Source organism: Oncorhynchus mykiss, chromosome 22 (assembly GCF_057628025.1).
Source record: "Oncorhynchus mykiss isolate SJ-2025 chromosome 22, ASM5762802v1, whole genome shotgun sequence".
In the NCBI taxonomy this organism is placed as follows: Eukaryota; Metazoa; Chordata; class Actinopteri; order Salmoniformes; family Salmonidae; genus Oncorhynchus; species Oncorhynchus mykiss.
In genome coordinates, this window is record NC_143043.1 from 57,511,948 (window position 1) to 57,757,446 (window position 245,499).

General features: G+C 42.8%; 6 protein-coding genes across 8 annotated transcripts in view; 2 read left to right on the forward strand and 4 right to left on the reverse strand.

The window, feature by feature from the left end:
• Positions 1 to 3,890: 3,890 nt before the first annotated feature.
• Positions 3,891 to 29,607, reverse strand: smarcal1 (SWI/SNF related, matrix associated, actin dependent regulator of chromatin, subfamily a-like 1). 2 transcript variants are annotated; one of them, XM_036959527.2, is made up of 16 exons: positions 28,977 to 29,607; positions 28,281 to 28,854; positions 28,059 to 28,109; positions 27,623 to 27,877; positions 25,870 to 25,920; positions 24,620 to 24,803; positions 22,579 to 22,729; positions 21,221 to 21,448; positions 20,854 to 20,994; positions 15,532 to 15,756; positions 15,299 to 15,363; positions 15,108 to 15,210; positions 13,790 to 13,972; positions 6,383 to 6,483; positions 6,152 to 6,248; positions 3,891 to 4,262 (listed from the first exon to the last, which is right to left on the reverse strand). In XM_036959527.2, exons 1-16 carry the CDS (start codon positions 29,313 to 29,315, stop codon positions 4,077 to 4,079), a joined length of 2,934 nt encoding a protein of 977 aa, XP_036815422.2. In that variant the 5' UTR covers positions 29,316 to 29,607; the 3' UTR covers positions 3,891 to 4,076. The 2 variants fall into 2 exon arrangements, with proteins under 2 accessions (XP_036815422.2, XP_036815423.2); XM_036959528.2 differs by having other exon boundaries at positions 15,299 to 15,360; positions 28,977 to 29,600.
• A 3,990-nt stretch (positions 29,608 to 33,597) lies between these two features.
• marchf4b (membrane associated ring-CH-type finger 4b) lies at positions 33,598 to 54,214 on the forward strand. The gene is made up of 4 exons (XM_021579864.3): positions 33,598 to 34,127; positions 43,449 to 43,604; positions 44,739 to 44,931; positions 50,138 to 54,214. The coding sequence occupies exons 1-4, from the start codon at positions 33,699 to 33,701 to the stop codon at positions 50,572 to 50,574; spliced, it is 1,215 nt and encodes a 404-aa protein (XP_021435539.1). The 5' UTR covers positions 33,598 to 33,698; the 3' UTR covers positions 50,575 to 54,214.
• Positions 54,215 to 88,786: 34,572 nt separating this feature from the next.
• On the forward strand, positions 88,787 to 124,796 carry LOC110501989 (collagen alpha-2(VI) chain). 2 transcript variants are annotated; one of them, XR_016490713.1, is made up of 33 exons: positions 88,787 to 88,900; positions 96,609 to 96,828; positions 97,977 to 98,264; positions 98,464 to 98,627; positions 98,727 to 98,844; positions 99,220 to 99,305; positions 99,758 to 99,778; positions 99,917 to 99,982; positions 100,110 to 100,163; positions 100,314 to 100,358; positions 100,448 to 100,474; positions 100,598 to 100,624; positions 100,757 to 100,801; positions 101,513 to 101,566; positions 101,774 to 101,836; positions 102,361 to 102,423; positions 102,606 to 102,659; positions 105,076 to 105,111; positions 105,220 to 105,282; positions 105,671 to 105,733; positions 106,041 to 106,103; positions 111,250 to 111,312; positions 113,069 to 113,119; positions 113,206 to 113,304; positions 116,538 to 116,600; positions 116,927 to 116,962; positions 117,787 to 117,897; positions 119,723 to 119,875; positions 120,074 to 120,168; positions 120,263 to 120,370; positions 120,538 to 120,790; positions 123,613 to 123,651; positions 123,828 to 124,796. XR_016490713.1 is itself a non-coding variant. In XM_036959529.2 (33 exons), the coding sequence occupies exons 2-33, from the start codon at positions 96,627 to 96,629 to the stop codon at positions 124,430 to 124,432; spliced, it is 3,213 nt and encodes a 1,070-aa protein (XP_036815424.2). In that variant the 5' UTR covers positions 88,787 to 88,900; positions 96,609 to 96,626; the 3' UTR covers positions 124,433 to 124,796. The 2 variants fall into 2 exon arrangements, 1 of the variants encoding a protein (XP_036815424.2); XM_036959529.2 differs by having other exon boundaries at positions 117,787 to 117,832.
• A 15,437-nt stretch (positions 124,797 to 140,233) lies between these two features.
• tmem169b (transmembrane protein 169b) lies at positions 140,234 to 144,562 on the reverse strand. Its single transcript, XM_090216368.1, has 4 exons — positions 144,324 to 144,562; positions 143,549 to 143,751; positions 143,062 to 143,518; positions 140,234 to 141,730 (listed from the first exon to the last, which is right to left on the reverse strand). Exons 3-4 carry the CDS (start codon positions 143,330 to 143,332, stop codon positions 141,084 to 141,086), a joined length of 918 nt encoding a protein of 305 aa, XP_090072494.1. The 5' UTR covers positions 143,333 to 143,518; positions 143,549 to 143,751; positions 144,324 to 144,562; the 3' UTR covers positions 140,234 to 141,083.
• A 12,923-nt stretch (positions 144,563 to 157,485) lies between these two features.
• On the reverse strand, positions 157,486 to 223,866 carry pfkla (phosphofructokinase, liver a). Its single transcript, XM_036959534.2, has 22 exons — positions 223,557 to 223,866; positions 216,640 to 216,713; positions 215,610 to 215,687; positions 199,198 to 199,387; positions 198,851 to 199,016; positions 195,326 to 195,370; positions 195,099 to 195,207; positions 184,349 to 184,444; positions 182,680 to 182,772; positions 174,495 to 174,620; positions 174,203 to 174,267; positions 169,889 to 169,952; positions 169,474 to 169,620; positions 167,907 to 167,977; positions 167,680 to 167,767; positions 167,225 to 167,377; positions 163,057 to 163,221; positions 162,106 to 162,167; positions 161,739 to 161,850; positions 161,426 to 161,525; positions 159,469 to 159,574; positions 157,486 to 159,329 (listed from the first exon to the last, which is right to left on the reverse strand). Exons 1-22 carry the CDS (start codon positions 223,633 to 223,635, stop codon positions 159,182 to 159,184), a joined length of 2,337 nt encoding a protein of 778 aa, XP_036815429.2. The 5' UTR covers positions 223,636 to 223,866; the 3' UTR covers positions 157,486 to 159,181.
• Positions 223,867 to 244,927: 21,061 nt separating this feature from the next.
• Positions 244,928 to 245,499, reverse strand: part of map3k13 (mitogen-activated protein kinase kinase kinase 13) — a 138,609-nt gene continuing 138,037 nt past the window's right edge. Inside the window, exon 14 of the mRNA XM_036959538.2 lies at positions 244,928 to 245,499. This exon is cut by the window's right edge and continues 754 nt beyond it. The gene's annotated coding sequence lies outside the window, so the exon portion shown is untranslated.

The window sequence follows — 245,499 nt, forward strand, 5'->3', positions numbered from 1 at the left end:
TTAGATGTTCAGTAGTCTTATGGCTTGGGGGTAGAATCTGTTTAGAAGCCTCTTGGACCTAGACTTTTGAACATACTGGGCTGTTCGCACTACCCTCTGTAGTGCCTGGCGGTCAGAGGCCGAGCAGTTGCCATACCAGGCAGTGATGCAACCAGTCAGGATGCTCTCGATGGTGCAGGGCCCCTAATGCATTTTTCAGAAAATGGCGGAAAATATGCAGCCAAAGTCCGAGGAGAGCGGATACAAATGTACAAACTAATTATGACAAATGTTAAGAAAATGTTGAGCAATGTAATAAAGTAATGACTTTTTAAATAAAAGTTACACGTTATGTTGGCTGACAATTTGATAGCTATGCTGTCCTTACGAACCGCATAGCATATCATTACAGCAGTATGTATGTTAGCTAGCTACATAATGTTAGTTGACTACTAAATACATAGAACTTGCCAGTATATTAACTATATGCTATCTCACTAAACTACCCAATGTTCATTGACCTGATTTTTTTATTGCAACAATGATACCAATATTTATTTATGATTTTTTTTTCTCCCCAATTTCGTGCTTTTCAATTGATAATTACAATCTTTTCCCATCGCTACAACTCCCGTATGGACTCGGGAGAGGCAAAGGTCGAGAGCCGTGCACCCTCCGAAACACGACCCAACCAGGCCGCACTGCATCTTGACACAATGCCCACTTAACCCAGAAGCCAGCCTCACTAATGTGTCGGAGTGCACTGCGCCCAGCCCGCCACAGCATTTGCTAGTGCGCGTTGGGACTAGAACACCTCTGCTGGCCAAACCCTCCCCTAACCCGGATGACGCTGGGCCAACTGTGTGCAGCCCCAATGGGTCTCCCGGTCGTGGTCGGCTGCGATAGAGCCTGGACTCAAACCCAGGATCTCCAGTGGCACAACGAACACTGCGCCACTCAGGAGGCAACATTACACAGTCCCCAAGTCCAGAACAGACCATGGGAGGCACACAGTACTACATAGAGCCATGACTACATGGAACTCTATTCCACAGTACTACATAGAGACATGACTACATGGAACTCTATTCCACAGTACTACATAGAGCCATGACTACATGGAACTCTATTCCACAGTACTACATAGAGACATGACTACATGGAACTCTATTCCACAGTACTACATAGAGCCATGACTACATGGAACTCTATTCCACAGTACTACATAGAGCCATGACTACATGGAACTCTATTCCACAGTACTACATAGAGCCATGACTACATGGAACTCTATTCCACAGTACTACATAGAGACATGACTACATGGAACTCTATTCCACAGTACTACATAGAGCCATGACTACATGGAACTCTATTCCACAGTACTACATAGAGCCATGACTACATGGAACTCTATTCCACAGTACTACATAGAGCCATGACTACATGGAACTCTATTCCACAGTACTACATAGAGCCATGACTACATGGAACTCTATTCCACAGTACTACATAGAGCCATGACTACATGGAACTCTATTCCACAGTACCACATAGAGCCATGACTACATGGAACTCTATTCCACAGTGCTACATAGAGACATGACTACATGGAACTCTATTCCACAGTACTACATAGAGCCATGACTACATGGAACTCTATTCCACAGTATTACATAGAGCCATGACTACATGGAACTCTATTCCACAGTACTACATAGAGCCATGACTACATGGAACTCTATTCCACAGTACTACATAGAGCCATGACTACATGGAACTCTATTCCACAGTACTACATAGAGCCATGACTACATGGAACTCTATTCCACAGTACTACATAGAGCCATGACTACATGGAACTCTATTCCACAGTACTACATAGAGACATGACTACATGGAACTCTATTCCACAGTACTACATGGAACTCTATTCCACATCAGGTAACTGAAGCAGCAGTAGAATCAGATTTAAAAAACAGGTAAAAATACACCTGATGGAACAACGGGGACTGTGAAGAGACACACAGACGCTAACACACACACATGGATTTAGTACTGTAAATATGTGGTAGTAGTGGCCTTAGGGCACACAATTAGTGTGTTGTGAAGTCTGTAAAGAATGTATTGTAAATGTTTTTAAAATTGTACAAATTACATTTATTTATAAAGTCCTTCTTAGATCAGCTGATATCTCAAAGTGCTGTACAGAAACCCAGCCTAAAACCCCAAACAGCAAGCAATGCAGGTGTAGAAGCACGGTGGCTAGGAAAAACTCCCTAGAAAGGCCAAAACCTAGGAAGAAACCTAGAGAGGAACCAGGCTATGTGGGGTGGCCCGTCCTCTTCTGGCTGTGCCGGGTGGAGATTATAACATGTTCATAAATGACCAGCAGGGTCAAATAATAACTGCCTTAATTTTGCCGGACCCCAGGAAGTGTAGCTGCTGCCTATAATAAATACAAATACAGAAATACAGGGACATTCCTGGGAATAATAAAACAGCAGCGAACCCATCATTTAGATGTAACAAGGCAATGAAACATCGATGTTCAGAGACATGACTTCTAATCATTTTTACAACTTTTTACATTTCACAAGTTTGAGAGATTTATTAAAATTGAAAGAAGTTTAATGGAAAAAACCTACAAAACAAGGAAGTTCCCCACCCCATTTACATTTGTGAATATAATATTTGGCCAAGAGAATAATAATGTTAATAAAATAGTTATGATCGGAATAACAAGGATAAACATTATAAGGTCATTTTGAATATTTTACACACAACCATTCATGAATTTCAATCCATAGTTGACTAGAATGGCAGCATAAAAAAAGCCTCTATAGATTCTGAAATCAGAGGAACAAAAAACAGAAGGCATTTTGTCATGTGTCTTTTTGTGCATGAAATCATTAACAGGGTAAAATATAATTTGTTTCTTTAACTTTTGGGATAACTGGACAATTAAGGTAAAAGGTATTCGCTTCTGACCATATCATGGGTTGGTCACTTCCAATATATTGAATTATAAATCACCCAAAAAATGACTTCATTAACAGCCAATCGTATCCACTTATTGTCCAAAAGGTTCAAGCCATTAATTTGTCAACTTGGAAAAGAGAGAACAACCTCATAATATAAAGTGTTCTTAATAAGTCCAAGTAAAAGGAAGTGGAAGAACCGAGGAGAACTCCAAGGTGAAGGTACGTCAGTTTCTGATCGCACCATCCGTCGCTTTTGAGCGGCTCCACGGAAGAAGACCAAGGAGGTCTCCACTTTTGAAATAAAAAATAAATATAAAAGCCAGACTGGAATTTGATAAAATGCATATTGACACAATCCTTCTGGGAGACTAACCCTAACCCTTAGGACAGATGAGTCAAAACTGGAGCAGTTTAACAAGTCACATCAGCTCTACGTTCACAGATGAAGAAATTAAGTTTTCAAAGGAAAGACCACCACTCCTACAGTGAAATATGGAGGGGGCTGGGTTGTGTTTAGGGGCTGCTGTGCTGCACCTGGCACAGGGTGCCTTGAATCCTTGCAAGGAAGAATGAAATGACAAGACTATCAAGGCATTCTGGAGCGAAACGTACTGCCCAGTGTCAGAAAGCTCTGTCTCAGGTCATGGGTCCTCCTACAGGATAATGACCCAAAACACACAGATAAAAGCACCCACAGTTAAGAAAACATTGGACTATTCATTCTAAGAGTCCAGATCTGAATCCTACCGAACATCTATGGAAAGAGCATCTATACTTCAGGAAAATATATCTATATTCTACAGCGCCATTTACTTTGTATGTATTCTTATCTTTGAATATTTCTTATCGTTGTTGCCTTGTCGAGAAGGAGCCTGCAAGCATTTCGTTAGACGCTGTACATACTACTAATAAAACTTGAAACAGTAATTTCCAAAAATTCCATTTATTTTCTTTGGTTGCAAAGAAAAAGTTTGTTGAGAGCAATATTTACAAAGATGAAAAATAATACCCAGAAACAGCTGATCCAACAAAGTACACTACTCATGATAATTTGTTTCATTATGATAGTAGACCATAGGTATATATGGGACGTCACTTGATTTCCTCCAGGAATTATCTGCCAAAGTAGTCCTCTATGCGTCTCTTTTTGCTGGGGCTCTCTTCTACACCACTTCCTGGTTGGTTGCTAGGGTCATCCCAGGCCCCCACAGCCTCCAATAGGAGGGCTTCATCCATATCATCCTCCCCCTCAGTGAACGACTTCTGGAACATCTCTGTGATCCTCCTCTGCTGGGAGTCCTGAAATACATAACACATTCACACACTTCATAACACATACACACACACACTTCATAACACACACACACACACACACTTCATAACACACAGAAACACTTCATAACACACACACACACACACTTCATAACACACACACTTCATAACACACACACTTCATAACACACACTCACACACACACACACACACACACTTCATAACACACACACACACTTCATAACACACACACTTCATAACACACACACACACACACACACACTTCATAACACACACACACACTTCATAACACACACACACACACACTTCATAACACACACACACTTCATATCACGCACACACTTCATAACACACACCCACACACACACACACTTCATAACACACACACACACACACACACACTTCATAACACACACACACACACACTTCATAACACACACACACACTTCATAACACACACACACACTTCATAACACACACACACTTCATAACACACACACACACACACTTCATAACACACACACACACTTCATAACACACGCACACTTCATAACACACAGACTTCATAACACACACACACACACACACACACACACACACACACTTCATAACACACACACACACTTCATAACACACACACACACTTCATAACACACACACTTCATAACACACACACACACACACACACACTTCATAACACACACACTTCATAACACACACACACACACACACTCCATAACACACACACACACACTTCATAACACACACACACACTTCATAACACACACACACACACTTCATAACACACACACACACACTTCATAACACACACACACTTCATAACACACACACACACTTCATAACACACACACACACACTTCATAACACACACACACACACACACTTCATAACACACACACTTCATAACACACACACACACACACACAAACACTTTGTATGCCTCTCAAATGGCACCCTATTCTCTATATAAGTGGTTCTCAACCAGGGCACCAGTACGTCTGGGGGTTCTCAACCAGGGCACCAGTACGTCTAATAATAGAATGCAAACACTTCCTGTAGTTGTTGACCGTCTCTCACATCACTGTGGTTTGGCTCTTCCATGCAGAACTACTTCAGCAACATGTGTGGGTTTTCCAGCATGAACTGGTCATTTCAAGTCCTGCCACAACATCTCTATTGGGATTAGATCTGAACTTTGACAAGGCCATTCCAAAACTTCAAATGTGTTGCTTTTTAACCATTTTCATGTAGACTTGATTGTGTGTTTTGGATCATTGTCTTGCTGAATGACCCAGCTGTGCTTCAGCAAATAAACAGATGGCCTGACATTCTCCTGTAGAATTCTCTGATACAGAGCAGAATTCCATGGTTCCTTCTATTAAGGCAAGTCGTCCAGGTCCTGAGGCAGCAAAGCCTCCCCAAACCATCACACTACCACTACCGTGCTGGACCGTTGGTTTGAGGTTCATAATGCAGTGCTTGGTTTTCCTCAGACATAAATGGGACCCATCTCAACCAAAATAATTGACTCAAATGTGCCAAAAAGCACCTTGTCCCCTGTTGATGGGGGGCATTGTCATCTTGGAAGAGACCAATAGAAATTATTCACCATTGGTTGAAGGTTTATTGGTGTTTACTTTGTCCTCTGAGGGGTTGAGAGGTCCTAAACCATGCCAGTGATGTAGTGTAGGAGCCTGATAGGTCAGCAGCCAACCTGACTATTCCATGACTAGAGTAGCCCATCTGTGGACTGACGTGTGTAGCCCATCTGTGGACTGACGTGTGTAGCCCATCTGTGGACTGACGTGTGTAGCCCATCTGTGGACTGACGTGTGTAGCCCATCTGTGTACCAAACACCAACAGTGCCCCTCACCTTGGAGTGGAAGCTGGCAGACTCTGCCTTCTCTGACAGGTTGGATTCTGATAGCCCCACCTTCTCCAGAACATGCATCTTCTCCTGGATCATGGGCCTACAGAGATACAAAAATCAATCAATATCTTTATTGTCCCATTTGGTCAAATGGTTCCTTCAGAACTATCAACCGAATAGATAGTAGAGTATAGAGGTTAGTTCAGACTGATTAAAGAGGAGGAGCCGGCGTACCACAGGTAGTCATCTGCGGTTCCCTTGGCGACCAGGTAGTGAATGTCCACGTTGCTGGTCTGACCGATACGATGCACTCTGTCCTCAGCCTGGATCAATATCTGATAGATTCCAGAGGGCATCATTAGAAGGATGGTAGACAGTACAGGAGGATATATGAACACAGAGCAGCTGTAGCATGCTGTAGATTTCACTAGTATTCACAACTTTTCTGTCAACCAAGACCCTGACACTCTGTTTGGTGAAACCACTGGGTAAGGAGTTAGAGGTCAGGAACCTTCCCCCAGAGCCGGGGTTAGACAGGTCATTACCCTAAGACTACTAAGAACAGCCGATCTGCCAACTTCTGTCTGTAGGGTCCCAACAGTTTGGGCTACACACTAATATGACCCCTCTGTGGAAAGGTGAGACTCTCACTAACACGTTGGTTGTTTCACCACAGGAAGTGTTACATAGCGGATGCAGTCTGTTGTTTCACCACAGGAAGTGTTACATAGCGGATGCAGTTGATTGAGACGCAGACAACCATCGTAAACTGACCGATTTTGAAGGGGAATTTCATATTATGCTAATTAGATTTCCGCAAAGGCCGACTCTAGGGGGTTAAACGGTTGGTCAAGACCTTACCCCAGGGTTAGAGGTTAGACAGGCCATTACCCCGGGGTTAGAGGTTAGACAGGTCCTTACCCCGGGGTTAGAGGTTAGACAGGTCCTTACCCCAGGGTTAGAGGTTAGACAGGCCATTACCCCGGGGTTAGAGGTTAGACAGGTCCTTACCCCAGGGTTAGAGGTTAGACAGGCCATTACCCCGGGGTTAGAGGTTAGACAGGTCATTACCCCAGGGTTAGAGGTTAGACAGGCCATTACCCCGGGGTTAGAGGTTAGACAGGTCCTTACCCCAGGGTTAGAGGTTAGACAGGCCATTACCCCGGGGTTAGAGGTTAGACAGGTCCTTACCCCAGGGTTAGAGGTTAGACAGGCCATTACCCCGGGGTTAGAGGTTAGACAGGTCCTTACCCCGGGGTTAGAGGTTAGACAGGTCCTTACCCCGGGGTTAGAGGTTAGACAGGTCCTTACCCCAGGGTTAGAGGTTAGACAGGCCATTACCCCGGGGTTAGAGGTTAGACAGGCCATTACCCCGGGGTTAGAGGTTAGACAGGCCCTTACCCCAGGGTTAGAGGTTAGACAGGCCATTACCCCGGGGTTAGAGGTTAGACAGGTCATTACCCCGGGGTTAGAGGTTAGACAGGTCCTTACCCCAGGGTTAGAGGTTAGACAGGTCCTTACCCCAGGGTTAGAGGTTAGACAGGCCATTACCCCGGGGTTAGAGGTTAGACAGGTCCTTACCCCAGGGTTAGAGGTTAGACAGGCCATTACCCCGGGGTTAGAGGTTAGACAGGTCATTACCCCAGGGTTAGAGGTTAGACAGGCCATTACCCCGGGGTTAGAGGTTAGACAGGTCATTACCCCGGGGTTAGAGGTTAGACAGGTCCTTACCCCAGGGTTAGAGGTTAGACAGGCCATTACCCCGGGGTTAGAGGTTAGACAGGCCATTACCCCGGGGTTAGAGGTTAGACAGGCCATTACCCCGGGGTTAGAGGTTAGACAGGTCATTACCCCGGGGTTAGAGGTTAGACAGGTCCTTACCCCAGGGTTAGAGGTTAGACAGGCCATTACCCCGGGGTTAGAGGTTAGACAGGCCATTAACCCGGGGTTAGAGGTTAGACAGGTCCTTACCCCGGGGTTAGAGGTTAGACAGGTCCTTACCCCGGGGTTAGAGGTTAGACAGGTCCTTACCCCGGGGTTAGAGGTTAGACAGGTCCTTACCCCAGGGTTAGAGGTTAGACAGGTCCTTACCCCGGGGTTAGAGGTTAGACAGGCCATTACCCCGGGGTTAGAGGTTAGACAGGTCATTACCCCGGGGTTAGAGGTTAGACAGGTCCTTACCCCGGGGTTAGAGGTTAGACAGGTCCTTACCCCGGGGTTAGAGGTTAGACAGGTCCTTACCCCGGGGTTAGAGGTTAGACAGGTCCTTACCCCAGGGTTAGAGGTTAGACAGGCCATTACCCCGGGGTTAGAGGTTAGACAGGTCCTTACCCCAGGGTTAGAGGTTAGACAGGTCCTTACCCCGGGGTTAGAGGTTAGACAGGTCCTTACCCCAGGGTTAGAGGTTAGACAGGCCATTACCCCGGGGTTAGAGGTTAGACAGGCCATAACCCCGGGGTTAGAGGTTAGACAGGTCCTTACCCCAGGGTTAGAGGTTAGACAGGCCATTACCCCGGGGTTAGAGGTTAGACAGGTCATTACCCCGGGGTTAGAGGTTAGACAGGTCCTTACCTCAGGGTTAGAGGTTAGACAGGTCCTTACCCCAGGGTTAGAGGTTAGACAGGCCATTACCCCGGGGTTAGAGGTTAGACAGGCCATTACCCCGGGGTTAGAGGTTAGACAGGCCATTACCCCGGGGTTAGAGGTTAGACAGGTCATTACCCCGGGGTTAGAGGTTAGACAGGTCCTTACCCCGGGGTTAGAGGTTAGACAGGTCCTTACCCCAGGGTTAGAGGTTAGACAGGCCATTACCCCGGGGTTAGAGGTTAGACAGGTCCTTACCCCAGGGTTAGAGGTTAGACAGGTCCTTACCCCGGGGTTAGAGGTTAGACAGGTCCTTACCCCAGGGTTAGAGGTTAGACAGGCCATTACCCCGGGGTTAGAGGTTAGACAGGCCATTACCCCGGGGTTAGAGGTTAGACAGGTCCTTACCCCAGGGTTAGAGGTTAGACAGGCCATTACCCCGGGGTTAGAGGTTAGACAGGTCATTACCCCGGGGTTAGAGGTTAGACAGGTCCTTACCCCAGGGTTAGAGGTTAGACAGGTCCTTACCCCAGGGTTAGAGGTTAGACAGGCCATTACCCCAGGGTTAGAGGTTAGACAGGCCATTACCCCGGGGTTAGAGGTTAGACAGGTCCTTACCCCAGGGTTAGAGGTTAGACAGGTCCTTACCCCAGGGTTAGAGGTTAGACAGGCCATTACCCCGGGGTTAGAGGTTAGACAGGTCCTTACCCCAGGGTTAGAGGTTAGACAGGTCCTTACCCCAGGGTTAGAGGTTAGACAGGCCATTACCCCGGGGTTAGAGGTTAGACAGGCCATTACCCCGGGGTTAGAGGTTAGACAGGTCCTTACCCCAGGGTTAGAGGTTAGACAGGTCCTTACCCCGGGGTTAGAGGTTAGACAGGTCCTTACCCCAGGGTTAGAGGTTAGACAGGCCATTACCCCGGGGTTAGAGGTTAGACAGGCCATTACCCCGGGGTTAGAGGTTAGACAGGTCCTTACCCCAGGGTTAGAGGTTAGACAGGCCATTACCCCGGGGTTAGAGGTTAGACAGGTCATTACCCCGGGGTTAGAGGTTAGACAGGTCCTTACCCCAGGGTTAGAGGTTAGACAGGTCCTTACCCCAGGGTTAGAGGTTAGACAGGCCATTACCCCGGGGTTAGAGGTTAGACAGGTCCTTACCCCAGGGTTAGAGGTTAGACAGGCCATTACCCCGGGGTTAGAGGTTAGACAGGTCCTTACCCCAGGGTTAGAGGTTAGACAGGTCCTTACCCCAGGGTTAGAGGTTAGACAGGCCATTACCCCGGGGTTAGAGGTTAGACAGGTCCTTACCCCAGGGTTAGAGGTTAGACAGGTCCTTACCCCGGGGTTAGAGGTTAGACAGGCCATTACCCCGGGGTTAGAGGTTAGACAGGTCATTACCCCGGGGTTAGAGGTTAGACAGGTCCTTACCCCGGGGTTAGAGGTTAGACAGGTCCTTACCCCGGGGTTAGAGGTTAGACAGGTCCTTACCCCAGGGTTAGAGGTTAGACAGGCCATTACCCCGGGGTTAGAGGTTAGACAGGTCCTTACCCCAGGGTTAGAGGTTAGACAGGCCATTACCCCGGGGTTAGAGGTTAGACAGGTCATTACCCCAGGGTTAGAGGTTAGACAGGCCATTACCCCGGGGTTAGAGGTTAGACAGGTCCTTACCCCAGGGTTAGAGGTTAGACAGGCCATTACCCCGGGGTTAGAGGTTAGACAGGTCCTTACCCCAGGGTTAGAGGTTAGACAGGCCATTACCCCGGGGTTAGAGGTTAGACAGGTCCTTACCCCGGGGTTAGAGGTTAGACAGGTCCTTACCCCGGGGTTAGAGGTTAGACAGGTCCTTACCCCAGGGTTAGAGGTTAGACAGGCCATTACCCCGGGGTTAGAGGTTAGACAGGCCATTACCCCGGGGTTAGAGGTTAGACAGGCCCTTACCCCAGGGTTAGAGGTTAGACAGGCCATTACCCCGGGGTTAGAGGTTAGACAGGTCATTACCCCGGGGTTAGAGGTTAGACAGGTCCTTACCCCAGGGTTAGAGGTTAGACAGGTCCTTACCCCAGGGTTAGAGGTTAGACAGGCCATTACCCCGGGGTTAGAGGTTAGACAGGTCCTTACCCCAGGGTTAGAGGTTAGACAGGCCATTACCCCGGGGTTAGAGGTTAGACAGGTCATTACCCCAGGGTTAGAGGTTAGACAGGCCATTACCCCGGGGTTAGAGGTTAAACAGGTCATTACCCCGGGGTTAGAGGTTAGACAGGTCCTTACCCCAGGGTTAGAGGTTAGACAGGCCATTACCCCGGGGTTAGAGGTTAGACAGGCCATTACCCCGGGGTTAGAGGTTAGACAGGCCATTACCCCGGGGTTAGAGGTTAGACAGGTCATTACCCCGGGGTTAGAGGTTAGACAGGTCCTTACCCCAGGGTTAGAGGTTAGACAGGCCATTACCCCGGGGTTAGAGGTTAGACAGGCCATTAACCCGGGGTTAGAGGTTAGACAGGTCCTTACCCCGGGGTTAGAGGTTAGACAGGTCCTTACCCCGGGGTTAGAGGTTAGACAGGTCCTTACCCCGGGGTTAGAGGTTAGACAGGTCCTTACCCCAGGGTTAGAGGTTAGACAGGTCCTTACCCCGGGGTTAGAGGTTAGACAGGCCATTACCCCGGGGTTAGAGGTTAGACAGGTCATTACCCCGGGGTTAGAGGTTAGACAGGTCCTTACCCCGGGGTTAGAGGTTAGACAGGTCCTTACCCCGGGGTTAGAGGTTAGACAGGTCCTTACCCCGGGGTTAGAGGTTAGACAGGTCCTTACCCCAGGGTTAGAGGTTAGACAGGCCATTACCCCGGGGTTAGAGGTTAGACAGGTCCTTACCCCAGGGTTAGAGGTTAGACAGGTCCTTACCCCGGGGTTAGAGGTTAGACAGGTCCTTACCCCAGGGTTAGAGGTTAGACAGGCCATTACCCCGGGGTTAGAGGTTAGACAGGCCATAACCCCGGGGTTAGAGGTTAGACAGGTCCTTACCCCAGGGTTAGAGGTTAGACAGGCCATTACCCCGGGGTTAGAGGTTAGACAGGTCATTACCCCGGGGTTAGAGGTTAGACAGGTCCTTACCTCAGGGTTAGAGGTTAGACAGGTCCTTACCCCAGGGTTAGAGGTTAGACAGGCCATTACCCCGGGGTTAGAGGTTAGACAGGCCATTACCCCGGGGTTAGAGGTTAGACAGGCCATTACCCCGGGGTTAGAGGTTAGACAGGTCATTACCCCGGGGTTAGAGGTTAGACAGGTCCTTACCCCGGGGTTAGAGGTTAGACAGGTCCTTACCCCAGGGTTAGAGGTTAGACAGGCCATTACCCCGGGGTTAGAGGTTAGACAGGTCCTTACCCCGGGGTTAGAGGTTAGACAGGTCCTTACCCCGGGGTTAGAGGTTAGACAGGTCCTTACCCCAGGGTTAGAGGTTAGACAGGCCATTACCCCGGGGTTAGAGGTTAGACAGGCCATTACCCCGGGGTTAGAGGTTAGACAGGTCCTTACCCCGGGGTTAGAGGTTAGACAGGCCATTACCCCGGGGTTAGAGGTTAGACAGGTCATTACCCCGGGGTTAGAGGTTAGACAGGTCCTTACCCCAGGGTTAGAGGTTAGACAGGTCCTTACCCCAGGGTTAGAGGTTAGACAGGCCATTACCCCAGGGTTAGAGGTTAGACAGGCCATTACCCCGGGGTTAGAGGTTAGACAGGTCCTTACCCCAGGGTTAGAGGTTAGACAGGTCCTTACCCCAGGGTTAGAGGTTAGACAGGCCATTACCCCGGGGTTAGAGGTTAGACAGGTCCTTACCCCAGGGTTAGAGGTTAGACAGGTCCTTACCCCAGGGTTAGAGGTTAGACAGGCCATTACCCCGGGGTTAGAGGTTAGACAGGCCATTACCCCGGGGTTAGAGGTTAGACAGGTCCTTACCCCAGGGTTAGAGGTTAGACAGGTCCTTACCCCGGGGTTAGAGGTTAGACAGGTCCTTACCCCAGGGTTAGAGGTTAGACAGGCCATTACCCCGGGGTTAGAGGTTAGACAGGCCATTACCCCGGGGTTAGAGGTTAGACAGGTCCTTACCCCAGGGTTAGAGGTTAGACAGGCCATTACCCCGGGGTTAGAGGTTAGACAGGTCATTACCCCGGGGTTAGAGGTTAGACAGGTCCTTACCCCAGGGTTAGAGGTTAGACAGGTCCTTACCCCAGGGTTAGAGGTTAGACAGGCCATTACCCCGGGGTTAGAGGTTAGACAGGTCCTTACCCCAGGGTTAGAGGTTAGACAGGCCATTACCCCGGGGTTAGAGGTTAGACAGGTCCTTACCCCAGGGTTAGAGGTTAGACAGGTCCTTACCCCAGGGTTAGAGGTTAGACAGGCCATTACCCCGGGGTTAGAGGTTAGACAGGTCATTACCCCGGGGTTAGAGGTTAGACAGGTCCTTACCCCAGGGTTAGAGGTTAGACAGGTCCTTACCCCAGGGTTAGAGGTTAGACAGGTCCTTACCCCGGGGTTAGAGGTTAGACAGGTCATTACCCCGGGGTTAGAGGTTAGACAGGTCCTTACCCCGGGGTTAGAGGTTAGACAGGTCCTTACCCCGGGGTTAGAGGTTAGACAGGTCCTTACCCCGGGGTTAGAGGTTAGACAGGTCCTTACCCCGGGGTTAGAGGTTAGACAGGTCCTTACCCCGGGGTTAGAGGTTAGACAGGTCCTTACCCCGGGGTTAGAGGTTAGACAGGTCCTTACCCCGGGGTTAGAGGTTAGACAGGTCCTTACCCCAGGGTTAGAGGTTAGACAGGTCCTTACCCCGGGGTTAGAGGTTAGACAGGCCATTACCCCGGGGTTAGAGGTTAGACAGGTCATTACCCCGGGGTTAGAGGTTAGACAGGTCCTTACCCCGGGGTTAGAGGTTAGACAGGTCCTTACCCCGGGGTTAGAGGTTAGACAGGTCCTTACCCCGGGGTTAGAGGTTAGACAGGTCCTTACCCCGGGGTTAGAGGTTAGACAGGTCCTTACCCCGGGGTTAGAGGTTAGACAGGTCCTTACCCCAGGGTTCCAGAATAGCTCAGCAAACACCACCAAAGCAGCAGAGTGCAGGGTGATGCCCATGTTCGCTGCAGTGATAGAGAGCACCGCTACACAGCTCTTGTCAGTGAACTGGAACCGGTCACACAGTTGCTGCCGCTCTGACGACGGGGTGGAGCCGTCTATACGGATGTAGTCGATACCCTGAAATAACATGAACAACAGAAACACACAAGACAGTCATGTTTCATCTTTATTGAATAATAAAATATACAGTCTACCAGCAGTGAAGCCGCTCAACATTTACATTCAGTCATCTAACAGACTTCCATCCAGAGCGACCCACAGGACAGGCCAGGGTCAAGCTCCCTGCTCAAGGGCACTTCGACAGATCTCCCACAAGGTCAAAAACGGGGGGCTGAATCAGCCACCGGCCCTCCAAGACCCCCCCCCCCCCATCACAGTTCTCCAAGAGCTACCTCTCAACCATCCTTGAACCCCCCCCCCTCCCCAAAAAATAACCTCTCCCTCCATTCCCCACACCCAATTCCACATCCCACAATGCACCAACAACCAACAAAAGAGAAAAAAAAGAAAGACAAAAGAAAACAATGTAAATAACTTTCAATGGTTTGTTTTCTTTTAACTTTGCTGTGATGTTTAACATACAATTTCAATCTACAGATTCTACAGAATCTACAGAATCTACAGAGTTACTAAAGAGTATTAGTATATTAGTAATTGACTGACCCGGTCTCTCCAGATGTCCTAACAGTACTATTTCTAGGGTCAATTTTAGATCAATGCTGTGCATTTTCAGCCATTCCTGAACCTGAGACCAGAAACAGGCTACCTGAGGGCAATACCAAAATAAATGGTCTTGATTCTGTATCCTCACAACAAAATCTGCAGAGCTGCGATGACCGTATGCCCCAAATATTCAACATTTTGTTGGTGGCAAGAATTCTGTACAATAATTTTAGCTGAAAATCTTGAAGTCTTGAATCTCACGTTGTTTCAAAAATCTCTTTCCAGCTATTTTTCAATGTGTATGGCACAGCTGTAAACATCCTAGTCCTCAACTGAAACGGGTATACTTTCCTATTTATGCTATTTTTGTTCATGTTTTAAACATTTAGAAGAAAAGCCAGTAATCCACCTAAAGATAAATTAAAACCCCTCGTGCCATTAGGCACCCAGTTTCCAGGAGATTCATGGCATAAGGCATAAATATGTACGGATGTCAATATGCACTAGAAAAGTGAGTCATCTAAACCAAAGTCTTTATCTTGTGTGGATAAACTTTAAGTCTGTTTAGCAGACATCCTGTTCTCCTCACCTTCTCTCCCAACTCCTTGGTGATAAAGTCCAGGACCAGCTTGTGATGAGCAAACACCAGGAACTTCTCTCTTCCGCACTCTAGCATGTCCATGATGTACTCCCTGAGCAACAAAAACAAAACAGAACTGGTTTAAAACAGCATGCTCTCAGCAGTGTACTCTCAATGTGGGGTAAACACTTTCAACTCACATGATGGCTTTAATCTTGGCCTCAGCAGTGTGGTTAAAGAACACCAGAAGAGCCTCCTTCATCTTCTGGAACAGAACAAAAAACCCAACAGGAGACGAATGTGTTTAACAAGACAAGGTGAAACTAGATGAACGTTAACAATGGAATGCTCTCTAGAAACACGCCTCATCTAGCGTCAAAATTAGCTGTAAGAGTATCGTTTTTATTAATAATCTCTCTTCCCCTGAACTCACGTTGTTGTTGTGTTGTCCCTTGGCCAGATCCTTGGCTGCGGCAGACAGAGCTGCCTTGGTGCGGGTGTTGATACCGTCTGTGGTCACCGTGACAACCTTGCGTTGCTTGGCAGGAAGCTGAGAGAGAACCTCTGACTTGAGACGGCGTAGCATTAGACTCTCCTCTAACATCAGCTTCAGTTCTCCTAGGTTACTGGAGCCAGAGTAGTCCCAACCCCACGGCAGCTAGCAGGAGAACAACAAGTCCTAGGTTACTGGAGCCAGAGTAGTCCCAACCCCACGCCAGCTAGCAGGAGAACAAAAAGTCCTATGGTTTCCAATGAATTTAGGGATTTACCCAACTAAAATAAATCTTGGTCGACCAAGAGTCGTCGGTTCTTTCGACCAATCGATTGGTAGGTATTTTTCCATATATTGACACATCCTGTGTGGTTTAATCAACTATATGCACTGAGCTTGTCTGATGCACAGAAGCAAACTGACAAAATAATGAAGACACACAAATGACTAGAGGGAGTCCGACTGCAATTGACTGTATTTATTATGGATGCCCACTCTACTCTTCCTGGGGCCAGCCAAATTAAGGCAGTTTCTACAATTTTAAAAACATTACAATACATTCAGTGTGTCCTCAGGCCCCTACTCCCCCACTACCACATATATACAGTACTAAATCCATGTGTACATGTGTGTATAGTGCGTATGTTACGGAGTACGTGTCTATGTTTGTGTTGCTTCACAGTCCCCACTGTTCCATAAGGTGCATTTGTATGTTTTTTTAAATCTGATTCTACTGCTGCATCAGTTACCTGATGTGGAATAGAGTTCCATGTAGTCATGGCTCTATGTAGTACTGTGTTCCTCCCAGAGTCTGTTCTGGACTTGGGGACTGTGAAGAGACCTCTTGAGGCATGTCTTGTGGGGTATGTATGGGGTTCTGAGCTGTGTGCTAGTAGTTTAGACAGACAGCTCGGTGCATTCAACATTCAACATTCAATACCTCTCATAAATACAAGTAGTGATGAAGTCAATCTCTCCTCCACTTTGAGCCAAGAGAGATTGACATGCATATTATTAATATTAGCTCTCTGTGTACATCTAAGGGCCAGCCGTGCTGCCCTGTTCTGAGCCAATTGCAAATTTCCTGAGTCCCTTTTTGTGGCACCTGACCAGACGACTGAATAGTAGTCCAGGTGTGACAAAACTAGGGCCTGTAGGACCGGCCTTGTTTACAGTGCAGAGCAGGGCTTTATTGTGGACAGACTTTTCCCCCATCCTAGCTACTGCTGTTTCAATATTTTTTGACAGTTTACAATCTAGTGTTACTCTAAGCAGTTTAGTCACCTCAACTTGTTCAATTTCCACATTATTATTTATTACAATATTTAGTTGAGGTTTAGTGAATGTTTTGTCCCAAATACAATGCTTTTAGTTTTAGAAATATTTAGGGCTAACTTATTCCTTGCCACCCATTCTGAAACTAACTGCAGTTTTTTGTTAACTTCTCTAGGATAGGGGGCAGCATTTGGAATTTTGGATGAAAAGCATGCCCAATTTCAACTGCCTGCTACTCATCCCCAGAAGATATGCATATTATTAGTAGCTTAGTAGCTAGAAACACTCTGAAGTTTCTAAAACTGTTTGAATCATGTCTGTGACTATAACAGAACTTATGTAGCAGGCGAAACCCAGAGGACAAACCATTCAGATTTTTCTTTTTTTTTTTGAGATCACCCTCTTTTCAATGAGGTTTCATTGGGATTCCAGATTTCTAAGGGACTTGCTTGCAGTTCCTACCGCTGGATGTCACCAGTCTTTAGAAATTGGTTGAGGTTATTCCTTTGTGTAATGAAGAAGTACGGCCATCTTGAAAAAGTGTCACTTCATGTGTACTGTTTGATAGAGACGCAAGACCAGAAAGCATGTTTGAGTTTGTTGTCTTCCTGTAATGAACACAGATCATCCCGTCTTCAATTTTATCGATAATTTACTTTAAAAAATACCTAAAGTTGTATTACAAAAGTAGTTTGAAATGTTTTGGCAAAGTTTACAGGTAACTTGAGAGATATTTTGTCGTCACGTTGCGCAAGTTGGAACCGGTGTTTTTCTGGATCAAACGCGCCAAATAATGGGCATTTTGGAGATATAACGACGGAATTAATCGAACAAAAGGACCATTTGTGATGTTTATGGGACAAATTGGAGTGCCAACAGAAGAAGTTTTGTCAAAGGTAAGGGATGAGTTATATTTTTATTTCTGTGTTTTGTGTCGCGCCTGCAGGGTTGAAATGTTCTCTCTTGTTTAATTTGGTGCTATCCTCAGATAATAGCATTGTTTGCTTTCGCCGATTTCCTTTTTGAAATCTGACATGTTGACTGGATTCACAACACGTGTAGCTTTAATTTGGTATCTTACATGTGTGATTTCACGAAAGTTAGATTTTTATAGGAATTTATTTGAATTAGGCGCTCTGCATTTTCTCTGGCTTTTGGCCAGAGAGGTTGTGTTGCAGTCATTTCAGTCGCTGCAGTAGCTGACGTGTATAGTGTTGAGTCATCCGCATACATAGACACAATTTACTCAAAGCCAGTGGCATGTCGTTAGTATAGATTGAAAAAAGTAAGGGGCCTAGACAGCTGCCCTGGGGAATTCCTGATTCTACCTGGATTATGTTGGAGAGGCTTCCATTAAAGAACACCCTCTGTGTTCTGTTAGACAGTTAACTCTTTATCCACCATGTAGCTGGGGGTGTAAAGCCATGACACACATGTTGTTCCAGCAGCAGACTATGATTGATAATGTCAAAAGCCGCATTTAACAAAATAGCCCCCCCAATCTTTTTATCATCAATTTCTCTCAGCCAATCATAAGTTATTTGTGTAAGTGCTGTGCTTGTTGAATGTCCTTCTCTATAAGCATGCTGAAAGTCTGTCAATTTCTTCATTGTGAAATTGAGCCAGTGAAGGGGGCTTTGCTATTCTTAGGCAGCGGAATGACTTTAGCTTCCCTCCAGTTCTGAGGGCCACACACTCTCTAGTAGGCTTAAATTGAAGATATGGCAAATAGGAGTGGCAATATAGTCTGCTATTATTCTCAGTAATTTTCCATCCAAGTTGTCAGATAACTTTACGGAATTTAAAATTACAATGCTTGCCTTTCATAATTTGATGAGATATACTTGATGTGTAGTGTCAGCATTTGTTGCTGGCATGTTATGCCTAAATTTGCTAATCTTGCCAATGAAAATAAATCATTAAAGTATTTGGCAATATCAGTGTGTTTTGTGATGAATGAGCCATCTGATTCAATGAATGATGGAGCTGAGTTTGCCTTTTTTCCCAGAATTTTATTTAAGATGCTCCAGAGTTTTTAACTATCATTCTTTGTCATTTATCTTTGTTTCACATGATTTCTCAGTTTGCAATACGTTTGCCAATTGGTTGTGCCGCCAGACTTATTTGCCATTCCTTTTGCCTCATCCCTCTCAACCATCAACATTTTCAATTTTCATCAATCCATGGGGATTTAACAGTTTTTACAGTCATTTTCTTAATGGGTGCATGTTTATTAGTAACAGGAATAAGCAATTTCATAAATGTGTCAAGTGCAGCGTCTGGTTGCTCCTCATTACCCACCTCGGACCATAAATATTCTTTACATCAATAACATAGGAATCACTATGTGCAGACGCCGTGATCTGAGCTATCCGATTGGCCAAAATTTGAAAACTTTGCCTTCCCGGCGCTAGGGCTGCTGAATCAAGCGCACCTACCGCCAACGGCACTAGGGCTGCTGAATCAAGCGCACCTACCGCCAACGACACTAGGGCTGCTGAATCAAGCGCACCTACCGCCAACGACACTAGGGCTGCTGAATCAAGCGCACCTGCCGCCAACGACACTAGGGCTGCTGAATCAAGTTGAATCAAGATTGACCAGGTATGCCTTGGAGATCGCCCACGAATGCCTTGGAGATCGCCCACGAATGCCTTGGAGATCGCCCACGAATGCCTTGGAGATCGCCCACGAATGCCTTGGAGATCGCCCACGAATGCCTTGGAGATCGCCCACGAATGCCTTGGAGATCGCCCACGAATGCCTTGGAGATCGCCCACGAATGCCTTGGAGATCGCCCACGAATGCCTTGGAGATCGCCCACGAATGCCTTGGAGATCGCCCACGAATGCCTTGGAGATCGCCCACGAATGCCTTGGAGATCGCCCACGAATGCCTTGGAGATCGCCCACGAATGCCTTGGAGATCGCCCACGAATGCCTTGGAGATCGACCACGAATGCCTTGGAGATCGACCACAAATGCCTTGGAGATCGCCCACGAATGCCTTGGAGATCGGCTGGTTGGTGACCACTGCTGTAGATACTGTATGTATTGATTATAGACCTCATTAAGGGCTGTTTTCTCTTCTCCTCACTCTGCTGCTGCCTCCGCCACATTGTTCTCAACACCAATATGCTGGTTAGCTTTGCTATTGTGCACATAGCAACAGGGTCTAGGAAAAGGCACCAATTCAACAGCGCACTGATGTTTCAGAACCACGGACAGCGACCTCAGCGCCGGTGAAAGCGTATTTGTTATAAATTTATATTATTTGTATTAGTGTTGCAGCGTTGTTCTTATGAAATACAACCATATATAACTTCAGTAGCACACGTCTTAGTGATGGAATGTTCCATCCCCACGGCCTCCACAATGGATCAGTCCACTCAGACAGGAGCCAATCAGACAGGTGTCTTGTACACCATGAAATTATTATTTTTTGCTACTGCTCGACTAAAATAAATCTAGGTTGACCAATGGCCTATCGACTAAACAGCCCTGGTTGAATTCATCGTGAACTGGATCTATTCTAATCCCACAAATATCTGCACATATAAACCCCTGGGGACCTGAGGGGAGTCAAGTGTAGGCTGAACTTATAGTAGAGCAACAGGCGGGTCTAGGATACTGTAGAGCAACAGGCGGGTCTAGGATACTGTAGAGCAGCAGGCGGGTCTAGGATACTGTAGAGCAACAGGCGGGTCTAGGATACTGTAGAGCAGCAGGCGGGTCTAGGATACTGTAGAGCAACAGGCGGGTCTAGGATACTGTAGAGCAACAGGCGGGTCTAGGATACTGTAGAGCAACAGGCGGGTCTAGGATACTGTAGAGCAACAGGCGGGTCTAAGATACTGTAGAGCAACAGGCGGGTCTAGGATACTGTAGAGCAACAGGCGGGTCTAGGATACTGTAGAGCAACAGGCGGGTCTAGGATACTGTAGAGCAACAGGCGGGTCTAGGATACTGTACTGTAGGCTAAACTTACCTGTCGGGCATTGCAATACCTGGTCCCAAAGTCACGGAAGTGGGGGAACAGGGAGGGCTTGACAGCCAGGATCTGACTGTAGAGCTCTGAGGGTCTGGACATGGCAGGAGTCCCCGACAGCAGGATCACACGCTTAGCTTCCTGAGATTGAGAACATAGTAGAAACTGAAGACAACACTATCTAACTAATCACAGTCTTAGCTACCTGAAAACAGTGACAACACACTAATAAGAACACAGTCCAACCCAACAGTCTTAAGAGATCAAATGAAAACTTCACTATTACCTTTGTTAAATTGTTACATAGAATATATAAATTGTAGCCTAAATACCAAGGATCCTGAGAGTAAAAGAGAATCATCCACACCTTGAGCAGTGGCAAGGCAGCCTTAAAGCGGGCAGTCTTCATGTTCTTCAGAAAGTGGGACTCATCCATTATGAGGACATTGAAGGGGTTAGCAGCCTGCTGCTTGTCCATCCTGCTCAGTAGATCATAGCTGATGATGTTGACCAGACCACCCCTCAGGTTGTCTTTCCCCTTGACAATCACATTGATACTGTCAGGCTGCACGGAGGGCAGCCACTGCCTGAAGGCCTAGAGAGGAGGGGAGATGTGAACAATGGCATACTGTAGAGTTGACAACTGTGGTCACTGGATGCTGAGCAAACTGTCACTGACTACAGTTACTGCTCCAGTCCTACACATTCTAGAGCACGTCTGGGAGGAACAGTCGAGTTAACAAGAGTCCTACACATTCTAGAGCACGTCTGAGAGGAACAGTCGAGTTAACAAGAGTCCTACACATTCTAGAGCACGTCTGAGAGGAACAGTCGAGTTAACAAGAGTCCTACACATTCTAGAGCACATCTGAGAGGAACAGTCGAGTTAACAAGAGCAAAATCTGGACATTTCTGGCATGCCCAAGACTAGACCTTCCTCTTTGACTGCAAACCTGATGGGCCAATTAAAATGAGAACTAGAGCCCCCTGCTCCAGTTTGACAACATCCTCTACACTTCAAGGATATATTTTAAAACCACTAACAGACACCCTGACGGAACAGAACACACCAGAACCACGAGGAATAACAAGAAACCAGAGAGACCCATAGGACACGGTGACACATAGGACATGCAGTCAGAGTGGATGAATAGGACAAAGGACTGATGGAGACCAACTTTCCTTGCATTGCAAACAAATAATTCACAAGACAAAACTCTAATCAATACAGTAATAAACAGAACACAATCATTTACAGCCTCTGGGTGTTCCATGTCCACATAATGTACTGTTTCATTTACTGGGTGCTCGCCAGACAAAGAAAATGGTTCTTGGTTTCTTCTTTAAAAGAAATGACCTAATGGAGCTACAGGACTAGTAGGGATTACAGTGCTTAGAAACAAAACACTTTGCCAATACCAATCCACTTAGTCCTCTTTACTCGAATCACCTCCAGATTCCACTAACACTAATGTGTAAAGAACAGCATACCCCTGGACATGACTGACACGGTGTCTATCTAAACAGAAAGAACAGAACCGATTAATGAAGAACCATCAGGGGAAAAACAACACTAACTTTGTATTCCTCGATAACGTACCACTCCATGACTATTATTGAACACTGAGAAAAAACGCAATTTATAATTTTAATAAATGTCATAGTCTAGGCCTATAGCTAATAAGAAATGCCAAGGTCTATAGATAATAATAGATGTGATTGTACCTCAGCCCAGGTGAATTTGACAGAAGAAGGGGCCACCACTAATAAAGGCCACTCTTTCCTGTAGTAGGCAGCTATGCAAATGGCCTGAACTGTCTTCCCCAGTCCCATGTCATCAGCCAGGAGGAGGCGGCCATCTTTGGACACCGCAAAGCTGGAGGAGACAACCAGGGTTTAATACAACTACAGTCAAAGTCGGGAAGTTTACATACACCTTAGCCTAATACATTTAAACTCAGTTTTTCACAATTCCTCACATTTAATCTTAGTTAAAATTCCCTGTTTTAGGTCAGTTAGGATCACCACTTTATTTTAAGAATGTGAAATGTCAGAATAATAGTAGAGAGAATGATTTATTTCAGCTTTAATTTCTTTCATCACATTCCCAATGTATTTGGTAACATTGCCTTTAAATTGTTTGACTTGAGATGTTGCTTCAATATATCCTCATAAATGTTCCTCCCTCATGATGCCATTTACTTTGTCAAGTGCACCAGTCCCTCCTGCAGCAAAGCACCCCCCACAACATGATGCTGCCACCCCCACAACATGATGCTGCCACCCCCACAACATGATGCTGCCACCCCCACAACATGATGCTGCCACCCCCACAACATGATGCTGCCACCCCCACAACATGATGCTGCCACCCCCACAACATGATGCTGCCACCCCCACAACATAATGCTGCCATCCCCGTGCTTCACGGTTGGGATGGTGTTCTTCGGCTTGCAATCCTCAACCATTTTCCTCCAAACTTAACAATGGTCATTATGGCCAAACTGTTCTATTTTTGTTTCATCAGATCAGAGGACATTTCTCCAAAAAGTACGGTCTGGCTTTTATATGTCGGTTTTGGAGCAGTGATTTCTTCCTTGCTGAGCGGCCTTTCAGGTTATGTCGATATAGGACTCATTTTACTGTGGATATAGACTTTTGTACCCGTTTCCTCCAGAATCTTCACAAAGTCCTTTGCTGTTGTTCTGGGATTGATTTGCACTTTTCACACCAAAGTACGTTCATGTCTAGAAGGCAGAACGCATCTCCTTCCTGAGCGGTATGACGGCTGCGTGGTCCCATGGTGTTTATACTTAAGTTCTATTGTTTGTACAGTTGACCGTGGTACCTTCAGGTGTTTGGAAATTGCAACAAAGGATGAACCAGACTTGTGAGGGTCTTCATCTGTTTTTATGAGGTCTAGTTTGATTTATTTTGATTTTCCCATGATGTCAAGCAAATAGGCACTGAGTTTGAAGGTAGAAATACATCCACAGGTACACCTCCAATTGACTCAGATGATGTCAATTAGCCAATCAGAAGCTCCTAAAACCATGACATCCTTTTCTGGAATTTTCCAAGCTGTTTAAAGGCACAGTCAACCCACTGGAATTGTGATTTAGTGAATTATAAGTGAAATAATTTGTCTGTAAACAATTGTTGGAAAAATTACTTGTGTCATGCACAAAGTAGATGTCCTAACCGACTTGCCAAAACTATAGTTTGTTAACAAGATATTTGTGGAGTGGTTGAAAAACGAGTTTTAATGACTCCAACCTAAGTGTACGTACTTCAACTGTACATACAAACAGACCATTAATCAAGAACCATCTTGGGAACAAAACAAACGTTGTCTGGAGAAGAAGACAATCAAGGTGTCATACAAACAAACAGACTGATTATCACAATATGAAACTATATAAGAACCAGATACATAAGATTTGTATACATTAGGCACAAAACGAAGGGGGAAATATTGGAAATGTCCCATATGAAACACTGATTTCCCCTTTCCGTTGCTAAACATTTTTGCTATGGTGTGCCCTAATGAATACAACCCAGTACGCTGCTGCTACTGTTATTATCTATGCATTTTAATAACTCTACCTACATGTACATATTACCTCAATTACCTCGACACCGGTGCCCCCGCACATCGACTCTACACCGGTACCCCCTATATATAGCCCCACTATTGTTATTTACTGTTGCTCTCTATTTCTGATTTGAGTTGTATGGTCATGATAACAGTGAGACTAACACCTACTTGACACCGTCTCTCTGGAAGGGCATGAGACGACGTGTCAATGAGGGGTCAATGGAAGACAGGTCAGCTTCAGGAACCTCTGATGGCCATGTCTGGCTGCCTTCAAACAGGGCAGAGAACACCTGGATCACACCCCTAGGGAGAGGCTCAATCTCTACTGATGGAATGGCACTGAGAGCATCCACTGGGAAGTAGGACAGGGAACAGAGTCACACTGAATACAGAACACACAGAACATTCACTGAATACAGAACACACCCCATTCGCTGAATTCAAAACACACCCCATTCACTGAATACAAAACACACACCATTCACTGAATATACAGGGCCTTTGGAAAGTACTCAGCCTCCTTGACTTCTTCCACATTTTGTTACGTCACAGCCTTATTCTAAAATGGATTAAATAAATAATATCCCTCAATCTACACACAACACCCCATAATGACAACGCAAAACAGATGTTGAAATTTGCAAATGTATTAATACTAAAAAACAGAAAAACCTAAATCATATCCAATCAATTGAATTTACCACAGGTGGACACCAATCAAGTTGTAGAAACATTCAGGATGATCAATGGAAACAGAATGCACCTGAGCTCAATTTCAAGTCTCATAGCAAAGGATCTGGTGACTTATGTAAATAAGGTATCTGTTTTTTTATACATTTGCAAACATTTAAAAAAAAAAAAGTTTTTCTCGTCGTCATTATGGGGTAGTGGGTGGAGATTGATGAGGAAAACATGTATTTAATGAATTTTAGAACAAGACATTTTCGGAAAAAGTCAAGGGGTCTGAATACTTTACGAATGTATTTACCGAATGTAGAACACAGAATGTAGAACACAGAACACTCATGAATATAGAACACAGAATGTAGAACACAGAATGTAGAACACAGAACACTCATGAATATAGAACACAGAATGTAGAACACAGAATATAGAACACAGAATGTAGAACACAGAACATTCATGAATATAGAACACAGAATGTAGAACACAGAACATTCATGAATATAGAACACATAATGTAGAACACAGAACATTCATGAATATAGAACACAGAACACTCACTGACTATAGAACACAGAACATTCATGAATATAGAACACAGAACATTCATGAATATAGAACACAGAACACTCACTGACTATAGAATGCAGAGTCGCAGACAATTCAGCAGAGAAGGCTAGCGGATACATGACCATGAAGTGTCAAAGCAATGACCACAACAGGATAATACTTACTAAGTCTTTTATAATCCTCAAGCAAGAAATTCCACTTTCTTGTCTTCATATCTTAACAAAAGAGAGAATATATAATATCACACAGCACTATCTAAAACATGATACTGATGAATATATGAAAATTAAATAAAACGCTTGAAAATAGGAAAATTAACGAACTGTTGCTGTCATGAAATTGTCAGCCGGTTATTGTCATGCAAATTCCAGTCTCACGGTCATTGATCGTTAATAACATAAATATGTTTAACAGCTCTTATGCGCCATGGGCTAGTTCATTTAGCAGACCAGATATGCTTATAAGTCTCGTACCATTATTTTATATTATTGTAAGAATAATATAATTGAACTTAGCTGAATGAAATAAATGATATTTTTCCCATTCCAGAGCGAGTGTACATATTGAGCGTAAAAGTAGGTAGATTTAGATGTGAATGATACAAACCTTAGAAATCAAAACATACAGGCTGCATGATGCGACTACAGGCTGTTGACCATTTGAAAACCTCAGTTCGTTAAATAAATTCTATGTATTATAATAAGTTAAAATAAAAAAAGTGCTCATACAGTATTGTTGTAATTCATTATTACATATACACATACACAAATAAAAACTGGCCGATAAATCGGTATCGGCTTTTTTTGGGTTCTCCGATAAATCGTATCAGCATTGAAAAATTATAATCGGTTGACCTCTAGCTGTAACCCAACAAAATGTGGAAAAAGTCAAGGGGTCTGAATACTTTCTGAAGGCCCTGTAGGTACCCCAAAAAATATAAAAAATTCTGCCGTGCAAAATATGTGGTAGACAATAGAGCCCTGAGTACCAGGCCATTAGGACCTGATGGAGGAACAATAGAACCCTGAGTACCAGGCCATTAGGACCTGATGGAGGGACAATAGAACCCTGAGTACCAGGCCATTAGGACCTGATGGAGGGACAATAGAGCCCGGAGTACCAGGCCATTAGGACCTGATGGAGGGACAATAGAACCCTGAGTACCAGGCCATTAGGACCTGATGGAGGGACAATAGAGCCCGGAGTACCAGGCCATTAGGACCTGATGGAGGGACAATAGAGCCCGGAGTACCAGGCCATTAGGACCTGATGGAGGGACAATAGAACCCTGAGTACCAGGCCATTAGGACCTGATGGAGGGACAATAGAGCCTGGAGTACCAGGCCATTAGGACCTGATGGAGGGACAATAGAACCCTGAGTACCAGGCCATTAGGACCTGATGGAGGGACAATAGAGCCCGGAGTACCAGGCCATTAGGACCTGATGGAGGGACAATAGAACCCTGAGTACCAGGCCATTAGGACCTGATGGAGGGACAATAGAGCCCGGAGTACCAGGCCATTAGGACCTGATGGAGGGACAATAGAGCCCGGAGTACCAGGCCATTAGGACCTGATGGGGGGACAACAGACCCCTGAGTACCAGACCATTAGGACCTGATGGAGGGACAAGAGACCCCTGAGTACCAGGCCGTTGGTGACCTGATGGAGGGACAACAGAGCCCTGAGTACCAGGCCATTAGGACCCGATGGAGGGACAATAGAGCCCTGAATACCAGGCCATTAGTGACCTCATGGTCATTAGCGACTTGGGTAAGTCTACTACCAACACATGTCCAGAGTGCATAAGAGAATATTACCATGTCTGAATGGTCACGTGGAATTTGACTGCGGCCATGACTGCCGGTGTGGTGGTAATACTGTCACCGCAACAGCCCTAAACAGGTTTCACTTACCATAGTTCTTGGAAGGCATCTGTTTGAAAGCAGCGATGACGTCAACATGGTACCCAACGTCGACCTCGAAGCGTGATCGTGACACCAGGGTGGCGTGGCCCTGTACGGTGGCCCCTGGTCTCTGCCAGCCACTACACAGCTTCAGCAGGGCCCCAAGCGCAGCAGTGTCACGGGACCGGCTAGACGCCGGCGCCACGTCAATACCCCCCACCAGAGGTTTCAGACATATACAGGAGATGGAGCCGGACTCCTCCACTACAACAGGAAATACATGGGCCTTCTTAGAAGGTCCCAAATGGCACTCTATTCCGTATACAGTGCACTACTTTGGAGCCCTATAGGGAAGAGAGTGTCTATTTGGACAATACATCTTCACTTGACCAATACATGTGATTATCTTCTTAAAGTATATGATGTGTGTAGGCCTATCTCATACTCAGCTGACGATAGTCCTCAAGGCTGAAGTTCCACATCTTGGTAGCAGGGTCTGTTGGGAGATACAAGATAAACAACAACAGCACATAGATTACGTACACTTGTTTACTAAGGGTATAGAATAGAAAATAAATATTAGTTATTGCTCTATATAGGGCTGTAATTCAACCTTTCAACCGGACAAATCACCAGGATGAATTTAAATACATCCATTAAAACTCACCATAGTTCCGAGAAGGGATGTTTTTGAACACAGCAATCAGCTCAGCATGGTAACCGACTTCCACTCTGAACCGCTCCTCTGAGTGAGAGACACATTTCCCTCTGACTGTGACGGCAGGGCTCTTCCCAGGTAGAGAGTTACTAACATCAGTACCGCTGGAGGGAGCAGCACTCTGGACAGATGGTGATGTGGCTCCATGTTTGCTTCCTTGCTTATAGAAACTACCAATGGCACATCCAGAATGGGAAGACAGCCCAGAAGAAGAGGTCTTTGGATGAGGTTTAGAAACAGAGAAACTGCCAGTTGCACTTGTAGAAGTAGGATACGGACCAGGTAACACTGCTTTATTCGGCTGTGGAGGTTTGAACACAGAGGAGACGTTCTGGCCTGATGATGATGACTTGGCTCCATATGAACTACCAGTACCAGTGGAACTTCCAGAAAAGGAAGATGGGCCACCTGTTGTCTTTGGCTGAAGTGCTTTGAACACTGAGGGGCTTCCTCCTGTAGACACATCTAACCCTTTCAATGAATGTTGTCCCTTTGGGAGAGGTAGTGGGTCTATTACTTTAATCTGAGGAGACAAGGACAAAAACAACAGTACATTATAACAGTACATTAGAAACTAAAATCATTGCCAACAGACAAACCAAACACAAATATAACTGTACAAAACGTCAAGGTATCACTCCTCACCTGTTTAGTGGCAGTATTGGTGAATAGTGAATTCTGTCCAGACTTGTCCCTTGGGCTAGAAAACAACTGGTCAGGTCTCCTGTCTTGACCCCGTGGAACATAATTCTGAAGCACAGTATTAGGTGGATGATGAGTTAGTCCTGGTCGGGGAGTTGAGTTAGAAGGTGGACCAGAGTGAGTGTTAATGCATTGCTGAGGAGCACTGGCAGGGTTGTTGAGCCCTGATATGGGCGTCTGGTTGTTAGACTGAGCAGCCTGTTTCTGTGCTCTAATCGCTAAAGCTCTCCGTCTGTTCTCCTCTATCTTCTGCTGCTGCTCTGCCGTTAAAGAGCTAGACATGGTTAATTATTAGCTCGCTATATTGCCTGCTTATTTGTTGGCAAGATAGGTTGTAGCTAGCGAGCTATCGTTAGCTTGCTAACAAGTCGGAAAAGATCACAGCCCATATCCGTAAGCGAAATATGAATAAACAAGTAGCAGAGTTATCTAGCTAGATCTAAATACGACATATTTTCGCTAACGACCTACGCTAAAACAACAAAAGCAGAAGTTCTTCGTAAGTATATTGAGCAGTTTCTTGTTTGGAACTCCTGCGGAGGAAGTGACGTAGGGCAAATGTTCGGCGCTTTTCTTTTAAGTTCAAAGTTTTTTAATTCTTTCAATACTTAAAAAAAAAATGTTATTTTATTGTTTCAATACTTTTTTTAAATGTTTTTTTTATTCTTTAAATACCATTAGTTTTACAATAAGAAACAGGAATATGTGCAGTGATACTATATATAAATATAGTGACTGGTATAGTAGTGGTTGTGTCTACAGTAGTAATGGTTATAGTAATGGTAGTGACTGGTTATAGTTCTAGTAGTGGTAGTGACTGGTTATAGTAGTGGTAGTGACTGGTTATAATTATAGAAGTGGTAGTGAATGGTTATAGTTATAGTAATGGTAGTGACTGGTTATAGTAGTGACTGGTTATAATAATGGTAGTGACTGGTTATAGTAGTGGTAGTGACTGGTTATAGTAGTGGTAGTGACTGGTTATAGTGGTGGTAGTGACTGGTTATAGTTATAGTAGTGACTGGTTATAGTTATAGTAGTGGTAGTGACTGGTTATAGTTATAGTAGTGGTGGTAGTGACTGGTTATAGTAGTGGTAGTGACTGGTTATAGCAGTGGTAGTGACTGGTTATAGTAGTGGTAGTGACTGGTTATAGTAGTGGTAGTGACTGGTTATAGTTATAGTAGTGGTAGTGACTGGTTATAGTAGTGGCAGTGACTGGTTATAGTAGTGGTAGTGACTGGTTATAATAATGGTAGTGACTGGTTATAGTAGTGGTAGTGACTGGTTATAGTTATAGTAGTGACTGGTTATAGTTATAGTAGTGGTAGTGACTGGTTATAGTTATAGTAGTGGTGGTAGTGACTGGTTATAGTAGTGGTAGTGACTGGTTATAGTTATAGTAGTGGTGGTAGTGACTGGTTATAGTAGTGGCAGTGACTGGTTATAGTAGTGGTAGTGACTGGTTATAATAATGGTAGTGACTGGTTATAGTAGTGGTAGTGACTGGTTATAGTAGTGGTAGTGACTGGTTATAGTTATAGTAGTGGTAGTGACTGGTTATAGTTACAGTAGTGGTAGTGACTGGTTATAGTTCTAGTAGTGGTAGTGACTGGTTATAGTAGTGGTAGTGACTGGTTATAATTATAGAAGTGGTAGTGAATGGTTATAGTTATAGTAATGGTAGTGACTGGTTATAGTAGTGACTGGTTATAATAATGGTAGTGACTGGTTATAGTAGTGGTAGTGACTGGTTATAGTAGTGGTAGTGACTGGTTATAATTATAGAAGTGGTAGTGAATGGTTATAGTTATAGTAATGGTAGTGACTGGTTATAGTAGTGACTGGTTATAATAATGGTAGTGACTGGTTATAGTAGTGGTAGTGACTGGTTATAGTAGTGGTAGTGACTGGTTATAGTGGTGGTAGTGACTGGTTATAGTTATAGTAGTGACTGGTTATAGTTATAGTAGTGGTGGTAGTGACTGGTTATAGTAGTGGTAGTGACTGGTTATAGTTATAGTAGTGGTGGTAGTGACTGGTTATAGTAGTGGTAGTGACTGGTTATAGTAGTGGTAGTGACTGGTTATAGTAGTGGTAGTGACTGGTTATAGTAGTGGTAGTGACTGGTTATAGTTATAGTAGTGGTAGTGACTGGTTATAGTAGTGGCAGTGACTGGTTATAGTAGTGGTAGTGACTGGTTATAATAATGGTAGTGACTGGTTATAGTAGTGGTAGTGACAGGTTATAGTAGTGGTAGTGACTGGTTATAGTTATAGTAGTGGTAGTGACTGGTTATAGTTATAGTAGTGACTGGTTATAATTATAGTAGTGGTAGTGACTGGTTATAGTTATAGTAGTGGTGGTAGTGACTGGTTATAGTAGTGGTAGTGACTGGTTATAGTTATAGTAGTGGTGGTAGTGACTGGTTATAGTAGTGGTAGTGACTGGTTATAGTTATAGTAATGGTAGTGACTGGTTATAGTTATAGTAGTGGTAGTGACTGGTTATAGTAGTGGTAGTGACTGGTTATAGTAGTGGTAGTGGTAGTGTCTACAGTAGTAATGGTAGTGACTGGTTATAGTAGTGGTAGTGACTGGTTATAGTAGTGGTAGTGACTGGTTATAGTAATGGTAGTGACTGGTTATAGTAATAGTAGTGGTAGTGACTGGTTATAGTTATAGTAGTGGTAGTGTCTGGTTATAGTTATAGTAGTGGTAGTGACTGGTTATAGTTATAGTAGTGGTAGTGACTGGTTATAGTTATAGTAGTGGTAGTGACTGGTTATAGTAGTGGTAGTGACTGGTTATAGTTATAGTAGTGGTAGTGACTGGTTATAGTAGTGGTAGTGACTGGTTATAGTTATAGTAGTGGTAGTGACTGGTTATAGTAGTGGTAGTGACTGGTTATAATTATATAAGTGGTAGTGAATGGTTATAGTTATAGTAATGGTAGTGACTGGTTATAGTAGTGGTAGTGACTGGTTATAATTATAGAAGTGGTAGTGAATGGTTATAGTTATAGTAATGGTAGTGACTGGTTATAGTAGTGACTGGTTATAGTAATGGTAGTGACTGGTTATAGTAATAGTAATGGTAGTGACTGGTTATAGTTATAGTAGTGGTGGTAGTGACTGGTTATAGTAGTGACTGGTTATAGTAATAGTAATAGTAGTGACTGGTTATAGTTATAGTAGTGGTGGTAGTGACTGGTTATAGTAGTGACTGGTTATAGTAATGGTAGTGACTGGTTATAGTAATGGTAGTGACTGGTTATAGTTATAGTAGTGGTAGTGACTGGTTATAGTAATGGTAGTGACTGGTTATAGTAATAGTAATGGTAGTGACTGGTTATAGTAATAGTAGTGGCAGTGACTGGTTATAGTAGTGGTAGTGACTGGTTATAGTAATGGCAGTGACTGGTTATAGTAATAGTAGTGGTAGTGACTGGTTATAGTTATAGTAGTGGTAGTGTCTACAGTAGTAATGGTAGTGACTGGTTATAGTAGTGGTAGTGACTGGTTATAGTAATGGTAGTGACTGGTTATAGTAGTGGTAGTGACTGGTTATACTTCAAATAGTGGTAGATAGATGGGACAATTGATTGATTGATTGATTGATTGATTGATTGATTGGTTGGTTGGTTGAATTAGATATCCTGAACATGTGAAAGTTGGTTTTATACCTAACTTGAATGGTTGAAGAGTTACTGTTGGTGTGTTATTTTATGCTAATAATGCAATGTTATATTTTTATAGTTGATTAAAGAAATCTTGTTGTGCTTTGCCTTCAGCACGTTTAATTTGAAAATTGTGGCGTCTGTTGTGTTATTTGTGGGCTATGCTGGACATACGGACCCTACATTGACAGGCATGCCGATGTCTAGCTTCCTCCTTTTGTTATTCTGAGCAGATTGTTCTCCGGCTCTGCATCACTCCTTGCTGTGGTGACGTGCTGTGCTTGGGAGCTGTCCCAGGAATCATGGCACTGAAACTGCAGCGTGAGCACAAAATCAACAGCCAATGATCACACAGACAGACACCTAGAAGGAATGCGTGCGCCTAACATTAGGACAGTCCGAAAGCTGGGATGAAATATAGTTAATGGATACACACGCACCATTGTGTTCTTTGAGCACGGGAATTCGGTGGTTACGAAAACGACGGTGATGTATTGAAAACTAACGACAGCTATGCTCCCTGGAAGCTTTGAACAGCACGCCAACGACAGACAGAGTTTCGCTTTGGATAGTTCTCTATGAACAGATTCTTTGATTCACCATTTGTGATGAATGGCACATCTATGAGAAACCCATACAGATATTCTCAACCAGACATCAACAATGAACCAATGGGATGATGCTTCTGATGTTTCTTGGACCACTCTGGAAGATACTGTGGGAGTAGATTCATCTTTGGGGATGAAATTATGAAAGCCTGTTTTAACTATTTATTGATGTTCTAGCCGAAACAACCCGAATATCCAATGTGTTCTGATACTTGTTTGCGCCAATGGAATATGTTATTAATGGGAAAGGTGCCAAGGCAGTTTGGACTTTTTTAGGGGGTAACACTTCCTGTAAGTAGACATCACATTTTATTCAATGATTTGTAGAGGAGCTTTTTAGCCTTAGTGTCACCGCATGGTGCTGCTAATTCCTCAGTGATGCTGCGTGGTCCAGACATGCTGAAGAGCCGCTGCTGCGTCCTATTTGGTGACCTGAAGGTGCTGTTACTCCGGCCCCCGTCTCCGGTAACGGTATTGATCCCCATGACCGGACACGTACCGGACAGCCATGGGGTCCCTTCAGACGTCAGTGGACCGGACGACAACACGTTAACGGCCCATCAGGGTCCGGGGGACATACGGACTGCCCCGCCACCGGGGGGTGCCAGCGGGCCGGAGAGAGACAGGCTGGCGGGGGGCTCAGGCTGGGTTGATGCGGCAGAGCCACCGGGGGTATTACACTGCAGCAGCTCCTCTGATAGCTGGGCTAAGGACAAGCTGGAACAGAGGTTCTCCTTGTGCAGTTATAGTGAGAGTGGCAGCCTCAGGACACCTGTCTGCAGGATCTGCTTCCAGGGACCTGAAACGGTGATATTGGATAGACCCTTAACACAACACTGGCTTTGTTTTGCTGTTATGATCTGAGTCCTCAGGTGGCATCTCCCAAGAGCCACGGTAGGGTTGGTGTCAGAATCATCAGCTGTCATGTGGCTGAGGAGCTTTTCATCTCAGTAAAGGCTACTTATTCTAGAAGGTGTGACATTTTGTCTGAATTAATGGCCCTTAGACGTTCCTTTGAGTAATAATCCTACACCGCTCCAGTAGCCTCAGAATGGCTCCCCTGCAACCCGCCTCCATCTGTAAGGCATGCCTGGAGAGAGCCCAAATAAGTGGGTGGTCTGTGGTCTCTGGGTAAACAGGGGTCACCATATCAGTGATCGCTGGGCAGAAAAAACCCTCTGTCCCCCTGGTTGATTAATTAGAGACAAACAGAACTACCAAAACAGATTATAGACTGACATTGAGTGTGAACATAAAACAGAGAAACAATTACATGCAGGAGAAATCCAATAATGTTTCCCACTCATTCACACACTGCCTGAAACAGTACAGGACACTGGGAAGTCAGGAACTGTACCTAGGACTATATTCTCCCATCTTTAGTCATGCTATTGTTTGTCTTGGAGACGATATTGATTAATATGTCTCACTACACTATTCAGGAGGAACATGAGAGACTAATTTAAGGTTGAGAGAAATCATGAAACTCATCATGTAATGCAAACTGGAACCCTTTGTTTTTCACATCTTCCAACAAGTTCCAACTTCCATTCTTCACTTTAGTTATCAGGTTGTCCTCTCAACCAGTTGTTCTGTTCTTAGCTGGAGTGCTGACTAGTTATCAGGTTGTCCTCTTAACCAGTTGTTCTGTTCTTAGCTGGAGTGCTGACTAGTTATCAGGTTGTCCTCTTAACCAGTTGTTCTGTTCTTAGCTGGAGTGCTGACTAGTTATCAGGTTGTCCTCTCACCCAGTTGTTCTGTTCTTAGCTGGAGTGCTGACTAGTTATCAGGTTGTCCTCTCACCCAGTTGTTCTGTTCTTAGCTGGAGTGCTGACTAGTTATCAGGTTGTCCTCTTAACTCACCCAGTTGTTCTGTTCTTAGCTGGAGTGCTGACTAGTTATCAGGTTGTCCTCTTAACCAGTTGTTCTGTTCTTAGCTGGAGTGCTGACTAGTTATCAGGTTGTCCTCTTAACCAGTTGTTCTGTTCTTAGCTGGAGTGCTGACTAGTTATCAGGTTGTCCTCTCACCCAGTTGTTCTGTTCTTAGCTGGAGTGCTGACTAGTTATCAGGTTGTCCTCTCACCCAGTTGTTCTGTTCTTAGCTGGAGTGCTGACTAGTTATCAGGTTGTCCTCTTAACCAGTTGTTCTGTTCTTAGCTGGAGTGCTGACTAGTTATCAGGTTGTCCTCTTAACTCACCCAGTTGTTCTGTTCTTAGCTGGAGTGCTGCTCATTATTGGCATTTTTCTCCTGCAGTCAAGTTACAGCACTTGACACAGCTGGGTTTGCATCCCAATGGCACCCTAATACCTTTATAGTGGACTACTTTTGACCAGGGCCGATAGGGAATAGTGTGCCGTTTGGGACCCTTAGTGTAAAGAATGAGAGTACCCAGTAGTTGAGAGGCGATGTGACATGAAGTGACCCTCTGAAATCCCTGGAGTTTAATAATAAATCATATGTTAAATTCACCCCCGACACTAGAAACCTTTTTCACTGTTAAAGCTTTGAAGTTTTTTTTCTCAGACAGGAAATTGATATTCAACACAAGCCAGAGAGGAAGCACGCATAGAGAGGAGGGATTCTTCAAGGCCACACTTCACTTAGAGTGATTCACACGGTGCTTGTTTTATTCAGTAGTGTTCTCTCACTGTGTGTCCTAAATGGCAGCCTATTCCCTGTATAGTGCACTACTTTTGTCCAGTGTCAAAAGTACAGTGTCTCTGTATTTCCTCTCTACTCTGTATTTCCTCTCTACTCTGTATTTCCTCTGTATTTCCTCTGTATTTCCTGTCTACTCTGTATTTCCTCTGTATTTCCTCTCCACTCTGTATTTCCTCTCTACTCTGTATTTCCTCTGTATTTCCTGTCTACTCTGTATTTCCTCTCTACTCTGTATTTCCTCTGTATTTCCTCTCTACTCTGTATTTCCTCTCTACTCTGTATTTCCTCTGTATTTCCTCTCTACTCTGTATTTCCTCTCTACTCTGTATTTCCTCTCTGTGTCACGCCCTGACCATAGTTTACTTTGTATTTTCTATGTTTTGATTGGTCAGGGTGTGATCTGAGTGGGCATTCTATGTTTCATGTCTTGTTTGTCTATTTCTATGTTCAGCCTGATATGGTTCTCAGTCAGAGGCAGGTGTTCGTCATTGTCTCTGATTGGGAACCATATTTAGGTAGCCTGGGGTTCACTGTGTGTTTGTGGGTGATTGTTCCTGTCTATGTGTTTTCACCAGATAGGCTGTTTAGGTTTTCGTTACGTTCATCACGTTCTTTATTTTGTAGTGTTTGTATTGATTCGTGTTTTACGTTTTGTTCATTAAAACATGGATCGCAATCTACACGCTGCATTTTGGTCCGATCCTTGTTCTACCTCTTCATCAGAGGAGGAGATAGAAGAAAACCGTTACAGAATCACCCACCACAAAAGGACCAAGCAGCGTGTCAACAGGCAGGAGCAGCGCGAGGAGAAGCGCAATAAGGATTTCTGGACATGGGAGGAAATCCTCGACGGGAGAGGACCCTGGGCTAAACCAGGGGAGTGTAGCCGCACTAAGGTGCAGCGGGAGAAGAAACAACAGGAACAGCCCAAGGAGGAGTACAGTATGGAGTATACGACTTGGGAGGAGATCGACAGGTGGGCGGCCGACCCAGGGAGAGTGCCGGAGCCCGCCTGGGATTCGCTGGAGCAGTGCGAGGAAGGTTACCGTAGAATGGAGGCGGTGAAAGCAGAGAGGCGCTGGTATGAGAAGGCAGCACGGCGACGCGGAAGGAAGCCCGAGAGGCAGCCCCAAAAATTTCTTGGGGGGGGGCTAACAGGGAGTATGGCTATGCCAGGTAGGAGACCTGGGCAGACTCCCTGTGCTTACCGGGGGGCTAGAGAGACCGGACAGGCACCGTGTTATGCAGTGGTGCGCACGGTGTCTCCAGTGCGGGTGCATAGCCCGGTGCGGTATATTCCAGCTCCGCGTGTCTGCCGGGCTAGATTGAGCGTCGAGCCTAATGCCATGAAGCCGGCTCTACGCAGCTGGTCCCCAGTGCGTCTCCTTGGGCCGGCTTACATGGCACCAGCCTTGCGCTCGGTGTCTCCGGTTCGCCTGCATAGCCCAGTGCGGGCTATTCCACCTCGCCGCACTGGCAGGGCGACCGTGAGCATTCAACCAGGTAAGGTTGGGCAGGCTCGGTGCTCAAGAGCTCCAGTGCGCCTGCACGGTCCGGTTTTTCCAGTACCACCTCCACACCCCAGCCCTCCGGTAGCAGCTCCCCGCACCAGGCTTCCTGTGCGTGTCCTCGGCCCAGTACCACCAGTGCCAGCACCACGCATCAGGCCTACAGTGCGCCTCGCCTGTCCAGCGCTGTCGGAGCCCTCCTCCTCTCCAGCGTTGTCGGAGTCTCCCGCCTGTTTAGCGCTGTTAGAGCCTTCCTTCTCTACAGCGCTGCCGGAGTCTCCCGCCTGTTCAGAACTGCCAGTTAGCAAAGAGCTGCCAGTTAGCATAGAGCTGCCAGTTAGCATAGAGCTGCCAGTTAGCATAGAGCTGCCAGTTAGCATAGAGCTGCCAGTTAGCACGGAGCTGCCAGTCTGCAAGGAGCTGCCAGTCTGCAAGGAGCTGCCAGTCTGCAAGGAGCTGCCAGTCTGCAAGGAGCCGCCAGAGCTGCCTGTCTGCAGGATGCCGCCAAAGCTGCCAGTCTGCAAGGAGCCGCCAGAGCTGCCAGTCTGCAAGGAGCCGCCAGAGCTGCCAGTTAGCATGGAGCAGCCAGGGCCGCCAGTCAGTATGGAGCAGCCAGGGCCGCCAGTCAGCATGGAGCAGCCAGGGCCGCCAGTCAGCATGGAGCAGCCAGGGCCGCCAGTCAGCATGGAGCAGCCAGTCAGCATGGAGCAGCCAGAGCTGCCAGTCAGCATGGAGCAGCCAGTCAGCATGGAGCAGCCAGGGCCGCCAGTCAGCATGGAGCAGCCAGGGCCGCCAGTCAGCATGGAGCAGCCAGGGCCGCCAGTCAGCATGGAGCAGCCAGGGCCGCCAGTCAGCATGGAGCAGCCAGGGCCGCCAGTCAGCATGGAGCAGCCAGGGCCGCCAGTCAGCATGGAGCAGCCAGTCAGCATGAAGCAGCCAGTCAGCATGGAGCAGCCAGAGCAGCCAGTCAGCATGGAGCAGCCAGAGCTGCCAGTCAGCATGGAGCAGCCAGTCAGCATGGAGCAGCCAGAGCTGCCAGTCAGCATGGAGCAGCCAGTCAGCATGGAGCAGCCAGAGCTGCCAGTCATCATGGAGCAGCCAGTCAGCATGGAGCAGCCAGAGCTGCCAGTCGACCAGACTCTCCCAGATCTGCCAGTCGACCAGACTCTCCCAGATCTGCCAGTCGACCAGACTCTTCCAGATCTGCCAGTTGTCCAGACTCTTCCAGATCTGCCAGTCGTCCAGACTCTTCCAGATCTGCCAGTCGACCAGACTCTTCCAGATCTGCCAGTCGACCAGACTCTTCCAGATCTGCCAGTCGACCAGACTCTTCCAGATCTGCCAGTCGACCAGACTCTTCCAGATCTGCCAGTCGTCCAGATTCTCCCAGATCCGCCAGTCGACCAGATTCTCCCAGATCCGCCAGTCGACCAGATTCTCCCAGATCCGCCAGTCGACCAGATTCTCCCAGATCCGCCAGTCGACCAGATTCTCCCAGATCCGCCAGTCGACCAGATTCTCCCAGATCCGCCAGTCGACCAGATTCTTCCAGATCTGCTAGTCGACCAGGATCTGCTGAAACCGCCAGCCAGCCAGGTTCTGGTAGTTTCTACTACCTGCCTGGGCTTCTTCTCAGTGCTGAGCTTCTTCTCAGTGCTGAGCTTCTTCTCAGTGCTGAGCTTCCTCTCAGTGCTGAGCTACCCATCTGTCCCGAGTTACCTCTGTCCCGAGCTGTCCCTCTGTCCCATGTTATCATTGTGGTGGGTAACCTATTTAGGGACGTTTAGGAGGGGGATTAAAACTGTCATGGAGTGGGGTCCACGTCCAGCGCCAGAGCCGCCACCGCGGACAGATGCCCACCCAGACCCTCCCCTATAGGTTCAGGTTTTGCGGCCGGAGTCCGCACCTTGGGGGGGGGGTACTGTCACGCCCTGACCATAGTTTACTTTGTATTTTCTATGTTTTGATTGGTCAGGGTGTGATCTGAGTGGGCATTCTATGTTTCATGTCTTGTTTGTCTATTTCTATGTTCAGCCTGATATGGTTCTCAGTCAGAGGCAGGTGTTCGTCATTGTCTCTGATTGGGAACCATATTTAGGTAGCCTGGGGTTCACTGTGTGTTTGTGGGTGATTGTTCCTGTCTATGTGTTTTCACCAGATAGGCTGTTTAGGTTTTCGTTACGTTCATCACGTTCTTTATTTTGTAGTGTTTGTATTGATTCGTGTTTTACGTTTTGTTCATTAAAACATGGATCGCAATCTACACGCTGCATTTTGGTCCGATCCTTGTTCTACCTCTTCATCAGAGGAGGAGATAGAAGAAAACCGTTACACTCTGCTCTGTATTTCCTCTGTATTTCCTCTCTACTCTGTATTCCCTCTGTATTTCCTCTCTACTCTGTATTTCCTCTCTACTCTGTATTTCCTCTCTACTCTGTATTTCCTCTGTATTTCCTCTCTACTCTGTATTTCCTCTCTACTCTGTATTGCCTCTACTCTGTATTTCCTCTGTATTTCCTCTCTACTCTGTATTTCCTCTCTACTCTCTATTTCTTCTCTACTCTTTATTTCCTCTGTATTTCCTCTCTGCTCTGTATTTCCTCTGTATTTCCTCTCTACTCTGTATTTCCTCTCTACTCTGTATTTCCTCTGTATTTCCTCTCTACTCTGTATTTCCTCTCTACTCTGTATTTCCTCTCTACTCTGTATTTCCTCTGTATTTCCTCTCTACTCTGTATTGCCTCTACTCTGTATTTCCTCTGTATTTCCTCTCTACTCTGTATTTCCTCTCTACTCTCTATTTCTTCTCTACTCTTTATTTCCTCTGTATTTCCTCTCTGCTCTGTATTTCCTCTGTATTTCCTCTCTACTCTGTATTTCCTCTCTACTCTGTATTTCCTCTGTATTTCCTCTCTACTCTGTATTTCCTCTCTACCCTGTATTTCCTCTGTATTTCCTCTGTATTTCCTCTGTATTTCCTCTCTACTCTGTATTTCCTCTCTACTCTGTATTTCCTCTGTATTTCCTCTCTACTCTGTATTTCCTCTCTACTCTGTATTTCCTCTCTACTCTGTATTTCCTCTGTATTTCCTGTCTTCTCTGTATTTCCTCTCTACTCTTTATTTCCTCTGTATTTCCTGTCTTCTCTGTATTTCCTCTCTACTCTGTATTTCCTCTATATTTCCTCTCTACTCTGTATTTCCTCTCTACTCTGTTTCCTCTGTATTTCCTGTCTTCTCTGTATTTCCTGTCTACTCTGTATTTCCTCTCTACTCTGTATTTCCTCTGTATTTCCTCTCTACTCTGTATTTCCTCTCTACTCTGTATTTCCTCTCTACTCTGTATTTCCTCTGTATTTCCTCTCTACTCTGTATTTCCTCTCTACTCTGTATTTCCTCTCTACTCTGTATTTCCTCTCTACTCTGTATTTCCTCTCTGCTCTGTATTTCCTCTGTATTTCCTCTCTACTCTGTATTTCCTCTCTACTCTGTATTTCCTCTGTATTTCCTGTCTTCTCTGTATTTCCTCTCTACTCTGTATTTCCTCTGTATTTCCTCTGTATTTCCTGTCTACTCTGTATTTCCTCTCTACTCTGTATTTCCTCTCTACTCTTTATTTCCTCTGTTTTTCCTGTCTTCTCTGTATTTCCTCTCTACTCTGTATTTCCTCTCTACTCTGTATTTCCTCTCTGCTCTGTATTTCCTCTCTGCTCTGTATTTCCTCTCTACTCTGTATTTCCTCTCTGCTCTGTATTTCCTCTCTACTCTGTATTTCCTCTCTGCTCTGTATTTCCTCTCTGCTCTGTATTTCCTCTCTGCTCTGTATTTCCTCTCTACTCTGTATTTCCTCCCTGCTCTGTATTTCCTCTCTGCTCTGTATTTCCTCTCTGCTCTGTATTTCCTCTCTACTCTGTATTTCCTCTCTGCTCTGTATTTCCTCTCTACTCTGTATTTCCTCTGTATTTCCTCTCTACTCTTTATTTCCTCTCTGCTCTGTATTTCCTCTGTATTTCCTCTCTACTCTGTATTTCCTCTCTACTCTGTATTTCCTTTCTGCTCTGTATTTCCTCTCTGCTCTGTGACTGAGATGCTGCTCCTGTTGTCATAGACACCAGCATCCTGTTTCTATTGATCCAGTCCCTCTAAACAAAAAGGCTATGTAATCCTGTTCAACATACAACAACAGTCAAAAGTTTGGGCACACCTACTCATTCAAGTTTTTTTTTCTTTTTTTCCCTACATTGTAGAATAATAGTGAACACATCAAACATATGCAATAACACATATGGAATCATGTAGTAACCAAAAAGTGTTAAACAAATCAAAATATATTTTATATTTAGCTAACCTTTGCCACCCTTTGCCTTGATGGCAGCTTTGCACACGCTTGGCATTCTCTCAACCAGCTTCATGAAGTAGTCACCTGGAATGCATTTCAATTAACAGGTGTGCCTTGTTAATTTGTGGAATTTCTTTCCTTATTTTCCTTTCCTTGAGTGAATCAGTTGTATTGTGACAAGGTAGGGGTGGTATACAGGAGACAGACCTATTTGGTTAAAGACAAAGTCCATATTGTGGCAAGAACAGCTCAAATAGGCAAAGAGAAATTACAGTTACTTTAAGACATGAAGGTAGTCAATCCGGAAAAATTCAAGAACTTTGAAAGTTTCTTCAAGTGCAGTCACAAAAACTATCAAGCACAATGATGAAACTGGTTTTCACGAGGACTGCCACAGGAATGGAAGACCCAGAGTTTCCTCTGCTGCAGAGGATAATTTCATTAGAGTTATCAGTCTCAGAAATTGCAGCCCAAATCAATCAAATGTATTTATTAAGCCCTTTTTATATCAGCCGATGTCACAAAGTGTTGTACAGAAACCCAGCCTAAGACTCCAAATAGCAAGCAATGCAGGTGTAGAAGCACGGTGGCTAGGAAAAACTCCCTAGAAAGGCCAGCACCTAGGAAGAATCTTGATGTAAGAAGGGCTTTATAAATAAATGTGATTGAGAGAGAGAAAGAGAGAGAATCAGAGGGAGCATACATAAATTCACACAGGACACTGGATAAGACAGGAGAAATACTCCAGATATAACAGACTGACCCTAGCCACCTGACACATAAACTACTGCAGCATAAATACTGGAGACTGAGAGAGGAGGGGTCAGGAGACAAAGATTTCCCCCATGGCACGAACCTGAAGGGGGCACCAACCCAGACAGGAAGATCACGTCAGAGACTCAACCCACTCAAGTGACGCACCCATCTCCACATGTATGGTTCCCACCGTGAAGCATGTAGAAGGAACTGTGATGGTGTGGGGGTGCTTTGCTGGTGACACTGTCTGTGATTTATTTAGAACTCAAGGCCCATTTAACCAGCATGACTACCACAGCATTTTGCAGCGATACACCATCCCATCTGGTTAGCGCTTAGTGGGACTATCATTTGTTTTTCAACAGGACAATGACCCAACACACCTCCAGGCTGTGTAAGGGCTATTTGACCAATAAGGAGAGTGATGGAGTGCTGCATCAGATGACCTGGCCTCCACAATCACCCGACCTCAACCCAATTGAGATGGTTTGGGATGAGTCGGACCGTAGAGTGATAGAAAAGCATCTAAGTGCTCAGCATATGTGGGAACTCCTTCCAGACTGTTGCAAATGCAGGTGAAATTGGTTAAGAGAATGCCAAGAGTGTACAAAGCTGTCATCAAGGCAAAGGGTGGTAACTTTGAAGAATCTGAAATATAAAATATATTTTGATTTGTTTAACAGTGTTTTTGGTAACTACATGATTCCATGTGTTATTTCATAGTTGTGATGTCTTCACTATTATTCTACAATGTAGAAAATAGTAAAAAAATAATGTTTTACTTTTGACTGGTACTGTATTATGCCAGTGAGGAATTATGGGCCTTTGGTTTCAACTGCTGTGTAATGTAATGTGTCCCACAGGGGGAGCTGCTGAGCCCATGTCGCTGCAGTGGGTCGGTTCGCTGTATCCACCAGCCCTGCCTCATCAAGTGGATCAGTCAGAGAGGATCCTGGGCCTGTGAGCTCTGCTACTACAAGTACCAGGTCATCAGCATCAGCACCAGGAACCCGCTACAGGTGAGCTACCACGCCAGCAATGAAATCTCTTTTAAAAACAAAATACACCCTATTGAACAGCGGGAATGTGACGAGACAGACACACAGGCACAGACACGCGCATACACACACAGGTACAGTACAGACACACGCATATATACACACACACACAGGTACAGACACACGCATACACACACACATTGATCCTGTAGATAAGGGGTAGTAGAGTGGTGGCCTGAAGGCACACACTGAATCAAATCAAATCAAATGTATTTATATAGCCCTTCTTACATCAGCTGATGTCACAAAGTGCTGTACAGAAACCCAGCCTAAAACCCCAAACAGCAAGCAATGCAGATGTAGAAGCACGGTGGCTTGGAAAAACTCCCTAGATGTGTTGTGAAATCTGTTGTGAATGTATTGTAATGTTTTTATAATTATATAAACTGCCTTGGCAGGAACTAATGGGATCCATAATAAACCCCAGGAAGAGTAGCTGCTACCTTGGCAGGAACTAATGGGATCCATAATAAACCCCAGGAAGAGTAGCTGCTACCTTGGCAGGAACTAATGGGGATCCATAATAAACCCCAGGAAGAGTAGCTGATGCCTTGATGGGAACTAATGGGGATCCATAATAAACCCCAGGAAGAGTAGCTGCTGCCTTGGCAGGAACTAATGGGGATCCATAATAAACCCCAGGAAGAGTAGCTGCTGCCTTGGCAGGAACTAATGGGGATCCATAATAAACCCCAGGAAGTGTAGCTGCTGCTTTGGCAGGAACTAATGGGGATCCATAATCAACCCCAGGAAGAGTAGCTGCTGCCTCGGCAGGAACTAATGGGGATCCATAATAAACCCCAGGAAGAGTAGCTGATGCCTTGGCAGGAACTAATGGGGATCCATAATAAACCCCAGGAAGAGTAGCTGCTGCCTTGGCAGGAACTAATGGGGATCCATAATAAACCCCAGGAAGAGTAGCTGCTGCCTTGGCAGGAACTAATGGGGATCCATAATAAACCCCAGGAAGAGTAGCTGCTGCCTTGGCAGGAACTAATGGGGATCCATAATAAACCCATTACAGCAGTAGATCTAATTTTCAAACAGACAATGGTGCATTTGTGTTTACAGTATCTCCGTCCCTCCCTCCCTCAGTGGCAGTCCATCTCCCTGGCGGTGATAGAGAAGGTTCAGATAGCTGCAGCGATTCTGGGGTCTATGTTCCTGGTGGCCAGTCTGTCCTGGCTGGTCTGGTCCTCCTTCAGCCCCTCGGCACGCTGGCAGAGACATGACCTGCTTTTCCAGATCTGCTACGGCATGTACGGATTCATGGACATCGTCTGCTTCGGTGAGGCTGAGCCCTATTCTAGTTTACAACCGTGGCTCACTGACAGTCAATGTAATGGATGGCAGTTGCTTGTTCTTCAGATTATCTCACTCTGAAATCCCCTTACTGTATGTGAGTGGAATGCTATAGACACTGAGAGAATGAATGGCAGAAATTATGAATTATCAATTTGATAGATCTGTATAGTTTTGCCTACAGGTCTAACGTGAGAATACTTTGTCATTATATATTGATTTAGCTCATCTGGGCTTCAATCCTTTACTCCAGAGGTAGGCAACTCAGTTCCTGGAAGTGCTTCAGGAACTATAGGATTTTGTCCCCACTAGGCATCACACCAGAACAGATAATTGATCAGATCAGTGAATGACTAAATTCAACACACCTGGTCTTCCAGGTCAGTTCAATCAAAAACATGAAGTGGCTCCAGTGCCTGTGATCCTCCAGGACCAGGGTTGTCTACGCCTGATGTAGGACCAAGGTTGTCTACCCCTGATGAAGATAGTGACTGTGGCCCTCCATGACCAGGGTTGTCTACGCCTGATGTAGGACCAAGGTTGTCTACCCCTGATGAAGATAGTGACTGTGGCCCTCCAGGACCAGGGTTGTCTAATCCCGATGTAGGACCAGGGTTGTCTAACCCTGATGTAGGACCAGGGTTGTCTAACCCTGATGTAGGACCAGGGTTGTCTAACCCTGATGTAGGACCAGGGTTGTCTAACCCTGATGTAGGACCAGGGTTGTCTAACCCTGATGTAGGACCAGGGTTGTCTACCCCTGATGTACTCTGTTGAGTCTTTAGTTTTAAACATACTGTAACATTCCTTTCTGCAGATAAACTCATCCTCTGCAGTGTTTTATATACACTGACTAGAGTCCTTGTTAGGGCTGGAGAGTGAGAGTCTGTCTGATAGATGACTGACCAGAGTCCTTGTTAGGGCTGGAGAGTGAGTCTGTCTGATAGATGACTGACGAGAGTCCTTGTTAGGGCTGGAGAGTGAGACTCTGTCTGATAGATGACTGACGAGAGTCCTTGTTAGGGCTGGAGAGTGAGAGTCTGTCTGATAGATGACTGGAACGTAAAACCCCAAACAGCAAACAATGCAGATGTAGAAGCACCTCTGCTGTTTCTACAGTAGATGGAAGCATAGTCTCCAACTCAGCACGTCTTTCAATCCTCAATTCCTCCTTTTTGATATGTAACTCTAGCAAGAAAACCACATCTTCTGACAATCTCTTTAAATGTTGACGAATCTTCTGCTTTTTTTGAGCCATCATGGAGTTGGTGTACATTCCATGTGATAAGTAGTATTTTGTTGGTCTTTACTTAGAATCAAAGTTAGCCTAGTTCGTTCCATCTATCATTGAATAACCCGATAAAACATTTTAGCAGACATACCATATGAAGGCGGTGGACGTGCCGTGGATATGGGAGAACCATAGTGTGAATACATAGTTATTGTATACATTACATAAATAAAACGTGTGAACGTGTAGGCTGAGCAGACATTTAACAGAGATCACACAAAAAAAACATTACGTTTCTCTCCTAATGTACCAAAAGCCTGTGGATTATGTCATTGTAAATACATTGGAGAAGTACTGCCACTTAAGTACTGTGGTCAGTCTGTAAAACCTTGTGAATTAAATTGAAGTATAGTGGCTGGTGGGCTCTACTTGGGAGAGTGGATCCACCGAAAGACCGAAGTGAGATGAGTGGAAACACCACACATACTTCAGAGAAGTGTCTGATCCCCTCCCAGCCACCCCTTCCGTCCCCCCCTCCCAGCCCCCTCACCCAGCTAGCCTGCCCTCCCAGCCCCCCCTCCCAGCCCGCCCTCCCAGCCCCCCCTCCCAGCCCCCTCACCCAGCCATCCCTCCCAGCCCCCTCACCCAGCCATCCCTCCTAGCCCCCTACCCAGCCACCCCTCCCAGCCACCCCTCCCAGCCACCCCTCCCAGCCACCCCTGCCAGCCACCCCTCCCAGCCACCCCTGCCAGCCACCCCTCCCAGCCACCCCTCCCAGCCACCCCTCCTAGCCACCCCTCCCAGCTACCCTCCCAGCCACCCCTCCCAGCCACCCCTCCCAGCCACCCCGTCCTCATCCCTCGGAGAGAGCCCATCTCCATTCTCACCAATAAACACAATTGGATCTTAGGTATAATGGCAAACAAGGAATACTAATTACTCAACATTCTCTACTAATCTGTCCAGAACTCTTATTCATTTTACAGCAGATTTACAAGCCAAGCCTGTCCCTACCTCCCATCCTTGCCCACCTTTGCACATCCAAGCCAAGACAAGCCTGTCCCTACCTCCCATACTCGCCCACCCTTGCCCACCCATGCCAAGACAAGCCTGTCCCTACCTCCCATCCTCATCACCCAAGCCAAGACAAGCCTGTCCCTACCTCCCATCCTTGCCCACCTTTGCCCACCCAAGCCAAGACAAGCCTGTCCCTACCTCCCATCCTCACCCACCCAAGCCAAGACAAGCCTGTCCCTACCTCCCATCCTTGCCCACCTTTGCCCACCCAAGCCAAGACAAGCCTGTCCTTAACTCCCATCCTCGCCCAACCAAGCCAAGACAAGCCTGTCCCTACCTCCCATACTTGCCAACCCTTGCACACCCAAGCCAATCCAATCTTGGCCTATCAGCTAAGCCGAGAGCCCATGTGCTATTTAAGAGTGTCTGGCCCACTGCTCCAGTTGTCTTGATAGATGTGGAGGGTTAACTCCTTTAGTTGTATTGAGAAATGTGGAGGGTCAACTCCTCTAGTTGTCTGGATAGATGTGGAGGGTCAACATCTTTAGTTGTCTTGATAGATGTGGAGGGTTAAACTCCTCTAGTTGTCTTGATAGATGTCGAGGGCCAACTCCTTTAGTTGTCTTGATAGATGTGGAGGGTCAACTCCTTTAGTTGTATTGAGAAATGTGGAGGGTCAACTCCTCTAGTTGTCTTGATAGATGTCGAGGGCCAACTCCTTTAGTTGTCTTGATTGATCTGGAGGGTCAACTCCTTTAGTTGTCTTGATAGATGTGGAGGGTCAACTCCTTTAATTGTCTTGATAGATGTGGAGGGTCAACATCTTTAGTTGTCTTGATAGATGTGGAGGGTCAACTCCTTTGTCTTGATAGATGTGGAGGGTCAACATCTTTAGTTGTCTTGATAGATGTGGAGGGTCAACTCCTTTAGTTGTCTTGATAGATGTGGAGGGTCTACACCTTTAGTTGTCTTGATTGATGTGAAGGGTCAACACCTTTAGTTGATTTCTAGACAAACAATCCTTTATCTGATTTCCCTGGTTTCGTTTTGCTCCACCTTTTATGTTTGCTTCCTGTCTAAGTTTGGTGTGGTTTTTCTTTTGTTTGCCTCTTCTTGAGCAAATGTTATGGGTGCTCATGTTGGGTGTCTTTCAGTTCCTGTTGTTGTTGCTAGTCAACTTTCAGGGGACACCCCCATGAGTATCTTTCAGAAACCCTCCTAAAACCCCACCTGTTTTGTTTTGGTTGTTGTCAGTGACTCTTTGTTAGTTGTAATTAGTAACATCCACTAATTAATACATACCATACGAAATGTAACATGTCATACTAAATTAACTGTCTGCAATTTATATACAGAATAATACAAAATGCTCTGAGACCACGTTGCGTCAATATTCTCAAGGACAATGTTCTCATGTTTCGTCTTATTCTGTTTTCTTGTTGGTCCCATTCATCTTCTAAAGTTTGCAAATTTGTTTCCTAAATGCTATTTTTTTTGTCTTGTTCATTCATGTGCACACCTTGTTTTGTGCATTTATGATACGATAGCCTCTACTGTCTTTTAGAGCTAATCAATTTCTTACAAACAGATTGTAGCAAGTTGTTGTGAGCGTTGAACGTATTAGCTGTGTTTTACCGGATAGGATTTAGTTGTTCATTACTCTCGTCTCCAAGTGGCTCTTTGTCTTTTCCTGTTAGGGAAGCCATGACTTGTTGGATTATTGCTCTGTTTTAGAAACTGATTGGGTCGCTGTTGGACAAAACAAATCACTCACACTCTCCCAGTTATGTGAGGATGTGTTGATTTATCAAGTTGAGTCTTGATTTCAACTCTGTCTGGTTTCTTCATACAACCACAGTTGTGTTGGTACACACAGAGCTACTCCCTCCCCATGCATCAACAACCAATCAGACAGAGGTACTCACTCCCCATACATCAACAACCAATCAGACAGAGCTACTCATTCCCCATGCATCAACAACCAATCAGACAGAGCTACTCACTCCCCATGCATCAACAACCAATCAGACAGAGCTACTCCCTCCCCATGCATCAACAACCAATCAGACATAGCTACTCACTCCCCACGCATCAACAACCAATCAGGCAGAGCTACTCACTCCCCATGCATCAACAACCAATCAGACAGAGCTACTCACTCCCCAATGCGCCAAAAACCAATCAGACAGAGCTACTCCCTCCCCATGCATCAACAACCAATCAGACATAGCTACTCACTCCCCACGCATCAACAACCAATCAGGCAGAGCTACTCACTCCCCATGCGTCAACAACCAATCAGACAGAGCTACTCACTCCCCACGCATCAACAACCAATCAGACAGAGCTACTCCCTCCCCAATGCGCCAACATTCTGAGGACGCACCAATAATCACTTCTAACACCTGAGATGAGATATTATCGGGAACCCCTCTGTACGAATGTTTCACCTGTGGAAATCCCAGAACACAGATGTTGGCATGTCTCACTCACTGTCACAAACAGTGTATAGTATCATATTTATAATGTCTTATGGGAAGGTTTATGGATCATATCAGAGCCATTTACTTCAAATGTGTCTAGATGTATCTATGCAGTAGGACTCTATGCAGTAAGACTCTATGCAGTAAGACTCTATGCAGTAAGACTCTATGCAGTAGGACTCTATGCAGTAGGACTCTATGCAGTAAGACTCTATGCAGTAAGACTCTATGCAGTAAGACTCTATGCAATAGGACTCTATGCAGTAAGACTCTATGCAGTAAGACTCTATGCAGTAAGACTCTATGCAGTAGGACTCTATGCAGTAGGACTCTATGCAGTAAGACTCTATGCAGTAAGACTATGCAGTAAGACTCTATGCAGTAAGATCCTGACTGTGCTTCTGATTGTTTAATGCAAGATCATCTGACTAATATTCATATCTCTTATCTTCCCGCTGCAGCTCTAATCATCCATGAAGGACCTTCAGTGTTCCGTATCTTTAACCGGTGGCAGGCTGTCAACCAGCAGTGGAAGGTTCTCAACTATGACAAGACCACTGACAGTGAGAGCCTGAAGACAGCAGCCACAGTGCGGACTCTCTCTCAGCCTCAGTCTAGCCAGAGAAACCAGGCTGGGACAGGATTAGGACCCTCCTCTGCCACCTCCCCTCTGGCTGCTGCCACCACAGCACCGGACTTAGCTACAGCATCACCAGCTACAGCGATTGGGCAGGTCACACAGGGTTCCACTGAGCAGGCCAGGGGGACAGCTGGACCAGACCAACACTGTGCTGCCTACAATATCCTCCACCTTCTCAGCCACCTGAGGCAGCCAGAGGCCCACGGCTACCCCAGCCACAGCACCCGGGAGCTGGTCATGAGAGTCACTACAGTCTGAGGCTCTGACTGAGGCCTTGTCAAGGAGAGATTTGACATTGAAATGGAAGGCCTTGGTCTAAAAGGACCAACAATGTTTAAAATGCACCGTTGATGACCTTAAAAACATGATCCCCCCTGTGGAAACATCAGTGGGGGGGTGTTTTCTGTCTATAGTAAAGCCCTTTTGTGTGGAAAAACTCATTCTGATTGGCTGAGCTCCCCGGTGGGTGGGCCTATGCCCTCCCTAACCCACCCATTGCTGAGCCCCTGCCCAGTCATGTGAAATCCATAGATTAGGGACTAAAACATTTATTTCAATTGACTGATTTCCTGATATGAAGTGTAACTCAGTAAACTCTTTGAAATTGTTGCATGTTAGCTTTCCTATTTTTGTTCAGTTTATTAGACTGGAGTGGATGAACACGTGTAGGTAGTCTACAAGACACTACAGGAGACTCTACAAGAGACTACAGGAGACTCTACAAGAGACTACAGGAGACTCTACAGGAGACTACAGGAGACTCTACAGGAGACTCTACAGGAGACTCAAGGAGACTCTACAGGAGACTACAGAAGACTCTACAGGAGACTCTACAGGAGACTCTACAGGAGACTACAGGAGACTCTACAGGAGACTACAGGAGACTCTACAGGATACTCTACAGGAGACTACAGGAGACTCTACAGGAGACTCTACAGGAGACTACAGGAGACTACAGGAGACTCTACAGGAGACTCTACAGGAGACTACAGGAGACTCTACAGGAGACTACAGGAGACTCTACAGGAGACTCTACAGGAGACTACAGGAGACTCCACAGGAGACTCCACATGAGACTCTACAGGAGACTACAGGAGACTCTACAGGAGACTCTACAGGAGACTACATGAGACTACAGGAGACTCCACAGGAGACTCCACATGAGACTCTACAGGATACTACAGGAGACTCTACAGGATACTCTACAGAAGACTCCACATGAGACTCTACAGGATACTACAGGAGACTCTACATGAGTCTCTACAGGAGACTTTTGAAGTATCTCCATCATATTAAAACGTTGTGACAGGTTGTGTTTATCACATAAATGCTAATACGTTTCATTTAAAAAGTTAAATGACACATATTTAGGCTATATTGAAGCGTTATTCAAATGATATTTTCACTGCAGTTTACAGTCTAGAGTATAATTGTACTCACTAGAAAACAATAATGCAATATGTATTGTATTGTGGTGCTGTAGGTGTTCGAATCGATGCGACCTGCACATTCATTCATTCAAAACCTATTTTTTAAGAGGCTAAAATCATGATTTGGTCAAACAGTAAAGTACATTATCCTCATATAGTGAAAGTGTCTGCCCGCCTGCCCCTGTACCTGTTTTGCTTCTGTGTCAAGTGAGTCACTCTCTTTCTCTCCTTTCCTGGGGGAGAAAAATGCTGGAGATAGTGATCTGAGTTTAAACTCAGTTGGTGAATCAGCCTATGACATTTAGAGCACATAAAGATGAAGCCAAATTCATCTCTGTTGAACAAAAAAAACATCTGAACATTCGGGAGCCCAAATGCAACAGTAAAATATAAAAATAACATAACAACCATCATGACAATCACTGGATTAGAATGCACATTTTCTACATTCAAATATTTTTCATCACAACATGAAAAGATGAAGCAACTTATTTCTCCAGTAACATCTCTGTAGTCGATTACACATGTTAATAAAGCACTTAATGACTTCATGAAATGAGTTATATTGCGTGATACCTCAAAAACAAATAACTTGGACAAAATAATAGGCTGGTGCCCCTAACAAAAACTTAATGGGGCAAATGTTAGTCTAGAGTTACAAGGTGAATGTCCTCCTTGTTAGTCTGGAGTTAGAAGGTGAATGTCCTCAATGTTAGTCTAGAGTTACAAGGTGAATGTCCTCCTTGTTAGTCTGGAGTTACAAGGTGAATGTCCTCCTTGTTAGTCTGGAGTTACAAGGTGAATGTCCTCTTAGTCTGGAGTTACAAGGTGAATGTCCTTCATGTTAGTCTGGAATTACAAGGTGAATGTCCTCCATGTTAGTCTGAAACTACAAGGGGAATGTCCTCCATGTTAGTCTGGAGCTACAAGGGGAATGTCCTCCATGTTAGTCTGAAACTACAAGGGGAATGTCCTCCATGTTAGTCTGGAGCTACAAGGGGAATGTCCTCCATGTTAGTCTGGAGTTACAAGGGGAATGTCCTCCATGTTAGTCTGGAGCTACAAGGTGAATGTCCTCCATGTTAGTCTGGAGTTACAAGGGGAATGTCCTCCATGTTAGTCTGGAGTTACAAGGTGAATGTCCTCCATGTTAGTCTGGAGTTACAAGGTGAATGTCCTCCATGTTAGTCTGGAGTTACAAGGGGAATGTCCTTTTAGTCTCGAGCTACAAGGGGAATGTCCTCCATGTTAGTCTGGAGTTACAAGGTGAATGTCCTCCATGTTAGTCTGGAGTTACAAGGTGAATGTCCTTCATCTTAGTCTGGAGTTACAAGGGGAATGTCCTCTTAGTCTGGAGTTACAAGGTGAATGTCCTCCATGTTAGTCTGGAGTTACAAGGGGAATGTCCTCCATGTTAGTCTGGAGTTACAAGGGGAATGTCCTCCATGTTAGTCTATAGCTACAAGGTGAATGTCCTCCATGTTAGTCTGGAGTTACAAGGTGAATGTCCTTCATGTTAGTCTGGAGTTACAAGGTGAATGTCCTCTTAGTCTGTAGTTACAAGGTGAATGTCCTCCATGTTAGTCTGGAGCTACAAGGTGAATGTCCTCTTAGTCTGGAGTTACAAGGTGAATGTCCTCCATGTTAGTCTGGAGTTACAAGGTGAATGTCCTTCATGTTAGTCTGGAGTTACAAGGTGAATGTCCTTCATGTTAGTCTGGAGTTACAAGGTGAATGTCCTTCATGTTAGTCTGGAGTTACAAGGGGAATGTCCTCCATGTTAGTCTATAGCTACAAGGGGAATGTCCTCCATGTTAGTCTGGAGTTACAAGGGGAATGTCCTCCATGTTAGTCTGGAGTTACAAGGGGAATGTCCTCTTAGTCTGGAGCTACAAGGTGAATGTCCTCTTAGTCTGGAGCTACAAGGTGAATGTCCTCCGTGTTAGTCTGGAGTTACAAGGGGAATGTCCTCCATGTTAGTCTGGAGCTACAAGGTGAATGTCCTCCATGTTAGTCTGGAGCTACAAGGGGAATGTCCTCCATGTTAGTCTGGAGTTACAAGGTGAATGTCCTCCATGTTAGTCTGGAGCTACAAGGTGAATGTCCTCCATGTTAGTCTGGAGTTACAAGGTGAATGTCCTCCATGTTAGTCTGGAGTTACAAGGTGAATGTCCTCTTAGTCTGGAGTTACAAGGTGAATGTCCTCCATGTTAGTCTGGAGTTACAAGGGGAATGTCCTCCATGTTAGTCTGGAGTTACAAGGGGAATGTCCTCCATGTTAGTCTGGAGTTACAAGGGGAATGTCCTCCGTGTTAGTCTGGAGTTACAAGGGGAATGACCCTAATAAAGTTTATAAATGTTTGTGAAGGTTTGGTGTGGTCTGGCTATCAGCCGACTAAACTATGGTGTGAAGGCAGTATCTAAAAATATCATGTATATCTTTATAAAAAATATATTATTGTAGAAAATGAACAAATTTGCCTCCTTCTGTAATTCATGTTGGTGTCGTAGCCACAGGCATATCTCTCTCTCTCTGGGGCCAGACCTTAGCTCCTCATCCTATAGATCTCTCTCTCTCTCTCTCTCTCTCTCTCTCTCTTTCTCTCTCTCTCTCTCTCTCTCTCTCTCTCACCTCTCTCTCTCTCTCTCTCTCTCTCTCTCTCTCTCTCTGTCTCTGTCTCTCTTCTCACTCCTCTCTCTCTCTCTCTCTCTCTCCCCCCCCTCTCTCTCTCTCTCTCTGTCTCTGTCTCTCTTCTCACTCCTCTCTCTCTCTCTCTGGGTCTAAGCTTCTCTTCCTTTCTATTTATTTTTTAAATATGAATATCACACAGTGGACATCTAAGTCTACAGGCCTATACATACAATGCCCTTATGCCCTCTGACAGCTGAACCGTGAGCTGGACAATTATTGTTTAATGGAAGTAGAAACCAATAAAACAATAGGCTATAAAGTTTTGAATATGTTCTGATGGCCTAATGGGTTATGCACCCAATGCATATAGATGACCGGTAAATTCATCAAAAGTCCAATGAATTAAAATCTTCCCGGGGCACTTGTCCGGCGCCACATTTTTTAAACGGAAACCCTGCTATTTAGGATAATTGTATTGTCATAAAATAAAAGTCATACTTTTATATAACAATATTAAACAACTCACCTAGAAGTGTTTCCTTCAGTCTGATTACTATAATCTAATGAGTTGCAATGTCCCAGAAATGGGGCGGCAGATAGCCTAGTGGTTAGAGCGTTGGACTAGCAACCAAAGGGTTTTAAGATCGAATCCATGAGCTGACAAGGTAAAAATCTGTTGCTCTGCTCCTGAACAAGGCTGTTAACCCACTGATCCTAGGCCGTCATTGTAAATGTTCTTGTTCCTAGTTAAATAAAGGTCAAATAAAAAAATGGTTCACCTGTCTTGGAGTACCTGATGGTCAAGTGCCAACCTGTCTACCTCCTGAGGGAATTTCAGCTGTTATTGTGACTGTTGTATACATTCCACAAGAAAAATAACAAGATGGCACTTATCAAACTGTATGAGGTTTGAAGAAGCTGGAAAACGTGTTGTTGGTATTCCTCGTCATTAAGACACGTGATGCCAATCTTCCATCAACACTTGTCCTTCGCGGCTAGAGGTGATAAACTCATAGACCACTATTACTAGGGGTGATAAACTCATAGACCACTATTACTAGGGGTGATAAACTCATAGACCACTGTTACTCTACCCACAACCACTATGGGGCGATAAACTCATAGACCACTGTTACTAAGGGTGATAAACTCATAGACCACTGTTACTAGGGGTGATAAACTCATAGACCACTGTTACTATGGGGCGATAAACTCATAGACCACAGTTACTAGGGGTGATAAACTCATAGACCACTGTTACTAGGGGTGATAAACTCATAGACCACTGTTACTAGGAGTGATAAACTCATAGACAACTGTTACTAGGGGTGATAAACTCATAGACCACTGTTACTAGGGGGTGATAAACTCATAGACCACTGTTACTAGGGGTGATAAACTCATAGACCACTGTTACTATGGGGCGATAAACTCATAGATCACTGTTACTAGGGGTGATAAACTCATAGACCACTGTTACTATGGGGCGATAAACTCATAGATCACTGTTACTAGGAGGTGATAAACTCATAGACCACTGTTACTAGGGGTGATAAACTCATAGACCACTGTTACTAGGGGTGATAAACTCATAGACCACTGTTACTATGGGGCGATAAACTCATAGACCACTGTTACTAGGGGGCGATAAACTCATAGACCACTGTTACTCTACCCACAACCACTAGGGGCGATAAACTCATAGACCACTGTTACTCTACCCACAACCACTAGGGTGCGATAAACTCATTTGGCAAATCAGATCATGACTCCGTACTCCTGCATAACCTCAAACAGGAATTACCCTTGACTCGCTCTGTTGAGGAATGGTAATCAGAATGATAGATTATGCTACAGCACTGCTTTGCTAGCGCTGATTGGAATATAATCCGAGACTCCCCCAACAACATCGACGTGCTAACCACTTCCATCACAAGCTTCATTAGGAAATACAACAGCGATGTTTTCCCCACAGTAATAGTTTGCTGCTTCCCCAATCAAAAGCCCTGGATTAACACAGAGGTTGGAGTTTACCTAAAGGAGGACAGGACTACTGCAACAAAGGTATATTGCAGACAACCCTGAGGCTACGGCTAAGGACAGGAACAAGTGCAACAAGTCCTGCCATGACCTCCGCAGAGTCTTTAAACAGGCAAAAGGACAATATAGGAATAAGGTGGACTCATATTACATAGGCCCTCTGCATGTGTCAGGGGCTACAGTCCATTACGGATTACAAAGGAAGACCCAGGTGTGATCCGCCCAATGATGCCTATCTACCAGATTAACTCAATGCATTTTATGCACGCTTCGACAATAACTAAACTGTACTGTGGGTGAGGGCCCCCAGCGACCCAGAGGACTGGGTGATCTCGCTCTCCGAGGTCGAAGTAAGTAAGGTCTTCATCCACATGAACACTTGCAAGGCTGAGGGGCCAGACAGTGTTCCAGGGCGCGTCCTCAGGGCATATGCAAAACAGCTGGCAGGCACATTCAATCCCCACATGTCTTAAACTGACCACCATCATTCCTGTTCCTAAGAACTCTAAGGTGTCATTTCACAATGACCACCAACCACCCTGTCGCATTCACATCTGTAATCAGCCGAAGACAATGGCCTCCCGCAAAGCAGTCTACACTCCCAACAAGAGGCCCGGAGCGGATACAAACAACTAATAGTTTTGCTGTCCTGGAGCCTGATCTTCCTGCACCTTCGTCACTGGGGGTGCTTGTGTCTGGAGCCTGATCTTCCTGCACTTTCATCACTGGGGGTGCTTGTGTCTGGAGCATGATCTTCCTGCACCTTCGTCACTGGGGGTGCTTGTGTCTGGAGCCTGATCTTCCTGCACCTTCATCACTGGGGGTGCCTGTGTCTGGAGCCTGATCTTCCTGCACCTTCGTCACTGGGGGTGCTTGTGTCTGGAGCCTGATCTTCCTGCACTTTCATCACTGGGGGTGCTTGTGTCTGGAGCATGATCTTCCTGCACCTTCGTCACTGGGGGTGCTTGTGTCTGGAGCCTGATCTTCCTGCACCTTCGTCACTGGGGGTGCCTGTGTCTGGAGCCTGATCTTCCTGCACCTTCGTCACTGGGGGTGCCTGTGTCTGGAGCCTGATCTTCCTGCACCTTCGTCACTGGGGGTGCCTGTGTCTGGAGCCTGATCTTCCTGCACCTTCATCACTGGGGGTGCCTGTGTCTGGAGCCTGATCTTCCTGCACCTTCGTCGTCTGTGGCCGTAGTGACTATTACTACGAATTCAAAGTCGACGTCTCCAACCTTCCGTCCCTGCTCTGGATCCTGCAACTCCTGTGGGTGGAATACGCCCGCAACACCCTCCCCTGCTCAGCCACTGGTCTCTCGCCTTTCCAGTGTTCGATGGTTTATCAGCCCCCGTTCTTCACTGACGAAGAGGTCAGCATAACCTTGGCCCAGATGTTTGTCCGCCGCTGTCGCCGTACCTGGTCTGCTCTTCTCAACACCACCTCCAGGTATCAATGACAGGTGGACTACCACCGGACCCCGGCTCCCCGTTATCGTCTTGGGCAGAGGGTATGGCTGTCCACTCGGGATCTGCCCCTCCTGGTGGAGTCTTGCAAACTTTCCCCCCGTTTTATCGGCGCTTTCCCCATCTCTGAGGTCCTCAGCCCTTCTGCTGTGTGTCTTCTGCTGCGCACCCTCCGTATACATCCCGCTATTCATGTAGTATCAAGGATTAAACCTCTGTCTACTCTTTCCAACGCCGTTACCCCAGTCAACCAGGTATGTGCCCAGGTAGGGGGGGTACTGTCACACTCTGATCTCTTTCACCTGTCTTGTGCTTGTCTTCACCTCCTCCAGGTGTCACCCATTTTCCCCCATTATATCCTGTGTATTTATACCTGTGTTTTCTGTCTGTCTGTTGCCAGTTCGACTTGTCTCGTCAAACCTACCAGTGTGTTTTTCCGAACTCCTGTTATCTTTAGTCCCTTTTTTTTAGTTCTTTCGGTTTTGACCATTCTGCCTGCCCTGACCCGGAGGCTGCCTACCGTTCTGTACTTTATGGACTCTGCCTGCCCTGACCCGGAGGCTGCCTGCCATTCTGTACTTTATGGACTCTGCCCTGGATTACCGACCGCTGCCTGCCCTGACCCTGAGGCTGCCTGCCGTTCTGTACCTTATGGACTCTGCCTGCCCTGACCCGGAGGCTGCCTGCCGTTCTGTACCTTATGGACTCTGCCTGCCCTGACCGGGAGGCAGCCTGCCGTTCTGTACCCTACGAACTCTGCCCTAGATTACCGACCTCTGCCTGCCCTGACCCTGAGCCTGCCTGCCATTCTGTACCCTACGAACTCTGCCCAAGATTACCGACCTCTGCCTGCCCTGACCCTGAGCCTGCCTGCCGTTCTGTACCTTACGAACTCTGCCCTAGATTACCGACCTCTGCCTGCCCTGACCCTGAGCCTGCCTGCCGTTCTGTACTTTATGAACTCTGCCCTAGATTACCGACCTCTGCCTGCCCTGACCCTGAGCCTGCCTGCCATTCTGTACCCTACGAACTCTGCCCAAGATTACCGACCTCTGCCTGCCCTGACCCTGACTGCCGTTCTGTACCTTACGAACTCTGCCCTAGATTACCGACCTCTGCCTGCCCTGACCCGGAGGCTGCCTGCCGTTCTGTGCCTTACGAACTCTGCCCTAGATTACCGACCTTTGCCTGCCCTGACCCTGAGCCTGCCTGCCGTTCTGTACTTTACGGACTCTGCCCTGGATTTCCGACCTCTGCCTTGACCTGTCGTTTGCCTGCCCCCTGTTTTGTAAATACACTTCTGTGATTCGAACTGTGTGCATCTGGGTCTTATCCTGAGTTCTGATAGATTTAGACCTGGGACACCAGGTGAGTGATATTAATGATCAGGTAGAACAGAAAACCAGCAGACCTCGTAGGGTCAGATTTGAATACTCCTGATGTAGAGGATAGGTGTTGACTATACAGTACAATCTACAGAGCCAACATTGACACAATCAATTTACTAAACAGTCTCCATATATATTATTAGTATTTTTGAGGTCATCTGAGGTCATCTGATGCCGCACTACATCGCTCTCCTTCTTTGTCAAATAGCCCTTTCACAGCCTGGAGGTGGGTTTTGGGTCATTGTCCTGTTGAAAAAACAAATGATAGTCCCACTAAGTGCAAACCAGATAGGATGGCGTATCGCTGCAGAACACTGAGGTAGCCATGCTGGTTAAGTGCGCCTTGAATTCTAAATAAATCACTGACAGTGTCACCATGCTTCATGGTGGGAACCACACATTCGGAGATCATCGGCTCACCTGCTCTGTGTCTCACGAAGACACGGCGGCTGGAACCAAAAATCTCACATTTGGACTCATCAGACCAAAGGGCAGATTTCCACCTGTCTAACGTCCATTGCTCAGGTTTCTTGGCCCAAGCAAGACTCTTCTTCTTATTGGTGTCCTTTAGTAGTGGTTTCTTTGCAGCAATTCGACCATGAAGGCCTGATTCACGCAGTCTCCTCAACAGTTGATGTTGACATGTCTGTTACTTTAACTCTATAAAGCAATTTATTTGAGCTGTAATCTTATTCTCTGCAGCAGAGGTCACTCTGGGTCTTCCTTTCCTGTGGCGGTCCTCATGAGAGACAGGTAACTCTAATGATCTTATCCTCTGCAGAGGTAACTCTGGGTCTTCCTTTCCTGTGGCGGTCCTCATGAGAGACAGGTAACTCTAATGATCTTATCCTCTGCAGCAGAGGTAACTCTGGGTCTTCCTTTCCTGTGGCGGTCCTCATGAGAGACAGGTAACTCTAATGAACTTATTCTCTGCAGCAGAGGTAACTCTGGGTCTTCCTTTCCTGTGGCGGTCCTCATGAGAGCCAGTTAACTCTAATGAACTTATTCTCTGCAGCAGAGGTAACTCTGGGTCTTCCTTTCCTGTGGCGGACCTCATGAGAGACAGTTTCATCATAGCGCTTGAGGGTTTTTTCACTGGTCACCATAACATAGCACACGCTCCAGCGGGTATATTTCACTGGTCATCCCCAAAGCCAACACCTCCTGGGAATCATACTTAGGTAGCCCTTTCCCTGTTGTGATTGTGGGTAGTTGTCTTTGTTAGGGTGCACTTCAAGAACCTTCAAAGTTCTTGAAATTTTCCAGATTGACTGACCTTCATGTCTTAAAGTAATGATGGACTGTCGTTTCTCTTTGCTTATTTGAGCTGTTTGTGCCATAATATGGACTTGGTCTTTTACCAAATAGAGCTATATTTTGTATACCACCTTGTCACAACACAACTGATTGGTTCAAATGTATTAAGAAGGAAAAAAATTCCACAAATTAACTTTTAACAAGGCACACCTGTAAATTTAAATACATTCCAGGTGATTACCTCATCTAGCTGGTTGAGAGAATGCCAAGAGTGAGCAAAGATGTCATCAAGGCAAAGGGTGGCTACTTTGAAGAATCTCAAGCGTAAAATATATTTAGATTTGTTTTCCATTTTTCGGTTACAACATGATTCCATGTGTGTTATTTCATAGTTTTGACGTCTTCACTATTATTCTACCACATAAAAAATGTAGAAATAAAGAAAAACCCTTGAATGAGTAGGTGTGTCTAAACTTTGGACTGGTACTGTACATCAAAAAAAATAATTCTAAAAGTAGTTCACTGGGCCTTTACTAGTCCTGTATTAACAGAACTTTACTAGTCCTGTATTAGTGGACTGATATAGGCGTCTATAGCAGTCCGTTTTTAAGCACCTACCCCAGATTACTTCATGCGGCTATGGTAGTAGGAACAGTAAGGACAGATACCACACTCTTCAAGACACTCTGACCTCCTAAACGGCACCCTATGGGCCCTGGTCAAAAGTAATGCACTACAAAGGGGTGCCATTTGGGACAGGAGTGGAGTCTCTCTCACTGCTACCATGTAAGGTTAAAACCAGACATTTGGGACAGGAGTGGAGTCTCTCCCATTGCCTCCACCTAAGGGTAAAACCAGACATTTGGGACAGGAGTGGAGTCTCTCTCACTGCCTCCCCCTAAGGGTAAAACCAGAGAGCTGTGAGGCTGAACTTCCACAGAATCCTGCTAAGTTTATACCAACCAACCAACCCGGTTCACCAACTACTTCTCAGACAGAGTTCAGTGTGTCAAATCGGAGAGCCTGTTGTCCGGACCTCTGTCAGTCTCTATGGGTGCCACAGGGTTAAATTCTCAGGCCGACTCTTTTCTCTGTATATGTCAATGATGTGGCTCTTGCTGCTGGTGAGTCTCTGATCCACCTCTACGCAGACGACACCATTCTGTATACTTCTGGCCATTCTTTGGACACTGTGCTAACAAACCTCCAAACAAGTTTAAATGCCATACAACACTCCTTCCGGGGCCTCCAACTGCTCTTAAATGCTAGTAAAACTAAGGGCATGCTCTTCAACCGATTGCTGCCCGCACCCTCCCGCCCGACTAGCAACACTACTCTGGACGGTTCTGACTTAGAATATGTGGACAACTGCTAGGTGTCTGGTTAGACCTATTTCGCAACAAAGCCTTCTTCACTCATGCTGCCAAACATACCCTCGTCAAACTGACTATCCTACCGATCCTTGATTCTGCGATGTCATTTACAAAATAGCCTCCAACCCTCTACTCAGCAAACTGGATGCAGTCTATCACAGTGCCATCCGTTTTTGTCACCAAAGCCCCATATTCTACCCACCATTGCGACCTGTATGCTCTCGTCAGCTGGCCCTCGCTACAGATTCGTTGCCAAACCCACTGGCTCCAGGTCATCTATAAGTCTTTGCTAGGTAAAGCTCCACCTTATCTCAGCTCACTAGTCACCATAACACCCACCCATAGCACACGCTCCAGCGGGTATATTTCACTGGTCATCCCCAAAGCCAACAACTCCTGGGAATCATACTTAGGTAGCCCTTTCCCTGTTGTGATTGTGGGTAGTTGTCTTTGTTAGGGGCACTATAGCCCTTTCCCTGTTGTGATTGTGGGTAGTTGTCTTTGTTAGGGGCACTATAGCCCTTTCCCTGTTGTGATTGTGGGTAGTTGTCTTTGTTAGGGTGCACTTCAAGAACCTTCAAAGTTCTTGAAATTTTCCAGATTGACTGACCTTCATGTCTTAAAGTAATGATGGACTGTCGTTTCTCTTTGCTTATTTGAGCTGTTTGTGCCATAATATGGACTTGGTCTTTTACCAAATAGAGCTATATTTTGTATACCACCTTGTCACAACACAACTGATTGGTTCAAATGTATTAAGAAGGAAAGAAATTCCACAAATTAACTTTTAACAAGGCACACCTGTAAATTTAAATACATTCCAGGTGATTACCTCATCTAGCTGGTTGAGAGAATGCCAAGAGTGAGCAAAGATGTCATCAAGGCAAAGGGTGGCTACTTTGAAGAATCTCAAGCGTAAAATATATTTAGATTTGTTTTCCATTTTTCGGTTACAACATGATTCCATGTGTGTTATTTCATAGTTTTGACGTCTTCACTATTATTCTACCACATAAAAAATGTAGAAATAAAGAAAAACCCTTGAATGAGTAGGTGTGTCTAAACTTTGGACTGGTACTGTACATCAAAACATTTTTTTCTAAAAGTAGTTCACTGGGCCTTTACTAGTCCTGTATTAACAGAACTTTACTAGTCCTGTATTAGTGGACTGATATAGGCGTCTATAGCAGTCCGTTTTTAAGCACCTACCCCAGATTACTTCATGCGGCTATGGTAGTAGGAACAGTAAGGACAGATACCACACTCTTCAAGACACTCTGACCTCCTAAACGGCACCCTATGGGCCCTGGTCAAAAGTAATGCACTACAAAGGGGTGCCATTTGGGACAGGAGTGGAGTCTCTCTCACTGCTACCATGTAAGGTTAAAACCAGACATTTGGGACAGGAGTGGAGTCTCTCTCATTGCCTCCACCTAAGGGTAAAACCAGACATTTGGGACAGGAGTGGAGTCTCTCTCACTGCCTCCCCCTAAGGGTAAAACCAGAGAGCTGTGAGGCTGAACTTCCACAGAATCCTGCTAAGTTTATACCAACCAACCAACCCGGTTCACCAACTACTTCTCAGACAGAGTTCAGTGTGTCAAATCGGAGAGCCTGTTGTCCGGACCTCTGTCAGTCTCTATGGGTGCCACAGGGTTAAATTCTCAGGCCGACTCTTTTCTCTGTATATGTCAATGATGTGGCTCTTGCTGCTGGTGAGTCTCTGATCCACCTCTACGCAGACGACACCATTCTGTATACTTCTGGCCATTCTTTGGACACTGTGCTAACAAACCTCCAAACAAGTTTAAATGCCATACAACACTCCTTCCGGGGCCTCCAACTGCTCTTAAATGCTAGTAAAACTAAGGGCATGCTCTTCAACCGATTGCTGCCCGCACCCTCCCGCCCGACTAGCAACACTACTCTGGACGGTTCTGACTTAGAATATGTGGACAACTGCTAGGTGTCTGGTTAGACCTATTTCGCAACAAAGCCTTCTTCACTCATGCTGCCAAACATACCCTCGTCAAACTGACTATCCTACCGATCCTTGATTCTGCGATGTCATTTACAAAATAGCCTCCAACCCTCTACTCAGCAAACTGGATGCAGTCTATCACAGTGCCATCCGTTTTTGTCACCAAAGCCCCATATTCTACCCACCATTGCGACCTGTATGCTCTCGTCAGCTGGCCCTCGCTACAGATTCGTTGCCAAACCCACTGGCTCCAGGTCATCTATAAGTCTTTGCTAGGTAAAGCTCCACCTTATCTCAGCTCACTAGTCACCATAACACCCACCCATAGCACACGCTCCAGCGGGTATATTTCACTGGTCATCCCCAAAGCCAACAACTCCTGGGAATCATACTTAGGTAGCCCTTTCCCTGTTGTGATTGTGGGTAGTTGTCTTTGTTAGGGGCACTATAGCCCTTTCCCTGTTGTGATTGTGGGTAGTTGTCTTTGTTAGGGGCACTATAGCCCTTTCCCTGTTGTGATTGTGGGTAGTTGTCTTTGTTAGGGTGCACTTCAAGAACCTTCAAAGTTCTTGAAATTTTCCAGATTGACTGACCTTCATGTCTTAAAGTAATGATGGACTGTCGTTTCTCTTTGCTTATTTGAGCTGTTTGTGCCATAATATGGACTTGGTCTTTTACCAAATAGAGCTATATTTTGTATACCACCTTGTCACAACACAACTGATTGGTTCAAATGTATTAAGAAGGAAAGAAATTCCACAAATTAACTTTTAACAAGGCACACCTGTAAATTTAAATACATTCCAGGTGATTACCTCATCTAGCTGGTTGAGAGAATGCCAAGAGTGAGCAAAGATGTCATCAAGGCAAAGGGTGGCTACTTTGAAGAATCTCAAGCGTAAAATATATTTAGATTTGTTTTCCATTTTTCGGTTACAACATGATTCCATGTGTGTTATTTCATAGTTTTGACGTCTTCACTATTATTCTACCACATAAAAAATGTAGAAATAAAGAAAAACCCTTGAATGAGTAGGTGTGTCTAAACTTTGGACTGGTACTGTACATCAAAACATTTTTTTCTAAAAGTAGTTCACTGGGCCTTTACTAGTCCTGTATTAACAGAACTTTACTAGTCCTGTATTAGTGGACTGATATAGGCGTCTATAGCAGTCCGTTTTTAAGCACCTACCCCAGATTACTTCATGCGGCTATGGTAGTAGGAACAGTAAGGACAGATACCACACTCTTCAAGACACTCTGACCTCCTAAACGGCACCCTATGGGCCCTGGTCAAAAGTAATGCACTACAAAGGGGTGCCATTTAGGACAGGAGTGGAGTCTCTCTCACTGCTACCATGTAAGGTTAAAACCAGACATTTGGGACAGGAGTGGAGTCTCTCTCATTGCCTCCACCTAAGGGTAAAACCAGACATTTGGGACAGGAGTGGAGTCTCTCTCACTGCCTCCCCCTAAGGGTAAAACCAGAGAGCTGTGAGGCTGAACTTCCACAGAATCCTGCTAAGTTTATACCAACCAACCAACCCGGTTCACCAACTACTTCTCAGACAGAGTTCAGTGTGTCAAATCGGAGAGCCTGTTGTCCGGACCTCTGTCAGTCTCTATGGGTGCCACAGGGTTAAATTCTCAGGCCGACTCTTTTCTCTGTATATGTCAATGATGTGGCTCTTGCTGCTGGTGAGTCTCTGATCCACCTCTACGCAGACGACACCATTCTGTATACTTCTGGCCATTCTTTGGACACTGTGCTAACAAACCTCCAAACAAGTTTAAATGCCATACAACACTCCTTCCGGGGCCTCCAACTGCTCTTAAATGCTAGTAAAACTAAGGGCATGCTCTTCAACCGATTGCTGCCCGCACCCTCCCGCCCGACTAGCAACACTACTCTGGACGGTTCTGACTTAGAATATGTGGACAACTGCTAGGTGTCTGGTTAGACCTATTTCGCAACAAAGCCTTCTTCACTCATGCTGCCAAACATACCCTCGTCAAACTGACTATCCTACCGATCCTTGATTCTGCGATGTCATTTACAAAATAGCCTCCAACCCTCTACTCAGCAAACTGGATGCAGTCTATCACAGTGCCATCCGTTTTTGTCACCAAAGCCCCATATTCTACCCACCATTGCGACCTGTATGCTCTCGTCAGCTGGCCCTCGCTACAGATTCGTTGCCAAACCCACTGGCTCCAGGTCATCTATAAGTCTTTGCTAGGTAAAGCTCCACCTTATCTCAGCTCACTAGTCACCATAACACCCACCCATAGCACACGCTCCAGCGGGTATATTTCACTGGTCATCCCCAAAGCCAACAACTCCTGGGAATCATACTTAGGTAGCCCTTTCCCTGTTGTGATTGTGGGTAGTTGTCTTTGTTAGGGGCACTATAGCCCTTTCCCTGTTGTGATTGTGGGTAGTTGTCTTTGTTAGGGGCACTATAGCCCTTTCCCTGTTGTGATTGTGGGTAGTTGTCTTTGTTAGGGTGCACTTCAAGAACCTTCAAAGTTCTTGAAATTTTCCAGATTGACTGACCTTCATGTCTTAAAGTAATGATGGACTGTCGTTTCTCTTTGCTTATTTGAGCTGTTTGTGCCATAATATGGACTTGGTCTTTTACCAAATAGAGCTATATTTTGTATACCACCTTGTCACAACACAACTGATTGGTTCAAATGTATTAAGAAGGAAAAAAATTCCACAAATTAACTTTTAACAAGGCACACCTGTAAATTTAAATACATTCCAGGTGATTACCTCATCTAGCTGGTTGAGAGAATGCCAAGAGTGAGCAAAGATGTCATCAAGGCAAAGGGTGGCTACTTTGAAGAATCTCAAGCGTAAAATATATTTAGATTTGTTTTCCATTTTTCGGTTACAACATGATTCCATGTGTGTTATTTCATAGTTTTGACGTCTTCACTATTATTCTACCACATAAAAAATGTAGAAATAAAGAAAAACCCTTGAATGAGTAGGTGTGTCTAAACTTTGGACTGGTACTGTACATCAAAACATTTTTTTCTAAAAGTAGTTCACTGGGCCTTTACTAGTCCTGTATTAACAGAACTTTACTAGTCCTGTATTAGTGGACTGATATAGGCGTCTATAGCAGTCCGTTTTTAAGCACCTACCCCAGATTACTTCATGCGGCTATGGTAGTAGGAACAGTAAGGACAGATACCACACTCTTCAAGACACTGACCTCCTAAACGGCACCCTATGGGCCCTGGTCAAAAGTAATGCACTACAAAGGGGTGCCATTTGGGACAGGAGTGGAGTCTCTCTCACTGCTACCATGTAAGGTTAAAACCAGACATTTGGGACAGGAGTGGAGTGTCTCTCATTGCCTCCACCTAAGGGTAAAACCAGACATTTGGGACAGGAGTGGAGTCTCTCTCACTGCCTCCCCCTAAGGGTAAAACCAGAGAGCTGTGAGGCTGAACTTCCACAGAATCCTGCTAAGTTTATACCAACCAACCAACCCGGTTCACCAACTACTTCTCAGACAGAGTTCAGTGTGTCAAATCGGAGAGCCTGTTGTCCGGACCTCTGTCAGTCTCTATGGGTGCCACAGGGTTAAATTCTCAGGCCGACTCTTTTCTCTGTATATGTCAATGATGTGGCTCTTGCTGCTGGTGAGTCTCTGATCCACCTCTACGCAGACGACACCATTCTGTATACTTCTGGCCATTCTTTGGACACTGTGCTAACAAACCTCCAAACAAGTTTAAATGCCATACAACACTCCTTCCGGGGCCTCCAACTGCTCTTAAATGCTAGTAAAACTAAGGGCATGCTCTTCAACCGATTGCTGCCCGCACCCTCCCGCCCGACTAGCAACACTACTCTGGACGGTTCTGACTTAGAATATGTGGACAACTGCTAGGTGTCTGGTTAGACCTATTTCGCAACAAAGCCTTCTTCACTCATGCTGCCAAACATACCCTCGTCAAACTGACTATCCTACCGATCCTTGATTCTGCGATGTCATTTACAAAATAGCCTCCAACCCTCTACTCAGCAAACTGGATGCAGTCTATCACAGTGCCATCCGTTTTTGTCACCAAAGCCCCATATTCTACCCACCATTGCGACCTGTATGCTCTCGTCAGCTGGCCCTCGCTACAGATTCGTTGCCAAACCCACTGGCTCCAGGTCATCTATAAGTCTTTGCTAGGTAAAGCTCCACCTTATCTCAGCTCACTAGTCACCATAACACCCACCCATAGCACACGCTCCAGCGGGTATATTTCACTGGTCATCCCCAAAGCCAACACCTCCTGGGAATCATACTTAGGTAGCCCTTTCCCTGTTGTGATTGTGGGTAGTTGTCTTTGTTAGGGGCACTATAGCCCTTTCCCTGTTGTGATTGTGGGTAGTTGTCTTTGTTAGGGGCACTATAGCCCTTTCCCTGTTGTGATTGTGGGTAGTTGTCTTTGTTAGGGGCACTATAGCCCTTTCCCTGTTGTGATTGTGGGTAGACGTCTTTGTTAGGGGCCCTTGTAAGCTTCACGGTCGTTTTCTTTATTTCTTGTTTTGTTGGTGACACAATAAAAAGGAAAAATGTACGCTCACCACGCTGCACCTTGGTCTCATTCCGAAGACGGCTGTGACAGCTACCTACCTCATCCCCATATTGTTTTTATTTACTTTGTTGCTCTTTTCCCAGTATCTCTACTTACACATCATCTTCTGCACATCTATCACTCCAGTGTTAATGCAATATTGTAATTATTTTGCCTCTATTGCCTATTTATTGCCTTACCTCCCTACTCTTCTACATTTGCACACACTGGGCATAGATCTTTCTATTTTTCTAATCTATTGTATTACTGATTGTATGTTTGTTTATTCCAAGTGTAACTCTGTTTTGTTGTTTATGTTGCACTGCTTTGCTTTATCTTGGCCAGGTCACAGTTGTAAATGAGAACTTGTTCTCAACTGGCCTACCTGGTTAAATAAAGGGTTAGGGTTATATATATAAATACCTGGTTAAATAAAGGGTTAGGGTTATATATATTAATACCTGGTTAAATAAAGGGTTGGGGTTATATATATAATATATAAATACCTGGTTAAATAAAGGGTTAGGGTTATATATATAATATATAAATACCTGGTTAAATAAAGGGTTAGGGTTATATATATAAATACCTGGTTAAATAAAGGGTTAGGGTTATATATATAAATACCTGGTTAAATAAAGGGTAAGGGTTATATATATAATATATAAATACCTGGTTAAATAAAGGGTTAGGGTTATATATATAATATATAAATACCTGGTTAAATAAAGGGTTAGGGTTATATATATAATATATACATACCTGGTTAAATAAAGGGTTATTGTTATATATATAAATACCTGGTTAAATAAAGGGTTAGGGTTATATATATAATATATAAATACCTGGTTAAATAAAGGGTTAGGGTTATATATATAACATATAAATACCTGGTTAAATAAAGGGTTAGGGTTATATATATAATATATAAATACCTGGTTAAATAAAGGGTTAGGGTTATATATATAATATATAAATACCTGGTTAAATAAAGGGTTAGGGTTATATATATAATATATAAATACCTGGTTAAATAAAGGGTTAGGGTTATATATATAATATATAAATACCTGGTTAAATAAAGGGTTAGGGTTATATATATAATATATAAATACCTGGTTAAATAAAGGGTTAGGGTTATATATACAATATATAAATACCTGGTTAAATAAAGGGTTATATATATAATATATAAATACCTGGTTAAATAAAGGGTTAGGGTTATATATACAATATATAAATACCTGGTTAAATAAAGGGTTAGGGTTATATATATAATATATAAATACCTGGTTAAATAAAGGGTTAGGGTTATATATATAATATATAAATACCTGGTTAAATAAAGGGTTAGGGTTATATATATAATATATAAATACCTGGTTAAATAAAGGGTTATATATATAATATATAAATAGCTGGTTAAATAAAGGGTTATGGTTATATATATAATATATAAATACCTGGTTAAATAAAGGGTTAGGGTTATATATATAATATATAAATACCTGGTTAAATAAAGGGTTATATATATAATATATAAATACCTGGTTAAATAAAGGGTTAGGGTTATATATATAATATATAAATACCTGGTTAAATAAAGGGTTAGGGTTATATATATAATATATAAATACCTGGTTAAATAAAGGGTTAGGGTTATATATATAATATATAAATACCTGGTTAAATAAAGGGTTAGGGTTATATATATAATATATAAATACCTGGTTAAATAAAGGGTTATATATATAATATATAAATACCTGGTTAAATAAAGGGTTAGGGTTATATATATAATATATAAATACCTGGTTAAATAAAGGGTTAGGGTTATATATATAAATACCTGGTTAAATAAAGGGTTAGGGTTATATATATAATATATAAATACCTGGTTAAATAAAGGGTTAGGGTTATATATATAATATATAAATACCTGGTTAAATAAAGGGTTAGGGTTATATATATAATATATAAATACCTGGTTAAATAAAGGGTTATGGTTATATATATAATATATAAATACCTGGTTAAATAAAGGGTTAGGGTTATATATATAATATATAAATACCTGGTTAAATAAAGGGTTAGGGTTATATATATAATATATAAATACCTGGTTAAATAAAGGGTTAGGGTTAAATATATAAATACCTGGTTAAATAAAGGGTTATGGTTATATATATAATATATAAATACCTAGTTAAATAAAGGGTTAGGGTTATATATATAATATATAAATACCTGGTTAAATAAAGGGTTAGGGTTATATATATAATATATAAATACCTGGTTAAATAAAGGGTTATGGTTATATATATAATATATAAATACCTGGTTAAATAAAGGGTTATGGTTATATATATAATTACCTGGTTAAATAAAGGGTTATGGTTATATATATAATATATAAATACCTGGTGAAATAAAGGGTTAGGGTTATATATATAAATACCTGGTTAAATAAAGGGTTAGGGTTATATATATAATATATAAATACCTGGTTAAATAAAGGGTTAGGGTTATATATATAATATATAAATACCTGGTTAAATAAAGGGTTATTGTTATATATATAATATATACATACCTGGTTATATAAAGGGTTAGGGTTATATATATAAATACCTTGGTTAAATAAAGGGTTATGGTTATATATATATAATATATAAATACCTGGTTAAATAAAGGGTTAGGGTTATATATATAATATATAAATACCTGGTTAAATAAAGGGTTATGGTTATATATATATAATATATAAATACCTGGTTAAATAAAGGGTTAGGGTTATATATATAATATATAAATACCTGGTTAAATAAAGGGTTATGGTTATATATATATAATATATACATACCTGGTTAAATAAAGGGTTAGGGTTATATATATAAATACCTGGTTAAATAAAGGGTTAGGGTTATATATATAATATATAAATACCTGGTTTAATAAAGGGTTATATATATAATATATAAATACCTGGTTAAATAAAGGGTTATGGTTATATATATAATATATAAATACCTGGTTAAATAAAGGGTCATGGTTATATATATAATATATAAATACCTGGTTAAATAAAGGGTTAGGGTTATATATATAAATACCTGGTTAAATAAAGGGTTAGGGTTATATATATAATATATAAATACCTGGTTAAATAAAGGGTTAGGGTTATATATATAATATATAAATACCTGGTTAAATAAAGGGTTATGGTTATATATATATATAATATATACATACCTGGTTAAATAAAGGGTTAGGGTTATATATATAAATACCTGGTTAAATAAAGGGTTAGGGTTATATATATAATATATAAATACCTGGTTAAATAAAGGGTTAGGGTTATATATATAAATACCTGGTTAAATAAAGGGTTAGGGTTATATATATAATATATTAATACCTGGTTAAATAAAGGGTTAGGGTTATATATATATAAATACCTGGTTAAATAAAGGGTTATGGTTATATATATAATATATAAATACCTGGTTAAATAAAGGGTTAGGGTTATATATATAATATATAAATACCTGGTTAAATAAAGGGTTAGGGTTATATATATAATATATAAATACCTGGTTAAATAAAGGGTTATGGTTATATATATAATATATAAATACCTGGTTAAATAAAGGGTTAGGGTTATATATATAATATATAAATACCTGGTTAAATAAAGGGTTAGGGTTATATATATAATATATAAATACCTGGTTAAATAAAGGGTTAGGGTTATATATATAATATATAAATACCTGGTTAAATAAAGGGTTATGGTTATATATATAATATATAAATACCTGGTTAAATAAAGGGTTAGGGTTATATATATAATATATAAATACCTGGTTAAATAAAGGGTTAGGATTATATATATATAATATATAAATACCTGGTTAAATAAAGGGTTAGGGTTATATATATAATATATAAATACCTGGTTAAATAAAGGGTTAGGGTTATATATATAATATATAAATACCTGGTTAAATAAAGGGTTAGGGTTATATATATAATATATAAATACCTGGTTAAATAAAGGGTTAGGGTTATATATATAATATATAAATACCTGGTTAAATAAAGGGTTAGGGTTATATATATAATATATAAATACCTGGTTAAATAAAGGGTTAGGGTTATATATATATAATATATAAATACCTGGTTAAATAAAGGGTTAGGGTTATATATATAATATATAAATACCTGGTTAAATAAAGGGTTAGGGTTATATAAATAATATATAAATACCTGGTTAAATAAAGGGTTAGGGTTATATATATAATATATAAATACCTGATTAAATAAAGGGTTAGGGTTATATATATAATATATAAATACCTGGTTAAATAAAGGGTTAGGGTTATATATATAATATATAAATACCTGATTAAATAAAGGGTTATATATATAATATATAAATACCTGGTTAAATAAAGGGTTATATATATAATATATAAATACCTGGTTATATAAAGGGTTAGGGTTATATATATAAATACCTGGTTAAATAAAGGGTTAGGGTTATATATATAATATATAAATACCTGGTTAAATAAAGGGTTAGGGTTATATATATAAATACCTGGTTAAATAAAGGGTTAGGGTTATATATATAATATATAAATACCTGGTTAAATAAAGGGTTATGGTTATATATATAATATATAAATACCTGGTTAAATAAAGGGTTAGGGTTATATATATAATATATAAATACCTGGTTAAATAAAGGGTTAGGGTTATATATATATAATATATAAATACCTGGTTAAATAAAGGGTTAGGGTTATATATATAATATATAAATACCTGGTTAAATAAAGGGTTAGGGTTATATATATAATATATAAATACCTGGTTAAATAAAGGGTTAGGGTTATATATATAATATATAAATACCTGATTAAATAAAGGGTTAGGGTTATATATATAATATATAAATACCTGGTTAAATAAAGGGTTAGGGTTATATATATAATATATAAATACCTGATTAAATAAAGGGTTAGGGTTATATATATAATATATGAATACCTGGTTAAATAAAGGGTTAGGGTTATATATATAATATATAAATACCTGGTTAAATAAAGGGTTAGGGTTATATATATAATATATAAATACCTGGTTAAATAAAGGGTTAGGGTTATATATATAATATATAAATACCTGGTTAAATAAAGGGTTAGGGTTATATATATAAATACCTGGTTAAATAAAGGGTTAGGGTTATATATATAAATACCTGGTTAAATAAAGGGTTAGGGTTATATATATAATATATAAATACCTGGTTAAATAAAGGGTTAGGGTTATATATATAATATATAAATACCTGGTTAAATAAAGGGTTAGGGTTAAATATATAAATACCTGGTTAAATAAAGGGTTAGGGTTATTTATATAATATATAAATACCTGGTTAAATAAAGGGTTAGGGTTATATATATAATATATAAATACCTGGTTAAATAAAGGGTTAGGGTTATATATATATAATATATTAATACCTGGTTAAATAAAGGGTTAGGGTTATATATATAATATATAAATACCTGGTTAAATAAAGGGTTAGGGTTATATATATAATATATAAATACCTGGTTAAATAAAGGGTTATGGTTATATATATAATATATAAATACCTGGTTAAATAAAGGGTTAGGGTTATATATATAAATACCTGGTTAAATAAAGGGTTAGGGTTATATATATAAATACCTGGTTAAATAAAGGGTTAGGGTTATATATATAAATACCTGGTTAAATAAAGGGTTATGGTTATATATATAATATATAAATACCTAGTTAAATAAAGGGTTAGGGTTATATATATAATATATAAATACCTGGTTAAATAAAGGGTTAGGGTTATATATATAATATATAAATACCTGGTTAAATAAAGGGTTATGGTTATATATATAATATATAAATACCTGGTTAAATAAAGGGTTAGGGTTATATATATAAATACCTGGTTAAATAAAGGGTTAGGGTTATATATATAAATACCTGGTTAAATAAAGGGTTAGGGTTATATATATAAATACCTGGTTAAATAAAGGGTTATGGTTATATATATAATATATAAATACCTAGTTAAATAAAGGGTTAGGGTTATATATATAATATATAAATACCTGGTTAAATAAAGGGTTAGGGTTATATATATAATATATAAATACCTGGTTAAATAAAGGGTTATGGTTATATATATAATATATAAATACCTGGTTAAATAAAGGGTTATGGTTATATATATAATTACCTGGTTAAATAAAGGGTTATGGTTATATATATAATATATAAATACCTGGTGAAATAAAGGGTTATTGTTATATATATAATATATACATACCTGGTTATATAAAGGGTTAGGGTTATATATATAAATACCTTGGTTAAATAAAGGGTTAGGGTTATATATATAATATATTAATACCTGGTTAAATAAAGGGTTATGGTTATATATATATAATATATACATACCTGGTTAAATAAAGGGTTAGGGTTATATATATAATATATAAATACCTGGTTAAATAAAGGGTTATGGTTATATATATATAATATATAAATACCTGGTTAAATAAAGGGTTAGGGTTATATATATAATATATAAATACCTGGTTTGATAAAGGGTTATATATATAATATATAAATACCTGGTTAAATAAAGGGTTATGGTTATATATATAATATATAAATACCTGGTTAAATAAAGGGTTAGGGTTATATATATAAATACCTGGTTAAATAAAGGGTAAGGGTTATATATATAATATATAAATACCTGGTTAAATAAAGGGTTAGGGTTATATATATAATATATAAATACCTGGTTAAATAAAGGGTTAGGGTTATATATATAATATATAAATACCTGGTTAAATAAAGGGTTATATATATAATATATAAATAGCTGGTTAAATAAAGGGTTAGGGTTATATATATAATATATAAATACCTGGTTAAATAAAGGGTTATATGTAAATACCTGGTTAAATAAAGGGTTATATATATAATATATAAATAGCTGGTTAAATAAAGGGTTAGGGTTATATATATAATATATAAATACCTGGTTAAATAAAGGGTTAGGGTTATATATATAATATATAAATACCTGGTTAAATAAAGGGTTAGGGTTATATATATAATATATAAATACCTGGTTAAATAAAGGGTTATGGTTATATATATAATATATAAATACCTGGTTAAATAAAGGGTTATGGTTATATATATAATTACCTGGTTAAATAAAGGGTTATGGTTATATATATAATATATAAATACCTGGTGAAATAAAGGGTTAGGGTTATATATATGAATACCTGGTTAAATAAAGGGTTAGGGTTATATATATAATATATAAATACCTGGTTAAATAAAGGGTTAGGGTTATATATATAATATATAAATACCTGGTTAAATAAAGGGTTATTGTTATATATATAATATATACATACCTGGCTGTATAAAGGGTTAGGGTTATATATATAAATACCTTGGTTAAATAAAGGGTTAGGGTTATATATATAATATATTAATACCTGGTTAAATAAAGGGTTATGGTTATATATATATAATATATACATACCTGGTTAAATAAAGGGTTAGGGTTATATATATAATATATAAATACCTGGTTAAATAAAGGGTTATGGTTATATATATATAATATATACATACCTGGTTAAATAAAGGGTTAGGGTTATATATATAAATACCTGGTTAAATAAAGGGTTAGGGTTATATATATAATATATAAATACCTGGTTTAATAAAGGGTTATATATATAATATATAAATACCTGGTTAAATAAAGGGTTATGGTTATATATATAATATATAAATACCTGGTTAAATAAAGGGTCATGGTTATATATATAATATATAAATACCTGGTTAAATAAAGGGTTAGGGTTATATATATAAATACCTGGTTAAATAAAGGGTTAGGGTTATATATATAATATATAAATACCTGGTTAAATAAAGGGTTAGGGTTATATATATAATATATAAATACCTGGTTAAATAAAGGGTTATGGTTATATATATATAATATATACATACCTGGTTAAATAAAGGGTTAGGGTTATATATATAATATATAAATACCTGGTTAAATAAAGGGTTAGGGTTATATATATAATATATAAATACCTGGTTAAATAAAGGGTTAGGGTTATATATATAAATACCTGGTTAAATAAAGGGTTAGGGTTATATATATAATATATTAATACCTGGTTAAATAAAGGGTTAGGGTTATATATATAATATATAAATACCTGGTTAAATAAAGGGTTAGGGTTATATATATAATATATAAATACCTGGTTAAATAAAGGGTTATGGTTATATATATAATATATAAATACCTGGTTAAATAAAGGGTTAGGGTTATATATATAATATATAAATACCTGGTTAAATAAAGGGTTAGGGTTATATATATAATATATAAATACCTGGTTAAATAAAGGGTTATGGTTATATATATAATATATAAATACCTGGTTAAATAAAGGGTTATGGTTATATATATAATATATAAATACCTGGTTAAATAAAGGGTTAGGGTTATATATATAATATATAAATACCTGGTTAAATAAAGGGTTATGGTTATATATATATAATATATACATACCTGGTTAAATAAAGGGTTAGGGTTATATATATAATATATAAATACCTGGTTAAATAAAGGGTTAGGGTTATATATATAATATATAAATACCTGGTTAAATAAAGGGTTAGGGTTATATATATAATATATAAATACCTGGTTAAATAAAGGGTTAGGGTTATATATATAATATATAAATACCTGGTTAAATAAAGGGTTATGGTTATATATATAATATATAAATACCTGGTTAAATAAAGGGTTATGGTTATATATATAATATATAAATACCTGGTTAAATAAAGGGTTAGGGTTATATATATAATATATAAATACCTGGTTAAATAAAGGGTTATGGTTATATATATATAATATATACATACCTGGTTAAATAAAGGGTTAGGGTTATATATATAATATATAAATACCTGGTTAAATAAAGGGTTATGGTTATATATATAATATATAAATACCTGGTTAAATAAAGGGTTAGGGTTATATATATAAATACCTGGTTAAATAAAGGGTTAGGGTTATATATATAAATACCTGGTTAAATAAAGGGTTAGGGTTATATATATAAATACCTGGTTAAATAAAGGGTAAGGGTTATATATATAATATATAAATACCTGGTTAAATAAAGGGTTAGGGTTATATATATAATATATAAATACCTGGTTAAATAAAGGGTTAGGGTTATATATATAATATATAAATACCTGGTTAAATAAAGGGTTAGGGTTATATATATAATATATAAATACCTGGTTAAATAAAGGGTTAGGGTTATATATATAATATATAAATACCTGGTTAAATAAAGGGTTAGGGTTATATATATAATATATAAATACCTGGTTAAATAAAGGGTTAGGGTTATATATATAAATACCTGGTTAAATAAAGGGTTAGGGTTATATATATAAATACCTGGTTAAATAAAGGGTTAGGGTTATATATATAATATATAAATACCTGGTTAAATAAAGGGTTAGGGTTATATATATAATATATAAATACCTGGTTAAATAAAGGGTTAGGGTTATATATATAAATACCTGGTTAAATAAAGGGTTAGGGTTATATATATAAATACCTGGTTAAATAAAGGGTTAGGGTTATATATATAATATATAAATACCTGGTTAAATAAAGGGTTAGGGTTATATATATAAATACCTGGTTAAATAAAGGGTTAGGGTTATATATATAAATACCTGGTTAAATAAAGGGTTAGGGTTATATATATAAATACCTGGTTAAATAAAGGGTAAGGGTTATATATATAATATATAAATACCTGGTTAAATAAAGGGTTAGGGTTATATATATAATATATAAATACCTGGTTAAATAAAGGGTTAGGGTTATATATATAATATATACATACCTGGTTAAATAAAGGGTTATTGTTATATATATAAATACCTGGTTAAATAAAGGGTTAGGGTTATATATATAATATATAAATACCTGGTTAAATAAAGGGTTAGGGTTATATATATAATATATAAATACCTGGTTAAATAAAGGGTTAGGGTTAAATATATAAATACCTGGTTAAATAAAGGGTTAGGGTTATATATATAATATATAAATACCTGGTTAAATAAAGGGTTAGGGTTATATATATAATATATAAATACCTGGTTAAATAAAGGGTTAGGGTTATATATATAAATACCTGGTTAAATAAAGGGTTAGGGTTATATATATAATATATAAATACCTGGTTAAATAAAGGGTTAGGGTTAAATATATAATATATAAATACCTGGTTAAATAAAGGGTTAGGGTTATATATATAATATATAAATACCTGGTTAAATAAAGGGTTAGGGTTATATATATAATATATAAATACCTGGTTAAATAAAGGGTTAGGGTTATATATATAATATATAAATACCTGGTTAAATAAAGGGTTAGGGTTATATATATAATATATAAATACCTGGTTAAATAAAGGGTTAGGGTTATATATATAATATATAAATACCTGGTTAAATAAAGGGTTATATATATAATATATAAATACCTGGTGAAATAAAGGGTTATATATATAATATATAAATACCTGGTTAAATAAAGGGTTAGGGTTATATATATAATATATAAATACCTGGTTAAATAAAGGGTTATGGTTATATATATAATATATAAATACCTGGTTAAATAAAGGGTTAGGGTAATATATATAATATATAAATACCTGGTTAAATAAAGGGTTATGGTTATATATATAAATACCTGGTTAAATAAAGGGTTGGGGTTATATATATAATATATAAATACCTGGTTAAATAAAGGGTTATATATATAATATATAAATACCTGGTTAAATAAAGGGTTAGGGTTATATATATAATATATAAATACCTGGTTAAATAAAGGGTTAGGGTAATATATATAATATATAAATACCTGGTTAAATAAAGGGTTAGGGTTATATATATAATATATAAATACCTGGTTAAATAAAGGGTTAGGGTTATATATATAATATATAAATACCTGGTTAAATAAAGGGTTAGGGTTATATATATAATATATAAATACCTGGTTAAATAAAGGGTTAGGGTTATATATATAATATATAAATACCTGGTTAAATAAAGGGTTATATATATAATATATAAATAAAGTTGAAATAAATAAAACATGTAAAAAGTATTCTAATACGTAATGTAATTGTGTTATACCCAAGTGGTACCTTATTCCCTAGGTAGTGCACTACTTTTGACCAGGGCCCTGGGAATAGGGTGCCATTTGGAAAACATACTAGGTGTTTACTCCCACCAGCTGCTCCTCTTGATATGAGAGAGAGAGAGAGAGAGAGAGAGAGAGAGAGAGAGAGAGAGAGAGAGAAGAGAGAGAGAGAGAGAGAGAGAGAGAGAGAGAGAGAGAGAGAGAGAGAGAGAGAGAGAGAGAGAGAGAGAGAGAGAGAGAGAGAGAGAGAGAGAGAGAGAGAGTAATGATGATGTAATAATGTATAAACCCTGCTGCATTCCCCACCACAATCTTCTCTTATACCTTCCTTTCTACTTTCTTTTATGTTCAAACTAATTATACTGTAAGAGATAACAGCAGGACTTACAGGGAAACCTCTGGCTGTCTTACAGGGTTAAATAATTTACCTTCCAGAAGGCAGAGACATATAAACTAAATAAATGTCCTCTCACTGTCAACTGTGTTTATTTTCAGCAGACTGAACATGTGTAAATATTTGTATGAACATAACAAGATTCAACAACTGAGACATAAACTGAACAAGTTCCACAGACATGTGACTAACAGAAATTGAATAATGTGTCCCTGAACAAAGGGGGGTCAAAATCAAAAGTAACAGTCAGTCTGCATTAAGTACTGCAGTGCATCTCCTCCTCATGGACCGCACCAGATTTGCCAGGTCTTGCTGTGAGATGTTACTCCACTCTTCCACCAAGGCACCTGCAAGTTCCTAGACATTTCTGGGGGGAATGGCACTAGGACCAACAGGTCCCAGACGTGCTCAATGGGATTGAGATCCGGGCTCGTCACTGGCCATGGCAGAACACTGACATTCCTGTCTTGAAGGAAATCCCGCACAGAATGAGCAGTATGGCTGGTGGCATTGTCATGCTGGAGGGTCATGTCAGGATGAGCCTGCAGGAAGGGTACCACATGAGGGAGGAGGATGTCTTCCCTGTAACGCACAGCGTTGAGATTGCCTGCAATGACAACAAGCTCAGTCCGATGATGCTGTGACACACCGCCCCAGACCTTGACGGACCCTCCACCTCCAAATCGATCCCACTCCAGAGTACAGGCCTCGGTGTAATGCTCATTCCTTCAACAATAAATGCGAATCCTATCATCACCCCTGGTGAGACAAAACCGCGACTCGTCAGTGAAGAGCACTTTTTGCCAGTCCTGTCTGGTCCAGCGACAGTGGGTTTGTGCCCATAGGCGACGTTGTTGCCGGTGATGTCTGGTGAGGACCTGCGTTACAACAGGCCTACAAGCCCTGAGTCCAGCCTCTCTCAGTCTATACAGTCTGAGCACTGATTGAGGGATTGTTCGTTCCTGGTGTAACTCGGGCAGTTGAGTTGTTGTTGCCATCCTGTACCTGTCCCGCAGGTGTGATGTTCGGATGTGCCAATATTGTGCAGGTGTTATTACACGTGGTCTGCCACTGCGCGGACGATCAGCTGTCCGTCCTGTCTCCTTGTAGCGCAGTCTTAGGCGTATCACAGTACAGACATTGCAAATTATTGCCCTGGTCATCTTCTGTCCTCATGCCTCCTTGCAGCATGCCTACACAAATGAGCATCTTAATTTTGGTGTTTTTCAGAGTCAGTAGAAAGGCCTCTTTAGTGTCCTACATTTTCATAACTGTGACCTTAATTGCCTTCCGCCTGTTAGCTGTTAGTTTCTTAGCGATCGTTCCACAGGTGCATGTTCATGAATTGTTTATGGGTCATTGAACGAGCATGGGAAACAGTGTTTAAACCCTTTTACAATAAAGATCTGTGAAGTTATTTGGATTTTTATGATCTTTGAAAGACAGGGTCCTGAAAATGGGACCATTTTTTTAATGTTTATAAAGGCCAGTCTGAAGCATACTCTGTGACAGGATGTTGATATGAAGCTGTGTCTGTATACCTCTGTGACTGACAGGATGTCGATATGAAGCTGTGTCTGTAGCAAACCTCTGTGACTGACAGGATGTTGATATGAAGCTGTGTCTGTAGCAAACCTCTGTGACTGACAGGATGTTGATATGAAGCTGTGTCTGTAGCAAACCTCTGTGACTGACAGGATGTTGATATGAAGCTGTGTCTGTAGCATACCTCTGTGACAGGATGTTGATATGAAGCTGTGTCTGTAGCAAACCTCTGTGACTGACAGGATGTTGATATGAAGCTGTGTCTGTAGCATACCTCCGTGACAGGATGTTGATATGAAGCTGTGTCTGTAGCAAACCTCTGTGACTGACAGGATGTTGATATGAAGCTGTGTCTGTAGCAAACCTCTGTGACAGGATGTTGATATGAAGCTGTGTCTGTAGCAAACCTCTGTGACTGACAGGATGTTGATATGAAGCTGTGTCTGTAGCATACCTCCGTGACAGGATGTTGATATGAAGCTGTGTCTGTAGCAAACCTCTGTGACTGACAGGATGTTGATATGAAGCTGTGTCTGTAGCAAACCTCTGTGACAGGATGTTGATATGAAGCTGTGTCTGTAGCAAACCTCTGTGACTGACAGAATGTTGATATGAAGCTGTGTCTGTAGCATACCTCCGTGACAGGATGTTGATATGAAGCTGTGTCTGTAGCAAACCTCTGTGACTGACAGGATGTTGATATGAAGCTGTGTCTGTAGCAAACCTCTGTGACAGGATGTTGATATGAAGCTGTGTCTGTAGCGTACCTCTGTGACAGGATACTGCAGTGTTGTTGACATCAGGGAAAAGCAAAGGGAGAAATAGCAGAGTGGCTGTTGACGTTGAGAATAAGCCAAAGACAACAAACACTCAGTTAGCTTCTCTTCAAAGCAGAGCAAGACAGCAATTCCAAAGTGCATTGTGTTTGGGTGAAGTTTACACAAATCAGACACTTATTTTACATCAATATCCACAAACTATCTCTTCTCTGTAACCCTGATATATATCTCTCTGTCCATCTCACTTCTCACGCTGGATATTACATAGGGGATATTACATAGGGGATATTACATAGGGATTATTACATAGGGGATATTACATAGGAGATATAACATAGGGATTATTACATAGAGATTATTACATAGGATATATTACATAGGGATTATTACATAGGGGATATTACATAGGGGATTATTACATAGGGGATATTAGATAGGGGATATTACATAGGGGATATTACATAGGGATTATTACATAGGGATTATTACATAGGGGATATTACATAGGAGATATTACATAGGGATTATTACATAGGGATTATTACATAGGAGATATTACATAGGGATTATTAAATAGGGGATATTACATAGGGATTATTACATAGGGATTATTACATAGGGGATATTACATAGGGGATATTACATAGGGATTATTACATAGGTGATATTAAATAGGGGATGGATATTAAATAGGGGATATTACATAGGGGATATTACATAGGGGATATTACATAGGGATTATTACATAGGGATTATTACATAGGGGATATTAGATAGGAGATATAACATAGAGGATATTACATAGCGATTATTACATAGGAGATATTACATAGGGATAATTACATAGGGATTATTACAAGAGGATTATTACATAGGGGATATTACATAGGGGATATTACATAGGGGATTATTACATAGGGATTATTACATAGGGATTATTACATAGGGGATATTAGATAGGAGATATTACATAGAGGATATTACATAGGGATTATTACATAGGAGATATTACATAGGGATTATTACATAGGGATTATTACACACGGGATGTTACATAGGGGATAATACATAGGGGATATTACATAGGGGATATTACATAGGGGATATTAGATAGGGGATATTACATAGGGGATATTACATAGGGTATTATTACATAGGGGATATTACATAGGGGATATTACATAGGGGATATTACATAGGGATTATTACATAGGGATTATTACATAGGGGATATTACATAGGAGATATTACATAGGGATTATTACATAGGGGATATTACATAGGAGATATTACATAGGGATTATTACATAGGAGATATTACATAGGGATTATTACACAGGGGATATTACATAGGGATTATTACATAGGGGATATTACATAAGGATTATTACATAGGGGATATTACACAGGGATTATTACATAGGGATTATTACATAGGAGATATTAAATAGGGGATGGATATTAAATAGGGGATATTACATAGGGATTATTACATAGGGGATATTACATAGGGGATATTACATAGGGGATATTACATAGGGATTATTACATAGGTGATATTAAATAGGGGATGGATATTAAATAGGGGATATTACATAGGGTATATTACATAGGGGATATTACATAGGGATTATTACATAGGGATTATTACATAGGGGATATTAGATAGGAGATATAACATAGAGGATATTACATAGGGATTATTACATAGGAGATATTACATAGGGATTATTACATAGGGATTATTACAAGAGGATTATTACATAGGGGATATTACATAGGGGATATTACATAGGGGATTATTACGTAGGGATTATTACATAGGGATTATTACATAGGGGATATTACATAGGAGATATTACATAGAGGATATTACATAGGGATTATTACATAGGAGATATTACATAGGGATTATTACATAGGGATTATTACACACGGGATATTACATAGGGGATAATACATAGGGGATATTACATAGGCCACATATGTCAGAGTCAAGGCCCGCGGGCCACATCCGGCCCGCAAGAAGGTTTTTTACGGCCCCTGGGATGATCTTGATTTATTATTAGAACCGGCCCGCAGCAAGCCGGCAGCCCGCAGATCTTTTACACGCACCAATACTACATTTCCCACAATGCAAAGGTGACGCACCGAGCAGTAGGCTGCTTCATTTCAATATTTATTGGCACAGCAGTCGTCAGCATCACAGTAAAATTAACTTTCAGATACCCATCAAAAATGGCAAAACGGAAGGTGGATACTGAGAACCGGGGGTTTCAAACAAGGTGGGAGTCGGAGTATATGTTCACGAAGGTAGCTGGAAAACCTGTGTGTCTTCTGTGTGGAGAAAGTGTGGCGGTACTGAAAGAGTATAATCTGAGACGACATTATGAAACGAAACACGCGGACAAAAACAAGAATATGGACATGGAACAAAGGCTACAAAAGGCCAGTTTTATTTTGGCAGAAGAGATCGCTAAATCAGCCCGGCCATTTACGGAGGGGGATTTCATCAAAAACTGCATGATTAAAGTTTGTGACGAAGTTTGCCCAGAAAAAAGGCAACTCTTTTTAAATGTGAGTCTGAGCAGAAACACCATTGCCGAGAGAGTAGACCAGTTGTCCATCAATCTAAAAGAGCAGCTTGTGAAAAAGGGAAAAGATTTTATTGCATATTCCTTGGCTGTGGATGAGAGCACCGACATTTCTGACATTGCCCAGTTGTCAATTTTCATCCGCGGAGTGGACTCCAACCTAAGCGTGACAGAGGAGTTTTTGGCTTTACGTCCTATGCATGGCACAACTACGGGGCATGATTTGTATGAAGAGGTGTCAAGATGTGTAAATGAGATGGAGCTGCCTTGGGAAAAACTCGTGGGTTTGAGCACCTGCGATGTGTGGACACAGGAGCGGACTGGTGGCGAAGATAGGGAAAAGATGCAAGAGGAAAACGCGACAGGTGAGCTGACAGCTTATCATTGTATCATACACCAGGAAGCGTTGTGCGGTAAAGCCTTGAAAATGGAGCATGTAATGAGCATCATCACGCGCACAGTTAACTTTATCAGAGCCAAAGGTTTGAATCACCGCCAGTTCAAGGCATTTCTGACGGAGTTAGAAACAGATCATGGTGCTTTGCCTCATCACAAAGAGGTGAGATGACTAAGCCAGGGAAAGGTGCTTCAAAGATGTTTCGAGCTTCGTGAGGAGATTTGTCTGTTCTTGGACAGCAAAGGGAAAGACACAACACAACTCCGAGACGAAATGTTTCTGTGTGAAATGGCTTTTCTGTGTGACATTACGAGTCATCTGAATGCAATAAACTTGCAGCTGCAGGGTCGGGATCGTGTCATCTCTGATATGTACAGTACAGTGAAGGCATTTAAAACCAAACTGACTCTGTGGGAGACGCAGATGCGGAAAGAAAATTTGAGCCACTTTCCCAGCTGCCAGACCATGAAAGAGAAGCTCTCTACCAGTGCGTTCCCGAGCACACAGTTGGCTGATAAAATAGGTATGCTTGCCGCTGACTTTCGACGCCGATTTGCTGACTTTGAAGCACAAAAAAGCAGGTTGGAACTGCTCGGTAACCCATTTGCTGTTGACGTGGAAAGCTCACCACCAAACCTCCAAATGGAGTTGATTGACCTCCAATGCAATGATGCACTGAGGGCAAAATATGCGCCCGGCACAATGCCCCAGCTGCGCATCCAGGCTGCTCAAACGTTGTCTATGTTTGGCAGCACATACCTGTGTGAACAACTGTTTTCTTTGATGAACCTGAACAAAACATCACACAGAAGTCGACTTACTGCTGAACACCTCCACTCAATTCTGAGGATTTCTTCAGCTCAGAGCCTTACCCCGAACATTGATGAACTTGTGGAAAAGATGGGACACCACCAAGTATCACCCTCAACCTCAAACAAGTGAACATTACTGTGCAATCACATATTTAGAGTTTTTACTCAGTTCAAGTTTAAAAGTTAAAATTTAATATTTGTTTTCACTGCATGTTACTTCTCCTTAAACAAAGTGTTGTTTTTGATTAATAGATTTTTGCATTTCAATCCAATTATATTTTAAAAATATTTCAGTTGAGTGGATGATAGAAAATTGCTATTATTGTTTTTTCTTTGAAGTAAATTTAGCCCACTTTTGCTAAAATAGAAAATATAGTCTACTGATGGTGCCTTGAATACCGGTTTCTTTCATTTAATGTTCATGTTATGGGGATATTTATATAAAGGAAATTTGTCTTTTGTGTCTGTTGAAAATTAAAGATTACTGACAGAGCCATAAGAAAATATTGCTTTATTTATCTGATCATATTGTAATATATTTGTTAGGTTTTCAGTAGGTTCAATTAGGTTCACTAGACTATATGCGTCATTTAAAAATTTTTCAATGAACATTCGAACAGTCCGGCCCTCGTCTTGTAGCTGATTTTTTTATTTGGCCCTCCGTCCATTTGACTTTGACACCCCTGACATAGGCGATTATTACATAGGGGATATTACATAGGAATTATTACATAGGGGATATTACATAGGGGATATTACATAGGGGATATTACATAGGAGATATTACATAGGGGATATTACATAGGGGATATTAAATAGGGGATATTAGATAGGAGATGGATATTAAATATAGGATATTAGATAGGAGATGGATATCAAATAGGGGATATTACATAGGAGATATTAGATAGGGGATATTACATAGGGGATATTACATAGGGGATATTAGATAGGGGATATTACATAGGGGATATTACATAGGGGATATTAGATAGGGGATATTACATAGGGGATATTACATAGGGGATATTAGATAGGGGATATTACATAGGGGATATTACATATCCTGCCTGTGCCTCCTAACTCCGTACCACAGAATTGAATAAACCACTGTGACTTCCCAGCAAACCAATAACTGATTCTGTAGAATTTCACAAAAGATTTGTTACATTACAGCAATGCTCTCGGTCAGATCCTACTGAGGATTATTAGAGACATGAGTTACAGGGAGTTGTCTGGTATTCACATGTTGTTCTTTAAGAAGTTACGCAGAACTTTCCCACAGTGTTCCACATTTTCCAAACAAGCCTGTTTTTATGACGTTCATAGCAGGGTTAACATAATGTACCATTTGTATGTTAACCCTTTATTTGACACCTAGCGGCATAACCATGTCATGACACGGTCATAACCATGTCATAATATTGTAATGACACATATATTTAGACCTGTTGTGACCAATGATGTATATGTAACAGTTAAGCTTCCGTCCCTCTCCTCGCCTCGACCCGGGCTCGAACCAGGGACCCTCTGCACACATCAAACACTGCCTCCCCACAAAGTATCATTACCCATCGCTCCACAAAAGCCGCGGCCCTTGCAGAGCAAGGGGAACCACTACTTCAAGGTCTCAAGGCGAGTGACGTCACCGATTGAAACGCTATTAGCGCGCACCAACGCTAACTAGCTAGCCATTTCACTTCGGTTACACATATTAACCCTAGATTGCTGTTGCTAAGTGTTGGCCAGTGAGAGGCTTTAAGCCACTCCACAGTAGGAATGAATGGAATTCTACAGTCACGTCCTGACCTTAGTTCCTTTTTTATGTCTCTATTTTAGTTTGGTCAGGGCGTGAGTTGGGGTGGGCATTCTATATTTTGTGTTCTATGTTTTCTATTTCTATGTGTATGGCCTGGTATGGTTCCCAATCAGAGGCAGCTGGCAATCGTTGTCTCTGATTGAGAACCATACTTAGGCAGCCTGTTTTCCCACTATGGGTTGTGGGTAGTTATTTTCTGTTTAGTGTTTTTGTTGCACCTTACAGGACTGTTTCATTTGTCGGTTTGTTGTTTTTGTTCCAGTATTCATCTTTATTAAAATTATTATGAATACGTACCACGCTGCTCTTTGGTCCTCTTCTCCTTCTCCCGACGACAGCCGGTACAGCGTTAAAGCATCTCTATGCTCCTAGCCCTGCCCATGAGTACAGCACAGACTTCAGCACAGCCCAGTTCATGATCTCATCTCAGCTATTTTAATCTCATCCTCTGCCTCCTAGACTGTTGACCACAGCCCAGACCCGTCAGAATACCCAGATGGAAGATATCTGACCCCAGATTGACCCCCATATAAACTGTGTGTGTTTGCAGATACAGTAGGATTCTTTGGTGCTAGGTTGTCCTCGGGTTCGTCTTAGGTGGAATTCGATGTAAATCCACTTGTGTGCTTTTGGGTCTGTGCTTTTGGGTCTTTACTTTTGGGTCTTTACTTTTGGGTCTTTGCTTTTGGGTCTTTGACGATTATTTGGGGTGAGTATATTTGAACGTTTTTATGGATTTTCATGATCAAATTTTGTGAATTGTGTCGAAGGCTCTTAATGTTTGTTACCGTTGCTGCCGTCACATTCGGAAAGTCTTTTCCAACGTGACTTATCAGTAGTAGTGCTGTGTTTACGGAAAGTACTGTATGTTGATTTAAACTTAACATTGAGGCATGTGTGCACGCATGGCTATTAGTCACGTAGGATAAAAGCATCTAGCATAAATAACACGTTGTGGACGATCACTTTGATGTAGAGCACATTCAATTAATTGAGTAACTACAGCCATACATTGGCATGCACTTAGAAGAAGTAGGCTCACTTATTGGTCATACAACTTAAAGTTGATTTCCCAGGCATACGGAATTAATTGATCAATCAACAAAAAATGTGATACTAGAGTAACTAACCTACTTCTCAAGGTAATGTACATCTCAGTTAGGGTTCTGTCTTTAAAACAGATGCTACTGCAGATTCTACAGTATTGAATGTTTGTTGTTAGGCTACACAACAAGTCTCTAACTATGTCATGACAATTGTACAGTTGTAAAGATGTCATGTTTAATGTACAGAATAGTTAGCTTTGACAGTGGTTATCTGTTTGGAGAAATGTCCTTTCCTCATAGCTGTGTCCCAAATGACACCCTACTTCCTATATAATGCACTACTTCTGACGAGATACTATACTACTGGTGTACAGTGTACTTTTGATGAGATAGTGTACACTGTACACTAGTAGTATACTGAGTCTAAAACATGTACAGTATACAAATGCATCATTGGTCTAAACTGGAGGGATCTATTTATACATCCCAAATGGCACCCTGTTCCATAGAGCCCTATGGGCCCTGGTCTAAAGTAGTGCACTGTATAGGGAATAGGGTTTGGGACAAAGCCAAAGTGCTCTCCTGTTTAGACTCCGGGTGTCAGTTCTCTGGAGAGAACAGAGGGCTGACGCAAATAACATCCCGTCATCTCGGTAACACTTTATTTGGATAGTCCCAAATAGATGGTTTTTTAGATGTTTTAATATATATATATATATATATATATATATATATATATATATATATATATATATATATATATATATAAATATACTGTATATACACTGTATATATATTACCTTTACTTAACTAGGAAAGTTAGTTAAGAACAAATTTGTATTTACAATAACGGCCTACCCCAGCCAAACCCGGATGATACTGGGCCAATTGTGTGCCGCCCTATGGGACTCCCAATCCCGGCCGGTTGTGATACAGCCTGGATTCGAACCAGGGTGTCTATAGGGGAGTCCATAGATTCCAACATTTCAACTAATTATCCACTAACCCCAATCTTAACCTGTATCGTAACCTTACCCTACCCTTAACCTTAATCCTAATCTTAACCCTTATCTAAACCCTACCCTATCCCTAGCCCTAATCTTAATCCTAATCTTAACCCTTATCTAAACCCTACCCTAGCCCTAATCTTAATCCTAATCTTAACCCTTATCTAAACCCTACCCTAGCCCTAATCTTAATCCTAATCTTAACCCTTATCTAAACCCTACCCTAGCCCTAATCTTAATCCTAATCTTAACCCTTATCTAAACCCTACCCTAGCTCTAATCTTAACCCTTATTTTAGCTTCTTCCCCAACCCTAACTTTAATCCTTATTTTAACCCTACCCTACCCTAACCTTGATCCTTAACCCTACCCTAACCTTAATCCTTATCTTAACCATAATCCTAACCCTAATCTTAACCTATATCTTAACTCTGCCCTAACCCAAACCTTAAACCCGACCCGGGCTACAAGTAGAACACAAAATAATTGGACATAAACAGTTGCGTTAACCCTAAACTCATTCATGAGTTTTATTGACAAATATCAATAATAAAAACATGGGCCTTCAAGCAAAAACCTGATCATGAATTTATAAGAATGTTGTAAGTACAGAAATTGTTTTCTGAGTGGGAAACTAATATCTAACTAGTCAGTGATAACTGTGTGGAGTTTGGAGTTTGTGACAGCAACTATGTGATCTTATTACAGTATTATAGACACTATGTCCTGGGATTTACTATGGTCTACTATGTAGAAGATCCTCTTACAGTATTATAGACACTATGTCCTAGGATTTACTATGGTCTACTATGTAGAAGAACCCCTTACAATATTATAGACACTATGTCCTGGGATTTACTATGGTCTACTATGTAGAAGATCCCCTTACAGTATTATAGACACTATGTCCTAGGATTTACTATGGTCTACTATGTAGAATAACCCCTTACAGTATTATAGATGCTATGTCCTGGGATTTACTATGATCTATGCAGAAGAACCCCTTACCTTCTAACAACTATACGGTTGCTTGTGAGGGTCAAAGAGCAAAAATGACATGTACTGTACGTGTTTGTGAGAGCTTTTCATAGATGGGTCATAATAGTTTGTATCCAAAACAATTCTGTCTCTACATAGACTTGGGAAAGTTTTCAGACCCCTTGACTATTTCCACATTTTGTTATGTTACAGCCTTATTTAAAAATGTATTTTTTTAATCCCTCATCAATCTACACATAGTATCCCATAATGACAAAGCAAAAACATTTTTTTTTTTTTTTTTTTTTTTTTGTTGTTTTTTTTGTGCAAATTTACACAAGTATTCAGTGGGTTAACTGCCTGGTTCAGGGGAACAGTGGGTTAACTGCCTGGTTTAGGGGAACAGTGGGTTAACTGCCTGGTTTAGGGGAACAGTGGGTTAACTGCCTTGTTCAGGGGAACAGTGGGTTAACTGCCTTGTTCAGGGGAACAGTGGGTTAACTGCCTGGTTTAGGGGAACAGTGGGTTAACTGTTTGGTTTAGGGGAACAGTGGGTTAACTGCCTTGTTCAGGGGAACAGTGGGTTAACTGCCTTGTTCAGGGGAACAGTGGGTTAACTGCCTGGTTTAGGGGAACAGTGGGTTAACTGCCTGGTTTAGGGGAACAGTGGGTTAACTGCCTTGTTCAGGGGAACAGTGGGTTAACTGCCTTGTTCAGGGGAACAGTGGGTTAACTGCCTGGTTTAGGGGAACAGTGGGTTAACTGCCTGGTTTAGGGGAACAGTGGGTTAACTGCCTTGTTCAGGGGAACAGTGGGTTAACTGCCTGGTTTAGGGGAACAGTGGGTTAACTGCCTTGTTCAGGGGAACAGTGGGTTAACTGCCTGGTTCAGGGGAACAGTGGGTTAACTGCCTTGTTCAGGGGAACAGTGGGTTAACTGCCTGGTTTAGGGGAACAGTGGGTTAACTGCCTTGTTCAGGGGAACAGTGGGTTAACTGCCTGGTTTAGGGGAACAGTGGGTTAACTGCCTTGTTCAGGGGAACAGTGGGTTAACTGCCTTGTTCAGGGGAACAGTGGGTTAACTGCCTGGTTTAGGGGAACAGTGGGTTAACTGCCTTGTTCAGGGGAACAGTGGGTTAACTGCCTGGTTTAGGGGAACAGTGGGTTAACTGCCTGGTTTCGGGGAACAGTGGGTTAACTGCCTTGTTCAGGGGAACAGTGGGTTAACTGCCTTGTTCAGGGGAACAGTGGGTTAACTGCCTGGTTTAGGGGAACAGTGGGTTAACTGCCTGGTTTAGGGGAACAGTGGGTTAACTGCCTTGTTCAGGGGAACAGTGGGTTAACTGCCTTGTTCAGGGGAACAGTGGGTTAACTGCCTGGTTTAGGGGAACAGTGGGTTAACTGCCTGGTTTAGGGGAACAGTGGGTTAACTGCCTTGTTCAGGGGAACAGTGGGTTAACTGCCTGGTTTAGGGGAACAGTGGGTTAACTGCCTTGTTCAGGGGAACAGTGGGTTAACTGCCTGGTTCAGGGGAACAGTGGGTTAACTGCCTTGTTCAGGGGAACAGTGGGTTAACTGCCTGGTTTAGGGGAACAGTGGGTTAACTGCCTGGTTTAGGGGAACAGTGGGTTAACTGCCTGGTTTAGGGGAACAGTGGGTTAACTGCCTGGTTTAGGGGAACAGTGGGTTAACTGCCTTGTTCAGGGGAACAGTGGGTTAACTGCCTTGTTCAGGGGAACAGTGGGTTAACTGCCTGGTTTAGGGGAACAGTGGGTTAACTGCCTGGTTTAGGGGAACAGTGGGTTAACTGCCTGGTTCAGGGGAACAGTGGGTTAACTGCCTTGTTCAGGGGAACAGTGGGTTAACTGCCTGGTTTAGGGGAACAGTGGGTTAACTGCCTTGTTCAGGGGAACAGTGGGTTAACTGCCTGGTTCAGGGGAACAGTGGGTTAACTGCCTGGTTCAGGGGAACAGTGGGTTAACTGCCTGGTTTAGGGGAACAGTGGGTTAACTGCCTTGTTCAGGGGAACAGTGGGTTAACTGCCTTGTTCAGGGGAACAGTGGGTTAACTGCCTTGTTCAGGGGAACAGTGGGTTAACTGCCTGGTTTAGGGGAACAGTGGGTTAACTGCCTGGTTTAGGGGAACAGTGGGTTAACTGCCTTGTTCAGGGGAACAGTGGGTTAACTGCCTTGTTCAGGGGAACAGTGGGTTAACTGCCTTGTTCAGGGGAACAGTGGGTTAACTGCCTGGTTTAGGGGAACAGTGGGTTAACTGCCTGGTTTAGGGGAACAGTGGGTTAACTGCCTGGTTCAGGGGAACAGTGGGTTAACTGCCTTGTTCAGGGGAACAGTGGGTTAACTGCCTGGTTTAGGGGAACAGTGGGTTAACTGCCTTGTTCAGGGGAACAGTGGGTTAACTGCCTGGTTCAGGGGAACAGTGGGTTAACTGCCTGGTTCAGGGGAACAGTGGGTTAACTGCCTGGTTTAGGGGAACAGTGGGTTAACTGCCTGGTTTAGGGGAACAGTGGGTTAACTGCCTGGTTCAGGGGAACAGTGGGTTAACTGCCTGGTTCAGGGGAACAGTGGGTTAACTGCCTGGTTCAGGGGAACAGTGGGTTAACTGCCTTGTTCAGGGGAACAGTGGGTTAACTGCCTGGTTTAGGGGAACAGTGGGTTAACTGCCTGGTTCAGGGGAACAGTGGGTTAACTGCCTGGTTTAGGGGAACAGTGGGTTAACTGCTTTGTTCAGGGGAACAGTGGGTTAACTGCCTTGTTCAGGGGAACAGTGGGTTAACTGCCTGGTTTAGGGGAACAGTGGGTTAACTGCCTGGTTTTGGCGGAACAGTCGGTTAACTGCCTTGTTCATGGGAACAGTGGGTTAACTGCCTTGTTCAGGGGAACAGTGGGTTAACTGCCTGGTTTAGGGGAACAGTGGGTTAACTGCCTGGTTTAGGGGAACAGTGGGTTAACTGCCTGGTTCAGGGGAACAGTGGGTTAACTGCCTGGTTTAGGGGAACAGTGGGTTAACTGCTTTGTTCAGGGGAACAGTGGGTTAACTGCCTTGTTCAGGGGAACAGTGGGTTAACTGCCTGGTTTAGGGGAACAGTGGGTTAACTGCCTGGTTTTGGCGGAACAGTCGGTTAACTGCCTTGTTCATGGGAACAGTGGGTTAACTGCCTTGTTCAGGGGAACAGTGGGTTAACTGCCTGGTTCAGGAGAACAGTGGATTAACTGCCTTGTTCAGGGGAACAGTGGGTTAACAGCCTTGTTCAGGGGAACAGTGGGTTAACTGCCTGGTTCAGGGGCAGAACGACATATTTTTCGGGGATTCGATCTTGCAACCTTTCCCTTACTAGTCCAAATCTCTAACTACTAGGCTACGCTGCCGCTGTAAGGCAGGTCCCAGGTCATAGTGTCTATAATACTGTAAGGGGTTCTTCTACACAGCCTTCAGTTTTTCTTGGCTATGACGATACAAGCTTGGCACACCTGTATTTGGGGAGTTTCTCCCATTCTTCTCTGCAGATCCTCTCAAGCTCTGTCAGGTTGGATGGGGAGTGTCTCTGCACAGCTATTTTCAGGGCTCTCCAAAGACGTTTGATCGGGTTCAAGTCCGGGCTCTTACTGGGCCACTCAAAGACATTCAGAGACTAGTCCCGAAGCCACTCCGGAGTTGTCTTGGCTCTGTGCTTAGGGTCGTTGTCCTGTTGAAAGGTGAACCTTTGCCCCAGTCTGAGGTCCTGAGTGCTCTGGAGAAGGTTTTCATCAAGGACCTCTCTGTACTTTGCTCAATTCATCTTTCCCTCAATCCTGACTAGTCTCCCAGTCCCTGCCGCTGAAAAACATCCCCACAGTATGATGCTTCCACCACCATGCTTCACCGTAGGGATGGTGCCAGCAGGTCTACTCCAGATGTGGCGTTTGGCATTAGGCCAAAGAGTCCAGTGTGGTTTCATCAGACCAGATAATCTTGTTTCTCATGGTCTGAGAGTCCTTTAGGTGCCTTCTGGCAAACTCCAAGCGGGCTGTCATGGCTTTTACTGAGGAGTGGCTTCCGTCTGGCCACTCTACCATAAAGGCCTGATTAGTGGAGTGCTGCAGAGATGATTGTACTTCTGGAAGGTTCTCCCATCTCCACAGAGGACCTCTGGACCCTTCCTTCCACCTCATGGCTTGGTTTTTGGTCTGACATGCACTGTCAACTGTGGGACCTTATATAGACAGGTGTGTGCCTTTCCAAATCATGTCCAACCAATTGAATTTACTACAGGTGGACTCCAATCAAGTTGTAGAAACATCTCAAATATGATCAGACTGCACCTGAGCTCAATTTCAAATCTCATAGCAAAGGGTCTGAATACTTACAGTACCAGTCAAAATTTTGGACACACATACTCATTCAAGGGTTTTTCTTTATTTTTACTATTTTCTACATTGTAGAGTAATAGTGAAGACATCACAACAGACACTATGACCTTGGATTTCCTAGTATCTTCTATGTAGAAGAACCCCTTACAGTATTATAGACACTATGACCTGGGATTTACTAAGAGCTTCTATGTAGAAGAACCCCTAACAGTATTATAGACACTATGTCCTATGTTATACACTATGTTATATGCACTGTGAAATAACACATATGGAATCATGTAGTAACCACAAAAGTGTTAACAGCTTCGCACACTCTTGGAAACATCTGTGTCTTAACATTACTCTCAGATGAGAAACATCTGTGTCTTAACATTACTGTCAGATGAGAAACATATGTGTCTTAACATTACTCTCAGATGAGAAACATCTGTGTCTTAACATTACTCTCAGATGAGAAACATCTGTGTTTTAACAAAAACATCTGTGTCTTAACATTACTCTCAGATGAGAAACATCTGTGTCTTAACAGAAACATCTGTGTCTTAACATTACTGTCAGATGAAAAACATGTGTCTTAACATTACTGTCAGATGAGAAACATCTGTGTCTTAACATTACTGTCAGATGAAAAACATCTGTGTCTTAACATTACTGTCAGATGAGAAACATCTGTGTCTTAACATTACAGTCAGATGAAAAACATCTGTGTCTTAACATTACTGTCAGATTAAAAACATCTGTGTCTTAACATTACTGTCAGATGAAAAACATCTGTGTCTTACCATTACAGTCAGATGAAAAACATCTGTGTCTTAACATTACTGTCAGATTAAAAACATCTGTGTCTTGACATTACAGTCAGATGAAAAACATCTGTGTCTTAACATTACTGTCAGATTAAAAACATCTGTGTCTTGACATTCCAGTCAGATGAAAAACATCTGTGTCTTAACATTACAGTCAGATGAAAAACATCTGTGTCTTAACTAACTTCCCTCTCTATTATCTCCTTCTCCAGGCCTGGAGGAACACGGCTATGAAATCAGTGGCTGTGTTAATGTGCTGCCTTGCAGTGACCCTTTCACAACAGCCTGGAAGACTAGACCCACATAATGATCCAAAAATTCACGAAGGACCAGGACCCCACACTCACACTCACACAGAAATCATCACCATCATACGCAATTGGACCCACGAAGATGTCCATCCTCCACCCCCTCCTCCATCCCCCTGTGAAGGTAAGTCTTTTAGAGCCCTGTCTGTGACCATCCCCCTGTGATGGTAAGTCTTTTAGAGCCCTGTCTGTGACCATCCCCCTGTGATGGTAAGTCTTTTAGAGCCCTGTCTGTGACCATCCCCCTGTGATGGTAAGTATTTTAGAGCCCTGTCTGTGACCATCCCCCTGTGATGGTAAGTATTTTAGAGCCCTGTCTGTGACCATCCCCCTGTGATTGGTAAGTCTTTTAGAACCCTGTCTGTGACCATCCCCCTATGATGGTAAGTCTTTTAAAGCCCTGTCTGTGACCATCCCCCTGTGATAGTAAGTCTTTTAGAACCCTGTCTGTGACCATCCACCTGTGATGGTAAGTCTTTTAAAGCCCTGTCTGTGACCATCCCCCTGTGATAGTAAGTCTTTTAGAACCCTGTCTGTGACCATCCCCCTATGATGGTAAGTCTTTTAAAGCCTTGTCTACGACCTATCCTATCTTAAATTTATAACATGGCTACATTGACACAAATAATAAATACAAATTGAATTTTAAAAAAATATTAAAGAGTAAAAATTACAACATGGCTATGTACAGGAAGAACCAGGTAATAGCATGGTTATATAGAGGAAGTACCAGGTAATAGCATGGCTATATACAGGAAGTACCTGGTAATAACATGGCTATATACAGGAAGTACCTGGTAACAGCATGGCTATGTACAGGAAGTACCAGGTAATAACATGGCTATATACAGGAAGTACCTGGTAATAGCATGGCTATGGACAGGAAGAACCAGGTAATAACATGGCTATATACAGGAAGTACTAGGTAATAACATGGCTATATACAGGAAGTACCAGGTAATAACATGGCTATATACAGGAAGTACCAGGTAATAACATGGCTATATACAGGAAGTACCAGGTAATAACATGGCTATATACAGGAAGTACCTGGTAATAGCATGGCTATGGACAGGAAGAACCAGGTAATAACATGGCTATATACAGGAAGTACCAGGTAATAACATGGCTATATACAGGAAGTAGATGTCCTGTCTTCCTGTAGAAGTGACTGAGTGTCCCATTGACCTGTACTTCAAAAGCAGTGCACTATGTATTGAATAGGGTGCCATTTGGGAAACAGATAATATGATGTCCTCTGTCTTCCTGCAGAAGTGACTGAGTGTCCCATTGACTTGTACTTCGTGATGGACTCCTCTGAGAGCATCGCCCTGCAGCAGCCCCCTCCAGGAAGCCTGGTGAAGAAGGTGGCAGATTGGACGAGGGAGTTTGCCCTGAGGCTCCGGGAGGAGGTGTACAACAGACAGGTGAAAATCAGCTGGTTGCTGGGGGGACTCCACTTCTCCCAGACACAGGAGCTCATCAGTGAGATCACCAGCAGAGAAAACTTTGTCAGGAAAATGGATGGTATTGACTGGTTAAAGTCTTACCTGGGTAAAGGTAAGATCGCCAAGACTCATTTGCATGCTTCTTCTTCATGGATCTAGCCTTCCATTGTTTTCTTCCATTGAATATGTGACTCCGGGATGTCATTGATCTGTACTCTAATGTGTTGAGAGCCTGTTAGTCAGCATGTCATTGATCTGTATAGTACTGTGTATCCTGGGCATATGACAGATAAACGTTGATTTGATTTGAGGTACCTACACTGACTGTGCCCTGGACAAGATGACCGAGGAGATGCAGCGCCACGACCTCCGGGGACACAACTCTGTCCGCTTCGCTGTGGTGGTCACTGACGGCCATGTGACTGGCGCCCCCTGTGGGGGGATCAAGGTGTCTGCAGAACGGGCTAGAGACCAGGTAAGAGGGACAGACACAGTAGAGGGTTTTGTTTTTAGCCTTTTAATCAGTGATGTTACTGTCATTCATCTCCTGAGATTGTTTATTTGATTTGACCAGCGCATCAGCCTGTTCTCAGTAGCTGCCTCCAAGGTGGTGGAGGAAGCAGGGATGAATCTGATCGCTAGCTCGCCTGCGGGGGTCTACCGTTCCAACTACATGGCTGTCAATGTCACAGGTGTTTAACCTAACAAGTCATTTCATTGGTTACTTGACAGTACATGTGATTCTAACTCTGTGTATTTATAGTCCAGAGGCATGGTGGAGCCCAGGGTTTTTAGCATGTGACTGCTTTGTGGATAATGGAATTGTTTGAGCTATGGAGAAGTTGAGAAAATGGACGTCTACCTCTTGGGCTGCATCACTTCCTGTACCCCTTTACATTTTCTTGGATTGTTTTGTTTGTTGGTCTGATTTAAACTAGCATATTATATTTATAGAAACAAAAACATTGAACAAAAAAATGGGAACTGGAATGTGTTTGAAACTAAATAAATGTTGAAAAATGTCCTTTTGTTTTCTGCCTCTACTTCACTGTGCCTGCTCAACCCAGACCTTAACACCTGTCACAGTCCACCATGTGACGCCCCCACTGGGAAAATAGTCACATCATCCATCAACCAAATTATCAACGCTATGGTGATTATATGTAGTGTTTTATCCAGCTTTGAATATTCATGTCTGAAGCATTTTCTATTACCATTTATCTAGGGCTGTCAAACGATTTGCAATTAAATCGCAAATTCAGAATTTGCTCAAAATGAGTTATAATTGTACGATTTTTCATTTAAAAAAAACATAAAAAATATTGACATCTTGATTTTTGTCTATAAGTAGGAAAATTGGGTTATCCCACTTTATTTAACCTAAGTCAACTTGTTAGGTAGCATTGTAGATTTGAGTTGTATAGATGTATTTTCAACGCTTTCAGACAGTGTGATTAATCTGTGCTGAAATGACAAAGTTAACGAGTTAACTGAATAACCCTGACAGCCCTAGATATTCCATTTAATATTCTATTTTTGGTACCATTGTCCCCCCCCCCCAAATAATTTTTTTATTGAGGTCTTTTTGTTGGTTCTTCTCTACAGAAATATCAAGCCTATTTGCAGGTAACTAAGAGTTATTCTCAGGGAGGGAGTCAGAATCTGTAACGTGACGCTTCTAAGCCTCTCTATCAAAATGATCTTCATTTTCCTGGTGTGAAATGTTGTTTCGTTCACAAAGTTTTTAATCCATCATTACTCCAGTGCTCCAAACTCCAGTGTCTGGAGCTTCCAGGCCCCCCTGGTCTGAAGGGAAACCGAGGACTAAAAGTGAGCTCCTTTGTTAATAATAAGTAAAACATCTGAGATATTTGCAAGAATGAAATGTTGTTTATTCATGTTTGTTTTATGAACAGTTTGTTGTTTATGTTTATTTTAAAGTATCTGTTTATTTTAGGGAACGAAAGGAGGAGTTGGACTTGCTGGCGCTAAAGGGACCAAGGGCAAACAGGTGGACTGGGCGTTCTGACCACGGAAACACTGACAAGAGAACCTAGACATTTATATATATACATATATTTCCATTTTGTTGTTGTTGTTGAAATAACATATTTTCTTCCACAGAATGTAGATGATAATGTTGTTATTATTTGTGCCACAGGGGGACTCTGGTATTGAAGGCGCAATCGGTCCCGCAGGTCACAAGGTTGGTGTCCTCTCTAACCAATACTGATATTCACCTCACAGTGTATCCTGACTATTTTAACAACCCGTCTTCTATTTGCTTCTGTTTAGGGTGCGATTGGTCTGAAAGGTGAAAAGGTAAGAAGAACTAAACATTATTCTAGTAAATATCATGTGTAAATCTTACATGAGACATGTTTTTTTTTAATCAATGTTTTTAAACGAGACATTATTTGATGAATGGATTTCATCTTTCCCCAGGGTGAATTTGGATCAGATGGAGCCAAGGTAAACTACATGATTGACTCTGACAGTATACAGTACGTTCTGTGTGTGTACAGCTACACCATTTAGTTATGTCTCGCTGGATATGCTTACTTTCATCTTTAACACAACTCTGAATGACCTCTCAATCACCAGGGAGCGTCGGGAGGACACGGCAGGAATGGAACGGATGGGCAGAAGGTAAGAGACCAAAACTAGGTGCTGCAACGCTTTCCCTTGAACTGTAACAGGAGCCAAGGGGAGCCCTGAGACTGTAACAGGAGCCAAGGGGAGCCCTGAGACTGTAACAGGAGCCAAGGGGAGCCCTGAGACTGTAACAGGAGCCAAGGGGAGCCCTGAGACTGTAACAGGAGCCAAGGGGAGCCCTGAGACTGTAACAGGAGCCAATGGGAGCCCTGAGACTGTAACAGGAGCCAAGGGGAGCCCTGAGACTGTAACAGGAGCCAAGGGGAGCCCTGAGACTGTAACAGGAGCCAAGGGGAGCCCTGAGACTGTAACAGGAGCCAAGGGGAGCCCTGAGACTGTAACAGGAGCCAAGGGGAGCCCTGAGACTGTAACAGGAGCCAATGGGAGCCCTGAGACTGTAACAGGAGCCAAGGGGAGCCCTGAGACTGAAACAGGAGCCAAGGGGAGCCCTGAGACTGTAACAGGAGCCAAGGGGAGCCCTGAGACTGAAACACGAGCCAAGGGGAGCCCTGAGACTGAAACAGGAGCCAAGGGGAGCCCTGAGACTGAAACACAAGCCAAGGGGAGCCCTGAGACTGAAACACGAGCTTTCAACTCAATGAAGATGACCACTGACCTGGCACACTGGTACAGGCCCATTGGGTCTATACAGGAGTGTTGAATCATGTTGAACCTAATAGGAATCTTTTCTGTGTTAATTCTCAGGGTAAAATTGGTCGAATCGGAACTTATGGTTGTAAAGGAGATCCAGGAGAAAGGGTCAGTAAAACGTTGTCCTACACACACACACACACACACACACACACACACACACACACACACACACACACACACACACACACACACACACACACACACACACACACACACACACACACACACACACACACACACACACACAAACACAATAATGAATGCAGTAAAATTTTGTGCTAAAAAGTAATTGTCTCTGATGTTTTTTGAAAGGGCCCAGATGGTTATCCAGGAAGTGCTGGTGATATGGGACTGGCCGGTGACAATGGAGAGAAGGTACCTGAGAGAACCTTCAGTCTGTCAAGGCTACTACAATACCTTCTGTACTACAGAAACTCCAGACTCAGTTTATGTACAGTGTTTTATAGACTAGTGGGTTTACTAAACCTAGTTTATGTACAGTGTTTTATAGACTAGTGGGTTTACTAAACCTAGTTTATGTACAGTGTTTTATAGACTAGTGGGTTTACTAAACCTAGTTTATGTACAGTGTTTTATAGACTAGTGGGTTTACTAAACCTAGTTTATGTACAGTGTTTTATAGACTAGTGGGTTTACTAAACCTAGTTTATGTACAGTGTTTTATAGACCAGTGTGTTTACTAAACCTAGTTTATGTACAGTGTTTTATAGACTAGTGGGTTTACTAAACCTAGTTTATGTACAGTGTTTTATAGACTAGTGGGTTTACTAAACCTAGTTTATGTACAGTGTTTTATAGACTAGTGGGTTTACTAAACCTAGTTTATGTACAGTGTTTTATAGACTAGTGTGTTTAATGTGTGATGCTGATATTCCTAGGGAGACCCTGGTCATAACGGAAAGCCAGGTCCCACTGGCCCTCTTGGAGAAGCTGGACCACCGGTACAGTAACGACATCATAACACACTCTTACCTGGACCTAACAGAAACAAGACAATCATGCAGATTTAATGTGCACTAGCTAACGACATCACAGCTCAAGAAGGATTCTCTCTCGGAAGACAGCGTGAAGAGCCACTTGTTATCACATTGATAAATCATCTAATCTTTCCTCTTCCTTTCAGAGTTATCCAGGAAGTCCTGGGATTCCAGGCTCACCAGGAAGGAAGGGAATACCAGTGAGTGACTTACATAGACCTGGCTATCCTTGTCATTAACCGTTCAGTAGTTGAGTAGTTCAGTAGTTGAGTAGTTCAGTAGTTCATTAGTTCAGTAGTACTGTAGTTCAGTAGTTCAGTAGTGCTATAGTTCAGTAGTGCTGTAGTTCAGTAGTGCTATAGTTCAGTAGAGCTGTAGTTCAGTAATGCTGTAGTGCTGTAGTTCAGTAGTGCTGTAGTTCAGTAGTGCTGTAGTTCAGTAGAGCTGTAGTTCAGTAGTGCTGTAGTGCTGTAGTTCAGTAGTGCTGTAGTGCAGTAGTTCAGTAGAGCTGTAGTTCAGTAGTGTTGTAGTGCTGTAGTTCAGTAGTGCTGTAGTTCAGTAGTGCTGTAGTTCAGTAGTGCTGTAGTGCTGTAGTGCTGCAGTACTGTAGTTCAGTAGTGTTGTAGTGCTGTAGTTCAGTAGTGCTGTAGTTCAGTAGTTCAGTAGTGCTGTAGTGTTGTAGTTCAGTAGTGCTGTAGTTCAGTAGTTCAGTAGTGCTGTAGTTCAGTAGTACTGTAGTTCAGTAGTTCAGTAGTGCAGTAGAGCTGTAGTTCAGTAGTTCAGTAGTTCAGTAGTTCAGTAGTGCTGTAGTACTGTAGTTCAGTAGTGCTGTAGTTCAGTAGAGCTGTAGTTCAGTAGTGCTGTAGTTCAGTAGTTCAGTAGTTCAGTAGTTCAGTAGTGCTGTAGTACTGTAGTTCAGTAGTGTTGTAGTGCTGTAGTTCAGTAGTGCTGTAGTACTGTAGTTCAGTAGTGTTGTAGTGCTGTAGTTCAGTAGTGCTGTAGTACTGTAGTTCAGTAGTGCTGTAGTTCAGTAGAGCTGTAGTTCAGTAGTGCTGTAGTTCAGTAGTTCAGTAGTTCAGTAGTTCAGTAGTGTTGTAGTTCAGTAGTTCAGTAGTGTTGTAGTTCAGTAGTGCTATAGTTCAGTAGTTCAGTTGTTCAGTAGTGCTGTAGTTCAGTAGTTCAGTAGTTCAGTAGTGCTGTAGTTCAGTAGTGTTGTAGTTCAGTAGTGCTGTAGTTCAGTAGTGTTGTAGTTCAGTAGTGCTATAGTTCAGTAGTGCTGTAGTTCAGTAGTTCAGTAGTGTTGTAGTTCAGTAGTGCTGTAGTTCAGTAGTGCTGTAGTTCAGTAGTGTTGTAGTTCAGTAGTGCAGTAGTTCAGTAGTGTTGTAGTGCTGTAGTTCACTAGTTCAGTAGTTCAGTAGTGCTGTAGTTCACTAGTTCAGTAGTTCAGTAGTGCTGTAGTTCAGTAATGCTGTAGTTCAGTAGTGCCGTAGTTCAGTAGTTCAGTAGTGCTGTAGTTCAGTAGTGCTTTAGTTCAGTAGTGCTGTAGTTCAGTAGTGCTGTAGTTCAGTAGTTCAGTAGTGCTTTAGTTCAGTAGTTCAGTAGTGCTGTAGTGCTGTAGTGCTGTAGTTCAGTAGTGCTTTAGTTCAGTAGTGCTGTAGTTCAGTAGTGCTGTAGTTCAGTAGTGCTGTAGTTAGGTAGTTCAGTAGTGCTGTAGTTCAGTAGTGCTTTAGTTCAGTAGTGCTGTAGTTCAGTAGTGCTGTAGTTCAGTAGTTCAGTAGTGCTGTAGTGCTGTAGTGCTTTAGTTCAGTAGTGCTGTAGTTCAGTAATTCAGTAGTGCTGTAGTGCTGTAGTGCTTTAGTTCAGTAGTGCTGTAGTTCAGTAGTGCTTTAGTTCAGTAGTGCTGTAGTTCAGTAGTTCAGTAGTGCTGTAGTGCTGTAGTTCAGTAGTGCTTTAGTTCAGTAGTGCTGTAGTTCAGTAGTGCTGTTGTTCAGTAGTGCTTTAGTTCAGTAGTGCTTTAGTTCAGTAGTGCTGTAGTTCAGTAGTGCTGTAGTTAGGTAGTTCAGTAGTGCTGTTGTTCAGTAGTGCTGTAGTTCAGTAATTCAGTAGTGCTGTAGTGCTGTAGTGCTGTAGTTCAGTAGTGCTGTAGTTCAGTAGTGCTGTAGTTCAGTAGTGCTGTAGTTAGGTAGTTCAGTAGTGCTGTTGTTCAGTAGTGCTGTAGTTCAGTAGTGCTGTAGTTCAGTAGTGCTGTAGTGCTGTAGTGCTGTAGTGCTGTAGTTCAGTAGTGCTGTAGTTCAGTAGTGCTGTAGTTCAGTAGTGCTGTAGTTAGGTAGTTCAGTAGTGCTGTTGTTCAGTAGTGCTGTAGTTCAGTAATTCAGTAGTGCTGTAGTGCTGTAGTGCTGTAGTTCAGTAGTGCTGTAGTTCAGTAGTGCTGTAGTTAGGTAGTTCAGTAGTGCTGTTGTTCAGTAGTGCTGTAGTTCAGTAGTGCTGTAGTTCAGTAGTGCTGTAGTGCTGTAGTGCTGTAGTGCAGTAGTGCTGTAGTTCATTAGTTCAGTAGTGCTGTAGTTCAGTAGTGCTGTATTTCTTCATTCTAAACTAACTGATTCCTAATTCTTTCAGGGACTCAACGGTGAACCGGGACCAAAAAGCCAACCTGTACGCAAACTTGGCTAAGTGATCCATTCTGAAATGATAAGTTAAATATTAAATGCAAAGGGATGACCTTTGTCAAACAATAAATATTGTTTATATGTCTGTCGTTAGGGGCGTCCAGGAGACCCTGGAATTAAGGGACTTAACGGACCAGGCGGACCTAAAGGAGGCAAGGTCCGTCACCGTTCACACCTCTAAGCTTCTGCTATGCCTACAGAGTTGTGTGATACAGTAGATATTACATAGGAATGTTATGCTACAGTCTTAGAAATGTTTCTTCCACCTACATCCTAATAGCTTCTAGATATCCTACATGGAACCCAAAAGGGTTCTTAAAAAGGCTTCTCCCATGGGAACCTTCATTTCCAAGAGTGTCCATGCTGTAATACCAATAGATGAAATACCGTCTGTTTCAGTTCCTGCGGCATTCAGACACATTCCAGGCAAACTGCCCATAAGAAGAACAATGGCTGACTGAAAATATGATGTCTGTTTGTGTAAATATTTGACCATGAATATTGTGAGGTCAAACAAAGGCTAACATGTATTCTGCCATTCCCAGGGTGAACCTGGTCTACAGGGGAAGCCAGGTCTTCATGGGGATCTCGGCCCCAAAGGATCTAAGGTCAGAGAAGCTTAACCTCTAATGGTGGGGGAGCAGAGGATAATTTTGCATTGCATTCTGGGGACATGATTCAGCAGTAACTCTCAGGGAAACAGACAACATGGGGAGTTTCTCCACTAAAATACAGTACACTCCTTCTTTCATAGAACATTGCGTGTGTGTGTGTGTGTGTGTGTGTGTGTGTGTGTGTGTGTGTGTGTGTGTGTGTGTGTGTGTGTGTGTGTGTGTGTGTGTGTGTGTGTGTGTGTGTGTGTGTGTGTGTGTGTGTGTGTGTGTGTGTGTGTGTGTCCTCCCTCTGTTTGTTTAGGGAGGTCCAGGGCTGCCCGGTCCAAGAGGACATCAAGGAGATAATGGGCCAGATGGACAGATCGTATGTTGCTACTATTACTAATGCTTCTACTAGAAATACTACTCTACGACTCCTACTCTACTATTGTTAATATATTGTCACTGCTAATCTACTAATCTAATAATCTATTTATCTGCTAATCTAATAAACTACTAATCTGCTAATCTAATAAACTACTAATCTACTAATCTGCTAATCTAATAAACTACTAATCTACTAATCTGCTAATCTAATAAACTACTAATCGACTAATCTGCTAATCTAATAAACTACTGATCTACTAATCTGCGAATCTACTAATCTGCTAATCTACTAATCTGCTAATCTAATAAACTACTAATCTGCTAATCTAATAAACTACCAATCTACTAATCTGCTAATCTACTAATCTGCTAATCTAATAAACTACTAATCTGCTAATCTAATAAACTACCAATCTACTAATCTGCTAATCTACTAATCTACTAATCTGCTAATCTAATAATCTACTAATCTACTAATCTGCTAATCTAATAAACTACTAATCTGCTAATCTAATAAACTACTAATCTGCTAATCTACTAATCTGCTAATCTTTTTATCTGCTAATCTGCTAATTTGCTAATCTGCTAATCTAATAAACTACTAATCTACTAATTTGCTAATCTAATAAACTACTAATCTCCTAATCTGCTAATCTAATAAACTGCTAATCTGCTAATCTAATAAACTACTAATCTACTAATCTGCTACTGCTACTGCTTATACTACTCTACTGCTACTACAATTGTTATTGTATTGTCACTACTAATCTACTAATCTGCTAATGCTTATACTATACTGCTACTACTAATGTTGTTGTATTGTCCATACTAAACTACTAATCTGCTACTGCTACTACTATTGCTACTCTACTATTGTATTGTATTGTCACTACTAAACTACTAATCTGCTACTGCTACTTCTATTGCCACTGCTACGAAACTACTACTACTACTACTACTACTCTACTACTACTACTGTAGCTACTGCTACAATACTACTTCTATGACGACTACTACAACTACTGTTACTACTACTACTCCACTACTACTACTACTACTACTACTACCACTAATACAACTGCTACTACGCTGCTACTACTACTGCTACTCTACTACTGTTACTACTAATACTGATACTGCTCTACCACAACTCCACTGCTACAACTACTTTACTAATACTCTACAACTACCACTACTATGATGCCTACTGAAATACTACTAATAACTACTACTACTATTCCTACTACTACAACCTACTAATGTACTCTAGTATTACACTACTAATACAACTCTACTACTACTACTGCTGTTACTAATCTACTGGTGACTAATGCTACTCCTACCACTTTACTACTACTACTACTAATAATAATATACTACTAAATCTACTCGACAACAACTACTATTACTTCTGAGACTACAACTCTACTACTGTTACTACCACTACCACTACAACTACTACTACTTCTCCACTAGTACTACTGCTATTTCTACTAATAATAATACTAATACTCTACTACTGCACACTACTCTACCGCTACTGCTACTACTACTATACTACTATTACAACTACTACTACGACTACTACAATACTACTAGTATACTACCACTACTACTACTACTACTATGATACTACTACACTACTTATGTACTACTACTACTCTAGTACTACACTACTAATATTGGTACTATTGCTACTACTCTACTGCTCCCACGACTAATAATACTACTAGTCTACTGCTAATACTGCTGCTACTGCTCTTCTACAACTACAACTCTACAGCTGCTATTACTAACACTAGCCAACTACTGTTACTACTGCTACTACTACACTAATACTACTGTTACTACTACTACAACTACAACGCTACAGTTGCTATTACTACCACTACCCAACTACTATTACTAGTGCTACTACTCTACTAGTACCACTACTAAAGTTACTAATGTTACTACTATACCAATATTACTGTTACTACTGATACTACTACTACTAGTAGTACTACTACTAATGTTGCTACTACTACTGTTACTACTACTAATGTTACTACTCCTACTACTAGTCAACTACTAGTTTACTACTACTACTATACTACCAATGTACTCTAAGATGTCCTCCTGTTCTGATCGTATTGTTTACTACAACTTTATTTATACTACTTCTACTACTATTACTAGTCTACTTCTACTACTACCATTCTTCTACTACTACTAGTCTACTACTACTACTACTACTACTACTACTACTGGTCTACTTCTACTACTACTAGTCTACTACTACTACTACTACTACTACTACTACTACTACTACTGGTCTACTACTAATACTACTACTGCTACTACTCGTCTCCTTTTACTACTACTACTACTACTACAACTATTACTGGTCTACTTCTACTTCTACTACTACTGGTCTACTTCTACTACTACTACAACAACTACTACTACTGGTCTACTTCTCCTACTACTACTACTACTACTGGTCTACTCCTACTTCTACTACTACTACTACTACTTCTACTGGTCTACTTCTACTTCTACTACTACGACTACTGGTCTACTTCTACAAGTCTACTACTACTACTACTACTGATCTACTACTACTACTACTTCTACTACTACTAGTAGTCTACTTCTACTACAACTACTACTACTGGTCTACTTCTACTAGTCTACTGCTACTACTATTACTATTGATCTACTACTACTACTTCTACAACTACTACTACTAGTCTACTTCTACTACTACTACTACTACTACTACTAGTACTACTACTATTACTAGTACTACACCTACTGATCTACTACTACTACTACTACTAGTCTACTTCTACTACTTCTACTACTACTACTACTACTACTACTACTACTACTACTAATACCTCTAATACTACTACTTCTTCGACTACTACTGCTACTACTACTAGTCTACTACTTCTACTACTACTACTTCTACTACTACTACTACTAGTCTACTTCTACTACAACTACTACTACTATTACTACTACTATTACCACCACTTCTACTACTACTGCTACTACTTCTAGTACTAGTATTACTACTACTGGTCTACTACTACTACTAGTCTACTTCTACCTCTATTTCTACTACTACTACTTCTACTTCTACTACTACTACTAGTACTACTATCCTACTTCTGCTACTACTGGTCTACTTCTATCACTCTACTCTATGCTACTACTACTACTACTATTAGTAGTACTACTACTACTACTACTAGTACTACTACTACTGGTCTAGTTCTCCTACTTCTACTACTACTAGTCTACTTCTACTACTACTACTACTACTACTAGTAGTACTACTACTACTTCTACTGCTACTAGTCTACTACTACTACTACTAGTCTATGTCTACTCTTACTCCTACCACTTCTACTACTACTACTAGTCTACTTCTATTACTACTACTACTAGTCTACTTCTACTACTAGAACTACTACTACTTCTACTACTGCTACTACTACTAGTCTACTACTACTTCTACTACTACTACTACTACTACTACTGGTCTACTACTACTACTACTACTACTACTACTAGTCTACTTCTACCACTACTTCTACTTCTAATACTCCTACTACTACTACTACTTCTACTACTACTACTACTACTATTACTGGCCTACTTCTACTACTACTAGTGCTACTACTACTAGTCTACTTCTAATACTACTACTTGTTTACTTCTACTACTACTAGTACTACTACTACTGCTAGTCTACTACTACTAGTCTACTAGTCTACTTATACTACTACTACTACTACTAGTAGACTAGTCTACTACTACTAGTCTACTACTACTACTACCACTACTACTACTACTACTACTATCCTACTTCTACTACTACTACTGCTACTACTCGTCTACTTTTACTACTTCTACTACTACTACTACAACTATTACTGGTCTACTTCTACTTCTACTACTACTGGTCTACTTCTACTACTACTACTACTACTGGTCTACTACTGATCTACTACTACTACTACTACTACCACTAGTCTACTTCTACTTCTACTACTACTACTTCTACTTCTACTACTACTACTAGTACTACTATCCTACTTCTACTACTACTATCCTACTTCTACTACTTCTACTATCTTACTTCTACTACTAGTACTACTATCCTACTACTGCTACTACTGGTCTACTTCTACCACTCTACTCTATTCTATGATATCCTCCTGTTTTGTACCTTTTGTTTAGTCAGAATACATGTTGCCATGTCTACATTTTGAGCATACTGCGACAGTCTTCTACTAGTAGTAGTAGTAGTAGTACTACTAGTACTACTAGTACTACTACTACTGGTCTAGTTCTCCTACTTCTACTACTACTAGTCTACTTCTACTACTACTACTACTAGTCAACTTCTACTACTACAACTACTACTAGTCTACTTCTACTACTAGTACTACTACTACTTCTACTACTACTAGTCTACTACTACTACTACTACTACTAGTCTACTTCTACCACTACTTCTAATACTACTACTACTACTACTACTACTTCTACTACTACTACTACTACTGGCCTACTTATACTACTACTAGTAGTAGAAGTACTTCTACTACTAGTACTACTATCCTACTACTGCTACTACTGGTCTACTTCTACCACTCTACTCTATTCTATGATATCCTCCTGTTTTGTACCTTTTGTTTAGTCAGAATACATGTTGCCATGTCTACATTTTGAGCATACTGCGACAGTCTTCTACTAGTAGTAGTAGTAGTAGTACTACTGGTCTAGTTCTCCTACTTCTACTACTACTAGTCAGAATACATGTTGCCATGTCTACATTTTGAGCATACTGCGACAGTCTTCTACTACTAGTAGTAGTAGTAGTAGTACTACTGGTCTAGTTCTCCTACTTCTACTACTACTAGTCAGAATACATGTTGCCATGTCTACATTTTGAGCATACTGCGACAGTCTTCTCGTCTAAGTAAAGGTTAAATAAATACATCTACATTTCTGGAATTGTTTATTTACTGACGGTAGTCTATACCTATGTATTTCAGTGACTATGACTGCCATGTGGGTATATCATATTTTTCTTTATTTGAATTCTTTATGCATATAGTATTCCGTATGGCATCTCTGTGTTACAGGGAACTGCTGGAGAGCCTGGTGATCCTGGACAGACTGGACCCCATGGAGATCGTGGACCAAAGGTGGGGTTGAGTTATATAGATCCTGGACCAAAGGTGGGGTTAGGTTATAATATAGATCCTGGAAAAAAGGTGGGGTTGAGTTATATAGATCATGGACCAAAGGTAGGGTTGGGTTATATTATAGATCCTGGACCAAAGTTAGGGTTGAGTTATATAGATCATGGACCAAAGGTAGGGTTGGGTTATATTATAGATCCTGGACCAAAGTTAGGGTTGAGTTATATAGATCATGGACCAAAGGTGGGGTTGAGTTATATAGATCATGGACCAAAGGTGGGGTTGAGTTATATAGATCATGGACCAACGGTGGGGTTGAGTTATATAGATCATGGACCAACGGTGGGGTTGAGTTATATAGATCATGGACCAACGGTGGGGTTGAGTTATATAGATCATGGACCAAAGTTAGGGTTGAGTTATATAGATCATGGACCAAAGGTGGGGTTGAGTTATATAGATCATGGACCAAAGGTGGGGTTGAGTTATATAGATCATGGACCAAAGTTAGGGTTGAGTTATATAGATCATGGACCAAAGTTAGGGTTGAGTTATATAGATCATGGACCAACGGTGGGGTTGAGTTATATAGATCATGGACCAAAGGTGGGGTTGAGTTATATAGATCATGGACCAACGGTAGGGTTGGGTTATAAAATAGGTTTGGACCAAAGGTGGGGTTGAGTTATATAGATCATGGACCAATGGTAGGGTTGGGTTATAAAATAGGTTTGGACCAAAGGTGGGGTTGAGTTATATAGATCATGGACCAACGGTGGGGTTGAGTTATATAGATCATGGACCAAAGTTAGGGTTGAGTTATATAGATCATGGACCAAAGGTGGGGTTGAGTTATATAGATCATGGACCAAAGGTGGGGTTGAGTTATATAGATCATGGACCAAAGGTGGGGTTGAGTTATATAGATCATGGACCAAAGATGGGGTTGAGTTATATAGATCATGGACCAAAGATGGGGTTGAGTTATATAGATCATGGACCAAAGGTGGGGTTGAGTTATATAGATCATGGACCAAAGATGGGGTTGAGTTATATAGATCATGGACCAAAGATGGGGTTGAGTTATATAGATCATGGACCAAAGGTGGGGTTGAGTTATATAGATCATGGACCAAAGTTGGGGTTGAGTTATATAGATCATGGACCAACGGTGGGGTTGAGTTATATAGATCATGGACCAAAGTTAGGGTTGAGTTATATAGATCATGGACCAAAGGTGGGGTTGAGTTATATAGATCATGGACCAAAGTTAGGGTTGAGTTATATAGATCATGGACCAAAGGTGGGGTTGAGTTATATAGATCATGGACCAAAGGTGGGGTTGAGTTATATAGATCGTGGACCAAAGGTGGGGTTGAGTTATATAGATCATGGACCAAAGGTGGGGTTGAGTTATGTAGATCATGGACCAAAGGTGGGGTTGAGTTATATAGATCATGGACCAAAGGTAGGGTTGGGTTATATAGATCATGGACCAAAGGTAGGGTTGGGTTATATAGATCATGGACCAAAGGTGGGGTTGGGTTATATTATAGATCCTGGGTTGAGTTATTTCTTATATAAATTTTGAAAGAGTGAAAGACTATTGGTCAGTAAAGTGGACACACTTCCCACAGTGTAATGTAGTTTGTGGACACTTCCCACAGTGTACTGTAGTTAGTGGACACTTCCCACAGTGTAATGTAGTTAGTGGACACTTCCCACAGTGTAATGTAGTTAATCTTCTTCTGTGTTTTAGGGTGACAAAGGAAGAGATGGGTTCAACTATCCGGGACTAAGAGGAGAAACGGTACCGTTTGACAAGATGAATGTCGTCAGCTCAAGAGTTCACAATACTGTTGTACTGTGATGCTGTTCTGTCTGTTTGTCTGTCAGGGAGCTAGAGGGAACAATGGACGTCCAGGCCCTTGGGGAAGCAGAGGGAATTGTGGTAACAAAGGAGAAGCTGGGATGAAAGGTCCAAACGGTGAACCGGTAAGCTCCAGCTGCTGTCATGAACAGCTGAATATACACTTGGATTAGTTTATATCCATTAATGTGGATGGTTAGCCTAGGATTTGCTTTGATAGTTGCCAAGCCTAAGATAAATATTCTTGAGAACTGAGTCAGTGTTCTGAAGATTCAGTTGTCAAGAATATGTATGCTGTGGACTCAACACTACACGTCAGCTACCACAGCAAGTGAAATGACTGCAACACTTAACAAAGATCTGCAGTCAGTTTCAGAATGGGTGCCAAGAAATAAGTTAGTCCTAATTTTGTGAAATCATTCACTAAACACCAAACCTCAACTAAATCTTGTAATAAATAATTTAGAAATTGAGCAAGTTGAGGAGACTAAACTGCTTGGAGTAACCCTGGAGTGTAAACTGTCATGGTCAAAACATGTTGATACAACAGTAGCTAAGATGGGGAGAAGTCTGTCCATAATAAAGTGCTGCTCTGCCTTCTTAACAACACTATCAACAAGGCAGGTCCTACAGGCCCTAGTTTATACCTTCTTAACAACATTATCAACAAGGCAGGTCCTACAGGCCCTAGTTTATACCTTCTTAACAGCACTATCAACAAGGCAGGTCCTACAGGCCCTAGTTTATACCTTCTTAACAGCACTATCAACAAGGCAGGTCCTACAGGCCCTAGTTTATACCTTCTTAACAACACTATCAACAAGGCAGGTCCTACAGGCCCTAGTTTCTACCTTCTTAACAACACTATCAACAAGGCAGGTCCTACAGGCCCTAGTTTCTACCTTCTTAACAGCACTATCAACAAGGCAGGTCCTACAGGCCCTAGTTTCTACCTTCTTAACAACATTATCAACAAGGCAGGTCCTACAGGCCCTAGTTTATACCTTCTTAACAGCACTATCAACAAGGCAGGTCCTACAGGCCCTAGTTTATACCTTCTTAACAGCACTATCAACAAGGCAGGTCCTACAGGCTCTAGTTTCAACCTTCTTAACAACATTATCAACAAGGCAGGTCCTATAGGCCCTAGTTTCTACCTTCTTAACAACATTATCAACAAGGCAGGTCCTACAGGCCCTAGTTTCAACCTTCTTAACAACATTATCAACAAGGCAGGTCCTACAGGCCTTAGTTTCTACCTTAATAGCACTATCAACAAGGCAGGTCCTACAGGCCCTAGTTTCTACCTTCTTAACAACACTATCAACAAGGCAGGTCCTACAGGCCCTAGTTTCTACCTTCTTAACAACACTATCAACAAGGCAGGTCCTACAGGCCCTAGTTTCTACCTTCTGAACAACACTATCAACAAGGCAGGTCCTACAGGCCCTAGTTTCTACCTTCTTAACAACACTATCAACAAGGCAGGTCCTACAGGCCCTAGTTTCTACCTTCTTAACAACACTATCAACAAGGCAGGTCCTACAGGCCCTAGTTTTTACCTTCTTAACAACACTGTCAACAAGGCAGGTCCTAGTTTCTACCTTCTTAACAACACTGTCAACAAGGCAGGTCCTAGTTTCTACCTTCTTAACAACACTATCAACAAGGCAGTTCCTACAGGCCCTAGTTTCTACCTTCTTAACAACACTATCAACAAGGCAAGTCCTACAGGCCCTAGTTTCTACCTTCTTAACAACATTATCAACAAGGCAGGTCCTACAGGCCCTAGTTTCAACCTTCTTAACAACATTATCAACAAGGCAGGTCCTACAGGCCTTAGTTTCTACCTTAATAGCACTATCAACAAGGCAGGTCCTACAGGCCCTAGTTTCTACCTTCTTAACAACACTATCAACAAGGCAGGTCCTACAGGCCCTAGTTTCTACCTTCTTAACAACACTATCAACAAGGCAGGTCCAACAGGCCCTAGTTTCTACCTTCTTAACAACACTATCAACAAGGCAGGTCCAACAGGCCCTAGTTTCTACCTTCTTAACAGCACTATCAACAAGGCAGGTCCTACAGGCCCTAGTTTCTACCTTCTTAACAACACTATCAACAAGGCAGGTCCTACAGGCCCTAGTTTCTACCTTCTTAACATCACTATCAACAAGGCAGGTCCTAGTTTCTACCTTCTTAACAGCACTATCAACAAGGCAGGTCCTACAGGCCCTAGTTTCTACCTTCTTAACAGCACTATCAACAAGGCAGGTCCTACAGGCCCTAATTTCTACCTTCTTAACAACATTATCAACAAGGCAGGTCCTACAGGTCCTAGTTTTGTGGCACCTGGACTACTGTTCAGTCGTGTGGTCAGGTAAGACAAAAAGGGACTTAGGAAAATTCCAGTTGGTTCAGAACAGGGCAGCACAGCTGGCCTTCTAACGTACACAGAGAGCTAATATTAATACTATGCATGTCAATCTCTCCTCGCTCAAAGTGGAGGAGAGATGGACTTCATCACTACTTGTATTTATGAGAGGTATTGGCATGTTGAATACACAGAGCTGTCTGTCTAAATTACTAGCACACAGTTCAGACACCCATACATACCCCACAAGACATGCCACCAGAGGTCTCTTCACAGTCCCCAAGTCCAGAATAGACTCTGGGAGGCACACAGTACTACATAGAACCATGACTACATGGAACTCTATTCCACAGTACTACATAGAACCATGACTACATGCAACTCTATTCCACAGTACTACATAGAGCCATGACTACATGGAACTCTATTCCACAGTACTACATAGAGCCATGACTACATGGAACTCTATTCCACATCAGGTAACTGATGCAGCAGTAGAATCAGATTTAAAAAACAGGTAAAAATACACCTGATGGAACCTGATGGAACAGCGGGGACTGTGAAGAGACACAAACAGGCACAGGCACACACGCTAGCACACACACTCTACACATACAGAATGGTGGTATTATAAACGTTGTATTTAAAGATATGTACTAATGTAATAATGTTACATGTACTGTTTGACTTGATTCAATTCATTTGTTTGGAGGAAGAGCTAATGAGGATCCTTAATAAATACTACGTCATCCAATTTGTGCAATATGTTAGGAATGTTGTGCTTAAGATCCCAGAGTGCGTCTTTAAGAGGTGAAGTCCAGGGTTACCTTGGCAGCTGCTAACCTTAGAGCATTCTGGAAGGAAGGAATCAGTGCTCTAAAGAACATGTTTGTGTTCTATTCTTGAGAAGTGGTGAGCTAACCCAGCTGAGTAACATGTGTTTGGGCTCACTGAAGAACCTGTCTTTGTGTTATTGTTGTCCAGGGACATCCAGGTCAACAGGGAGTGAATGGGAGGAGAGGATCCAGAGGAGGCCCTGGAGCTCCTGTAAGTATACTACCACAGGACACATCACCTGCTGCCTGCGTTACTCTGACTCTGATCAGACAGCAGAAGACCATTTTACTTACTGTTCAAGCTCCACTTCATTTTCATTTATCCTTTATTTAACCAGGCAAGTCAGTTAAGAACTAATTCTTATTTACGATGACGGCCTAGGAACAGTGGGTTAACTGCCTTGTTCAGGGGCAGAATGACAGATTTTTACCTTGTCAGTTCAGGGATTCGATCGAGCAACCTTTCGGTTACTGGCCCAACACTAAGCTACCTGCCGCCCCAATGTCTGTTTACCGATCGGTACATTTTTCTTACAGGGTAATCCTGGACCAGAGGGAGACCCTGGCCTTTCTGTAAGTCAACTGTATAAACTTTATATTAAAAACATCATGATATGAAGAGATTCAATCTGTTCCTATGGTGTCATATCCGATGAATAATACTACTGATCAATAATACTACTGATCTGATCATATAGTGGAATATCTGATCAATAATACCACAGATCAATAATACTACTGATCTGATCCTATAGTGTCATACCTGTTTAACACTACTGATCAATAATACTACTGATCAATAATACTACTGATCTGATCCTATGGTGTCATATCTGATGAATAACACTACTGATCAATAATACTACTGATCAATAATACTACTGATCTGATCCTATAGTGGCATATCTGATCAATAATACTACTGATCAATAATACTACTGATCAGTAATACTACTGATCTGATCCTATAGTGTCATATCTGATTAATCAAATCAAAGTTTATTTGTCACATGCGCCGATTACAACAGGTGTAGGTAGACCTTACAGTGAAATGCTTATTTACAAGCCCTCACCAACAATGCAGTTTTAAGAACCCCCAACCCCAAAAAGTAAGAGATAAGAATAACAAATCATTAAAGAGCAGCAGTAAATAACATATCAGTGAAGACACTTGCCAGTTGGTCAGTGAATGCTCGGAGTACACATCCTGGCAATCCGTCTGGCCCTGCGGCCTTGTGAATGTTGACCTGTTTAAGGGTCTTACTCACATCGGCTGCGGAGAGCGTGATCACACAGTCGTCCGGAACAGCTGGTGCTCTCATGGATAATAATACTACTGACCTGTTCCTGTTGTGTCTGTTTGTGTTTGTTTATAATACTGATCTGCTTTGATTTAGGACTGTGATGTTATGAGCTACATCAGAGAGACATGTGGTTGTTGTGGTAAGTGATGATGATTTAGGACTGTGATGTTATGAGCTACATCAGAGAGACATGTGGTTGTTGTGGTAAGTGATGATGATTTAGGACTGTGATGTCATGTGGTTGTTGTGGTAAGTGATGATGACTTAGGACTGTGATGTCATGTGGTTGTTGTGGTAAGTGATGATGATTTAGGACTGTGATGTCATGTGGTAAGTGATGATGACTTAGGACTGTGATGTCATGTGGTAGGTGATGATGACTTTGGACTGTGATGTCATGTGGTAAGTGATGACGATTTAGGACTGTGATGTCATGTGGTAAGTGATGATGATTTAGGACTGTGATGTCATGTGGTTGTTGTGGTAAGTGATGATGATTTAGGACTGTGATGTCATGTGGTAAGTGATGATGACTTAGGACTGTGATGTCATGTGGTAGGTGATGATGACTTTGGACTGTGATGTCATGTGGTAAGTGATGACGATTTAGGACTGTGATGTCATGTGGTAAGTGATGATGATTTAGGACTGTGATGTCATGTGGTTGTTGTGGTAAGTGATGATGATTTAGGACTGTGATGTCATGTGGTAAGTGATGATGACTTAGGACTGTGATGTCATGTGGTAGGTGATGATGACTTTGGACTGTGATGTCATGTGGTAAGTGATGACGATTTAGGACTGTGATGTCATGTGGTAAGTGATGATGATTTAGGACTGTGATGTCATGTGGTAAGTGATGATGACTTAGGACTGTGATGTCAGGTGGTAAGTGGTGATGATTTAGGACTGTGATGTCATATGGTAAGTGATGATGACTTAGGACTGTGATGTCATGTGGTAAGTGATGATAATTTAGGACTGTGATGTCATGTGGTTGTTGTGGTAAGTGATGATGACTTAGGACTGTTATGTCATGTGGTTGTTGTGGTAAGTGATGACGATTTAGGACTGTGATGTCATGTGGTAAGTGATGATGACTTAGGACTGTGATGTCATGTGGTAAGTGATGATGATTTAGGACTGTGATGTCGTGTGGTAGTGATGATGACTTAGGACTGTGATGTCATGTGGTAAGTTATGATGATTAAGGACTGTGATGTCATGTGGTAAGTTATGATGACTTAGGACTGTGATGTCAGGTGGTAAGTTATGATGATTAAGGACTGTGATGTCGTGTGGTAGTGATGATGACTTAGGACTGTGATGTCAGGTGGTTGTTGTGGTAAGTGATGACGATTTAGGACTGTGATGTCATGTGGTAAGTGATGATGACTTAGGACTGTGATGTCATGTGGTAAGTGATGATGACTTAGGACTGTGATGTCATGTGGTAAGTTATGATGATTAAGGACTGTGATGTCGTGTGGTAGTGATGATGACTTAGGACTGTGATGTCATGTGGTAAGTTATGATGATTAAGGACTGTGATGTCGTGTGGTAGTGATGATGACTTAGGACTGTGATGTCAGGTGGTAAGTTATGATGATTAAGGACTGTGATGTCGTGTGGTAGTGATGATGACTTAGGACTGTGATGTCATGTGGTAAGTTATGATGACTTAGGATTGTGATGTCATGTGGTAAGTGATGATGACTTAGGACTGTGATGTCATGTGGTTGTTGTGGTAAGTGATGACGATTTAGGACTGTGATGTCAGGTGGTTGTTGTGGTAAGTGATGATGACTTAGGACTGTGATGTCAGGTGGTTGTTGTGGTAAGTGATGATGATATCCAGGTATGTAGTCTTCTATGTGTAGATACGCCAAATGAAATTTCCCCTCGAGGGACAATGACGTTGTATTGAATTGACAGACATTTTGGTGGATATGATATGTATGAAGATTTAAAACCGTGCAAGTTTCCAATGCTGCTCCTAATCCATCCTGTTTCTGTGTTGCCCCTGCAGACTGTGAGAAGAGATGCGGGGCGCTGGACATTGTGTTTGTGATTGACAGCTCAGAGTCAGTGGGTCTGACCAACTTCACCCTGGAGAAGAACTTTGTCATCAACACCATCAACAGGCTGGGATCCATGGCAACACACCCACATTCAGAGACAGGTAAAAGATGGCCTCTTTAGGTACAGCCCTTTCTAACTACCTGTGTGACAGACTGGTTTAAAACTTGCATGGGTCTGCTGAGCTAAAGCCTGAGCAATAAAGTCTCATGGATGATGACTCATCACATCAGCATGGTTCACCAAACCACTTCTGGTTCCCATGTACAGACATTCTCATAGATGCCTCTACTCTCCTCAGGAACCAGGGTTGGTGTTGTGCAGTACAGTCACAACGGGACATTCGAGGCCATCCGACTTAATGACTCCAACATAGACTCCATCTCTGCCTTCAAGGTCCGTGTAGCTGGTTCAGTGACTGGCATTACTCCGCAAGCTATGCAATGCCTTTAGCTCAGCAGGCTTAACAGTCTCCATCTCTGACTTGCAGGTGGCTGTGAAGAACCTCCAGTGGATAGCCGGGGGCACCTGGACTCCCTCCGCTCTGAAGTTTGCCTATGACCACCTGATCAGGGACAGCCGGCGGACCAGAGCCAAGGTGTGCTGTGAACCACTTAGCCAGCCTATGATTATTTCTGTTCTTGCTATATAGTATCTATGGGTCTGAGGCCTGGCTAAATAATCTGTAACATGGTCGCTGCTGCCCCCATGTGGATGGGAAAGTGAACTCTGTCTTGCTGTGGCCTAACACTCCATTCTTAACAGGTGTCGGTCGTGGTCATCACGGACGGACGCTTCGACCCGCGGGATGATGACTCTCTGCTGACCTACCTCTGCGACGACCCCAGCGTGGACGTGAACGCCATCGGGGTCGGGGATATGTTCGGCCGGGAGGGACAGCACGAGAGCCTCGAGTCCATCGCATGCCAGAGGCATGATCGCGTGACGGGGATGACACGTTTTGCTGACCTGGTGGCGGATAACTTTATAGACAGGATGGAGTCGGTGCTCTGCCCCGGTGAGACTATTATTAATATAAATGTATCTCCTAAAGCAAGAGATGGTGTCTTAATTAAGACATGTCAATATTGGCCTCCCGAGTGGCGCAGCGGTCTAAGACACTGCGTCGCAATGCTTGAGGCGTCACTACAGACCCAGGTTCGATCGCGGGCTGTGTCGCAGCCGGCCGCAACCGGGAGACCCATAAAGCAGTGCACAATTGGCCCAGCGTCGTCCAGGTTGGGGTAGGGTTTGGCCGTATGTTCTTGTCCCATCGCGCTCTAGTAACTCATGTGGCGGTCCGGGCGCATGCACGAAACGGTCGCCAGTTCTACGGTTAGACTGGCTTCTGGACTAAGTGAGCAATGTGTCAAGAAGCAGTGTGACTTGGCAGGGTCGTGTTTCGGAGGATGCATGGCTCTCGACCTTCGCCTCTCCCGATTCCATACCGGAGTAGCAGCGATTTGACAGACTAACTACATGTTGGATATCATGAAATTGGGGAAAAAAAGGAGTAAAACTATAATAACACACGTCAACATCCTCGTGTTGTACTGACCTCAGACTGGTGTTGTACTGACCTCAGACTGGTGTTGTACTGACCTCAGACTGGTGTTGTACTGACCTCAGACTGGTGTTGTACTGACCTCAGACTGGTGTTGTACTGACCTCAGACTGGTGTTGTACTGACCTCAGACTGGTGTTGTACTGATCTCAGACTGGTGTTGTACTGACCTCAGACTGGTGTTGTACTGACCTCAGACTGGTGTTGTACTGACCTCAGACTGGTGTTGTACTGACCTCAGACTGGTGTTGTACTGACCTCAGACTGGTGTTGTACTGACCTCAGACTGGTGTTGTACTGACCTCAGACTGGTGTTGTACTGACCTCAGACTGGTGTTGTACTGATCTCAGACTGGCGTTGTACTGACCTCAGACTGGTGTTGTACTGACCTCAGACTGGTGTTGTACTGACCTCATCCTCGTGTTGTACTGACCTCATCCTCGTGTTGTACTGACCTCATCCTCGTGTTGTACTGACCTCAGACTGGTGTTGTACTGACCTCAGACTGGTGTTGTACTGATCTCAGACTGGTGTTGTACTGACCTCAGACTGGTGTTGTACTGACCTCAGACTGGTGTTGTACTGACCTCATCCTCGTGTTGTACTGACCTCAGACTGGTGTTGTACTGACCTCAGACTGGTGTTGTACTGACCTCAGACTGGTGTTGTACTGACCTCAGACTGGTGTTGTACTGACCTCATCCTCGTGTTGTACTGACCTCATCCTCGTGTTGTACTGACCTCATCCTCGTGTTGTACTGACCTCATCCTCGTGTTGTACTGACCTCAGACTGGTGTTGTACTGACCTCAGACTGGTGTTGTACTGACCTCAGACTGGTGTTGTACTGACCTCAGACTGGTGTTGTACTGACCTCAGACTGGTGTTGTACTGACCTCAGACTGGTGTTGTACTGATCTCAGACTGGTGTTGTACTGACCTCATCCTCGTGTTGTACTGACCTCATCCTCGTGTTGTACTGACCTTATCCTCGTGTTGTACTGACCTCATCCTCGTGTTGTACTGACCTCATCCTCGTGTTGTACTGACCGCATCCTCGTGTTGTACTGACCTCAGACTGGTGTTGTACTGACCATTGGTGGTAAGCCTCAGACTGGTGTTGTACTGACCTCAGACTGGTGTTGTACTGACCATTGGTGGTGAGCCTCAGACTGGTGTTGTACTGACCATTGGTGGTGAGCCTCAGACTGGTGTTGTACTGACCATTGGTGGTGAGCCTCAGACTGGTGTTGTACTGACCATTGGTGGTGAGCCTCAGACTCGTGTTGTACTGACCATTGGTGGTGAGCCTCAGACTGGTGCTACTAGACTAGAGCAGGACATGATGGGTGTCTCAGACAGGTCATGATGGGTGTCTCAGACAGGACATGATGGGTGTCTGACTGGTGCTACTAGACTAGAGCAGGACATGATGGGTGTCTCTGACAGGGCATGTTGGATGTCTCAGACAGGACATGATGGGTGTCTCAGACAGGACATGTTGGGTGTCTCAGACAGGACATGTTGGGTGTCTCAGACAGGACATGTTGGGTGTCTCAGACAGGACATGATGGGTGTCTCAGACAGGACATGATGGGTGTCTCAGACAGGACATGATGGGTGTCTCAGACAGGACATGATGGGTGTCTCAGACAGGACATGATGGGTGTCTCAGACAGGACAAGATGGGTGTCTGACTGGTGCTACTAGACTAGAGCAGGACATGATGGATGACTCAGACAGGACACGATGGTTGTCTCAGACAGGACACGATGGGTGTCTCAGACAGGACATGATGGGTGTCTCAGACAGGACATGATGGGTGTCTGACTGGTGCTACTAGACTAGAGCAGGACATGATGAGTGTCTCTGACAGGGCATGTTGGATGTCTCAGACAGGACATGATGGGTGTCTCAGACAGGACATGTTGGGTGTCTCAGACAGGACATGTTGGGTGTCTCAGACAGGACATGTTGGGTGTCTCAGACAGGACATGATGGGTGTCTCAGACAGGACATGATGGGTGTCTCAGACAGGACATGATGGGTGTCTCAGACAGGACATGATGGGTGTCTCAGACAGGACATGATGGGTGTCTCAGACAGGACAAGATGGGTGTCTCTGACTGGTGTTACTAGACTAGAGCAGGACATGATGGGTGTCTCAGACAGGACATGATGGGTGTCTCTGACAGGATGTCTCAGACTCAGTCAAAAGCTTGTAATGCCTTCACCAATTGTAGGTGGAACCTAACCTTTTTCCATTTCTCTTCTAGAGCCCGTTATTGTTTGCCCTGACTTGCCCTGCGTAACAGGTAAGTTTTTACTTGCTACTGTATACTCTATTGTCATTGTACAAGATTAGTCTTTCATCCGAGTTATACTGTCTGGCAAAATACAAAATTGGTCAATTTGTACTACATTATACAGTAATGATAAGGTTTCAAACTAAAATCTATGACTGAGCGTTCACTGACTTTGCCTTCATCAGAACCAGAGGTGGCACAGTGTATTGACAGACCTGTTGATCTGGTGTTTCTTCTGGACGGTTCTGAGCGTCTCGGTCATGAGAACTTCAACCAAGTCCGTGACTTTGTCCAGCACTTGGCGAACCACTTGACGCTGGCGCAGGACAAGAACGACCGCCAGGGAGCCCGCATGGCGCTGCTACAGTACGGAGGAGAAGCTGAGCATCACCTGGCCTTTCACATGACCCACGACCTTCCGTCCATCCTAGAGGGTCTGGCCAGCATGGACTATCATGACATGTCTTCTTCTATGGTGGGGGCGGCCATCTCACACACCGTAGACCACGTTCTGACGCGACTCAACGTCCGCCAGACCAGACACCACGCCGAGCTCAACTTCGTCTTCATCACTGACGGCGTCACCGGGAGGAAGGGGCTGGAGGAGGGGGTCGACGCCATGCGAAACAACCAGGCAGTCTCCACGGTGATCGCCATGGGGACCGACGTGGAACAGGAAGTGTTGGAGAAGCTGGCCTTAAAGGACCAGTATGCCATCTTTAAAGGAACAGACTTCTATGAGCTCAACAAGCACAGCTTCCTAGATCGGTTCCATCAGTGGGTCTGTTAAAGGGGACATTTTGATTTGGACTGTCACGTTTATGGATTTCACGTTATTAAAATGATTGAGGCCAAATTGATGTTGATAATTAATGGATTAGGATTAGTTTGAGGGTTAGGGTGTAAAGGTCAGGGTGTAAAGGTTGTTTAAGGGTTAGTGTAAGGGTGTACATTTCCCTCATTGAGATCATACATGTCTGCATTGATTTACCATCAAGTGAAACCTCAAGCATAAGCAATAGTCAATACAAGATCAGTCACAGGGCTGTTTGTTTGTGTTTCAATGGATTTTGCAGAATATTGTATTAATTACGTACAAACTGGGTATGTTTTATAAGATTTCATGAAATAAATGATGGACGGCTGAATCTGTACTGTTTGGGCACGTTCACATTCTTCTCCTTCCTCCTCCTCCTCCCCCTCCTTGTCTTCTACCTCACATCCAAGAAGAACCATGTTTGAACTCCAACATCGCACCACACACAAGTCAGGTAGAGCGCCCATACAATACTGCAGCAAAGATAACACTTACCAAATCGTCCACATCTCCAGTATCATACAACACAGGAGCTGCTGCTACTTCTCTTTTCCTCAGCAGTCAGGAACTGAGGACATAATCAAGCTCCAGCCAGGGTTGATCAGTCACATGAGGACATAATCAAGCTCCAGCCAGGGTTGATCAGTCACATGAGGACATAATCAAGCTCCAGCCAGGGTTGATCAGTCAAATGAGGACAGAATCAAACTTCAGTCTGAATGATCAGTCAAATGAGACTAACTGCTAGGATGAAGTTAGGGAACAGCCAGGCTGAAGATAAAGGAACAACTAGGGTGAAGATAAAGGAACAACTAGGGTGAAGATAAAGGAACAGCCAGGCTGAAAATAAAGGAACAACTAGGGTGAAGATAAAGGAACAACTAGGGTGAAGATAAAAGAACAGCCAGGCTGAAGATAAAGGAACAACTAGGGTGAAGATAAAGGAACAACTAGGGTGAAGATAAAGGAACAGCCAGGCTGAAAATAAAGGAACAGCCAGGCTGAAGATAAAGGAACAACTAGGGTGAAGATAAAGGAACAGCCAGGCTGAAAATAAAGGAACAGCCAGGCTGAAGATAAAGGAACAACTAGGGTGAAGATAAAGGAACAACTAGGGTGAAGATAAAGGAACAGCCAGGCTGAAGATAAAGGAACAACTAGGGTGAAGATAAAGATACAGATAAAGGAACAGCTAGACGGAACAGTCTCTGGTACTGGGGATGTGGTAACTACCTGGAACAGTCTCTGGTACTGGGGATGTAGTAACTACCTGGAACAGTCTCTGGTACTGAGGATGTGGTAACTACCTGGAACAGTCTCTGGTACTGGGGATGTAGTAACTACCTGGAACAGTCTTTGATACTGAGGATGTGGTAACTACCTGGAACAGTCTCTGGTTCTGGGGGTCGGGGATGTGGTTGACCTTGAAGAGATCATTATTCTCTCCATCCTCATCTACCAACATCATGGAGTCACAGAGTTCACCGCTACCCTTCTTTAACCAGGAAATACAACCATCAAAAACAACTTCTGTAGGCCTTTGCAGGGTGATAACAGTCAGACAGAATACCCGGGATTGTCAACACAAGTTGAGCCTCTAATGCAGGGTTCCCCTACTGGCGGGCATGATTTACTTTACCACCCCCCCCCCCCCCAGTTGTTGGACAATGTTTAAAAAAAAATGGGAAATCTATTCCAAAGTATTCCCACACATAATAGAAATATGTGCACTGAGTATACAAAACATTAGGAACACCTTCCTAATATTGAGTTGTTCCCCCTTTTTCACACAAAACAGCCTCAATTCAGTCGGGGCATGGACTCTACAACGTGTCGAAAGTGTTCCACACAGATGCTAGCCCGTGAGAAACCCAGTAACGTTGCAGTTCTTGACACAAACTGATGCGCCTGGCACCTATTACCATACCTTGTTCAAAGGCACTTAAATCTCATCTTGCCCATTCAGCCTTTGAGTGGCACACATACACAATCCATGTCTCATTTTTCTCAAGGCTTAACAATGCTTATGTAATCTGTCTCCTCCCCTTCATCTACACTGATTGAAGTGAACTTCTTAGAGATCCCTTCCCGCTCCAATCCCGTTAACCAGATTGATTTGACAACATCCAGTGAAATTTCAAGGCGCCAAATTCAAAACCAGAAATACTCATAATAAAAATTCATAAAACATACAATACATCACAATAAACTTAACGTCTTGTTAATCCAGCCGCCGTGTCACATTTCAAAAAGGCTTTACGGCGAAAGCAAACCATGCGATTATCTGAGGACAGCGCCCCATATACAAATGCATGACAAACATATTTCAACCAGGGAGGTTTGACACAAACGTCAGAAATAGGGATTTTAAAAATGCCTTACCTTTGATGATCTTCTTCTGTTGGCACTCCAAAAGGTCCCAGTTACATCACAAATGGTCCTTTTGTTCGATAATGTCCTTCTTTATATCCATAAAAACTCAGTTTAGCTGGCGCGCTTCAGTCAATAATCCATCCAGTTTCCCTCCATCACAATGCATACAAAATGAATCTCAAACGTTACTAATAAACTTTTCCAAACAAGTCAAACAACGTTTATAATCAAACCTTAGGTATCGTAATACGCAAATAAACAATCAAATTTAAGACAGAGAATAGTATGTTCATTACTGGAAATAAATAAGAAAGAATGAGCTTTCCTCCACACGCTTGGAAACACCACAGCCAAAATGGGAGCCACCCAGAAAAACTAAAATTTCTGGGTCATTAAAAAAATAAAAACAGCCTTAAATTCATTCTAAAAACTGTTGGCATCTAGTGGAAGCCCTAGGAACTGCAATCTGAGAGGACTTGGCCTTATGATTAAAGTTCTAGCCATTGAACATAGTAGTAAGCTGAATTCTTTGGGGGGGGGATGATGTGTCCACGGGGTTTCGCCTGCCATTTCAGTTCTGTTATACTCACATACATAATGTTAACAGTTTTAGAAACTTTCGAGTGTTTTCTATCTAAATCTACCAATTATTTGCATATCCTAGCTTCTGGGCCTGAGTAGTAGGCAGTTTACTTTGGGCACGCTTTTCATCCGGACGTGAAAATACTGCCCCCTTTCTCTAAGAAGTTTTAACAATTGACATCAATACTGGATCCTAGCTTTCACCTGGATTCACCTGGTCAGTGTGTCATGGAAAGAGCAGGTGTTCTTAATGTTTTGTACACTCAGTGTATGTCAGACCCTCATAAATCTAGAATGTTTAGATAATGGCAGCCATCTTGGACAGGGATATACTTTATTTCACTGTATGGACAGATCCCTCTCCCCTTCTATAGTGTCATCCTTCTGTCCATCCTTCTGTCCCTCTCACCTTGTGTCATCGTTGAGACATCACACAACATCTCTCTCCACGTCATCTTTCTGGCGTGTCTGTACCACAACTTCCTGGGCCTCTCCTCACATACCTGCAGGGTGCAGGGGTCAGACACAGTCAGTAGGTTCCCAACCAGAGAGTCAGCACCACATTACTGGCTAAATACTCATTCACACTCTCAGTCTTCTGTGGCCTCTTCGGCCAATCACATGGTTCAGTAGCCTGGATCAAATCATCAAATCAAATGTTATTTGTCACCGGCTTCGTGTAGACTAACAGTGAAGGTGTAGACTAACAGTGAAATGCTTACTCATGGGCCCTTCCCAACAATGCAGAGAGAAAAATAATAACAAGGGGAATAAATCCATAATGAGTAACGATATCTTGGCTATATGCACAGGGTACCAGTACTGAGTCAATGTGCATGGGTTTGAGGTAATAACTTGGCTATATACACAGGGTACCAGTACTGAGTCGATGTGCAGGGGTACGAGGTAATAACTTGGCTATATACACAGGGTACCAGTACTGAGTAGACATGCAGGGGTACGAGGTAATAACTTGGTTATATACACAGGGTACCAGTACTGAGTAGACGTGCAGGGGTACGAGGTCATAACTTGGCTATATACACAGGGTACCAGTACTGAGTAGACGTGCAGGGGTACGAGGTCATAACTTGGTTATATACACAGGGTACCAGTACTGAGTAGACGTGCAGGGGTACGAGGTAATAACTTGGTTATATACACAGGGTACCAGTACTGAGTAGACGTGCAGGGGTACGAGGTAATAACTTGGTTATATACACAGGGTACCAGTACTGAGTAGACGTGCAGGGGTACGAGGTAATAACTTGGTTATATACACAGGGTACCAGTACTGAGTAGACGTGCAGGGGTACGAGGTAATAACTTGGCTATATACACAGGGTACCAGTACTGAGTAGACGTGCAGGGGTACGAGGTCATAACTTGGTTATATACACAGGGTACCAGTACTGAGTAGACGTGCAGGGGTACGAGGTAATAACTTGGTTATATACACAGGGTACCAGTACTGAGTAGACGTGCAGGGGTACGAGGTAATAACTTGGTTATATACACAGGGTACCAGTACTGAGTAGACGTGCAGGGGTACGAGGTCATTAGCCCCCTAGAGTCAATGTCCGCCGCCCCAGAGGAAATCACATTTGCATAATAACAAAAATCCCCATAAAAATCCATCAGTTGAAGAGATATATTTTTTTCTGCATTGGATGAGTCTCGAAGCACCTCATCCGCCAATGTCGCACTGAGGCATCTGCGGTGACACTCACGTACATGTCGGTTGTTTTGCTCTAGGACGACCTCCTCACTCGTCTGAAGGTCTCCCGGTACCAATTGAAAGAATTGATGGAAGAATACAGTATATCAAATTGAATTTTGTTTGTCACATGAGCCAAATACAACAGTGAAATGCTTACAAGCCGTTAACCAACAATGGAGTTTAATTTTTTTTTAAATAAAATACAGATAAGAATAAGACATAAAAGTAACAAGTAAGTAAAGAGCAGCAGTAAAATAACAATAGTGAGACTATATACAGGGAGGTACCGGTACAGAGTAAATGTTTTATTTATATATTAAAAAAATCACCTTTATTTAACCAGGTATTTAAATATATAACCCTTTATTTAACCAGGTATTTATATATATAACCCTTTATTTAACCAGGTATTTATATATATAAAGCTGTATTTAACCAGGTATTTATATATGTAACCCTAACCCTTTATTTAACCAGTTATTTATATATATAACCCTTTATTTAACCAGGTATTTATATATGTAACCCTAACCCTTTATCCTAACCCTTTACTTTGCCACCATGAGCTATATATTGCTTTTACCTCTCTTATCCTACCTCATTTGCACATGCTGTATTTAGATTTTTACACTGTATTATTGATTGTATGTTTGTTTTATTCCATGTGTAACTCTGTGTTGTATGTGTTGAACTGCTTTGCTTTATCTTGGCCAGGTCGCAGTTGCAAATGAGAACTACCTGGTTAAATAAAGGGTTAGGGTTATATATATAAATACCTGGTTAAATAAAGGGTTATATATATAAATACCTGGTTAAATAAAGGGTTATATATATATAAATACCTGGTTAAATAAAGGGTTATATATATAAATACCTGGTTAAATAAAGGGTTAGGGTTATATATATAAATACCTGGTTAAATAAAGGGTTAGGGTTATATATATAAATGCCTGGTTAAATAAAGGGTTATATATATATATAAATACCTGGTTAAATAAAGGGTTATATATATATATATATAAATACCTGGTTAAATAAAGGGGAGATAAATAATAAGGGACCAGGATGCCAGGTAGGACGTGACCCCCCAGTGTAGATAAATCAAATCAAATGTATTTATATAGCCCTTCGTACATCAGCTGATATCTGAAAGTGCTGTACAGAAACCCAGCCTAAAACCCCAAACAGCAAGCAATGCAGGTATAGAAGCACGGTGGCTAGGAAAAACTCCCTAGAAAGGCCAAAACCTAGGAAGAAACCTAGAGAGGAACCAGGCTATGTGGGGTGGCCAGTCCTCTTCTGGCTGTGCCGGGTGGAGATTATAACAGAACATGGCCAAGATGTTCAAATGTTCATAAATGACCAGCATGGTCCAATAATAATAATCACAGGCAGAACAGTTGAAACTGGAGCAGCAGCACGGCCAGGTGTACTGGGGACAGCAAGGAGTCATCATGTCAGGTAGTCCTGAGGCATGATCCGAGGGCTCAGGTCCTCCGAGAGAGAGAAAGAAAGAGAGAAAGAGAAAATTAGAGAGAGCATACTTAAATTCACACAGGACACCGGATAGGACAGGAGAAGTACTCCAGATATAACAAACTGACCCTAGCCCCCCGACACATAAACTACTGCAGCATAAATACTGGAGGCTGAGACAGGAGGGGTAATTGGTGGAGTAGAGGACCTTGTGCATTTCAGGTAAAATAACAACTCAAAGTTTATATCCCAGGACAAATTATCTAGCAACAGCAAGCTAGCTAAAGAGGACGAATTAGCTAGCAAGTGCAAGCTAGCTAGCTAAATTGCCATAAATGTTTAATGCTTTTCGACCTGTCCCTAAATTAATATAATTGGTTCAGAGTTTGCTTTGATATTTTAACCAGCGTGTCGTGATCGCGTTTGGTGTGGGGGGACAAAATACATTTATGCACGATGGCGCACACGCGCAGCCGGTTTGGGTTCAGTGTTAGGAACGAGAGGCACCTTTTCATTACAACGTTGGAGGAAATACTTCCTAGCATGTGAAGAACGTGTTTGCTGGCCTCATAAAGTCTAGCCATAGCTAATATTTAGAAAAACAATTTGTTGTTTGGCAAGAGTTCTGCTAATCTGTTTGCAATCCCTTTAGTGTTGCTTTCTAGCTTGCTGGCTAGCTACCGAGGTTAGCTGGCTAATTAGCTACAGTAGTTAGCTACTGCCATCAGTTGTTGTTATGTTATTATCATATTTATCTTACTCCACCATTTGTAAAATGCATACTGGCATTTGAATATAGTGAAGGAAAAGGGAATCTGGACACACAAGGTAGACACATTTAAATGTAGGTGTAGATCAGTGGCAGTCATTCATATTCTATTCAATGTAACATCCATTGGGTTAGGCTACTACATGATACTAGAATTGTCCCTATACCCATCATGAGGTTGCTACAACCTAGCCTCTGAATGAAAGTTTACAACGTAGGTGACAGACAGTGACACATTCAATACCATCTTACACACTCTTGAATACATCTAGCTGATATAGGGTGCAATCATTAGTCTAACAGTTGCAAACAAATTTCTGTTGGACAAACTCAGGTATGTTTATCCCTTTTCGTTCCATTTTCTTCCATTTAAGAAACGTTTTTCAACAGAATCGACATCAGTCTTCAGTGAGTTCAAGACAACTGGGGAAAAAAAGAGCTCCATCTGCAAAAATAAGTTTTGAACAGTCATCCAACTCAGGAACACGGGCCGCTTTCTAGACCTCTGACCAGAAGACAGACCACTGACATCATGATTCAACCTTGTTTTTTTCAGAGATCCCAGTTGTCTTGACAGTACCATAAATCCAGAGAATGACAGACTTTGATGACAAAGTTTGATGACAAAATTTTCCCACAAGAAGGACCACCTTACTTTTCAAGTGAGCACAGCACATCAGTGAGTCCAAAAATGTATTGTATGCTGCTGCATAAATTATGTAATATGCCAGGGTGATGTGTATACTGTAGCTAAGAAAGTAATACTCAGTGTATGTTGTGTAGTAAGCTGTTAGTAGCCCACGTGTCTCACCCTAATAATTTGGTCCCTTTCCCCCTCATAACTTAGCCTACTGTTCTGACTTGATGGTGCACATGTAACCTATAGCCTGTTTTAGAGAAATGTAATCATCGAATATTGTAAGAGCTTTCATTGTCTGTTTATATGCCACCTTTATTTATTCTACGGTTCTGACTTGGTGTACAGGGAGAATAATGTAAGAACGGCCCATGTTCTGAATTCTGTCGCTGTACATTTCAGAAGTGCTGAACAAATAGTTATATTGACCACATCCGTTTTTAGCTCTGTCAGTGTCTTAATTGAAATGACAGATTACCCCTTATCCGCTCATCGTTCCCTCATGCCGTTAGTTTGTACATCTCAATTGTCAGTAGAAACCACATTAGATTAAGCAAGTCAGCCATATCAGCTATGTTTTTTTAAAGGCAGTAAATGAGGCTGAATGTTTGGCTGCCAGACAAGGCTCCGCTGATAGCCAGGTGTAGCAGAGGATTCACTCCATGGTACTGAATAGAAAGTTCTGCCGTTGAGACAGCTTTATGTCGGCCCTAACAGTCTGTGGGCACCATTTGTCACGGTTGCAGTGAAATTAATGTATTGTTTAGTGATGTTTTACATTGTGTAGTGGCTTTGCTGGCATGTATCAACAACAAAAATGAGTTTGTCCCACCAAGATTTACATGTTAAAAATCGCCACTGACCCTGGCAATAAATTAGTAAAACCAAATGCTTACCTTGACTTGGAAGAGTTCCAGTGTTGGATAGACATAGCCAGCATCCTTCTGTTATAGCCAGCTAGCCATCTCTCCATTTGAGACGGGTGTTTGAGTAGGCTAAACTAGCTAGCTGCATTTGCTAGCTAATGAACTATAGCTCTCTCTCTCTCTCTTGCTCCTCCTTCATTTGTGAAGAAATTAATTTGTTCAAAAATGTTCTCTCTCTCTCTTTGAGTCAACTACTCACCACATTTTATGCAGTGCAGTGCTAGCTAGCTGTAGCTTATGCTTTCAGTACTAGATTCATTCTCTGAACCTTTGATTGGGTGGACAACATGTCAGTTGATGCTACAAGAGCTCTGATAGGATGTACTCTGGAAGTTGTCATAATTACTGTGTAAGTCTATGGAAGGGGGTGAGAATCATGAGCCTCTTAGGCTTTGTATTGAAGTCAATATGCCCAGAGGAGGATGGAAGCTAACTGTCCTCCGGTTAAACCTTGGTGCTACCCTACAGAGTGCTGTTGAGGCTACTGTAGACCTTCAGTGAAAAACAGTGTTTTAATCAATTATTTGGTGACGTGAATATATGTTGTGTACTTTTATCTCAAATTGAATAACTTTTTTAATATTTCACTACTTTTATGAAATTCACAGGAGCATGGTCCTCCCCTTCCTCCTCCGAGGAGCATGGTCCTCCCCTTCCTCCTCTAAGGAGCCTTCACTGACACGGGCTGGCTCTGAAATGAGGATGGTCCTCCCCTTCCTCCTCCGAGGAGCATGGTCCTCCCCTTCCTCAGAGGAGGAGCCTCCACACGGGCTGCCTCTGAAATGAGGCAGGTCCTCCCCTTCCTCCTCCGAGGAGCATGGTCCTCCCCTTCCTCCTCTAAGGAGCATGGTCCTCCCCTTCCTCCTCTAAGGAGCCTCCACTGACACGGGCTGGCTCTGAAATGAGGATGGTCCTCCCCTTCCTCCTCCGAGGAGCATGGTCCTCCCCTTCCTCCTCTGAGGAGCATGGTCCTCCCCTTCGTCTGAGGAGCATGGTCCTCCCCTTCCTCAGAGGAGGAGCCTCCACACGGGCTGCCTCTGAAATGAGGCAGGTCCTCCCCTTCGTCCTCTGAAATGAGGATGGTCCTCCCCTTCCTCCTCTGAAATGAGGCGGGTCCTCCCCTTCCTTCTTTGAAATGAGGCGGGTCCTCCCCTTCCTCCTCTGAAATGTGGCGGGTCCTCCCTCCTCTGAAATGAGGCGGGTCCTCCCCTTCCTCCTCTGAAATGAGGCAGGTCCTCCCCTTCCTCCTCTGAAATGAGGCAGGTCCTCCCCTTCCTCCTCTGGGGATGTAGATGCATAACACATTGTGAATTCCATGATCAGAACTTTACTCTACTAATAGATCAGGAAGTGTCCTTAATGTGTGTGGCCATCTTTCTACATGGAGTTTTTGGAAACTTATGCACAGTTTGAGCTATTGTAGGAAGTGACGTTGCAAGCTAGCTCAGTGCTGCCCCCTCTCATCTCAAGTGGAAGGCCAACCAGGGTACTGCAGGCTGCCATTAGCTGCTAAATTATTCTCAGAACTTCGTCTGTGTGTGATTTTAAAGTCATCGGTTCAAAGAGATACATCTGGTGAAATAGAAGCGAGTATTGGTGCCATGATTATGTTGGGAAAAAAATATATATCTACAAATATTGACCACGAAGATGGTCAATATTTTGTCTATAATGGGGTATCAAAATATCGTAAAATATAATGTAAATAAAAATGAGCTTTTTGGTTGTAATTTAAGGTTAGGGTAAGACATAACGTTAGCAGAGTAGGTTTAAAATCCGATTTTAAAAAGAGATTTTAGAAATTGGCAGGGTTTAGCCATAATTATGACTGAGCTACCACTGACAACACACCTGATCACCGACAACAATGAGACTACATGGAGGGGGTCAGAGACCTGGCAGTGTGGTGAGCAAGACAAACGTGAGCAAGACAAAGGAGCTGATCGTGGACTACAGGAAATGGAGGGTGGCAAAAGGTACCGGAGCACCAAGTCTAGGTCGAAGAGGCTCTTAAACCCCCAAGCCATGACACTGCTGAACAATTAATCAAACGCTATTTGCATTAATACCCCGCCCCCCGCTTTTACACTGCTGCTACTGGCTGTTTGTTATTTATGCATAGTCACTTTACCCCTACAAATGACCTCGACTAACCTGTACCCCCACACATTGACTCAGCATCGGTACCACCTGTATGTAGCCTCAACTACTTCCGACGCCGACAGAGATGGCCGCCTCGCTTCGCGTTCCTAGGAAACTATGCAGTTTTTTGTTTTTTTACGTGTTATTTCTTACATTAGTACCCCAGGTCATCTTAGGTTTCATTACATACAGTCGAAAAGAACTACTGAATATAAGATCAGCATCAACTCACCATCAGTACGACCAAGAATATGTTTTTCGCGACGCGGATCCTGTGTTCTGCCTTACAAACAGGACAACGGAGTGGATCCTATGCAGCGACCCAAAAAAACGACTCCGAAAGAGAGGGAAACGAGGCGGTCTTCTGGTCAGACTCCGGAGACGGGCACAGCGCGCACCACTCCCTAGCATTCTTCTTGCCAATGTCCAGTCTCTTGACAACAAGGTTGATGAAATCCGAGCAAGGGTAGCATTCCAGAGGGACATCAGAGACTGTAACGTCCTTTGCTTCACTGAAACATGGCTCACTGGAGAGACGCTATCCGAAGCGGTGCAGCCAACGGGTTTCTCCACACATCGCGCTGACAGAAACAAACATCTTTCTGGGAAGAAGAGGGGCGGGGGCGTATGCCTCATGGCCAACGTGACATGGTGTGATGAAAGAAACATACAGGAACTCAAATCCTTCTGTTCACCTGATTTAGAATTCCTCACAATCAAATGTAGACCGCATTATCTACCAAGAGAATTATCTTCGATTATAATCACAGCCGTATATATCCCCCCCCAAGCAGACACATCGATGGCTCTGAACGAACTTTATTTAACTCTTTGCAAACTGGAAACAATTTATCCGGAGGCTGCATTCATTGTAGCTGGGGATTTTAACAAGGCTAATCTGAAAACAAGACTCCCCAAATTTTATCAGCATATCGATTGCGCAACCAGGGGAGGAAAGACCTTGGATCATTGTTACTCTAACTTCCGCGACGCATATAAGGCCCTGCCCCGCCCCCCTTTCGGAAAAGCTGACCACGACTCCATTTTGTTGATCCCTGCCTACAGACAGAAACTAAAACAAGAGGCTCCCACGCTGAGGTCTGTCCAACGCTGGTCCGACCAAGCTGACTCCACACTCCAAGACTGCTTCCATCACGTGGACTGGGAGATGTTTCGTATTGCGTCAGATAACAACATTGACGAATACGCTGATTCGGTGTGCGAGTTCATTAGAACTTGCGTTGAAGATGTCGTTCCCATAGCAACGATTAAAACATTCCCTAACCAGAAACCGTGGATTGATGGCAGCATTCGTGTGAAACTGAAAGCGCGAACCACTGCTTTTAATCAGGGCAAGGTGTCTGGTAACATGACCGAATACAAACAGTGCAGCTATTCCCTCCGCAAGGCTATCAAACAAGCTAAGCGTCAGTACAAAGACAAAGTAGAATCTCAATTCAACGGCTCAGACACAAGAGGCATGTGGCAGGGTCTACAGTCAATCACGGACTACAGGAAGAAATCCAGCCCAGTCACGGACCAGGATGTCTTGCTCCCAGGCAGACTAAATAACTTTTTTGCCCGCTTTGAGGACAATACAGTGCCACTGACACGGCCTGCAACGAAAACATGCGGTCTCTCCTTCACTGCAGCCGAGGTGAGTAAGACATTTAAACGTGTTAACCCTCGCAAGGCTGCAGGCCCAGACGGCATCCCCAGCCGCGCCCTCAGAGCATGCGCAGACCAGCTGGCCGGTGTGTTTATGGACATATTCAATCAATCCCTATACCAGTCTGCTGTTCCCACATGCTTCAAGAGGGCCACCATTGTTCCTGTTCCCAAGAAAGCTAAGGTAACTGAGCTAAACGACTACCGCCCCGTAGCACTCACATCCGTCATCATGAAGTGCTTTGAGAGACTAGTCAAGGACCATATCACCTCCACCCTACCTGACACCCTAGACCCACTCCAATTTGCTTACCGCCCAAATAGGTCCACAGACGATGCAATCTCAACCACACTGCACACTGCCCTAACCCATCTGGACAAGAGGAATACCTATGTGAGAATGCTGTTCATCGACTACAGCTCGGCATTCAACACCATAGTACCCTCCAAGCTCGTCATCAAGCTCGAGACCCTGGGTCTCGACCCCGCCCTGTGCAACTGGGTACTGGACTTCCTGACGGGCCGCCCCCAGGTGGTGAGGGTAGGCAACAACATCTCCTCCCCGCTGATCCTCAACACTGGGGCCCCACAAGGGTGCGTTCTGAGCCCTCTCCTGTACTCCCTGTTCACCCACGACTGCGTGGCCACGCACGCCTCCAACTCAATCATCAAGTTTGCGGACGACACAACAGTGGTAGGCTTGATTACCAACAACGATGAGACGGCCTACAGGGAGGAGGTGAGGGCCCTCGGAGTGTGGTGTCAGGAAAATAACCTCACACTCAACGTCAACAAAACTAAGGAGATGATTGTGGACTTCAGGAAACAGCAGAGGGAACACCCCCCTATCCACATCGATGGAACAGTAGTGGAGAGGGTAGCAAGTTTTAAGTTCCTCGGCATACACATCACAGACAAACTGAATTGGTCCACTCACACAGACAGCATCGTGAAGAAGGCGCAGCAGCGCCTCTTCAACCTCAGGAGGCTGAAGAAATTCGGCTTGTCACCAAAAGCACTCACAAACTTCTACAGATGCACAATCGAGAACATCCTGGCGGGCTGTATCACCGCCTGGTATGGCAACTGCACCGCCCTCAACCGTAAGGCTCTCCAGAGGGTAGTGAGGTCTGCACAACGCATCACCGGGGGCAAACTACCTGCCCTCCAGGACACCTACACCACCCGATGTCACAGGAAGGCCATAAAGATCATCAAGGACATCAACCACCCGAGCCACTGCCTGTTCACCCCGCTATCATCCAGAAGGCGAGGTCAGTACAGGTGCATCAAAGCTGGGACCGAGAGACTGAAAAACAGCTTCTATCTCAAGGCCATCAGACTGTTAAACAGCCACCACTAACACTGACACTGACTCAACTCCAGCCACTTTAATAATGGGAATTGATGGGAAATGACGTAAATATATCACTAGCCACTTTAAACAATGCTACCTTATATAAATGTTACTTACCCTACATTATTCATCTCATATGCATACGTATATACTGTACTCTATATCATCGACGGTATCCTTATGTAATACATGTATCACTAGCCACTTTATACTATACTATGCCACTTTGTTTACATACTCATCTCATTTGTACATACTGTACTCGATACCATCTACTGTATCTTGCCTATGCTGCTCTGTACCATCACTCATTCATATATCCTTATGTACATATTCTTTATCCCCTTACACTGTGTACAAGACAGTAGTTTTGGAATTGTTAGTTAGATTACTTGTTATTACTGCATTGTCGGAACTAGAAGCACAAGCATTTCGCTACACTCGCACTAACATCTGCTAACCATGTGTATGTGACAAATAACATTTGATTTGATTTGTTAGTGGGTTAACTGCCTTGTTCAGGGGCAGGTCAGTCATAATTATGGCTAAACCCTGCCAGACAGATTTTTACCTTGTCACCTCGGGGATTCGATCCAGCAACCTTTCGGTTACTAGTCCAACGCTCTAACCACTAGGCTACCTGCCACGACCAGGGTCTTTCACATATACCGTGCATATACTGTACATAAGACATAACCTAAATCCAATATAAAACCAGTCAAATAACAACACAACTATTCAAGAAAAACTATTACATTCCTCAATAAGAAGGTCCTCAATCCATATTTAAATTGCTCAAGCGGCACCAGAACATCCAGTTGTAATGTATTTTGTAGTTGGTTCCAGCAATGAGTTGCTTTAAAACTAAAATGTAGGATTTACCTAGTTCGGTGGAGACCCGAGGAACCTCAAGAGTTAACCAAATGGGTTTCCATGGTCAAGCAGCCGCACACAAGCCTAAGATCACCATTCGCAATGCCAAGCGTCGGCTGGAGTGGCGTAAAGCTCATCGCCATTGGACTCTGGAGCAGTAGAAACGCTTTATCCTAAGTGATGAATCACGCTTCACCATCTGGCAGTCCGACGGACGAATCGGGGTTTGGCAGATGCCAGAGAACGCTACCTGCCCCAATGCATAATGCCAACTGTAAAGTTTGGTGGAGGAGGGAAAATGGTCTGTGGCTGTTTTTCATGGTTTGGCCCCTTAGTTCCAGTGAAGGGAAATCTTAACGTGACAGCATACAATGACATTCTAGATGATTCTGTGCTTCCAACTTTGTGGCAACAGTTTGGGGGAGGTTTCAGCATGACAATGCCCCAGTGCACAAAGCAAGGTCCATACAGAAATGGTTTGTCGAGATCGGTGTGGAAGAACTTGACTCGCCTGCACAGAGCCCTGACCTCAACCCCATAGAACACCTCTGGGATGAATTGGAGCGCAGACTGCGAGCCGGGCCTAATCTCCCAACATCAGTGCCCGACCTCACTAATGCTCATGGCAGAACGGAAGCAAGTCCCTGCAGCAATGTTCCTTCATCTAGTGGAAAGCCTTCCCAGAAGAGTGGAGGTTGTTATAGCAGCAATGTTCCAACATCTAGTAGAAAGCCTTCCCAGAAGAGTGGAGGTTGTTATAGCAGCAATGTTCCAACATCTAGTAGAAAGCCTTCCCAGAAGAGTGGAAGCTGTTATAGCAGCAATGTTCCTAAATCTAGTGGAAAGCCTTCCCAGAAGAGTGGAGGCTGTTATAGCAGCAATGTTCCAACATCTAGTAGAAAGCCTTCCCTGAAGAGTGGAGGCTGTTATAGCAGCATAGTTCCAACATCTAGTAGAAAGCCTTCCCAGAAGAGTGGAGGCTGTTATAGCAGCAAAGGGGGGACCAACTCCATATTAATACCCATCATTTTGGAATGAGATGTTAAACTAACAGGTGTCCACATACTTTTAGCCTTGTAATATATTTTAGTATATATACTTTTAGTATTGTAATTTATATGGAATGATAGGTTAAACAAGCAGGGGTCCATGAGATGTTATACGAGCCGGAGTCCACAAACTTTTGGTCATGTAGTGGTTCCTAATCATCATAAAGATAGAACGATAAAACGTGACAAAATGACCCCACTGTTGAACTGTGAAAATGATTCAGGTTTTATTTCCATACAGTTTATCTCATGGTGAGCAACAAACATGATGTGAAGAGTGAGTGAACAACACACACAGGTGAACCTTTATATAGAGAACAGAGGTACTGACCAAAATCCTTTTAGATCCTTCAAATCTTAATTCTACATTCTTGTCTGCTGAATGCCCCAGAGTTCCTTCCACCCTGCCACAGTTTAAAATGTCATCTCTTCAACCCCAAAGAGAGAAAGGTCAAGTTTTACTTCATGCGGGTACAGTACATTAGATTTAAAAGGTAACTTCCTGCCTGTCCTATATCGAGGATTTCAGTGCAACAGTTTTTCAACAGAAATCTATCAATATGTTTGATAGATAGGTCTTGTGTTTGATCCTCCGTGACGTATACAGTAAACTTTAGGCAGTATTGTAGCAACCCTCATGTTGCAGTATTTTTAATTTAAACAGATTGTAATAGCCCGTCCTATGATACAAAACATCCATTGACAACACACACAACTAAACTAGCTAGTGGTTGGAATATTCAAATAAATAAGACCATTTTAAACATAACAACATAGTGATTGGCCCAGTAAACACAGAGTTCACTTCAATAACAACCAGTAAGAATGCGAGGTTAGTAAGAAGTGTAAGTTAAAACAATAACCGGCTTTTTTGATGGTATCGAAAAATGTGAAAGTATGACAACTATGCCAGTTTGTGTCCATGATGCCAGTCCAGGGTTATATTCATTAGTGGGTACACCATTGCAAAAAAGTGTTTCTTATTAACGGATAAGTTCAGGTAGTTCTAACCTGTTTCGACCCGTTTGCTTCCTAGTGAATACAACCCAGTCTCACACAGAGGACGTCTGAGCATCCTCGTCGGGGGCCTTGTTATTCCCTTGCATGCTCCCTGAGAAGTTGTCAGAGTCCAGCAGCTCCACGATACTATATGGAGAACAGTCCTCCAGCCCCAGCTTCCCACAGGCCCAGCCACAAAACCCCTTCTCCAGGTCGCGGACAGACAGCCACCACTCACTAAAGACCCAGGAGACCTGCGCCAGGGTGGAGTACAGAGCCAGGGACAGGGCCATGGGCATGATCAGCATGGGGTAGAAGATGATGAGGAAGGGGCAGATGGTAATCTTGTGCCAGAATGTTCTCTCCTCGTTGTAGACCAGGAACACGTTGTACCAGGTGAGCGTTCCATAGTAAAACGACGTGATGAAGGCGATAAGGAATACCAGGGGAGCACACAATAGGCTCCAGAGGATCACATGGGGGCCCTGAAAGAACCCCAAGCCACAGGAACACTTGGAGCCCTGCCCCCTCTCACACTCAGCGTCCAGACGTTCTTTAGAGAGGGCCATGTCCCGGAGTTCTCTCTCTGTTAGAGTAACGTGGATGTCTACCACCTGACCCTTCTTCTTCCCCCTGGTGATGGTGCCGGTCAAGGTCACATAACGGCTGTCTGGGGGCATGCTCCTGTCGCTCCAGCCTCCTGGAGATAAACAGCAACAACATTATGACACTAGTAAGCTCCAGCCTCCTGGAGACAAATAACAACAACATTATGACACTAGTAAGCTCCAGCCTCCTGGAGATAAACAACAACATTATGACACTAGTAAGCTCCAGCCTCCTGGAGATAAACAACAACAACAACATGATGACACTAGTAAGCTCCAACCTTCTGGAGACAAACAACAACATTATGACACTAGCAAGCTCCAGCCTCCTGGAGACAAACAACAACAACAACATTATGACACTAGTAAGCTCCAGCCTACTGGAGATAAACAACAATAACATGATGACACTAGTAAGCTCCAGCCTCATGGAGACAAACAACAACAACAACATGACGACACTAGTAAGCTCCAGCCTCCTGGAGATAAACAACAACAACAACATGATGACACTAGTAAGCTCCAGCCTCCTGGAGATAAACAACAACACAACAACAACATGATGACACTAGTAAGCTCCAGCCTCCTGGAGACAAACAACAACAATAACATGATGACACCTAGTAAGCTCCAGCCTCCTGAAGTCAAACAACAACAACATGATGAAACTAGTAAGCTCCAACCTCCTGGAGATAAACAACAACAACAACATGATGACACTAGTAAGCTCCAGTCTCCTGTAGATAAACAACAACAACAACATGAAGACACTAGTAAGCTCCAGCCTCCTGGAGATAAACAACAACACAACAACCACATGATGACACTAGTAAGCTCCAGCCTCCTGGAGACAAACAACAACAATAACATGATGACACCTAGTAAGCTCAAGCCTCCTGAAGTCAAACAACAACATCATGAAACTAGTAAGCTCCAAACTCCTGGAAATAAACAACAACAACATTATGACACTGGTATGCTCCAGCCTCCTGGAGATAAACAACAATAACATGATGACACTAGTAAGCTCCAGCCTCCCGGAGGTAAACAACAACAACAACATGATGACACTAGTAAGCTCCAACCTCCTGGAGACAAACAACAACAACATTATGACACTAGTAAAGTCCAGCCTCCTGGAGATAAACAACAACAACAACATGATGACACTAGTAAGCTCCAGCCTCCTGGAGATAAACAACAACAACAACATGATGACACTAGTAAGACAGAATACAAAAACATACACAGCACAGTTCACCAAATACATTTCAGAATGATTATTCTTTGCATAGAAGTGGGCTTGCTATCAGAGGGAAGAGGCAGCTAAACATATTGTAGTGGGAACGACATGTCAGATATCTGCTATGTTATGGAAACAACCCAACGATACACCTGTCGTACCATACCACTGATGTCTCACCTTCGCCGGTGGGTGTGTTGAGGAACTTGGCCCCCTCCTCGGTGCTCCTCTCAGCACTTCCCTCCTCTCCCACCTGCTCCTCCCCGGGCCCCCTCTCATTGTCTGAGCGATACACAATGATGGACTCAGGTCTGGGCTCCTTCCTCCTCCTCTTCCTCCGGTTGGCGGAGCCCACCTCTGCGTGGTTCCCTGATGCCTCTGACCTCTCCGACTGGAGGGAGATGAGCTGGGGGCTGTTATCCCCACTGGGCTGGGCCTCCGCCTGGGCCATACTGACTGACTAAGGGGAAAGACACCTCTCTGGGCCTTACCTCCTGACTGGGGCTGGGACACCTCTCTAGGCCTTACCTCCTGACTGGGACAACTCTCTGGGCCCTACCTCCTGACGGGGACACCTCTCTAGGCCTTACCTCCTGACTGGGACACCTCTCTAGGCCTTACCTCCTGACTGGGAGACCTCTCTAGGCCTTACCTCCTGATGGGAGACCTCTCTAGGCCTTACCTCCTGACTGGGACACCTCTCTAGGCATTACCTCCTGACTGGGACACCTCTCTAGGCCTTACCTCCTGACTGGGACACCTCTCTGGACCTTACCTCCTGACTGGCCTGGGACTAATGATCACTTGGGAAACAATGCTGCCTACACGTGTCCATTCTGTGTGAGAGCAGGTATTCCCAGAAGGAAAGCACTGACAGAATTGTACAAAGGAAAGAAACAGTCAGAATTTTAGGAGTGCTTCGAATATATTTCTGCCACTGTAATGCATCCAGTAATAACACTGGGGTTAGGTTACACTTCATGTTACTGCATTATTTAATTGAATACACTTGTTTTTCGTATCGATTTAAATGCACATTGACAATACCATTGCAAATGTATATAGGCATAGAAAACGACATTTCATATAATTTAATGAATGAAAGGGTTGTCCGCGTCGACACCATTTTCTGCAGTGGACCACGTTTACCTTACCAATGTACTAATGTAACCTCACCACGGCTTTGACAACGATGGATCCGTGAAAACCCACCATTACAAAATAAGTACATTTTCAACATGGAGGCCACATTATGCATCAATGCACCAGACAAAAGGTTTACAGTAGATTGTATCAGCATTAAATGGTAGCGGAGAAACTAACGTAAGGGGCAATGTTTTCCCTTTAAATCACATCACACCCAGATATCTGTTATTTTGTCTAAACAAATACCGGCGGCGTGGAAAACGTTTGCATTTACACTCAAAGACAATATGCCTTACCTTAAAATGGTTTACCACAGAAACTGAGGTATAGTGGTTGTGTTATTTTCGTGTGTAGTTATTTTATCCGACACCCCTTCGATAGACGTTGGTTCCACACCACTACGCTGTTCACCGATATAGGCAGGGTTGCCAGGACCACAAAATGTGTATCCCATTGACCGTACAAAACCAGCACAAAAGGACTAAAAATAAACATTTTTTTTTTCCAAGGGAAGAGAGGAGTTGCCACATTTATACAATAAACAATTATCCCATAATTTTACCGAGCCAATTAAGAAGGAATATCGTAACTTGTAACGCAAAATGTGGTTTACATCAAAATAATAATTATTGCGAACTAAGACATGACTTAATAAACTAATTTGATTATGTCGCAAGAGAAAAGATAATTTGCCCTTATTAAACTGCCCAGATAATTTTCTATCAGTGGATGATTTATCTAATTTGACTGCTCTGATTAAGCAATAAGGCATGACGGGGTATGGTGCTAAGGGCTGTTCTTGACATGACCCAACGTGGAGTGATTAAACAATAAGGCACGAGGACAGCACCATCGCGGAAAGAGATGGGGTGCCTTGTGAGGATCCACTGACAAGTGGCTAATCTGCCTTTGCCATCCGTTCTATTGGCCAGCATACAATCACTGGATAATAAATTGGATGACCTAAAAGCACATATATCCTACCAACGGACATTAAAAACTGTAAAATCATATGTTTCACAGAGTTGTGGCTGGATGACGACATGAATAACATACAGCTGGCGGGTTATACACTCTATCGGCATGACAGAACAGCAGCCTCTGGTTAGACAAGGGGTGGCGGTCTATGTATATTTGTAAACAACAGCTGGTGCACGATATCTAAGGAAGTCTCGAGGTTCTGCTCGCCTGAGGTAAAGTATCTCATGATAAGCTGTAGACCAAGTTATCTACCTAGAGAGTTTTCATCTGTAGTTTTCGTAGCTGTCTACATACCACCACAGACCGATGCTGGCACTAAGACCGCACTCAATGAGCTGTATAGGGCCATAAGCAAACAGGAAGACACTCACCCAGAGGTGACACACCTAGTGGCCAAGGACTTTAATGCAGGGAAACTTAAATCAGTTTTACCAAATGTGCAACCAGAGAGAAAAAAATCTAGACCACCTTTACTCCACACACACAGAGACGCGTACAAAGCTCTCCCTCACCCTCCATTTGGCAAATCTGAACATAATACCATCCTCCTGATTCCTGCTTACAAGCAAAAACTAAATCAGGAAGCACCAGTGACTCGGTCAATAAGAAAGCAGTCAAATTAAGCAAATGCTAAGCTACAGGACTGTTTTGCACAGACTGGGGATATGTTCCGCAATTCTTCCGATGGCATTGAGGAGTACGCCACATCAGTCACTAGCTTCATCAATAAGTGCATCGATGATGTCGTCCCCACAGTGACTGTAAGTACATACCCCAACCAGAAGCCATGGATTACAGGCAACATCCTCACTGAGCTAAAGGCTAGAGCTGCAGCTTTTTAGGAGCGGGACTCTAACGCGGAAGCTTCTTAGAAATCCCGCTATGTCCTCCGACGAACCATCAAACAGGCATAGCGTGGACTAAGATTGAATCATACTACACCGGCTCTGACAAGCGTCGGCTTGCAAACTATTACAGATGACAAAGGGAAGCACAGCTGAGAGCTGCCCAGTGACACAAGCCTGCCAGACGAGCTACATTTCTTCTATGCTCACTTCGAGGCAAGTAACACTGAAACATGCATGAGAGCATCAGCTGTTCCGGATGACTGTGTGATCAAGCTCTCCGCAACCAATGACCTTTAAACAGGTCAACAATCACAAGGCCGCAGGGCCATACAGATTATCAGGATGTGAACTCCTAGCATTCGCTGACCAAATGGCAAGTGTCTTAACTGACATTTTTAACCTCTCCCTGTCTGAGTCTGTAATACCAACTAGTTTCAAGCCGACCACCACTATGGTGGTGCCTGTGCCTAAGAACACAAAGGTAACCTACCTAAATGACAACCAACACGTAGCACTCACATCTGTAGCCATGAAGTGCTTTGAAAGGCTGGCCATGACTCACATCAACACCATTATCCCAGAAACCCTAGAACCACTCCAATTTGCATACCGCCCCAACAGATCCACAGATGATGCAATCTCTATTGCGCTCCACACTGCACTTTATCCACCTGGACAAAAGGAACACTTATGTGAGAATGCTATTCATTGACTACAGCTCAACGTTCAACACCATAGTGAACTCAAAGCTCATCACTAAGCAAAGGACCCTGGGACTTAACACCTCCCTCTGCAACTGGATCCCGGACTTCTTGACGGGCCGCCCCCTGGTGGCAAGGGTAGGTAACAACACATCAGCCACGGGGGCCCCTCAGGGTGTGTGCTCAGTCCCCTCCTGTACTCCATGTTCACTCATGACTGCACGGCCAGGCACGACTCCAACACCCTCATTAAGTTTGCCGATGACACAACAGTGGTAGGCCTGATCACCGACAACGACGAGACAGCATTAAGGGAGAAGGTCAGAGACCTGGCTGTGTGGTGCCAGGATAACAACCTCTCCCTCAATGTGATCAAGACTTGTGATTGTGGACTACAGGAAAAGGAGGACAGTGCATGCTCCCAATCTCATCGACGGGGCTGTAGTGGAGCAGGTTGAGAGCTTCAAGTTCCTTAGTGTCCACATCACCAACAAACTAACATGGTCAAAGCACACCAAGACAGTCGTGAACAGGGCATGACAAAACCCATTCCCCCTCAAGAGACTGAAAAGATTTGGCATGGATACTCAAATCCTATAAAGGTTCTACAGCTGCACCATTGAGAGCATCCTGACTGGTTACATTACTGCCTGGTATGGCAACTGCTTGGCCTCCGACCGTAAGGCGCTACAGAGGGTAGTGTGAACAGCCCAGTACATCACTGGGGCCAAGTTTCCTGCCATCCAGGACCTCTATACCAGGCGGTGTCAGAGGAAGGCAATAAAAATTGTCAAAGACTCCAGCCACCCTAGTCATAGACTCTTCTCTCTGCTACCGCATGGCAAGCGGTACCGGAGCACCAAGTCTAGGTCCAAGAGGCTTCTAAACAGATTCTACCCCAAAGCCATAAGATGACTGAACATCTAGTCAAATAGCTACCCAGACTATTTGCATTGCCCCCACACACTGCTGCTACTCTCTGTTATTATCTGTGCATAGTCATTTTAATAACTCTACCCACATGTATATATTTTACCTTAATTACCTCCACTAACCGGTGCCCCCGCACATTGTACCCTAACACCCTGTATATAGTCTCCACATTGACTCTGTACTGTAACACCCTGTATATAGCCTCAACATTGTACCAGTACCCCCTGTATATAGCCTCCACATTGACTATGTACCGGTACCCCCTGTATATAGCCTCCACATGGACTCTGTACCGGTACCCCTGTATATAGCCTCCACATTGTACCAGTACCCCCTGTATATAGCCTCCACATTGACTCTGTACCAGTACCCCCTGTATATAGCCTCCACATTGACTCGTACCGGTACCCCCTGTATATAGTCTCCACATTGACTCTGTACCGGTACCCCCTGTATATAGCCTCCACATTGACTCTGTACCGGTACCCCCTGTATATAGCCTCCACATTGACTCTGTACCGGTACCCCCTGTATATAGCCTCCACATTGACTCTGTACCGGTACCCCCTGTATATAGCCTCCACATTGACTCTGTACCGGTACCCCCTGTATATAGCCTCCACATTGACTCTGTACCGGTACTCCCTGTATATAGCCTCCACATTGACTCTGTACCGGTACCCCCTGTATATAGCCTCCACATTGACTCTGTACCGGTACTCCCTGTATATAGTCTCCACATTGACTCTGTACCGGTACTCCCTGTATATAGCCTCCACATTGACTCTGTACCGGTACCCCCTGTATATAGCCTCCACATTGACTCTGTACCGGTACTCCCTGTATATAGCCTCCACATTGACTCTGTACCGGTACCCGCTGTATATAGCCTCCACATTGACTCTGTACCGGTACCCCCTGTATATAGTCTCCACATTGACTCTGTACCGGTACTCCCTGTATATAGCCTCCACATTGACTCTGTACCGGTACTCCCTGTATATAGCCTCCACATTGACTCTGTACCGGTACTCCCTGTATATAGCCTCCACATTGACTCTGTACCGGTACTCCCTGTATATAGCCTCCACATTGACTCTGTACCGGTACCCCCTGTATATAGCCTCCACATTGACTCTGTACCGGTACTCCCTGTATATAGCCTCCACATTGACTCTGTACCGGTACTCCCTGTATATAGCCTCCACATTGACTCTGTACCGGTACTCCCTGTATATAGCCTCCACATTGACTCTGTACCGGTACTCCCTGTATATAGCCTCCACATTGACTCTGTACCGGTACTCCCTGTATATAGCCTCCACATTGACTCTGTACCGGTACTCCCTGTATATAGCCTTCACATTGACTCTGTACCGGTACCCCCTGTATATAGTCTCACTATTGGTATTTTACTGCTGCTCTTTAATTATTTGTTACTATTATTTTTTGAGGTATTTTTCTTAAAACTGCATTGTTGGTTAAGGGCTTGTAAGTCGGCATTTCACCGTAAGGTCTGTTGTATTCGGCCCATGTGACAAATAAAATTTGTTCTTAACATGACACAACGTGGAGTGCCTGGATACAGCCATATATTGGCTATGTACCACAACCCCCCAGGGTGCCTTATTGCTATTATAAACTGGTTACCAATGTAAAAGTCATTTTTTGTCATACCCATTGTATACGGTCTGATATACCACGTTTTTTGTCCAATCAGCATTCATGGCTCAAACCAAGTTTATAATTGTAAATAAATCCATTTTACGCATGTGCATAACTATAGATAAATCTGACAAGAGAGTTTGAATGAGGAAAGTTGGACAGAGGAAATCTCTGAGTAAGAAACATTTTGACGAATTAAAAAAAACGCATGTTAGGCTATTTTCTGCCAATTCTGCCGTTAATATGTGCCAGATGTTAAGACTACAAACAGTTAGAAATGGCCCATTTAATTTCAATAGGCATAGGCTACATACTAAAATCTGTGTTTATGATTGTAATTCAACTTTGCCATGGTTTGCTTAGTTAGATGTATTTAGCCTATAGCCCCTGATAGGTCTACATCTCATATATATCAGATAGTCTACAGTAGCCTAGACAAGATGATTTCAGCAGCTTGCTTAGCTCAAATTAACAGAGTAATTTATTCAACATGAATAGTGTGGCGATTTCGAGGTAAGAAGTACTTGTGTTTCCCAATAGCCAGCTGGAACAGACTACTGAGGCTGTGGTCATCATTTCAATCACTGAATTAAATAATAATATGTAAATTAACCAAATGTGCTTGTCAACAACAGCCAGAGTTTATTTTTTTAAAACCTTTAGCCTAATCTCACTGACTGTTACTGTCAATCTGTGATAGAGCTTTAATAACTGCCAATTTAATGAACTAAACAAGGTTACAACAACAACAATAACATAAGGTTACAACAACAATAAACTGAAGTTACAGGCTATATATTCAATGTGTTTTGACAGGTCCAGGTAAACTACACAAGTGGCACAAATTGATCTGCAAGGACTCCAGTTATATAGTCATTCCAACATCAACCCATGAATCAAGTGGTAGCCCACTATGGAATATAAATAGGCTACTTGATGGCCAACAGATGCAAATGTATCATTCTCCACATTTAAATGTCAATTTCATTGAGTACTTTTCCTCATCACAGAAGCACGAGAGGGAGTTCCAAAACCTCAATTTCAAAATGTCCACTTGCGCATTATGACAAGTTAAATAGCAAGCAATTTAGCCAGTAGTGGACTAAACTACATGCTGCTGTGCACTAACAAGACACACACACCCCTCCGGCCCTCCCCACCACCCACTCACTCAGCAACAGACTGCTCCTGCCTGAGAAACGCCATGGCGGCCGCGGTGCAATTTAGTAGCCCCAAAACCGGCAACCCGTTAACAATACATTTTCAACCGCAACATCGTTTTCAAAGTAGCCCGATTTGACTGAAAACTGCGGATATGGCAACCCTGGGTGTGGGATTCCAGATGGGCGTCGTAAACTGTATTCCAGAATACCATTAACCCCGCCCCTCCACCGCTGTCCTGGCCAATCCCGTGTAGATATGGAACTGCGATGAAAACGCTAATCCACAGCAAGGTTTGCCTGGGAGAGGGGAGGATTGCGTTGAAGGACTGCGGATGCGGTGAAGATGGCGGACAAGGGAAAAAGGAAGAAACTGGAAGATAGTATGAATAAATATGAAGCGGGCAGTGGCGATTTTAGCATATCAATCTTGGTGGGACAAAAAATAAAATAAATGGGATGCATGCCAGCAAAACCACTGCACAACACAAAAAAATACATGAATTTCACTATAACGGTGACCACAAACTGTTAGGGCCTGTATAAAGCTGTCCCAACATCTTACCACTGCTACACCTGTCTATCAGCGGACTAATTTACTGCCTTTAAAAAAAACATAGCTGATATGGCTGACTTGCTTAAACAAATGTGGTTTCTACTGATAATTGAGATGTACAAACTATGGCATAAGGGGACGACAAGCGGATAAGAGGCAGTCCGTGACGTACGGACGTAGACAATATAACTATTTGTTTAGCACTTTTGAAATGTACAGCGACAGAATTCAGAAATGGGTCGTTCTCTGTACACCAAGTCAGAACCGTAGGATAAATAAAGGTGTCATTTAAGCAGACAATGAAAGCTCTTACAATATTCAATGATTTCACTTCTCTAAAACAGAAGGCACCACCAAGTAGGTGGTGCAGAAGGCACCACCAGAAGGCAGAAGGCACCACCAAGTAGGTGAAATTAAGAGGTGAAAATAGACCAAATTATTAGGGTGAGGCATATTTTTTACCTTTATTTTACTAGGCAAGTCAGTTAAGAACAAATTTCTTGTTTTCAAAGAACGACAGATTTGTACCTTGTCAGGATTTGAACTTGCAACCTTTCAGTTACTAGTCTGGGATTTGAACTTGCAACCTTTCGGTTACTAGTCCAATGCTCTAACCACTAGGCTACCCTGCTGCCCCAGGGTATGGGCTACTAACAGCTTACTACACAATATACACTTAGTAGTGCTTTCTTAGCTACAGTATACATATCTCCCTGGCATATTACACCATTTATACAGCAGCATACAATACATTTTTGGACTCACCTTGTTGTGCTGTGCTCACTTGAACAGGAAGGTGGCATGGTGGTCCTTTGTGGGCAAATTTTGTCATTAAAGTCTGGTATTCTCTGGATTTTTTTCAAAACAACTGGGAACTTGGGGGGAAAAAACTAGGTCGAATCATGATGGCGTCATTGATCTTCAGGTCGTAGCTCTAGAAAGAAGCCAGATTTACAATTCTGAGTTGGATGACCGTTCAAAACTTATTTTCCACAGTAGGAGCTCGTTTATTACCGACTTCCCAGTTGTCTTGAACTCACTGAAGTCAAGTTTTCGCAGTTCTGAGTTAACAGTTGTTTTGAGCACGGCACAAAGCATGCTTCATTGACAGCATGGCCAATGTTGAATGTTAATCATTTTAAACTTGGAAAAGAGCCCCTTAATACCAGATTTGGGACCATAAAGCCACTGTCACTGATTCCTTCCAATCCACTCATTGTTAAATTTGCAATTTCCACCTTGTTGTGTAATGGTTATGTTCAATGGCTGATGAGAACCGATACAGTCTATTTATCTATCTATCATTATTTCTCTTCTAAAAGGGATTTGCCAGTAGATTGTCGACTAGATTCATGATGAGATTTTGAAAGAAAGATGTTGACATGATAAATCCAATCAAAGCTACTGTAGATATAACATGATTTGACATCCTTTTTTTCTGTGGCCAATGACCTTGAGCCTTTTTGGATGGGCACCTCTCATGTAACTCCATGGCAGCACCCAAATGGCTTGAATTGTTTTGCTCTAACCATAGACTTAGTAATGACGTAGTGTCCCCATGAGTGACAGAACACTGAACCAATCACTGTGAAATACTTATTATTTCCCCACCACCACAGAAACCACTGAGTCAGGCTGATTCACCTGCATTTTGGAGCTGCTTTACTCAAGAAAACAAAGAAGAGACCATGTTTGTATGCGGCTTTATTAGCTCATTCTACTTCATTTTAAAATATTTTTTACATTGATACTGATATGTGACACGTATTAATGCCAAAATGACATGCAAAACAGGCAGGTTTTGTCACTTCAGTTAGTGCTAAATACGGCTGCTAGAATCCTGACTAGAACCAAAAACTTGGATCATATTACTCCAGTGCTAGCCTCCCTACACTGGCTTCCTGTTAAGACTAGGGCTGATTTCAAGGTTTTACTGCTAACCTACAAAGCATTACTGTCTCTCTGACCCAGATGTTTTTTGGGGGTCAAGTTTAAGGAGCTCCTTTAGCACCTCGGACGCAGTGACCGCCTGCAGGGAGAAACTTTGTAGCGGGGAAAAAGAGGGAGAAGCATCGAGCATAGTCACATTAGAAGGGGTGGGAGATTAGGACATTTTGGACGGGCAAGGAGCCATGGCTGAGTCAAATAGGAATCCTGACTTAATGAAGTGGTGATTAAAGAGCTCAGCCATGTGCTTCTTGTCAGTTACAACCACATCATCAACTTTAAGGGACATGGGCAGCTGTGAGGAGGAGGGTTTATTCTCCAGATCTTTAACCGTTTTCCAGAAGTTCTTGGGGTTAGACCCACAGAGAGAGAACGGCTTCTTAAAGTAACTAACTGGCCTTGTAACGGCTGTCGTGGGAAGAAGGTGAGGACCAAAGCGCAGCATGGTAAGTGTTCATCTTATTTAATGAAAAAACTGAACACTGAATGACAAACAACAAATAAACAACCAAAACAGTTCTGTCTGGTGCAGACACACTAAGACTGAAAATAACCACCCACAAAACACAATGGAAAACAGGCTACCTAAATATGGTTCTCAATTGACAGCTGCCTCTGATTGAGAACCATACCAGGCCAAACACAGAAATAGAAAATCATAGACAAACTAACATAGACAACCCACCCAATTCACGCCCGGACCATACTAAAACAAAAGACAAAACAAAGGAACTAAGGTCAGAACGTGACAGTACCCCCCCCCCCCCCCCCCCCCCAAAGGTGCGGACTCCGGCCGCAAAAGCCAAACCTATAGGGGAGGGTCTGGGTGGGTGTCTGTCTGCGGTGGCGGCTCTGGCACGGGACGTGGACCCCACAACACCATAGTTCTGCTCCGCCTCTCCGGCAGCGCCGGACGGACAGACGGGAGACTCCGGCAGCGCCGGACGGACAGACGGGAGACTCCGGCAGCGCCGGACGGACAGACGGGAGACTCCGGCAGCGCCGGACGGACAGACGGGAGACTCTGGCAGCGCCGGACGGACAGACGGGAGACTGGCAGCAGGAGGAAGGCTCAGGGAGTGCTGGACAGGCGGGAGCACATGTAGGGAGGAGATGGAGAGACAGCCTGGTGCGGGGGGCTGCCACCGGAGGGCTGGTGTGTGGAGGCGGCACCGAACAGACCGGACCGTGGAGGCGCACTGGAGGTCTCGCGCAGCGAGCCTGCCCAACCTTACCTGGTTGAATGCTCCCCGTAGCCAGGCCAGTGCGGCGAGGTGGAATAGCCCACACTGGGCTGTGCTGGCGAACCGGGGATACCATGCGTAGGGCTGGTGCCATGTACACCTGCCCGAGGAGACGCACTGGAGACCAGATGCGTTGAGCCGGCTTCATGGCACCTGGCTCGATGCCCACTCCAGCCCGTCCGATACAAGGCGCTGCAATGTACCGCACCGGGCTATGCACACGCACCGGGGACACCTCACGGCATAACACGGCGCCTGCCCGGTCCCACTCTCTCCACTGTATGCACGGGGAGTTGGCTCAGGTCTTCTACCTGACTTAGCCACACTCCCCGTGTGCCTCCCCCCAATACATTTTTGGGGCTGCCTCTCGGGCTTCCAACCACGCCACCGTGCTGCCTCCTCATACCACCGCCTTTCGGCTTTCACTGCCTCCAGCTCAGCCTGGGGCGGCGATATTCTCCAGCCTGTGCCCAGGGTCCCTTGCCGTCCAAAATCTCCTCCCATGTCCAGGAGTCTTGCGATTCCGGCCGCTGCTGCTGCCTGTTACCACGCTGCTTGGTCCTTTCTTGGTGGGTGGTTCTGTAACGGCTGTCGTGGGAAGAAGGTGAGGACCAAAGCGCAGCGTGGTAAGTGTTCATCTTATTTAATGAAAAAACTGAACACTGAATAACAAACAACAAATAAACAACCAAAACAGTTCTGTCTGGTGCAGACACACTAAGACTGAAAATAACCACCCACAAAACACAATGGAAAACAGGCTACCTAAATATGGTTCTCAATTGACAGCTGCCTCTGATTGAGAACCATACCAGGCCAAACACAGAAATAGAAAATCATAGACAAACTAACATTGACAACCCACCCAATTCACGCCCTGACCATACTAAAACAAAAGACAAAACAGAGGAACTAAGGTCAGAACGTGACAGGCCTTCCGGATAACCACATATTTCTAATATATATAGAAATATTTATATTTCTTGCCTGAACATGCATCTGCCGAGCCTTTCGCCAAATGCAATTCTTGAGGTGGAGTAACTCTGCAAGATCACGGTCGAACCAGGGGCTAAACCTGTTTTTAATTCTCATTTTATTCATGGGGGCGTGTTAACAATACCACTGAAAATATAAAAAAAAGAAGGTCCAAGCGTCTTCGACAGAGGGGATCAAGGTGATTCTATACCATTTTATAGAGGCCAGATCATGAAGGAAGGCTTGCTCAGTAAAGTTTTTTTAGCAAGCGTCTATGACACATCAGGACAGGTCGTTTCACTGAGCAGCCATTACGAACACAGGCTGTAAAAACAGTGATCAAGGTCATTCCAGAAAACAACAGACTGATACCTGCTACTCATCAAGAAGAGTAGCCTTTTCTGGGCGTTTGGAGTCGGCAGGGTAGCCTAGTGGTTAGAGCGTTGGACTAGTAACCGGATGGTTCAAATCCCCGAGCTGACAAGGTACAAATCTGTCATTCTGCCCCTGAACAGGCAGTTAACCCACTGTTCCTAGGCTGTCATTGAAAATAAGAATTTGTTCTTAACTGACTTGCCTAGGTAATAATACCTTGTGGGATTGGTGATAATCTGAGAAGGATTTAGGACTTGGTCCAGTTTAGGTCACCAAGCAGGACAAATTCAGACTTAGTGTAAGGGGCCAGGAGAGAGCTTTAGGGCAGGTAGGGTACAGGCCAGTGCTTATTGAGGACGATTGCAACAAATAACTTTTTGAAAGTTTAACCAGCAAATCAAATTGTTTAAGGTAAAGATTGCCACTCCCCCACCTTTGTAAGATCTGTCTTGCTGAAAAAGGTTATAACCAGAAAGGCTAACGGTATTCAAAACACTCTTCCTTAACCCCCCTTGGGTAGGGGGCAGTATTTTGAAATCTGGATGAAAAGCGTGCCCAAAGTAAACTGCCTGTTACTCAGGCCCAGAAGATAGGATATGCACATAGATAGAAAACACTGTAGTTTCTAAAACTGTTCAAATCATGCCTGTGAGTGTAACTGATTTGGTAGGCGAAAACCAGAGGACAAACCATCCAGGGAAAAATAAATTGAGGTCATAGGATTTTCCAATAGTTTTCTATGGGACTCCCTTATGGTTAGGAACTTGGTTGCAGTTCCTATGGCTTCCACTAAATGTCAACAGTCTTTAGAAATTGTTCAATGTTTTTCTTTTGAGAAATGAAGAAGTAGTCCTATTCATTGTAAGTATCACTCCAGGTGGACTCTACTGTTTGGTGCGTGAACAGGAAAGTGCTCCACGTTGTTTTTATCCGGTATTAGAAACAGTTTATTCCGTTTTAAATTTGATTGATTATTTACGTTTTAGGGTAATATTTGGACCAAGTTTACAGGTAACTTATTAGATACTTTGTAGGCATGTTGGGCGAGTTGAAACTGGTGTATTTCTGAATCAAACGCGCCAAATAAATTGACATTTTTGGGACATAAAGAAGGACATTATCGAACAAAAAGGACCTTTTGTGATGTTTCTGGGACATTTTGGAGTACCAACAGAATAAGATCTTCAAAAGTGAGTGTGGTGGGGGTACCTGTACCAGACAGGGGGAGACAGGCCAGGGAGAGAGGGGTGAGTGTGGTGGGCGTACCTGTACCAGACAGGGGGAGACAGGCCAGGGAAAGAGGAGTGAGTGAAGTGGAGGTACCTGTAACAGACAGGGGGAGACAGGCCAGGGCAGACGGTGAACAGATCGCCAGGTGGAATCCAAGCAGCAGTGTAGCAGGTAACGGGAGTAGGTGTCACACCCACTTGGAGGAAGCTTATATTTCTGGAGGCAGATTTCTTGTAGAAAATGCCAGTGAATGGTCTTAAACAGGAGGGCGCGTCAAAGACTCCTGCCACTTGTTGGGCCCAAAGGCCTCGACACCGTTTACTTCACACCTCGGTGCTGATGGAAGTTGTATCTGGTCTGTCCTTTCAAGCCTGGCAGCTCAGTTCCAGGTTGGATGGTGTCCTTTGGTCTCTGCTGTTTGTTAGCTAAAGCACCGTCGGTGTAGCTTGGAAAAAGGAAACCTTTGAAGCTATAATCTCTCCGGTTAATTTGGGTCAAATATGAGTTGTAGGTTATGAGTTTTGATCTGGAGCGAAAGGCCATGCTGTGGAGGGTAGCATCCTGCATATGTCCCTGCCGAAAAATCCAAGTTTATCTAACTCCAAATCTATCCTTTTGTAAAAAAACAAACATTGTGAGAGCTCACATGCAGCTGTGTTCCTCTCTCTGAGGGGGGCGTGATCTTTTAGTGGTCAACAATGATACAGTACCAGCTAAATACAGACTTCAGTGGTCCATCTTTCATTAGAACATATGCATACTTATTTATAAACGATTGTTAACATACATTATTCAAAACGCAGTTGTATTTATATTTAAAATAAAATCTGATAATCTGAGAAGAACTTTCAAATGTTTTTATTTATGACGTTACTTTATATTACATCTTTAAATCACAATGACATTAATTCACATTTCTATTTTGGCGACTATTGCTATTCTTAACATCTTGTACAGACAGACACATCCAGAATAGTAATAGCTGATTTCCAGTGTTCTACTTTGACTGTATAGGCATCAGTAATTTGTTCAGGATTACATGTAGGCACACACATGACAAGGCACACACATGACAAGGTCCCACAAGATGACAAAACAGATGGATTGTCGCACAACATTTTCATTACAATGGCAAAGAATAAACCAGTATAGACCAACTAGTGACCAGATTAGCCTTTAAACCAGTATAGACCAACTAGTGACCAGATTAGCCTTTAAACCAGTATAGACCAACTAGTGACCAGATTAGCCTTTAAACCAGTATAGACCAACTAGTGACCAGAATAGTCTTTAAACCAGTATAGACCAAATAGTGACCAGAATAGCCTTTAAACCAGTATAGACTAGTGACCAGTATAGTCTTTAAACCAGTATAGACCAACTAGTGACCAGAATAGTCTTTAAACCAGTATAGACTAGTGACCAGTAGTCTTTAAACCAGTATAGACTAGTGACCAGTATAGTCTTTAAACCAGTATAGACTAGTGACCAGTATAGTCTTTAAACCAGAATAGACCAACTAGTGACCAGAATAGTCTTTAAACCAGTATAGACTAGTGACCAGTATAGTCTTTAAACCAGTATAGACTAGTGACCAGTATAGTCTTTAAACCAGTATAGACCAACTAGTGACCAGAATAGTCTTTAAACCAGTATAGACTAGTGACCAGTATAGTCTTTAAACCAGTATAGACTAGTGACCAGTATAGTCTTTAAACCAGTATAGACCAACTAGTGACCAGAATAGTCTTTAAACCAGTATAGACTAGTGACCAGTATAGTCTTTAAACCAGTATAGACCAACTAGTGACCAGAATAGTCTTTAAACCAGTATAGACTAGTGACCAGTATAGTCTTTAAACCAGTATAGACCAACTAGTGACCAGAATAGTCTTTAAACCAGTATAGACTAGTGACCAGTATAGTCTTTAAACCAGTATAGACCAACTAGTGACCAGAATAGTCTTTAAACCAGTATAGACTAGTGACCAGTATAGTCTTTAAACCAGTATAGACCAACTAGTGACCAGAATAGTCTTTAAACCAGTATAGACTAGTGACCAGTATAGTCTTTAAACCAGTATAGACTAGTGACCAGTATAGACCAAATATCATCTGGTGTACTAGACGACAGACACAGTCCAGATATAAGGGCCTGATGTCTAGGTAGTCTCAGACACAGTACATATATAAGGGCCTGATGTCTAGGTAGTCTCAGACACAGTACAGATATAAGGACCCCTTTTTAGATAAACAGGGAAGACAGACAAGTTGGGAGTGACATTCCAGGGTTGGAGCCCAGTGCTTAGAAGCCGGTGTCTACAGTCCAGCGTTAGTATGTGTTCTAGAAGCCGGTGTCTACAGTCCAGGGTTAGTGTGTGTTCTAGAAGCCGGTGTTTACAGTCCAGGGTTAATATGTGTTTTAGAAGCCGGTGTCTACAGTCCAGGGTTAGTGTGTGTTCTAGAAGCCGGTGTCTACAGTCCAGGGTTAGTGTGTGTTCTAGAAGCTGGTGTCTACAGTCCAGGGTTAGTATGTGTTCTAGAAGCCAGTGTCGATGCTGAGAGAGCGTCGGGTCACATGTTCTATCTCTCCAGGGACGTACTCGCTGAAGCTGGTCTGGTGCTTGGCCAACATCTTCAGAATCTGATGCAGGTTCTGCCACCACTGGACCTTGGGCATCCGGTGCCTATGGGGGGAGGGGGTGGAAGAGAAATTTGACTGCCTGCTTAGAGACTAAAATGACACACACTCTAAAAACCACATTGTAAAGCACTTCATGACAACAGGTTTGGATAGATGGACAACAGCTGTGGTACTCTACTCACTCAAAGTCAGTCTGTGCCTTAAGTTCAGTCACAGGGATGAAGGACAGGACCTTCTTACTGAAGCCGATGACAGACGCTGTGTCTGGGGCGTTGACGAACACACGACCTGGAATGGTAGAAGTTGACGATTACACCTTTTGCTGCGATTACAGCTGTAAGTCGCTTGGGGTATGTCTCTATCAGTTTTGCACATCGAGAGACTGACATTTTTTCCCATTCCTCCTTGCAAAACAGCTCGAGCTCAGTGAGGTTGGATGGAGAGCATTTGTGAACAGCAGTTTTCAGTTCTTTCCACAGATTCTCGATTGGATTCAGGTCTGGACTTTGACTTGGCCATTCTAACACCTGGATATGTTTATTTCTGAACCATTCCATTGTAGACTTTGCTTTATGTTTTGGATCATTGTCTTGTTGGAAGACAAATCTCCGTCCCAGTCTCAGGTCTTTTGCAGACTCCATCAGGTTTTCTTCCAGAATGGTCCTGTATTTGGCTCCATCCATCTTCCCATCAATTTTAACCATCTTCCCTGTCCCTGCTGAAGAAAAGCAGGCCCAAACCATGATGCTGCCACCACCATGTTTGACAGTGGGGATGGTGTGTTCAGGGTGATGAGCTGTGTTGCTTTTACGCCAAACATAACGTTTTGCATTGTTGCCAAAAAGTTCAATTTTGGTTTCATCTGACCAGAGCACCTTCTTCCACATGTTTGGTGTGTCTCCCAGGTGGCTTGTGGCAAACTTTAAACAACACTTTTTATGGATATCTTTAAGAAATGGCTTTCTTCTTGCCACTCTTCCATAAAGGCCAGATTTGTGCAATATACGACTGATTGTTGTCCTATGGACAGAGTCTCCCACCTCAGCTGTAGATCTCTGCAGTTCATCCAGAGTGATCATGGGCCTCTTGGCTGCATCTCTGATCAGTCTTCTCCTTGTATGAGCTGAAAGTTTAGAGGGACGGCCAGGTCTTGGTAGATTTGCAGTGGTCTGATACTCCTTCCATTTCAATATTATCGCTTGCACAGTGCTCCTTGGGATGTTTAAAGCTTGGGAAATCTTTTTGTATCCAAATCCGGCTTTAAACTTCTTCACAACAGTATCTCGGACCTGCCTGGTGTGTTCCTTGTTCTTCATGATGCTCTCTGCGCTTTTAACGGACCTCTGAGACTATCACAGTGCAGGTGCATTTATACGGAGACTTGATTACACACAGGTGGATTGTATTTATCATCATTAGTCATTTAGGTCAACATTGGATCATTCAGAGATCCTCACTGAACTTCTGGAGAGAGTTTGCTGCACTGAAAGTAAAGGGGCTGAATAATTTTGCACGCCCAATTTTTCAGTTTTTGATTTGTTAAAAAAGTTTGAAATATCCAATAAATGTCGTTCCACTTCATGATTGTGTCCCACTTGTTGTTGATTCTTCACAAACAAATACAGTTTTATATCTTTATGTTTGAAGCCTGAAATGTGGCAAAAGGTCGCAAAGTTCAAGGGGGCCGAATACTTTCGCAAGGCACTGTATATCTACCACCCTGTTTCCACGGCTACATGTTGTTGAATCAGAGATAAAGCTCCTCCTCTTATAGTGTCTTCATAGTTCACTACTTTAACCAGAGCCTTGGCACCCTATTCCCTTCATAGTTCACTACTTTAACCAGAGCCTTGGCACCCTATTCCCTTCATAGTTTACTACTTTAACCAGAGCCTTGGCACCCTATTCCCTTCATAGTTCACTACTTTAACCAGAGCCTTGGCACCCTATTCCCTTCATAGTTTACTACTTTAACCAGAGCCTTGGCACCCTATTCCCTTCATAGTTTACTACTTTAACCAGAGCCTTGGCACCCTATTCCCTTCATAGTTCACTACTTTTAACCAGAGTCCTATGGGCCGTAGTCAAAAGTAGTGCACTATGTAGGGAATAGGGTGCCATTCGAGACACATCCAGTACCTTGTCTGAAGTTGTTGATCATCTTCTCTGTGAGCCACTGCACAGCCTTCACACCCAGCTTGGTGCCACAGTTTCTGTCGAAGGGTGTTGGTGCACCTCCCTAGAACGACAGGTGAGAGAAAGAAAACAGAAAACAGAAAACAGAACAGAAAGAAAAACTTCTAGGAACCATATTTGATCATTCATACACTTCACATTCTACATCATCTAAGTCTATCCCCTCATTTCCTGATCAACAAGCTCATCATCCTTTTAATATAAGGTTGCATTTTAACATGTAAGCATTAACAGTGTGGTTGTGTTTGTTCCGTACCTGCTGGAGGTGCCCCAGCACGTTGACCCTACAGTCGAAGATGCCCTTCCCCTCGGCAGAATACAGCTTGTGGATGAAATCAGTGGTGTAGTGAAGGTGACACTTCTCATTCCTACAGAGACAGAACCATCAAGATCCTATCATTCACTATAACTGTCCTACAGAAACAGAACCATCGAGATCCTATCATTCACTATAACTGTCCTACAGAGACAAAACCATCGAGATCCCATCATTCACTATAACTGTCCTATAGAGACAGAACCATCGAGATCCTATCATTCACTATATTAACTACCCCTCTGGATGTCTTGTTGTTAACCTCTATAATGGTGTCTTGTGGTTAACCTCTATAATGGGGTCTTACCTCAGCACCAGACCCCTCTGGATGTCTTCCTTCATCTTCTCTGCGAGATGCTCCACGTTAGTCTGAAAGGCCAGGGTCGTATTTATTAAGACTACATGGATCATGTATCACTCTGTTCAGGAAGTCTAACCTACAGTACATGGATCATGTATCACTCTGTTCAGGAAGTCTAACCTACAGTACATGGATCATGTATCGCTCTGTTCAGGAAGTCTAACCTACAGTACATGGATCATGTATCACTCTGTTCAGGAAGTCTAACCTACAGTACATGGATCATGTATCACTCTGTTCAGCAAGTCTAACCTACAGTACATGGATCATTTATCCCTCTGTTCAGGAAGTCTAACCTACAGTACATGGATCATTTATCCCTCTGTTCAGGAAGTCTAACCTACAGTACATGGATCATGTATCACTCTGTTCAGGAAGCCTAACCTACAGTACATCCATATGAAATGACTGTGGTCTGTCTGGGATAAATTAAGACTGTGTGAGTGTCTGAGATGGCACCCTAGTGAAGACTGTTAGTCTGAGATGGCACCTTAGTGAAGACTGTTAGTCTGAGATGGCACCCTAGTGAAGACTGTTAGTCTGAGATGGCACCCTAGTGAAGACTGTTAGTCTGAGATGGCACCCTAGTGAAGACTGTTAGTCTGAGATGGCACCCTAGTGAAGACTGTTATTCTGAGATGGCACCCTAGTGAAGACTGTTAGTCTGAGATGGCACCCTAGTGAAGACTGTTAGTCTGAGATGGCACCTTAGTGAAGACTGTTAGTCTGAGATGGCACCCTAGTGAAGACTGTTAGTCTGAGATGGCACCCTAGTTAAGACTGTTAGTCTGAGATGGCACCCTAGTTAAGACTGTTAGTCTGAGATGGCACCCTAGTGAACTAATTTGGACCAGAGTAGGGAATAAGGTGCTATGCCAGCAGCAGCCTGGTTTTCACCTTTAGGTCCTGGAGGTTGAAGGGGTCCTCGAAGATGTAAGCAGCGTCTGCTCCCACAGCGATACCGGCGTAGGTTGCCAGGTAACCACAGTAGCCTCCCATAGTTTCCACTACGAACACCCTTCTCTTGGTCCCTGAAGCCGACTGCTTAATCTTATCACAACTCTAAGAGAGGAGGAGACGGACAGATGACAGACAGAGAGAGGAAGGTTAGAGACACAACTGAAAGGGTCAATCTGCAGTTCCTACATACATGGCTAAAACAAGGTTACACCTATAAACATGGTTAAACCTATAAACATGGTTAAAACATGGTTACAACAATAAACATGGTTAAAACAAGGTTACAACTATAAACATGGTTAAACCTATAAACATGGTAAAAAACATGGTTACAACTATAAACAAGGTTACAACTATAAACATGGTTAAAACATGGTTAAAACATGGTTACAACTATAAACATGGTAAAAAACATGGTTACAACTATAAACATGGTTACAACTATAAACATGGTTACAACTATAAACATGGTTAAATCTATAAACATGGTTACAACTATAAACATGATTAAAACTATAAACATGGTTAAAACATGGTTAAAACATGGTTACAACTATAAACATGGTAAAAAACATGGTTACAACTATAAACATGGTTACAACTATAAACACGGTTACAAGGTTACAACAATAAACACGGTTACAACTATAAACATGGTTACAAGGTTACAACTATAAACACGGTTACAACTATAAACATGGTTAAAACATGGGTACAACTATAAACATGGTTACAACTATAAACATGGTTACAAGGTTACAACTATAAACATGGTTAAAACATGGTTACAACTATAAACATGGTTACAACTATAAACATGGTTACAACTATAAACATGGTTAAAACATGGTTACAACTATAAACATGGTTAAAACAAGGTTACACCTATAAACATGGTTAAACCTATAAACATGGTTACAACTATAAACATGGTTAAAACATGGTTAAAACATGGTTACAACTATAAACATGGTAAAAACCATGGTTACAACTATAAACATGGTTACAACTATAAACATGGTTAAACCTATAAACATGGTAAAAAACATGGTTACAACTATAAACAAGGTTACAACTATAAACATGGTTAAAACATGGTTAAAACATGGTTACAACTATAAACATGGTAAAAACCATGGTTACAACTATAAACATGGTTACAACTATAAACATGGTTACAACTATAAACATGGTTAAATCTATAAACATGGTTACAACTATAAACATGATTAAAACTATAAACATGGTTAAAACATGGTTAAAACATGGTTACAACTATAAACATGGTAAAAAACATGGTTACAACTATAAACATGGTTACAACTATAAACATGGTTACAACTATAAACATGGTTACAAGGTTACAACTATAAACACGGTTACAACCATAAACATGGTTAAAACATGGTTACAACTATAAACATGGTTAAAACAAGGTTACAACTATAAACATGGTTAAACCTATAAACATGGGTCCAACATGGTTAAAACATGGTTACAACATTGTTACAGCTATAAACATGGTTAAAACATGGTTACAACTATAAACATGGTTAAAACATGGTTACAACTATAAACATGGTTACAACTATAAACATGGTTACAACTATAAACATGGTTAAAACATGGTTACAACTATAAACATGGTTAAAACAAGGTTACAACTATAAACATGGTTAAACCTATAAACATGGGTCCAACATGGTTAAAACATGGTTACAACTAAACATGGTTACAACTATAAACATGGTTACAACATTGTTACAGCTATAAACATGGTTAAAACATGGTTACAACTATAAACATGGTTAAAACATGGTTACAACTATAAACATGGTTACAAGGTTACAACTATAAACATGGTTACAAGGTTACAACTATAAAACATGGTTACAACTATAAACATGGTTAAAACTATAAACATGGTTAAAACATGGTTACAACTATAAACATGGTTACAAGGTTACAACTATAAACATGGTTACAACTATAAACATGGTTAAAACATGGTTACAACTATAAACATGGTTACAACTATAAACATGGTTAAAACATGGTTACAACTATAAACATGGTTACAACTATAAACATGGTTAAAACTATAAACATGGTTACAACTATAAACATGGTTACAACTATAAACATGGTTAAAACATGGTTACAACTATAAACATGGTTACAAGGTTACAACTATAAACATGGTTACAACTATAAACATGGTTAAAACTATAAACATGGTTAAAACATGGTTACAACTAAACATGGTTATAACTATAAACATGGTTACAACATGGTTACAACTATAAACATGGTTAAAACATGGTTACAACTAAACATGGTTACAACTATAAACATGGTTACAACATGGTTATAACTATAAACATGGTTAAAACATGGTTACAACTATAAACATGGTTACAACTATAAACATGGTTGCAACTATAAACATGGTTAAAACATGGTTAAAACATGGTTACAACTATAAACATGGTTGCAACTATAAACATGGTTAAAACAAGGTTACAACTATAAACATGGTTACAACTATAAACATGGTTAAACCTATAAACATGGACACAACTATAAACATGGTTAAAACATGGTTAAACCTATAAACATGGTTAAAACAAGGTTACAACTATAAACATGGTTACAACTATAAACATGGTTACAACTATAAACATGGTTAAACCTATAAACATGGACACAACTATAAACATGGTTAAAACATGGTTAAACCTATAAACATGGTTAAAACAAGGTTACAACTATAAACATGGTTACAGCTATAAACATGGTTACAACTATAAACATGGTTAAAACTATAAACATGGTTACAACTATAAACATGGTTACAACTATAAACATGGTTAAAACTATAAACATGGTTACAACTATAAACATGGTTACAACTATAAACATGCTTAAAACAAGGTTACAACTATAAACATGGTTACAAGGTTACAACTATAAACACGGTTACAACTATAAACATGGTTACAAGGTTACAACTATAAACATGGTTACAACTATAAACACGGTTACAACTATAAACACGGTTACAACTATAAACAAGGTTACAACAATAAACATGGTTACAACTATAAACATGGTTACAACTATAAACATGGTTACAACTATAAACATGGTTACAAGGTTACAACTATAAACACGGTTACAACTATAAACATGGTTACAAGGTTACAACTATAAACACGGTTACAACTATAAACATGGTTACAAGGTTACAACTATAAACATGGTTACAACTATAAACACGGTTACAACTATAAACACGGTTACAACTATAAACATGGTTACAACTATAAACATGGTTACAACTATAAACATGGTTACAACTATAAACATGGTTACAACTATAAACATGGTTACAACTATAAACATGGTTACAAGGTTACAACTATAAACACGGTTACAACTATAAACATGGTTACAAGGTTACAACTATAAACATGGTTAGAACTATAAACACGGTTACAACTATAAACACGGTTACAACTATAAACAAGGTTACAACAATAAACATGGATACAACTATAAACATGGTTACAACAATAAACATGGTTACAACTATAAACATGGTTACAAGGTTACAACTATAAACACGGTTACAACTATAAACATGGATACAAGGTTACAACTATAAACATGGTTACAACTATAAACATGGTTACAACTATAAACATGGTTACAACATGGTTAAAACATGGTTACAACTATAAACATGGTTACAACTATAAACACGGTTACAACTATAAACAAGGTAAAACTATAACATTTCTCCAAAACAGTGGCAGGGAGTCCAGTTTGTTATTGTTTCAACAGTGGATTGCATATTTAACTTCCTAACATATGAACTATTATGAGTCCTCTGTGTGGTGTTACTATGCTAAAACAGGCCCTGCTAAGGGAACAGAGTTGAAGATGAAGGGCCCTGGTCTAGACTTCTGGTTGGCCCCATGTTTTTAAATTGAGTTTATAGTGTCAATCTAGATTCACGTGACATCTTATTGCCAGAGACGACCACACTGGAAATAACCCATTGGGTTTTATTGTGTTTTATCTTTCATCAGATCAGACTGACCTCCATGGCAGCGTTGACAGCCGTGTCTGCCCCCAGACTGAAGTCTGTCCCGGGTACGTTGTTACTGATGGTGGCAGGGATCACCACCATGGGAATACACAACTCGTCAAAGCTACCGCGAGCATCATATAACTCCAGCACGCCTTCGTACGCCTGTAGAGAACACACACACGCCATCAGATGGAGGCCATTAACAGTCTCTATCTAGTGTGTGTATTATTTCAGAAATGATTCAATACCCGTCAACACAGTCACATTGTTTAGTCTTTCTAACAGCTGACATGAACTTTAAAATTAAATAGTACATTACATCGTAGGAAGATCAAATAACAGAACATATGTGACTAAAACAACGTTTTGAGGAGGGAGGCCATATAAAATTATCTGATGTACGCCATTATGGAATACTAACACCAATCTCAATATAATGTTCTGTTTTTGTCTGTAACTGGTACCTCAAATCCCCCAACGATCAGCAGAGCCTGGATATTATGCTTGTTGATGGTGTCCACGATCTTCTGCATGCAAGTACTGGGAAGGGTTCTGTGGAACACAAAGAACCCCCACAGCAAACCACAATTCAGGAGGACATCTTTCTAATTTTAAAAAAGGGCACACCAATAACCACATTGACTACAAACTATCAACTGCTTTCCCTCCTAATCATCATTGTAAAACATACCGTTTAGTCCCCAGAAGAGATCCACCCTGGCCAGTCCATCCAGCCACACCGTGCCACTCGATCTCTGTCACCTGGTAGAGGACGAACACACGCCAGGCAATCAATATGTCCCGATTTGAAAATGTGCAGGCAGTTCTCTCTGTCACAATTGTCTCCACATGGATTCTCAATTTTGAATTCCGTAAAGTGAGTGTGGAAGAAGTGAAAAAAAGTATTGTTTTCTATCAACAATGACAAGCCACCTGGGTCTGAAAATTGTATGGAAAATTGGAGGATAATAGCGGACGATATTGCCACTCCTATTTGTCATGTCTTCAAGCTAAGCCTACTAGAGAGTGTGTGGCCCTCAGGCCTGGAGGGAAGCAAAAGTAATTCTGCTACCTAAGAATAGTAAAGCCCCCTTTACTGGCTCAAATAGCCGACCAATCAGCCTCTTACCACCAACCCTTAGTAAACTTCTGGAAAAGATTGTATTTGACCAGATACAATGATATTTTACAGTAAACAAATTGACAACAAACTTTCAGCATGATTATAGAGAAGGACATTCAACAAGCACAACACTTACACAAATGACTGATGATTGGCTGAGAGAAATTGATGATAAAAAGATTGGGGCAACTGTTGCGGCTTTTGACATTATCGATCATAGTCGGCTGCTGGTAAAACGTGTGTGTTATGGCTTTACACCCCCTGCTATAATGAGGATAAAGAGTTACCTGTCTAACAGAACACAGAGGGTGTTCTTTAATGGAAGCCTCTCCAACATAATCCAGGTAGAATCAGGAATTCCCCAGGGCAGCTGTCTAGGCCCCTTACTTTTTCAATCTTTACTTGATTGAAGCCAGTGTGTCTATGTATGCAGATGACTCAACATTATACATGTCAGCTACTACAGCAAGTGAAATGACTGCAACACTTAACAAAGAGCTGCAGTTAGTTTGTGATGGAGCCTATTTCTTCCTATTTAAGAAATGAGAGGTAGTCATACCTGTTTGACAGATGACATTAGGCTGGTATATATAGGCAGCTATATCCACAGATTTGTCGGTCAATTCCTCCACCCACCATGCACTCTTAAAGAACTCCTGGCAGACTTGATACAAAATATTTTGTAGTAATGTAATGCTTCACTGGATCAGTCTGAAACGTTGCGCACACTGCTGCCATCTGCTGGTCAAATCTAAATCACACCTAAACTCCTTTGATTGTATGACCTTTCTTTTGCATTTCAAACATGATTAAAGAAAAGAAAAAGCATGTTTTTTTTCTTCATTTTAGGCAGAAATTGAAAAAAAGGATCAGATTTGTAGAACATACTGGGACACCTTGAAAGACAATAGAGCATCTGAATACTGGATAATACTGCTGAATCAATCTGTCTCTCTCTTCATCCATCCATCTTAATACTGGATAATACTGCTGAATCAATCTGTCTCCTTCATCCATCCATCCATCCTACTACTAGATAATACTGCTGAATCAATCTGCTGTCTCTCTATCCATCCATCCATCCATCCATCCATAGCATGTTTAGTGTTGTATCCTAAAGAGACTATATCCTCACCGCTCCATTGGCAAGCCCCTCGAAGCCGTCATTGACAGAGTAGACCTTGTGACCGTAGGCCAGCGCCACTCTGACAGCCGACCGGACCGCTGCATTCATCCCTGCTGCTGGAGCACCCACATTCAGCACCGCCAGCGTGTGGTTGCTCTGAAAAAGATGAGACAGAGGAGTCTACAGCCATGTCATGGGAGTAATGTCTCACAGTGAATATGAAGGCTTCCGAGTGGCTCAGCGCTCTAAGGCACTGCATCTCAGTGCAAGAGACGTCACTACAGACCCTGGTTCGAATTCAGGCTGTATCACATTGGCCCCAGGTCGTCCAGGTTTGGCCGGGGATAGGCCGTCATTGTAAATAAGAACTTGTGCTTAACTGACTTGCCTGGTTAAATAAAGGACAAATATAATAATACATTACCTTGGTAACAGCAGGCTTCTGAAAGGCAAGCAGTTTGTACATGTTCCAGTTGTTCTCAAAGCTCCTAAACAAAGAAGAAATAATATTCAGAAAACATTTATCAAATGTTCTTAATATCACATTCATTATATCATATTTTCATACATACTCCATAATACCCCACCGTTCAAAAAGCGTTCACAGAGAAATGTCTTTGTTTTTTAAAATAAAATATTTTTTTGTCCATTAAAATGTCATCAAATTGATCAGAAATACAGTGTAGACATCGTTAATGTTGTAAATGACTATTGCAGCTGGAAACGGCTGATTTTTTAATGAAATATCTACATAGGCGTACAGAGGCCCATTATCAGCAACCATCACTCCTGTGTTCCAATGGCACGTTGTGTGAGCTAATCCAAGTTTATCATTTTAAAAGGCTAATTGATCATTAGAAAACCCTTTTGAAATTATGTTATGTGGCGTACAGCAGGTCAGCCACCAGGGGGAGACTCGTTGAGGCCTGGTGACAGACGGAGTATACATCACTAAGCGATGGCTCCATCTGCTGGACGTGCCAGGTCACGACGGGCTCTCCACCCAGGACTAATTGGGGCTGATTGGGAGCTGGTGAGTAATCCAGGGCTGATGGGGGAGTTGGTGAGTAATCCAGGGCTGATGGGGGAGTTGGTGAGTAATCCAGGGCTGATGGGGGAGTTGGTGAGTAATCAAGGGCTAATGGGGGAGTTGGTGAGCAATCAGCCCTTGATTACTCACCAGCTGTACAAGCCCCATAAAGCTGCCAGAAGGGCAACACAGGGAGGAAGTGAGGTGACTTCCATGTAGTTGGAGACGGTTACCCGAGCTAAGACGAGAGAGTTGAGTTTGCGTGCCCGACAGGATACAGCAAGACCTGGAGCCCAGAAGACGGTATCCCGGAGAGTCTCATATCATATCCTTTTCTTTTTGATTTATTATTTAATAAACCCCCTTGGAAACCGAGCTAATCCTACTCTGTTCGTGTCTGATCAGTGTAAACATCTTCACCAAACCCCCTGGTCTGCCACAGTTAACACAGCTGAAAACTGTTGTACTGATTAAAGAAGCAATAAAACTGGCCATAAAATACGACCAGTTGAGTATATGGAGCATCAGCATTTGTGGGTTCGATTACAGGCTGAAAATGGCCAGAAACAAAGTACTTTCTTCTGAAACTCATTTGTCTATTCTTGTTCTGAGAAATAAAGGCTATTCCATGCGAGAAATTGCCAAGAAACTGAAGACCTCGTACAACGCTGTGTACTACTCCCTTCACAGAACTGCGCAAACTGTCTCTAACCAGAATAGAAAGAGTAGTGGGAGGCCCCGGTGCACAACTGAGCAAGAGGACAAGTACATTAGTTTGTCTAGTTTAAGAAACAGACGCCTCACAAGTCCTCAACTGGCAGCTTCATTAAATAGTACCTGCAAAACACCAGTCTCAACAGGGAAGAGGCGACTCCAGTGTAATGGCCTTCTAGGCAGGGTTGCAAAGACTGGCCAATAAAAAATAAAAGATTAAGATGGGCAAAATAACACAGACACTGGACAGAGGAACCCTGCCTAGAAGGCCATTATACTGGAGTCTCCTCTTCACTGTTGACGTTGAGACTGGACAGAGGAACCCTGCCTAGAAGGCAATTATACTGGAGTCTCCTCTTCACTGTTGACGTTGAGACTGGACAGAGGAACCCTGCCTAGAAGGCCATTATACTGAAGTTGCCTCTTCACTGTTGACGTTGAGACTGGACAGAGGAACCCTGCCTAGAAGGCCATTATACTGGAGTCTCCTCTTCACTGTTGACGTTGAGACTGGACAGAGGAACCCTGCCTAGAAGGCCAGCATCCCGGAGTCGCCTCTTCACTATTGACGTTGAGACTGGACAGAGGAACCCTGCCTAGAAGGCCAGCATCCCGGAGTCGCCTCTTCACTGTTGACGTTGAGACTGGACAGAGGAACCCTGCCTAGAAGGCCAGCATCCCGGAGTCGCCTCTTCACTGTTGACGTTGAGACTGGACAGAGGAACTCTGCCTAGAAGGCCATTATACTGGAGTCTCCTCTTCACTGTTGACGTTGAGACTGGACAGAGGAACTCTGCCTAGAAGGCCAGCATCCCGGAGTCGCCTCTTCACTGTTGACGTTGAGACTGGACAGAGGAACTCTGCCTAGAAGGCCAGCATCCCGGAGTCGCCTCTTCACTGTTGACATTGAGACTGGACAGAGGAACCCTGCCTAGAAGGCCATTATACTGGAGTCTCCTCTTCACTGTTGAGACTGGTGTGTGTATGGGCTGTATCTATGTTAGTCTAATATACTTTTGTACCAGTCAAAAGTTTAGACATACCTACTCATTCCAGTGTTTTCCTTTACTTTTACTGTTTTATACATTGTAGAATAATAGTGAAGACATCAAAACTATGAAATAACACAAATGTAATTATGTAGTAACCAAAAAAGTGTTCAACAAATCAAAATATATTTTATATTTGACAGCTTTCCAATGGAAGAGGTTTGGAACCACCAAGACTCTTCCTAGAGCTGGCCGCCCGGCCAAACTGAGCAATCGGGGGAGGAGGGCCTTGGTAGGGGAAGTGACCAAGAACCCAATTTTCACTCTGAAAGAGCTCCGGAGTTTCTCTGTGGAGATGGGAGAACCTTCCAGAAGGATACCATCTCTGCAGCACTCCACCAACCAGGCCCTTATGGTAGTGGCCAGAAGGAAGCCACTCCTCAGTAAAAGGCACATGACAGGCCACTTGGAGTTTGCCAAAAGGCACCTAAAGGACTCAGACCATGAGAAACAAGATTAGTCTCTGGTCTGATGAAACCTTGATTGAAGTCTTTGGCCTGAATGCCAAGCTTCACGTCTGGAGGAAACCTGGTACCATCCCTACGGTGAAGCATGGTGGTGGCAGCATCATGCTGTGGGGATGTTTTTCAGGGACTGGGAGACTAGTCAGGATCAAGGCAAAGATGAACAGAGCAAAGTACAGTGAGATCCTTGATGAACTCCTGAGTGCTTTGGAGCAGGTTCTCAGACTGGGGCAAAGGTTCACCTTCCAACAGGACAACAACCCTAAGCACACAGCCAACGCAGGAGTGGCTTCGGGAAAGACAATGCAGGAGTGGCTTCGGGACAAGTCTCTGAATGTCCTCGAGTGGCTCAGCCAGAGCCCAGACTTGAACCCGATCGAACATCTCTGGAGAGACCTGAACAGAGAGGATCTGCAGAGAAGAATGGGAGAAACTCCCCAAATACATGTGAGCCAAGCTTGTAGCGTCATACTCAAGACTGTAACCGCTGCCAAAGGGTCTGAATACTTATGCCTTTGTGGTATTTCATTTTCTGTATTTTTATGAATTAGCAGACATTGTTTTTGCTTTGTCATTATTGGGTATTGTGTAGATTGATGACGATTTTTTTATGTAATACATTTTAGAATAAGGCTGTAATGTAAGAAAATGTGGAAAAAGTCAAGGGTCTAAATACTTTCCGAAGGCCCTGTACAAAAGTATGTGGACAGCCGTTCAAGTTAGTGGATTTCAGCCACACCCATTGATAACAGGTGGATAAAACCGAGCACACAGCCATGCAATCTCCATAGACAAACATTGGCAGTAGAATGACCTTACTGAAGAGCTCAGTGACTTTCAACGTGGCACCATGATATGATGCCACCTATACAACAAGTCAGTTGTTCGAATTTCTGACCTGCTAGAGCTGCCCCGGTCAACCGTAAGTGTCCGATGGACAAAACTGGATTTGGTAGATGCCAGGAGAAAGCTACCTGCCCGAATTCATTGTGCCAATGGTAAAGTTTGGTGGAGGAGGAATAATGGTCTGAATAATGGTCTGGGGCTGTTTCATGGTTCGGGCTAGGCCCCTTAGTTCCAGTGAAGGGAAATCTTAACTCTACAGCATACAATGACATGCGAGACGATTCAGTGCTTCCAATTTTGTGGCAACAGTTTGGGGAAGTCCCTTTCCTGTTTCAGCATGACAATGCCCCCGTGCACAAAGCAAGGGCCATACAGAAATGGTGTCAAGATCGGTGTGGAAGAACTTGACTGGCCTGCACAGAGCCCTGACCTCAACCCCATCGAACACCTTTGGGATGAATTAAATCGCCGACTATGAGCCAGGCCAAAACGCCCAACAACACCAATGCTCTTATGGCAGCAAAGGGGGGGGATCAACTCCATATTAATGCCCTTGATTTTGGAATGAGATGTTCAACAAGCAGATACTTTTGGTCACATGGTGTATCATATTCATAAGATATTTGACATCTCACCTTCCTCTCAGTTGGATGGCTTCATCAAACCTCTTTTCATTCATGGCCTTCTGAACCTCTTTAGTCTACAGGCAAGACACACATCATACGATCGTCAGAATTCGATTTGTGCAAATCCCTCTCATTACCCTCCCTCAAACAGTAAGACTGTAATGCTCTGTTGCAGAGTATGAGAGAGGAACTGTGAGGGAGGGATTAGATTTACAGACATGGACCAAAAACATTCAGGACTGTTTATTGTTAGGAGAATTTGTCAGTGGTTCGTCACTTCTGAAACAGGAAGATACCTCACCATCTGTACACACTCCACAAGAGGCAGGCGGACAGCCTGGTTTCCTGACAGGCCGATGACACAGGCTGGGGTCTCTGGAGTGGCCTCTAACAGAGCGACGACAGCCTCCACTCCCACCTTACTGCTCTGTGGAATTACAACAGGACAGGACTTAACAAGATGGTGCTGCCGAGTACGGGGCACAGGGGAGGTCCGTAGGCCTTTGGACTCAGAGATTTTTTGGAACACCTATACATGCCATTTCCTACAATCTAGATCCTGAAATGATAATATACAAAATAAAATAGTATTTCATTTCCTATTTTAAATAACATAGTGGCGCAGCCAGTCCACAAGCTGGTACAGCGCCACTCTTACATTCTGAACCTTGCATTCACTACGACACCCTCTGACAAACTGCAGCTTCAATATACCCAATCTAAACCGAACACCCCACTACTCCAACATGAACGGAACACCCTACTACTCCAATCTGAACCGAACACCCCACTACTCCAACATGAACGGAACACCCTACTACTCCAATCTGAACCGAACACCCCACTACTCCAATCTAAACCGAACACCCCACTACTCCAATCTAAACCGAACACCCCACTACTCCAAACTAAAAACCGAACACCCCACTACTCCAATCTAAACGGAACACCCTACTACTCCAATCTGAACCGAACACCCCACTACTCCAATCTAAACGGAACAGCCTACTACTCCAATCTAAACCGAACACCCCACTACTCCAACATGAACGGAACAGCCCACTACACCAATCTAAACGGAACAGCCCACTACACCAATCTAAACGGAACAGCCCACTACACCAATCTAAACGGAATAGCCCACTACACCAATCTAAACGGAACAGCCCACTACACCAATCTAAACGGAATAGCCCACTACACCAATCTAAACGGAACAGCCCACTACTCCAATCTAAACGGAACAGCCCACTACTCCAATCTAAACGGAACAGCCCACTACTCCAAACTAAACGGAACAGCCCACTACTCCAATCTAAACGGAATAGCCCACTACTCCAATCTAAACGGAACAGCCCACTACTCCAATCTAAACGGAACAGCCCACTACTCCAATCTAAACGGAACAGCCCACTACTCCAATCTAAACGGAACAGCCCACTACTCCAATCTAAACGGAATAGCCCACTACACCAATCTAAACGGAACAGCCCACTACTCCAATCTAAACGGAATAGCCCACTACTCCAATCTAAACGGAATAGCCCACTACACCAATCTAAACGGAACAGCCCACTACACCAATCTAAACGGAACAGCCCACTACTCCAATCTAAACGGAATAGCCCACTACACCAATCTAAACGGAACAGCCCACTACTCCAATCTAAACGGAACAGCCCACTACTCCAAACTAAAAACCGAACACCCTACTACTCCAATCTAAACGGAACAGCCCACTACTCCAATCTAAACGGAACAGCCCACTACTCCAATCTAAACGGAATAGCCCACTACTCCAATCTAAACGGAACAGCCCACTACTCCAAACTAAAAACCGAACACCCTACTACTCCAATCTAAACGGAACAGCCCACTACTCCAATCTAAACGGAACAGCCCACTACACCAATCTAAACGGAACAGCCCACTACTCCAATCTAAACGGAACAGCCCACTACTCCAAACTAAAAACCGAACACCCCACTACTCCAAACTAAAAACCGAACACCCCACTACTCCAATCTAAACGGAACAGCCCACTACTCCAATCTAAACCGAACACCCCACTACTCCAACATGAACGGAACAGCCCACTACACCAATCTAAACGGAACAGCCCACTACACCAATCTAAACGTAACAGCCCACTACACCAATCTAAACGGAATAGCCCACTACACCAATCTAAACGGAACAGCCCACTACACCAATCTAAACGGAATAGCCCACTACACCAATCTAAACGGAACAGCCCACTACTCCAATCTAAACGGAACAGCCCACTACTCCAATCTAAACGGAACAGCCCACTACTCCAAACTAAACGGAACAGCCCACTACTCCAATCTAAACGGAACAGCCCACTACTCCAATCTAAACGGAACAGCCCACTACTCCAATCTAAACGGAATAGCCCACTACACCAATCTAAACGGAACAGCCCACTACTCCAATCTAAACGGAACAGCCCACTACTCCAAACTAAACGGAACAGCCCACTACTCCAATCTAAACGGAATAGCCCACTACTCCAATCTAAACGGAATAGCCCACTACTCCAATCTAAACGGAACAGCCCACTACTCCAATCTAAACGGAATAGCCCACTACTCCAATCTAAACGGAACAGCCCACTACTCCAATCTAAACGGAACAGCCCACTACTCCAATCTAAACGGAACAGCCCACTACTCCAATCTAAACGGAATAGCCCACTACACCAATCTAAACGGAACAGCCCACTACTCCAATCTAAACGGAATAGCCCACTACTCCAATCTAAACGGAATAGCCCACTACACCAATCTAAACGGAACAGCCCACTACACCAATCTAAACGGAACAGCCCACTACTCCAATCTAAACGGAATAGCCCACTACACCAATCTAAACGGAACAGCCCACTACTCCAATCTAAACGGAACAGCCCACTACTCCAAACTAAAAACCGAACACCCTACTACTCCAATCTAAACGGAACAGCCCACTACTCCAATCTAAACGGAACAGCCCACTACTCCAATCTAAACGGAATAGCCCACTACACCAATCTAAACGGAACAGCCCACTACTCCAATCTAAACGGAACAGCCCACTACTCCAAACTAAAAACCGAACACCCCACTACTCCAAACTAAAAACCGAACACCCCACTACTCCAAACTAAAAACCGAACACCCCACTACTCCAAACTAAAAACCGAACACCCTACTACTCCAATCTAAACGGAACAGCCCACTACACCAATCTAAACGGAACAGCCCACTAGTCCAATCTAAACGGAATAGCCCACTACACCAATCTAAACGGAACAGCCCACTAGTCCAATCTAAACGGAACAGCCCACTACACCAATCTAAACAGAATAGCCCAATACACCAATCTAAACGGAACAGCCCACTACTCCAATCTAAACGGAACAGCCCACTACTCCAATCTAAACGGAACAGCCCACTACTTCAATCTAAACGGAACAGCCCACTACTCCAATCTAAACGGAACAGCCCAATACTCCAATCTAAACGGAACAGCCCACTACTCCAACCTAAACGGAACAGCCCACTACTCCAACCTAAACGGAACAGCCCACTACTCCAACCTAAACCGAACAGCCCACTACTCCAATCTAAACGGAACAGCCCACTACTCCAATCTAAACGGAACAGCCCACTACTCCAATCTAAACGGAATAGCCCACTACACCAATCTAAACGGAACAGCCCACTACTCCAATCTAAACGGAATAGCCCACTACTCCAATCTAAACGGAATAGCCCACTACACCAATCTAAACGGAACAGCCCACTACACCAATCTAAACGGAACAGCCCACTACTCCAATCTAAACGGAATAGCCCACTACACCAATCTAAACGGAACAGCCCACTACTCCAATCTAAACGGAACAGCCCACTACTCCAAACTAAAAACCGAACACCCTACTACTCCAATCTAAACGGAACAGCCCACTACTCCAATCTAAACGGAACAGCCCACTACTCCAATCTAAACGGAATAGCCCACTACACCAATCTAAACGGAACAGCCCACTACTCCAATCTAAACGGAACAGCCCACTACTCCAAACTAAAAACCGAACACCCCACTACTCCAAACTAAAAACCGAACACCCCACTACTCCAAACTAAAAACCGAACACCCCACTACTCCAAACTAAAAACCGAACACCCTACTACTCCAATCTAAACGGAACAGCCCACTACACCAATCTAAACGGAACAGCCCACTAGTCCAATCTAAACGGAACAGCCCACTACACCAATCTAAACGGAACAGCCCACTAGTCCAATCTAAACGGAACAGCCCACTACTCCAATCTAAACGGAATAGCCCACTACACCAATCTAAACGGAACAGCCCACTACTCCAATCTAAACGGAATAGCCCACTACTCCAATCTAAACGGAATAGCCCACTACACCAATCTAAACGGAACAGCCCACTACACCAATCTAAACGGAACAGCCCACTACTCCAATCTAAACGGAATAGCCCACTACACCAATCTAAACGGAACAGCCCACTACTCCAATCTAAACGGAACAGCCCACTACTCCAAACTAAAAACCGAACACCCTACTACTCCAATCTAAACGGAACAGCCCACTACTCCAATCTAAACGGAACAGCCCACTACTCCAATCTAAACGGAATAGCCCACTACACCAATCTAAACGGAACAGCCCAGTACTCCAATCTAAACGGAACAGCCCACTACTCCAAACTAAAAACCGAACACCCCACTACTCCAAACTAAAAACCGAACACCCCACTACTCCAAACTAAAAACCGAACACCCCACTACTCCAAACTAAAAACCGAACACCCTACTACTCCAATCTAAACGGAACAGCCCACTACACCAATCTAAACGGAACAGCCCACTAGTCCAATCTAAACGGAATAGCCCACTACACCAATCTAAACGGAACAGCCCACTAGTCCAATCTAAACGGAACAGCCCACTACACCAATCTAAACGGAATAGCCCAATACACCAATCTAAACGGAACAGCCCACTACTCCAATCTAAACGGAACAGCCCACTACTCCAATCTAAACGGAACAGCCCACTACTTCAATCTAAACGGAACAGCCCACTACTCCAATCTAAACGGAACAGCCCAATACTCCAATCTAAACGGAACAGCCCACTACTCCAACCTAAACGGAACAGCCCACTACTCCAACCTAAACGGAACAGCCCACTACTCCAACCTAAACCGAACAGCCCACTACTCCAATCTAAACGGAACAGCCCACTACTCCAATCTAAACGGAACAGCCCACTACTCCAATCTAAACGGAATAGCCCACTACACCAATCTAAACGGAACAGCCCACTACTCCAATCTAAACGGAATAGCCCACTACTCCAATCTAAACGGAATAGCCCACTACACCAATCTAAACGGAACAGCCCACTACACCAATCTAAACGGAACAGCCCACTACTCCAATCTAAACGGAATAGCCCACTACACCAATCTAAACGGAACAGCCCACTACACCAATCTAAACGGAACAGCCCACTACTCCAATCTAAACGGAATAGCCCACTACACCAATCTAAACGGAACAGCCCACTACTCCAATCTAAACGGAACAGCCCACTACTCCAAACTAAAAACCGAACACCCTACTACTCCAATCTAAACGGAACAGCCCACTACTCCAATCTAAACGGAACAGCCCACTACTCCAATCTAAACGGAATAGCCCACTACACCAATCTAAACGGAACAGCCCACTACTCCAATCTAAACGGAACAGCCCACTACTCCAAACTAAAAACCGAACACCCCACTACTCCAAACTAAAAACCGAACACCCCACTACTCCAAACTAAAAACCGAACACCCCACTACTCCAAACTAAAAACCGAACACCCTACTACTCCAATCTAAACGGAACAGCCCACTACACCAATCTAAACGGAACAGCCCACTAGTCCAATCTAAACGGAACAGCCCACTACACCAATCTAAACGGAACAGCCCACTAGTCCAATCTAAACGGAACAGCCCACTACACCAATCTAAACGGAATAGCCCACTACACCAATCTAAACGGAACAGCCCACTACTCCAATCTAAACGGAACAGCCCACTACTCCAATCTAAACGGAACAGCCCACTACTCCAATCTAAACGGAATAGCCCACTACACCAATCTAAACGGAACAGCCCACTACTCCAATCTAAACGGAATAGCCCACTACTCCAATCTAAACGGAATAGCCCACTACACCAATCTAAACGGAACAGCCCACTACACCAATCTAAACGGAACAGCCCACTACTCCAATCTAAACGGAATAGCCCACTACACCAATCTAAACGGAACAGCCCACTACTCCAATCTAAACGGAACAGCCCACTACTCCAAACTAAAAACCGAACACCCTACTACTCCAATCTAAACGGAACAGCCCACTACTCCAATCTAAACGGAACAGCCCACTACTCCAATCTAAACGGAATAGCCCACTACACCAATCTAAACGGAACAGCCCACTACTCCAATCTAAACGGAACAGCCCACTACTCCAAACTAAAAACCGAACACCCCACTACTCCAAACTAAAAACCGAACACCCCACTACTCCAAACTAAAAACCGAACACCCCACTACTCCAAACTAAAAACCGAACACCCTACTACTCCAATCTAAACGGAACAGCCCACTACACCAATCTAAACGGAACAGCCCACTAGTCCAATCTAAACGGAACAGCCCACTACACCAATCTAAACGGAACAGCCCACTAGTCCAATCTAAACGGAACAGCCCACTACACCAATCTAAACGGAATAGCCCAATACACCAATCTAAACGGAACAGCCCACTACTCCAATCTAAACGGAACAGCCCACTACTCCAATCTAAACGGAACAGCCCACTACTTCAATCTAAACGGAACAGCCCACTACTCCAATCTAAACGGAACAGCCCACTACTCCAATCTAAACGGAACAGCCCACTACTCCAACCTAAACGGAACAGCCCACTACTCCAACCTAAACGGAACAGCCCACTACTCCAACCTAAACCGAACAGCCCACTACTCCAATCTAAACGGAACAGCCCACTACTCCAATCTAAACGGAACAGCCCACTACTCCAATCTAAACGGAATAGCCCACTACACCAATCTAAACGGAACAGCCCACTACTCCAATCTAAACGGAATAGCCCACTACTCCAATCTAAACGGAATAGCCCACTACACCAATCTAAACGGAACAGCCCACTACACCAATCTAAACGGAACAGCCCACTACTCCAATCTAAACGGAATAGCCCACTACACCAATCTAAACGGAACAGCCCACTACTCCAATCTAAACGGAACAGCCCACTACTCCAAACTAAAAACCGAACACCCTACTACTCCAATCTAAACGGAACAGCCCACTACTCCAATCTAAACGGAACAGCCCACTACTCCAATCTAAACGGAATAGCCCACTACACCAATCTAAACGGAACAGCCCACTAGTCCAATCTAAACGGAACAGCCCACTACACCAATCTAAACGGAACAGCCCACTACTCCAATCTAAACGGAACAGCCCACTACTCCAATCTAAACGGAATAGCCCACTACACCAATCTAAACGGAACAGCCCACTAGTCCAATCTAAACGGAACAGCCCACTACACCAATCTAAACGGAACAGCCCACTACACCAATCTAAACGGAACAGCCCACTACACCAATCTAAACGGAACAGCCCACTAGTCCAATCTAAACGGAACAGCCCACTAGTCCAATCTAAACGGAACAGCCCACTACACCAATCTAAACGGAACAGCCCACTAGTCCAATCTAAACGGAACAGCCCACTACACCAATCTAAACGGAATAGCCCACTACACCAATCTAAACGGAACAGCCCACTACTCCAATCTAAACGGAACAGCCCACTAGTCCAATCTAAACGGAACAGCCCACTAGTCCAATCTAAACGGAACAGCCCACTACACCAATCTAAACGGAATAGCCCACTACACCAATCTAAACGGAACAGCCCAATACTCCAATCTAAACGGAACAGCCCACTACTCCAACCTAAACGGAACAGCCCACTACTCCAACCTAAACGGAACAGCCCACTACTCCAACCTAAACCGAACAGCCCACTACTCCAATCTAAACCGAACAGCCCACTACTCCAATCTAAACGGAATAGCCCACTACACCAATCTAAACGGAACAGCCCACTACTCCAATCTAAACCGAACAGCACACTACTCCACACTACTCCACTACGTCCAGTACAGTAGGGGAGTCCAGTACAGTAGGGGATTCCAGTACAGTAGGGGACTCCAGTACAGTAGGGGCCCCCAGTACAGTAGGGGCCCCCAGTACAGTAGGGGCCCCCAGTACAGTAGGGGCCTCCAGTACAGTAGGGGCCTCCAGTACAGTAGTATAACAAGTGTTAAGGAGCTGAACTCACCAGCACCCGGTCGAAGGCGGAGGGTGTTCCCCCTCGCTGTACATGACCTAGGACTGTCACCCGTGTGTCATAGCCCAGCCTCTTCACTACCAGCTACAAAGAGACATGAGACAGGGAGAGAGTCAGATAATAGACATGGAGACATGGAGAGAGGAGCAGTCAGCCAGTCAGTGAGAGAATAGACATGGAGAGAGGAACAGTCAGTCAGGGAATAGACATGGAGAGAGGAGCAGTTAGCCAGTCAGTCAGGGAATAGACATGGAGAGAGGAGCAGTCAGCCAGCCAGTCAGAGAATATACATGGAGAGAGGAGCAATCAGCCAGTCAGTCAGTGAATAGACATGGAGAGAGGAGCAGTCAGCCAGCCAGCCAGTCAGTCAGAGAATAGACATGGAGAGAGGAGCAGTCAGCCAGCCAGCCAGCCAGCCAGTCAGTCAGGGAATAGACATGGAGAGAGGAGCAGTCAGTCAGCCAGTCAGGAAATAGACATGGAGAGAGGAGCAGTCAGCCAGCCAGTCAGCCAGGGAATAGACATGGAGAGAGGACCAGCCAGTCAGGGAATAGACATGGAGAGAGGAGCAGTCAGCCAGGGAATAGACATGGAGAGAGGAGCAGTCAGCCAGGGAATAGACATGGAGAGAGGAGCAGTCAGCCAGGGAATAGACATGGAGAGAGGAGCAGTCAGCCAGCCAGCCAGCCAGGGAAGAGAATAGACATGGAGAGAGGAGCAGTCAGCCAGCCAGCCAGCCAGTTAGGGAATAGACATGGAGAGAGGAGCAGTCACCCAGCCAGTCAATAGACAGTCAGCCAGTCAGTCAGTCAGGGAATAGACATGGAGAGAGGAGCAGTCAGCCAGCCAGTCAGAGAAAAGACATGGAGAGAGGAGCAGTCAGCCAGTCAGAGAATAGACATGGAGAGAGGAGCAGTCAGCCAGTCAGTCAGTCAGTCAGGGAATAGACATGGAGAGAGGAGCAGTCAGCCAGTCAGAGAATAGACATGGAGAGAGGAGCAGTCAGCCAGTCAGAGAATAGACATGGAGAGAGGAGCAGTCAGCCAGTCAGTCAGCCAGTCAGAGAATAGACATGGAGAGAGAAGCAGTCAGCCAGTCAGAGAATAGACATGGAGAGAGGAGCAGTCAGCCAGTCAGTCAGTCAGTCAGGGAATAGACATGGAGAGAGGAGCAGTCAGCCAGCCAGTCAGAGAAAAGACATGGAGAGAGGAGCAGTCAGCCAGTCAGAGAATAGACACGGAGAGAGGAGCAGTCAGCCAGTCAGAGAATAGACATGGAGAGAGGAGCAGTCAGCCAGTCAGAGAATAGACATGGAGAGAGGAGCAGTCAGCCAGTCAGAGAATAGACATGGAGAGAGGAGCAGTCAGCCAGTCAGTCAGTCAGTCAGTCAGGGAATAGACATGGAGAGAGGAGCAGTCAGCCAGGAAATAGACATGGAGAAACGAGGTCAAGTCAGCAAAGGGAACACATATGTTTATACAGTCATGGGATGCATCCTGTTCTCTTTATAGTGCACTACAAAGGGAACAGGGTCAAATTTGGGACGCATTGTCATGGTCCCACAAAGTATAAGAAGTCACTATGTGATTAATACTGATGCAGTTTATCAGGCTTTCATACAAAGACAGAGGCACACGGAATGAGCTGCTTAAAGACGTACATCCTTGACGTAGCTTGAAGAGATCGGTTCACCAGCTCTGTTGATGGCCCCTTCAGCGATGATTACTATGTTCAGTCTGGAGCCCTTACTGCGACTCTGCACACAAACACATCACACACACACACAAATATATTACTGACACTCTGCACACACACTACACCAGTGTCTTTCAGTGTATTTGGCTCTTCAGAACAGAATGCAAAAGAACAGAACAGAATAGAGAACAGAATGAAACAGAATATAGAACAGAATATAGAACAGAATATAGAACAGAATATAGAACAGAATATAGAACAGAATATAGAACAGAATATAGAACAGAATATAGAACATAATATAACAAAGAACAGAATGTAATAGAACTGAATATAGAACAGAATATAGAATATAATAGAACTGAATATAATAGAACAGAATATAGAACAGAATATAGAATATAATAGAACTGAATATAGAACAGAATATAGAATATAATAGAACTGAATATAGAACAGAATATAGAATATAATAGAACAGAATATAGAATATAACAGAACAGAATATAGAACAGAATATAGAACAGAATATAACAGAACAGAATATAGAACAGAATATAGAACAGAATATAGAACTGAATATAGAACATAATATAACAAAGAACAGAATGTAATAGAACTGAATATAGAACAGAATATAGAACAGAATATAGAACAGAATATAGAACAGAATATAGAACAGAATATAGAACATAATATAACAAAGAACAGAATGTAATAGAACTGAATATAGAACAGAATATAGAACTGAATATAGAACAGAATATAGAATATAATAGAACTGAATATAGAACAGAATATAGAATATAATAGAACAGAATATAGAACAGAATATAGAATATAATATAGAACAGAATATAGAACAGAATATAGAACATAATATAACAAAGAACAGAATGTAATAGAACTGAATATAGAACAGAATATAGAATATAATAGAACTGAATATAGAACAGAATATAGAATATAATAGAACTGAATATAGAACAGAATATAGAATATAATAGAACAGAATATAGAATATAACAGAACAGAATATAGAATATAATAGAACAGAATATAATAGAACAGAATATAGAATATAATAGAACAGAATATAATAGAACAGAATATAGACTATAATATAACAGAATATAACAGAACAGAATATAATAGAACAGAATATAATAGAACAGAATATAGAATATAATAGAACAGAATATAATAGAACAGAATATAGAATATAATAGAACAGTTTGTCAGTTTGTTATATCTTGAGTACTTCTCCTGTCCTATTCGGTGTCCTGTGTGAATCTAAGTGTGCGTTCTCTAATTCTCTCCTTCTCTCTTTCTTTCTCTCTCTCTCCTTGCTGTCCCCAGTCCACCTGGCCGTGCTGCTGCTCCAGTTTCAACTGTTCTGCCTTATTATTATTATTCGACCATGCTGGTCATTTATGAACATTTGAACATCTTGGCCATGTTCTGTTATAATCTCCACCCGGCACAGCCAGAAGAGGACTGGCCACCCCACATATGCTCTCTCTAATTCTCTCTTTCTTTCTCTCTCTCGGAGGACCTGAGCCCTAGGACCATGCCCCAGGAATACCTGACATGATGACTCCTTGCTGTCCCCAGTCCACCTGACCGTGCTGCTGCTCCAGTTTCAACTGTTCTGCCTTATTATTATTCGACCATGCTGGTCATTTATGAACATTTGAACATCTTGGCCATGTTCTGTTATAATCTCAACCCAGCACAGCCAGAAGAGGACTGGCCACCCCACATAGCCTGGTTCCTCTCTAGGTTTCTTCCTAGGTTTTGGCCTTTCTAGGGAGTTTTTCCTAGCCACCGTGCTTCTACACCTGCATTGCTTGCTATTTTGGGTTTTAGGCTGGGTTTCTGTACAGCACTTTGAGATATCAGCTAATGTACGAAGGGCTATATGAATAAATTTGATTTGATTTGAATATAATAGAACAGAATATAGAATATAATAGAACAGAATATAACAGAACAGAATATAGAATGTAACAGAACAGAATATAGAATATAACAGAACAGAATATAATAGAACAGAATATAGAATATAATAGAACAGAATATAACAGAACAGAATATAATAGAACAGAATATAGAATGTAACAGAACAGAATATAATAGAACAGAATATAGACTATAATATAACAGAATATAACAGAACAGAATATAATAGAACAGAATATAATAGAACAGAATATAGAATATAATAGAACAGAATATAACAGAACAGAATATAATAGAACAGAATATAATAGAACAGAATATAGAATATAATAGAACAGAATATAATAGAACAGAATATAGAATATAACAGAACAGAATATAATAGAACAGAATATAGAATATAATAGAACAGAATATAATAGAACAGAATATAGAATATAATAGAACAGAATATAACAGAACAGAATATAATAGAACAGAATATAATAGAACAGAATATAGAATATAATAGAACAGAATATAATAGAACAGAATATAGAATATAACAGAACAGAATATAATAGAACAGAATATAGAATGTAACAGAACAGAATATAGAATATAACAGAACAGAATATAATAGAACAGAATATAGAATGTAACAGAACAGAATATAGAATATAACAGAACAGAATATAATAGAACAGAATATAGAATATAATAGAACAGAATATAATAGAACAGAATATAGAATATAATAGAACAGAATATAACAGAACAGAATATAGAATGTAACAGAACAGAATATAGAATATAACAGAACAGAATATAATAGAACAGAATATAGAATATAATAGAACAGAATATAACAGAACAGAATATAATAGAACAGAATATAATAGAACAGAATATAGAATATAATAGAACAGAATATAATAGAACAGAATATAATAGAACAGAATATATAATATAATAGAACAGAATATAACAGAACAGAATATAGAATATAATAGAACAGAATATAACAGAACAGAATATAGAATATAACAGAACAGAATATAATAGAACAGAATATAATAGAACAGAATATAGAATATAATAGAACAGAATATAATAGAACAGAATATAGAATATAACAGAACAGAATATAATAGAACAGAATATAGAATATAACAGAACAGAATATAATAGAACAGAATATAGACTATAATATAACAGAATATAACAGAACAGAATATAGAATATAATAGAACAGAATATAACAGAACAGAATATAATAGAACAGAATATAATAGAACAGAATATAGAATATAATAGAACAGAATATAATAGAACAGAATATAGAATATAACAGAACAGAATATAATAGAACAGAATATAGAATATAACAGAACAGAATATAATAGAACAGAATATAGACTATAATATAACAGAATATAACAGAACAGAATATAATAGAACAGAATATAGAATATAATAGAACAGAATATAATAGAACAGAATATAGAATATAATAGAACAGAATATAGAATATAATAGAACAGAATATAGACTATAATATAACAGAATATAACAGAACAGAATATAATAGAACAGAATATAGAATATAACAGAACAGAATATAGACTATAATATAACAGAATATAATAGAACAGAATATAATAGAACAGAATATAGAATATAACAGAACAGAATATAATAGAACAGAATATAGAATATAACAGAACAGAATATAATAGAACAGAATATAGACTATAATATAACAGAATATAACAGAACAGAATATAATAGAACAGAATATAATAGAACGGAATATAACAGAACAGAATATAATAGAACAGAATATAGAATATAACAGAACAGAATATAATAGAACGGAATATAACAGAACAGAATATAGAATATAACAGAACAGAATATAGAATATAACAGAACAGAATATAGAATATAACAGAACAGAATATAATAGAACAGAATATAGAATATAACAGAACAGAATATAATAGAACAGAATATAGAATATAACAGAACAGAATATAATATAACAGAATATAACAGAACAGAATATAGACTATAATATAACAGAATATAGACTATAATATAACAGAATATAATATAACAGAATATAGACTATAATATAACAGAATATAACAGAACAGAATATAATAGAACAGAATATAGAATATAATAGAACAGAATATAATAGAACAGAATATAGAATATAATAGAACAGAATATAATAGAACAGAATATAGAATATAATAGAACAGAATATAGAATATAACAGAACAGAATATAATATAACAGAATATAGACTATAATATAACAGAATATAATATAACAGAATATAGACTATAATATAACAGAATATAACAGAACGGAATATAACAGAACAGAATATAATAGAACAGAATAGAGCAGAACAAAACAGAACATAGAATATAACACAATATAGAACAGAGCAAAGCAGAACTAAATATCGAATAGAACAGAGCATAGAACAGAGCAGAATAGAACAGAATATAATCTAGAACAGAACACATAACAGACTTTAGAACAGAACAGAGAATATAACAGGATATAGAATAAAACAAAACAAGACATAGAATAGAACAACTTTGTTGTGATTCCAGCCTTGTGTCTTCTTGAGTATGACGCTACAAGCTTGGCACACCTGTATTTGGGGATTTTCTCTGATTCTTCTCTGCAGATCCTCTCAAGCTCTGTCAGGTTGGATGGGGAGTGTTTCTGCACAGCTATTTTCAGGTCTCTCCAGAGATGTTAGATCGGATTCAAGTCCGGGCTGTGGCTGGGCCACTGAAGGACATTCAGAGACTTGTCCCGAAGCCATTCCTGCGTTGTCTTGGCTGTGTGCTTAGGGTCGTTGTCCTGCCGCTGAAAAACATTCCCACAACATGCTGCTGCCACCACCATGCTTCACTGTAGAGATGGTGCCAGGTTTCCTCCAGACGTGACGCTTGGCATTCAGGCCAAAGAGTTCAATCTTGGTTTCATCAGACCAGAGAATCTTGTTCCTCACTAGAGTCCTTTAGGTGCCTTTTGGAAACTCCAAGCAGGTTGTCATGTGCATTTTACTTCACCTGAAGGTTCTCCCATCTCCACAGAGGAACTCTGAAGCTCTGTCAGCGTGACCATAGGCTTCTTGGTCACCTCCCTGACAAAGGTCCTTCTCCCCCGATTGCCCAGTTTGGCCGAGCAGACAGCTCGAGGAAGAGTCTTGGTGGTTCCAAACTTATTCCATTTAAGAATGATGGAGGCCACTGTGTTCTTGGGGACCTTCAATGCTGCAGAAATGTTTTGGGGCCCTTCCCCAGATCTGTGCCTTGACACAATCCTGTCTCGGAGCTCTACGGACAATTCCTTCGACCTCATGGCTTGGTTTTTACTCTGACATGTCAACTGTGGGACCTTATATAGACAAGTGTGTGCCTTTCCAAATCATGTCCAATCAACTTATTCTAAAATTGAATTTACAATTTTAGAATAAGGCTTTAACATTACAAAATGTGAAAAAAGTCAAGGGGTCTGAATATTTTCCAAATGCACTGTATAACAGAAGATCAAATCAAATGTATTTATATAGCCCGTCTTACATCAGCTGATGTCACAAAGTGCTATACAGAAACCCAGCCTAAAACCCCAAACAGCAAGCAATGCAGGTGTAGAAGAGGCTAGAATATATGCTGAACAAACATATAAATGCAACATGCAGCACTGAGAATGCACACGTGGTAAATGAGCTTTTAGTGGCGTCAGACCTTTGTGTCTGTCCTCCTAACACTAACCCTAACCTGCTGCTTTGTTTTTTGTTACCTTTTTCCCCCTTTTTAGTGAAATGGGTTACTGAGATGCAGTACCTCAGAACACGGCAGGCCCCTTAGTGCTGCTTTGGACAACATCAACCACCTCATTCTTCTGGAGAGAGTGGAAAACCTAATTGGTCTACACGGACAAGTTCTGGCCTGGTTTAGATGGCAACAGTCAGAAAGATATTAGTTAGTCTCTGTGGATGGTTTGTCTTCTGACAAATCAATGGTAAGTTTCGGTGTTCCTCAAGTTTCCATTTTAGGACCACTATTGTTTTCACTATATATTCTACCTCTTTGCGATGTCATTCGTAAACACAATGTCACTGCTATGCAGACGACACACAGCTATGCATTTCGATGAAGAAGTGGTGAATCCCCAAAACTCTGGACCCTGACCTCTCTTTTGACAAACACATCAAGAATATTTAAAGGGCAGCTTTTTCCAACTTCGTAAAATTGCAAAAACCAGAACTTTTCTGTAAAATAATGATGCAGAAAAGCTTATCCATGCTTTTGTCACTTCTAGGTTAGGCTACCCGGATAAAGCACTAAATAAACTTCAGTTAGTGCAAAACACAGCTGCTAGAATCCTGACTAGAACCAAACGATGTGATCATATTACTCCAGTGCTAGCCTCTCTACACTGGCTTCCTGTCAAAGCAAGGGCTGATTTCAAGGTTTTACTGCTAACCTACAAAGCATTACATGGGCTTGCTCCGACCTGTTTCTCCAATTTGGTCCTGCAGTACATACCTACACGTACGCTACGGTCACAAGACGCAGGCCTCCTAATTGTCCCTAGAATTTCTAAGCAAACAGCTGGAGGCAGGGCTTTCTCCTATAGAGCTCCATTTTTATGGAATGGTCTGCCTACCCATGTGAGAGATGCACTCGGTCTCAACCTTTAAGTCTCTATTGAAGACTCATCTCTTCAGTAGGTCCTATGATTGAGTGTAGTCTGGCCCAGGGGTGTGAAGGTGAATGGCAAGGCACTGGAGCAACTAACCACTCTTGATGAGTCTGCCTGGCCGGTTCCCCTCTCTCCACTGGGATTCTCTGCCTCTGACCCTATTACAGGGGCTGAGTCACTGGCTTACTAGTGCTCTTCCATGCCGTCCCTAGGAGGGGGGCATCACTTGAGTGGGTTGAGTCACAGACGTGATCTTCCTGTCCAGTTTTGCGCCCACTCGGGCTCCTGCGGTGGAGATCTCCCTGGGCTAAACTCAGCCTTGTCTCAGGGTAGTAACTTGGTGGTCTGTTGATATCCATCTAGTGGTGTGGGGACTATACTCAGCCTTGTCTCAGGGTAGTAAGATGGTGGTCTGTTGATATCCATCTAGTGGTGTGGGGACTATACTCAGCCTTGTCTCAGGGTAGTCAGATGGTGGTCTGTTGATATCCATCTAGTGGTGTTGGGACTATACTCAGCCTTGTCTCAGGGTAGTAAGATGGTGGTCTGTTGATATCCATCTAGTGGTGTTGGGACTATACTCAGCCTTGTCTCAGGGTAGTAAGTTGGTGGTCTGTTGATATCCATCTAGTGGTGTGGGGACTATACTCAGCCTTGTCTCAGGGTAGTCAGATGGTGGTCTGTTGATATCCATCTAGTGGTGTTGGGACTATACTCAGCCTTGTCTCAGGGTAGTCAGATGGTGGTCTGTTGATATCCATCTAGTGGTGTTGGGACTATACTCAGCCTTGTCTCAGGGTAGTAAGTTGGTGGTCTGTTGATATCCATCTAGTGGTGTTGGGACTATACTCAGCCTTGTCTCAGGGTAGTCAGATGGTGGTCTGTTGATATCCATCTAGTGGTGTTGGGACTATACTCAGCCTTGTCTCAGGGTAGTCAGATGTTGGTCTGTTGATATCCATCTAGTGGTGTTGGGACTATACTCAGCCTTGTCTCAGGGTAGTCAGATGGTGGTCTGTTGATATCCATCTAGTGGTGTTGGGACTATACTCAGCCTTGTCTCAGGGTAGTCAGATGGTGGTCTGTTGATATCCATCTAGTGGTGTTGGGACTATACTCAGCCTTGTCTCAGGGTAGTCAGATGATGGTCTGTTTATATCCAGCTAATGGTGTGGGTACTGTGCTTTGGAAAAGTGGGTGGGGTTATATCCTGCCGGGTTGGCCGGGGCCACAGTGTCCCCTTAACCCCCCCGTCTCAGCCTCCAGTATCTATGCTGCAATAGTCTATGTGCCAGGGGGCTGGGGTCAGTCTGTTATATCTGGTGCAATTATGTCGTCTTATCTGGTGTCCTGTGTAAACTTAAATGTGTTCCCTCTCTCTCTCTCTCTCGACCTCTGAATGCTCAGCTATGAAAAGCCAACTGACATTTACTCCTGAGGTGCTGATCTGTTGCACCCTCTACAACCACTGTGATTATTATTTGACCCTGTTGGTCATCTATGAACGTTTGAACATCTTGAAGAACGATATGGCCTTGATGGCCATGTACCCTTATAATCTCTACCGGCACAGCCAGAAGAGGACTGGCCACCCCTCAGAGCCTGGTTCCTCTCTAGGTTTCTTCCTAGGTTCCTGCCTTTCTAGGGAGTTTTTCCTAGCCACCGTGCTTCTACATCTGCATTGGTTGCTGTTTTAGGCTGGGATTCTGTATATCACTTTGTGACATGATGTTAAAAAGGTGGTATAAATACATTTGATTGATGTAGTAAGTGTTGGTCCCATGTTTCATGATCTGAAAAAGAAAATCCAAGACATTTTGAGGGGTATTTCTGTCTGTAATATAGCCCCTTTGTGGGAAAAAACTCATTCCGATTGGCTGGGCCTGGCTCACCAATGGCTACGCCCCTGCCCAGTCATGTGAAATCCATAGATTAGGGTCTAATGAATTTATTTCAAATGACCGATTTTCTGATATGAACTGTAACTGAGTAAAATCTTAGAAATTGTTGCATTTCAATTTTTGTTCCATGTAGAATAGAATAAAATAGAACAGAACAGGATAGAACAGGATAGAATAAAATAGAACAGGATAGAACAGTATAGAATAAAATAGAACAGGATAGAACAGTATAGAATAAAAAAGAACAGTAAAGAATAAAATAGAACAGTATAGAATAAAATAGAACAGGATAGAAAAAAATAGAACAGGATAGAATAAAATAGAACAGGATAGAACAGAACAGAACAGAAAAGGATAGAACAGTATAGAATAAAATAGAACAGTATAGAATAAAATAGAACAGGATAGAACAGTATAGAATAAAATAGAACAGTATAGAATAAAATAGAACAGGATAGAACAGTATATAATAAAATAGAACAGTATAGAATAAAATAGAACAGGATAGAATAAAATAGAACAGGAGAGAATAAAATAGAACAGGATAGAACAGAACAGAACAGAAAAGGATAGAACAGTATAGAATAAAATAGAACAGGATAGAATAAAATAGAAAAGGAGAGAACAGTATAGAATAAAATAGAACAGGATAGAATAAAATAGAACAGGATAGAACAGAACAGAACAGAATAGAAAAGGATAGAACAGTATAGAATAAAATAGAACAGGATAGAATAAAATAGAAAAGGAGAGAACAGTATAGAATAAAATAGAACAGGATAGAATAAAATAGAACAGGATAGAACAGAACAGAACAGAAAAGGATAGAACAGTATAGAATAAAATAGAACAGTATAGAATAAAATAGAACAGGATAGAACAGTATATAATAAAATAGAACAGTATAGAATAAAATAGAACAGGATAGAATAAAATAGAACAGGATAGAACAGAACAGAATAGAAAAGGATAGAACAGTATAGAATAAAATAGAACAGTATAGAATAAAATAGAACAGGATAGAACAGTATATAATAAAATAGAACAGTATAGAATAAAATAGAACAGGATAGAACAGAACAGGATAGAACAGTATAGAATAAAATAGAACAGAATAGAATAGAATAAAATTGAACAGGATAGAATAGAACAGTATAGAATAAAATAGAACAGGATAGAACAGAACAGAATAGAAAAGGATAGAACAGTATAGAATAAAATAGAACAGAACAGTATAGAATAAAATAGAACAGGATAGAACAGTATAGAATAAAATAGAACAGAACAGTATAGAATAAAATAGAACAGGATAGAACAGAACAGAATAGAAAAGGATAGAACAGTATAGAATAAAATAGAACAGGATAGAACAGTATAGAATAAAATAGAACAAAACAGTATAGAATAAAATAGAACAGGATAGAACAGAACAGAATAGAAAAGGATAGAACAGTATAGAATAAAATAGAACAGGATAGAACAGTATATAATAAAATAGAACAGTATAGAATAAAATAGAACAGGATAGAACAGAACAGAATAGAACAGTATAGAATAAAATAGAACAGAATAGAATAGAATAAAATAGAACAGGATAGAATAGAACAGTATAGAATAAAATAGAACAGGATAGAACAGAACAGAATAGAAAAGGATAGAACAGTATATAATAAAATAGAACAGAACAGTATAGAATAAAATAGAACAGGATAGAACAGTATAGAATAAAATAGAACAGAACAGTATAGAATAAAATAGAACAGGATAGAACAGTATAGAATAAAATAGAACAGAACAGTATAGAATAAAATAGAACAGGATAGAACAGAACAGAATAGAAAAGGATAGAACAGGATAGAATAAAATAGAACAGGATAGAACAGTATAGAATAAAATAGAACAGAACAGTATAGAATAAAATAGAACAGGATAGAACAGAACAGAATAGAAAAGGATAGAACAGGATAGAATAAAATAGAACAGGATAGAACAGTATAGAATAAAATAGAACAGAACAGTATAGAATAAAATAGAACAGGATAGAACAGAACAGAATAGAAAAGGATAGAACAGTATAGAATAAAATAGAACAGGATAGAACAGTATAGAATATAGAACTAGTCCCAGCCTCACATGCTCCAGGCGGGCACACATGTGGTCCTCCCAGCCCTCTAATGGTGGAGCCTCTGGGATGAAGAGCCAGTCTGCTCCGGAGGCCAGAGCAGACACCAACGCTAGATACCTGTGGAGAGAGAAAATTAATGGAATGGAATGGCCTGTTTTAGAGAGGTTACAGAGGATACAGTCACACATAACAACGACCCTAAAATAACAACATTAACATGTGGAACTTAACTTACCCACAGTGACGTCCCATGACCTCCAGGACAAATGCACGCTGGTGGCTGTAAAATAAACTCTTTACTCAGAACTGATTTTAAAAGCAATTTAGTACAAACCACATTCATGTTGTCATTGAATTTAAGAATTGAACTTACACACACTGCTGCTACTCTGTTTATTATACACTGCTCAAAAAAATAAAGGGAACACTAAAATAACACATCCTAGATCTGAATGAATGAAATATTCTTATTAAATACTTTTTCTTTACATAGTTGAATGTGCTGACAACAAAAGCACACAAAAAATTATCAATGGAAATCAAATTTATCAACCCATGGAGGTCTGGATTTGGAGTCACACTCAAAATTAAAGTGGAAAACCACACTACAGGCTGATCCAACTTTAATGTAATGTCCTTAAAACAAGTCAAAATGAGGCTCAGTAGTGTGTGTGGCTTCCACGTGCCTGTATGACCTCCCTACAACGCCTGGGCATGGTCCTGATGAGGTGGCGGATGGTCTCCTGAGGGATCTCCTCCCAGACCTGGACTAAAGCATCCGCCAACTCCTGGACAGTCTGTGGTGCAACGTGGCGTTGGTGGATGGAGCGAGACATGATGTCCCAGATGTGCTCAATTGGATTCAGGTCTGGGGAAGGGGCGGGCCAGTCCATAGCATCAATGCCTTCCTCTTGCAGGAACTGCTGACACACTCCAGCCTCATGAGGTCTAGCAATGTCTTGCATTAGGAGGAACCCAGGGCCAACCGTACCAGCATATGGTCTCACAAGGGGTCTAAGGATCTCATCTCGGTACCAAATGGCAGTCAGGCTACCTCTGGCGAGCACATGAGGGCTGTGCGGCCCCCCAAAGAAATGCCACCCCACACCATTACTGACCCACCGCCAAACCGGTCATGCTGGAGGATGTTGCAGGCAGCAGAACGTTCTCCACGGCGTCTCCAGACTCTGTCACGTCTGTCACATGTGCTCAGTGTGAACCTGTGAAGAGTGCCAGTGGCGAATTTGCCAATCTTGGTGTTCTCTGGCAAATGCCAAACGTCCTGCATGGTGTTGAGCTGTAAGCACAACCCCCACCTGTGGAGGTCGGGCCCTCATACCACCCTCATTGAGTCTGTTTCTGACCGTTTGAGCAGACATGCATATTTGTGGCCTGCTGGAGGTCATTTTGCAGGGCTCTGGCAGTGCTCCTCCTGCTCGTCCTTGCACTAAGGCGGAGTTAGCGGTCCTGCTGCTGGGTTGTTGCCCTCCTACGGCCTCCTCCACACTCCTGATGTACTGGCCTGTCTCCTGGTAGCACCTCCATGCTCTGGACACTATGCTGACAGACACATCAAACCTTCTTGCCACAGCTCGCATTGATGTGCCATCCTGAATGAGCTGCAAAACCTGAGGCACTTGTGTGGGTTGTAGACTCCGTCTCATGCTACCACTAGAGTGAAAGCACCGCCAGCATTCAAGTGACCAAAACATCAGCCAGGAAGCATAGGAACTGAGAAGTGGTCTGTGGTCACCACCTGCAGAACCAGTCCTTTATTGGGGGTGTCTTGCTAATTGCCTATAATTTCCACCTGTTGTCTATTCCATTTGCACAACAGCATGTGACATTTATTGTCAATCAGTGTTGCTTCCTAAGTGGACAGTTTGATTTCACAGAAGTGTGATTGACTTGGAGTTACATTGTGTTGTTTAAGTGTTCCCTTTATTTTTTTGAGCAGTGTATATCATGATTGTCTCGTCACTTTACTTTCAATGCTGTAGAAATGTTTTGCTACGCTTTCCCAGATCTGTGCCTCGATACAATCCTGTCTCGGAGCTCTACGGACAATTCCTTCGACCTCTTGGCTTGGTTTTTGCTCTGACATGCACTGTCAACTGGGGGACCTTATATAGACAGGTGTGTGCCTTTCCAAATCATGTCCAATCAATTGAATTACCACAGGTGGACTCCAATCAAGTTGTAGAAACATCTCAAGGATAATCAATGGAAACAAGATGCACCTGAGCTCAATTTCAAGTCTCATAGCAAAGGGTCTGAATACTTATGTAAATAAGGCATTTGTTTTAACCTCTTTGGGCTAGGGGGCACTATTTTCAAGTTCGGATGAAAAGCGTGCCCAAAGTAAACTGCCTTTTACTCAGGCCCAGAAGCTAGGATATGCATATTATTAGTAGGTTTGGATCGAAAACACTCTAAAGTTGCTAAAACTGTTAAAATAATGTCTGTGAATATAACAGAACTGATTTGGCAGGCGAAACCCCGAGGACAAACCATCCAGGGAACTTTTATTTTAGGTCACTGTGTTTTCAATTTCATTTTCTATGGGAAACCCTATTTATGAGGAACCTGGTTGCAGTTCCTATGGCTTCCACTAGATGTCAACAGTCTTTAGAAATTGGTTGATCTTTTTATTTTTGAGAAATGAAGAAGTAGTCCTGTTCTTTCCATGTGTCACTCAGATGGACTCAAGTCTTTTGGTGCGCATGATCTGGATCACGCTCCATGTTGTTTTTTTCCGGTATTGAACACAGAATATCCCGTTTGCAATTTGATCGATTATTTACGTTTTAGGGTACCTAAGGTTGGATTAGGAACGTTGTTTGAAATGTTTGGACCAAGTTTAGATACTTTGTAGGCATGTTGGGCGAGTTGAAACCGCCAAATAAATTTACATTTTTGGGATATAAAGAAGGAATTTATCGAACAAAAGGACCATTTGTGATGTTTCTGGGACGTTTTGGAGTGCCAACAGAAGAAGATCTTCAAAAGGTAAGGCATTAATTAAATCGCTATTTCTGACTTTTGTCGCGCACCTGCCTGGTTGAAATCTGATTTTCATGTGACTGTATGCGGGGCGCTGTCCTCAGATAATCACATGGTCTGCTTACACAGTAAAGTTTTGACACAGCGGCTGGATTAACAAGAAGTTAAGCTTTATTTTGATGTATAACACTTGCATGTTTTATGAATTTGTGTTATGAGTATTTCTGTTTTTGAATTTGGCGCGCTGCAATTTCACTGGCTGTTGTCAAATCAATCCCGTTAACGGGATTAGAGTGGGAAGGGATCACTAGGGATCCTAAGAGGTTTTAATGCTGTCACTATTCACGGCTTTATTAAGTGTGCCTGCATAGGCCACAGAAAAATGTTGTCACATATTTTAGAATGTAATAATAATTTGAATATCCATGCATTGAATAAAAACACAATTATTCATGAATTGGTTGATTTCTATTGGACAATTTTTGCATGTTTTTATTTTGGGGGGCGGGGTTCTATATTAGGCCCTGTATTAGGCCCTGTATGAAGTGCTTGAAAAATGTACCTTGTCAAAGTCGGTATGAACCCTGTTTATAGGATGCGCAGTCCTAGACCTGTGTTGTCCCACAGTCCTAGACCTGTGTTGTCCCACAGTCCTAGACCTGTGTTGTCCCACAGTCCTAGACCTATGTTGTGGTAAGTCTCCCTGGATAAGAGCGTCTGTTAAGTGACTAACATGTAAACTGATTAAACTGTGTACCTCTGTGCGGTGGTAGTGATGGCGTCCACTATCTCCATGATGCGATGCAGGGCGGAGTCAGCGCCTATGGTCATGTCTGTCCCACAGAAGTCATTGTCTATAGATCCAACCAACCCTACGATGTTCAGGTGATCATGCTGCTTCGCTAGGGTGTCGGTGATCCGGCCTGCAGGGGGCGCACGCACACACACACACACACACACACAGTGTAAAAATACTGGATGCCATATCCAAACCCAAAATATGGTGAAATGACTCAGAAAAGCCAAGGATCTATGAAGCATAATGTGTTCATTACAGAATAAGTATTTCATTAAGAGAGAGAGAGTGTGTGTGTGGGTGTGTACCTTTCTGAACCAGTTCAGCCAGCAGTCCAGTCCACTCGGTCCTGAAGATGTTAGCTCCGGTGAGGCTGCCGTCTCCTCCACACACACACAGATTGGTGATGCCTCTCTTCACCAGGTTAAAGGCTGCTGCCAGGCGACCGTCCCGCGTGGTGAAGACCTTACAGCGAGCACTGCCGATCACCGTGCCACCCTGAGGGAGAGACCGAAGGAGGTCACAGTCACCAGTATCTATGCGCCAGGGATCTAGGGTCAGTCTGTCCTATCTGGTGTAAATTCTCCTGCATTATCTGGTGTCCTGTGTGAACTGAAGTTCTCTCTCTCCCTCTCTCCCTCTCTCCCTCCCTCCCTGAGATGGTATGTTATACTATAGAGTACACTCCAGCAAAGAAGAATGCAGTCAACCTATGGCACACAGAAACAGCAGATTTTCAATCAAAGCAAATATATTTAGCAGGGCTGAGGTAGCAATAGTTAACATCACAGTTGCACACTAAAAGCCTACCTAATTTTGTAACAATGCGGAACTCTGCAGGTGCACGGCCAATGGAGATGTTGGATTGACTATGCAGCGGTTTTCAATGAAAAACAGCATTCCAGACTAATAGTTAACAACTGCATTGTAATGGAAAGCACCATGGCAATGTATACAACCATGGCAATGTATACAACCATGGCAATGTATACAACCATGGCAATGTATACAACCATGGCAATGTATACAACCATGGCAATGTATACAACCATGGCAATGTATACAACCATGGCAATGGATAACAGTAGACCCACACATAACATGTACAGGCTATACAACACAGCATTCATTGGACAGAGAGGGACATTCAGTCCGCCTTCACACAGCATTAGGACAACTCTGAGAACAAACATTTAACTGATAATGCCCGAGAAGACGGTGTTTGGAGGAGGTGTGGGGCATTATCACATTTATACAATGGGTTACCAACATATTAAAATAATGTACATATATTCATTACAAAAGTTATTTTGATTAATTTATTCATACTATTTCATCCTTCCACAATATATAGTTCCACCTCAAATCTGGGGTTGCTTCCCAAGCCGCCTGGTCGTTTATTCTATCGGTTCGGTTGCCAGGGACGCGACCCAGTCGTTCAGTCTTTTTGTTCTGTATCTATGGACGCGACCCAGTCGTTCAGTCTTGTTGTTCTGTATCTATGGACGCGACCCAGTCGTTCAGTCTTGTTGTTCTGTATCTATGGACGCGACCCAGTCGTTCAGTCTTTTGTTCTGTATCTATGGACGCGACCCAGTCGTTCAGTCTTTATGTTCTGTATCACCGTGGGTATGAGGTGCCTCTCCTTGTATGCATCTCTGTTTCACCGTGGGTATGAGGTGCCTCTCCTTGTATGCATCTCTGTTTCACCGTGGGTATGAGGTGCCTCTCCTTGTTGCATCTCTGTTTCTACGCCAAACATGCCAATGCTGTATCTGACCAAAACATTCCATTTTGGTCCCATCTGACTAGAGCACCTTCTTCCAGTCATAATTTAAATTACGTTTGGCTCCAAGCGCTTGCGTCTGTGTCTTGTGGTCAGAAAGGGCTTTCTTCTGGCAACCCTTCCAAAGAGCCTGTGGTTGTGGAGGTGGAGTCTGATGGTGCTTTCTTCTGGCAACCCTTCCAAAGAGCCTGTGGTTGTGGAGGTGGCGTCTGATGGTGCTTTTTCAAACCCGGTGATCTTTTGAATGTTTTAATAATTGCCCTGACAGTGCTCAGTGGTATAGTCAATCGTTTGTGGATCTTCTTGTAGCCATTACCAGATATATGAAGGTCTACGACCATCTGTCTCTTTTGAACTGCCAGTTCTGTTATTTTCTTCATGGTGTTGGATGACAAAGGGATATTGCATGTGTGTTACCTCATTTTGATACCCTAGTGAAACAGGAAGTAATGTAATGGCTCAATATAGTTCCTTAAGACTTAGATAAACTTAAATAAGTGGAATTTAATTTGTGGTTTAATTTTGGTAGATGTTATTTACAATAATTTTTAAGGGTGCCATTAATTGTGAAACCTTGATTTGGAGGACAATGATTTTTTATTAAATCAATAAATTATTTTGTTGGGTTCCATTGAAACATTAATAAAGTACAGTATTTATCACGTTGGTGTTTTGAGTCTCTCTCTATAATTATAGTGTTTATATTTGTTTAAGCATTGTTTGTGCATTGCCAGTCAGGGGTGCCAGTAATTTTGGAGCCTGCTGTATCTATGGACGCGACCCAGTCGTTCTGTATCTATGGCGACCCAGTCGTTCTGTATCTATGGCGACCCAGTCGTTCTGTATCTATGGCGACCCTGTCGTTCTGTATCTATGGCGACCCAGTCGTTCTGTATCTATGGCGACCCAGTCGTTCTGTATCTATGGACGCGACCCAGTCGTTCGTTCTAAATGTTCCATTGCCATACTGGCTGGCAACGTTCTTATCCCTTGCCTGCTAGCGAGCCAGCTAAATAAGGCTAACTCATGGTCGCGTCAGAAAGTGCAGCCAGAATAACAGCAAAGTGTCTGCATTTGCAAACGGTTTCCTAGTGACATTTACTTGGATACATCCATAACAATGAGCTAATTAGGTGTGATTTCACCTGGCATAGGAAATGTGCTCTCTCGTCAGGACACTGTTGTTCACAGGAGCTAGCCAACAACACAGCTAACACAATCATTTCAAACTGAAGCTGGAAAAACTGCAAACTAGCTGCACTTCATTTTGTTTGACCTTTTTTTGTATATACAGTGCATTCGGCAAATATTGAGACCTCTTGACTTCTTCCACAATTTGTTACGTTTTGTTACATTACAGCCTTATTCTTAATAACAATTTAAAAATGTATATATTTAGCAAGTCGGTTAACAAATTCTTATTTACAATGATGGCCTACACCGGCCAAATCGGGGCGATGCTTGGCCAATTAAGCGCAGCCCTATGGGACTCCCAATCACGGCTGGATGTGATTCAGCCTGGATTCGAACCAGGGTGACTATAGTGCCTGTGCCTTAGTGCCTGTGCTACTCGGGAGCCCATCTAAATGGACTAAATTGTTTTCCCCCACTCAAATCGACACACAATATCCCATAATGACATCACAATACCCCACAATGACATCACAATACACCATAATGACATCACAATACACCATAATGACATCACAATACACCATAATGACATCACAATACCCCACAATGACATCACAATACCCCATAACGACAAAGCAAAAACAGGTTTGTAGATATTCTTACAAATTTAGAAACAAAAAAATCCTGAAATATCACATTTACATAAGTATTCAGACCCTTTACTCAGTACTTTGTTGAAGCACCTTTGGCAGCGATTACAACCTCGAGTCTTCTTGGCTATGACGCTACAAGCTTGGCACACCTGTATTTGGGGAGTTTATCTGATTCTTCTCTGCAGATCCTCTCAAGCTCTGTCAGGTTGGATGGGGAGTGTTTCTGCACAGCTATTTTCAGGTCTCTCCAGAGATGTTTGATCAGGTTCAAGTCCGGACTCTGGCTGGGCCACTCAAGGACATTCAGAGACCTGCGTTGTCTTGGCTGTATGCTTAGGGTCGTTGTCGTGTTGGAAGGTGAACCTTTGCCCAGTCTGAGATCCTGAGATCTCTGGAGCAGGTTTTCATCAGACATCTCTGTACTTTGCTCCCTTCATATTTGCCTCAATCCTGACTAGTCTCCCAGTCCCTGAAAAACATCCCCACTGCATGATGCTGCCACCACCATGCTTCACCGTAGGGATGGTGCCTTTTTTCCTCCAGACGTGACGCTTGGCATTCAGGCCAAAGACTTCAATCAAGGTTACATCAGAGCAGAGATTCTTGTTTCTCATGGTCTGAGAGTCCTTTAGGTGCCTTTTGGCAAACTCCAAGCGGGCTGTCATGTGTCTTTTACTGAGGAGTGGCTTCCGTCTGGCCACCCTACCATAAAGGCCTGATTGGTGGAATGCTGCAGTGAGGGTTGTCCTTCTGGAAGGTTCTCCCATCTCCACATAGGAACTCTGTCAGAGAGACCATCGGGTTCTTGGTCTCCTCCCTGACCAAGGCCCTTCTCCCCAATTGCTCAGTTTGGTCCAGTTGGCCAGCTCTTAAGAGTCTTGGTGGTTCCAAACTTCTTCCATTTAAAAATGGGATTGGAGAATTGAAGAATTAGGGCTCCTGAGTGGCGCGGCAGTCTAAGGCACTGCCATCTCAGTGCAAGAGACATCACTACAGTCCCTGGTTCGGATCCAGGCTGTATCATATCTGGTCGTGATTGGGAGTCCCATAGCACAATTGGCCTAGCGTCATCCGGGTTTGGCTTGCCTAGTTAAATAAAAGGATCATTTTTTTTATTTTTTTTTATTAAGAATGGAGGCCACTGTGTTCTTGGGGACCTTCAATGCTGCAGAAATGTTTTGGTACCTTTTCCCAGATCTGTGCCTCGACACAATCCTGTCTCTGAGCTCTACGGACAATTCCTTCCACCTCATGGCTTGGTGTTTGCGCTGACATGCACTGTCAACTGTGAGTCTCATAGGTCCTGAATACTTGTAAATAAGGTATCTTTTTTTACATTTTATAAATTACAACAAAAAAAAAAACTGTCCTCGCTTTGTCATTATGTGGTATTGTGTGTAGCTTGATGAGGGAAAGACATAATTTAATAAATTTTAGTATAAGGCTGTAACGTAACAAAATGTGGAAAAAGGGTCTGAATACTTTCCAAATTAACTATATGCATAAAAATTATGACAGCCGATTCATGATTTCGACTGGCTGGGAAACGCTGCCTGCCTGTCTGTCTCATCACAACACAGACATCTGGAGATCAAATTTGAACATTGAAGCAATTTTGAAAATCTTACATTTTTTTATTTAACATTTATTTAATTGGGCAAGTCAGTTAAGAACAAATTCTTATTTACAATGACGGCCTACCCAGGCCAAAGCTGTACGACGCTGGGCCAAATGTGCGCTGACCTATGGGACTCCCGATCACGGCCGGTTGTGATACAGCCTGGAATCGAACCAAGGTCTGTAGTGACGTCTCTAGCACTGAGCTACAGTGCCTTAGACCGCTGTGTCACTCGGGAGCCCATTTGAACATATGTCAGAAGTGGGATACGTCGGAGAGACAGACAGCAAGGTTTAAACAAATCTCCGCTTTTGAAAACAAAATGTTAGGCGAAAAGAAATGTGAGATAATGTCAAGACGCTTTTTATAGTGGAGATCTGTTTCAAGTTGTATAAATTGCCTGGCTGGGCTGATGAGACAGTGGAATGCGCAGTCAGATGGAACAGAGTAAATAGGCATTTCAACGTCATAGATTTAGCCGGTGGTAACTTGTGGAATAGAGACCGACTGAAATGCAGTTTTAACCAATCAGCATTCAGGATCAGAACCCCCCGTTTGTATAACATTCAACAATACAAACACACACACAAAAAAAACACTAAATTAGACTGCTTTAAAACATTGATAAGAGTATAAAAATACACTAGAACATAAGATGCTATTTATCTACTGACGAGAGACTGATGATATAGGCTCCAGCACCACACACAGAAAGAACTTACCATCTGCAGAACTAGACCGGCAGGGAGGGAGAGAACAGAGAAGAGATAGTGAGCTCCAACAGTATTGGGACAGTGACAATTTTTGTTGTTGTTTTGGCTCTGTACTCCAACACTTTGGATTTGAAATGAAAGGTTAAAGTGCCAGCTTTAATTTGAGAATATTTTAATCCATGTCAGGTGAACCGTTTAGAAATTAAAGCACTTTTTGTACATAGTCCTCCCCATTTTAGGGAACCAAAAGTATTTGGACAAATTCACAATGTGTGTATTAAAGCAGTAAAAAGTGTAGTATTTGGTTCCATATTCACACAAACAAGAAAATGCACATCCTGTGGTGGCACCCATAGTGGCTGGTGATTTTCATATCACCTGTGCAACTAGAGGTGAAAAAACAACCATAGATCACCTTTAGTCCACACATACAAAGCCCTCCCTCACCTTCTACTTGGCAAATCCGACCATAACTCTATCCTCATGCTTCCTGCTAAAAAGAAAAAAACTCAAACAGGAAGTATTAGTGACTTGCTCAATTCAGAGGTGTTCCGATAAAGTGGATGCTGAGCTACAGGACTGCTTCGCTAGCAAAGACTGGAATATGTTCCAGGATTCATTCAATATCATTGACTAGTGTACCACATCAGTCACCGGCTTCATTAAAAAGTGCATAGATGACGTCATGCCCACAGTGACCGTACGTACATATCCCAACCAGAAGCTATGGATTACAGGCAAAGTCCGCACTGAGCTAAAGGCTAGAGCTGACACTTTCAAAGAGCTGCTAGCCATCAAGCTAACAAATATGTTTTTTTTGTCGCACTGCTTTGCTTTATATTGGCCAGGTCGCAGTTGTAAATGAGAACTTGTTCTCAACTGGCCTACCTGGTTAAATAAAAATAAGATAGCTGCTTGGATTTTCCCGATTTGGGACTGCCTCTTCTCATGGAGGCGAATGCTTCCTGAGTTCTAGGAGTTGTGTTTGCTATGCTATTTTCCGGGACACTGTGGACCAACCGGATTTTCAATGCAACAACGACCTACTTGAGGAGGACTATCGATTGGACTGAGCTTTCTACCCTAAGAAAGCAAATCGCAGCTTTCCACAACTTGCTGGGGAAACCACGGCCACCTACCTTCTCCTTCTCTACACCTCAGGCTGAACGTAGTTCTGATATGCTGAGAGTTTCCCTGCCCTGTTACCACTCTTTGACCGACTGACCAGTGCTTCACAGGGACCTCTCACCGGGAAAGTCTCCCCCGCCTGTGGAAAATGGACTGACGCTTCTAGAGGACCTACTGGATGCCTACTAGAGGACCTACAGATTTCTATCCAGCAATGGAACAACGTCATCTGCTGGAGGCAGCGGTCAATGTGGAACTGATTGTGATTCTTTGGCTTTGGGAATCCAGACATCAGTTTTTCCACCCTCTGAGGATGCCGCGCATTCATCCTATACCCTATTTCCAACCCAGGGGATTCTCCTTCGGGTTCAGATCTTCAGACCGTATAGTGTCTGAGACTCCGGCGCCTTCCTCAGCCACGATGAAATCTATGGCTGGCTCGGTTCCATCGGGCCACACCTCCCCTCAGTCCTCAAAGGTCTCCACTTGAGACAAAACAAAACATTCAGACCTCCCCAGGCATTTCACCAGCTGTCAGCATCGGTAGCTCTATGGTAAGAAACATCTTGGTTCCTTGGGAAAAACACCTGTGCTATCCTCGAGCACGAGCACAGGAAAACTGTGCTTAACAAGTCATATAATTATTTTCGTGGACTCACTCTGTATGCAATAATAATGTTAAACATGATTGAAACGTGAAATTCAAACACAAAGACCAGGGAGGTTTTCCAAGGCCTCGCAAAGAGGGCACCTATTGGTAGATGGCTAAAACATGAGGCCAATGGTGACTTTAAAACAGTTCCAGGGTTTAATGGCCGTAATAGAAAACTGAGGAAGGATCAACAACATGGTAGTTACTCCATTTAGTACATTTACATGTCAGTCATTTAGCAGACGTTCTTATCCAGACAGACTGACAGTTAGTGAGTCATGTAGCAGACGTTCTTATCCAGACAGACTGACAGTTAGTGAGTCATTTAGCAGACGTTCTTATCCAGACAGACTGACAGTTAGTGAGTCATTTAGCAGACGTTCTTATCAAGACAGACTGACAGTTAGTGAGTCATTTAGCAGACGTTCTTATCAAGACAGACTTACAGTTAGTGAGTCATTTAGCAGACGTTCTGTTCTTATCCAGACAGACTTACAGTTAGTGAGTCATTTAGCAGACACACTTATCCAGAGAGACTTACATTCTGCTGTCCTAGCTTCAGGGGAAAGATGGGCAGGAACAACTCTGCTGTCCTAGCTTCAGGGGGAAGAAGGGCAGGAACAACTCTGCTGTCCTAGCTTCAGGGGGAAGAAGGGCAGGAACAACTCTGCTGTCCTATCTTCAGGGGGAAGAAGGGCAGGAACAACTCTGCTGTCCTAGCTTCAGGGGGAAGAAGGGCAGGAACTCTGCTGTCCTAGCTTCAGGGGGAAGGGCAGGAACTCTGCTGTCCTAGCTTCAGGGGGAAGAAGGGCAGGAACTCTGCTGTCCTAGCTTCAGGGGAAAGATGGGCAGGAACTCTGCTGTCCTAGCTTCAGGGGGGAAGATGGACAGGGACTCTGCTGTCCTAGCTTCAGGGGGGAAGATGGACAGGGACTCTGCTGTCCTAGCTTCAGGGGGTAGAAGGGCAATAACTCTGCTGTCCTAGCTTTAGGAAAAGCTAGCTTCAACATTGGGGTCCCAGGAAAAACAAGATCTTGGACTGGGCTGAGCAGGAGCTGCCCTCTCATAGGTGTGGGAGACCTGAGGTGGCAGAACAGAGTGATCGGGTTGGGGTGTAGGGTCCCACAATACTAATATGACTGATAGAGTGAAAACGAAGCGTGTACAGAACAAACATATTCCTAAACATGCATCTCGTTTGCAACAAGGCACTAAAGTAATACTGCAAAAACAATGGCTAAGCAATTCATTTTTTTGTCCCGAATACAAAGTGGTATGTTTGGGGCAAATCCAATACAACACATTATTGAGTACTCTCTATATTTTCAAGCATTGTGGTGCAGCATGTTATGGGCATGCTTGTAATTGTTAAGGACTTAGGAGTTTTTCAGGATAAAAAAGAAACTGAATAGAGCTAAGCTAAGCACATGCAAAATCCTAGAGGAAAATCTGGTTCAGTCTGCTTTCCACCAGACACTGGGAGAGAAATTCACGTTTCAGCAGGACAATAATCTAAAACACAAGGCCAAATCTCCACTGGAGTTGCATACGAAGAAGAGTGAATGTTCCTGAGTGGCAGAGTTACAGTTCAGATCTGATTGAAAATCAATGACGTCAACGTGTCTAGCAATGACAAACAACCAATTTGACAGAGCTTGGAAGAATTTTGAAAATAATAATGGGCAAATGTTGCACAATCCTGGCGTGGAAAGCTCTACGCAGAAAGACTCACAGCTGTAAATCGTGGCCAAAGGTGACTCTAACCTGTATTGACTCAGAGGGTTGAATACTTATCTAATCAAGATACAGTACACACACACAGATTTATTTTTCATTAATTCTTAACAAATGTTCAAATTTTTCTTCCACTTTGACATTACAGAATATTTTGTGTGAATCGTTGATAAAAAATGACAATTAAGTCAATTTAAATCCCACTTTGTAACAACAAAATGTGGAAAAAGTCAAGCAGAGTAAATACCGTCAGAAGGCACTGTAACAACTTGTAGAAACAAGGCTCAAGAAATCAATAACTTGCTAGCAACAGATAACATTCATAAAGTGACTATCTCTGAAACACACTGAGATAACACCCTTCACGATAGCAATACATGGTTACAACATCTACAGAAAAGGAATGCCAATGGGGGTGGTGTTGCTGTTTATATTCAGATTCATATTCCCGTAAAGTTTAGAGGATCTCATGTCAAATGCTGTTTTAGTAACATGTCTACAGGTTCTCCTGCTTCACCTAAAGCCTTGTGGGAAATTGCTTTAGACCACCAAGTAAATATGGATAATGTGTGAAATGCTTGATAATGTATGTGATATCATTAGAGAGGTATATTTTCTGGGTGACCTATATTGACTGGCATTCATTAAGGTGTCCACTCAAGAAAAATATAGAACATGTAACCAGTGGATGCAACCTGGTTCATGTTTTCAGTCAACCTACCAGGGTAGTTACAAACAGCACAGGAATGAGATTATCAACATGTATTGATCACATCTTTACTAATGCTACAGAAATTAGCTATAGTAGCCATATCAAGGTAAACCAAAGTTCCAAAGGCTCTTATAGGTGTATAAGAGGTCATACAAGACGTTTTGTACTGATTCCTATGTTGAAGATGTAAATAATATTTGTTGGTTCGTGGTGTGTAATGAGGAGCAACCAGACGCTGCTGGTCTGTGGTGTGTAATGAGGAGCAACCAGACGCTGCTGGTCTGTGGTGTGTAATGAGGAGCAACCAGACGCTGCTGGTCTGTGGTGTGTAATGAGGAGCAACCAGACGCTGCTGGTCTGTGGTGTGTAATGAGGAGCAACCAGACGCTGCACTTGACACATTTAAGAAACAACTTATTCCAGTTACTAATTACCCATTAAGAAAATGACTGTAAAAACAGTTAAATCCCTGTGGGTTGATGAGGAATTGAAACATTGTATGGTTGAGAGGGATGAGGCAAAAGGAATGGCAAATAAGTCTGGCAGCCCAACTGATTGGCAAACGTACTGCAAAAACAGTAACTTACATAGTGATTCATATGTTGAAGATGTAAATAATATTTTCTGGACTGTGGTGTATAATGGGACACAACCCGACACTGCAATTATAGCATTTAAGAAATTGCTTATTCCAGTTACTAATAAGCATTCACACATTAAAAAAAGTACTGTAAAAACTTAAATCCATAAAAATGTGTATGGTTGAAAAGGATGAGGCAAAAGCAATGGCAAATAGGTCTGGCAGCAGAGCCAATAGGCTGCAGCCTTTCCGTTAGCTGGCAATTGGCTTTCGGGAAAAAAAGTAAATGAAAGGCGGACAAAAAAAGCAAAAGTCTGGTTCATCCTTGGTAGCAATTTCCAAACGTCTGAATGTACCACGTTCATCTGTACAATCAATAGTACGGAAGTATAAACACCATGGGACCACGCAGCCGTCATACCACTCAGGAAGGAGACGTGTTCTGTCTCCTAGAGATGAACGTACTTTGGTGCGAAAAGTGCAAATCAATCCCAGAACAGCAGCAAAGGATTGTGAAGATGCTGGAGGAAACAGGTACAAAAGTATCTATATCCACAGTAAAACGATTCGACATAACCTGAAAGGCTGCTTAGCAAGGAAGAAGCCCCTGCTCCAAATCCACCATAAAAAAGCCAGATTACGGTTTGCAACTGCACATGGGGACAAAGATCGTACGTTTTGGAGAAATGTCCTCTGGTCTGATGAAACAAAAATATAACTGTTTGGCCATAATGACCATCGTTATGTTTGGAGGAAAAAGGGGGAGGTTTGCAAGCAGAAGAACACCATCCCAACCGTGAAGCACGATGGTGGCAGCATCAAAATGTGGGAGTGCTTTGCTGCAGGATGGACTGGTGCACTTCACAAAATAGATGGCTTCATGAGGTAGAAAAATTATGTGGATATATTGAAGCAACATCTCAAGACATCAGTCTGGAAGTTAAAGCTTGGTCGCAAATGGGTCTTCCAAATGGACAATGACCCCAAGCATACTTCCAAGGTTGTGGCGAAATGGCTTAAGGACAACAAAGTCAAGGTATTGGAGTGGTCATCACAAAGCCCAGACCTCAATCATATAGAACGTTTGTGGGCAGAACTGAAAAAAGCGTGTGCGAGCAAGGAGGCCTACAAACCTGACTCAGTTACACCAGCTCTGTCAGGATGAAGGGGCCAAAATTCACCCAACTTATTGTGGGAAGCTTGTGGAAGGGTACCCGAAACGTTTGACCCAAGTTAAACAATTTAAAGGCAATGCTACCAAATACTAATTGAGTGTATGTAAACTTCTGACCCACTGGGAATGTGATGAAAGAAATTAAAGCTGAAATAAATAATTCTCTACTATTATTCTGACATTTCACATTCGTAAAATAAAGTGGTTATCCTAACTGACCTAAAACAGGGAATTTTCTAGGATTAAATAGCACTCATGTCTGTAGCCATGAAGTTCTTTGAAAGGCTAGTCATGGCTCACATCAACATCATGCCAGAAACCCTAGACCCACTCCAAAACGCATACCACCCCAACAGATCCACAGATGACGTAATCTCAATCGCACTCCACACTGCCCTTTCCCACCTGGACAAAAGGAACAGCTATGTGAGAATTCTGTTCATTGACAAAAGCTCAGCGTTCAACACCATATTACCCAAAAAGATCATCACTAAGCTAAGGACCCTGGGACTAAACACCTCCCTCTGCAACTGGATGCTTCCTGACGGGCCGCCCCCAGGTGGTAAGAGTAGGTAACAACACATCCGCCACGTTGATCCTCAACACAGGGGCCCCTCAGGGGTGCGTGCTCAGTCCCCTCCTGTACTCCCAGTTCACACATGACTACATTCCATCTCATATTGCTGAAATAAACAGCAAACCTGGTTTCAAAAAACAGATAAAGCAACACCTCACGGCACAACGCCTCTCCCCTATTGGACCCAGATAGTTTGTGTGTATGTATTGATATGTAGGCTACATGTGCCTTATTTTATTCATTTTTAATTGATATCGTTCTGTCCTTGAACTGTTCCTGTCTATTAAAGTTATGTATTATGTTTCATGTTCTGTGTGGACCCCAGGAAGGATTAAGGGTTCCCCAGGAATTCCTATCACTGTGATGCCTTAAAACACACACGGACGCAGCGGTCTAACTATTTAACTGTACTAACAGGCAGCTAATTTTCAATATCGCTAATCGGTATCTTTTTGGTAAGGAAAATATTGGATATCGGTATCGGCCAAAAAAGGTCATATCAGTGCATCACTAGTCCTCAGGCCTGGAGGGAAGCCAAAGTAATTCTGCTATTCGCAAGAGTGGTAAAGTGGCCTTTACTGGTTCTAACAGCAGACCTATCAGCTTGCTGCCAGTTCTTAGCAAAAATGGTGTTTGACCAAATACAATGCTATTTCTCTGTAAACAAATTTACTTTCATACTTTCAGCATGCTTATAGAGAAGGGCACTCAATATGTGCTGCACTGACACAAATAACTGATGATTGGTTGAAAGAATTTGATAATAAGAAGATTGTGGGAGCTGTACTGTTAGATTTCAGTGCAGCCTTTGATATTATTGACCACAGCCAGTTGTTGAGAAAACGTAAAGTATGTGTTATGGCTTTTCAACCTCTGCCATATAGTGTATCCAGAGCCATCTATCAGATAGAACTCAAAAGGTTTTCTTTAATGGAAGTTTCTCTAATATGTAACATGTAAAGTATGGTGTACCGCAGGGCAGCTCTCTAGGCCCTCTACTCTTTTCTATTTTTACCAATGACCTGTCACTGGCATTAAACAAAGCATGTGATGATTCAACCATATACACATCAGCAACCACAGCTAATGAAGTCACTGAAACCCTTAAAGAGTTGCAGTCTGTTTTGGAATGGGTGGCCAGCAATAAACTGGTCCTGAACATCTCTAAAACTAAGAGCATTGTATTTGGTACAAATCATTCCCTAAGTTTTAGACTTCAGCTGAATCTAGTAATGAATGGTGTGGCTATTGAACAAGTTGAGGAGACTAAATTACTTGGCGTTACCTTAGATTGTCAACTGTCATGGTCAAAACATATAGATTTCATGGTTGTAAAGATGGGGAGAGGTCTGGCCGTAATGAAGAGATGCTCTGCTTTTTTGACACCACACTCCACAAAGCAAGTCCTGCAGGCTCTAGTGTTGTCTAATCTTGATTATTGTCCAGTCATGTGGTCCAGTGCTGCAGGGAAAGACCTAGTTAAGCTGCAGCTGGTCCAGAACAGAGCGACACGTCTTGCTCTTCATTGTAATCAGAGGGCTGATATAAATACTATGCATGCCAGTCTCTCTTGGCTAAGAGTTGAGGCTGACTGCATCACTTAATTTTACCCTCCCCCTTCCCACAGTCCCCAAATCCTGAACAAATTCAAGAAAGCGTACAGTATTATATCGAGCCCGTACTACGTTCCATGTCATATTGCTAAAATAAACAGCAAACCTGGTTTCAAAAAACAGATAAAGCAACACCTCACGGCACAACGCCTCTCCCATGTTGGACCCAGATAGTTTGTGTGTATGTATTGATATGTAGGCTACGTGTGCCTTATTTTATTCATTTTTTAAATTAATGTAGTTCTGTCCTTGAGCTGTTCTTGTCTGTTAATGTTCTGTATTATGTCATTCTGTATTATGTTTCATGTTCTGTGTGGAACCCAGGAAGAGTAGCTACTGCTTTTGCAACAGCTAATAGGGATCCTAATAAAATACCAAACACCTGTCGTATTCAGCGAGTGACAAATATATTAGATCTAACCAATAGCAACCTGGACTATCTCTTTGACTCATCACATATGCAGCTGCTACTGTTTATTATCAATCCTGTTGCCTAGTCACTTTAGCCCTACCTAAACTGAGTGTACAAAACATTAGGAACACCTGCTCTTTCATGACAGACTGACCAGGTGAATCCAGGTGAAAGCAATGATCCCTTATTGATGTTACTTGTTAAATCCACTTCAATCATTGTAGATGAAGAGGAGGAGACAGGTTAAAGAAGGATGTTTAAGCCTTGAGACATGGATTGTGTATGTGTGCCATTCAGAGGGTGAGTGGGCAAGACTAAAGATTTGTGTTTTTGAACAGGGTATGGTAGTAGGGGCCAGGCGCACCGTTTTGAGTGTGTCTAGACCTGCAACGCTGCTGGACAGTTTCCCGTGTGAACCAAGAATAATCCATCACCCAAAGGTCATCCAGCCAACTTGACACAACTGTGGGTAAGAATTGGAGTCAACATCCCTGTGGAACGCTTTCAACACCTTGTAGAGTACATGCCCTGACAAATTGAGGCTGTTCTGAGTGCAAAAGGGGTTGCAACTCAATATTAGGAAGGTGTTCCTAATGTTTTGTACACTCAGTGTATGTGTACATATCTACCTCAACTACGTGGTACCCCTGCACAAAGACTCAGTACTGGTACCCAGTGTACATTTCATCATGTCACCACTATAAGACCCTCAATATTTATTGGAAAGGAGCATCAAGCCCATCACTGTGCACTATCACCACCCTGTGAAGTTCATCAAGCTCATCACTGTGCACTATCACCACCCTGTGAAGTTCATCAAGCCCATCACTGTGCTCTTTCACCACCCTGTGAAGTTCATCAAGCCCATCACTGTACTCTTTCACCACCCTGTGAAGTTCATCAAGCCCATCACTGTACTCTTTCACCACCCTGTGAAGTTCATCAAGCTCATCACTGTACTCTTTCACCACCCTGTGAAGTTCATCAAGCTCATCACTGTGCACTATCACCACCCTGTGAAGTTCATCAAGCTCATCACTGTGCACTATCACCACCCTGTGAAGTTCATCAAGCCCATCACTGTGCTCTTTCACCACCCTGTGAAGTTCATCAAGCCCATCACTGTACTCTTTCACCACCCTGTGAAGTTCATCAAGCCCATCACTGTACTCTTTCACCACCCTGTGAAGTTCATCAAGCTCATCACTGTGCTCTTTCACCACCCTGTGAAGTTCATCAGTTATTTCATCTGTAGCCTAATAAACTACATGGTTTCCCGATTCGTAGTGGGAGGACCACACAACGTTACCTTCCATGTGATGGTTATTATATCAATATTTGTACATAAAGGCTTTTCCACCGTCCCTTTTCACATAATTAAATGTTACTGAGTCTTAAAGATAGCATCATGTCGAATGAACAAATTATCACAGCTTTCGTGATTTTTGTATTTATACGATACGACTTTACTCTCGTGAAAACTAGACACGTGGTTACTGTCCCAATACTTCTGGACCTCACTGTATATGGAGAGAAAGAGTTAAAGCAAAACAGATGCTGAAGAGACATGTTATGACGATCAGAGAAAGAGACACAGTTCATCATCTTGACCCGCTGACACAGTAGGTGATCAATTCAAATATTCATCCCTTCGTCACCATGACAGCTCAGGCTAGGGGTGTACTGGGCATGCTGCCCTTTATGCCAGGTCGCCCTCGAAAAATTGGTTTTTAATCTCAATTTTTTTATTTAACTAGGCAAGTCAGTTAAGAACAAATTCAAATGTTCAATGACTGCCTAGGAACAGTGGGTTAACTGCCTGTTCAGGGGCAGAATGACAGATTTGTACCTTGTCAGCTCGGGGATTCGATCTTCCAACCTTTTGGTTACAAATCCAACGCTCTAACCATTAGGTTACCTGCCGCCCCAATGGGTTTTGCCTGGTTAAATAAAGGTTAAAATTTCGAAAATGCAGAAAATCTGGCATTTCAGACAAGTGCCAGTTGGGCGGGAATTATTATTTTTCCTATTGGGTATTGTTTATTTTAGCACAATTCTAATGATCTGGCGAATAATGGGGGCCTCAAGGAAGAAAATGGTCCAGTGTGGTAGAAATGCCAGAGCTGACTTCTGGTCCCGGTCTGTTGACCATCCCATGTAAAACGGCTCTGATCATGACTCCTGACACCAGTAGAGTTTAGGCTTCTCTTTCAGAGTAGCTAGGTCACTGTTACCTGCTGTATGATGTTGGTGACACTCTGCCAGTGGGCCAGCTTGATGTTGTCCCCTCCATCCACCAGACCCTGGTAGCCCTGAGAGGAAAATATCAATCAATCAATCAATCAGATCAATACTGGTCATGATGGAGGAGAACATCCTAAGACACAGGCTAACTAACTTTAAGACACAGGCTAACTAACTGTAAGACACAGGCTAACTAACTGTAAGATACAGGCTAACTAACTGTAAGATACAGGCTAACTAACTGTAAGACACAGGCTAACTAACTGTAAGACACAGGCTAACTAACTGTAAGACACAGGCTAACTAACTGTAAGACACAGGCTAACTAACTGTAAGACACAGGCTAACTAACTGTAAGACACAGGCTAACTAACTGTAAGACACAGGCTAACTAACTGTAAGACACAGGCTAACTAACTGTAAGACACAGGCTAACTAACTGTAAGATACAGGCTAACTAACTAAGATACAAGCTAACTAACTGTAAGACACAGGCTAACTAACTGTAAGATGCAGGCTAACTAACTGTAAGATACAGGCTAACTATAAGATACAGGCTAACTGTAAGATACAGGCTAACTGTAAGATACAGGCTAACTAACTAAGATACAGGCTAACTAACTAAGATACAAGCTAACTAACTGTAAGACACAGGCTAACTAACTGTAAGATGCAGGCTAACTAACTGTAAGATACAGGCTAACTATAAGATACAGGCTAACTGTAAGATACAGGCTAACTGTAAGATACAGGCTAACTAACTAAGATACAGGCTAACTAACTAAGATACAAGCTAACTAACTGTAAGACACAGGCTAACTAACTGTAAGATGCAGGCTAACTAACTGTAAGATGCAGGCTAACTAACTGTAAGATACAGGCTAACTATAAGATACAGGCTAACTGTAAGATACAGGCTAACTAACTGTAAGACACAAGCTAACGGTAAGACACAGGGTAATGAACGATGTGTTTTAAAACTGGTGTGTTGTAAAATAGATGGTGATTGGATAATAGTACCTCATATACGAGATACATCTTGGCTCCAACAAATATCCCCATCCGGGTCACAGCGCGGACAGCTGCATTCATTCCTGGATATCAGAGGGTCAGATTACAAACTGCAATAACAAATACATCTGTCATACTATATATTTCTTTGATCATATATTGTTTAATATCGGGGTGCAGGTAGCCTAGTGGTCAGAGCGTTGGGACAGTAATGAGGCCATGCTCATAAAAAATGTCTATACTCGTCATTTTAAAAAATATTGTATTAACCTTTTATTTAACTACGCAAGTCAGTTAAGAACAAATTCTTATTTACGATGACATTATCTGTCAGTGCAGCTTTTGAGTCAACATGTTGAAATGTAAGTTACTGGAATCTGGCTTACTGTGAGGTCAATAACTCAATTACATCTGGCTTACTGTGAGGTCAATAACTCTGAATTATATCATCATGTGCTAACAAAATGTTCTATAGTAATAGCAAGCTAACCAAGTTTACCTCCGTCCTTCTCATCTTGGCACTCTCGCCCTCAGGGAATGAGCAGTCACCCCATGCGCGCCGGAATATACCAGAACTGCTGGTTTTAGGCAGCATTAAAAAGGCAGGGCAGTCCGGGGCTCATGTTTGGAGTATTGCAGTGTAGCCTAGTTTGTTTTACACCATCCCAGCAGGGCAGAATACTCGGAGCTGAGACAAAGGCGGCAGGGTAGCCTAGTGGTTAGAGCGTTGGACTAGTAACCGGAAGGTTGCGAGTTCAAACCCCCGAGCTGACAAGGTACAAATCTGTCGTTCTGCCCCTGAACAGGCAGTTAACCCACTGTTCCCAGGCCGTCATTGAAAATAAGAATTTGTTCTTAACTGACTTGCCTGGTTAAATAAAGGTAAAATAAAAAAAAATAAAAAAAAATCATTCGGGCCTAAAACCCCAGAAAGCCCAGGTCTGGTGACGTCAATGACAAGCTAGTGTGAAAGTGAAAAAAATGTAACAAAATATTAGAGGTCGACCGATTAATCGGAATTGCAGGAGACCGCATGTTTTTGTTGCAGGCCGTGTCAGTGGCACTGTATTGTCCTCAAAGCGGGCAAAAAAGTTGTTTAGTCTGCCTGGGAGCAAGACATCCTGGTCCGTGACTGGGCTGGATTTCTTCCTGTAGTCCGTGATTGACTGTAGACCCTGCCACATGCCTCTTGTGTCTGAGCCGTTGAATTGAGATTCTACTTTGTCTCTGTACTGACGCTTAGCTTGTTTGATAGCCTTGCGGAGGGAATAGCTGCACTGTTTGTATTCGGTCATGTTACCAGACACCTTGCCCTGATAAAGCAGTGGTTCGCGCTTTCAGTTTCACGCGAATGCTGCCATCAATCCACGGTTTCTGGATAGGGAATGTTTTAATCGTTGCTATGGGAACGACATCTTCAACGCAAGTTCTAATGAACTCGCGCTTCGAGGGTAGCTGTTGTCGATGTGTTCCTGGTTCGAGCCCAGGTAGGGGCGAGGAGAGGGACGGAAGCTATACTGTTACACTGGCAATACTAAAGTGCCTATAAGGACATCCAATAGTCAAAGGTATATGAAATACAAATGGTATAGAGAGAAACAGTCTAATAATAACAACAACCTAAAACTTCTTACCTGGGAATATTGAAGTCTCATGTTAAAAGGAACCACCAGCTTTCATATGTTCTCATGTTCTGAGCAAGGAACTTAAACGTTAGCTTTTTTACATAGCACATATTGCACTTTTACTTTCTTCTCCAACACTATGTTTTTGCATTATTTAAACCAAATGGAACATGTTTCATTATTTATGTGAGACTACATAGATTTTATTGATGTATTATATGAAGTGAACTGAATGACCACTTTTGGTTTATGTTGCAATTGTCATTATTACAAATAAATAAATACATTTAAAAAAATATTGGCCGATTAATCAGCTTTTTTTTGGTCCTCCAATAATCAGTATCGGTATCGGCGTTGAAAAATCATAATCGGTCGACCTCTACAAAATATAGCTAGCTCTCTCTTGCTCTCTTTCTGCTGCTTCTCCTTGTTAAAAACTGTTCAACTATTGTCTCTCGCTCTCTCTCCGAGTCAACTACTACCTGTTATATACACTGCAGTGCTAGCTATCTGTAGTTTATGCTTTCAGTACTAGATTCATTCTGTGATCTTTTGATTGGGTGGACAACATGTCAGTTCATGCTGCAAGAAATCTGATAGGTTGAAGGATGTCCTCCGGAAGTTGTTATAATTACTGTGTAAGTCTATGGAAGGGGTTGAGAAACATGAGGCTCCTAGGTTTTGTATTGAAGTCAATGTACCCACAGGAGGACGGAAAATAGCTGTCCTCCAGCTACAGAGTGCTGTCTTCGCTGCAAACCAGTTATTTGTTGACATTAACATATTTAGTAAAGTTTAATCTAAAAAGCCTAACTTTAAGGTTTCACTAATTCACTAAGGCAACCTGCCTAACTCACATCCGTAGCCATGAAGTGCTTTGAGAGGCTGGTAATGGCTCATATCAAAACCCATTATCCCAGAAACCTTAGACCCACTCCAATTTGCATACCGCCCAAACAGATCCACAGATGATGCAATCTCTATTGCACTCCACACTGCACTTTCCCACCTGGACAAAAGGAACACCTATGTGAGATTGCTATTCATTGACTACAGCTCAGCGTTCAACACCATAGTGCCCTCAAAGCTCATCACTAAGCTAAGGATCCTGGGACTAAATACCTCCCTCTGCAACTGGATCCTGGACTTCCTGACGGGCCACCCCCAGGTGGTGAGGGTAGGTAGCAACACATCTGCCACACTGGTCCTCATCACTGGTGCCCCTCAGGGTGCGTGCTCAGTCCCCTCCTGTACTCCCTGTTCATCCATGAATGCATGGCCACGCACACCATCATTAAGTTTGCAGACGACACAACAGTGTGCAAAACTAAAGCGCAAACCACTGCTTTTAATCAGGGCAGGTGACCAGAAACATGACCGAAACCAAACAGTGTAGCTATTCCCTCCGCAAGGCAATCAAACAAGCTAAGCGGCAGTATAGAGACAAAGTAGAGTCGCAATTCAACGGCTCAGACACGAGAGGCATGTGGCAGGGTCTACAGTCAATCACGGATTACAAAAAGAAAACCAGCCCTGTCGCGGACAGGATGTCTTGCTCCCAGACAGACTAAACAACTTCTTTGCTCGCTTTGAGGACAATACAGTACCACTGACACGGCCCGCTACAAAACCTGCGGGCTCTCCTTCCCTGCAGCCGACGTGAGCAAAACATTTAAACGTGTTAACCCTCGCAAGGCTGCAGGCCCAGACGGCATCCCTAACCGCGTCCTCAGAGCATGCGCAGACCAGCTGGCTGGTGTGTTTACGGACATATTCAATCAATCCTTATCCCAGTCTGCTGTTCCCACATACTTCAAGAGGGCCACCATTGTTCCTGTTCCCAAGAAAGCTAAAGTAAATGAGCTAAATGACTATCGCCCCGCCCTGTAGCACTCACCTCCGTCATCATGAAGTGCTTTGAGAGACTAGTCAAGGACCATATCACCTCCACCCTACCTGACACCCTAGACCCACTCCAATTTGCTTACCGCCCCAATAGTTCCACAGATGACGCACACTGCCCTATCCCATCTGGACAAGAGGAATACCTGTGAGAATGCTAAGCATTTAACACCATAGTACCCTCCAAACTCGTCATCAAGCTCGAGACCCTGGGTCTTGACCCCGCCCTGTGCAACTGGGTCCTGGACTTCCTGACGGGCCGCCCCCAGGTGGTGAGGGTGGGTAACAACATCTCCACCCCGGCCTAAAGGGAGGAGGTGAGGGCCCTCGGAGTGTGGCGTCAGGAAAATAACCTCACACTCAACGTCAACAAAACAAAGGAGATGATCGTGGACTTCAGGAAACAACAGAGGGAGCATCCCCCTATCCACATCGACAGGATAGTAGTGGAGAGGGTAGAAAGTTATGTTCCTCAGCGTACACATCACGGACAAACTGAAATGATCCAACCACGCAGACAGCGTGGTGAAGAAGGCGCAGCAGCGGCTTGTCACCAAAAGCACTCACAAACTTTTACAGATGCACAATCGAGAGCATCCTGTCGGGCTGTATCACAGCCTGGTACTGCAACACAACTGTAAGGCTCTCCACTCTGCCCACAACTGTAAGGCTCTCCAGAGGGTAGTGAGGTCTGCAAAATGCATCACCGGGGCAAACTACCTGCCCTCCAGGACTACCTGCCCTCCTACACCACCCGATGTCACAGGAAGGCCAAAAAGATCATCAAGGACAACAACCACCCAAGACACTGCCTGTTCACCCCGCTATTTAAAAAAAATATGTATATATATTTTACGTTAATTTAACTTTAATTTAATTTAAGTCAGTTGATTAAGAAGAAATTCATAATTTCAATGACGGCCTAGGAATAGTGGGTTAACTGCCTTGTTCAGGGGCAGAATGACAGATTTGTACCTTGTCAGCTCGGGGAACTTGCAACCTTTCGGTTATTAATCCAATGCTCTAACCACTAGGCTACCCTGCCGCCCCCGCTATCATCCAGAAGGCGAGGTCAGTACAGGTGCATCAAAGCTGGGACCGAGAGACTGAAAAACAGCTTCTATCTCAAGGCCATCAGACTGTTAAACAGGCACCACTAACATTGAGTGGCTGCTGCCAACACACTGACTCAACTCCAGCCACTTTAATAATGGAAACATTGATGTAATAAATGTATCACTAGCCACTTTAAACAACGCCACTTCATATAATGTTTACATACCCTACATTACTCATCTCATATGTATATATTGTACTCTATACCATCTACTGCATCTTGCCTATGCCGTTCTATACCATCACTCATTCATTCATATATATATATATTTTTTTTTTATGTACATATTCTTATTCATTCCTTTACACTTTTGTGTATAAGGTAGTTGTTGTGAAATTGTTAGGTTAGATTACCTGCTGGATATTACTGCATTGTCGGAACTAGAAGCACAAGCATTTCGCTACACTCGCATTAACATCTGCTAACCTTTGTATGTGACAAAAAAACATTTGATTTGATTTGATAGGCCTGATCACCGACATCAACGAGACATCCTATAGGGAGAAAGTCAGAGACCTGGCAGGGTGGTGCCAGAATAACAACCTATCCCTCAATGTAACCAAGACTAAGGAGATTATTGTGGACTACAGGAAAAGAGGACTGAGCACGCCCCCATTCTCATCGACGAGGCTGTAGTGCGGGCAGGTTGAGAGCTTCAAGTTCCTTGGTGTCCACATCACCAACAAACTAGAATGGTCCAAACACACCAAGACAATCGTGAAGAGGGCACGACAAAGCCTATTCCCCCTCAGGAGACTGAAAAGATTTGGCATGGGTCCTCAGATCCTCAAAAGGTTCTACAGCTGCAACACCGAGAGCATCCTGACTGCTGACAGTCAGGATGCAACTGCTCGGCCTCCGACCACAAGGCACTACAGAGGGTAGTGCATACGGCCCAGTACATCACTGGGGCCAAGCTTCCAGGACCTCTATACCAGGCGGTGTCAGAGAAAGGCCCTAAAAATGGTCAAAGACCCCAGCCACCCCAGTCATAGACTGTTCTCTCTACTACCGCATGGCAAGCGGTACCGGAGTGCCAGGTCTAGGACAAAAAGGCTTCTCAACAGTTTTTAACCCCAAACCAAAAGACTCAAGAACAGGTAGTCAAATGGCTACCCAGACTATCTGCATTGTGTCCCGCCACGCCCCAACCCCTCTTTTACGCTACTGCTACTCTCTCATAATTACATAACATAACCATAATTTGCAAATAAATTCATTAAAAATCCTACAATGTGATTTTCTGGATTTTTTTTCTCATTTTGTCTGTCATAGTTGAAGTGTACCTATGATGAAAATTACAGGCCTCTCTCATCTTTTTAAGTGGAAGAACTTGCACAATTGGTGTCTGACTAAATACTTTTTTGCCCCACTGTAGCCTCTCTACTGTATACAGCCCCTCTACTGTATACAGCCCCTCTACTGTATACAGCCCCTCTACTGTATACAGCCCCTCTACTGTACACAGCCTCGCTACTGTACACAGCCTCGCTACTGTATATAGCCTCGCTACTGTCATTTTTCACTCTCTTTTTGAATTTTTTAGTTATCGATTGTTCACTTAATACGTTTTTTTTACTTAAAATTGAATTGTTGGTTAGAGTCTGAAATTCACTGAGTAGGATGGTCCTCCACTGTTTAGTTCTGTAGTAGGCTGAGTCTGTAACCTTAACGGTCCCTGATCAAACATGCAAAGGTAATGCAATGAATGGCTCCTCCTCTCTTCTACCTGATATCCTGCACGTATGGCCCAATACACACACACGTAGACGTAGACGCGCAATGGGGGTGCGCTTGTCTAGCTCGCCCGGTGCGAAATGTTGCCAGAGTTGACACTTTTCACAGCATTATATTAGTCCTAAACATGAAATCCGCCAACCCGGCGTACAGAGTGATCTCAATCAAGCGCACCTTCAGTTTTAGCAGCGCTTCCACAAACATTTTGCAAACTGATTATATTAAAACGATCGACGGATGAAGACACACAACCAGAAGATTACGACTTTTACAACATTATAAGTGGAACGAGTCATTTCTGTCAAAATGCACGAAAACACATTTATTGGATAACATTATCAAGCCCTCGTTCTTTCCTTTAGCTGTCAAAACCCCATGTCAACAACTCGCGTAAAATAAAAGTAGTTTAAAATCATGATCAAAGTCAAATAACTAGCAGTTAACATATGACCGACGACCTGTAGGGATTATGCAACTAACACAACGTAGCCCTAGTTGATAAATAGCTGGACAGATGTTTGTCCCTTCCCCTAATCATCCCGTACCTTGTGCATCTCCACCACTTGTCAACAAGGCGATAGCTTTCCCAGCGCCGGTCATCTTCAGTCTCTCTAAATCCGACATGTTGGCAGCGGTGGAATACGGATCAACCTCGACTGGAGAAATTCTGTCAAATAATAACTCTTCTCGTTAAAATACAAGTTACAGGCTCATGCAGCAAGTTCTGTGGGTGACTTTCCTTGTGTTGGCTGACCGTCTATTGAAATGACTCCGCCCAAACAAGATTTCACAATATGGGAAGGTGTGGTCGTCTTTCTGATAGCCTCCTCCTCCTCCTCCTCCTTCTTCTTCGATGAGGTTTAACGGTGGTTGGCATCCAAAAAATGTTGCATTACCGCCACTCACTAGACTGGAGTATAACTCCCTTCCACGTTGCTTGAAAATTAACATGAATAAATCAACAAATACCCTACCTTCTAACCCTACACTAAAACCCCCCACCCTACTCCACTATTTAAATACCCTGCCATCTAACCCTACACTCACTAAACCCCTGACCCTACTCCACTATTTAAATACCCTACCATCTAACCCTACACTAAAACCCCTGACCCTACTCCACTATTTAAATACCCTACCATCTAATTCTACACTAAAACCCCCCACCCTACTCCACTATTTAAATACCCTACCATCTAACCCTACACTAAAACCCCTGACCCTACTCCACTATTTAAATACCCTACCATCTAACCCTACACTAAAACCCCTGACCCTACTCCACTATTTAAATACCCTACCATCTAACCCTACACTAAAACCCCTGACCCTACTCCACTATTTAAATACCCTACCATCTAACCCTACACTAAAACCCCTGACCCTACTCCACTATTTAAATACCCTACCATCTAACCCTACACTAAACCCCCCCACCCTACTCCACTATTTAAATACCCTACCATCTAACCCTACACTAAAACCCCCACCCTACTCCACTATTTAAATACCCTACCATCTAACCCTACACTCACTAAAACCCCCCACCCTACTCCACTATTTAAATACCCTACCATCTAACCCTACACTAAAACCCCTGACCCTACTCCACTATTTAAATACCCTACCATCTAACCCTACACTAAAACCTCTGACCCTACTCCACTATTTAAATACCCTACCATCTAACCCTACACTAAACCCCCCCACCCTACTCCACTATTTAAATACCCTACCATCTAACCCTACACTCACTAAACCCCCCACCCTACTCCACTATTTAAATACCCTACCATCTAACCCTACACTCACTAACAACCCCCCACCCTACTCCACTATTTAAATACCCTACCATCTAACCCTACACTAAAACCCCTGACCCTACTCCACTATTTAAATTACCTACCATCTAACCCTACACTCACTAACAACCCCCCCAACCTACTCCACTATTTAAATACCCTACCATCTAACCCTACACTCACTAAACCCCTCACCCTACTCCACTATTTAAATACCCTACCATCTACCATCTAACCCTACACTAAAACCCACCATCTTCCATGGTGTCCTCCCATGAACACCATTCTTGTTTAGTGTTTTACGTATCGTAGACTCGTCAACAGAGATGTTAGCATCTTCCAGATATTTCTGTAAGTCTTTAGCTGACCCTCTAGGATTCTTCTTAACCTCATTGAGCATTCTGCGATGTGCTCTTGCAGTCATCTTTGCAGGATGGCCACTCCTAGGGAGAGTAGCAACCGTGCTGAACTTTCTCCATTTATAGACAATTTGTCTTACCATGGACTGACTTTTAGAGATACTTTTCAAATCAAATCAAATTTTATTTGTCACATACACATGGTTAGCAGATGTTAATGCGAGTGTAGCGAAATGCTTGTGCTTCTAGTTCCGACAATGCAGTAATAACCAACAAGTAATCTAACTAACAATTCCAAAACTACTGTCTTGTACACAGTGTGAGGGGATAAAGAATATGTACATAAGGATATATGAATGAGTGATGGTACAGAGCAGCATAGGCAAGATACAGTAGATGGTATCGAGTACAGTATATACATATGAGATGAGTATGTAAACAAAGTGGCATAGTTAAAGTGGCTAGTGATACATGTATTACATAAGGATACAATCGATGATATAGAGTACAGTATATACGTATGCATATGAGATGAATAATGTAGGGTAAGTAACATTATATAAGGTAGCATTGTTTAAAGTGGCTAGTGATATATTTACATCATTTCCCATTATTAAAGTGGCTGGAGTTGAGTCAGTGTCAGTGTGTTGGCGACAGCCACTCAATGTTAGTGGTGGCTGTTCAACAGTCTGATGGCCTTGAGATAGAAGCTGTTTTTCAGTCTCTCGGTCCCAGCTTTGATGCACCTGTACTGACCTCGCCTTCTGGATGATAGCGGGGTGAACAGGCAGTGGCTCGGGTGGTTGATGTCCTTGATGATCTTTATGGCCTTCCTGTGACATCGGGTGGTGTAGGTGTCCTGGAGGGCAGGTAGTTTGCCCCCGGTGATGCGTTGTGCAGACCTCACTACCCTCTGGAGAGCCTTACGGTTGAGGGCGGAGCAGTTGCCGTACCAGGCGGTGATACAGCCCGCCAGGATGCTCTCGATTGTGCATCTGTAGAAGTTTGTGAGTGCTTTTGGTGACAAGCCAAATTTCTTCAGCCTCCTAAGGTTGAAGAGGCGCTGCTGCGCCTTCTTCACAATGCTGTCTGTGTGAGTGGACCAATTCAGTTTGTCTGTGGTGATGTGTATGCCGAGGAACTTAAAACTTGCTACCCTCTCCACTACTGTTCCATCGATGTGGATAGGGGGGTGTTCCCTCTGCTGTTTCCTTTGTAACCCTTTCCAGCTTTAAGCAAGGCAACAATTCTTAATCTTAGGTCTTCTGATATCTCTTTTGTCCGAGGCATGGTTCACATCAGGCAATGCTTCTTGTGAATAGCAAACTCACATTTTGTGAGTGTTTTTTATAGGGCAAGGCAACTCTAACCAATATCTCCAATCTCGTCTCATTGATTGGACTCCAGGTTAGCTGACTCCTGACTCCAATTAGCTTTTGGAGAAGTCATCAGCCTACACTGTGAATGTTTAAATTATGTATTCAATATCGACAAGAAAAATACAATAATTTGTGTGTTATTAGTTTAAGTACACTGTGTTTGTCTATTGTTGTGACTTAGATGAAGATCAGATCAAATTGCATGTCAAATTTATGCAGAAATCCAGGTAATTCCAAAGGGTTCACATACTTTTTCTTGCCACTGTATATAAAAATACAAATCACCACCCCATTAATTATTCTGAATCACCACCCCATCAATTCTTCTGAATCACCACCCCATCAATTCTTTCTGAATCACCACCCCATTATTTATTCTGAATCACCACCCCATCAATTCTTCTGAATCACCACCCCATTAATTATTCTGAAACACCACCCCATTAATTATTCTGAATCACCACCCAGTCAATTCTTCTACAGTAAAATCACCCATGTACCTCTCGCCACCACAACATCTATTTTCTGTGATTGACATTCCATTTCTGAGGTAACAGTTGATAACCACTGCTATGAACACTGTGGTGGCAGAATTTGATGCAAGTTAAGTTGGAACGTCTCAAGGTTTATGCTCTGTTCTGTGTTGAACTGTGATGAACTGCATTACAAAGCCTCCGAAGCCTGTTATCTGTCTGCAGCCTAACACAAGGCCACCCTGAAACCACAAATGGATCCGCCAAAAGGCAAGAGTCCTGACATTTAATCCCAGTACAAATTCCCTGTCTTAGGTCAGTTAGGATCACCACTTTATTTTAAGAATGTGAAATGTCAGAATAATAGTAGAGAGAATGATTTATTTCAGCTTTTATTTCTTTAATCATATTCCCAGTGGGTCAAGAGTTTACACACTCAATTAGTATTTGGTAGCATTGCCTTTAAATTGTTTAACTTGGGTCAAACGTTCCGGGTACCCTTCCACAAGCTCCCCACAATAAGTTGGGTGAATTTTGGCCCATTCCTCCTGACAGAGCTGGTGTAACTGAGTCAGGTTTGTAGGCCTTCTTGCTCGCACATGTTTTTTCAGTTCTGCCCACACATTTTCTATAGGATTGAGGTTAGGGCTTTGTGATGGCCACTCCAATACCTTGACTTTGTTGTCCTTAAGCCATTTCACCACAACTTTGGAAGTATGCTTGGGGTCATTGTCCATTTGGAAGACCCATTTGCGACCAAGCTTTAACTTCCTGACTGATGTCTTGAGATGTTGCTTCAATATATCCACATAATTTTCCTACCTCATGATGCCATCTATTTTGTGAAGTGCACCAGACCCTCCTGCAGCAAAGTACCCCCACAACATGATGCTGCCACCCCCGTGCTTCATGGTTGGGATGGTGTTATTCAGCTTGCAAGCCTCCCCCTTTTTCCTCCAAACATAACGATGGTCGTTATGACCAAACAGTTCTATTTTTGTTTCATCAGACCAGAGGACATTTAAGTATCTTTGTCCCCATGTGAAGTTGCAAACCGTAGTCTGGCTTTTTTGTGGTGGTTTTGGAGCAGTGGCTTCTTCCTTGCTGAGTGGCCTTTCAGGTTATGTCGATATAGGACTAGTTTTTCTGTGGAAATAGATACTTTTGTTTACTGCATGTTTCCTCCAGCATCTTCACAAGGTCCTTTGCTGTTGTTCTGGGATTGATTTGCACTTTTTGCACCAAAGTACGATGTTTATACTTGCGTACTATTGTTTGTACAGATGAACGTGGTACCTTCAGGCGTTTGGAAATCGCTCCCATGGTCTTGGCTGATTTATTTTGATTTTCCCATGATGTCAAGCAAAGAGGCATTGAGTTTGAAGGTAGGCCTTGAAATACATCCACAGGTACACCTCCAATTGACCCAAATTGTCATGTACTGTCATGTTGTGTCTTGTTTCTGTCCTTTCCTTTCACCCTGTCTCCCTCTGCTGGTCGTACTAGGTTACCGTTTCTGTCCCTCTTTCCCCCAGCTGTTCCTTGTCTTCTCTGACTACCTCATTCACCCCTTTTCCCACCTGTTCCCTTTTTCCCTCTGATTAGGTCCCTATATCTCTCTCTGTTTCTGCTCCTGTCTTTGTCGGATTCTTGTTTGTGTGTCTCATGCCTGAACCAGACTATCATCGTGTTTGCTGCAACCTTGTCCTGTCCTGTCGGAATCTACCTGTCCATCTGAGCCCACGTGTGTTCATCATTAAAGAAACTCTGTTTGTTAATTCGCTTTTGGGTCCTCATTCACGCACCTGACAGAAGAATCCGACCAAGAATGGACCCAGCGACTTCGGATCCTCTCCACTCAGCCGTCGAGATCCAGGGAGCGATGCTAGGCAGACACGAGCAGGAATTGTCTGCTGCTCGACATGCCGTTGAGACCCTGGCCACCCAAGTCTCCAACCTCACAGAACAGGTTCACCATCTCCGCCTCGATCCACCGGCCACTTCCAGGGCTTTCGAATCTCCGGAGCCCAGAATCAATAACCCGCCGTGTTACTCTGGGGAGCCCACTGAATGCCGCTCATTCCTCACCCAGTGTGATATTGTGTTTTCTCTCCAGCCCAACACTTACTCCAGGAGCACTGCTCGTGTCGCCTACGTCATATCTCTCCTTACTGGACGGGCTCGTGAGTGGGGCACGGCAATCTGGGAGGCAAGGGCTGAGTGTACTAACCAGTATCAGGACTTTAAGGAGGAGATGATACGGGTTTTTGATCGATCTGTTTTTGGGGAGGAGGCTTCCAGGGCCCTGTCTTCCCTATGTCAAGGTAATCGATCCATAACAGACTACTCTATTGAGTTTCGCACTCTTGCTGCCTCCAGTGGCTGGAACGAGCCGGCTTTGCTCGCTCGTTTTCTGGAGGGTCTCCGCGCAGAGGTAAAGGATGAGATTCTCTCCCGGGAGGTTCCTTCCAGCGTGGATTCCTTGATTGAACTCGCTATTCGCATTGAGCGACGGGTTGATCTTCGTCACCGAGCTCGTGGAAAGGAGCTCGCGTTCTCCGTTGCCCCCCTCTCCGCATCACTACCATCTTCCTCTGCCGGCTCGGGTGCTGAGCCTATGCAGCTGGGAGGTATCCGCATCTCGACTAAGGAGAGGGAACGGAGAATCACCAACCGCCTCTGTCTCTATTGCGGTTCTGCGGGTCATTTTGTCACTTCATGTCCAGTAAAAGCCAGAGCTCATCAGTAAGCGGAGAGCTACTGGTGAGCGCTACTACTCCTGTCTCTCCTTCAAGATCCTGCACTACCTTGTCGGTCCATCTACGCTGGACCGGTTCGTCAGCTTCCTGCAGTGCCTTAATAGACTCTGGGGCGGAGGGCTGTTTTATGGACGAGACCTGGGCTCGGGAACATGACATTCCTCTCAGACAGTTAAGGGAGTCCACGGCCTTGTTCGCCCTGGATGGTAGTCCTCTCCCCAGGATTCAGCGTGAGACGCTACCTTTAACCCTCACTGTTTCTGGTAATCATAGCGAAACCATTTCTTTTTTAATTTTTCGTTCACCTTTTACACCTGTTGTTTTGGGCCATCCCTGGCTAGTTTGTCATAATCCTTCCATTAATTGGTCTAGTAATTCTATCCTCTCCTGGAACGTCTCTTGTCATGTGAAATGTTTAATGTCTGCTATCCCTCCTGTTTCCTCTGTCTCTTCTTCACAGGAGGAGCCTGGTGATTTGACAGGGGTGCCGGAGGAATATCACGATCTGCGCACGGTGTTCAGTCGGTCCAGGGCCACCTCTCTTCCTCCACACCGGTCGTATGATTGTAGTATTGATCTCCTTCCGGGAACCACTCCCCCCCGGGGTAGACTATACTCTCTGTCGGCTCCCGAACGTAAGGCTCTCGAAGATTATTTGTCTGTAGCTCTTGCCGCCGGTACCATAGTCCCCTCCTCCTCTCCCGCCGGAGCGGGGTTTTTTTTTGTTAAGAAGAAGGACGGGTCCCTGCGCCCCTGCATAGATTATCGAGGGCTGAATGACATAACAGTGAAGAATCGTTATCCGCTTCCTCTTATGTCTTCAGCCTTCGAGATCCTGCAGGGAGCCAGGTTTTTCACTAAGTTGGACCTTCGTAACGCTTACCATCTCGTGCGCATCAGGGAGGGGGACGAGTGGAAGACGGCGTTTAACACTCCGTTAGGGCACTTTGAATACCGGGTTCTTCCTTTCGGCCTCGCTAACGCTCCAGCTGTCTTTCAGGCATTAGTCAATGATGTCCTGAGAGACATGCTGAACATCTTTGTTTTCGTTTACCTTGACGATATCCTGATTTTTTCACCGTCACTCCAGATTCATGTTCAGCACGTTCGACGTGTCCTCCAGCGCCTTTTAGAGAATTGTCTTTTTGTGAAGGCTGAGAAGTGCTCTTTTCATGCCTCCTCCGTCACATTTCTCGGTTCTGTTATTTCCGCTGAAGGCATTAAGATGGATCCCGCTAAGGTCCAAGCTGTCATTGATTGGCCCGTCCCTAAGTCACGCGTCGAGCTGCAGCGCTTTCTCGGCTTCGCGAACTTCTATCGTCGTTTCATCCGCAATTTCGGTCAGGTGGCAGCTCCTCTCACAGCCCTTACTTCTGTCAAGACGTGCTTTAAGTGGTCCGTTTCCGCCCAGGGAGCTTTTGATCTCCTCAAGAATCGTTTTACATCCGCACCTATCCTTGTTACACCTGACGTCACTAGACAGTTCGTTGTCGAGGTTGACGCGTCAGAGGTGGGCGTGGGAGCCATTCTTTCTCAGCGCTCCCTCTCTGACGACAAGGTCCACCCATGCGCGTATTTTTCTCATCGCCTGTCGCCGTCGGAACGTAACTATGATGTGGGAAACCGCGAACTGCTCGCCATCCGGTTAGCCCTAGGCGAATGGCGACAGTGGTTGGAGGGGGCGACCGTTCCTTTTGTCGTTTGGACTGACCATAGGAACCTTGAGTACATCCGTTCTGCCAAACGACTTAATGCGCGTCAGGCGCGTTGGGCGCTGTTTTTCGCTCGTTTCGAGTTCGTGATTTCTTATCGCCCGGGCTCTAAGAACACCAAGCCTGATGCTTTATCTCGTCTCTTCAGTTCTTCAGTAGCCTCCACTGACCCCGAGGGGATTCTCCCTGAGGGGCGTGTTGTCGGGTTGACTGTCTGGGGAATTGAGAGGCAGGTAAAGCAAGCGCTCACTCACACTCCGTCGCCGCGCGCTTGTCCTAGGAACCTTCTTTTCGTTCCCGTTCCTACTCGTCTGGCCGTTCTTCAGTGGGCTCACTCTGCCAAGTTAGCCGGCCACCCTGGCGTTCGGGGTACGCTTGCTTCCATTCGCCAGCGTTTTTGGTGGCCCACCCGGGAGCATGACACGCGTCGTTTCGTGGCTGCTTGTTCGGTCTGCGCGCAGACTAAGTCCGGTAACTCCCCTCCTGCCGGCCGTCTCAGGCCGCTTCCCATTCCCTCTCGACCGTGGTCTCACATCGCCTTAGATTTTGTCACCGGACTGCCTTCGTCAGCGGGGAAGACTGTTATTCTTACGGTTGTCGATAGGTTCTCTAAGGCGGCTCATTTCATTCCCCTTGCTAAGCTTCCTTCTGCTAAAGAGACGGCAGAAATCATCATCGAGAATGTTTTCAGAATTCATGGCCTTCCGTCAGACGTCGTTTCGGACAGAGGTCCGCAATTCACGTCTCAATTTTGGAGGGAGTTTTGCCGTTTGATTGGGGCTTCCGTCAGTCTCTCTTCCGGCTTTCACGCCCAGTCTAACGGTCAAGCAGAACGGGCCAATCAGACTATTGGTCGCATCTTACGCAGTCTTTCTTTTCGCAACCCTGCGTCTTGGTCAGAACAGCTCCCCTGGGCAGAATACGCCCACAACTCGCTTCCTTCGTCTGCGACCGGGCTATCTCCTTTTCAGAGTAGCCTCGGGTACCAGCCTCCGCTGTTCTCATCTCAGTTCGCCGAGTCCAGCGTCCCCTCCGCTCAGGCTTTTGTCCAACGTTGCGAGCGCACCTGGAAGAGGGTCAGGTCTGCACTTTGCCGTTATAGGACGCAGACTGTGAGGGCTGCTAATAAGCGTAGAACTAAGAGTCCTAGATATTGTCGCGGTCAGAGAGTTTGGCTCTCCACTCAGAACCTTCCCCTTAAGACGGCTTCTCGCAAGTTGACCCCGCGGTTCATTGGTCCGTTCCGTATTTCTCGGGTCATTAATCCTGTCGCAGTTCGACTTCTTCTTCCGCGATACCTTCGTCGCGTCCACCCGGTCTTCCATGTCTCCTGTATCAAGCCCGTTCTTCGCGCCCCCGCTCGTCTCCCCCCCCCCCCCCCCATCCTTGTCGAGGGCGCACCCATCTACAGGGTCCGTAGGATTTTGGACATGCGTCCTCGGGGCCGTGGTCACCAGTACCTCGTAGATTGGGAGGGGTACGGTCCTGAGGAGAGGAGTTGGGTTCCCTCTCGGGACGTGCTGGACCGTGCGCTGATCGATGATTTCCTCCGTTGCCGCCAGGCTTCCTCCTCGAGTGCGCCAGGAGGCGCTCGGTGAGTGGGGGGGTACTGTCATGTACTGTCATGTTGTGTCTTGTTTCTGTCCTTTCCTTTCACCCTGTCTCCCTCTGCTGGTCGTACTAGGTTACCGTTTCTGTCCCTCTTTCCCCCAGCTGTTCCTTGTCTTCTCTGACTACCTCATTCACCCCTTTTCCCACCTGTTCCCTTTTTCCCTCTGATTAGGTCCCTATATCTCTCTCTGTTTCTGCTCCTGTCTTTGTCGGATTCTTGTTTGTGTGTCTCATGCCTGAACCAGACTATCATCGTGTTTGCTGCAACCTTGTCCTGTCCTGTCGGAATCTACCTGTCCATCTGAGCCCACGTGTGTTCATCATTAAAGAAACTCTGTTTGTTAATTCGCTTTTGGGTCCTCATTCACGCACCTGACACAAATGATGTCAATTAGCCTATCAGAAGCCTCTAAAGCCATGACATAATTTTCTGGAATTTTCCAAGCTGTTTAAAAGCACAGTCAACTTAGTGTATGTAAACTTCTGACCCACTGGAATTGTGATACGGTGAATTTTAAGTGAAATAATCTGTCTGTAAACAATTGTTGGATAAATGACTTGTGTCATGCACAAAGTAGATGTCCTAACTGACTTGCCAAAACTATAGTGTGTTAACAATAAATGTGTGGAGTGTTTGAAAAACGAGTTTTAATGACTCCAACCTAAGTGTATGTAAACGAGTTTTAATGACTCCAACCTAAGTGGAATGTAAACATCCGACTTCAACTGTATCTATGTTAATGGTTATTTTACTTTTTCAACAAAAAAATGTGACTAGATACATTTGTATTGGAAATGTGCAATAAATATGAAATGATATAATATAGCCTACCAGACTTATAAACAAGATGAGTTTATACTTCAGTATGGTTACGTGTGATTATTGTGGATAGTCAGATTAATATAATAGTTTGATTAAAACATTGACATGCTTTGTAATAACTATTTCCATAATAATCCAGTTTACATGGACACATCTGAAATCAGGCTGCCTGATGGCAATATGATGAATGAAGAAAATCGACAATCAAAATAAACTTTCTACCCTATAAAGTTCTACCCTATAAAGTTCTACCCTATAAAGTTCTACCCTATAAAGTTCTACCCTATAAAGTTCTACCCTATAAAGGACATATAGTTTGTTTGTGAAAGCTACTTCTATGACATGTATTTGTTCTGAACTCACTTCACTGGTGCTAAAGAGCAAGGCTCGCTCAGCTGGTGCCAGTCAGATCAAATACACAGCTGGAACACCGATTAAGGTGTTTACATGTCCTAATAATTTGAAAGATTGTTCAGAAAACCAGTTGTTTTAATCGGTGCTTTGATTTTGACCTTACACACGATTAAGATAAGCAGAGTGAGGTGTTTACATGACTAATGCTATTATCTGCCTACTGTCATTATCAGTGTAAACGTCTCCAGGATATATGATGTCATCAAAACATCAACTACACAGTTCTATTGGTTCCTGAATATATTACATCTTTACAATAAAGACAATAAACTCACAGAAAATACTGAAGAGGACAAGACATTAGTGGTCAGAAAAGAGATGTGTCACAGCGTGTTTGGTGCAGTACATCAGTGTTTATTCCATGCAGCTATTTGTTTTGATTTTATTATTCTTCCTGGTTCCCATTGCACTGTACACTGGATTATATAGGAAATTGACAGGATTGGTTGATCATAGTGCCATTCAAAAGGAGAAGAAGGAAGAAGGCGGGACAACAAAACAACACGTGTTGGGCGAGTTGAGAAGAATGATTACAGCTAAAGACACTGACACAGAAACTCAGGGGTAAGTCACCTGTAATTTGGGGACAGAGCGACAGAAGGACATCGAAAGAAAGAGAGAAAAAAACATGAGTCTGATTATATAAATAGACCTGCTAAAGTGTTTTTAAACCTGCTCTGCTCTGAAGCCCATTTGTTGTACCTACTACAGAACTGTCACTGTTCAATCCAAGCCGCATATCTGCATACCCTGGTAATAACACCATTGTAAACATTTACTGTCTTGAGCCTTGATTTAAAGGCTGTGAAATTCAACCATGATATACTACATGACGAAAAGTATGTGGACACCTTTTTGTCGAACATCTCATTCCAAAATCATGGGCATTAATATGGAGTTGGTCCCCCCCTTTGCTGCTATAACAGCCTCCACTCTTCTGGGAAGGCTTTCCACTAGATGTTGGAACATTTCTGAGGGGACTTGCTTCCATTCAGCCACCAGAGCATGAGTGAGGTCGGACACTGATGTTCGGACGATTAGGCCAGGCTCGCAGTTGGCGTTCCAATTCATCCCAACGGTGCTCGATGGGGTTGAGGTCAGGGCTCTGTGAAGGCCGGTCAAGTTCTTCCACACAGATCTCGACAAACCCTTTCTGTATGGACCTCGCTTTGTGCACTGGGGCATTAACTGAAACAGAAAAGTGCCTTCTCCAAACTTGCCTAGTTAAATATAGGTTAAATTCTACAAATAACATAAAAACTGTTGCCGCAAAGTTGGAAGCACAGAATCGTCTAGAATGTCATTGTATGTTGCAGCATTAAGATTTCCCTTCACTGGAACTAAGGGGCTTAGCTCGAAGCGTGAAAAACAGCCCCAGACCATTATTCCTCCTCCACCAAACTTTACAGTCGGCACTCTGCATTCGGGCAAGTAGCTCTTTCCTGGCATCCGCCAAACCCAGATTCGTCCATCGGACTGTGGTGAAGCGTTTCCACTGCTCCAGAGTCTAATGGCAGCGAGCGTCACACCACTCCAGCCGACACTTGGCATTGCGCATGGTGATCTTAGGCTTGTGTGCGGCTGCTCGGCCATGGAAACCCATTTCATGAAGCTCCTGACACACAGTTCTTGTGCTGATGTTGCTTCCAGAGGCAGTTTGGAGCTTGGTAGTGAGTGTTACAAATAAGGACAGACAATTTTTACGCACTTCATCATTGGAAAGGTGGCATCCTATGACGGTGCCACGTTGAAAGTCACTGAGCTCTTCAGTAAGACCCGTCTACTGGGAATGTTTGTCTAAGGAGATTGCATGGCAGTGTGCTTGATTTTATACACCTGTCAGCAACGGGCGTGGCTGAAATAGCCGAATCCACTAATTTGAAGGCGTGTCCACATACTTTTGGCTGTGTAGCGTATGTGACTTCAACAGCAAGTGTTATATTGTAGGCTCTAGATAGAATGATGGACAGACAATTCTGACAAACCATGGCAGCAGGCAGGCAGCAGGCGACATGGGTCAGCATAGTGCTGGTTCTAGTTAAGATATACAGTAGAGAACAGGAAGGCTGGATACTACTTCCTCCTGAAGGTTCCTAATCAGACAGACTCAGACTCATGACTAACCCCAGACTACTGACTAACCCCAGACTACTGACTAACCCCAGACTACTGACTAACCCCAGACTACTGACTAACCCCAGACTACTGACTAACCCCAGACTCATGTCAGACAGATGATTATGTTGTAATAGATCCAACAGAGCCATACTATATGTATAACCATGTATATATGGCTCTGGTTCCCAGCAGCTGCCAATAGAGGTATAATACTAGAGAGATAGTTAGGTTCAGCAGATAATACTAGTGAGATAGTTAGGTTCAGCAGCTGCCAATAGACAGATAATACTAGAGAGATAGTTAGGTTCAGCAGATAATACTAGAGAGATAGTTAGGTTCAGCAGCTGCCAATAGAGGTATAATACTAGAGAGATAGTTAGGTTCAGCAGCTGCCAATAGACAGATAATGCTAGAGAGATAGTTAGGTTCAGCAGCTGCCAATAGACAGATAATACTAGAGAGATAGTTGGGTTTAGCAGCTGCCAATAGACAGATAATACTAGAGATAGTTAGGTTCAGCAGCTGCCAATAGACAGATAATACTAGAGAGATAGTTAGGCTCTTCAACCGTACCCACCCAAGACCGATCAACAAAATGTTTGTTTTTTTTAGATCCAAAGAATTATGACATTAATAACACCTTTCATCACTCAGCGTGTAATCGTGTTTTCTGTCCAATTATTATAATAATAATAATAATAATAGGATAAAGACAACCAATCATTCTAAAGCTTCCTGAAATTAAAAGAAGTAAACTCTCCTGGAGAGGTCATCCAGAATGAAAGAATAATCATGGAGGCCAGCTACAAAAAAAGACAAATGATATGAAAACATTCCAAACGTTGTACTTCACAGGACTCAGCAAGACATTGTTAACAGAACATAACATCGTGGTCTGATTCAACTGATAACAATACACATTGAAGGAGGAAGGTGTGGAACAAAACGCAGATGACTAAATGGTACCCTAGTCCCTAAATTGTCCCAATGGGCCCTGGTCAAAAGTAGTGCACTATAAAGGCAATAGGGTGCCATTTGAGACGCAAGAGTCTATACTGGTATTCCACATCTTCATCCATAGGATTGATCGATCCATCAATTCTCACATCATTACCGTCACCCCAGTCAGCTGATCAGGGACAGTGGCCCATAGCTGAGGCTCTGACCCTGGTCATGTGACAGGGGTCACAACATACTACGGGTCAGAGTTCATACAGCATTAGTCGATGGTTTATCCACAGACAGACAGGACAGGACAGGAGGAGTAGCTACCAGAGTCATGTGTTTAGATAGTTAGGACATTGAGGATTTTGCATTATGAAGCATTTACATGACACTAAAATCAATTATACCATGGCATTGTTGGATACTCGTTTCTGGTTGGCTTGAAGGGCATTCTAGAGTGTGTATTATTTCCCAATAACACATGGTATATCAGCACGGTAGAATTCAATGGCTATAGTTACATTTTTTAACATGTTTTGTTTGAGCTGCATTTGAAAGAAAATGTGGAATTGAAAACAGTTTTGTTATTGTTGAATTAGATTTTCATAATAACAAGCTAGGACTGACGGTTTGGTTAGACTAACAAGTCTGTTTGTTACCCCGGCAACTACTGTAGCTACAGTATCTAGTAAATTGATGTTAAACCTTTCTTTAATTTAACGTTTCTTTAACTAGGCAAGTCAGTTAAGAACAAATTCTTATTTGTAGGGACTAGGGTACCAGTTAGCCATTGACCACTGGGTCCTGACAAGCATCTGTTCTGTTCCTACACTGGCCAATTGTGCACCACCCTATGGGACTTCCAATCATGGGCCAGATGGGATACAGCCTGGATTGAAACCAGGGACTGTAGTGACACCTCTTGCACTGAGATGCAGTGCCTTAGACCGCTGCGCCACTCGGGAGCCCTAAATGAACACATTTTTAGCGGCAAATGTTAAATTATAGCCATGGTATGAAAGGGATAATCAACTCAGGACTCTATGCGGTATTTGGACATAATGCAACTCCTTGGAAGATCCGTTCCACTCTGCCACACCTTCCACGCCGCTCAATATTCACCAGAGACCCTCGTTGATTATCCCTTACATCATTCCATATGGCAGCCATGGTGGCACACCATGGGCAATATTGACCAATAGCAGATCATAGCATTTTATTAATAATTGTAAAGCCAGACTCGGTATATCCTAAATAAAATGTCACTTTTTTTATGTTTAATATATCTAGAAATGTATAGATTCATTTGCCATTTGGATCCCTTCAAAGTAATACAAATGAAAGTTTTACGAATTATAACTACAGCAACTTTGTTTATAAATTGCAGGTCAGATTTCTCCAGTAATTATGATGCATTAGGGTTATTGATCAGGTCAGATTTCTCCAGTAATTATGATGCATTAGGGTTATTGATCAGGTCAGATTTCTCCAGTAATTATGATGCATTAGGGTTATTGATCAGGTCAGATTTCTCCAGTAATTATGATGCATTAGTGTTATTGATCAGGTCAGATTTCTCCAGTAATTATGATGCATTAGGGTTATTGATCAGGTCAGATTTCTCCAGTAATTATGATGCATTAGGGTTATTGATCAGGTCAGATTTCTCCAGTAATTATGATGCATTAGTGTTATTGATCAGGTCAGATTTCTCCAGTAATTATGATGCATTAGGGTTATTGATCAGGTCAGATTTCTCCAGTAATTATGATGCATTAGGGTTATTGATCAGGTCAGATTTCTCCAGCTAATTATGATGCATTAGGGTTATTGATCAGGTCAGATTTCTCCAGTAATTATGATGCATTAGGGTTATTGATCAGGTCAGATTTCTCCAGTAATTATGATGCATTAGGGTTATTGATCAGGTCAGATTTCTCCAGTAATTATGATGCATTAGGGTTATTGATCAGGTCAGATTTCTCCAGTAATTATGATGCATTAGGGTTATTGATCAGGTCAGATTTCTCCAGTAATTATGATGCATTAGGGTTATTGATCTGGTCAGATTTCTCCAGTAATTATGATGCATTAGGGTTATTGATCAGGTCAGATTTCTCCAGCTAATTATGATGCATTAGGGTTATTGATCTGGTCAGATTTCTCCAGTAATTATGATGCATTAGGGTTATTGATCAGGTCAGATTTCTCCAGCTAATTATGATGCATTAGGGTTATTGATCAGGTCAGATTTCTCCAGCTAATTATGATGCATTAGGGTTATTGATCTGGTCAGATTTCTCCAGTAATTATGATGCATTAGGGTTATTGATCAGGTCAGATTTCTCCAGTTAATTATGATGCATTAGGGTTATTGATCAGGTCAGATTTCTCCAGTAATTATGATGCATTAGGCTTATTGATCATTTGTTCTATCAGGTTCAATCTGTCCGTCTACATCCACGATTACAGCAGCACATTAACATATCTAGCTATATCCCTCTCAGTACAAACAAGACTCATGAATGAGAGTTGAGTGATACAGAATAAACTGCAATCTGAGGTGCAGTTAACTCAAATGAACTTATCCTCTGCAGCAGAGGTAACTCTGGGTCTTCCTTTCCTGTGGCGGTCCTCATGAGAGCCAGTTTCATCATAGCGCTTGATGGTTTCTGCGACTGCACTTGAAACTTTCAAAGTTCTTGAAATTCTCCGGATTGACTGACCTTCATGTCCTAAAGTAATGATGGACTGTCAACGTGGTCTTTTTCCAAATAGTGCTATCTTCGATATACCCACCCTACCTTGTCACAACACAACTGATTGGCTCAAACGCATTAACTTTTAACAAGGCACACCTGTTAATTGAAATGCATTCCAGGTGACTGCCTCATGAAGCTGGTTGAGAGAATGCCAAGCGTGTGCAAAGCTGTCATCAAGGCAAAGGGTGGCTACTTTGAAAATCTAAAATGTAAAATATATTTTGATTTGTTTAACATTTTTTGGTTGCTACATGATTCCATATGTGTTATTTCATAGTTTTGATGTCTTCACTATTATTCTACAAGACAAACCCTGGAATGCAAGTTCAACTCCCCGAGCTGACAAGGTACAAAATATGTCGTTCTGCCCCTGAACAAGGCAGTTAACCCACTGTTCCTAGGCTGTCATTCAAAATAAGAATTTGTTCTTAACTGATTTGCCTAGTTAAATAAAGGTTAAATAAAAAATGGAGGCTGGCCCAGCTGTCTGATACTGACTAGTATAGAGTGGCTGGCCCAGCTGTCTGATACTGACTAGTATAGAGTGGCTGGCCCAGCTGTCTGATACTGACTAGTATAGAGTGGCTGGCCCAGCTGTCTGATACTGACTAGTATAGAGTGGCTGGCCCAGCTGTCTGATACTGACTAGTATAGAGTGGCTGGCCCAGCTGTCTGATACTGACTAGTATAGAGTGGCTGGCCCAGCTGTCTGATATTGACTAGTATAGAGTGGCTGGCCCAGCTGTCTGATATTGACTAGTATAGAGTGGCTGGCCCAGCCTGGGTTTGTTTACATGATGTATTGCCTGGGTTTGTTTACATGATGTATTGCCTGGGTTTGTTTACATGATGTATTGCCTGGGTTTGTTTACATGATGTATTGCCTGGGTTTGTTTACATGATGTATTGCCTGGGTTTGTTTTGTCGCCCCAAAAGTTTCATATTTCATAATCACAAATGACGTCAAGGAGACTTACTGAGTCTGAACGTCCTGAATTAAAATTAGAATCCAAATGATGGTTATGAATGGATAAATAGAATGCTCAATGGCAGCAACATGGCACCCGTTCTAAAAGCTGGCCCAACTCTCTCTGTATATGGCTCTGCAAGCTACTGACATTTAGATGAGGTTGCATCAGACCAAGAGCAGCAGTCTGTTCTGTGTTCTGTGGTCTCGGTGTCTCTGCCTTGTTTTCCTGATTTGAAATGTGAGCCATCTGATCTCCATTCATTTCATTTCAGACGATGTTTCATACAGATGTTTGACTTAACTTAACTTAACTTAACTGGCCATAATCTAAAAATATAAACAAGTTTTACACAGACACTGAAACACATACAGGGGTAACATGATTCTAGTGTTACCAGTTACACAAGATGCAGTATCCCTTTTATAAGAGGACGACACAAACAGAGTGTCACTAGCACTAAGGAAGACTGCGAGGAGATGAGAAAAATGATCATCCTTTCTGACGGCTGGTCTTCTAAATTATAAAAGGAATGCGTCCCAAATGGCGCCCTATTCCCTATATACTGTTGACCAGTGGCACTATATAGGGCATAGGGTGCCATATTGGGATGCAGGTATGGGAATGGAGCCGGTTATGAAACAACGCTATGTAATACAAGGCAACATAACCCACTGTACCTGGAGCCATCCAGTAGACATTAGATTGTTACAGTACAGAAAACCAAAACAACACTCTATCTTCAACTGAAAACCTGAGCATCAAACCAGCAAAGGCAAGAAGTACTTTACCAAGTTGGTGTCATTTATGAAAACGACTCACTGTTTAAAAATATAGCTATTTAAAAAGCCTGTCTGTCTGCCACTAACTATATGTCCAGCCGTCTAGACAGTGGTTCCATTCAGTCTGGTGTCTGACTGGTCCTCTGTCAGATCATTCAGTCTGGTGTCTGACTGGTCCTCTGTCAGATCATTCAGTCTGGTGTCTGACTGGTCCTCTGTCAGACCATTCAGTTTGGTGTCTACTCTCACCTCTGTCAGACCATTCAGTCTGGTGTCTGACTGGGCCTCTACTCCCCTCTGTCAGACCATTCAGCTTGGTGTCTATTCTCCCCTCTGTCAGATCATTCAGTTTGGTGTCTACTCTCCCCTCTGTCAGACCTTTCAGTCTGGTGTCAACTCTCCCCTCTGTCAGACCATTCAGTCTGGTGTCTACTCTCCCCTCTGTCATACCATTCAGTCTGGTGTCTGACTGGTCCTCTACTCTCCCCTCTGTCAGATCATTCAGTTTGGTGTCTACTCTCCCCTCTGTCAGACCCCTCAGTCTGGTGTCTGACTGGTCCTCTACTCTCCCCTCTGTCAGACCATTCAGCTTGGTGTCTATTCTCCCCTCTGTCAGACCATTCAGTCTGGTGTCTACTCTCCCCTCTGTCATACCATTCAGTCTGGTGTCTGACTGGTCCTCTACTCTCCCCTCTGTCATACCATTCAGTCTGGTGTCTGACTGGTCCTCTACTCTCCCCACTGTCAGACCATTCAGTTTGGTGTCTACTCTCCCCTCTGTCAGACCATTCAGTCTGGTGTCTGACTGGTCCTCTACTCTCCCCACTGTCAGACCATTCAGTTTGGTGTCTTCTCTCCCCTCTGTCAGACCATTCAGTCTGGTGTCTACTCTCCCCTCTGTCAGACCATTCAGTCTGGTGTCTACTCTCCCCTCTGTCAGACCATTCAGTCTGGTGTCTGACTGGTCCTCTACTCTCCCCTCTGTCAGACCATTCAGTCTGGTGTCTACTCTCCCCTCTGTCAGACCATTCAGTCTGGTGTCTATTCTCCCCTCTGTAACACCATTCAGTCTGGTGTCTGACTGGTCCTCTGTCAGACAATAACATAGCGTAACAAGCACCAATGCCCGATGAACAACCTTGCTGAAAGACATGGAACAAACGGAGACTCAGGGGTCCTGATAAAACTGGGATACTGCACCTCAGTGGCAACTATGTTCCACCTATCTATCTACCTAGTTATTACACCAACTTCACTCCAACATTTCTACCTGGTCCACTGTACCATTCAACAACATATAACACGGTAATGGCCCACGCGGAACAACACACGACAGAGATACTACATGATAACGTTATAGGTCCAGTCTTGGTCCAGAAAGAGCATCCTGAGCAGGAGACAGAGAGTACAGTACTATAACATCACAGTGCACGAGGGTGTTGAGACATACAGGTGCTACGACTTGACTTGATGCAGGACAGCGAGATTGGATACTTGGTTATGGAGGATTCTCTGGAGCCAGGTCGAACTGGCTGGGTTGGGAGAGAACTAAAATGCTCTTGTGCTTTTCTGCTCTTTTTGAGTCATGCAGACTTCTGGGTAGTCTGTCCTTACAAGCCAAACAGACATGCTAAGGTGGTGCAGTTCTGCTGCAGGGATCCATTTCAACACAGCTGGTTGGTTGGGAGATGGTTGGTACAACGTTGGTTGTGAACCAGTACCTGGGCTTGAGGAGACGAGATCTCCTGATGCTCAGGATCCTTCAATTCAAAGTCCCATTAACCAGCTCTGCAAACGGTATAACATGAAAATACGTTCGGTTCTCAACCAGAATATGGAGTTTCTCAGAGCAACTATCATCATTACTGCCATTCTGCAAGGAATGTACTTCCAGAACAGGTCTGAATGCTGTACTGCTGCTGGTCCGGCCGACCTGTCCGTTGCAGTATAATGAGGGATTATATTGGAGGTGCCGAAGGTCGATCTGGCATTTGCACACTTGGTCAAAAACAATAGCAAATGTGTATTCAGACCTGTTCTGGAAGTACATTCCTTGCAGAATGGCAGTAATGATGATAGTTGCTCTGAGAAACTCCATATTCTGGTTGAGAACCGAACGTATTTTCATGTTATACTGTTTGCAGAGCTGGGTAATGGGACTTTGAATTGAAGGATCCTGAGCATCAGGAGATCTCGTCTCCTCAAGCCCAGGTACTGGTTCACAACCAACGTTGTATCAACTATCTCCCAACCAACCATCTGTGTTGAAATGGATCCCTGATGGTTGGGATAACGTTGGTTGATGGTTGGGACATGGTTGGGACAACGTTGGTTGATGGTTGGGCTGTTGTTTCATGCTGGTGTTTAGACGTTATTTGCCCATGTCTGTGTCCCACTGGGGGTCGGGTTACAGTCCTGATTCATCTGTAAAGTCATGTTTAGCAGGTAGGTTATATCATACTGGACTGGTCAGACAGTTACAGAGAGAGTGATGGTTGGTGGGGGGCTGGGCTGTGGGACAAGACAGGAGGCTGTGTGTGTTCTGATGTTCTATTCACACAGTTAGAATCATCAGTACTGCTCTGGAATACTGACAGTCCCATTCTGGAATACTGACAGCCCCCTTCTGGTATACTAGCAGTCCCATTCTGGAATACTGACAGCCCCCTTCTGGTATACTAACAGTCCCATTCTGGAATACTGACAGTCCCATTCTGGAATACTGACAGTCCCATTCTGGAATACTGACAGTACTGATCTGGAACACTGACAGTCTCATTCTGGAACACTGACAGTCTCATTCTGGAACACTGACAGTCCCCTTCTGGAATACTGACAGCACTGTTCTAGAATACCTACAGTACTGTTCTGGAATACTGACAGTCCCATTCTGGAATACTGACAGTAATGATCTGGAACACTGACAGTACTGATCTGGAATACTGACAGTCCCATTCTGGAATACTCACTGAGTACGGTTACATGTACACAATAATGTGATTATTGTGGATAATCAGATTAATATAATAGTTAGTTTAAAACATTTACATGCTTTGCAAGAGGAAAGATTTCCCCAATAATCCTGTTTACATAAACACATTTGAAATCAGGCTGCCTGATGGCAATATGATGAATGAAGAACATCGGCAATCAAAATAAACTCCGTACCACATGTCATTACCGTGTTAGTTTTGGGAAGCATATTTGATTCTGTGTTCGGACATATAAAGTTTGTATGTGAAAACTACTTCAATGACGCATACATTCAGTTGTCCCGAACTCACTTCCCTCAAGAGGGAGGCCCACACACTTCCCTCAAGAGGGAGGCCTACTCACTTCCCTCAAGAGGGAGGCCCACTCACTTCCCTCAAGAGGGAGGCCTACTCACTTCCCTCAAGAGGGAGGCCCACTCACTTCCCTCAAGAGGGAGGCCCACTCACTTCCCTCAAGAGGGAGGCCCACTCGGCTGGTGCCAGCACATGTCAGATCAAACACACTGTAGGAATGATTAAGTTGTTGACCTAGTAATTCAACAGATGGCTCAGAAAACCAGGTGTTTTAATCGGTGTATACTTCCTTCC

What these genes read in the sequence shown, in the direction of transcription:
- smarcal1 (XM_036959527.2), bottom strand. Translation starts at nt 29,315, where the DNA reads ATGTCTAGCTCTTTAACGGCAGAGCAGCAGCAGAAGATAGAGGAGAAC. An exon ending in GATGCCTTCCAAGAACTATG is followed by an intron (nt 25,921 to 27,622) that starts GTAAGTGAAACC and finishes TCTTTTGTTAAG; the next exon opens with ATATGAAGACAAGAAAGTGG. An exon ending in GGTATTGCAATGCCCGACAG is followed by an intron (nt 15,757 to 20,853) that starts GTAAGTTTAGCC and finishes TTCTCCTGCTAG; the next exon opens with CTGCCGTGGGGTTGGGACTA.
- marchf4b (XM_021579864.3), top strand. Translation starts at nt 33,699, where the DNA reads ATGCTGCGTGGTCCAGACATGCTGAAGAGCCGCTGCTGCGTCCTATTT. An exon ending in GCACCAGGAACCCGCTACAG is followed by an intron (nt 43,605 to 44,738) that starts GTGAGCTACCAC and finishes TCCCTCCCTCAG; the next exon opens with TGGCAGTCCATCTCCCTGGC. An exon ending in CATGGACATCGTCTGCTTCG is followed by an intron (nt 44,932 to 50,137) that starts GTGAGGCTGAGC and finishes TTCCCGCTGCAG; the next exon opens with CTCTAATCATCCATGAAGGA.
- LOC110501989 (XM_036959529.2), top strand. Translation starts at nt 96,627, where the DNA reads ATGAAATCAGTGGCTGTGTTAATGTGCTGCCTTGCAGTGACCCTTTCA. An exon ending in TTGGATCAGATGGAGCCAAG is followed by an intron (nt 100,625 to 100,756) that starts GTAAACTACATG and finishes CTCAATCACCAG; the next exon opens with GGAGCGTCGGGAGGACACGG. An exon ending in TTGGAGAAGCTGGACCACCG is followed by an intron (nt 102,424 to 102,605) that starts GTACAGTAACGA and finishes TCTTCCTTTCAG; the next exon opens with AGTTATCCAGGAAGTCCTGG.
- tmem169b (XM_090216368.1), bottom strand. Translation starts at nt 143,332, where the DNA reads ATGGCCCAGGCGGAGGCCCAGCCCAGTGGGGATAACAGCCCCCAGCTC. An exon ending in CAACACACCCACCGGCGAAG is followed by an intron (nt 141,731 to 143,061) that starts GTGAGACATCAG and finishes GTTTATCTCCAG; the next exon opens with GAGGCTGGAGCGACAGGAGC.
- pfkla (XM_036959534.2), bottom strand. Translation starts at nt 223,635, where the DNA reads ATGTCGGATTTAGAGAGACTGAAGATGACCGGCGCTGGGAAAGCTATC. An exon ending in CCGCCTTCGACCGGGTGCTG is followed by an intron (nt 174,621 to 182,679) that starts GTGAGTTCAGCT and finishes GTAATTCCACAG; the next exon opens with AGCAGTAAGGTGGGAGTGGA. An exon ending in GCCATCCAACTGAGAGGAAG is followed by an intron (nt 169,953 to 174,202) that starts GTGAGATGTCAA and finishes TTCTTTGTTTAG; the next exon opens with GAGCTTTGAGAACAACTGGA.